We start from the raw sequence: 288358 nt of genomic DNA, 5'->3' as shown, positions 1-288358 counted from the left end.
AAAGTCAGTCCACCTTTTTTCTTCAACACAACTTGAACTCTCGTAGGCAAACTTTCTGGTCAGATGCTTTTGAGACAATATTGGTGGATCATTGTTACTTTTCTATTTCATCTCTATCAAACTGTGTTATCTTTGGAATTTGTCATCGATTTATGACAACAAGTTGTGTTTTTTTGAAACATGCTCACAGTAACAAAGTACCGAAAGGTGACATTTTAAATAGACACAACACTGGTTCATCCGTTGAGTTTCAACCCCAGGATTTTGTATGCTCTGGGGCCTGTTCTTCGTACGTCGCTTACTACATCCAAGATCAAATGACACATCCAAGACCAAACCATCGCGCTAACCGTGAGCTCGCTAATCCGGTTCCCCGAACACACCTGCTGTTGACGATTAGTACAGCTGGACGCAGGAATGTGACATTACTGGGTGTCGTAAAAGGGGCTACGCATCGATAGTAGAAACATTGATCGGCAACCCGCTGATTGGTCGGCGAAAATGTCGAAGGGGCGTGCTCGGTATTTTCCGGCAGCAGAGCAAGAACTCATGAGTGAGGGATTTCAGGAGTTTCAGAGTTTAATTAAAACGCAAGGGAACACTGCAAAGGCTGCAAAAGCAAGGAGAGAGGGCTGGCAGAAAGTTGCTGACAAATCAAACTCGTAGGTAATTTAATAATAATAATAATAATGGATTGGATTTATATAGCGCTTTCCAAGGCACCCAAAGCGCTTTACAATGCCACTATTCAGTCACTCTCACATTCACACACTGGTGGAGGCAGCTACGGTTGTAGCCAGGCTGCCATATCGCGCCATCGGCCCCTCTGGCCAACACCAGTAGGCGGTAGGGTAGATCTATCATATGACACTATATTGTCCAATATCATATGGCATTATATTATATTATAATATGTTATATTATATCCCCTTTCACATTAGAGCCACAACAGGACCCACAAGAACATGGGAACAAGTAAAAGTGGAATACAGGAGTATTCTACAGAATGGTAATATTTATCTCTTAGATTGCTTTGCGTCTCTTGGCAAGGTAATACTGGCCTGTAATACTCTGTTAGTTTGTTCATAACAGCAACCAAGAAAAGGGCAGAGGAAAAAAAGACAGGTGGTGGTCCTGCACCCCCTCGTCAACAAGTTGGTTAAGTAAATAATACCCTCACGGGAATATCGATATCTCTCTATGAGCACACTGTCGCGCTGAGCTAAAGGATCCTGTCTATCCCGCAATATACGCTAAATTCTGAGGACTCTCCTTATCAATCTTGCACCTTCCGCAATGGGTTGGTCGCGTATACGGACAGGACATGGCTGCGACAGGCTTCCCAAATCCACCTTCGCTTTTATAGCCGTGGTCTCTCATCTTGATTACACGAAGTAATTTACAATTACTACTCTGAAATATGAATTACATCTGTAATAATCACATACATGTAATAGAATGTTAATAGTTCATTTCCCTTTTTTAGGAAATGACCTGTATGTATCTGTGTGAAATCAATAAAAGGATCAAGTGCTGCATTATCTTTAGTTACATTGATGTTATTTATTTATGGTGAAACAGTGGTAAAATATCGCTGTTGCTTTCGTATAAATGAAGCGGACATACCTGCGTGGCCGCGATCTAATCCTGTTTACATAAAGTAAGCCTGCTCCCGAGCAGGTTTACGCTTACGGCTCTGTTGCTATGACAGCAAGTCCCGGATGAGCTTCGGGGAACCGAACGATCCAGGATCACGCGAAATCGTCAACAATCTAATCCAGCTAACTTACTTAGCGAGGTACGAAGAACAGGCCCCTGGTGATTCACTGATCAGTGTTACATGGCTTAACAAACAAACAAACGGTTGTGGGCAAAAGACCTGCAACTGACAAATAAAGCCTATTTCATCATCATCTCATCATCATCAAACAAAATTACTATGAAGATGGTGTGGTACAAGGAATAGACTGAAAATGAGTGAAAAAGCAGCCAATGTCCAAAGAAAAACTTGGAAAAACGTTCAAAAAGTCCAAAGAGCAATTGCTTAAGACCACTTTAAAAGTTAGAGGAAAGTCTGACTCTTTAGAAGCAAAATACAGAGATGTAAGGGTGGCACAAGACTTTTGTACAATTCTGTAGCTCACCATTTCCAAATTATGAGGCCCAATAAAAAAAATTTATAGATTTATTAGCATAAAATCTACCGATGACCATTAAAGAACACAACAAGCCATTAATACATGTGATATGCCAAAACATTTAGTTGCTGCATGCTTTCTCTTGTACAGCCTCAGAATGAATTTACTTCTGTTGGGGGCGTTGGTTATTTAATAAAAGCAGCCCTGGTGAGTGATCGTAATCCTGTTTGGGGCACGTATGCAGCAAATCTCCTACCATTACACTTGGAATTACATTTTTACAGTGTAATTTAAAGTCCACTTTGGGTGAAGCCCTTGTATTGTAAAACAAATCACTGGTTTTGATTCTTCAGACACTGTAAAGGCAGTAATGCATATGTAGTTAAAGTGATAATAGGGAGTGTGTGTGTGTTTGTGTGTGTGTGTGTCTATATGTGATGTGGCCCTTGTACCTCAGCTGGTATTGCTTAGCATGAGAGGGTGCTGCCGAACTCTGTGCCTGATCTTTCAACACCTTTACGACACACAAAGTCACAAATGAGCTCTCAGCGCCTCGGCTACAAAGCCTCAATAAGACATGTCCCTGCTAAGTGCACGGGGTCACATATATGAATGCATGAACAGGGAGTGTGTATGCATTAAAAAGATGGATTTGAAATGATACGTAGGACCAAATGAATTCATACAAAACAAAGAATGTTGTCTAAAATTTGTCAAAAACACACTGGAAAGCATTTGTCTTTGTGCTTCTGTCAAGTTCTCTGTCTCCTCCTTCAAGTGTCTGTTGTGTAAGAATATACAAAATGGAAACCATGTAATCCATTTCTGTGGGGTTGATGTGGAATTTAGCTTCACAGTAAACACGTTTGAAAGAGAGAAGCATCTCAAATTTTTATTTACGCTTGTGTGTGCCCTCAAATGCATTCCCATGACTCCCAATTCCATTTGCAACCAAAAGACCCTTTTCAATCAGTAGACTGCATTCATATTGCCCTGGCCTAAGTTTTATCATACTCTATGTTTGTACTTATTGTTTTTTGGGGGATATATTATGCTGATTTAAAGATAAATCCATCCATTTTCTCAGCTGTTTATCCAAATGGTAAGCTGTGGGAGAGCTTTAGCTTATCCTAGCTGTCATTGGGCGAGAGGCTGGGCTTACCCTGGACAGACTGCCAGTCAATCAGAGACAACAAAGACAATCACTATCACAGTCACACCTATAGCCAATTTATAATCACTGTTAAGACCCTAGTGACACGGGCCTAGAGACTGGTCAGTGACCCCTTACTTTTTTGTATGAACCCATCTGGTGCATCTTTGAATGTGTATTTGCTAACGAGTTGCCATCTGATTGCTGGAGGTTGCAACCAGTTGGTAAGTGGTTTCTGGAGGTTGCTAGATAGATAAAAATGGTGCTGCACCAAAAAACTGTTTTCGATTGCTTCGTTTGCTATCAAATTCCATTGCATGGAACATGCTGACGCATCTGAAAACACTCACCAATTACTTGTCGAGCGGTAGTTTGGCACAAAACATAAATAGAGAGCTTAACCTTAAAAACACGGTGAGTACTTGGTGTTTACATGGAATGTGCGAACTGGTCTGCAAACTACAGGTGACCAAAGCAATCACAAGAAAGTTTTTGGTGCAGCACCCTCTTTGTGACTGATCTCCACTAGCAACAGCCACCAACCACTCACAAATATTAATTTTTCCCTAACAACTAGAGGTTTCCAGCAGATTGCAGACCTGTCTCTTGGATTGTTTGACTGAGGCCTAAGTTAAATGGTAAATGGCCTGTATTTATATAGCGCTTTACTAGTCCCTAAGGACCCCAAAGCGCTTTACATATCCAGTCATCCACCCATTCACACACACATTCGCACACTGGTGATGGCAAGCTACATTGACAAGCATGTCCTTGGACTGTAGGAGCTGACTTCACACAGGAAGTCCTCAGCCATCCAGGAAGCTGAAACTAGAAACCTTCTTACTGTTATTGAAGACTCAACCACTCCACCACTAAGCTCTACTCAAGGAGTGTCATATAATTCACAATTCAGCAATCCTTATTTAATGTAAGTACATCCTTTCTGTTCATCCTCAATCTAAAACCAGTTGTTTCAGCTCATTTCCCTCTACAGGAACTTATTTTTGAACGGCTCCCCCTTCCCAAACAAGTCCGAACAATGGTCACTTTGAAGTAGTGATATATTAATTGACTCTCCTTGCACAATGTTGTGTCTGTGAAACACATGGCAACATATTAACAGAAGAGGAGGAGACTTATTTCCATAGATGTTATAGAGCGGTCTCAGTTCCCACAATTGCACACAAATGTGTAAGAAGACACACTCTACACAGGAGGTGGGGTATGTTTGTGGTTAGGGTTGTGGAACTATCAGTGGCTTATTCCATCATTTGCCGAAGCTCGGGGGGTAATAGGGAAGAACTCCACCAAAGCACCAGAAACCACAGTAAAGCATTTCTGTTGATGGAGTGAGAGAGAAAGAATGGAATGCAAAAGAGACAGAGAAGCAAAGAGAGAATGAAAATTGACAAAAGAGAACAAGCAACTATCCATCTCAAGGACAGATGGTGAGAAATAGACGATAGAATGGAAAGAGCAGTAAGAAGTGTGACTACAGTACGTCCATGGGGGTATGGCTGCCAAGTCTCAGTAAATTAGGAGTTTTTAAGAGTTCAAAAGATCAAAACAAAGATCTCAACACAACCACTTGCATCTTGGATCCAATCACAAATAATGACATTAACAAATTTAATCTGAATGGCCTTACAGCTATAATACATTTTTTATATTTTCTAGTCATGTCAATCTTCTACAAGCATAGAAACTAATATATTTGCAGTTCTGAATTCTTGGCTGGACCCACAGATGCAAGACTAGAAACAGAGAAAAACACAAAGGAGAAGATGAAAAAGGCCGAGCGTTCATTGCACTGAGACACCAAAAACACAAGTTGTAGCAAACCGCAGGCGAAAGTTCAAGGTGCTGAAAGAAATTTCTGTAAAAGTTCAATTGCTCTGACAAGGAAGGCAATTACTGCATATGCCATGCCGGTGTGTCACCGCTCTGTGGTGGATAATGAAGCAGAGAGGGCAGGGAGTTGAAAAAAATGAACAAATTACCTTTCACTCAGTCAGTTCAAACAAAGGCGCAGAAAGATGAATGACACCAGGAGAAAACAGGAGAAATTACTGAGAAAGGTGAAAAGCAAAGAAAAGAGGGGGAACGGGGACATCTATTAACATTACAGTAAAAACACAAGCTCGCACTCTAACCTTGACATTTTAAAAGCCTCTATGAGGAATTTTAACTCTGAGGTCAAAATAAAAAAATACCAGAGCACGGTGTTTTTCAGAAGTCATTGAAAGGAACCTAAACAACTCCAGGACTCTTTTTAAAGTAATTAATGGTGTCACAGAGGCTCCACCAAGTATAAGTATAGACCCCTCCCTGGAGAAATGTGAGAATTTTTTTAATCATGAATTAAATTGATAGCAATGGGACTATTATGCCTTTTCTACAATGACTAAAAAAGCTGTTCACTTCATCTCCATCTATGGAAACTCTGACTGAGATGATTAATAAAATTAAGCTCTCTTCGTGTGCCCTGGATATCCTGCCTGTGGGGAAGTTAATGAATCTATCAGTCCACACATTCTATCTCTAAAAAACCCTGGATAATTGGATCATTTTAGACCCATTTCCAAACTTCCCTTTCTCTCCAAGGTTTTAGAAAAGATTGTTGCTGAACGGTTGATTGCTGTTTTAAAACAGAAATGAACTCTTTGAACTATTCCAGCTGGGTTTTAGAGCAAACCACAGCACAGAGACAGCTCTGCTCACAGTGATCAATGATGTGCTACTTGCCGCTGATGATGGCAAATTCTCTGTTTTAGTTTTATTATATTTGAGCGCTACAGTATTTTGGGGGGTTATCTTCAGTACTGAATTGGCATTTCAGGTTCAAAGTAGGTCTTTTACTATTGTCACTGGCAAGTCACATCCACTTTCTATAAAGATGACCTGTGGTGTACTTCAGGGGTATGTTCTCCGACAGTGTTTCCATAGATACATCTGGTCCAAAATGCAGCAGTTGGCCTTACTAAAACCAAAGAAAGAGAGCACATTACTGTTACTTTAGCGTCTTTTCACTGGTCACCCCCTTTTTTAGAAGTGACTTTGATTAATTGATTAAATGCTCACTTTTAAGACTTTGAGCTTACACCAAAATATATATCTCAGACGACTCACTGACCCTGTATGCCCCTGGTCATAACCTAGGGTCCTTAGCCAAGTCTCTGCTGGCCGTCCCACAATATCAGCTGACAAAAAGGGTGATGGGGCTTTTTTCTGTCAGGGCACTCTGTCATTGGAAAAACAACATCCCTGAGGAGATCAGACCTGCAAGCTCCTTGTCATCCTTTAAATCCCTCATAAAGACATATTTTTAGAATCAAACCTTTTCTTTGCCCCTGGTTATTTTGTTGCTCTTTCTAATTGTTTTATCATCTCTTTTTAGTGATAATTTTAAATTATATTAATATTTGGAAAAATGCTTTTCATTGACCTGTTTTTTTTTATTTTTAAATGTTTATGTGAACGTTCTCATTCATCCAGGTCATCATAGTGTAAGGAGATTGAAAAGAGAAGCTTCTGGACTTCATTAGGTTTCTTAAAGATGTTTCGCCTCTTATCCAAGAAGCTTTATAAGTTCTAAGAGCAACTAGAGGAGTTCCAGATTTTAAGCACTCTGGGAGTGTCCCGAGTCATGGACCCCCTAATGATCTTCTACCTAATCACACGAGCTAAGGTGTGGAAACGGGTGTAGGTCACAATCAGCCAAGGTTTTGGGTGAACCCACTATGAAACCTAGCCCCACCCTATCATGTGATTTCCTGAGGTCAAATGGTCCAGTCTGGGGAAGGGACTGTCGTAAACCACCACCTCTGTTCGAAGATGGTCATTGACAGTAGACATAGATGGCTTCTTTCACTCCTCTTTCAAACCATTGATCTTCTCTGTTCAAAATGTGAACATTGGCATCCTCGAAAGACTGACCTTTATACTTTAGATGGAGATGAACAACTAGACGGGACAACTAGACTGTCCCGTCTAGTTGTCTCTTCTATGTTGTTTTTAAATGTTCTTTATTCCTTGCTTTTAATCTCATTGTGCTACCAGTCTCCCACTTCTGAATGTAGTTTTACCTTTATCTTTTTAAACATTTTATCACTACTTGCTTCCTGTCTTGTCATGTGGAAGTTTGTTTTGAAAGGCGCTACAGAATAAAGATCATTATTTTAATATCTGCACCTCTGATTTTTAGCTAATCCGAACAGTTTCATGTTGTGTGTTCTTCACAAACATTCTATTTCTGCAAAGAAATCCCCCAAACAAAAAGCTACATTGTGGTCATTCATCCAGCCGAATAATTCTCCTTCTGCAATTACATGAGATGGAGTGAAATGAGAGAGGGATGAGAGAAACAGGAGGATGAGTGCCAGGGATGAGTGATGCTCTGATTAAAAGGAGGAGAGTTGTGATGTTAATGACGCATCTGTCCGCTGCACCTGACCCTAATACCTGCAAATGGCCTCACTGACATCTATCGGGGGGTGCATCTGTCTTTGAATATCTGTAACAGCCGTTATTCCTCTAGGAATCTGACACGTCTTTCGGCATCTTCTTATTTAGACACCTGGGGAAGACAGTTACGGATGGACCACCTGCAGCAAGATATTTAAGGATGGACCGATGAAGGCGACCGAAATGCTGAAAGATCCACAGACAGTGAATATCTCCAAGGCCAAAAAATTGATCCTTATGTTGAGGCAACTCAGCTCAAGCTGTAGGCATTGAGAGAGGAACCACACACAGATTTGTTGTTTAGCACTGCTTACTATTCAAGATGATTTCTTATTTTGTACAATAACTTTAACATATCTAATGACTTTCACCCTGATATGAGTTATGCGTCGAGCATATCCTTTTCCCACATTTTAGACTTTATTAGTTCATGTACAAGTGCATTAGATTTTAAGCTCATATTTCAGCTCTCTACAAAACTGCAACTGCAATTGTTACACCATCCACAAGCGTAGTAATGCTTTAATTATTTTTTTTTCTTTTCTTTTTTTACTTAAATGACCTCGGACAAGAAAACCTAATTTCTGCTGTTTAATACTGAAGAAATTTAAACTTTTTAAAATTATGCAAAATTGCAGAATATTTTTAAGGTTATCTGCTATAAAAAGCCAAGCCGGGAAAATCTCCTTCATGTTTTTCTGTGTTTTATTCTCAATTACTTTGACACAAAGGCATCTGCTGTGATGCTCACACCTCTGATAAAGTCTCACAGTATCAGTACTGATAAATGATCAGAAATTTAATATTTCTGACTATGTGAGTCATAATTGAATCGAATCGGGACCTCGTGAATCGGAATCGAATGGATTATAGAAATCAGTGATGATACCCAGCCCTAGTGAGCAGCCTAGGCCCGGCAGAAGTAGATGGAGCTGTGGGTAAAAAGAAAAGATGAAAAGAACTGTTGATACATTTTTTATTAAGGCCTGATCCGTCTGAAATTCATAGCCAGTGCTCTGACATGGAGCCATCAATCTCTCAATGCTGAAAAAGCACAGTGTGTCCAGAAAACACATTATATGCTGCTATAAATGCACTGCCCAAGTGTCTCCTCTTCAGTGGCAGGCAGCAGCAAACAGGTCGTCAGAGGAGGCCTGTGTGATGATTAAGTTTAACATTGTCTACAATATTGCCAAAGAGTGCCAAAGCACTTTCAGCACAAGCACTTTTTCATTTTTTTTTTTTGAAGAAATGTGCTTCAAATAAAGAACTTTGTGTTGACAAAATTGTTAATTAATCGTTTGCAAATGAATATTGTCTGTAATAACAGCAATTTCCCCCCAAAAAAGTGCACATGTAAAACCGCAGTGTTAAAAATTTGGGTGCACCTAAATTTTTTTTCTTTTTTTTGTTTGGCGCACCAGTGCAACCGTGGCAAAAAGTTAGTCTAGAGCCCTGCCCTGTGCCTAATCGCTTTGGGGAAGAGTTCAAAAGGGCAGTTTGGGTACAGTTTCAAGGGTCATACTACAATGTGGGGTATGTGGCTGTTGAAAACAGGTTATAAAAGATGAAAAAAAATATCATTTTTGTAATCTACATTTTGATGCCAAGTTCATCTTCCTGACATGAAGCCTGTTTCAAAAATGATTTTATAATAGAGTCATATGCCACTTATATCACACTTGTGATAATAGTTTTGGCTGTAAAAAGGAGGATAAAAATTGCTGTTCATGTTCTAACATATAGTTTCGTGCCATCGTTCATTTCTTTTTATGTTGCTTGGACAATGGAAACAGAGAAAAGGAGGCAAAAATAGAGATTGTGCAGTGAGCTTGCATGTCAGTTTTTGTGACCACCTGTGTTCTTCACCACAGCCTTAACTCTCTTTGACAAGACTTGTAATTTCTTTAAGTAGTCTTCAGGAATAGTTCTTCAGGCTTCTTGAAGGACATTCAAGGCTCTTTTTTCAGTGCTGGCTAGTAGTTGTTCTATGCTTTGTAAAGACGGTCCAATGCTGCTTCAATAATGTTGAGCTCCAGGCTCTGTGGCGACCAATCAATTACTGATAGTGTTGCGTTGTGTGTTTTTTATCTAGGCACACTTTTACTGCATTGGCAGTGTGTCTGGGATCACTGACAAGCTGAAAAATGAACCTGTTGCCAGTCACTCTCCAGATGGCATTACATGGTGGATCAACATCTGATCAGTGTTCATGATTCCATCAGTGTTGACAAGATCTCCAACAAAACTGGCCGAAATGCAACGCCAAACCATGACAGAGACTCCACCATGTTTTACAGATGGCTTTAGAGACTCACTGTTGTATCTCTCTCCTGACCTCCTCCCTGCATAGTGATGATAATTTGAACCAGTAATTTCACATTTGTCCAGTTTCCGAAGAACACACAGCACAAAGTGCATATGGCACGTTTTGAGCTAATAGCTCTTAGTACTATTTTATGACTTTCAAACATAAGTTACATGTGTCTTTGCCATTTTTAGTAGATCCAACTGAGCGCTAGTAACAAAGTGCCTATCACTGTTTAGGCAGTGTTGTGCAGACATGACACTTTGAATGACTTATAGGTCAATCTTTAAAGTGGCTTAACAAACAAACAAACAAACTAACTAACAAAGAAAATCATCTAAAAAACATTAAGGTACAAGGATTGTACTAAAAGTGAGAGAAAAAGCAGCCAATTTCCAAAGAAAGCATGAAGATCAAAGGTTCAAGACCGCTTTACAATATTACAAAAAAAAGTCAGTTTCCTTCGAAACAAAATTTAAAGTAATGAGAGGTGGCTTACGGTATTTGCACAGTACTTTATAACAGTTTGGATTTATAACTTTCTTAGTTATATGTTCAATTATAATTCCAACTATTGTTTGGACATAAAATTGGTCCAATAACTTTCTTGAACAAGTTTTATTAATGTGAATTACCCTGGTAACATTACATTTTTGTGACAACCCTGATCAACACACAGAATGGTCGTCAAAGTGAGCAGTTTGGTTGGTTTAATGAAGAAAGTACTGTGTGATGAAGTCTGGTTTCACCATGCACTCATACAGGCTTTCCATTTAGTCAGCATGTTTTTTCACCTTATATTTCCATTCAGTATTATTTATATAGCACAGCAGGTGCTTTTTCCTTTCAGAACCTAAATAATCAGACAAATCCTGAAGAGCAAGCACTTGGCGACATCAGAGAGGAAGAACTCCCTTTACACATCTGACAGAACCAGTCTAAGGGAGGGGTTGCATTCTACCACAACTAGTTGAGCTTTGAGGGGAAAGTAAATGGAGAAAAGCAAAATAAAGACAGACCAAAATCAACAAAGTTAATGACCTACATTAGAAGCATGTAAATGCATGAATGAAAAGAAGGGAGAGGCAAATCTTTCATTACAAGAAGTGAGATTCAGTTATTTGTTGGACTGGCAAATAGCCCACCTTGTCATCCTGCATCAATTCAAGAATACATTTACAGAAAAAAAATACTTGTTTTCTCCCATTTCTCTCTCACCTGTGAGGTTTAATTTATGTAAAAATTCTGCAATTAAAGGATCAGAACTTCTCCACCTTCATGACGTCATTTGTCCAGCTTAGAGGACTAAACTAAAACACATAACCCACGGTGTATTTAACATTATCAATGTGTCCTGACTGGCCATGGCAATTTATTAAAAGGAAGGTCATAAATGTTGGTTGTTCCATTAATTTTTTATAAAGCCCTTATTTAAAAACATCATGATTTCCATTATTAAATATGACGCTGTCTCATCTCGTGCCCTCGGTAATGGCGGCAGAGGTAATCCTGGGTAAGTCTCCATATATCAAGCCTCCAGCATGAGTTCACTGCCAGTAATTGCACATGTGGCATCAGGTCTCATCTTTATGGTGAAACACTGAACAACAACAAGAAAATGGGAGAGATTTACTGTAATGCTGAGGTCAGTCGTTTTTTATAACTCACAGAGAAAAACACGCACACGGATCCACACAGTATCAAGCCAGACAGATATGACATCATCGTGGTCTGTGATTCAGTCGCCACTGGCGACTACCGCAACCAAAGCACATGACTGCACACTCGTATATCAAGACCCCTGTGGTGTATGAGCGTGTGTGTGTTTTCTGATGGGGGATCTTTGAGTTTGGAAAAGCTGACAGCTCTATCCATTTTTCTGTCCACATGCTCCCCTGATGAATGTCTGTCTCTCTCAGCTTTTTCAGCTTTGATTGCGACTGCCTGTCTTTAACTTTTACCCTACGAATGTTATGTGTCTCTTTTATTGTGACTTTCAAATCATCCCAAACAAATACACTTCTCGTGACCTCACAGCCATTTTGCAGCACAAAGCACCAAGAGAAATAAAGAGGAAATGTTACTGGGGCTTATTCCATGAACTGCATACAAAAGATGGACATGGCATGATGTCACTCATTGGTTTTGGACTCTGGAGCCTTAACATTAGCATTTTGGCCACTGCCACATTAGGGCTTTTCTTAGAACTAGAAGTTAAGGCCAGGAACCTGGGTTAGACCACAGTCACACACTCTAGGCCAACTGGCTAGTCAACAATCTGTCTGGTTGTAAAGAAAATAGATATTCTTTGATTGATTTTGAAATAGCTGGAGGCCGATGATATGGGAAGTTAGTTGCAAAGACTATTATAGTGCTGCCCTGAAAACCTTCTTGGGATTGCTTTGATCGCCAGCAGGTTGTTGTGGTTGTTGTTTGCATGGAAGATGCTGACTTGTCTGCAAACACTCACCAACTAGTCAGCAAGTGGTAGCGAAACTGTGAAAAGTGCCACACAAACTGGAAATGTAGTGTTCAGCTTCAAAATAAAAATTGTGTTGTGTGCAACTTTTGCTTCGAAGAAAAAAATGTTCTCATTTTCCAGTTTGCAATACACTTCTGGCAAAGCATCTACATTTCCACTCAGGTAGTAGTTAGGGAGTGCAGACCAGTTGGTGTCTTCTATGCAAACTATAAGCAAGCAAAGCAATTAGGATTTTTTTTTTAATAATACACAGGTGATTGCCAATTGGTATAAAGGCCTGTGTTAGGGTTAGGGTTAGGGTTTTATCCTTGATAAATTGCATCCATAGACTTCATAGGTGTAACATAAAGACATAACTATTTACTAACTAGTTTGCAAAAATGTTTTGCATCAACTTTTTAAAACAGTCATGCCTCTTGTGCCCTGGATAACTTGCTATGAAGTGGTAGTATAAAATAAATAAAATATAAAATATTTGAATTTTGACTGGGACATGTATTTTTCTTTCCTCTTTGATAAATCTTGAAGTTACACCCTCTTTGTTCCTATGACGTCCACTGTAAAATTTGGTATGTATTGTTCCCAGTGTTGGGTAAGTTACTTTAAAATAGTAACTTAGTTACATTACTAGTTACTTCTCTCAAAAGTAACTCAGTTACTTCAAGTTACTCGTTACTTTCAAAGTAACTAGTTACTAGGGAAAGTAACTTTGGTTTTACTCAGAGTTCTCTTGTTAATGTGTTTCTTCCATAACTTTGCCAGTCTTCTAGCTTGCTTACTTGCCACAAGTGCACTGTGCCACCTACCAATAGAAGGGAAAATATAATGTATAATGTATAATGCATATTTCCACGAGAGAAATCCCACGCCTGGACCGTCATTGACTGCTGCCATGATTCTAGCCTACATCACAGAGTCATGTGCGCCTTTTACATCCAACACAAAAACTGCAGTCGTGGTGCTTTGATTGTACTCAGAACTCTGAAATTCTGCCTTCTGAATAGGAAGATGTAGGCAACACCAGACTGCAGATGAGCTGCATACAGGGCTGGACTGGGACTGGGAAAATTGGCCCGGGCATTTTGACTAGAGACCGGCCCACCATTATAGGAAAAATCATAAAGCCTTTGAATGAAAATAAACACTGTTGTGACAGTGATGTACACTATTTTGATGGTATATATGCATCAATCTATCAATCGTTTGTTGTAAGATTCAGATAATTATTTTTTAAAAGCTAGACATTTTAAATGAGAATAAGAAAGAAAGGTATTTCTTTGTGCCCCCCTCTCCCTGTTAATGCCCTACATGCCCCCCTGGCAACACTTTGCTAGACCCGCCCCTGCACAGTTACCAGCTGTCAGCTACCTAAAAAAGGATCCTGGTGTTATTTGTCTCTCAGAAACAGTTCATAACTTCCCTTCAACTCATTCATGTCACCTAAAAGGTAAACCTGTTTCTCCATCACCTGTTCAGCTCTGATGGTTCAGTAAGGACATCTTCTGGTTTCATCTTCATGTTTCCCTCTCACCAGATAACCAAACCATATCATGACCAGCAGGTTTACAGCTGTGGCTCCAGCAAACATCAGCTGATACTAGAAAGTAATATTAAATAAATTCTAACAACAGCTGATCAAGCTTAAACGTGCTGCTGTTGTTTAGCGCGACATCCCCTGGTTTCCTCTTTCGGCGCAAAGTGAGCGATAAACAAACAAGAGAGCCGATCAGCTGATCATTGATCAGTTTTCATGATTGAAGTAGAAACGGGAGAGGGAGGGTGAGAGGATGAGAGAAGAAGAGGCAGCTGTGCAGCGCAAACACAGAATAACTCCAGCTTTGTGTCTTTTTCATTGTAGCTGAATTACGGGACAAACTGTTCCTTTTCACCTCAATAAGAAACGCGTAATATTTTCTCTGAATACCAGACGGGACGGTTGGCAACTCTAATAACTTATGAACAAAATAAAGTTCAACATCAGTAACATCATAGCACCCACCCAGCTGTATAGAAACTCCGTCATGCTAGCTAGTACGCAGTACGAAAAAGTCAGCATAACGAAAATAAACTCCACCTAAACTTGGTTTATATCTGACCCAGAGAGACTGCAGGTCATAACTTCTTACCTGAAGTTCAGTTCACACTTGGACCGGCAGCCGCCTCGGGTCTCTTTTCCTTCTGCGTCCCCTTTCCTTCATCCACCTGCTGGCCTCCACCACTTGCTAATGTTACTGAATCTGTGGAAGCTCCGCGATAGCCACCACACGAAGTAACGAGTAACGACCCTATCTAAATCCCAGTAACGAGTAACGCGTTCCTGATTTTGGCATAATAACTAGTTACCGTGCTCGTTACCACAATAATAACGTAGTTACTGTAACGCGTTACTTAATAACGCGTTAGTCCCAACACTGATTGTTCCTCACAAAAACCTATATGATCATTTAATGTGATTACAGCAGCCCTGGAAAAAACACACACCATGTGCTGAATGTTGGATTTCTTCTGAGTCATTAATTTACCTGATTTTATACTAATAATATACTTTATTGTATTGTTAATAAGGATATCAGCCAATTATTACATGAATTACATTGTACACATATTGCCTGCAGGTGTCTTTGATAGTGAACTCCGTCAGTGTTAATTGTAGCACACTGTTATTTCTGCTTTATGATGTCATCATATGCTGAGGTCCACCAGTGACCTCTGATGAGGTGTAAATTGCACCAATTAGCTTCATGGCTCCTTCTGTGTCCGTCTGCCTCCAGAACAGTGCAATCAATTGATCTCATAAGTATCAAATGCTGAATAATAAACGCAGACTCTCAGACTCTCAGACTCAAACTCTTAGACTGGATTGACCCCAGCCCTCCATTAATGCCCCGTGGTGCCCAAAGTGATCAATGCAACAATTTTCCTCATGGCGTCACCAGATATAAAGCGACAGGGCTCTTAAAACCCATTTTCTATTACCTGTTTAGGGAATACAGTTGCCAGTAATATAAGAATATTCAACTTAGTGGATTTAGCAGTATATTGACAGAAAGATAAATGTCAGTCATATTTATAGACTGAATGATGTTATGCTTTGCTCAAGACGTGAGTGGTTTCTTATGCGACTGCTGTGTTTATAATGCCCAGGGTATGCAACCACAAATAAGCAGCAGACTGAAGCATACACTTTAACCCTCTATAACTGTTTAAAAACAGATAAATTAAAAAAATAATAATCAGCAGATGCAAAAATAATGAAAGCCAAAACAGACTTACTGGCACGATGGAAGATGCAAGATGGCCTGACAGCAATGACAGAGCTCATGATTCAGTCTAAGTAAAGCCACAGTATAACAACCAATATATAACTGTAAATCTATGACTGTGTGACAGTTCAGCTATGGGAGGCGTAGAAAACACTGACCATTTCTGTGTGTCAGGAACAATTAAGAATAATTAGTATGTAATGCTGCTTATTGCAGGTTGGGCCATGTGCAAAGATGAACACTCAGAGCAAAGACATCTCCAAACAGCTGCATGCAAAATGTTCAAATCATGGTTCCTCGTTGCAAACTAGAGATGGACCGATCCGATATTACATATCGGTATCGGTCCGATACTGACCTAAATTACTGGATCGGATATCGGAGAAAAATAAAAAATGTAATCCGATCCATTAAATATCACAAAAGCACCTCACAAAACTTGCAACACGCCGTAACTCGCCTCAGAACGTTAGCACGTCGGAGCAGTATGCATCACGTGATAGAGCGGCTGGTCTGGATAGCATGTGGAGCTTCGCTAGCAACCCGGCATTTCATCTCCGACAAAGTTATCCCCGAGAGAAGTAAAGCAAGTGTGTAAGTCCATCTCTGAATGTTTGTAAAGCATTCCTGCGTTAAGCTTAACAACTGATATATGGAGCGACTGCCTCTTCTTGCTGCTACTTCAATCATGAAACTGCTTAATGATCAGCTGATCGGCTTTTCTGTCGCGAGTCCGTCTCTCTTGTTTGTTTTTGGCCCACTTTGCACCAGAAAGAGGAAACCAGCGGATAAACAACAGCAGCACATTTAAGCTTGATAAGCTGTTGTTAGAATTTATTTAATATTACTTTCTACACCAGGATCTTTTTCTACGCAGCTGACGCTGGTAACTGAGCAGGGGCGGATCTAGCAAAGTTTAGCCAGGGGGGCCGATAGGGCATTAACAGGGAAAAGGGAACAGAAAGACATACTTTTCTTTCTTATTCTCATTTAAAATGTCTAGCTTTTAATAAATAATTATCTGACACCCAAAGTTTTAATTTGATGTAAAATGAATAGAAGTCCATTACTGTATATAGTAACTATTAAGTCTAATATATATACCCTAGTAAGCTATAGTACTTTTTCCTTTGGGAAGGTACCATCTGTGCAGTCTGCAATTTTGTTGAAGAAAGATGTTGAATCTATTTAATATTTTAATATATTGAAAAATAATTGATTTCTGTGCATTTTTTTCACACTGGATCAAATTAAGGTTGATTCAGTTGTTATATCTGTAAAGCACTTTGTGATGTCTATCTAGAAATGTGCTATATAAATAAAATTTTACTTACTTTACTACGTCGATTAAGCATCATGAGGCGGAGCGTGAGGGGTGGTTCCCTATTTTTTATTTATTTATTTTTGTTGTTGCTGGGAGTTGGAACCCTATTAGTTAGGTTGCTTAATATTTACGCTAAGTACTCTTTAAAATACCAGAATAGGGCGGATGGTGTAGGTTTAAGTTTATTAGATTGATCAGTATTGCTGAACTATGAATTTTTTTTTTTTTTTGCATACAGGTATAACAGAATAGCTTTAGTGTAGTTGTTGTTTTAAACTTGAGTACGAACTTATACAAAATGCAGCAAGATATTTTAAAAAAACAGTTTTGTTGAAAAACACTATATCGGATTCATATCGGTATCAGCAGATATCCAAATTTATGATATCGGTATCGGACATAAAAAAGTGGTATCGTGCCATCTCTATTGCAAACAGGGTCAGAAAAATGTCTTAGTACAAAAGAGTTTAGCAAAACACAGTTACCAGTGTGGCTTTTTCATGGATGCTAAAAATATATGTATACACCTCCACTAATATTTGGTTAAAGATCTCTCAAGTTGCAACTCAACTAGATGCTTTTGGTATCATCAACAAACTTCTTACATTATTCTGGCTCAGGGCCGTGCAGAGAGGTTTAAAGGGGCGGGTGCTCAAAGTTAAAAAGGGGCACATTGAACCAGGCTGAATAACAACAACACACATTCATCAAGAATCTAATATGGGAAGGGCAGGGCTGTGTTGATCTGAGACTGTAGACAGTAAAAAGTCCATAGGAGAGATGGTAGCTGATTAAATGTCATGAGATAATAACAAAATGCAAAGATTGGTGACAGCGCTTGGAACCATAAGGCAACAAAAAACTGTGAGAAATAATTTAGGCTCTGCCTGTGATTCACTCTTTGCTTCTCTTCTTCCTTCCATCCCATCATTTCATATATCACTCTCCACTTGCTGTCTATGTGAGAACAAGGCACAACTTGCTATTGCAATAAACTATAATTTAATTATCCACACCTAACAACTCTTGCACTTAATCTATAATAAAATGATGACAGAAAAATGTTATAGCCCTGCCTTTAGTAGCCTCACACAGCTCCTACTGTTTCCTCCTCATGTCCTTACCAGGCATGTCTGGACAATATTATATCCTGAGTAATAATTTAAAAAAATCCATATACATAAAACACACACATGCACGCACACACAGGGACATTTTAGACCTTCTTCAGAATACTGTATATACTATGGGCATCATGGTGCTGATCCAGAATCCTTACATTATTATTTATTACTAGAGCTACAATAATAAAGCAATGAGGAGGGGGAAGTAATAAATATGAAATAATGTCATTATGATGATTCCATTTGTTTCACTATCCACTCTGTGCAGGGGCAAAGCTTATTACATTTTTAAACTGTAGAGATACAATAATTTTACTGCTGTAAAATCCAAATTTTGTCTTATTTAAAATATAAATCTAATATAATCTGCTTCTTAATGTATGTTCTTTAAAATACAGCGTGTGTTTTTTAATATATTATAATTATAATAATTATTATGTGGACATGCATATTAGATCGTTTTTTAGTGAAATATAATCCCTCCAGAAAGGCAGGAAAAGCCCGGAAACTTACTTTAAAACTAAATATGTTTCTAAATACTTTAAAACTAAATATGTTCCCTAAAACGGTGACAGAGCTACAGACCCATGACAGCCAGGTAGCCAGCAGCTATGACCAGCACTACCTGTGCAGTTAACAAAAGGACAGGTAATGTTTGTCGCGCTGTTGCACACACAGCACGCTCGTTTGTTTCAGTTCATCAGTTGCCACAAGACAACTTACCAACGTTTACGTAATAAGCTAATACTCCTGGGTGCTATACACTACAGTGTACGCTGTACACCTACTTACTGGTTTTGTCACATCAGTCTGTGTCTCTGAGTTAATTTGTGTTTCTCCTACAGCTCCGGACCGCTAAAAATGCGCGTGCTCTTTGTGAGCTCGTTCCTGGCTCGTAACCAGCGCGTTCTGCCGTCAAGGGCGATCATTGGTTAAATGTGATCATGTGACTGATACAAGCCAGATCCTTTTATTTAGCAAAACTGTGATTAATAGTTAAATATTATTGTTGAGGGGCACAGACAGGACTCCGCACGCACGCACACACACATAAAAATAAATAAAAATTTTTTTTTAAAAAGTTGCCTCAACAAAAGGGCACCTTGGGCACCCATCAGGAAAGGGGCGGGTGCTCAAGCCCCTCTAGCCCCCCCCCCCCCCCCCCCCCCCCTCTGCACGTGCCTGTTCTGGCTGGATATTTGACCACGAAACCGACCAAAACCAGAGCAAAAGTCCCACAAAAAGGGCGCAAAAAGCCCATGAAAGGCACTAAAGCTCCGGAGACAGTTCTGAAAACTTTCCGGGGGCCGACCTGGAGGGTGACAGCACAAAAGTCCACAGTTAAGTAGTTCAGGGGGCCGTCCTGGAGGTCGATAGCATAACAGTTCATAGTTCAAAGGTTCAGGGGGCCGGCCACGAGGAAGGAGGCAGTGGCGAAGCAGGTATGGCTGGCCACACTCGGGCGGCTTGGCTGGCGGCCGGCGGCGACGTGGACAAGACCCGTCGGGTGGCTTGGCTGGTGGTCGACGGTAGTGTGGATGTGGACGTGACCCCTCGGGTGGTTTGGTGGGTGTACAGGCTGTTTTGACAGGCCCCGGAAACAGCCATGCTGGACGTGGCTTGGCAGGCGAGACGAGCAGAGGTGTGGTGTCGACCTCTGGCTGGGCCGTGGCAGGACCAGGCGAGGCAGGACCAGATAATGGCGCTGCAGTCGACGGCGTGGAAGGATGCTGGACGGGCTTGGCTGAACCTCCAGCTGGCGCAACAGGACCAGGCGAGGCAGGGCCAGCAGGTGCGGAGACCTCTGGCTGAGGCGAGGCAGGGCCAGACGCAGCAGAGGCAGAGGCCGGACATGGCGAGGCTGAAGACTCTGATGAGGCCGGACATGGCGAGGCTGAAGACTCTGATGAGGCCAGACATGGCGAGGCTGAAGACTGTGATGAGGCCGGACATGGCGAGGCTGAAGACTCTGAGGCTGGACCAGGCGAGGCTGAAGCAGAACCAGGTGACAGTGAGGCAGCCGCAGGTGGTGGCTGGACGGGCTCCTCGGGCCCCCCAGCTGACGTGGCAGGAGGCTGTGTAAGTTGCAGCAACACACAGTCTATAGTGGGTGAGATGAGTTCGTATAAGTTCTCAGACTGAGGTGTAGCAGAACCAGGCGAGGTGTCGTCCTCAGGCTGAGGCGCAGAAGCAGCAGGCGGTAGCGCAGCAGGTGGTGGTCCTGCAGGTGGCGGCACTACAGCCACAGGTGGTGAAGCAGAAGGTGGCCGGACGGGCTCCTTGGGCCCGCCAGCTAACGTGGCGTGAAACTGGACGGGCTCCTCGGGCCCCCCAGCTGACGTGGCGTGAGGCCGAATGGGCTCCTCGGGCCCTCCAGCTGACGTGGCGTGAGGCCGAACGGGCTCCTCGGGCCCTCCAGCTGACGTGGCGTGAGGCCGAACGGGCTCCTCGGGCCCTCCAGCTGACGTGGCGTGAGGCTGAACGGGCTCCTCGGGCCCTCCAGCTGACGTGGCGTGAGGCTGGACGGGCTCCTCGGGCCCCCCAGCTGACGTGACTTAAGGCCGAACGGGCTCCTCGGGCCCCCCAGCTGACGTGGCGTGAGGCCGAACGGGCTCCTCGGGCCCTCCAGCTGACGTGGCGTGAGGCTGAACGGGCTCCTCGGGCCCTCCAGCTGACGTGGCGTGAGGCTGGACGGGCTCCTCGGGCCCCCCAGCTGACGTGACTTGAGGCCGGACGGGCTCCTCGGGCCCTCCAGCTGACGTGGCGTGAGGCTGAACGGGCTCCTCGGGCCCTCCAGCTGACGTGGCGTGAGGCCGAACGGGCTCCTCGGGCCCTCCAGCTGACGTGGCGTGAAACTGGACGGGCTCCTCGGGCCCCCCAGCTGACGTGGCGTGAGGCCGAACGGGCTCCTCGGGCCCTCCAGCTGACGTGGCGTGAGGCTGAACGGGCTCCTCGGGCCCTCCAGCTGACGTGGCGTGAGGCTGAACGGGCTCCTCGGGCCCTCCAGCTGACGTGGCATGAAGCTGGACGGGCTCCTCGGGCCCTCCAGCAGTGGAAGAAAACTGCTCCGCTGCTCGGGATCGCTGACGGCGTGAACGCCGTTTTCTCCGGGAAGGAGGGGGAGGAGACGTGCCAGCCCGCGAATCCTCCAGCGGACCGGGCTGAACCTCCTCTGAGTCTTCATAGTGGAGAGGCCGATCCGGGCGGATGTGTACGGTGGAAACGAGGAAGTCCTGGATGAGAGGGTTTAGCGTGCCAAATAGCCAGGGAAGTCCAGAAACCATCCTCTGCAGACGGATGGCTAACTCCTCCTGGTACTCTTCAAAGGGCAGCGCAAACCATTCCTGGCATAGAAACTCCACCGCATAGATCATGTCCTCCCGGAGCTCAGCGGAGGGATTATGAGTTGCTGGGTCCATTGTCTGGTTGCGTCCTTCTGTCACAGTTCGGCTGTGTGCAGGCAAGAGTAGGACCCAAACGCAAACTCACAGAGTCAAAAGTTAAACTCAAAAAACACAGCTTTATTGCTGGCGTGGAGTGGGACACGAAAAACAATACAAAATAAACTAAACTGGGAAAAACTAAAGCACAAGGAGCCACAGGGAAAAATCACACAGCTATGATGGAGGACGCAACACTGACAAAGAGAAACATGGGGCTTAAATACACTGAGGGATAACGAGGGGGAATGAGCCACAGGAGGAGAGCACAGCTGAGAGTGATTAAGCAGGACGAGGCAAGGGAAGCAAAACTAGAAACATTAACATAGAACAGACTGTGAAAGTAAAACAGGAAACACACTGACGGAACTCAAGACAAGTGGACTTAACAGACTGGGGGAGACAGAACATAGGGATCTGAAACATGGAACAGAAAGGCACAGTAGATCAACATGAACATAACAACGCCACAGGGGAAGAGTAAAACTGAACACGATGAACACAGACACACCAGACCGCTTCACAATAAAACAGGAAACATAATGAGATGTAGACATGACAACCCAAACTTCACAATGTAAGACACAGACATGAAACACATGAAAAGCAGGGGAGATTTACCATAGTTGGAAACACGAGAGGGAAATAATAAGAACTAGAAACACTTAAGCATGATAACAAATGAACTTAGGAACCTGAAGGGCTTACATAAACTAAAACATCAAAATGAACTAAAACTCAAAACACTGGGTCATAAGACCCAGGATCGTGACAGGTAGTCCTAATTCTTAATTATTCCATCCACTTTGCAATGTTCGAGTGCCATTGGAGCCAAAACAGTCCCAAAGCTTGATGCTACCACCACCATGCTTGACAGGTGATACAGTGTTCATAGGTTTTAAAGTGTCAGTTTTATTCTTCCAAACATACCTCTTGTCATTGTCGTCAACAGTGTTGGTCAAGTTACTTGAAAAAAGTAATCAGTAACTATTTACTGATTATTCCCCAAAAAAGTAATCCTGATTACTTATTTTCAAAAATAATCATACAAAATGTAATCAAATGGAAAAGTCTAATTTTAAAAATTGTTTTATTAGTTTTAATCTTTTAACTTTATGCATCAAGCAAAAATTTAATTATATGCAACATTCTCTGACTGGAAGAAATTTGTTTAACATTTAAACTTGTTTTCTGCACATTCCAGCACATAAAATAAAACATGTTTTTGTGTTTACACTCACTCTTTCAAATAAATGCAAGTGAAACACAGCAGAAAATAAATAAAATCAAAGACTAGCGGTCCTGTTGCTCTATTTTCACCTGTATAGCAAGTGGAGGTTTACCCTGGTGCAGGTGTGCTGCAGCGAGTTTCTCTGTGAATTTCACATTACGTGGTAGCGCACTCGGTGCTTGCTCGGAAGTTAAGGGGTTTTTTTGCTGTAAAAAGAAGTTTCCTTCCCACGCAGTGAACAGCGGTACACACAGCTGTTGTCACAAACGTCACACTCGCTTACGTCATTTTCACGAGACACTCGCAAGAAAATCACGGTTTTAGTAACGCAGTAACGCAGCGTGCTTACGGGAAAGTAACAGTAATTTAATTACTATTAAATTACTATTGTTTTCGCAATAGTAATCCCTTACTTTACTCATTATTCGAAAAAAGTAATCAGATTACAGTAATGTGTTATAAGTAACGCTTTACTGCACATCTCTGGTCGTCAATGCCTCAATCGCTGACTTGTTTGAGCATAAAACTTTTCTAAAGAAGAAATTTGGCTTGTCCATGTTCTTGTGAGGAACCTTCAAGTCCAAGGTTATGTAAAACTAGCTTCACTGTGGACAGTGATATGGTTTTCCAGCAGGTTCCAATTCATGACAGGCTTCACCCTTGGTGGGTCCTGGGTTGTTCTTGAACTTCCTAACCAATTTCCTCTGACAGTTAGGGTCTTCTTCCAGACTCTGACAAAGTGGTGACACACTCAAATAACTGAAAACTGATGATCTTGACAGTTAGTGTAAATAGGTTTTGGACTTGCCAAATTGCCACTTGTAAAAAAGGATTTAAGTGAGTGTATGTATATCTATTTCTGCCTATATATGTACTTTTGACACTGTGGATTAGACGAGATTGAAAACAAATTCAAATTTGTGCACCCAATTTTTGTTTGTTAAAGGCATTAAAGGTGTCAATGCTGTACAGTTCAAAGAAATAATGAAAAGCCCATGATGAGTGAATGTAAATATCTGACCACAACTGTATACTGTGTTGTAAAAAAAAAACACAAACTATGAGCTGTAGTTGGCTTAAAAAAAAAAAGATATGTGTGTATTTTTGTCTTTCATATGCCTTTTGATCTGCTGTTTGTGCACCAAAATGAAGAAATAGCAAGCAAGTCAGAAAGTCACTATATTCCCTCCAGCTCCAGAGGTGCTGCGCCAGCGCTTAAGTCTGAACTTTGACCTCTGCTGGATCAATAAACTATCACCTTATTATCAAAAGTTGGATGATCCCTCTGCTGGGCCAGCACTTTAGTTTCTTCCGCTTTTATCGGGTTTCACACTCCGGCAGCTGTTGAGTTTGAAAGCAGCAGGGTGTCCATCTCAGTTATGGTGTGCGCAGATGAGTGTGTGTATTTGTGTGTGTATGAACAGCATCAAAATGTGTTTTACAGCCTGGGACGGTACCGGCCTCGTGTTGTTAGTGGACTGCATTCTTCTCTCTCTTCTCTTAATCACGTACAGACCCACAGTTCAACATCAGGGCAACACAAAAACACACTGCTTTCATCACAGAAAACATCTCTCATTGATATATTTTTCTCATTAGTTCAAAATCTTTTTCCTATTAGCATCTTATACTGTTCAATAGGATATTTTGCTGGAGTATTTGTACATGATAGCAGTATAATTTTCAAAGCGTGTCATGCTTTGAAAACTATATCGTTATCTTGCGTGCCAATGTTTTCCAAAAATGATCTCGCTTCTTATTTAAAAGAGTTTCACCTTTTGCTCCTAAGATCCCTCTGAGCCATGTTTATAGATTTATTTTTCTTTCTAATCAGGATCAAAGAAGCATTTATGATAAAGCTGCAGTCATAAAATGTGGAGAACATTTTGCTGTTTTGAAAAGTTGAAAAGAAGGTTTTTTTTTCTGGGCCAAATGATGCAATTTTCAGTAAACCTTTAATTGAAATGTAAAAGAACTTATAAAACCTAAAAGAAACGCTATATTTCTAAGGCATCTCAGAGGAGAAAGCATTGACCTTCTTTTCATTGTTCTGTTCAGTTATTGTAACAGTTTTGAGGCAGGTCCTAATAAAGGACGTCAGTCCCTCATGCCATGGTCATAGAGACGGATGCTGACAATTTGTTCAAGGTTCTTTATTTGTCACATGCATAGTTATACAAGTGTAACACATAGTGAAATGTAGCATTGGAGAAACACGTACATGAGTAGTCTGTCAGAGGTCATTTTGTAGGGCTGTGCGGCAGTTCAACTCCTGTTCCTCCATGCACAAAGCAGCAGATACCCATCCTAGTACTGAGGTAATGCCTTTCAACGGTGCTATCCTGCTCTTCCCCTCAAACTGTCCTGCATACTCGTAAAACTGGAGGAAGTGAACTGCATGTGCAACTTTAATGGGCTGCAGGTACTCTCATATGAATGCAGATTTCTGAGGAATGTTTCCAGTGCCTTGAAGAATCAAGACATGGCATTAGTTTCTATGTTGAACAACAGTCATCTGTAGTCATATTCATGGCCAATCTGTCTCCTCTATATAAAAATCTGAATATTTTCATCCCACTGTTTTCTTTGAGTGCTATTTGTTAGCATTTAGTGATCAATCATTAAAAACTTCAGCATAGCATGTTTTTAACAAAATTCATTGGACCAGTGTAAGTGAAGGCAATTAATAAATTACTTACTCAGTTTCTGTGGTTTTGAAAATTACTTGCAGTCATTTTATGCGGTGGCAAATATATCAAAGGAAGCTAACATAAATAAAGCAAGCTAGCAAGCTAACATAAACGAGCAGGGCCGGAGGGGCAGCGTTAACATGCATTTTCACTCTTTGTTGCCCATAATGTGTTTAGAGCACAGTGGTCTAAATAATTATGTAATGAAAGAAGTCTGAAAACACTAAGATTCTTCCAGCTGTTGGCAGTCTGGCCAAACTCAGTATCCAAGCAAGAACTGCCACCCCCAGTGTTAACCAACAGGCTCTATGATAGAGCCCCATTAGAGTTTGTGAAAAAGGTACAGAACTAGACAAGATGAACACCAGGACAACTCAACAGCTAGCTGATATCATCTCTATGGCAAAGCACAGTGGCAGCAGCCTTGCGCTTCTCAGAGGCAGTTAGAGAGACAGTCTGTGGCAGGGAAGGACCTGTTTCTGATGAACGACCTGAAATTGGGCTGTTGGTTAAACTATCAGTACAACAGTGACTAATGTTTTCAAATTGTGATTATGATTTATGTAGTTCAGATTAACCCTCTGTACCCCCATAACAGCCACAGCCAGCTGCTCAATGGATGCACTACGATTTGTATGTAAAACATTTTCTGCACACTATGTTTTAATGTCTTTGAATAATTTAACACTTACTATAAATCAGGAATAAAAAAGTGCTGATTAAATATTTTAGTGAAATTTTACATTTTTACCCCAAGTCATCTGTAATGCTCTTGCCAGCATTCATTGGTAGCAAGCAGGCAGTAGGCAACCTTTATTGTGGCAAATGCAAGCTCCAGAGTCCAAAAAGTTAATGACAATACTTAACACTGGCTGGTGACAAGCAGGGAAGTTAGCATAATAAAAACAGCTAGACAAGACATGACACCAGACATGACAACAAAGGACAAGAGAACTGAGGTCATAAATACACAGAGGCTGATCAGCAGAAAAGGGCACAACAGGCAAATGAACCTTGCAGGAACCTCAGGATATCAACACACTTGCTTGAGTCAAAAACTGCTGGCAGAGCTTATAGCTTGTTCTTTAAGAGAAATTGGCTGCAGAATTCAGAGGAACAGTTCAAACTTCTCACCTCTCTCTCATCTCCCTCGTCTGTCATCTTCTCTAAGGCCATGAACCTGACAGGCGTTAAATTATACCTTTGTTCCTCCTTCCTTTCCACCACCTCTTTCCTCAATCATACTCTACTGACCTCTACACATGTACACATACACATGTGGCACATGGGATGTGAGTACATGTGGGACAGGAACTAGCATGCTTGAATCTAACAGATCTCTGCCATATATTATTGAAATGTTGTATCGTGTATTAAATTCAGGCAGCTGCAGTGGAAAACTGACTGACTGGGTCAGATAATATACAGCAGGAAGAAGGATAGCTCAGAGAGGCTGTTTGACAGAAAACACATTATGTTTTAGGCTTTATTTTAGCCATTTAATACAACAAGTACATGCATACCTAGATAAGAGAGGAAGCTTTCACAAAATGAAATGTTGTTTTTATGTGGTGAAAAAGGAGTGAAAATGAACAATTTAGTCATGAACTTTAGAAAGATTAATTTATCTGCACAGATTTTAAATAATTGTAACATAATTTAGTATAAAAACCTGTCACTCTACATGCAACAGTCACAACCTGACAACATTGCAATGACATCGAAACTGATCATTAATCAACGAGGTTAGTACTTTAGGGTTGATGTGAGATTGAAAATATTTGAAATAACTAAAAGACAAAAGATGGGAATTGGATCATTAAAATTGTAGGATGCAAGTGAAATAAATATATTTCTATATAGAGATATATAGAGACATTATATACAGTGGGGCAAAAAAGTATTTAGTCAGCCACCGATTGTGCAAGTTCCCCAACTTAAAATGATGACAGAGGTCAGTAATTTGCACCAGAGGTACACTTCAACTGTGAGAGACAGAATGTGAAAAAAAAATCCATGAATTCACATGGTAGGATTTGTAAAGAATTTATTCGTAAATTAGGGTGGAAAATAAGTATTTGGTCACCTCAAACAAGGAAAATCTCTGGCTCTCACAGACCTGTAACGTCTTCTGTAAGAAGCTTTTCTGTCCCCCACTCGTTACCTGTATGAATGGCACCTGTTTGAACTCATCATCTGTATAAAAGACACCTGTCCACAGCCTCAAACAGTCAGACTCCAAACTCCGCCATGGCCAAGACCAAAGAGCTCTCGAAGGACACCAGGAAAAGTATTGTAGACCTGCACCAGACAGGGAAGAGTGAATCTATAATAGGCAAGCAGCTTGGTGTGAAAAAATCAACTGTGGGAGCAATCATCAGAAAATGGAAGACATACAAGACCACTGATAATCTCCCACGATCTGGGGCTCCACGCAAGATCTCATCCCGTGGGGTCAAAATGATCATGAGAACGGTGAGCAAAGATCCCAGAACCACACGGGGGGACCTGGTGAATGACCTGCAGAGAGCTGGGACCAAAGTAACAAAGGTCACCATCAGTAACACACTACAACGGCAGGGAATCAAATCCCGCAGTGCCAGACGTGTTCCGCTGCTGAAGCCAGTGCATGTCCAGGCCCGTCTGAAGTTTGCCAGAGAGCACATGGATGATACAGCAGAGGATTGGGAGAATGTCATGTGGTCAGATGAAACCAAAGTAGAACTTTTTGGTATAAACTCAACTCGTAGTGTTTGGAGGAAGAAGAATACTGAGTTGCATCCCAAGAACACCATACCTACTGTGAAGCATGGGGGTGGAAACATCATGCTATGGGGCTGTTTTTCTGCCAAGGGGACAGGACGACTGATTTGTGTTAAGGACAGAATGAATGGGGCCATGTATCGTGAGATTTTGAGCCAAAACCTCCTTCCATCAGTGAGAACTTTGAAGATGAAACGAGGCTGGGTCTTCCAACATGACAATGATCCAAAACACACCGCCCGGGCAACAAAGGAGTGGCTCCGTAAGAAGCATTTGAAAGTCCTGGAGTGGCCTAGCCAGTCTCCAGACCTCAACCCCATAGAAAATCTGTGGCGGGAGTTGAAAGTCCGTGTTGCTCGGCGACAGCCCCAAAACATCACTGCTCTCGAGAAGATCTGCATGGAGGAATGGGCCAAAATACCAGCTACTGTGTGTGCAAACCTGGTAAAGACCTATAGTAAACGTTTGACCTCTGTTATTGCCAACAAAGGTTATGTTACAAAGTATTGAGTTGTATTTTTGTTATTGACCAAATACTTATTTTCCACCCTGATTTACGAATAAATTCTTTACAAATCCTACCATGTGGATTCATGGATTTTCTTTTCACATTCTGTCTCTCACAGTTGAAGTGTACCTCTGGTGCAAATTACTGACCTCTGTCATCATTTTAGGTGGGGGAACTTGCACAATCGGTGGCTGACTAAATACTTTTTTGCCCCACTGTATATATATATATATATATATATATATATATATATATATATATATACACACACACACACACACATATGAGACTTTGTGTTTTACACATCTTAAACCAAAGCATTTATTACCAAATGTGAAAACTTTCTGACACCATTGAACTATATACATATATAGGTGACCATCACAGTCACAATGTTTCAGTTTGATTATCTGACAGTTTTCTAGCACCTGACCACCTCTACATGTTAAAAAACACTGATTCGCTGCCTTAATATTGGCTGAATACATATTTGCATGATGAAAGCAGTTAAAAAGGTGGACTGAGCAATGTGTGGACAGTGCATGCATATTGCGAAAGACATTTGTTTTAAGAGATTGAATGTTTTTTGGAAGTAATTTCACAAGCTCTTTTATGGAGATATTTGTGAATTGTCTTCAAAGCCCTACTCACTCATGGCACTCACATGAGCGTGTAGATTTAGCTGTGATGAAGCTGAAGGTTCTACGTGAAAATAGCACCTGTCCACATTCATAAAACACAGTTGGTTCATGTTTTAGCTACGCTTTTTACAAAAGGAATTATTATTATTTTAGAGCCTTAAAGACAGAAAATGTAGTTTATTCTTTTGATTGACAACCAATAAAGTCGTCAAATGCATGAACTTAAAAGAAAAAGCAAAACAACGTTAGCGCTCATTTACAACTTCCAGTAGGTTTCAGCAAGTACCACTCAGGACTCGAGTGTGCATGCTTGCATTAGGAAATATTTACACATTCATGCGTCACTGTGCACGATCATGTGTATATGTGATCTTTGTGTGTCACTACGTGCGTCACTGAATAAAGTGGCCGTGTGTGTTCCCATTATGAGCTCCCTCTAACATAGGCAATGTTACAGTCTTACATCGGTAACTTGCGTTTCTTCCCACCCGATCATGCGTCAGCCTCCGGTTAGTAATCGCTCTAATCGATGCAGAGACAGAATTGCTCGCCCGTCTTGCCTTGCTCTTCTGAATAAATGCTGCCACAGAGTTCGACCTCCACTCTTTCCCCTCCTTTAATTCCCCACACTTTTCCGTTTCTTACAGTTTCTTCCTACTCGTGTTTCCCTTGCACTGTGTGTTTTAAGTTATTCATGGTCTAGATCCCATGTGTCGCACAGCTGCACCACAGATCTTACCAAATCCTTGACCCTAGTCTTGGATGGATAGGTGGACTGGATGAAGTGTGACTGCTGCTGCCAAGGTTCTCTCTGCACTGAAGCTTTGATCGTGTCCTCACCTCAGGTTTGTGTGATTTTGTGAAATGAAGATGTCTTAACATGCAAATCATGAGCACTTCTAACTGTAAGAAGAACAGTTATATAAAAAGAGATGTGATAGCAGAAGCTTTGGTAGAATACGTTTTGCTTTACCTTCACCAGTGCAGGTGCTAATCCCCTTTGTGTTCAGTTTTTAAGTTGAAAATATTCCCTTGAAACTCAGTGCTTTATTATAGCACTTCTGTTGTTATACTTATCATTATTCAAAACATGCTGATGATAAAGAACAAGATTTCCATACCAGATGGGTCAGGGCCCGGGTTAATAAGGACCGCCTCAGGTCTGGCCAACAGAGTGCTGGTGGAAACTGTGCCACTGTTGGCTGAAGACAAAGGCAGAAGATTGGGGGGGGGGGGGGGGGGGTGTAGAGTGAACAGTGTTGTGGAGGAGATAGTAGGGACTTTAAATGTGGAGAAGGTTCATAGATGTAGTGAATAAGGACATGGAGAGGGTTGGTGTGATAGAGGAGGATGCTAGACATAGGGTGAAGAAAAAGATTATCTAATGTGCATCCAGAAAAAGAAAGAAAATGTGTCTATTATATTATTTAGCATCTGGTTGCTTTGCAGAATGAATATCCATAGTTTTCAGACAGATTAGTGACTAGTTAAGGAAGATTTTCTTCAGGGGGAACAGGTGGAATGTAAGTGCTATGGAAAAACAAAATCTATTCATGTGCAGTTTCAAGTCTGGTGTGCAAAATTAAATAAAAGAATATAATTGCTGGCTTAGATGTTCCATTAGGAGGCTGCAGTTTGGCAAGGGCCTCACTGAGGATCAGAGTTTTCTCTTAAATGCCTGGCAGATCCCTTTGACAGAGGTCAACAATCAGAAAAATAAACTCTGGGAGGGTGTCGTGCAGTAACGAGAACAAGTAAGCATTTATAGATGAAGAAGGGGATTATTTAAGGTGTGGTCCAGCTGCTGAGAATCTGATAAACTGTCATGATCATGTTTCTTTGACCCAGGTTTTTGAGTTTGCTTAGTGCTTTGCTCATTTCTCTCAGGTTATTCAGACACTTATCCCTTTAAAACAGGTCAGAGTGGGCACGCTCCGTTTTGCGTAACTATTTTTAAATCCCTGTAGAACCGAAACCACGTAAGCTAGCGCAATAATTTTTTTTGCATATGAAACCGGAGGAGTTGAAATTACATCTTGTGCCATCAGCTTGTCCTAGGTCACGGTTTCCTTCCACATATCGCTTTGCAAAGATTGCATTAAAAGCACTTGCAGCAACAAAAGCATAATATTCCAGAAACACGCTTTGCCGATCCGATCAGCTGTTCATAACACTTCCTACATTGAAATAGACGTCAGCGCGAACTATCGCATGTCCGCCATTACCTGCCCGAAACCAGAAGTGACATGACGTCACTTCTGGTTTTGGGCAGGTAATGGCGGTAATTTCGCGGAAAATGCAGTTTTATACTTATAGGCCTTATAAGCCTATAGTGGTGTTTTTAATAGTCATGTTTGACATCAAGCTTTTCTGAATAGTTGCTGGGATGCTTAGAACTCAAACTGCACTGCTTTAAATAGTTTATTTTGATGCACCTGCTGTTTTCTTTGCAAATTTGCATAATAGGATTGTTTTTCGTTTTTCCTGCAGTATATAAAAATTGGTGTATCTCAAAAATAAAACTAGGAAGACACTCAAAATAAATTTCCTGTGGTGGGAAACTACTTTTTCAACTTTTTTGTATTTAAAGTTTTGAGGGATAAGCCTCTTAAATTTCTCTAATTAGAAATATATGTAAAAAAAACAAAAACAAAACAATTTTCAATTTTTTTGTAGTCTATTGCACTTTTTTTTGCAATTTATGTAGTTACTATGCACTTAATGCATACATATTATTTAAATTTGGGCTATAACAGTTGTATTAATGTATAGCAACTTGAAATGCTCCCAGAAATGGCACTACAGCATGTAAAAATATAAAGTAAGCTCTGGCGGACTTGGTTCTATGGTAGGTCTTAAAGGGTTAATTTGAGTTTTGGTGTCCGTGGTGTGTAGTCTATAAGGTCTGTTTATGGATGTCAAGTTTGGTGTTGCTCTCTTTTTTCTTTTGCTGTCTCTCTCCCTTTGTCTCCCTCTCACTCTCTTGTCCCTTGCTCTCTAGCTCCCTGGCTCTCTCTGTGTTTCAGCTCTGTCATGCTCGTCTACCATGTGTGCTGTTGTCTTCCCACATCAATTTGTGTGTCTTATTCTGCATCTTGGTGTGTGTTTCTTGCACATCCTGTTTTATTCTGATAGTCACTTGTCCTTTGCGCTTCATGTTCAGTTTTTCATCCTCTGTCTCATCGATTAGATTACATCCAGCCATGTTCCCCAGGTGTTTCCTCTTTGCCCTGATTCCCTTGTTTTTATTGTCTGCATTTCCTTCTGCTCCCTGTTGCGATCTCTCTCAATGCTGCATATTCTGTCCACCTAGTGTCTTTTCAGTTTTTTGTCTCTAAACCCAGCAATAAAGATGCCTTTAAGTTTAGTTCTGCCTGAGAGTCCTACAGTTTGGGTCCTACCCTGCCTGCCCCGCACCATGATAATAAATTCTCTCAAATACAGCAAAACAGTAACAATAAAGTAAGTTTTGCATTCAATAATAAAACCTCAATAAGAAAACATCCCCCCCCCCCCCCCCTCCATCTTTAGATTTTTCTGCAGTCACAGGGTGTTCCTGGTCTCTCCGTATCAACAACCAAACCAAGCAGGGCTAATCAAGCCCCAGCTTGCTGGTCAGAATAAAATAACCTTATAGTAAAAGTTGTGCAGAGTAAATTCTATCAAAATCTAATAATAGGTTTGGTTCCATTAACAGCCGCCCAAGGATAGATCAGCCCTGGCTATCTAGTGGCTTTCTTTGTGGCCCTTCTCCTCACCTGTCCTCTATTGCCCATATGCTTGAGGACTTTGGAGTAACCATCCAAACAAAACTCTACATCCTACCTCTGTGGGCTCACAGAACATTTTGTCAAGACACAAAGTAATGGGGGTGATTTGTGTTTTTGTCGTCTCATAGATGATGGTCGCATGTGGCAGCTGCTTGTCCATATCCACATGTAATTGCAGACAGAAGACCTGTCCTCATTTTTGACTGCAGTAAGACTTTCACAAACGGGATCTTGTTTTTACTCTGATATCATTTTCTTCTGTTTCATTTTTTTATTTTTATCGATCCTTCCTTTTTTAGATATCTGTCTGTTAACCTATCCCTTCTTTCTCTTAAACTTTATGTGTACAATACTCTGTCTGTGTGACCAAAATAGCAGCTCAGGTACAGTACCATGTTTTCCATATGGCTCCCATTCACTTACTGTGGAGAAAGGTTATATTGTAGCAACCTGGCCTGTAAAAACAGAGGCAAGTCTTAAAATATAATGAAAACCCCACTTCGACATTTACGTTGCCTGTAGGAGTAGTTTAGCAGTGAAGTAGTGGGTCTGTGTTTGATCCTGGAAGAAAAAGCAGAAAAAAACATTAAAAAAAAAAGTCCTAAAAGTAAGAAACTGAGCATCAACTGTACCAACCACCTGAGGTACATTTTTTTTAATCCAGAGGAAAATTTTCCAGGTGAAACATGTCTGCACGAAAATAAAAATCACTAACTGTAAAAAAAAAAAAAGTATTACTTTCATAATCATTTTACAGCAGGAAGTTACTTTTTACAGCTTTAAAACTAATTGTTTTTGGAACAAGCTATAAACAAAAAAAAAATCACAATTCCATACATATAAATACACAAAAATGCACATTATGATTTTACAATGACAAATGTTAGCAGATAATTGCCTACCGTTTCATCACCGTCCTTTGAGCTCTATATTTGGTCTTCACCACCCCAAACCAATTCAGATACGAACTTTTTTTTTTCTTTTTTTGCCTGTCCCGTTTGGCTCTTTTGCCATCAGAATTATTGTCTAAAGGCAAAGAAAGATGCCCAACGGATTTACTTTACCAAATTGACCATCCCAGCCTTGCCGTAATGGTCCATTTGATTCACCTTTTATTGTTCATTTTATTTTCACTTGCTGAATACGGGACAGACTTGACTGGGGGAAAGAAGGGGAGAAAGAAAGAGGGAAAGAGAAACAACTGAGAAGAGGGACGGTGGAGAAGGGCAAAAGACAAAAACCAACAGAATGAGCAGAAAAAAAATAAGAAAAAAAATGCATATATCAATCACCTGGATCACCTGCTGAGAAAGAAAAAAGAAAACAAGCAGAAGAGAACAAGAGTAATAGAATAAACAACATCACAATGATATATGGGAATATGACAGTAAATACTAAATATTAAACATTATTGTGCAGCACATAAGATCAACAGAACACAGTGTGCTTTGAGGTAGGAGCCAAAAAGGGTGTAGTTTGTGGGTGTGATCACCCGTGTGTACACCTGTGAGCATGGACGCGCTTGTTTTTTGTTTTTTTAAAAGGTTCCTTCATGTAATGATCTGCTAGAGGGTGTGGGGGGGCCACAGCCCCGTCCTCCAGGGCATGAAGCAGGTATGGAGAAGATCAAAACTAGAGACATCCAGAGGCCCCCAGAACACAAGAGACCAAGGAAGACCAACAGAGGGGCAGCCGCGCCACTGTCCCAGAAAGAGCTGAGGAGAGTCCCAGATGAGGGCTCACTCAGCAGCCGCGGAGCAGAAGCCAGGGGGAGTTGCAGTGACGCGCCCGTGAGCTCCGCCGGCAGCCAGCCGTGCCTGAGTGACCGAGCCCCAGGCCGAGAGGCCGGGGGCACCCCACCTCCGAAGTGGCCCGAGCGAGCCCCAGGCTCCAGGCCCCGATATGCGGCCGCCAAGGAGTCAGCCGGTGTGTACCCGGACGCCCATCCCCGGACACAAAGAACCACCAACGCACCGATGTCTGAGGGAGTCCGCCACTGGCAGGGGAAGTGGTGGTAGGGGGAGATAGGCCTCCAAACCTTGGAGGGCCTAAGATGTCCCCAGAGAGGTGGCGCCTGACACCCAACCTGACATATAGACACAGAAATACAGACACACACATATACAAACATCCATTCCCACCCTCATGCTCTCATATGCACTTACTCCACACTCAACCAACGTGGAGACAAACATAAAGAGACGCTGTACACACGATCACACTCCCCAAGCGTACTCTACAAACCGGGTCTAGGTACCCTTGCCCCTGGAGGGGGGAACTGCACCCAGACCCAGATACCAACTTTAAAACTAAGGGTTGGTATATAAAAACAATACAACTAAAAGCACTGAGTGATGATTCTTTGTGCATTCATCGTTGTGGGTAATCTCTTTCATATTTCTTTTCTATCTATTGTTTATATATTTCGGTTTAATGAACCGGCTTTAAATAATCGTGTAAACTTTTAGCAAACATGGAAACTACAGGGAAGTGAACCAGATAACATGTAGACATTAAAATAAACTTTTTTTGTTCTTCGTAAAAGATCTGTCTGTATGGTTTTCTTTCTGATTTAAGCTGGAACTGATTTAAACTGGCACTCCATTGAAGTGGACGAGTATAAATGAAGACAAAATGCCAACACCGAGTGCGACTCGGCTGTTACTCATTGTTTGAACTCAGGAAGGAACCACACAAACCGACATGGATTAATTTAAAGATATCAAACATACAGGCAGAAACAGGCATTACTAAAATAATGAACTCTACTTTTCAGGCCCATTGTATTAGTAGAAACACATGGCTGACACACACAAACACACACTCTTCTTGGCTCACAGGCATTAATATCAGGGTGATATAATGACTCCCGAGGGCTCTGACCTTTTTAAGTGGGATGGAAAACAAAGGCAATGCTTAGACAGTGGCCCACGAGCTTGTACGCACACATCCACACTCAGCCGTACCATTCCAACTTTTTGCTGTGATTTATTGTGATAAAAGGGAGGACCATGGCCTTGGCAGTCTGTGATACATTTTCTGCCGTTATTTGTGTTGGTGCTCGATCGTGTGTGTGTGTTTGTGTGTGTGTGTTTCCCTGTGTGAGGGTCTAGACTGGTGTTAGTCTGTGTAGCCTTCCCACTACAGACTTGATAACTTTCCAGCTACTGAAAACATTTATTTATTCTTTCCTCCCTTTTTATACAAATGGTCTTTAGCAGTTGCTGGGAGCATGTGTGTGCAAGTGTGTGTGTGTGTGTGTGTAGTAGGTTTATGTTTGAGTTTATTGGGTTTATTTGTCTAAGGTTTAAAATCAGTTTTGTATATTTAAGTTGTATTTTTATGGGTTTTATGTATCTCTGTGTGTAAGATTTTCTTTTTTTTCTCCTGGGTTAAGTGAAGGAGTGTCCATTTATCAAACATTAGAAGGAAGAGAACATGTACAGAGTAATACATGAAGGATATCATCATTAAATAGCCACATGAACCAGTGCAATGCTTGATTGCGTCTGAGAATAATCTGTATAACTTAGAAAAAGGTCAGACAGGGTTAATGATCAGCAGCAGGGTACAACACCGCTCTCCTGCTTTCTTTACTCAAGTGCCTTTGAACAGTGATGTGACCACTTAGCTGACGGGGGGGGGGGGGGGGGGAATGCCAAGTGTGAGTGAAATTCAACAAATCTTTAGAGGAGGTTAGATACCAGAAGGGACTACATTTGACTAATAATATACTGTATGGGCGCATTACACAGACAGAGATAATTGTTACGTATATATATATATATATATATATATATATATATATATATATATATATATATATATATATATATATATATATATATATACATGTGGATTCTGGATACTGCAATAGACCAATGATATGACTATTAGGTGAATTAGTGATTTGGAGTGTGCCCATCAATCTTGCTCTAGAATAGCTGCAGACTCAAGCTTTCTCAGGACCCTAAATTGGATAAGGGGCAGAAAACAAGTAGATGGAAATCGTTTGACAATAACTGTCTTTGCTTTACTTTTCTTTCTTTTTGTTCTACCCTGTGAGGTCTAAGTCTATGATAAAAGATATCATTTTTAAGAAACATAAGAAAAATCAGGGAGCAAAGAATGATTGCAGCTGAAACACATCAAAAGCCATTTACCCTTTTTTCTCTAAAAAAAAAGTCCTTTTGTTAGGGTTTGGGTCTCACTGATGACACTGATTTTAGAACCAAGCTGTAAAGATGTTTATTCCCACATATAAATTTATGGAATTTTAACAAGGGGATCTATGGGGATTGGCTTGCTTTTTGAGTCAGCCACAAGTGGCCATTCCAGGAACCAAAGGTTTTGGCACTAACGTATTGTCATTTTTCAAACCAAGAGGTCTCGGTCTTATCTGGGAAGGACCACTTGCTGTAGTCTGCAGTTTGGTTAGCTTGAAGCAGGATATGGGGTTTAATGTTTGGGAGACAACTTTAGATATGATGTCATCTTAAGGTGATGGAGCAGACATTTTTATATTTACATTTTATAATTGCTTATTCATACTGCTGCCAGAGGGCACTTACATTTTAAACCCAATGACAAAATGAGAGCTGTAAAAATGAGCTAATGGGTTGTTTTCTGGGAAGGATGCTCATTTTTTTCCACCTCATGCTTGCTTGATCTTTTTTTTCTGGAAAAAACGTCAAGGAACACTTAGAAAACACATCAGATATCAATAGAACAAAAAGCCATTCTGGATATATATTCTGATATGAACTGGGTAATGTGTTGGGAATTAAATTATGCACATTGTTGGAAATATGGAAATAAAAATTATCAACCTACAGAGGGCTGAATTCAAAGACAATCTGAAAACTAAAGTGAAAAAATTATGCACCAATCCGGTCCATTTTATTATAATCTCTTTACAGCAACTCAAAACGGTGCTCAATAGTTTGTATGCACCATTACATGCTTGTGTGCAATCTTGACAATGTGAAGGAATACTCCTAATGAAACTACAGATGGTGTGTTGGAGTGTCGCAGGTGTAACCTGGAGACATTGGATGGACTGAAACATAATGTCCCAGAAGTGTTCTACTGGGTTTAGGTCAGGCGAACATCGGGGGTCAGTCAGTGGTATCAACTCCTTCATCCTTTAGAAACCCCCTGCATACTTGTCATCACATGACGCTGGGCATTGTCGTACAGTGGGAACAATACAGGATTCACTGCACCAGTTTGAGATCTGACAGTGAACCCATGGAATTCAAATCAAATCACTTTTATTGTCACATCACATGTACAGGTACACTGGTACAGCACATGTGAGTGAAATTCTTGTGTGCGAGCTTCACAAGCAACAGAGGTGTGCAAAGTACAATAACATAAGAACAAGCAAAATATAACGGTGTGTTCACACCGAACGCGATGGACGCGAATAAAACGCCCCAAACGCCCCTAATTTGACGCGTGTACATTCGCGTCTCAACGCGTGTCCAAGAAAAATCCATCGCGCGTCAAAATATGATATTTTGACGCGCGTGAACCGGGAATGTGGGAGGGAGTTGTGCCAGACCTGGTTTTGCAAGATGGCAGCTATCGAGCTAGCGCTTGAAGAGAGAGTCTCCCTTCTCTATGTACTGTGGAGAGCAGAGCAGCAGCGTAAAAGACGTCCTCGCTGTACCTGGGTCCATCAGGTCCTCCAGGCGCGTGAGCAGTTTGGTGAGTTTCACCATTTGCTCCAGGAGCTGCGCCTGGATGACGGCAGATTCCAGCGATATCATCGTCTGTCACCCGGCCAGTTTGAGGACCTGCTTTCCCGTGTCGGTCCCAGAATCGCCCGCCTAGACACCAATTACAGGCGCTCAATCCCACCTGCAGAGCGCCTGTCCGTCTGCCTGAGGTTAGTAAAAGTGGTCAATACGGTAGTCCTTTATTGATACCTGTGCTAATATATGCTAAACCAGCCATTTATACACTGCTAACATGGATGTGCTATGCTAACAGTGAATGCTGTCGGTGTTTACTGATGGCATAGCACATCCATGTTAGCAGTGTATCGTGTATACACTGCTAACATGGATGTGCTATAACAGTGAATGCTGTCGGCGTGTATAAACTATCGTTTATACACTGCTAACATGGATGTGCTATGCTAACAGTGAATGCTGTCGGCGTTTACTGATGGCATAGCACATCCATGTTAGCAGTGTATCGTGTATACACTGCTAACATGGATGTGCTATAACAGTGAATGCTGTCGGCGTGTATAAACTATCGTTTATACACTGCTAACATGGATGTGCTATGCTAACAGTGAATGCTGTCGGCGTTTACTGATGGCATAGCACATCCATGTTAGCAGTGTATCGTGTATACACTGCTAACATGGATGTGCTATAACAGTGAATGCTGTCGGCGTGTATAAACTATCGTTTATACACTGCTAACATGGATGTGCTATGCTAACAGTGAATGCTGTCGGCGTTTACTGATGGCATAGCACATCCATGTTAGCAGTGTATCGTTTATACACTGCTAACATGGATGTGCTATGCTAACAGTGAATGCTCTCGGTGTTTACCGATAGCAAACTGGTACTGTTTATAATATTTCTAGTGATACTCAGATGGTCTCATCAAGTCCCGATTTAATTTAATTCAATTTATGCTGTTATCAGTGGTTGAATGATAGCATGGCTGTGGTGTCATAGGTATGGTGAGCCAGATCATCCCCCAGGTAGCGACGGCCATCTGGGACTGTCTAGTGGACGATTTCACGGCTGTGCCTTCAACTGAAGACTGGCGGTCCATCGCAGAGGGATTCCAGGAGCGCTGGAACTTCCCCCTCTGTTGTGGAGCTCTGGATGGGAAGCACGTCCAGACGAAGGCACCCCCCAACTCAGGATCCATGTTCCACAACTACAAGGGAACTTTCTCCTTTTTAAAATTTTCTTAATAAATGGATCTCTACTCCAAAATAACCTAACCTCTCTTTATTCTCTTAAGTAACTTGTCTTCACTATGTTCCTATAACCAGTGTGATGCAAAAGTTTGAGCAACCTTATTAATAGTCATTATTTTCCTGTATGAATCGGTTACAGTAAAAAATGTCAATTACATATATCATATAGGAGACACACACATTGATATACACTACATATTTATGTTATTTCTCTTTTTATGTGTTGCCAATATATGCACCTGCTTTATTTAGTGTAAAGTTATTGCACACTTTCTGTAAATCCAGTGAACTGCATTTCACTTCTCAAATATCACTGTGTGTGTCTCCTATATGATGTATTTAACTGACAATTTAAATTGTGACAAATAACGATTTGTACAGGACAATGATGGCTATTAACAAGGTTGCCCAAACTTTTGCATCCCACTGTATCAGTATATTTTGTCATTAGTATAATATGAAATAAATTCTACTTGTGTCAAGTCGGGTGCCAATATTTGCTGTGTAGTAGAACAGAGACATTTGTCATTATAAATGTTTATTTGATAAAATATATAAATTCAGTAATAAAAAGATTCAACATAAATATATAAAATTTAACTATTTACAGAGAGACAGGAATAAAAAGGACCCAGCTTGGAGTGGAAGAGCCTCAGGGGAGAAGGAGGAGAAGAATAAGAACATTGTTTCTGCCCTGGAGAGCTGCTGCCTCATCAGAAAACTACTGATCATTAGGGTCCAATGTTTCCAAATTTAGCACAGCTGTGCTGTTGTCAAAAACTAATTTATGAATTTGGAATTTCACGAATTCTCGTGTCTGAGGCGGCATGCTCTCCAGAGCAGGAACAAGGCCGAGGAGGAAATACTCTGTTGCAGACGGGCGTGGCCTCTTTAGGGACTCCAGGATAGCCAGCTCCACCGCCGATGGACCATCCTGGGACCCTTCCCTCGACCGCCTTCGAGCTCTCCTCCTCTGTGGGCCTGTAAAAAACAGAACAAAACACCACAAAGAAATGAGAAGGCTGCTACTAGATTGTCATTTTCAAAATTGAAAAAAAAACAGGATATGAACAGATTGGTTGTAGATATTTAGTAAAGGTGATCACAAGGGAATCCAAGCAAGTAAAAAGCTATCAGTGCTTGATGTTCATACCTGTGGGTGCAGCAGCAGGAGTGGAGGGACCAGGGACTGGGGAGTCAGGAGAAGCAACAGGGGAGGACTCTGCTGCATGATAACTTGACTCTATCAAGACAATATTAAATGTTAACAGGTTGAAGACAATAGTCATAGAGAATATTATATTATTATATACTTATTATTATATACAGTGGTCTCCCATTTATTGCAGCACATGAACAGTAGTCACAGTTCTCACAAGTTGATTCTCAAAGTGCAAACCTTTGTCGATTTTAAAACGTAAAAGTATTATGCCGCGCTTTTTCTCCGTCTGCGGCGCCACTTTTGTGCGCCTTTTTTGCTCCCGGTGCAGGTGTCTATTTCCGAATGAGGGTCATAGTTATGAGTGTTTTTGTGCTGTTTTTTTCTATTTGAAGTGATGGTTATCAAAACCAAACATGATAAGTTTGGCAAGCGCAGGAGACACGACACGGAGGAGATTTGTCATTTGGGCTGCAGAATGCAATGCGCATCGTTGAAAGCTGTACGGTGCAATAAAAAAAATCAGCGAAAAGGCGAAGCGGTGACGGATGAACAGCGGGACTACTTTATACTGTTTATTAATAAACAAAATATATTCCTGTATGACAACACGCATAAATTAACTGCCTACATTAATTAATTGTAAACATACCTTCTGACTGACACTCCCCTGCTGCCTCTTCGGGCTGTCCCTGGTCCTCGGGGGAGAAGTTCTCCACGGTCCGCACCATATTTCCGCTGGTCTCCCGCGGGGTGAGGAAGGGGTCCAGAAACCCCATGACCGCGAAGAACTTCCATCTCCTCCCCGATCCTGCTGCAGACCCACTCCTCTTCTCCTTCTCTGACCTCTTCTCCTTATTATATGTGTCCCTGAGGCTCTTCCACTTTCTCCTGCAGATGTCCTCTGAATAAACGCATTATCTGGTTAGCGGAAAGGTATTTGTACAACAGTGGGAAAATCGCGGGACAGTAGGCGCGCTTGCTAGCTTTTGCACGGCTTCATCGGGTCAGTCTGAAAATTAAAAAGAAGAAGGAATGAACTTACCAGGTTGCCCGATCTCCTCACTTATGTGTCTCCAAGCTAGGTCCTTTTTATTCCTGTCTCGGTAGAAATAGGAGCTGGCATCATATAGCTCGGGGTGGTTAGCCACGGCGCTGATCAGCTTTTCCTCCATACTGAATGAAGAATGAAGGGCTTTGGCTGGATCTGCCCCTTTGACCTAGGTCAGAGCCACGTCACCAGGCTCCTGATTGGTTGTCGCGGCGCGATTTGACGCTGGAGTTCAGATTTTTCCAACTCGAGCGGTAGACGCGAAACGCGCGTATGCACAAAGTGCAACACAAAAACTCACGCGCGTGGTTTTATTCGCGCGTCAAACGCGCCTGACGCGCTACACTGACGCGCGTTTCACGCGTTTTGGCGTTTTCGCGACGCAAATCTGCTTCCGAATTTTCGCGGGACCCGCAATCGCGCGTCATCGCGCCTTTCCATTGACTTTACATGTAAACCTGACGCTCTATTCGCGTCCATCGCGTTCGGTGTGAACACAGCGTTAGAATGGCTAAATCTGAGAATTATATGAATAAATATATGTACAATATAAGAGTGTATGCATATTACTGAATGTGTATACTAAATATGTATGTCCATGTGTGTGTATATATGTGTGTGTGTGTGTGTGCATATGTGTGTGTATATGTGTGTGTGTGTATGTGTGTATATGTGTGTGTGTATATGTGTGTGTATATGTGTGTGTGTGTGTGTGTGTGTGTGTGTGTGTGTGTGTGTGTGTACATATTTTAAAAATTAAATAGAGTAAACAATAAATAAAATATATAAAATATACAGAGGTTGGTAGTTGGATATTGTGCAAAACAAGTGGCATTTATATACAGTATGGAGTGCATAATGTTGAAGTTCCAGTAGTGAAGGTGAGGTGTCTATGACGTGTTCAGCAGTCTGATGGCCTGATGGAAGAAGCTGTCTCTCAGTCTGCTGGTTTGGGACCGGATGCTGCAGAACCTCCTTCCTGATGGAAGTAGTCTGAACAGTTTATGGCTGGGGTGACTGGAGTCCTTGATGATCCTTCCTGCTTTCCTCAGGCAGCGCTTCCTGTAGATGTCTTGGAGGGAGGGAAACTCACCTTCAATTATCCATTTAGAACACCGCACTACTCTCTGGAGAGCTTTGTGGTTGTAGGCGGTGCTGATGCATCCAGTGAGGATGCTCTCAATGGCACAGCGATAGAAGGTCCTGAGGATGCGGGGGCTCATGCCGAATCTTTTCAGTCTCCTGAGAAAGAAGAGGCACTGCTGCGCCTTCTTCACTGCCAATTCATCTCAACACCTAATGGTAGTCTATGGCAAATGCCAACCACTAGAGAATGATGGTCCCTCAACCCACCCTCATGAAGTCAGTTTCTAATTTTTGGGCAAAGAAATTTACACCAGTGTCCTCCTGGAGGTCATTTTGTGGCTGGCAGTGCTCACCCTAGTGGTCCTTGCGCAAAGGAGCAGATTCCCATCGTTTGATGGGTTAAGGGCCTTCTACAGCCCTGTCCAGCTCTCCTAGAGTAACTCTCTGTCTCCTGGAATATCCTTAACACTAATGAAGAATGCTAATCAGCTGAAACTGATAACCAACTGCCTCTGCTACTTATTTCACCAGATCAATATCCCAGAAGTTTAACTGACTTGATGCTATACTCTGATTAAAAAGTGTTCCTTTATTTATTTATTTTTTGAGGTGTATATAATAAATAGACATCTATTTGCAATGAACTGAAGAAAACAAAGGACAAAAATGTAGGTGGTCCTTACCAAAGAATGCTTTACAGTCTCATTTACTTTTGAAGTTGGGTCCCATCAGATCAGCCTGGAAACACTTGCAAACGTGACATACCTGGAATGTTCCTCTGACCCCTTACCACCAGGCTACTATGGAAAGCCTACTATATCCACTCCCCTTATTGGTTTCTCGCAATATGCAGAGGAAGCAGAGGAAGCATTTTAAATTCTTGACCGCCCACACACACACACACACACACACACACACACACACACACACACACACACACACACACACACACACACACACACACACACACACACACACACACACAGAGTTAAAAAGTCCTGATTAATTATTGAAGCTGCCTTGAAACAAAAAAAAACATACATTACCTTAGGGGGGGTAAAGCTAAATCAACTGGTGAGACTGTGATGAAGGTCACAAGCACAAGACACACACACACACACACACACACACAGAGAGAGAGAGAAAACTGCACCGTAATAGCCTGGGCAGTGCAACAGAGCTGTTATGCTAATGGGTTACTCTGCCGCTGAATCTGCAAAACACACACACGCAAGAATTTGTCACACATGAAAATATACATGATATACTTTAAAAACACACAGAAATACCATGTATTATGTTACAGACACACATACAAACACACACCAACAAGCCTGTAAAAGCTCCATTAAATGTTCTGTGCTCTCTACCTTCAGCTCTAATTGGCGGAGGCTTGTGATTGGCTGCTGGAAATCTGCCAGCAACCAGTGAGAGGTCTCGGTCTGCTCGATCAAAACCATGGCTCCTAAAACAGCAGGGGGCAGAAAGTGCGTGGGTGTGTGTGGTCACCTTAGTCAACATTAATAACACTCACTGGCATACATTCATGGTTGTACCGCCCCACTGGCTACATGGATTACAGTGTACATTTACCATAAAACCTTAGATTAATGAAGTATGTGAAACATCCTGTGTGTTTGTGCCACATGTGCTGGACTCATAATACTCACAGTAGGAGGTCTCAAAGCCACAATGGGCACTGTAATATAATTACCGCTGCACCACGAGTTGTCTGACACAACTTCAGACTGATACACACCACAGTGCATTGTAACAAGACCCCCAAAAGATTTGCAGGATTCAAAGAGGCATATACATTTAAAAGTCGTGCTTTTAGTATTTCAATATAAAGTATGTTGCATATTACACAAGTTTTAGTGCCAGGTTGCACTCATATTTATGTTTTCTGTTAAGTTGGGAACTATTTCTTGCACCTCTGTGTTGGCTTCATTTTCCAGCTGTTGGAAAATGAAGCCAACACAGAGGTTTGCACAAAGACATTGAAACAAAGTAAATGAACAAAAAACAAGAAAAAAAAAAAGACATGACCACAAAAAGAAACACCATCAGGCGAAACTGCCTGTCTGGCAATTCTCACCATTCACTATCAACCATGAATGAGCTATTCTGCTAGTCACTTTTGAATATTACAAGATAGTATGGTGTTTAAGCCAATGTGTAAATTCCCACGATTAACATATTAAGTACATGGAAACAACACACTCACTATATTAAAGAAAAAAATCAAAGTTATTCTGTCCAAAACAAAGAACCTATTAAATTCTAAGGAAGGGTACACACCTACACTTCTTACTAGCTGGACCTGTGGGTGTGGGCCTTAAAAACAATGATAAATCATGTATATATATTTTTAAGGAGTTTAATCTAAAAGCTCAATGTTCTTTATGATGTGTCAGATCCCGGACTCACAGAGGGCTGCTGCTCCCCTGACCCAAACCTGGATAAGCAGCAGAAAATAGACAGAATTTTCACATATATATATATATATATATATATATATATATATATATATATATATATATATATATTAGGGGTGCAACGATACACAAAGTTCACGGTTCGGTTCGATACTTTGGTGACACGATTCGATATTTTTTCGATACAAAAAAAATGTTCATGCCTTTTTTATTTGTCATTTATTAAAATGATAAATATATATTTTAATTCAAAAGTACAGTTTTTAAATTTAATGTTGCTGAAACAACAAAGTAATAAAAAAAAACTATCTGATCGAGAAATCACTCATCTTTGGAAAAGAGTATATTACAGAGAAATGGCTCTTTCCAAACTAAAAGCTATACTATACGCTTCTTCTGGGCAATATTCTCAGCAGCATATTAAACATATCAGGTCCCCATAAGGAGAATCATGTGCTAACGGCTGTCTAAATCAAGGTTATTATCGCTAACGAAAACTAACGAAATAACGAAAACTAGAAGTGAAAAAACATTTTCGTTAACGGAAATAAAAATAAAAACAAAAAAAGGAAAACTAACTAAAACTGTAATGAGTGTTCACAAAACTAACTAAAATTATGCCAGCAGGTGGCAGTACGTTAGTCGAGTCGTCTGTTCCAAAAAATAGTTCCAAACGCCAGATCTGAATGAGGGTGGGGGAGGTTCAATTTGCCATGTTGCAAGGAGAGCTTAACTTCTGTCTCGCTAGCTTGCCCTGTTTTGAGACATTAGGACAGAAGGAATAATGGGGAACGTGAATGCATGTGATGTGCAGGGAGTTAAAGGAGATGCTGCACTGCGTTTTGTTCATTTCAAGGTTCAAGGTTCAAGGTTCAGGGTTCTTTATTTGTCACATGCATAGTTATACAAGTATAACACACAGTGAAATGTAGCCTGACACGCTCCTCGACATGTGCAAAAATAGGGGGGGCTGTAGAGGAAGAACATTATATATATATATATATATATATATATATATATATATATATATATATATATATATATATATATATATATATATATATATATATATGTAGTATATACATTGGGTGAATGTGCAGTAGCCTCAAGATGGCGCCGAGTATGGCAGCCTCGTCGCGAGCTCCCCCAAGCAACGGCTTTCTTCTGTGTTTAATTTTACTTTTCCTTTATTTTTTCACGAGCAGCACTTGTCTCCTTGTGTACGACCGACAAACCTTACTGGACATAAAAGACGGTCTTTCTTATAACTTTCCGGAGTTCAAGTTTTGCAACACGGACGCTCCGTTTGCAGACCCCCCATTCATCTCACCTGAGACGCCTTTGTTCTCTGGCCCTGGAGGCCGCAAACGCCGACGCAGAGGGAGAAGATCTGGCGTTCTGGTTCGACTGAGACGGCGCACTTACAGACCACCGTTACCCAGTTTATTACTGGCTAATATGCAGTCTCTGGAGAACAAGCTGTGCGAGCTTCGGGCACGGATCTCATTCCAGCGAGAGATGCGGGACTGCTGCGTGATCTGCCTCACAGAAACCTGGCTATCGGACAAAGTACCGGACTCCGCAATACAACTGCCGGGGTTCTCTGTGCACCGCGCGGACAGGTCACAGGATCTTACTGGGAAAAGCAGAGGCGGTGGTGTGTGTTTCATGATCAACAACAGCTGGTGTGATTATGCGAACGTGCACCCGGTCAAATCCTTCTGCTCACCGGACCTGGAGTACCTGATGATTAAGTGCCGGCCATTCTGGCTACCGAGGGAATTTACAGCAGTGATTATTACGGCTGTTTACATTCCCCCACAAGCCGACACTGACCGTGCACTCAGGGAACTGTACAGTGCGATCAGCAGCGAGGAAACCACACACCCAGAGGCAGCGTTTATCACAGCCGGAGACTTTAATAAGGGAAACCTGAAGAAAGTCTCACCAAAACTCCATCAACACATCCTTTTCAACACACGTGGAAACCGGCAACTCGACCACTGTTACACCTCTTTCCGGGATGCGTACAAAGCCCTCCCCCGCGCCCCATTCGGCCAATCAGATCACTGCTCCATCCTGCTCCTGCCCGCCTACAGGCAGAAGCTGAAACAGGAAGCTCCAACCCGGAGGGCAGTGCACTGTTGGACGGACCAATCGGAGTCTGCGCTGCGGGACTGTTTTGATCACACGGACTGGGAAATGTTTCACGTGGCCGCCAGAGACATTGATGAATACACAGACTCAGTCTGTGGATTTATCAGGAAATGCGTGGAAGATGTCGTCCCATCCAGAACAGTCAAATCCTTCCCAAATCAAAAACCCTGGATTAACGGAGATGTTCGCGCGGCACTGGCGGCACGGAACACCGCCTTTGCCTCCGCGAACACGTCGGACTACAAACACGCACATTACCAACTCCGGAAGACGATCAAAGCAGCCAAACGTGAGTACAGGGACAGGGTGGAACAACAGTTTGACAACCCTCGGAGTATGTGGCAGGGACTAAACACGATCACAGACTTTAGAGGGAAAACCAGCACACCGCAGACCACGGCCTCTCTGTGTGAGGATCTAAACGTATTCTACGCTAGATTCGACACAGCGAACACCAGTGTGCGCACCGCGGATGACGTCAGTGTGCACACTGTGTCTGAGGAGGATGTGCGGAAGTGCTTCAGGAAGGTGAACGCACGCAAAGCTACTGGTCCGGACGGGATTCCCGGCTGCGTCCTCAGGTCATGCGCGGCTCAGCTGGCTGGAGTGTTCACGCACATCTTCAACCTTTCCCTCTCTCTGTCTGTAGTCCCAGCCTGCTTCAAAATGGCCACCATCGTCCCTGTACCCAAATCCTCCACCATCTCCTCATTGAACGACTGGCGACCTGTAGCCCTGACCCCCATCGTAAGCAAATGCTTCGAGAAGCTGGTCAGGGACTTCATCTGCTCTGCACTACCCGACTCACTGGACCCTCTACAGTTTGCATACCGCCACAACAGGTCCACTGATGATGCCATAGCCCTGACACTACACACTGCCCTGTCACACCTGGAGAAGAGAGACACGTATGTGAGGATGCTGTTTGATTACAGCTCAGCATTCAATACCATCGTTCCCTCGAAGCTGGACAGGAAACTGCAGGATCTAGGACTGAGCAGCTCCCTCTGCAGCTGGATCCTTAGCTTCCTGTCTGACAGACGCCAGGTGGTCAGACTGGGCAGCATCACCTCATCCCCCGTCACACTGAACACTGGTGCTCCACAGGGGTGTGTACTGAGCCCTCTCCTGTACTCACTCTACACCTACGACTGCACAGCCACTAACAGCTCCAACATCATTGTGAAGTTTGCGGACGACACTACAGTGGTGGGTCTTATCACCAACGGTGATGAGACGGCTTACAGGGAGGAGGTCAGCGCCCTGACCCACTGGTGTCAAGACAACCATCTCACCCTCAACGTCGCAAAGACAAAGGAGTTGATAGTGGACTTCCGGAGGTGCAGAGAAGTACACACCCCCATCACCATCAACGGCGCTGCTGTGGAGAGAGTGAGCAGCTTCCGGTTCCTTGGCGTACACCTGGCTGAGGATCTTATGTGGTCAGTACACACAAACAAAACAGTGAAGAAGGCGCAGCAGCGCCTCTTCTTTCTCAGGAGACTGAAATGATTCGGCATGAGCCCCCGCATCCTCAGGACCTTCTATCGCTGTGCCATTGAGAGCATCCTCACTGGATGCATCACCACCTGGTATGGCAACAGCACCGCCTACAACTGCAAAGCTCTCCAGCGAGTAGTGCGGTGCTCTGAACGGATAATTGGAGGTGAGCTTCCCTCCCTCCAAGACATCTACAGGAAGCGGTGCCTGAGGAAAGCGGGGAGGATCATCAAGGACTCCAGTCACCCCAGCCATAAACTGTTCAGACTGCTTCCATCAGGAAGGAGGTTCTGCAGCATCCGGTCCCGTACCAGCAGACTGAGAGACAGCTTCTTCCATCAGGCCATCAGACTGCTGAACACGTCATAGACACCTCAGCTTCACTACTGGAACTTCAACATTATGCACTCCACACTGTATATAAATGCCACTTGTTTTGCACATATTCAACTCTGTATATTTTATATATTTTATTATTATTATTATTATTATTATTTTATTTTATTTTTTTACTATTTAATTTGTAAAAATGTGTATACACACACACACACACACACACGTAGGAAAATATTTAGTATACACATCCAGAAATGCATACACTATTATATATTGTACATATATTTATTAGTTTCAGGTTGGCCATTCTTGTATTTTGCTCGTTTGTGTTGTTGTGTTTGCACATCTCTGTTGCTTGTGGGGCCTTTTGTTGTGGGCAGTCTGAGGTACACCTGTGCACTACTCATGATGTCAGATCAGCATCCTGATGTGGCACACCTGTGAGGTGGGATGGATTATCTCAATATAGCAGATGTGCCCACTACCACACATTTGGACTGATTTGTGACCACTGTTTGGGAGGGATGGTTATATTGTGTATCTGGAATGAATTTTAGGTCTCTACGTCCATCCCATGGGGAATGGGAGCAGTAACAAAGGTGTTGCGTTTATATTTTTGTTGAGTGTATATACATATTAGGTCATATAAAGGGTGTGACTAATATTCATATAAAGTATAGCTCATATAGTTACATAAAGATAACATTTAGCATGCTTGGAAGGCCAAATAAATAGAAATTATCTTGCTTCATGTGTTTATAAGAAAATAAGATGGATCTCCATATTTTCTGCCGTATGCAGATTTATGCAGATTACAGATGCAAGTGAGCGAGGGAATTTAGAATGAGTCTGATTCAATAATGACTCCTCTTTCTTTTTGTGCTGGGTATGATTGTTTCCAACCACATATTAATGAATGGAAGCCAATGTCATAATGTTGTTTGTCGTGTTCTCTGTAAATCACACAATTTTGAAGCATGAATTCCAAAAAGAGCAAAGTGGAGGTGGAAAAAAACACAAAAACTGAAAGCTTCATAAAGGGACTTCCAAGTACTGTCTGTGCATCTGAAGCCCCACCGTCCCAAAACTGGTAAAAGCACAATAATGACCGCACTTCAGCACTGAGCAACGTCCTCCAATCACATGCATTTATAAACAACAGAGCCAATATAATGCAGTGTAAACAATACGGATGTGCCTGAAACCTGCATTCTATCTGAATGATGATGGCGCTAACTATGGTTGCAAAAAGACTTCCAGACCTATAGAAGTCTATAAGAAAAAGACTGTCTGACATGACCTCTGTAAAAACTTTTACTGGGTGAAAAAAATTCAGTGGATTTGTAAATCAACGATTATCTGGGGTTTTAATATCTATTTTTGTGCAAACAAGATGAAGACGTCGGCTGATCAAGCCAAATATTTATCGATGCCGACATAGACACCAATGCTGGTATCGGTATCATACTAAAAGTTTAGTATATATAGCGCACAGAATTTAAAAAAAAAATTTTTTTGTACAAGGTATCAGATTGGTAACAAATTTTGCAGTATCACGCAGCACTAACATACACTACATTAGGGATATTCAAGGCAATGCAACATACCCACAAACATTTAGAGACATAATTAAGCACTGACAGCATGATGGAAAGTGCACTCTGACCCACTTGCATGTGGAAAATATCTGTTAATACACTCCTGTTACACACAATCATATAGTAGGTCAGCCGATTAGAGCAGACTAATAAGGGAAATAGTTTTATGTTAAGTGGAAACTGAGCAGAGCTGAGGAACAAAACGTATACTAATGTATAGCTCTATTGTAGCTCCGAACATGCAAACACACATATGAGCACACACCAGTGTCATTAAATGTCGGAAACACACACACACACTTGCTCACACATGCGTAAAACATTAAAAGTTTGGGTTTGTGCACATGCACACACGACAACCCTGAAACAGGCTGGGAAAACAAGCGGTAACCTCCGTTAAAATGGATTTATTTTATGAAATCTAATAATCGCAGCAATAAAAACCTATTGGAATAATGTTTGGGTCGTTTCCTCTCTGACGTCTGAAGCCCATTATTCCCGCTCCCATTCACAGAGGTGAGCGAAAGGATATGAGACTGCATGTGCGCCTTCTCGAGGATGCAAAGGGGAAGAATGAAAGGCTCCAAGTTACCCTAAAATAAAAGGATTTAGCCCAACGGGATGTTACATCATGGAGCTGGCCGGCATCCCAGCTGTCTGATTGGTCATTTTTCATCATTCTGAGTCCAAATGTTTAGTCTGCACCGCTTTAACTTTTACTATAGCGCTATAAGCCTCGGCTTTAGGAATTACACATAAATGGGCCATTTCATTTAAAGAAATACAGCAAGACGAATGGAGGCAACGGTGAAAAAGGGGGAAGAATTGGCAATAAAATTAATGAGAAGCACAGCAAGCAGACAGGAAAGTAAAAAAAAAAACAGCAGAATACAAGGAAAACATGAGTTATATTGCTTTAAAAGGAAAATAAAAGAATAATGTGAAAGATTGAAGTGAATATATATATTTTTTAAAGACCTGGGTTAAAAAAAATGACTGCAAATGGCTTTTCCAGCTTCCAGTTTCTTTACACAGTCAGTCGACATTCTTCAGCCTTCTAATGTTTCAGGATAAGGTAAGAAGATGGCACACACTCACATCCACTGGGAGAAGCTCGCAATATTATAATGGGATAAAAGTATTAAGCTGGGGATCGTCTACTCCCCGAGACTGAAACCTCTCAGAGAGTTAGAGATCCAAGAATAAATAGATAAATAGCACAGAATATACTGAGCAGGCCTGCTGGATATTCATTCTAAAACATCTGCACACGCAGGGTGAACTCGTCTCGGTGGTTCATGGTGGCTGGCATGCAGCGCTACTGAGAAATGTCGTGACACTGGAAGGTCTGGAAGGGGTTAAATATTGGGTGCCGGGTCAGTACAGGGAAGTGTGTAATGTCAGAAAGAAAGTACTCTAGTGACTGTTTGCCATTTATAACTCTTGTTGTAGATGAAGCTTTTGAACTCAATCCAGTTGACTCACTTGAGTCTAGCCTTCTGCTAATGCTTCACAGTTTCAAGTCTGAGCGTGAAGAAAATTTGCTAACTGAATATGACATACTTATTGGCTTATCTGACCTGGGGAAAACATGGAATAAAACACAAGGAGGGGAAACGAGGACTCACAGATACACAGGGGGTAAGTCACGAGGGGAAATCAAATAAGCAACATCTTAACAGAACAGCCAAGGGACCATGGAATAAAAGAACAAAATACAAAAACACAAAAACTAAGAATGTTAGTGGATCATGACACTTACAGTACATCACCTGTGATAGGTCACTTAACTACGACCAGTAAAATCCAATCAGAACCACATCTTACATAGGTCAAAAATATAAAACATCTAAACGTCGTGGATATTTTCATTGCATGAGTCAGAAAAATCTGTGCCTGGAAGAGCAAAAAGGAAAAAGAACAAGGAAATGAAAAAACGAGTAACTAACAGAAGGGAAGACGAAAAATACAATGTGTCCTATTGGTTAGATAGATGTGAAATCTACTCACCCAGTTAACTACATGTGACATACAGTATCTGTTATGCAAAAAAAGTGACTACTATGACATACAATCAAAAGAAACCCTCAATAAGGAGTTCTTACACCACCATCAGACCACTCCATCCTCAAGTGTGAGAAAACTCCTAAAGAGGCGCATGCATTGTTGTATGCAGTTATAAGCTTGTTCGCACTTTTAGAAGCCAAAGCATAAAGCTTATGAAACCAATACAGAACCTTTGCAAAGCATGCAAAAAGACTTTTTGTAGGTGGAAACATCAAACTTGTTTCACGACTTGACAAGGAAACACCATGAAGAGATGCTAGCAGATGGTGATGCGCGACCTAAATGTAAACAAATGAGTCCACTGAGCATGGCTAGTTGCGCTTTATGTGCACTCTTAGAGGCAGGTTAAAATGCTTATATAGCAAACCAGGTTTAAAAAATATATTTTTTTCATGTTACTGTGTGACAATATTGAGCAGCTCCTGAGGAGCCTCAAGGTTACATCACTTTAGCTATTGTTGAACTGAAGTGTTAAACAGTTATTTTATAGTTGTACCTGAAAGTTAGAGGTCTTCTCTTTGCTTACATTTGACTTAATTTGTTCATTTTGCTAAACAATCAAACTTACATTAAGCAAAAGAGGAGAAAAAAATCAGTTTTATGCTCAAATGATCCGTTTTTGACAAAAATATATATTGAAATGATAAACCAAATAAATGATGAAGATAGAATAGAATCGTTTTGTGTATAAAAGCAGAAGTTTCTTTTGATCTATCCACCCTTTCATTTCATCTGTATTCAAAACACGCAACATGGTAGGAGTCTTGGTTGATGGTTGGCGCCTCGAAAAAAAACTTTTTAAACTTTTTAAATTTAATAGCGAAACAAATAAAAACTGAAGTGAACGTAAACATTTTTCAGACAATAAAAAAAACTGAAACGAGCAGCTCTGCTGTGGAAACGAACTGAAAAATAAACTCAACTACAAAAAAACTATAAAATAAAATCTAATTAGAAAAAAAAATCTATAAAGCTCTGTGTTCAACCACAGTTTGCTTTGTGGGGTTCACGCTTTTGTTAAAGAGGAATGCACGGTAACATCTGAGATCAAAGCCTTTGTTCCTAATGAACACACATTGTGGCCTTTTTGAAGACATCCAAAACTATGGATCTACCAGTAGTTTATTAACAAGATTGGTTTTCAAAAAATGCTGGAAAGGGCAGAAATGTTGTTTTATTTCGTAATTTATTGTGTTGGATTTAACAACATTATTAAAATGTTGGTCTTGACCTGGACTCTCTTCTGAACTGGACCAGGAGGAGGTCCGGACTCTGGCTGCGAGCTCTTTATGACAAATCGACATTTCCTCAGAAGTGTCACCAGCATTAACTCTGCTTTGCCAAACAGCACAGCTTGGTGTGTATGTGCGTACTTTTTTAAAAACCGCAGCTGAGGGGCTAAGAGATGATGAAGATGGTGATGAAGAGCCCGGTGACCAACCAGCACGGCTCTCGCACGAGACAAAGAACAATGAGCTGCACTAAAACACACTCAGTGTGCACTTAGATTTATAGAGCAATCATCACAGTACGAAACTAACTTTACTATCTATTGTTGCTCGCAACAACACAGAGGGATATTGTGCAACTGTGACCACCAGAAACTGCTGCAAACACACACACAAACAATGGGTACACAAATATACTTCGCAATGCAAAAAAAAAGAGAAGTGTGGGCTAAAACGTAATACACCAACATGTGCAATAAGGCACATAAACGCTGACATGCATGCTTGGAAACCCACGCACACTCTTTGAAAGCATGAATGCAGAAGACAAACAGACAAACAAACAAACACGAGAGGACAACAGCCGAGGCCGGGAACGTCTATGGCAAAAGCCATTCAGGCAGTAACGCACACTTCATTTCACTTCATTGCTGTTTTTACTGTCAGCCTCTGAGCTTGTTAAGAGCAGCGCTTAACGAGCAAATAAATAAATAAATTAAATGTTTGTTTCTGTTTTAAATTCACTCTTTTTTAAAGCCTGAAATCTTATTAGTACTGATGCTAATTTGTAATCATAACATCCCGCCGCTGAGCTAAAAACTACGTTCAATAAAAGGCCACACGCTTTACAGGCACGCAACGATAGGAGGCCAAACAAAGATGGGCATTGTTGTTTGTTGGGGGGGTTCTTTGTTGTGTGTGTGTGAGACAGGACAAAGTTACAGTTCCCACAGTGGAATAAAGGTGAGGCCTGATTTTTTTTTTCATCCCCACACTAAAAAACAGGGCATTTTGGGTTTCTTTTGTCAGCTTCCTGTCCAGCACAGGAAATGGACAGGCATTCTACAGGAGCCTCTCTGCGACCGTGTGAGTGACACCCGTCAACAATGACCTTGAAGGTGCCTGAGGTCGAGTCACCTTCGTTTAACGTTCGTCATGATGTCTGTGTCGTTTCCTTAAAAAGTCCCTTCAGGATAAGTCGGGACGTCCGCCCTTTGGCTCCTCTTCCTCCTGCTCTGCTCACTCGTAACTTCAGCTCTGTGGTTTAAACGCCTCGGACGTCCCAGACGTGGAAGCAGAGGACTTGGGAATATCTTGGGAAAATTACAGGAAAACATTGTGACCCTTCCCTGAGTCTTCAGGCAGACACGTTGAGTGGATGACGCCAGTTTTCATGGGAAAAAGAACTTTTCAAAAATCACAATAGGCACTGGGGATAGCGGGCATTATATTGAGGGTCAGATCAGTAGCAGAGCCTCTTTAGGAAGCACTGGGACATACCTCTGCGGCCCATACAGTTTGTATGGGTCAATCCGTCACAAATGAGCCAATTTTTCTAACAATTTCAGCTCAACTATCTAAGTTGCAAAGACAATACTGGTCATTTCTGAATGGTTTATATTTAAATTTCACAATAATGCAAAATTAAACATGTAAAATGCTTAGAATTCACAGACAATGTAGAAAAATGATGTGCACCCTGTCACCATATTTGGAGAGAGGAGTGTGAAGTTATCAGCTCCTGCACACACATATCTGCTAATTCGCTAGCTGGGCCCACATCCACATTTTATGTTTGACAGCATTTTAGTAGATAAAGATGAAAGGCTTGGACGTGAACTGTGCTGCGGTTTGGGGAAGGCCTCGAAGGGGACTGGCGACAGCTCCCGAGCCTGGCAGATCGCCATGTACTAAAGAGAAGTGAAGAAGTTAAAGAATTGAAAAGGGCAGGGAGGGTGGGGCACGTAAATGAGAAAAAACAGCTTGTAGAACTGGGGGAACATATATAGATAAGAACCGGAAGGAGCGTGTTTGGAGGCATGGACCATGCCTCCAAACACGCTCTTAAAATGCAGATACTTTATCTCCAATTTGTGAAAGAGACTCACCAAACCTTTAAAAAAAAAAAGCTTTTGGGATGTCTGTTTTACACAGCAAGTCATAATTTAGGTAATAATCCTTTAAAAACGGTCCAGAAGGCACCAACAGTAATCACAGAGTTAAGATGTCCATCATAAGGAGGCGAGGCCTGGGAGAAATCTCTCAACTCCTCAGCTCAGTCAATGTTGGGGCACCAGTCAATCTCATCTATGCCTCAAACTGAATTTTTTTCTTATTAAGACGAGATAAAAAAAAAAAAAAAAAAAAGATTAAAGAAGATTTTAAAAAAGATTACAAAAAATCCATCCCCTAAGAGCTGACCTGAAGAGGTAAAGTACCCATACTGGCCCCAGCTACCAGGTTTTAAAGACACTTGTTGGGAACGTTGTATACTTTAACATGGAAGTCTATGGGGAATGATTGAAGTGACAGTGAAAGGAAATGTAGTTATTTGACTTAAGATAATATAAGACTCTATTGATCCCACGATGGGGAAATTGTTGTGTTACCTCAGCTCAGGTACAGATATCAGAAGGAAAAATGCAAGTACAAACAAATAAAAAATAAAATAATACACTATATACAACGGTAGTAGTATGTGATGGTGGATATGGTTGTGGAAATATGCAAGACATAAACTATACAGCTTTACATAATTATTGTACCACTACACAGCAAATTCAAAAGTGTTAAATTTTTTGGTGTTAATAGTCTCCTTGCAAAAGTAGAGTTAATTTTACTCTAAGCAGAGTCACATTCTTTTAATGTAACTCTGAGGTGTAAAATGATAGTAGTTAAAATCGAGTGTTAAAAATGAGCGTTTCTCTGTCAAATCTGGAGGTGTTAAAATGGAAACATTAACTCTTGACCTCTTAACTCTGAACTCCTAGAGGGGCTATGACACCAACAGAGTGAATTCACAGACTCCGCCCCCAGCACGGCTCCAATCGAAGCTGAAGTGAAGCCGTTTCAGAACATTTTGCTCTACATATTTGAGTTGTTTGCCATGCTTGGTAAGTCATTTTTCCAAAGATTGTTTCAATTATTGTTATTAGCTTTTACTTCTGTAGCTCTTTGGAGTTGAGACAAAGCTGTGTGAAAGGCATTAGCCATGTTGCTCGCTGATAGCATAATATTCTGTTTTAGCTAGCTGAAAGGTATTGTCTGCGGGCAAATGCCACAGCCTTGAAAAAAGCTTGCATGTGAATTTTCAGTCAAACTTTTGGTCAAATATACCTAAAACAATGTCTAGAATGTGAAATGTTGGTATAATGGTGCTACTTGAAGCCTGAAAACGATCGCCCATAAAAAAAAACAAACGAGCAAACAGCAGTAGCTGACGTCCTGACTGGATTCTACGTTAGCATAGATCCCTCCAGAGTTTTGTGCACACGGTTTAGGTAAAAATGAAAAAGGTTGAGGTTTTACATTTAGTTCAGTATTACCTGTTGCCTGTGTCCTTGTCTTTTGGGAAAATACTTTACACAAGTAATGGCTCAAAGAGGATTCCTTTTTTTTTTTTTTTTACTGTGCTGCAATTGTTTACTGGATTATTTGTGCCATTAATTAGTGTCAACTAATTTTTATTCAATCTCCGCACAGGATATGCTTGTGAAGATGGAATATGGGGGAGAGCAGAAGTGCGTTGAAGTTCCACAAAGTGATGAATGAAGGACATGCATATTGTATTGAAGAAATAAGTGTTGAGAATGCTGTTATTTGCATTTACTATGTCAGACCTTTTGATAAACAAAATTCTAATGAAAGTGAGAACATGTACACTGTTACATCTTTCAGAAAATGTTTTGAAATTGTGGTGCACAGTTCAGAATAAATGTTTTTCAAAAACCATTGCATCTTTTTAGTAAATGTTTATTTCCAAAAGAAATTTCTAGAAGTTCAGAACAGTAAAATTCCCGCTTTTAAGAATGAATTAGAAGATAACTCTTACGTAGTTAAACTAAAATACTCTTTGAGAGTTAATATATAAACTCTTAACACCAAGTGTTAAATTATCAACTCCAGACAGATTTGGTGTTTAACACTAAATCAGAGTTAACGTACCAACTCTCCAAAAAGAGTTAAATTAACACTCTCTGGTGTGGACCCATATAGACACTTTAATAGTGTTGAAATCAAATCCGACAGTGTTAATTTGGACATGCTGGATTTGCTGTGTACTATTACACACACACACACACGTATACACTAAATATAGATATGTGCGTTCCCAACTCCCGTGACATGTCCTCTTCCCACTGTTAGTGTTTGTTGTCCCCGCTTCTCCGTGTCTGAGCACCCCGTGCTCGTTGCCCTCTCGTCTCCGCACTTCTCCTGGGGTAAGAGGCAGCCGTTAGACACACCTCAATGAGGCTGACTAATCGTACTCACTGGCCGAGAGACCAACGTGAAGTCACGCAATGATGAGCATCAGAGAGAGCTCCACCACACTCTTAAGTAGCTCCTCCGACGAGGCTTGATCAGCTGTGTGATGCTCTTCAGGTGTGGCCAACCACCTGGTAGGGCCCCACCAACCAGGCCTGAAGTGCACCTGGAAACAGGTGCTCCCAGACACACCCATACACACACACACACACACACACACACACACACACATACCTGCAAGCAGGGAGGACAAGAACACCAAAAACACATATAATATAATACAAGTCCATAACTGCTCAGGGACCCTGGGTTGCTCAGATCCAGGTCCCTGACTGGCCCTTCTTATACAGGATGTCTGTATTTGTAGTCCAGTTTATTGTTGAGGTGAACACCCAGGTACTTGTAAGAGTCCACCATCTCAATGTCTTTACCTTGGATGTTGCAGGGGGTGACTTCCTCCTGAAGTCTATGATCATCTCCTTTGTCTTGCCGGCGTTGATTTGGAGTGCGTTGGTCTCACACCAGCCAGCAAAGTCACTGATGACCCCCCTGTATTCCTGATCATTCCCGTCTGATACACTTGCAGTGATGGCTGTATCATCTGAGAACTTCTGTAGACGGTAATCGTCCGAATTATAACAGAAGTCTGAAGTATAAAGGCTGAACAGGAAAGGTGAGAGAACCTTGGACACACAGTCATGGAGCCTCTCATACTGTGGTCTGTTGGTAAGGTAGTCGATTAAAATGCAGAATTACCACAAAAAATGGCAGAGGAAATTATGTGTTCCCGGTTGCTCCATAACAGTAAGAATGGTAACAAACAGGTAAAGTACCTATAATATAAATAATGCAATATACTATGAATGTGAAACACCCACATTCACCTCAAGGTTGTTCTAATCATAAGGAATTAAATATAAAACTTAAAATCCCCTTAAAAAAGTAACTCATTATTTGTTTCCTGAGGGAAATAATGGAAATGAATCAAGACTGTTTTAGTTATGAATCATCTCTGAAATGAATCCTGAACAGGTGCTTGTCACAAAAAGAATTCACAAATCCATTTAAGCAAATAAGCAGAGGATACCTGCACCTCTGGATCTGGATCTTCATCACACCGGCACAAGCAACAACTTCCTGGTTTGGAGTCACATGACTGGGATTCAGCTTCAGACATGAAAGCAGAAGGATTAACTGAGGAAAAGGATAAGCACATGCCCTTCTGAGCACTTGTTAAAATAAAGGTACCACTGCAGATGTTGCAGTGTCTTACTGAAAACATATTTGCAGTGATCTCTGAGTTAGAGCACATCCAGACTGACTTCATTTTGCAAAAGGTTAAAAGCACATGTAAAGGTTAAGAACAGTGTGTAACGCTCAGTCAAAAACTAATCACCATTACTTAGATAAACCATGTCCAAGATCTCACAGGCAAAGCATGAATGTATTAAAAATGTTCATGTGGAATAGTGAAAAATATCACTATTGACAATCAGCTGCATGTAAAAGATGTAACATGTCTGAAAGCGAAGCAAATGTTGCAAAACAAACACATTATTTATATCTATGAGAGTCTATGAGAAAATGACTCCTCGGCTTCTTGATGAGTGATCCAGTAAATGCTTACAGGATGAGTTTCACAATCTCAAGCCTCAACTTCGTGTCTTATTGCAAACGACATGACATTCATTCTGTAAATTATGGTAGTAGCCAGCGGTGTTTCTCAGTGTCAAAGTCAAGCTCACAACATCTGGTTTCGAAAGCCCACGGTGACGACATCCAAAATGCTCAGATCCTCAAAAAAGGTAATGTTTTTAAAAATGGCTTTGACCATAGAAATCAACAATAAAACAAATATAAAAGAAGTGAAAACGAAACATACCCACTGCCTCGCACCACCACCCCCAGCAGCAGCCTGAGCCGTTGATACAATGTAGGATGGAGTCATGCTTTCATGTTAGTACACAAATTCTAACACAAATTCTTCTTGTTCTTAGCTGACAGGAGTGGCACCTTGTGGGGGAGGTATGGTCCCTTGCTCAGCTGCAGGGGAGGGGTGGTGCAGTGAGCTCAAGGGAAAGTGCCAAGGAGGTTGGAGAGACAAGTGCACTGAATTAACTAATGAGGTTTCTCCCTTATATATAGTGAAGCCCAAAAGCTGAGGAACATGGTGCTGAACCTGAAGAACAGCAAACAGTTTTGCCACCAAATAAAACTGACAAATAAACAGTGTGTCGAATTGTGGTCCTTTCCACACACCTGTTGTGGTCTTCTGCTGTTGTAACCCCACTTCTTGCATATTCAGAGATGCTCTTCTGCATACCTGAGTTGTAACAAATGACACTTTGAGTTTGTGCTGCCTTTTCTATAAGAAATCTGATCACTGGATATTTTCTCTTTTTCAGACCATTCTCTGTAAACCCTATAGATGCTTATGCGGGAAAATCCCAGCAGATCAAATAGTCACACCGGCCTGTCTGGCACTAACAACCATGCTCCAATTAAAGTAATTGAATCACCCTTCTTCACCTTTGTAAAAACCAGCAGTTGAGCAGGTGTACCAAATTCAGCAACCAGTCAGTGCAGTGTCCCGATAGAAAAAAATCTGTGATTTCATTTTCCCATTTAAAAGACATTGTCTACTCTTCACATCCACCCAACTGTTAAAGCCGGAAGCCTGAGACAAACCAGAGGATGAAGTAAATAGCGAGCCCACCCTCTCCTTACCTGAGCTCCCAAAGACGTCACCGCGTGCAGCTACACGGTGACTAAACCCCGCAACAATTTGGTGATTAGCATCCTGTTAAATTATATTGCTTTTTCCACTGAGCTGTTCAACTGCATTCCTCACCAGTAGTTAACACAAGCACTAATGAGAGGAGCATTGCATGTAAAATGAGTTTACAGCCGTGCACCGCTGATACACGGACAACAGAAAACAAACAATAGGGAAGACACACTGAGACTGGCAGTCACAGCAAGGCAAGCCCAAGCACAAAGGCTGTGCACAGACATGCATGTAACATGTGGTCAGCCCAGAAATATGAGAGTTACAACAGCGGTCCCCAACCTTTTTTGCGCCACGGACCGGTTTATGCCCGACAATATTTTCACGGACTTGCCTTTAAGGTGTCGCGGATAAATACAACAAAATAAAACTAGTACCGGTATCGAAAAAAAGAAGATTTATTCATAACACACGTGAAAAGACCAAGGAAAACCGAGTTAACAATAAAAATGATAACAAAATAACGCTGAAAGCCGATAAAAACCCTGAAAACCATACATTTCACACCTGAGCCTCAACTCTCGCGGCCCGGTACCAAACGACTCACAGACTGGTACCGGTCCGAGGCACGGGGGTTGGGGGCCGCTGAGTTACAAGGTTTATTATGTCAGTCTATGGCTGCTGATGTTAAGCCATTACAGTGTTCATCCCCCTTATCTGCTGACTTCCAGAACTTTTATCTTCCACATAGTGCAGCTCGCCTTGACTACAGCATTGACTACAACATCAGCGCTCACTGACAGACAGCTTCATCGAGGCCGGGATTTGCACTCTGGATGGCCTCGGAGGTGTCAGCGCAAGCTGTTAACGCACATCTGTACACATGTGAGTGTTTGCAAGCTGATATCATATGTCTGCATGTGTGAGAGAGTTTGTAAGCTGATATCACTGCTCTGAACTTTGGCAGTGAGAAGGATAGACTCACAGGTACAGATGGAGCTACTACAGTTTTACTAGCTGCAAGTGCTTGATGTTATAGGCCTTCTTGCCCTGACGTGTGTGTGTCTGTGTGTGTGTGTGTGAGTTTTAGGTGATAATGAAACAACTGGAATTCTGTTTGCGAGCCTCCCCTCCAGTCATTTTCCATCACGTCTGGTGAACGAAGTGCACTTTGACCCCATGTTCAAAGCTGCCCTAAGAACACAGGAGATAGTCTGCGAGCGCTCCCCTGTGCCTGGCTGTAAACAGAAGATTGCTTTGGAGAAATCACGTTTATTTCCTCAGCGAGTTTAATTAACATAGTGGCGAGATGAGGCAACAGGGCGAGGAGAGAGAGCAAGTCGGGAGGTCGCAGGGAGTGTAGGATAATAAAAAGGACAAAAAAAGGAGGGGGATACTTGTGTTGGAGCAAGTGAAGATAATTCTAAACTTCTTATATTTTAATGTGTTGTAAAATAAACATGACAGTTGCCACGGTTTTTATCATGCATCTGTTTATCTTCTTACCTTTTGTTTCAGATTTTTGGGTTATTAACTGAATCGGACATAAAGCACACTTAGGCATTAGCTAATGTTCATAGTTCATTCATGGTTCATAGAGATTTCATATTTGTTTGAGAACAAAAAAAAGCATTTATTGTGAGGAAAACGTGCAAATACAAGCAGAAACATTAATATGCCAAGAAGTACCAAGAAGCTGAAGATTGTTCTTCTGTTATTTTAAGTGACTTGAGGTAAAACTGCTGTTGTGATTTGGTGCTATGTAAATAAAACTGAAAGGAACTGAATCAACTGAATTAAATTGCAAGCAACTTTACTTTTAGCTGAATTTTCATAGGTTTTAGAGCTTTTCCTGGTGAGCTTTTCCTCTCCTTATGGACATTCATACTATACCGAGACTTTTCTGAGCAGTTTCTTTTCTTGACTGCTAGGTCCATGTCTTATTTAATACAGCATGGCATTCATTTTGTGAATTATGACATTAAAATCACTAAATTTATATTTTGTGGTGGGTCTACCTTGTGACTCATAAAACACCACCCATATGAGCGTCCAGCATCTTTATTTTCACTGAAGATCATATTCTCAAAACACCAGGGTTGATAAGCCGATGGATGATGGCATGTTATTATTGCTGGCGCACACATAGCTGTTGCTATATGGTTGGTATCTTGAGTAGCAATAGAGGAAGGTTCCTCAACCAGTTTTCAACCAGTGGGAGAAGCCTACATCATTACCAACAGTGATGCTGGACATACAGTAGCTACACTATAAAAGTATAAAATATTTGGGCAAAGCTTAATTTTCAAGTTCAGTGTATAAAAGTTGTCAATGCTCTGCTGATTGAGTGACTGCAGGGCTCCAAACTTCCTCTGGTATTAACATCAGCACACAAACTACACCAGGAGCTTCACCAAATCTGAGCAGCTCCTGCAGGTGTAACATGCACGTTGCCCAGTACTTTTTGTCCAAGTAGTGCAGCAAATAGATGAGAGCAGTCGATTTTTATCAGGAACCGAGGTGGCATGTATTAGCAAGCAGTAACTTCAGGTTTTACCCCAGGTTTTTAGGGTTACAAAGTTCTTCCTGAGATACGTCATCATGCACAGCTCACCTGCTATGGAGTTGTGTATGACAGGTTATCTGGAAGATAGCATCACTGCTCTTAAAAGAGTCTACAAAAGTCTTTGTATTTGATAAGCAAAAATGGAAAATACTGATTTTTAGGGACCCTGCTGGCTATAATTATGTTTAAAGCAATTATATTGCTGTATATGACTGAAAAAAAAAAGAATATAAATGAAGGAATTAAGCTTTGCGGCTTGGGGATCGAATATTAACTTTTTGCATATTCATGCTTTACATGTTTATCAGCAGAGATGTAATCTGATTACTTTTTTCAAGTAACTAGTAAAGTAAGGGATTACTATTGCAAAAACGGTAATTAGATAACCGTTACTTTCCCGTAGGAACGCGGCGTTATTGCGTTACTAAAACCGTGATTTTTTTTGCGAGAATGTCTCACGACAGTGACGTAAGCGAGTGCGACGTTCGTGACAACAGCTGTGTGCAGATCAACAGTGGATCACATGTCGAGTGCGGGAGAGAGTATGAGCGTGCAGTGTTTAAAGCGTGGAAGTACTGACCTTACTTTGAGTTTGATTCTGTAAAAAGCGACAAAAACATTAGTGTCCGTTGTGTGTGGGAAGAAAACTTCTTTTTACAGCGAAAAACCCCCCTAAACTTCCAAGCAAGCACCGAGTAGCTACGATGTAAATTCACAGAGAAACTCACGGATTCTTCCACTGACCGCTGCGGCTCACCTGCACCAGGGTAAACCTCCGCCTGCTCCAGTCCTGCTTTACAGGTGAAAATAGAGCAACAGGACCGCTGAGTCTTTCACTTTATTTATTTTCTGCTGTGTTTTACTTGCATCTATTTGAAAGAGTGAGTGTAAACACAAAAAATATTTTATTTTATGTGCTGGAATGTGTAGAAAATAGGTTTAAATGTTAAAAACTAATTTATTCAAGTCAGAGAATGGTGCATTTTATTTTTGCTTGATGCATAATTTAAAAGATTAAAACTAATAAAACATGTTAAAAAAAAGATACTTTTCCATTTGGTTACATTTTGTATGATGGATTATGTAGAAAAAGTAGAATTGGGCTGAAAGATCTATCGCTTTATCACCTCTTCAGGTTGTAAATCGTGTTTTTAAAAGTATCTAAGTAACTAAGTAATTAATCACTTTTGAAAATAAGTAATCAGTAAAGTAACGGGATTACTTTTTTGGGGAAGTAATCAGTAATTAGTTACTGATTACTTTTTTCAAGTGACTTGAGCAACACTGTTTATCAGTGCTGAGATTGCAGCTGAGTGAATAAGGCTAAAACACACCATAAGACCAGCTTGAATCCATAATTTAACATGTTCGTTATGATAGAAGAGCAATTTTAGTGAGACCTTTTTATGTCTTAATAATGGCTCTGAATGGCCTAAAAAACACAGTTTTATCTCAAATCAATATTATTTCAGATTAGTAATCTCAAAAAAGGAAGTAAAGCAGAATAATATTAAGATGCATACTGATTTTCTTGACCCATCAAACACCAGTACATTTAGATTCTCTGTAGGTTGCACGGGTAAGAAGATATTTTTTCAGCAGACTTCACAGAAATAGTCTTTGACTGTGATTGATGGATTCTGCAACTACTTTCTTTCTTCTGTTGAGGCTTTATTTAGATTTTCAGTGCAGCTTTTCAGATTAGAAACCACCCATTCTTCGAGAGAAAGCCATCACACGTGGGACGTTTTCAGCTGCAGCGCAAACGCAGCCAAAAAACACAGAAGGACTGATGTGCACGACAGAGGAACTGATAAGGAGCAAAAACTGTGAAGGAGTTCAAATGGAAGAAGGAGGACGACGAGGGAGGTCAAGGAAGGGTAATGAGGAGGAGACGGAGGAAGATGTAAAAGTCAAAGAAAATGAAAGAGAAAGAAGAGTGAAGACAGCCCACCCACACTGCACACACACACACACGCTGCAGTCAGAGGTTCACCTGCAGTTCACGCTGACCATAACAACACCCCTGAGAAAGATCGCAAAAGCCAGAACACGAGACGGACAAGGAGAGGAAAAAAGAAAGAGGTTACGGGACGAGGAGGGATGGAGGGAGGAAACGAGGGAGAGGTGGGAAAGCAAAGTAATAATTTAGGGCTGAGGGAGCTCAGGAGAAGAATCGGTCAAAAAAAAGAAGTTCAGTTCAACTTCTGCCGACGCTGCAGGTTCAATCGGAGGTCAGCAAACTAAACCCCCTCAGCATATATGTGCATCCAATCTCCTTCTTATTACATACACAAAGATGTATCTTCAAGCGGCCCAAAACCTCTTTTTTTTTTTAACTTTTTTTGGGGGAAAAGAAAATTGTTTTCAAGAAAACTGTTAAAGTACAGTAAATCAATCTGTGGTCTCTGGTGTGCTTTTAGATCTTTAGATCTTGAAATACAATTTACTGCAATCAGAGTTACTAGTCACAGCGCCAACTCATTGATTTAATGATTCAGCCTTAAATAAATTAATTTGACTGTAAATACAATCATTTATCATTGTGTATGAGTATCATTGCCCCCGTCCCTTCAGGCTAAAACTTTTCCACACACTGGCCAGTTTTTAAAATTGTAGTGCTTTTTTTCCCATTAAAGGTCATATTTTAAAATAGTGTAAGGAAAATGTAGAAAACTGAGTGTTAGTTGTACTACACTGTTTTATATTTCCACAGGTTAGTGTTTAATGAGTAATACTCCCTTGAGAAGAAACCGTCTTCTCAATGCAAGACAGTTTCTTGTTGGTATTTGCAGCGCTGTGAAAAAGTATTCATATATTTTTCTTTTTGCATATTTGGCATGCTAACATATTTCAGATAATCAAACAAATTGCAATATTGGACTTGATTTATCTAGGGAAAAGAAGCAATCCGAACCTACATGGCATTGTGTGGAAAAATAACTGCCAGCTTGCTAAATCATGTATCAACTGTAGTTAATTTTCAATCAAGTAATTTATTTTTTTGGAAAGTTGTTTGGAAATATAAGTTCAGTGTCAGTAGCACCACCCAGATGTGATTACTGCCAGACTTGCTTTGTCAAGAAATTACTTAAATAGAACCTGAAGTAGCGTATCTTAGATCACTTTCTTTAGATCACTCCATGATCTAAAGAAACAGCTGAGACACAAAGTCATCAACATCTAGCAGCCTGGAAATTATTAAAAGCTATTTTTTAGGCTTTGGGAATCCAGTGAACCACTATGAGAGACATTATCCACAAATGGAGAGAACATGGAACAGAGGTGAAGCTTCCCAGGAGTGGGCAGCCTACCAACAACACATCGATGACTCATACAGGAGGGCACAGGAGAACCCAGGACAACATCTAAAGAGCTGCAGGCCTCACTTGTCTCAGTTAAGGTCGGAGGTCGTGATTGAACAATAAGAAAGAGACTGTGCAAAAAATGGCATCGATAGGAGAGTTTAAGGAGAGAACCACCGCTCATCAAGAAGAACACAAAGGCTCGACTACTACATAAGCCAAAAACTTAAATTGATGACTTTTGGGAAAATATTCTGAACTGACTGACTGATGAGACAAAAGCTGAACTTTTTAGAAGGTTTGAATCCCATTGCATCTGGTTTAAAACATAATTTCATAAACAGAACATCATACCAACAGTCAAACATGGTGGTGGTAGTGTGATAGTTTGAGGCTGCTTCAGGATGACTTCCTGTTAATGATGGAACCATCCTGAAGGAGATCTGCCTTAAATTCATGCTCTGAATGTCAGACACACCTAGGTTCAGCAGCAGGAAAATGTCCAAAACCGAGCAAGGCCTCCTCTGAGTTGTCCATAATTCATCCTGCCATCCAATTGAGATGGTTTCACATGATCTTACACAGGGTATTCGTGCTTGAAAACTCAACAGTGTGGCTGAATGTAAACAATTAAATGGTCTGTATTTGTATAGTGCTTTACTAGCCCCTAAGGACCCCAAAGCGCTTTACACATCCAGTCATCCACCCATTGGTGATGGCAAGCTACATTGTAGCCACAGCCACCCTGGGGCGCACTGACAGAAGCGAGGCTGCCGGACACTGGCGCCACCAGGCCCTCTGACCACCACCAGTAGGCAACGGGTGAAGTGTCTTGCCCAAGGACACAACGACCGAGACTGTCCAAGCCGGGGCTTGAACCAGCAACCTTCCGATTACAGGGCGATATCCCAACTCTTGAGCCACAATCGCCCCTATTCTCACAAATAAGAGTGGTCCAAAGTTCTTCTAACTCATTGCTAGCTGTCTAATCATGTAATTGCCCCTAAATCAACTGAATTTGCTATAGAACCAAAGAAGAGTTTCTGAGACCACTGAAGTTTGTAGAGCATAAGATTCTTTCCTCTGGTCTAAGGAGCTAGGAAAGAAAAGTGCCTGGACTTCTTTAACCTCCTAGGACCCGGCGTCCACATATGTGGATGTCACATTTTGGGTTGTCTAGACCAAAATACTAAATTTTGCTCTACAACGGCCTGATAGCCACTTACGAGGAAATTATACTGCCACTGTTCTATCAAAATTTAAAGCGAATGTCCTAATTTGTGGATCTCATTTCTGTCAGAAACAAAAATCAGGTAAAAAAAAAAAAATCATGTAATTCTTTGTTTTTACATTCATCAGGTCCCAATCAGCACAAATAGAAATTAAAGAAATTAGAGAAATTAAAAATGCATGCCATGAAAGAGTTCGGGTCTTAGGAGGTTAAGTTGCTTGAAGACATTTCACCTCTCATCCGAGAAGCTTTGTCAGTTCTAGAGTCAAATAGTGGAGCGTCCCAGACTTAAGCCTTTTAGGAGTGTCCCCCCAAGAGGGACAATGGACTCCCTAATGATCCTCTACCGAATCACACGAGCCAAGGTGTGAAAATTGGTGTAGGTCACAATCAGCCAAGGCTTTGGGTAAGCTCATTGTGAAACCTGGCCCCACATTATCATGTGATTTCCTGAGGTCAGATGGCCCAGGATGTGAGTGGGCGTTAAGGCCCAGTCTTGCCGAGTCTTGTCCTGTGGAGGTGGCTCTTCTATGTTGTGCCATGCGTTTATGAAGAGGCTGTTTGGTCTCTCCAATATAGAGGTCTGGTCATACCTCTGGGCCTCTACCATTTGACCCTAGAACTGAAGAAGCTTCTCGGATGAGAGGTGAAACGTCTTCAAACACCTTTTTTTTTTTTTGTCCCGTTTGGATCTTTAGCCATCAGAATTGTTGTCTTAAGGCCAAGAAAGACGCTAAGCGGATTTATTTTACCAAGTGGATCATCATGGCCTTGCCATATTGGTCCATTTGATTGACCTTTATTATAATTATGAATTTATTTTATTTTCAGTTGCTACAAACGGGACAGACATGACTGGGGGATAGGACAGGGAGAAAGAATGAAAGAAAGAGAGGGAGAGAAAGAAAACCAAAGGGGAGAAGAGACGGTGAGAAGGGGGAGAAGAAAGAAAGAAAAACAAACAAAAAAAACAAAACACCTGGGTCACCTGTATGGAGAAAAAAAACAGAAGAGAAAGCAAACAACAAAGAGCAACATAATAAAAAAAAAACGGCACCATCACAATAAACTAGCTAGCAGTAGATATCAGTAGATACTAAATAATAAACGATATTGTGCAGCACGCAAGATAGACAGCGCACAATGTGCTTTGAGGCAGCAGCCAAGAAAGCTGTAGTCCGCGTCTGTGAATACCCGTGTGTACACCTGTGTGCATACCTGTGTGGATCAGCATGCTTGCATTCCAAAGGTTTCTCCATGTAACGATCTGCTAGGGAGTGTGGGGAGCCACAGCCCCGTCCTCCAGGGTATGAAGCAGGTATGGAGGAGATCAAAACTCCAGACATCCAGAGGCCCCCAGAACACAAGAGACCATGGAAGACCAACAGAGGGGCAGCCGCGCCACTGTCCCAGAAAGAGCTGAGGAGAGTCCCAGATGAGGGCTCACTCAGCAGCCGCGGAGCAGAAGCCAGGGGGAGTTGCAGTGACGCGCCCGTGAGCTCCGCCGGCAGCCAGCTGTGCCTGAGTGACCGAGCCTCCGAAGTGGCCCGAGCGAGCCCCAGGCTCCAGGCCCCGATAAGCGGCCGCCAAGGAGTGAGCCGGTGTGTACCCGGACGCCCACCCCCAGACACAAAGAACCACCAACGCACCGATGTCTGAGGGAGTCCGCCACTGGCAGGGGAAGTGGTGGTGGGTGGGTCTTCAAACACCTTAAATAAGTCCAAAAGCTTTTTTTTCCTTAGACTATAATGACCTGGATGACTGAGAACCTTCACAGACATATCCTTTTCTCTGGTCTGTTAAATAATGTATTCTGCATCACTGGCTCATTATCTCTGGAAAATCCTCACAGTGTCAAATTAAATGCTGCTTTTATGAGCATTTAAAACACTGCCTTGACTGGATAAGCAGCAGAGGTGGGACCAAGTCATTGTTTTGCAAGTCTCAAGTAAGTCTCAAGTCTTTATCCTCAAGTCTCAAGTCAAGTCTCAAGTAATGTCAGGCAAGTCAGAGTCGAGTCTCAAGTCACTGGTGTAAAAGTCCGAGTCAAGTCACAAGTCTGAAACTTTGAATTTCAAGTCCTTTCGAGTCTTTAAAAAAAAACAACGAAAAAATAATGTTGCAGTTATGCTAAATGTAAATATTAGACCATGTAATTTTTTAATCTGTGTTTTTCTCAACACATGACAAAACTTAGAAAATATACACAAATTGTGAAATTGCACCTCTTTAAAATGCAGCTCAATTAAACCTAGCTCCAAGAATAATTTTCACCGACAGTTCTGAGATACGCTGCATGTTATTCTTGGATGCGGTTGTAGGACCAGCTTTAAAATCGCATGACAAAAATATCATACATATTAAAAAAAACTGAATCACCAACGTAGCCTGGAAAACATTTGCTAGTTAGATGAAGTCAGCTATCTCATCGTAGCATATTTATATGCATATTTATAATCATACGGTTCTTGGAGTGAGTGCATACACTCATGAAGTTTAGTAACTTCAGGTCACTGCAACAAGCCCAGGTACAGTTTACCGACGGATGGGTGCAGGACCTTGAAATGCACCGTGTAGAACGAAAGACCATCGTACGTATCATAAGTTTACCAGTCTCACAAATCGTCGTCATAAATACACATTCGTTAACCGTTTATTAATAGGACCTTTGAGCTCAACGGTAATTAATTAGTAGTGGAAATAATTTCTGGTAGCATCACAGAAATGTAGCAGTGACAATAATACTGTATGCTGTAATCGTACTGGGCAATTAGTGATACAAAAAACCTGTTTTATCCTGTGAATAAAAGTATATGTTTTTGTCAATGTACCATAATAACAGAAGCGAAACGCAATATTGTGTCAGGACAATTCACTATTTATGCACAATAAACAAAGGAGCATAGCGCGACAATTTCTGTTCAGCGCCAGACTTGCTTGTAACCTATATCACCAATTATGTTAACTACAACAGCAGACTGACCTTTGTGTAAATGCTTGGAGCTGACTAACCTGTGAGCTGGAGGGTTCTGGGATGTTATATTTGATCTTTGAATGGCTGCAATCCAGACCATCCGTCGCGTCTTTGTTACTTTGGAAACATGGCTCGAACAATTTCTCTTCAACGACGTAATCCGATAACAACCGATCTCTTTACCCGTCGGCTTCCCGTGGCTGTCATGCGACCGGCTATTGCAGTTAATAATACAACAGCTTCTTGACATTTTTGTGTTTCTTTTTATCGCTGTGTGACTGATTTCAATTGAAAGCCTGCATGCGCTAGTACCGCTTGCCACGAGTTCCCAGAATCCTTTGCGGTTCTACCCGTGAATGACGTCACATTTTCAATCTCTATATAATATGCATGTTAAATTTTATATTTGGGGTAAAATATCAAGTCTTTTCAAGTAAACCGGTTCAAGTCCAATTCAAGTCCCAAGCCATTGGTGTAAAAGTCCAAGTCAAGTCACAAGTCATTGGTGTAAAAGTCCAAGTCAAGTCACAAGTCTTACAACATTTTTTCAAGTCAAGTCTAAAGTCATAAAATTAATGACTCGAGTCTGACTCGAGTCCAAGTCATGTGACTCGAGTCCACACCTCTGATAAGCAGAACACTCAGCACTGATTGAGTAAATTGGCACTTTCACAGCACAAAACAGGATTAATTAATGAAATTTATTCAATCCAACATTAAAAAAAAGATAAAAAGTCAAGAAAACTACAGGAATTTTATTACAGGACACAATGCAAGACATACCCACATACAAGACTGGTGTATGTACTCTGTGTGAGCATGTACTTTAATATTTAAACCCTCATCTGTTTTTCCAGCCTAACGGGCCCCACTGTGTGTGTATATGCATTTGTGAGTGTGAGCCAGCAGGTTAATAATCCCTTAGTCGACACCAAAGCCTCTCTGATCTACTTTGTTCCACTCATTTAATTCAGGAAAATGTGAGTCTTTACCTCCACAAAGCACACTCATTTACTTTCTTCTACATGAGAGTGAACTTGTTTATTTGAACATGAGTGGATTCCAGATTTCAAAATAATGCAAAGAGTCAGAAAAAAAAGGTATATTTATCTTTTTGTTTTAATTACAGTGGAGCAGACAGGCTCTGGTATGCAATACCAGTCTGTGCACACTGGGCGGATGTTTTGTGTCCAAAAAGTTGTCAGTGGAAATCAGATGTTGCTGGAGTAAACACTGGTTTAATTTCCTTATTGCAATAATCAGATCAATATTTCTTGTCGTCCTTCGTGGATGGCACCTTTAAGAGGGTTTCCAGGCAGTGTTAATTTCATTGTCCAATGGTTTTCATCAATTTTGTTCCCCAACGAAGCACGAGAACAAAAAAATATGATAAAAAGTATTGACACTTCAGGTCAATAAAATATTGTGGAGAAATTAGATCCGATCAGAACTTTTTTGTGTGTGTAGACTGGCCAGGTGAGCTTGAATGTGATCCAGTTAGAAGTAATCTTCTTGTGTAGTAAGGTGAGACACAGAGTACAGGATCATCAATAATGTTTTTTTTGCTGTTAACATATCCAGTCACTGATTGTTTAAAATATATTATGATAGTAAGATTAATATACTATCTCTCAGGTAGGCTGTGGCATTCAAACCATGCTTGAATGCTACTAAGGGGGCCAAAGTGTGCCATGAAACTTATCCCCACACCCGCCTGCACTGATAATAAAAATGCAGGATGGATCCATGCTTCCATGTTGTTTATATCTACTTCTGACCCTACCATCTGAATATTGAAGCAGAAATCAAGAGCAGAAACATTTTTCCAATTTTCTATTGCCCAGTTTTGGTGAACCTCTGAAAATTATAGCCTCAGCTTCCAATTCACCTGGTGTGGTCTTCTGCATTTATAGCCAATCTGCTTCAGGGCTTGAGATGCTCTTCTGCATACTTTGGTTGCACTGTAATTTCTGACGACCTCTGGTGCCTTTGTCATACTCTGTTACTCGCGTTAATGTACAGACAGCTGTTTATAGAGAAGAGTACTCACTCTGGTAAGTTTTAGTATTTCTAAGCCGATGATATAACAATTATATACTCACATCTACTTACCGTGTCAGTCAAGCTGAATCTAAAAACATCTCTATTGTGTATGAGTCTTCACTTCAGGTCACGTTTTTTCATGTGACGTACACATGGCTTATGTTTCTTCTCGCTAATTAAATTCACTAGTCGAAGGGTAAGAGTGCAGTTTTATTGATAATACAGACATAATGCAGTGCACACAGTATTTCTCTCTGCAGCTATGAAGTCTAATTCATATCTTGTGTAGAAAACATTCAGTGCACATCTCCCACAAAACATTAAACAGTAACAGCAAAGGGCTTTGTCCTTTCACATGACAAAGTCCCCGCGTGTTATTTTTCAGTGCAGTTTTTTGGCAGCAGGAGTTTATCACAGCCAGCAGCAGAGCCCTGCTTGTGTCTAAAACTGAAGCACAGTGCAGTTTACAAGAAGAGTAAAACAATAGGTTCAAACAACAAGATCAACCCCTGGTTTCTGCAGATAACAGTGAAGAGATAAGCAGCATTAAACTGTCACAGAAGCATGTGATTTTGTTTTCGTTTCCTGTTGAGGAAGGTGTTAGCTAGTGTTGCTATACGACAAGGCAGCAAAGCTAAAGGCTAAAGACTTGAAGGCACGTTGCATTCACTGAGAAGAATAATGTCAGGTCAAAACAGCGCTGAGTTAATGTTCGGCTTCTCGAGACTTCAAATAACCAGTGTATATGGCACTGTAAGCAGGATTGTCTCAGTAAAATTTCACCCTTTCAAGACTTGTTAACATCAGCAGAACTTCAATATATAAAGGTATTTCAAAACTCTAAAACAAAAGTTACAAACTTAAAAAAGCTGAAGAAATATTCTGCTTTTTCTGCTTAATTGACAATAATGCCCACCTCTAAACAGAGATCTGATGCATTACGACACAAAGCACAGAACTTTTCATGTTGTTTAGCATTATGGTCTTTTTTAAACGCACAAATGTTCACCTGCAGATGACATTCATCCATCCATTATTTCTGTAGGACCTGCAGAACTACAAAAGTTTTTAAGTTTTTAATTCAAACAATTCTAAACTATACTGTTTGCATCATTTTTATTAGCTATAATAACAACAACAATAATAATAATTATCATTATTATTATTATTATAATAAACTTGTATATGAACCAAGAATATCTGCAATATAAACATCTGGAAGACCCTCAGGCCAGTGAGAAGTAACCTGAAATACTTCCCCATAACTAACTTGAAACCATCAGACACTTTAAACATCCCACAGTCAGGCAGATTTGGGGTATTTGGTGTTCCAGCTGTGTCTGCTGGAAATGTTTTAGAATAAAAATGTAAAGTGTGTGTGGGTTGTTTTTTTTTTTTTAAATAAATTTGAAGTTTATTAGTCTGATCCTTCTTTTCTCTCACAAACTAAAATTATAATAAAGTTGGTTTTTTTTAGTGCATTAAAGTTAGGAAGTCAACAGTGGAGGACTAAAACTGTCAAAATTTAAACAAATTATCATTTTAAAAAAAGACCTAATAAATAAATATGGCATTACACGCATTGCAACTAATACACTCCATGTAGGATTTTTTTTCTTTTTTTTTGGTTTCATTTAATGCTCGTTAATTACCTGTACAACCAGTCTATTTACTTTCCTATTTTTTCCATTAATTTTTTTCCCTCAAACCTTTTTATTTTACATTTCAGTTTCATGATGGAAAAAAAAAAAACAGTGTGGCCACCAAGGTGTGGCTTTTAGTATTTGTTCAATATATGCTGGGAAACTTTCTTTAAGATCATCCTTGTGGTTGATCAACACCAGGAGGCTTTGTGTCCAAGAAGTTAATTAATCATTGTGAAAATAGCACTGCCATTTAATTTATAAATAAATACATTTAAAAATGAGTAAACTGATTTAAAAAAGCAAAATAAATGGTAAATAATAAAGTGAAAGTTACACAAAAGGTGCATAAGTACATAAAAAATGTATAACAATTGAAATTATGCATTTCATCCACAAGCTTTTAAAAGAAAATAATGCTTATAATATTTATAATTTTAATTTGCTACATTTAATGCCATATTCATTCATTTTCTGATGTTAACTTTTGTCTTTCTCTGGCAGCTTTGGTCCTCCACACTTTGGCTAATTAAGACAGAAACTATGGAATTCATACTTCAAAACTTAATTCCCTACATTCAAAAAGGGAGATTAAATGCTATGCAGAAACTCAACATACTGTGAGTACTTGGAAAATAATCATAAAGCACTTGATTTCATTTCATATGTATCTGCAGCATAAATCAAATGCACTTTAGTAAGCCTTACCCTCAGAGGTTTTTGAATTTGGTTTTCGTGAGACTTTTTGCCTTTTTAGTTGAATCAAATCTCTGATTAAAAAAAAAATACAAAAAAAGAGAAAAATGCAGCATTTAAAGGTGAACATTGAAATACGCTAACGTAAAAAACAAACAAACAAACAGAATACACACAAAAAAACACCTACTCTCAGAAACAGTGATATATGCTGATGTAGTGAAGCTTGGAGGTAAATCCTCTCTGACCTGGCAGGACGACAGGTTACCAAAAGTGCTCACGTTAATGAGCTGCTTGTGAGTCGATGTGACTTTTATTTACGAGGCCTGCTCGACCTGTAACCAGCTGGTGTGAACCTAAAATGAACTAAAAGGGTCCAAGTCAACTTTTCCACTGTGGAGCAAACCAAACTAAGCCAGGATGTGGTTGCACCCAAAGAAAAGAAGATAATAAATATAAGCAAAAATGAGACTTTACATAAAATTTTTCAAATCATGACTCTGTTCTTCTTTATCGTTCACCGATGTTCGGCTTTGCTCACTAAAGCTTGAGCGGTTTAAGGATCAACAACACAATGTGTCCTTGTGTGTCCGTATCAGCCCACATCATCTATCTAAAACATGCTGTGTAATAATACGGCTCAAAAGCAAATCCCTGACTTAACCTGCTGAACCCTGAGGAGGAGAGGGATTAGGTTGGATAGAGAAGGAGGAGGGGGAAAACGGAGGAAGACGAGGGAAAAGAAGGAGAAGAACTGATAGTTAAGGAGAGGAGCTCGAAAATTTGTTTTTAACAGTATTCAGTAAGTGCTGGGAAATCCCACACAACCTGAAGGCATCGTATGTGACCTGCTGTAATAAAAATATAATCAAAGAAAAAAAAAACACCCAGCCTGGATATTATGTTTCACTTCTAACAACTTAACTCTGATCTGAACATTTTAAAAATAAAAGTCTGATTGCACTTGAAAGCAGCAGGGCAACAACATTAAAAGGTGATTCAAAGAGAATGATAGCTGAAAACTCCCGCCACGCTTTAACCTCAGATTGAATTTTTTGGAGTGATAAAGTTTGACATGAGTCGGTAAACTGACTGCCTGACCTGACTATGCCTCTCGCAGGGAAGCAGCGGGCGGTAAAAAGATCAAACACCATCAAAATCACGATCTTTAATTCTGTTTCTGCCGTTTCGGAGCGCAGCCTCACTCAGCGGCGAGCTTTTCTTCTTGTCCTCCCCTGCATGAGGGCAGCAGAGAGAGCGCGAGGCGGGAAGAGAGATGAAAGCGGTGACTGAGGGATGACGGCGATGCAGACGGCACACGCTGAGTTCTGATAGTAACTTTGGAAACGCTTTCAGCACAGAAGTACAGAAGTGAATCTAACTGTAAAGGCACAAAATGCACACATATCAAACATAAGCGCACATACAGCCACTGCTAATCAGGTGTGACTATATCAAAGGACATCTGGATCTGACAATTTGGCTGACTTCATCACTCATGACTCCAGGAAGACAACAGAAAAAGTCTCAAAAAGAAGAAGAAAGGGCTAATAAAATCCGTGCTTGTTTCACTCTCAGAACAGTGGTGTGGTTTCTCATTGTCTCCATTTGTTCACGTCTGTTTGTCTTTTCCTTCAAATGCTCCTCATCTTAAGTTGTTTCCTTGGCTGGTCCAAATGGTCCCACCATCTTCATGGCAGCATAGTTCTGTGAGAGGAAAAACACAAAATAATGCAGGAAGTTCCTTTCTTTTTGTTGCTAATGCTTTCTCTTCTTCATTTTCTCCCCCTCAACTGTCACTTAAAGAGTCAAAATTTGTTTTTTTACAATTTCTTATTTTTTACATTGATTTTGTAATTTCTTAATGTTCTTTTAGTTTTCAGCACACTTCTTTTGCCTTGTCTTTGCCTCCGTGTCTCATTTTCCCAGTGTTATTCCGTGTACGGCTTCAGTCACACAGACCTAGAGACTGGTTGGTGGCACCCCGGCAACTTCTAGTCCCTCAGGAAAAACTGTTATTTACTGACTGACTGGCAAGCGGTTGCTGGATGTTTGCATTCGGTCTGCAATCCCTTGACAACTAACCATGAAATTTAAGAAAGTGAGATACAAACCAAAATAAGTTGTGTCTTTTTGACTTCAGTGGTAAGTCACAACCTTTCCTATGAAAGCGAATTTCAATTTCACTCCTGCTCAGTAAACATTTGGCAAACAGCTTTTGGAGACAAGTCCGTGTCTTCCATGCAAACCGGGGGCCGCGGCAATCTTAGAAGTAATTGCAAGGAAGGTTATGGTGCAGCTTGTTAAGCATCTCCAGCAACCACTTGCCAACCAGTTGGGGATTATGCATTTTTCCGAAAAGGAGCGGTACCACACTGAACACCTAAAACAAGAGAGAGGCTCTGATAAAGGGCTTTGAACTTTTTACTACACCATAACATTCACATACCACCATGCCATCACAACAATTAGACACTGGTGATGAAAGAAGAGTCTCAAAAGCCATCACAATGTTCAAAATTATTATGAGTTTGATGTTAACTATGTTGCTAATCATGGCTATTTGTTTTTTGATTTGTTTGTTGCAGACCGACCCTGGAAACCAGTCTGAGCACGGAGGCCATGCCAGTCCGGCGTTGTTTGATACACCAAGTACATCACGCGTGGTCCATAGTGATTTAAGGTTGCGGGCAAGAGTGAAGCGCGAGGTCTCTGGTAAAAAGGATGAGTGTCTCAGCACATATGGTGGTTTAGAATTAGATTATGTTATTGGCTCCACAACTTCCTTTACGTTTGATCTGTGTGATGTTGTTAATTGCAGGGACGTCGGCAGTGCTTGGAGGGGATACAATGTGTGGGTCTGTTGGGATTATTCAGTGAGTACGCACTGCGAGAGGGGAAATCGTCCTTATGACAGCTGGTGCCGTAATTGGGACCAGGTGAGGGGTTACACTGGGCAAAATTGGGAACCGTTAGAATCAGGATCAGAAAACGGGCTTAAACTACAGAGGGATTTTAGCCCCTCTGGAAACGCGTTAACTTTATCATTGGGGAATTGGCATCGCAAACAATCTATGTATTTAATTTTGGGGGTGGAAATAGCGGGGGTTGATCCAAAAGGGTTAATTAAAGTTGGTAATCCGTTAGATGGCTGGCTGACCTCAGTGTTCGGACGGTGGAAGGGGGTCATCGCTTCGGTCATGTTTTCTTTGTCTATTGTGGTGGGTATTATGGTTATTTGTTGTTGTCTCATCCCTTGTGCCAGACGAATGTTCAAAAGTATGTCTGTGAGGGCAGTGGACCCTGGAGTCATTACTCCAATGTCCATGATGCCAATGATGCATGTGGAGTTGAATGTGTAGGCCAAGGAGGGACACAACTGTTTGTGACCTCTGGATTCTCCAGAGGTCAACAGAGGGAATTGTAGAATAAGGAGGGGATGTTTTTCTCATTATCATTTAATATTTTAATATGCCATTATTAGTTCATTAGAAGTATATAACCAGCTTTGCATTAAGCATAAATTGAAGTTTTTGATCTTACATTATTCTTGGCATTACAGTGATGGTGATAACTTTAATTTGATCTTTCTTACAGGTACCAGAATAATAACATGATTTTCCATTGCAGATGTAACCATGATCATTTATACACATTGCAGTTTGTTGCTCATTTTAGAGTTGTGCTCAAGGTAATTAAAGGTTAAAAGCTACAGCCAGCGCGAGTCTGGCTGATCTATGGAGGGCAAAGGCTTTGAGCTTGGAAGGCCGCACGCGCTTACACAGCACTTATAAGATGTCATTCTTGGTGATTTTGTGCTTAGTCATGTTTTAATATGTTTTAAGTAGAAGTAGCTGATCCAGCAATATTCATTTAATATTATATACTTGATTTAGAGCAATACACACTGATGGTCTTAATAAATGAAAGAGTCCTTGTAGTTGCCATGTTGTGTCTCAGCAGGGTACAGACGGTTCCAGGAGAAGGGGGGCAGTTAGCGTCTGCCCTCGGGAAGGAGACAATGTTATTCTTTGTGTTAAATAAAATTGTCAACATTGATTGTATTACACCTGTCACTACGCATGAGGGGGCGTTCTAATACCCTGATTTCATAAAACTATGGAGATGTGTTTTTTGAGATGAGATTTTGAGGCTGTCTGCATACAGTGTCCATCTCCCACGTGTGTGATCATTAAATCATCGTTTGACTCAACCCGGCCGGACCAGTGTTGTTATTGTGGTTTTTTCTCTTGTCTCCATCCCCAATATTTTTGAACCTTAACACTAGCAAGCGGTGATTACCACCATCTTCCTCGGTGGTTACCACCGCTTATCAATGACCGATCTCTAGGCCTGCATTACTGAGGTTTTAGCAATCAATTTCACTGAAACTGCCACCAGCCTCCAGCAATCACAGCAACCGGTCAGTTACTGTGATTGCTGGAGGCTGGTGCTGATTGCTTACTCGTTTTTCAATAGCATCTAGAGGTTGCCAGATGATTGGCAACCAGTTTCTAAACCTGTGTGACTGTCCTCTCTGTCTCTGCTGCAGTGAAGCTCCCTGAATCTGCTTAGTCACAGTTTCTTTCTTTCACACACACACACACACACACACACACACACACACACACACACACACACACACACACACACACACACACACACACACACACACACACACACACACACACACACACAAAAACTTGCCGGGAAGGAGTAGAGGAAGACTCCAAGGAAGAGGATAATGAAGAAGAGGAAAATGAAGAGAATGATGAACCACTTGAACCGTCTCCACAGGATGTATTTGAGGGTCTTGTAAGGGGAGGAGAACCACAGGAAGGATGTCTCTGGACGCCTGAGAGAAGAAAAGACGAGAATGAGAAACTATATTTGTGTGTGTGGTTTTTAGTGTGTGTGTGTGTAGACTCACTGAGGCTCCTCCAGGTGAGGGTTCATGTTGGGTTCATCTCTGCCGAGGCCGGCTGGTCTCTCCTCTTGCTCCTGCTCTGTCACTATCTCCAGAGACATCTCCACCTTCCCCTGAAATGGAGGCAGCAAACACACAGTTTGTCTCATCCTTTCTTCAGAGAACAAAGTAGGCACGACTGGCAGGTGGGTAAAACGGATATTGCTCAGCGGCTGAATGATGTTTACTTTACTTTGTCTTTATGGGGATTAAGGGATTTTAAACTTCATGTCAATACAAAGTAAAATACTCAGTGCCAGTGTTTGATAAATAACTGTATGGCATATGAATTACAAATATTTCAAGATTTTCTTGCATTTGGCATGGACTTGGTTTACTTTGATCTATCATTAAAATTTGTTTCATGAGCCTGAAGCGTGCTAAGTGTGACAAAAATGCAAAAAACAAAAAGGGCAGTGGACTTATATGTTTTCGCACCCTGTTGAAAATGGTTGTGTGTGTGTGTTTGTGCTCTCACAGCGATGATCTTCTCTCCATTGTTCTCGCAGGTGCAGGGCCACCAGCCTTTGACAGTCTTCTGTTCAAACAGAGACACCAGTTTGTCCGGTGGCTGGTCGAGCACCAGAAGAGTACACTTCTCTGGAGACTTTGCTGGACGCAACATGTGGTTCAGGTCCATCACCAGGTGACCTAAAGAAACAAGCACACTACAGTTAGACAGAGACTCATATACATAATAAATTAATGATGATAACAACACCTGCTGAATATACTGATGTCTGATATTTTCCTTTTTTTTCCTACATTAAAACGTCTAAACGATCCAGCCCCAGGATTATCAATTGATTTTGTAGCATTCACGTCGCATATTGATTATGTTGCGGGACGCACAGACGTGTTGCTATGACGACAGCCACACACATAATGGAAAAGGGGCTTTGTTAGAATGTGAAAAAATAAAGCCACCAAGCAGATTAAACTAAACAACAATGACACAACAGCCACCTTAGCAGGAAGAAAACTTATTACCCACAATCCACCTCACAAAGAGATGAAAAGTGTTTGATTTGTAAGTATTTCTCCTGCTCTCACACATTGCTTAATTTCATACTCTTTGAGAACGGGTCAATTCAAAAATTCACACTAGGAAACGTTTTTATGAATTAAAAGGTCACAATGGCACATATAGTTACTCAGGCCCAAAAAGGTTTACTTAGCTACTCAGTTTAAGACGATGGTGCACAGACAGTTAGCATTAGCTTTACACTTGTGAATATAAAAAATGACTTCATTGTCCCACCTTGATGGATCAGAATAATAAAAGCTGGGGAAACATGCAGTGTAAACTCTCGATAGGGCACCTTTTCGTGCAACAACATTAACCAATGATATCCTCTTGTTTCTCTTCATGTTGTTTCCCTTGCATCTCTTTCCTAATGACATTGTACTAGATATGAAAATGTCAAGCTATGATTGGCTCAAGGTTTAACATCTCATGAGACGATGTAAAGACCTAATCACACAAATAATGGAGGAAAAAAAAAAAACTTTCTGCCAGGTGAACATCCATAAATCTGCCAGGAAGTCAAACTATGTCAACCACGACAATTCCTGGGAGTTTTCTGTTAGCCGATAAACTGCACTTTTCGTGCAGTGAAATATTTTACAGCCTGAACTCTGTATTTGTTAAAGCAGGGTTGGAGGAGATGGATATTTTGGGGCAAGCAAGGCTTAGATCTCTAAAACTCAGCAGATTCAGCTGTCTGTTTAGCCAGTTTTTCTGAATGACTAATTATCGAGCGTGCGCTGAGTGAATTATTGGCGACCCTGTGGTGAAGGGTAGCTAGTAAAAGGTTTGATCTTTGTTGACATTAAGTTGTGGGCTGAAGAGAGACCAGAGATCCACTGGAAGTGTTTTTCCAGAGTTAGCTTCAGTTTGACAGTACAACCGCAGGAAAATGGCTCGTGTCTGACCCGCACACCGTGCAGGAAGATTAACAGTCGGCGGTCCGAGCCGACGAGCTGAAGACAGGCAGGCATGGAAAAAATGCTTTGAGGTGGCCACACACCCGCAGACTCTATGAGGTGAATAAAGTCGAGCGGGAGAAAACGCTGCAGCAGAGCGAGACGGTGACAGACAGGAACAGGTCAGAATCTGGATTCCTCATCTTCCTCCTTCTCTCTCACCGCAGAGGGACGCTCCGTCCACAGACTGTCATCCTCCCTTCTTTGGCAAAAATAAAGAAAAGAAGCTGAACCCATGCAGGGGGAGCGAAAGGGGAGAATCTCGGTGGTAAGTTATTTTAAGGGAATGGGCTGGGGCAGCGTTAGGGGTGAAGGAAAGGCAGAATTTGGACAGCTTGAGACTCGAGAAAAAAAAAAAAAGCAGAAAAAGCAGCCCCTCCCTTGCTGTAAAATGTGCAGACACAGTGGAAACGGGCGAGTGCTAATTCTAAAGATAAATGTTATCACAGTAGCTGTTCGTACATCGCACATATGGTTCCCTGGATATATTTACCTCTAAACCTTGAGCCAGAAATGAGGGGAAATCTGTCTAAATGTCATACACAAATGAGTTAAGTGCATTTCAACCATCCAAAGTCGAGCACATGTGTTTCTGACCTGGAGAATACGGATCCATTTACACGTTTTACAGTAAATCAACGAACAGAAGAAATGGCTTTTAGTCCGACTTTGATTTCACTGAAGTTTCGTGAAGGAAATCCAATTATGTTTTTACCACACATCATGGGTCTAAAATCTCTGGGACCAACCAGCTGTGACAGCAGGATGAGATAAATCATGATTTTTTTTAAAGACCTCGCCTCATTTTCACAGTAAACACAATGTGGCACGCCAGAAAAAACAAACACAGACAGTCAAAGTGATGGTTTTTACCTAGGTAGTCGTCAAAGGAGAACTTGTCGTTGTCCCAGATCTGAATGGTCAGTTTAGGAGCCAGTTTAGTCTCGGCTTTATCCAGACTCCAGAAATGTTCCTGCAGACAAACAGAAGGCAGAAAATGGGAAACAGCTGCAATTTCATAACACCAGGTTCCTTCTTTCAATGATAGATCCTCAAAACATGAATTCTGATTCATTTTGTTTATTCTTGTACAGAGGTACAGGGTCAACACTTGGGTTATAGAAGCCCTGAAAGAAGATCTGCCTTTTTATTTATGTCCATTAAAGACTGAAACAACCGCTTGGTGCTTGGAAAACATGCCAGCTGACAAGGCTGTCAGCGAAAGAAAGAAATGTTGAAAGAAAGAAAGGAACTCAAACAATACATGGAAAAATTACAAATAAAAATATATATTTAAAAAATTCATCTATAAATGGGTTATATGGAGATATGGAGCAAATACATTGTGATATGAAATGGAAATTATGAAAAAAATTAAGAATAAATTTGTTTACCTAAATATCATAAACCTATTTCTCCTCAGCTGTGTCCATTTCAGGCTGGGAAAAACATACATAATGCTGGAGGTACCAGCAGGTTTATCACATGGAGTTTGGAGGGTTGTCACCACTCATGGCTGCACTGACTACATCACTGGTGGGGATTTCATTAAAGTCAAAGACTCCAACCTTAAGGAACCATTTTTAACGTGAAGTGTCTGTAACAGTAACAGAGCTCCACTTTGTAATTGCTGTGTGAATCCAGTCCACTAGAGGTGAAAGGAATCAGTGAGTGTGACTGATTTTTGTGCGTGTAGGGAAGATCTAATCCAAATCTGCGCTTTTTTCACAATAGCTATCAAAAGTTTTTACCGTAGCTATCGGTGTAGCATCCACACATTTCCAGCAAGTTATGTGCAACACCATTGTTTTGTATACCTGACATTTTGTAGCTTACATAATGCAATTTTAAGATTTAGCATTGAGGGCACAATAAGAAAACCATGCACCTTTAATATAATATTTGTTTTCTAGCATGAGCTAACCGTGCAAACGCGTTGACGCCGTGTAGCCCCACGCGCGGGGTAAGCTCGTTAACGGAGATTTGCCGCGTTAATGCAGTTATGGTGTTAACGTCATTTTAACGAGAGTAACGCTGACAGCACTAAAATATCTATCTATCCCGATGAACTCTCTTTCCGTTCCTCTCACACTCAACCCTTCTTCTTCCATCGAACTTGGGGCTTGGTACTTAATCTCGGGTGGAGGTGATGATATCTCCCCTTTCACCCGTCATCCTGGCTCCCCTTGCTGTAGAATTTGTGTTTGGTATTGAAGATTTCATAGGTCCTTCATCCTATTCATGTAACCCCTTCCGCTTGCACAACCCTGGACTTTATATTTCTTCATACCATTTAGTACTTGTACAGCTGCTGTTATTGTTCTACATTTCTTCATAATTTCTTATATATATATTTCTATATTGTGTATTTGTGTATTGTGTATTTTGTTGTACAGTTATTTTATTTTTAACTTTAATTTTTATATTTTATTTTATTCCTTTTTGCTAAATTTACCCTTCATTTTAATTTTCATATTTATTTCCTATCCTATTCATAGTCTTTTTTTTTCTTTAGGTCACGAGCAGTTGTCTAAGCATTTCACTGCATATCGTACTGTGTATGACTGTGTATGTGACAAATAAAATTTGAATTTGGGGTTACAAGTGTACTAACATTCCCACAGCGAGGTGTTCTCATAACTTGCCCACTTGCGTCTTCTTGTTCCCGTAGGCCAACTCTCATCAGTGTGTCCTGGGATCCGTGTAGTCTTACCACTACCACCACTATCCAGCTACTCAGCAGCTTTATATCTATTTTAAAGGAGCGATAGAATAAATCTTTTGGTTAGTGATATTGTTTTTAATGTCGCTCTTAATGACCTGCTATTGCATATGATTCACACGTGCTCACTGGTTTGTACTGAATATTTGGGTTTCTACTTGTTATGCAATTTGTTGTTACGTTTGCTACCTATTGACCAGGTCTCTTTTGGAAATTAGATTTCATAAGGATAATAATAATAGAAGGTGATTTACCTTTAAAAGTCTGCTTCATTCTTCTCTAAATGTTCTCAAATTGTGCTGAAAGATGTTGCAGCCACTCCATCAACACAGGTCTCACTGCATCTCCACTTCCATACTGGAAGTCTGTGTGTGTGCGTGGTGTGTGTTACAGTATAGCTATTATAGCCTCTGGTAAATTCACGCCACACTGGCAGACAGAAATTGATCCCGTCTCACCTTTGTGCTAATGGGCTTCACTGTGCAGCTGCTGCACATCAAGTTCCTCTCTTTCTCTTTCCATTCGCTCAGTCGTCCTTTTTATCTGCGTGTGAGACTTTGTTATGCTGACATAAAGTACGGCTTTTCACACCTGAATTAAAATTACCCCCCTCTGTGATTTGCAGAATACGACAGCATGTTGCTGTTACTTAATATAGCAAAGAGATTTTCCACAAACAAAAAGTTGCACTTGGCAACCTTTGAATGCAAATATTAATTTTCTCCCTCTGACTCTTTCGTGTCTGTTACTGTGGAGCAATAATCCCAGGATCTGTTCATTCCTTTTCATGCTGGTGTTGCGGTGCCATCATGGTGGCATCATGGAGGCAGGGCATACCCCCACTCAGTACGATCAGGTCGAGGGGGTAGCAGGTTTTAGTCTGAGACCCTCTTTCAGGGGCTGAATATTGTTTTAAATGACCTGAAGCCATTAAATGCTGACCCACTGACTGGATAACAGAGTTGATGACATTTGTGGACTGGTAGTTCCTCATGTGGACACTAGAGGCTGGCTCCCAAAGTGAGTACATATCCAGAAACTGTTGTTTTAAAATATTGAACTAAAAGGCATTAAAAACAAAACAAAAACAAAACATATTTGCAGTGTGCTACAGAAAAAACTCAAATACATTTGGATAGTTTGCTCCTTCATGTTATGTTAGGTGAACATTTTTATAACTGAGAGCAGACATTTGAATTTAGTTTTTGTCACCCGTAGGAAAGAAGAAGAAATTACACATATGTTTTCTGTGTGCGACACTGTATACTTCCTCACCTCTTTTTGGATGTAGCTGTCGCTAGCTGGCAAATTCTCCTAGCGACAGAGAGGAAACCTCCAACAACCATTCACCAAGTGGTTGTGTGATACATACAGCGGAACCCCGACTTACTAAATGTTCCCGAGGGTCTTTCGTAAGTCGAAAATTTTCGCAAATGGTAAATGGTCTGTATTTATATAGCGCTTTACTAGTCCCAAAGGACCCCAAAGCGCTTTACATATCCAGTCATCCACACATTCACACACTGGTGATGGCAAGCTACATTGTAGCCACAGCCACCCTGGGACGCACTGACAGAGGCGAGGCTGCCGGACACTGGCGCCACCGGGCCCTCTAACCACCACCAGTAGGCAACGGGTTAAGTCTCTTGCCCAAGGACAAAACGACCAAGACTGTCCAAGTCGGGACTCGAACCAGCAACCTTCCGATTACAAGCTGAACTCCGAACTCTTGAGCCACAATCGCCCCACAAGTTGAAGCACCGATCGCGCCTTTTGAGTGAGGCGATGCTGAACGATAGGCTATAGGCTAATTGCTAACTAGAACAACAATACGTCGTTCAAGTGGAACAGCGAAGCGCAATTACGAAAGCCAAGGGGTTGTCACATGATTCGGAAGGCATTGTGGGCATTGTAGGCTTAGCCAATCAGAGCCAGCGGATTTCGTTACGCGAGCATTTTGCCGTAACACGGGCAGAAATATTGCCATTCAGTGCCTTCGTAACTTGAATTTTTCGTTAAATGGGGTATTTGTAAGTCGGGGTTCCACTGTAATTTTTCTTAGCATCTGGAGGGACAACTCGGAGGCCAGTTAGTTGAATAGAACAACAGACCTTTATTTACTGTTAGCGGAACAAGACCACAGAAGCCAGGTCTCCACAGCTCTACTCTGTCTGTACATACATGTGCCAGGGTTAGGTAGTCGCCATCCTGTTACAGTAAACACACTACACCCTCTGTGTGTGCGTGTGTCGCTCCTAAAGCTTTGTAAGCTCCTTGGCTCACTTCATCCACAAACTACATACATCCAAGTTATCACTTCACAGATGTCACAAGTCAGGGTGGGACGTCTATATGTGTGTGTGTGGGTGTGTGTGTCAAACTGCTGCAGTATCTAGCAGCAGCAATCAGCAGCCATCAGCTTGTCATTTTGTTGCCAGAGTGCTAAGTGCAGAAATTCGTTTTGTCTTCTTTCCAACTTCCTTGACTCATCGTCCTGAGTTGATGATGGAGCTGAACTACATACAGCATAAATAAATTCAGCTAGTGTGCCTTTGTTCTTTGGGCATTGTCACGTTTCAGTAACAAAACAAGTATACTTACAGTGGCAAAATTTGACAGGTGTGTAAATGTCTTAAACACTGTCAAAGAGTTTGATATGGAAAATCTGTGCAAACAAGGCACGCACGGGAAATCAATTTCAAAATCATAGTTAATTAAAGAATTTGAAACACCTGTAACAAAAGCACTGGAGCAATGTTATTGGTCAGTCGTGCTTCAAAGGGCGGTAATATTCTCAAACTGCTGGTGTGCCTACAGGGTGTAGCTCAAGAGTCTCCAGTGGAGCCAATCAAAAAGAGTCAATGTGCTTTCTCTTTCTGCTCCCTGTCAGTACTCTCACTTCAGGATTTTGGATCAGCTGATGGTTTTTCAGTATTTTAACCTGAATGAACTAGTTTTTCAGCATCACTCTGAGTCAATAAGTTTCTAATTTTAGAGATGTTGGACAAATGCACATATTTGTTGCCGACATTGAAAGACATATCCTGGTTAACAATCCCAACATCCTTCACAGCCTTACTGGAGGCCAAGGCAACGCCACTGATTGTGAAGAAAAATGGAGAATATCCCAGTTTGGATAAATTTGTTTGCTTTCACTGGCGAGCAATGCTGTCTTACTAATATACTTGATCTGCTGCTAGGAAAATATTTTAATGACCTCTGTTAGTGATGTTAATGGGCCTGCAATGCTTAATAATGCCTGTGTCTCTAGTTTCTCCAGTTGTTCATTATTTTATTAACAGATATCAACTCAGCAAAATTATATTATTGGAACATCCAAATGGATGAGTGAGGAAATGTTTCTCCTGCTGAAAGTGTGGTGTTCAGACAAACTGAATCAAATCGTTCGGATTTCTTTACCTGGATTATTGAGCATCAAGAGGCTACATTTCATCCACTGTCCTCCCATTATGCAAATGATCGGTGAGGCACCAAAGGTTTCGGCGATCCAAAGTGTTAAAATTCAGGGAAATCTCCCCAAAATGACTAATCTGTTTTTGTTTTTTTAATTAATTTGCCTAAAAATCACATTCCCAGTTACCACACAGAATTGTACATTGACAACTCCATCGCTACTTGACTTTCAGTCCTTTGGTTTATGTGCAAGTCAATCTGAGTGGGTTGGAGTTCTGGTCAGACACAAGGAGAACACTTCAGATATCACACTGCGCTGTGAGGGAACGCGAAAGGTATATTTAAACATTTTAATCATTAAACTGAATGATAGATCGACATTACAATTGAAGGCTGAATTTTAAGGCTGAAGTCAGAAAAACAGACGTCATGGTGACATGGTTGAACTAATCAAGCTGGAAAAGACAACAAGTGTGACTTTTCCTTCCACACACCCCATCCGACCATCACACAGCAAGACTGCAGAGTGTTGATAGCGCCGCTGATTTGTTCCTGTGACTCAGTGATTATATCACCAACCGCTGAGGTTTCTGGCTTCATAAACTCCGTTTCTGGCCGCAGCTCTGTTTTCGAGCTGAGGCTCTCCCCGCCCAGCGGAGTTTTTCATTTAAAACTCCCTCTCGTCTGTTCAGCCGCTAGCTGATTGAAGATGCTGCTGCAAGTGAGAGAATGCCGTCGTAAAACATGTCGGCCGCGAGCGGCTAAAGAGCCTCTGGCTCATGCCAAGAAAAGCAAATGACAGCCGGGTTGTTATTCCAGTTTTCGGGAGTGATGTTATTTTAGCTCTTCACTCAGTGTTATTGTTGAGTCTCAAAGATTCAACAACATTTTACTCACAACTCTTTCTTGTTAAATTGTCACATCATTATTTTTGTTAACTGAAGGCCACAGTAGATTCGTTAGCGGACTCTGGAGGGACGACCTCGCCTCGGAAATTCCCCCTGACCGAACTTTGTGCACTGGCTCATGTTTGGGTGTGATGGTTTTGCCACATGTCTCCAGCTCATAGAAACTAACTGGTGATAAGATTCAACTAAATTTGAGGCTGTTTTTTGGACTGAGCAAGGGGCTTGTAGCGAGGTTTTTTTTTCATTATAACTGAACAAGTTTACAGTGTGCGTCTGTTTGCAGGAACTGAATGTTATCAATACATAGGCTGGAGTATGGGGGTAAGGAGGTGGGGGTTTCTTTATCAGGATATTTTCAGGTCAGACAAATTTTCTGCATATTTGCAAACTTTTATGAATCATTTTGTAAATTTTCTGCATCACTTTATGACAAAGTAAGGTATATTACAACCAGTGTTGGTCAAGTTACTTCAAAAAAGTAATCAGTAACTAATTACTGATTACTTCACCAAAAAGTAATCCCATTACTTTACTGATTACTTATTTTCAAAAGTAATTAATTACTTAGTTACTTAGTTACTTTTTAAAAACACGATTTACAACCTGAATAGGTGATAAAGCGATAGATCTTTCAGCCCAATTCTACTTTTTCTGCATAATCCATACAAAATGTAATCAAATGGAAAAGTCTCTTTTTAAAACTTGCTTTATCAGTTTTAATCTTTTAACTTTATGCATCAAGTAAAAATTAAATTATATGCAACATTCTCTGACTGGAAGCAATTTGTTTAACATTTATTTATTTTCTGCACATTCCAGCACATACAATAAAATAAAATATGTTTTTTTGTGTTTACAATCACTCTTTCAAATAAATGCAAGTGAAACACAGCAGAAAATAAATAAAGTCAAAGACTAACGGTCCTGTTGCTCTATTTTCACCTGTAAAGCAGGAGTGGGGTAGGCGGAGGTTTGCCCTGGTGCAGGTGTGCTGCGGTCAGTGGAAGAATCTGCGAGTTTCTCTGTGAATTTCCCATTACGTCGTAGAAGTTTAGGGGTTTTTTTTCGCTGTAAAGTTTTCTTCCCACGCACAACGGACACTAATGTTTTTGTCACTTTTTATGGAATCAAACTCAAAGTAAGGTCAGTACTTCCATGCTGTTGTCACGAACGTCGCACTCGCTTACGTCATTGTCATGAGACATTCTTGCAAAAAAAAAAAAAAAAAAAAAATCACGGTTTTAGTAACGCAGTAACGCAGAGTGCTTACGGGAAAGCAACAATAATCGAATTACCTTTTTTGCAATAGTAATCCCTTAATTTACTCGTTACTTGAAAAAAGTAATCGGATTACAGTAATGCATTAATGTAACACATTACTGCCCATCTCTGATTACAATACATCTCAGGCATTCCTTCCAAATATGTGTTGTTCTATAGCAGCCACAAGCTTTTTTGTGCCACGGACCTGTTTAATGTCAGACAATATTTTCACCGACCGGCCTTTAAGGTGTCGCGGATAAATACAACAAAACAAAATGATATGACCAACACAAAAAAATGCAGCGTCCTCCTGAAATGTGCCAACAACATTGAGAGTAACATCCTCTGCCCCTTAATGCTCTCTGGTCACTATGGTAACATGTAAATAGTTCTTTCAAAATAAGACTCACAACTACAACACGGGAAAAGACCCAGGGAAACCGAGTTAACGATAAAAACCCTGAAAACCATAAATTTCAAGTCTCAAATCGTGCGGCACGGTACCAAGCGACTCATTGACCGGTACCACTCTGTGGCCGGGGGTTTAGGACCGCTGCTCTATAGAATACATTTTCTATAATAATTTGCATATTATTTCTGCATTTCTGTACATCCCACCTTAACCCTAACCCTTGATGCCTGTGAATATTTCATTATTGTAACAAACTATAAACACCTCATTATCCCTGTGTTTTTATGTTCAAAACGTCAAGTATGTCAGGAATATCTGTGCTCCAGGATGATTTTCAGGAATAGTATTAATTTCAAATGTTATTGAAGCATAGATTAGTTAGCATAGTAGCAACAACACTACTCTTAAAAATGTCATCAGATCACTCAGAACTTTCTCGGTTTTAAGTTAAAGTATCCTAGTATTCTGACTTCTCTGTGGTTTTTAATCTACTTGTGTGGTGCGCTGTGACACAGGTGATGACGTACATGTGCTTTAACTACTGAGGGGTAGCTCGTCCCTGCATTCCCTCTACTTTGGTGGTCAGATGCTAAAATCATACCCTGGCGAAGTTACAACAAGCTGGATGGATGGCATTTCCAAATGGGAATCCTCACATTTACTTGAAAGGTTAGTTCACAGAAAGTGCATTAGTTACTCACCAATTACTGAATGGGAAAATGTAGATTGGTAGCCTAATTGTATCAGTGTCCAAACACAACTTTCAAAGCCCAGTATAAGTATTCCCAGAACATCTTTCTTTCAAACTTTTCAACACTCGTCTCTTCGTTGGTTTCTAAACCGCATATGCAGCATAATAAATTATTGTCAAGTGATTGCTAAATTTAGTCTTAAAGATCATGACGATGGCATGAAATCACAGCCTCACCACAGTGGATTTTATGTCCCAGTGGGTCTAATTTATTCAAACCAAACACAGGGTCCTTCGCTGTATTTGGGCTCGTTGTTACCTTTTTGTCGACGACGCACAGTTGCTCTGCTGGTAAGTAGTTGAAGGGAAACAGGAATCTGTAGTTGAAGTTCCCCTCTCCTCCCAGAGAGCGGTAGTGGACGTCTGTCTTCTGCTTGTTGTGTTCATGTCCGTCGAGCCAGCTGAAAGACAGAATCAGTTATTGTGACCCTCACCCAGTTTATTTAGCTTTATTTTGAAGTTAAATGATTTGTTCCTCTTACCCTTTGACATAAATGTCGCTCATCTTCTCCCCGCTGATGCTGACATCATCCAGGATGACATCACTGGTGTTCCAGATGATGCAACGCAGGAAGAACCTGAAAAAAAAAGATTCAATTACCTCAGATACTGACTGACTTGTTTTGGTTATCAGAACGGGAAATGGATTTGCCTTTCTTGACATATTTGTGTGTTTGTGTTCCTACTTTTTGGCCTTTCGTGGCGTGATGTTGAACGGCGGTCCAGGTGGTCCCAGAGACTTGGGGAAGAGGTCAACCCACATCATCAGACGCCCCTGACAGAGAGCACCGACAAGCAAACAAAAGGTAAGAAAATGCTCAGGAAAAAAAAAGCGGGAAAGGATAAAACTGAGAAGAACTTAAGCACACACACAAGTGCAGTGTGTGTGTGCGTGCTACCTGCTCTATGTCAGGTTGGAGCGGGCTGTAGAGTGGTCTGCTTTCCACATGTTCGGGTACCAATCCCAGTTTCCTCAAGATGTGAAGGGACAGTCGCTCCTTAATCGGGCCAAGATGACGTTTGGACACATTTTTGTCCTCTGAAAACATGACACACACACAGAGACACACACACACACACACACATGCAGAGATTAGGGTTTAAGTACAGGGCCGGGCCACTCAAGAGTGGAGAATGGAAATCCAGAATACTGGGCAAACTGGGAAGCAAACAGGTCACTTAGGAATAATTCATTATTCATACGCACATACACACTTAGTGAGACACTAACACACTCTAAAGCATTGGTTGTTCTCTCTGCATCACAACCAAATGAGGAAAATCTTCACGGCTTCCAAGCAAAATGAAAATATCAAGCTAACGTCAAAAGTTTATGACTGTAAACTTGGAGTCACCTCGGCTGTAAGAGGAGAGGAAGGAAAGACTGAGGAGGCAGAGGAGAGGAGGGGAGATGTGAAGATGAGAGCAGAGGAAAATGAAAGAGGAGCAAAGCAGAAGGACGAGACTAGGCAAAAGCACAGAGGAGGGATGAGACGAAGTGGAAAGCCAAAAGATATATTTAATTTGACTTCTGAGACAACAAACCCACAGAAAAGAGAACAAGAGAAGCAATTCATATTAAAACTAAAAGGAAGAAAAATACAACCGAAAAAAAGAGGATGGAGAGCAAAAAGTAGAGAGGCACAAAGGATGGAAGAAGAGCAGAAACTCAAGACAGAAGAAAGAAAAAACAAACGAATGTGACGAAGAGGTGGAGAGAGTGAAGAAAAGCCAAACTCATGAGGGGAGGATGAGGATCGTGGCCTTTTGGCCAATTAGCAGCCCCGTTTGATGGACAGCAAGCTGACGCACAGTAACCGCGGCAACTGTGGAAATAAAACGCTGCAGCAGCGCTCCTCACCAACCGAGAGACGACCATGATGTTGACGTTGGCTCGTCCACACAAGAACGCACACACACACACGTACCATAAATCACCCCCCCCCCCCCCCCCAAAAAAAAAAAAAAAAAAAAAAAACGACAAGCGTGACCCCCGCACCGTAGCAGCCTGCATGGAACATATGTGTGGGTCGGCTTTGTGTGCACACAGGGATGATAATGAATCTTGAATATTTATCTCATCACTCCACTCTTCAGGTGGTCCTGCGGTTTCACTCCCCCACCTCCTTTTTCTTCTCTACACCTCCATTTCTTTAGTGGCAGAGGAGGAGGGTAAAACTGAGGCATTGGGCAGGGAAGAAGGGGGTGATGAGGGTGAGAAAGCATCAAAAGAAAGTGAGTAGAAGGAGTGAGATGTTGGAAAAATTGAACGGGGGAAGCAAAGAAGTAGAAGAGCAAGGAGAAAGTACGAAAGGATAGAAGGGGAGCAAATGAAGGGGAGGAGGATGAAAGGCAAAACCGAGAAGAAAGATGATGATATTAAATGTAAGGTGCGATTCATTTGAGAAAGTTTTTTTTTTTCCAAGAAACCAAATGTTGAGATCACATTGACTCACAGTGTTAGTTCAGGTAACTGTTAAGGTAAGTTCTTCCTTAGACACCTCAGGATGTTACTGAACACTTCCCTGTTAGCCCTGAGGGGAGACTTAATCACAGCGTGCTGTGATTGACCCTGTGGATGTCTGATAAAGCTACAAACTACTAAGGGAGACAGAGCTTTTGCCACTGTGGCCCCGAGACTGTGGAACTCTCTCCCACTGAGCTTAAGATCTGTGGACTCAGTCGTTCTTTTTTTAAAAAAACAACTAAAAACACATCTTTTTAGAATTACATTTTGTTAACTTTTGCCTGTTTTTGTTTTATACTTCGTCATCCCTGTGTGAAGCACTTTGTGATCTTTTTATCTAGAAAGGTGCTATATAAATAAAATTTTACTTTACTTACTTACAAACGTGCTCCTGGTTTCACTCCTGACCTGCTGGTGCCTGTTGGGGGTGACTGTACCTCAGGTTATCTACTAATTGGAAAGATGGTGGTTCGATTCTTGGCTGCTCCAGTTTGCATGCCTTGGGAAAGATACTGAACCCTGGGTTGTATTCATTGAAGTGTGAATGTCAGATAAAAAGCACTTACGTGCAGAAAAAAAGAGCTTGTATGGATGATTAATTTTATTTTTATAAACTGTTCTGCACATGTGGAAACATGTGCTTTCAAACTAGACTAGAATAGAGCTTGAAATCAAAAGCGAAAATGAACAATATCAACCCAAGAATAATGTAAATCCCAACAAATATGGAGAGGGGATGGTGGAAAAGAACACGTAAGAAGGAAAACATCAGAGACAGAGAAAGAAATTAAGGTGCCAGAAAGTTCGAGATAATGATGAGAGTGAGTGAAAAGAAAAGAGGAGAGGACGGTGACAAGGAGGTAAAAGGAAAGAGAAAAACAAGAAACAACAAGAGGGAAAATGAGGGTGATGTAGACGGCGTGATGGATGCTGTGAAGAGCAGAATCATGGGGTCAAACTGAAAGAAGAACAGAAAAGATGAAGAAAGAAAAGCAGAGAATAGAAAGGAGGAAGAAAAGCACAAATAAAGGAAGAAAAAGAAGAGAGTGAGGGGGATATGGGTGCAGTGGGAATACAGTGCAGACTGATTTACTTGCTGTAAATGTACTTAAGGGGCACTGAGCATACGTGAATATGTGGACGGTACAAATCTGCGGTTTGTATTTTTGGTAAGCAACTTAATCAGCTGTGTGAAAAGTGTGTTTGTGTTTGGCGGAGCGACGCTCTAATCAAAACACAAACAGCATAACAGCTGCTAAGACCGAGACATGTCCACCAAAGCTGGTAGAACGCCATTTAATATCTGATCTGTGGAGTCCTTTTACTCAATTTAAAAATGTTTTACTGTTCTCAAATCAGATTTCTTACGTTTTTCATGATGGCATCCATGATTTGTTTATTTATTTAGGCATTTAGCCATCATTTGACAGTGAAACTGAAAGTGAGACCTTCACGTCTTCTGCTCTGCCTCTGCTCCCACTCACTGCTGTAAGGTTGTAAACTACTGCTCTTCTTTGTGTTATGCAGTATTTGCCCCAGTCCTCATTGCTTAGCTTAAATACTTCATCAACCAAATTTTTATATTAGACAAAGTGAAGTCAGCTAAAAGATCTCAAAAACAACAATATGGACTATGGCAAAAAGGGGTTTGGAGGTGGTAATAGAGTCCCTGTGCAAGGTGAATATAGGATCTGCAAAAAGGCTTAAGTAGGTGTTATGTGCCAAAGCACCATCCACATGGATGGTAGGACCCAGGGTTTGCCAGCAGAACATTCCCCAGAGCATCACATTATCTCGGTGGGCTTGTGTGCATCCTGGTGCCAGGTGTTCCCCAAGTGAGCAACGCGCAAACCCGGAAAACATGATTCATCAGACTAGGCCACCATCTTCCATTGTTCTGTGGTCACTGTAGGTGCTTTCGGTGGTGGACAGTAGTCAGCATGAGCACTCTCACTGGCCTGCAGCTATGTAGCCACAAACCCAGCAAACTGTGACTCTCTCTGTATTCTGACACCTTTCTATCAGAACAAGCATCGACATTTTTAGCAGTTCGAGCTACAGCAGCTCGTCTGTTGGATCAGACCACACGGGCCGGTCTTTGCTGCCATGTGCATCAGTGAGCTTTGGCCACCATGACCCTTTTGCTGGTCCACCACCGTTCCTTCCTTGGACCACTTCTAATAGAAACCGACCACTGCAGACCGGCAACATCCCATAATAGCGGGAGGTTTGGAGATGCTCTGATTCAGTGACAGTGCTCTAAACTGTATGCCTGATCAATGTACAGCTCAAGTATTTCATATCTATATACAGTAAATGTATCAATATAACGAACGGTATAGATTTATTATTGCACGTGTTTATATACTTCAGTTGAATTGTGAGGAATGGTCACTCACCGAGGTCGGCAGCGATGTATCGTTCTCCTTTGAAGCGGACTGCTTCGTCTTCATAGACTGGCTTCCGCAGATTTCTTCTCTCACAGAATCTGTATAGCAGCTGCGTGGGTGTCAGCTGGTCTCGCCACTGGTTTACTCCAGATCTAACAGGTGAGAGACAAAAAAATAATATAAATAAAGTCTTATTTATTTTGTTATATCTGTCTATAATCCATCCATCCATCCATCCATCTTCATCCGCTTTGTCCGGGGCTGGGTCGCGGGGGCAGCAGCCTAAGCAAAGAGGCCCAGACCTCCCTCTCCCCAGCCACCTCCTCCAGCTTGTCCGGGGGAATACCAAGGCGTTCCCAGGCCAGCCGAGAGATATAATCTCTCCAGTGTGTCCTGGGTCTGCCCCGGGGCCTCCTCCCGGTGGGACATGCCTGGAACACCTCACCCAGGAGGCGCCCGGGGGGCATCCTTGTCAGATGCCCGAACCACCTCAGCTGGCTCCTTTCGATGTGGAGCAGCAGCTGCTCTACTCTGAGCCCCTCCCGGATGGCCAAACTTCTCACCCTATCTCTAAGGAAGGCCAGCCACCCTTCGGAGGAAGCTCATTTCCGCCGCTTGTATCCGCGATCTCGTCTGTCTATAATCATTGTCACAAAAAAAAGGTTTTGTTCTCACATCCATTTCTGTTGGGTGACATCTGGAACAGTTCAGGGTCTAATTTTATCAGTTTAATTGAAATTCAGTTTAAGCTTAATAAACAGAAAAAAATGTCTCCTCACACATGATATGACTGTGGCAGGCCACACATGGCTCCATATTTGGACAGGAAGCGGTTCTCCAGGTCAATCACCGTCTCGCCGATCTTCTCGTCTTTGGTGAGCATGTCGTGGTCGTACAGCATCACGCGAAGGTCCTTTTCCAGTGGGAGAGAACATGTGAGCTCAAACATCCTGTAGATAAGGAAAGCAGAAAAGGATTTTCAGCTTTGGTTCAGGCATTAGGAGCTTTCCAGTGGCCTCTCACGCGTTTGTGTGACCACATCAATGACAGGAATTGTGATCACATTTTAAATGCATGTAGAAGTGATTGAAATGCATATACAATTTTTGTGGTTTTTAAGGCCAAAATTATGTCCTAACATGCAATGTCAGATAAAACCTCCTGGAAAAGGAGCATAAATCTGCACGTCCACTTGAAGGAACTTCTTAAGTTTCACTCCTGTGATGAGTAATGTGTGCTGGTCTGCTAGGACATTTGTCAAGCCTATCCCCCTGTTGCCGTCTTCATGAGTCTATGGAAAGACATTTTAGCAGAACGCTGGTGTGCACTGACTTGTCACACTGACTGAGAGCAGTTTACAGCCAGCAGTCGGAGCTCTGATGTGCACCAAGTTTCTGCTCTACTGTGGTCTGGTGCTCTGATTGGTTTGTGTGTAGTGACCCCTACTGGCAAGAAAACACACATAAGGGCGAAGGACACAAAATAGAGTAACAAGCATACGAAAGAGTGACAGAGTGAATTCAGTATGTGTGCTTATGGAAATAATTCTGAGTCATGTATTTAGACTGGATCCTCATCATCCTCATCATCATCATGTAAGACATGAGTTTGCAGAGCTGTCCCTGTGTCTGTCTGGTTTCTCTGGGTACTCTCACAGTCCAAAGACATGCACTTAGTGGGGTTAGGTTAAATGGTTATTCTACATTTCCCATAGGTTTGAATGGTTGTGGGTCTGTGTTAGAACTGGGTCAGACTGGCGACCTGACCAGTGTGTACCCCGCCTCTCGCCCTATTGTAGGTGGGATAGGCTCCTGCCCACTGTGAAGCTGAATAAGGATAAGTGGAATAGAATAGATAGAGGATAGTTAGTTGGGTTTTTTTAATCAAGATTTTTTTGTTTTATGAACATTTTACAATGGATTGTCTTTTAATTATTTTAAGAATCCATGTTTTATTATTGTACCCTCTTTAGTTTCATTTTGTCAGCTTCTTTTAAAGTCATTATATTTTATTAGCTCTAAAAAAGATAGAGAGAAGCTTTAATAAAATTATACAAAAGTTCTCTATAACACTGCTTCATGCTAAATTTATGCAGCAATCACCAGAGCTGGATTACCAACTAAGCAAAGAGGCCACCTGCTGATGACGTCTCATACTCAGCTGGTTTTATTAGTCTCCAAAAAAGTCTATTTGCTTTATCGACCACCAATTGATTACTTTTTTTCAAATAACTTTTAATTATGCTTATGTATATGATGGTTGAAGTTGATATTAAACATGGCAAATGAGCAAAGGTTCAAATAATACATTCTGTATATGTATAAGTAATCCCTGTGAGCACAATGCTCAGGTTTCAGGCAGTTTTTGTCTGCTCTTAGGCTCTGTATGGTGTCAGAGTGGATGTAGTCATTAGAGGGAAACTGCTCTGTCTGTGAGCACAATAGCCCCACCCAAACCTTCTGTTTGTAAAGGACATCCAATCACAGGGAAGTTAGCTTAACAAGGAGGTGGCCTTAAAAGGAAGGGCAGTAAAACAGCTAGAGGTAAACAGACAGAGGAACAAGTCCTAATATAAGATTAACAAATATTTGAAGTTTGCAAAGCGACTCTAGTAGAGCTCAAGAATAAACATGAGGATGTGGAAATGAGCATAATCAGTCCCAGAGTGCTGAATATAAACAAATGCAAAATTTAAACTTCAGTTTAGTTAAAGAATAACATTTAAAAGTTAGTTTTTGTACTGCAACCTCAATTATTATTATTTTTGTCCAAACTAGGAATCAGCCGGGACATACAACCTTCATCCCTCTACACATACACAAAGATTTGTGGCACAGTTAGACACAGACTGAATCCACATCCTTTTAACTTGGGGACAGATTGGGACCTTTATACATGATACGTGACAACAGTGCAACATGTGTACACTTCATCCTACCCCTGTGTAAATTGTGTAATAAATAGTTTTTCATGGTATATTTTCCTGTTCTGTATTTTGTTTTTTAACATTTTATTGATATTAAGACATTCAATATAAAACAATTCATCAATTAACAGGAACCCATGGGTAGGTATTCAGTTCCCTGTGAACCATTGCGGTTTATGGCACTGAAAATGTCAAGTGGTATGAAATATGTGCCAGGGTGTGCTGGTTTGCATGGAATAACAGAGGATAGAGGAGTGAAGTTTAAGGAAGCCTGCCTCTAGACCAGAGACTCTGAAAGTCTGTGGATCGCCTCCGAGTCAGCAAGATCGGGGAAGTCCAGACTTTTGGTTTTAGGCACAGATAGACAGAAAGGGGGGAAAGAGGGACAGACCAAAGAGGCATTAGTGTACGTACTTTCCAAAGACTGGGTCCAGTGTACAGGGGATGTAGTTTTCATGGTCGTTGACTGACTTCTTCCCCAGCGTGATCTTCACATACGGGTCACACTGAAAACAACAAGCTTTCTGTTAACTCATGTCATCTTCTATTTACTTGGTATCACTTATACCCTCCTTGGTACAAATCTTTTCCTTGACCTTAATGAGTATCCTAACCATGAGTACCTAATTCTGGTTACATTTTCTAGCCATCCTCTTCTACATTTCTCTCCCTTTCTCCCCTTATACCTTCCCATTGGGGTCTTTGGGCTGGAGTCCATGAGCCTGGATGATGTAGACTCGGACCAAGCACTCCTCGATGCCATTGGGAGGCAGCTTTCTGAACTGCCTTGGGGGAACAGGGGCACCGGGGTCATCTGGCAGGGGGTAGATCTTAAACATGCCCTGGTTCATAAGGGAGAGGGGTGGAGGGATTGTGAATTAAAGAAGTAGATGTGAAGTGGTGTAAAGGAAGCTTTTAAATTAATAAGTACCGACAAAGATGAATGAATCGAGATAAGCTCTAGGCACAATTTAGCATGTGATATGTGATACGTAACTTCACATCAGGCTGCAACAACTTGCAATGTGGCGACTAGAAGAAAATGGCAAATAGTGAGACTCGACCGAACAACTTTTAAACTTTGCATTTACCTTGAACTCTCCCACCACTGAGGGATCTTCTCCTTCATCTTGAGTCTTTCCTCTGTACAGTTTGAATGTTTGGCAGAAATCAGAAAGTCCTTTAAAATCCTCGATCTTCTCCAGCTCCCGGTCATACACCTGAGGAGGAAGAGCAGAGCGGGATAGGAGTTTATTTAGCCCTAAAACAGGTCTATTTTAATAGCTGACTCACACATTACAAAGTAATAGATACGTTTGGGGCAAAAAAAAAAAAAAAAGAGAAAGAGGAAAAGCAGAATAAGGAGGTAGGAGAAAAAAAAGAAAAAAAAAGACATTTAAGAGAGTGTAAAAGAGGGGCAGAGATGGATGAAAGTCCACAGCGCAACAAGATGTGGAGATGACAGAATGAAAGACATATTTTAAATTACAGAAGACTCAGAAAGGAATAAAAGGAAGAGACGCTTGGGGTATGGAAGGAGGACACATCATATGCTTACTATTTAGAGTAGTGAACATGAAAACATCAGAGCCAATGAAAATTGGTGAGCAGACAAAGAGAAAGAAGAAGAGGGGCTGTGAATGTAAACGCAGAGAATGAGAAAGAAAATGCTTTTTGGATCTGTCGCAATCAACATGTTTAAAATTTCAAATAATGAATTCAGAGTATGTAAAAGTAATCCCTGTGAGCCAAAAGCTCAGCCTTCAGACTGAGGTTTTCCAAGTCTTGGATCTGCATGATGTCATAGAGAGGGGATATCCCCAAGGCCTCAATTATACTCTGTTGCAGACAAGGACACAGGCAGCTGGAGGCACCACGGCTGAGTAATCATTCCTGTTATACTTCACTGAAGTCCACTGCCTCGGATGCATGCAGATGCATGCAACGCAAAGTGTCCACAGAGGAGACCACCTGATGTTCAAGCCTTTTATGAGGGACAGCCAATCACAATAAAGTTGGTCAAAATAGGGAGAAGCCAAACATGGATGAATTGAGGTCCAGTAAAAGATACACAAGGCTTATTTTAAGCTGTGAATCATGCAAAGCTAAAGAGCTCATCAATATATAAGAATAACAGTGGTGTTTACATCTAATTCATGTTCAGTTTTTAAGACATTATCAAGTTTATCAAGTTTTTTTTCAAATTAGATACACATGTGTGAGAATTCAATGGGTCCAAAGCATGACTAGATTAATTTGTTTTCATTAGTGATGATTTTCTACTTCACTAACTCAGTCAAATTCATTGACTTTCTTCAGCTTATCAAGTTCTGGAAAGTCACAATCTAGTATGTGAAAGAGGCAGCCAACTGAAATCTCATATTTGTCACCAGCTACAGGTTGTGACACCAGTCACTTTTGTGTTTGAAATTTCGCATCTGTAACAATTATGATGAAAAAGTAGGATAGACTGAAATGAGCTCCAGTCACACAGGCACAGAGACTGATCTGTGACCATCTGGCAACCATCTGTGAGGGAAAAACACATATTCCCCAACCAGTTGCGAGTGGCTGTTGGATGTTAATGGGATTTGCTGGTGAAATGCTTGCTAAAGTCTCCACTTACGCAGTCCAACAAACCAGCCAGTGACCCTGTGATAACAACCTGTTGCTGGGGGAACATGTGCACTCCCAAATCTCATTATTGGAAGATTGTTGTTAAACAAAAGGCTGTTGTTTCTTTCTTGCAAATGTTTTTTTCAAGTTATGCAGAAACTAAGACAGTGGTCTTGCAAGCACTTTTTCAAAATGAATTGAAAGAGGGAGGAGAAAGGTTGTGAAAGCAATGAGATGCTTTCCATTTACTTTGTTATTAAACTGGGAAGGGGAGGAAAGAGGATTGTTCGGAAATGAGGAGAAACAAGGGGGTTGTGTTGGATGAAATGAAGGGTGTACGGTTAATGCTGTGAAAGGAGAGAGGTGAAAGAGTTGGAAAAGCAGGAATGGGGGCAGGAACTGTGGAAACATACCGACGACGGGGGTGATGTAAATGAATGAAAGGTCTGGAAACAGCGATTCATTTCAGTACTTCAACACCAAACCCAAAAGGGCAAGGCAGAGCATGGAGAAAAAGGCTCTGGCAAAGCATATACAGTTAATAATGTATAGGATACACACAGGTACTAAACAGATACCTTGCTGATTAAACCACGATATGATTAAATCATATCACTTATAGAAAATGTACTTAGAAATTACGTTTTTGATATAAAGTTTAGCTAAATTAACCTTACATGAAAAAAAAGACAGAAAATAGCAAACCTTTCTCGATCAAAACGTTAAAGGTCACCTTCTCAAATTCACCAGTTAACAGTTTGCATTTTATTTTTCTTTCTTTTAAAAAAGCTCAAAATAACACTTTGAACTTGTACTGACATCTACCATGAAGCAGAGACTCAAAAAAGCCATTGGTTCTGACTAAGAAATAGCTGGCTTGTTCTCAACAGAGCAAGACAAGTTTGGAAATGCACCCAATACCAATGGAGATGGAAGGCGGTGGGAAAGGAGACGCCAAGAGACAGGCGAAGTCATAACAAGGGTGGTAACAGCGGTGTCTTTGTGACAGAAGCAAAACTAACCAGTTCTGCTGTCTGTTGCAGGGCAGAAGCAAAGATGTGAAATGAGTGGTCAGAGTGTGGAAGCAGTGGAGTAAGCCCAAGGTTTGAGAGAACATCACTGTGTGGATTGAAAAGGACAGTACAAAGAAGGTAAAATGGAAAAATTAGGAGATGAGGTAAAGGCTGATGTAAGACAGCAAGAAAGTAAAAAAAAAAAAAAAAAAAAATGCAGCGCACCCACTAGAAACCACAGTGGCAATCACAGCTCTTGTTCCTGAATGTCACCAGTCAAAGCTGTTTTATGACTTGGTTTACCAAATTGTTTAAATCATGAATGTTTTTTTTTTAATTGCTATAAATCACTTTAGTGCTAGCTAACTTTTAGAGTGTTACAAGCTATGCACTAGCATTAGCATTATACTCTTTCTTCTAGCCTGTATTAACTTTAAGGTCATTGTACACAATGAGATAAACCATGTATCATGTGCCCTGCATAAAAATCAGATGTGACAAACATGAACTTAGTGAAATACCACATAAAAAACTTCAACTGACTCTTGCTCATGTATGGATGCTTGATTAGGACTTGGTGTCACATTTAAATGCAATGATAACCCTTTAGGCTACGTCCACACTAGCCTGGATAGATTTGAAAACAGCGTTTTCATCCGAAAACGCTTCGCGTCCACACTAGCGTTTTCAGTCGTTTTCACAGAGTTGTGTGTCCACATTGAAATGGACGAAAACGCTTACGTTCCAGTACTGTGCATGCTTGAAATGCAAGAAGATTCGACCTGCCTCATTTCTGTCTGCCGCTTATTTCTGTCTGCCGCTTATTTACTCTTTGAAACGTCGCGGCAAAATGTCGAGGAAAGGCACAGAGTTTTTTTAAATGGACTAACAATGATGTGGAGTTGTTGCTGCGAGTAACACAAAAGTATAAAGTAGAAAAACAAAACAACTGCTGTATAATGCCCTCCGCTATCTTAGTTTAATTGGTCACATGACTGCATCATATGACTAACATGCATCATCGTTTTACAAAGTCTGCGTTTTCACTGTCCACACTGCGACGCGAAAGCACCATTTTCAAATGTATCCGTTTTCGAGAGCGTTTTGTAAACGCTGCGTTTTCCATGAGCGAAAATGCCGTCTCAGTGTGGACGAGAGGCCAAGACGGAGAGAAAACGATGCGTTTTTAAACAAAAACGCATTAGTGTGCACGTAGCCTTAGTGTCATTTGTTTGCATGTTTCAAACCAGAGCATTAACACGGTCTTGACTGTGCCATACCTCCTGCCTTTTTAAGTTTAAGTTCAAAGATGTCTGCGTTGCTGAAACTGGAGCTAATAAATCTTACTAAACGGTAGGAAACACAAAATACATGTAACTCCACACAGATTATTACAGCCTATATGGAGAAATATTAGCTTTGATATTAGCATTGCTAGCAAAGCATAGCATTATCTTTGTGCTAATCATTGCGTGTTGACAGAGCATATTGCTATCATGTCTGTCTAACACAGCCTTTGTCTTCATCATGTTTAAACCATGTATTTAGCCCGATAATGTAAAGTAAGTTTTATGTGAACTTTTTGGTGCTTTCAAACTTATTTTATTCAAACACTGTTGCAGCTGAAGCATCATAGTGGCAAAACCCAAGGCTTTGTCTGACAGCAAACCCATGCATTTAGCTGTACTTCAAACTTATCATCAAAATGAAGCTGATTTAAATGATTTTGAATGTCACATGGTAATTGGTGACAGACAGGCTGGTCTGAGTATTTCAGAAACTGCCGATACTAGGATGACCAAATGGAGAGTGGTCAGGAAAAAGAGAAAATATGCAGTGAGCGGCACTTCTAGGGGTAAAAATGCCTCACTGATACCAGAGGTCAGAGGAGAACAGCTGGACTGCTTTGAGCTGTAACACAATAACCAGGGTGTTTTCTATTTTCCAAATGAAGATTTGCAAAATAGTATCTCTTAATTCACAAGAAGATTGGCTACAGTAGCAGAAGACCATACCGAGTGTCACTTATGTCAGCCAAGAACAGGAAACGCAAGCTACTATTCACACAAGCTTCTATTGTCAAAACTGGACACTAGAAGATTGGAAGGACATTGTCTGGTCTGAGGAGTCTCGTACAATATGATGATAAAAACATATGTTTAAAAAAAAAAAAAAAAAAGGTCTTTCTTAATTTTGACTTTTTTCTATAGTGATAGCGGGGAACTGGCCACACTGAAGTTCAATTCAATTCCGTGTTATTTATATAGTACCAAATCACAACAACAGTTGGCTCAAGACGCTTCATATTGTAAGGTAAAGACCCTACAATAATACATGCAGTGAACATTTTCATTCATTCTGATGAAGAAAATCTTTGTGGTATTTACTTATTCTCTAGTGGATTGCATTATTCTTCCAGACAATTAATTTTATTCTCCCATTTATGCCAGTTTATTTATTTTTTTAGCAAAGTCTCTATTTTCACTTGTTCTCAAATATTTAGCCCTTTTCGAATGTCATTTTCTTGTCCACCTTCATATGAGTGGCACACCAGTGTGCTAAATTGGTGATGTAACCGAAAAAGTTTTTGCAGCAGCGGGAGGAGATGGAAACAGAACCAGAAAGGTGACAAAATGAGGGGAGCACAAAGCCAAGGCTGAGAAGAAAAGTAAACAAATTTTCCTCAGGTCAGAGCAAGGGCTGGAAACTGTGTCTGCTGACAGTTGCTACCCAAAGACAGTGAAAGGTCAGAGGAAATCAGAAAAAGAGGTTGAAAAAGGTTGGAAACAGCAGCTAATTTCTCTGTGACAGTAGCAGATCTGAGTTAAGGACTTGTCAAAGACATAAAGGAAACAGAGTGGGAGAAAAGTGGAGAGGGGCGGGGGGGAGTAAATCAAAAGGAGGTGTTGGCACCGAGCTGGTCGGTGAAAGGGTGAAAGTGAGGCAACGTGACGATGGAATCAGTGGCTCACTGGTCATTTCACTAGTTTCCATCCAACTGTCAACTGAATTTTGAGCAAAGTTTTGAAATGTCGCAAAAACTCAGAGGTGACTTAGATGTGTTTCCATCGGACAGGGTGAAACCATTTAATAGGCTCCTGACTGAAAAAAATACAACCACTAGAAAAATGGAAAGAGTCTTTCAAGGGTCAATGACTATTGGGCAAGATGTAATTGTTCTCTACTGTGCCATTTAGTTTGAGCTCTACTTTAATGGTTTCATATAAAGAAAGAGGCAAAGAAATATTATTTGACATTACAGCACATATAGCATGGCTTTTATGGAAAATCTCTGGATGTTAAAACCTATTTTTGAACGTTTTTTTCATTAGATTCATGACTAACTGTGTTGCTATGTGATTTAATAATATTAATAAATACACTTAAAGCCTATCAATTACTAATATTTTACTTTTAAGCCCTTGATTTTGACTTTGTACAACATGTATGTCAGGGTACATGCAGACAACCTGTTGTTATTGCTGTGATGATGTGAAAGGGCTTTCAAGGCAGAGGTTAGAGCTCTAATTAAAGAGTAATAAAAAAGGCAACATTCTGACATGATTAGTCATTTGTTTGGGAATCAGACAAGAGACTGACGTGTGCTTTGAATCCCGGTGGAAGGAAAGGTCGCCGTTTGGGCCAAGAGAAACGGGATAAGGGTTGAACAGAGCGTGGGCGATCAAGGGTTGCTCCTGGGATGGCGGCAGACTCTTAAAGGACCAGACTATAGACAAACATTGACGACGGCTCATTTCGGAGTCGCCAACATCAGAGCACAGCCTTTTCCCTGAATCTCTCCCACTGTGGTGTTCCCAAAGCAAATTCAACATGGATGAGTCATGGATGAAGAAGTTAGGGAAACGGACAGAATGTCACGATGCCGAGACTTGTGATGATGGAGCATGAGAAGAGAGGGGGAGGAGGGGAATGACAGACTGACAGAGTGAACTGGCATTAGGGCAGATAAATGATTTAAATGGTGAGGTTTAGAGCAATGAACGGGTTTTAAGAAAAAGGAACAAAGGCTAAAGGCGTCTCCATCTTTTTCATGTTTTCTTATTACTTTCTCAGTTTTTTATTCTTTCTGCTACTGTTACCTTTACCCTATTATACTCTCAGAAATAAGGGTATGGTAAAAGTCAATTTCTGTCCATACAAGTCCAAGGTGCATGAATTACACATCAATTAATTGTTGGGACTCCAAGCATAGCTGGACTGGCCATCGGGCATACCGGGCATTTGCCCGGTGGGCCGCTGGCGATTTTTTGTTTTTATGGGCCAATGGATTTTTTATTTATTTATTTTTTTTTATTTTTTTAGGAAGGGTATATATAATGAAAGGTGTTGGATTGGCCAATTGGTCATGATCGACTCTGGGCTGGACCAATTACAGCCGAGGAGGCCGGATGCACCCTCCCCCTTGTTTAGCAATCACGTGATTTTCGCGCATTGCATGCTGGGAACTCGTGGCAAAACAATCCAAGTACCGCATCAAACGCAAGCATTTGCAGCACCGCAAAACGTTCATTCTCCGGTTCCAATACCTTCTTGTTTTTTTCTTTGCCGCACAAAAAAGGAATGTACAAAACAAAAGGAGAACCATGCCGGTCCGTACAAAGACAGACTCGACGAAAAGTCAAAGAAAAATACGAGGAAAAAATCAAAGGAGTGAAAGGGTCAGACCCTTACGAGCACACAGAGGGACAAAAGACGTTAGCGTGCTGCCCAACTTTCACCACGCTCAGATTTATAATCATACGGTTCTTGGAGTGAATGCATACACTCATGAAGTTTAGTAACTTCAGGTCACTGCAACAAGCCCAGGTACAGTTTACCGACGGATGGATACAGGACCTTGAAATGCACCGTGTAGAACGAAAGACCATCGTACGAACAAAGGTAAGTTTACCAGTCTCACAAATCGTCTTCATAAATACACATTCGTTAACCGTTTATTAATATAACCTTTGAGCTCAACGGTAATTAATTAGCAGTGGAAATAATTTCTGGTAGCATTACAGAAATGTAGCAGTGACAATAATACTGTATGCTGTAATCGTACTGGACAATTAGTGATACAAAACAACTGTTTTACCCTGTGAATAAAAGTATATGTTTTCGTCAATGTACCATGGTAATAACAGAAGCGAAACGCAATATTGTGTCAGGACAATTCACTATTTATGCACAATAAACACAATAAATAAAGGAGCATAGCGCGACAATTTCTGTTCAGCGCCAGACTTGCTTGTAACCTATATCACCAATTATGTTAAGAAAAATGACGCATTAACTACAACAGCAGACTGACCTTTGTGGGAATGCTTGGAGCAGACTAACATGTGTGCTGGAGTGTTCTGAGACATTATATTTGGTATATCCAGACCATCCGTCGGCTCTTACTTCGGAAACATGGCTTAAAAAATTTCTCTTCAACGACGTAATCTGATAAAAAAAAAAAAAAAAAAAAAACACGATCTCTTTACCCGTCGGCTTCCCGTGGCTGTCATGCGACTGGCTATTGCAGTTAATAATACAACAGCTTCTTGACATTTTTTGGGTTTCTTTTTATTGCTGTGTAACTGAGTTCAATTGAAAGCCTGCGTGCGCTAGTACCGCTTGCCACAACTTCCCAGAATCCTTTGCGGTTTTACCCCTGAATGATGTCACATTTTCAATCTTTATCCTGGTGGGCCGGTCTCTAGTCAAAATGCCCGGGCCGATTTTTTGTCCCAGTCCAGCCTTGACTCCAAGCTAACTAACTATGAGCACATTTCCGAAAGCCAGTGTCCCCAGATAGAAATGGTGTAGTCTTTCACTTTTACATCTCAAGATGCAATATTTTATTGCTGTTTATTTTGGGTAAATTAAAAGCATATACGCATACACTGAAAAAAGGACACGGGCCATCTCTTGGATTTATGTAAGCATCTTAGGTGTATTTAACGGAATTGGAATTTAACGGAATGTTTTATTGTTTCTAAAAATATCTAATAAGGCAATCTAATACATTTGTTGCTTTGTAAGATGAAAGGTCCACTTTGTACATTTACATTAAGTTTCGCAGTTTATGTCTGCAAGACACAAACTGCAAAGTAAATACCAAGGGTCTAAAGTATAATGGTGGTTCATTAAGGGGTACTTTCCCAGTCCCAAAAAAACTGTTCCCCTAGAAATAAAACAAAAGAAAAAAAGTGTCTGTTTATTTAGTGACAGTGTACATGCACATTGATGGAGATGTTAAATAAGCATTTTGGAAGATAGTGTCAGATTACCACTGAATAAAACTGTCTCCCCCCCCCCCACAATGCACGTCAGGGTTATTTTTATGACAAAAGCGTCAACAGAAGAAATACAAAACCCCAAAACAATGTACAACCCTTTTCCAATTATTATGTGACTTACAATACTAATGAAAAAGAATAAAAATACAATAAATACTATGTAAATTAAATAGGTAAACTCTTGTAATTGAACATGATCTTTATTTTTGGTTTGAAACTACACAAATCATAAAAATAATAGCTGCAAACCTTTCAGCTCAAAGCTGACAATTACCTTTTAGCGTCTATTAATCTTTTATTTATGAAGGCCAGGAAACCACACCATATACAATAAGTAAACTTTGTGGAATGTGAGTTAACATATGCCTTAACAGGGAAAAATGGGGAATGTGTGCATAAATTTCATATTATTATAGAAATACAAAGATATCACAAGAACTTACATATTTCCTCAAATAGTAATAGTATGTAGTGCAGTTTTACAAGATGCACATGTCGCATAAAATTATTTACTCATGAAAGCAGCCCCAAAGAGCGCAAAGACAATTAAACAATGAAACAATTACATTTTTTAATTTGTCATGTTCCTTGGGTTCTTTTTTCCTTTGACTGTTTTTGGCTATTTTGTATTCGACTTTTGATTATCTCCTGTTATTTACTTATTTATTGTTTTACGTTTTAACTTTGAAGGATAGTTTTCTTTGATAGTTTGCATTAAAGGCTTGCCTATTGCTTAATATTCAGTCTGCAGTGTCCTGCATTTGGATCATCTCTCTTACTGTATTCCATAGTCCTTCATAGATGATAAATGGCCTGCACTTTACATTAACCCTTTACATTAACCTACCACCTGAGCCACAGCTGCCCAAAAGCTACAGGAGTGTTGTTGCACTGATGCATTGACAAAGCAGAGGTTAGAAAAAAGTTTAAACTCTGTGACAGCAGGTGTATACAAAAATTATTCAGGTAAGTGCACTTATAATTGTACTAATTTAGCAGTATCCATAACATGATTTGCTTAGTGCTCTGGTGTGATGAGGCAAAGACACTGAACATGCTGGCACACTGAGTCATAAGTGAAACCATAACCTTATGCAAAGGTTTTATCAGATTTGGCAGAGTTCTGCTGACCAATGGCTCAACGAATTCATTTACATACATCTGCTTCAAAATAACTTCAGATATGCCTTGTAGGAATAAAGAAGACACTTCTCTCACCATCAGCCTCCCCATTTAAACTAAATTTAGTACTAAACCAATGCTATCTTACAAGCTGTTACATTATTGGTGTTGGTTCATGCTTCAGACAGCTGGAACTTTGAAGTTTTACATTTTGTCAAATGTGAGTCAGAATAATCGAATGTTATTTCAGATTTATTAACTGATTAAGCAGCCGTCCACAACTGTCCCATTTTCTCTTGGGAAAACGAATTGTCCACCCCTGGATGCTAAGAGGTTAATAAAGGGTTAGGTGGTTAATTTTCTCATGGATCAAATGGAAAAAGTAGGGCTGCTGCAAAGGGCTGGACCAGTAAAAGATGGATACAATTAATGCTTTGAATTAACTTACCACTTGAGCCACAGCTGCCTAAAGAATATAGCCAATTGCATGTTCGAATATATGAATTCCCACATCATACTAGACAAACTTAATAAGAATCTTGTATCTAGTTGTAACATATGTATTATTTGCAAGCTTCATTTGAAAGATATATACATTTAGTTAAGGAAAAAACAAAAAAACAACAACATTTGTTTCCTACAAGCACTTAACACACATCCTTACCTTGAGAGTGTCAAAGCCTTCCTCCAGATAAGTCGCACACTTGTTTTTCTCTCCAGTTGATGCGTAGAACTTACTCCACCAGTCCATAATCTCTTCTCCCTGTTGGTCACACAATCAGATGTCAGAGTTTGGAAGGTTGAATAGGAGGTGCTGAATATAAATAAGGCTGTGTTGTTTGGTAAAACCCAAATGATACTTTTGAATCATTCAGGTTTGCTCTGCATGCAGTCTTATGGCTTGCGTAATATTATTTAAAAAAATATTTGTGTTGGTTAGACTTCATGTTTGCGTTACTTTCTTGCTGCTTCATTTACCTGACGAGTCAAACTAAAAATAAATAAATAAATACTTGAAAGGTCATTTCCAATTCCACCAAATTGTCTGTGGCTACTGAAAGTGATTTTTGTGTCGTTTATGGGCTGTGTTTGTTTGATATCTGAACTTCTTCTGAAGAACCTTTGACCTTTCAAACCTGTTCAAAGTCCTGCAGTGAGTGCTATTTGACTTTGTAGAGCACTGCAGCGCTTTTCATGATTTTTCCAATGATCACATGGCAACATCGAGTTAGCCAAGTTACGTCAACACAAGTAAAAATTGTCTCTGGTGACTCCATGGCATTAAGGTCATGGTATATGGGCGTTCTGAGGCAATGGAAACGGGCAACACTGGGATGGGAACTGGCACAAGGTGGACGAAAATCAACATGGACATAAGAAGAACCGAGTTATGCCAAAAGAGTCCAAAAATGTATATTTATTCATGAAGAAATTAATTATTCTGCTACCTTGCTCCAAGCTGTTTTTCACCACGTCTCTCTATAACCTAGTAATATTCTTCAGGAACAAAAAATACTTGGTGCTTTCATTGTCTTTTTTGGGTGTTTTATGCTGATCAGACGAGGCCAGATGTAGTGAAAATGTGAAAATGTTAACTACCTTCCCGAAAACACAAACTCACTGAGGCTGGACTGAAGTTATCTACCGAGAGATTGGCTGGTGTAGTTCATGTGATTAAGGGAGTATGAAAGAGGTCAGACTAAGTGGAATCCAAGTTTGTAATTTGTGCGCAACCCTAAATTTAACATACCCCTGCTTAAATTTAATACCATTTAAAGTTCTGACAAAAAAACCCATAATCTAAAAAAGGTTTTTTAGTGTTAGAAGCAAAATGTCTCTTAATTTGTTTTCTCCAAACGCATTACTTCTCAGTCTCTGGAAAACATTGATTGCTTTGATTTTATTGTTTCCTAAGTATTTCTTTCTTTTTTGGAGCCAATCTCCACCTGAAACTGGGACTGTTGTGTAGGGCTGCACCAATAACACAGAGGTCAAATGAATATTAAGCAAAACTGAGTTCAATTTATTGGTGTGGTCCTCCACAACAGTCCTTGGCTCTTACGAGGTGAGAAACTGGGATGGTTGTGAAGAACCGCAACAGTAAGCTTATAAAGAAATAAAATTAATACGGAGTAATATTGAGCTCATCCTATTGATGCGGCCGCCACAATAGTCCCACTTTATAAAGATAGAAAGTTAATACTAAGCAGAATGGAGTTGTTGAACTAAATTAAGCTGATCTCACCTTTGCTTAATATAAATTTTTAAGCTTATTGGTGTGGCCCTCCACAACAGTCCCAGTTTCTCATGTAGCCTGCTGGGAAAATTAATTTTCCACCCTGAGTTAACAGATGGGGCAAATGCATGCAAGTGCAAAAGTTACCAGAATGAGATGCATTTACACATATTGCACTGCCAACATAATTTCACACCAGATGGGTGTCAGATACTGGAGCTCCATCATGATGCACAAGGGTTTTGGATGCAGTTGGGCATATAGTTTCCCTTTTAAAAGGTCCACATTAAATGTTTTTTAAGTGCAATAAATCACTGGTGTAATAAATCACAGTGTTGCATTTCGTGCTTTGTTTCACCTAATTTTAATTTCTGCTGTTAGTTTGGCTTACAAAAGCTACTCGGTTGGGTTTGGGAAAAGATTGTGTTTTGGTTTGACAAAATTAACCCTGCAGCTTAAAAAAAAAAAAAAAAAAAAAAAAAAAAAAAAAAAAGCCTACCAATTTAAATGTGACACCAAAGGCCCTTACAATCATCAATAACCCGTTGCATCATGGCACAGATGCCAAAAGAACAGCAGCATCTGATGCTGGGGGATTATAATGCACTGGTAGTGCATAATGTGTGAAAGATTTCAGTGGTTTTGGCAAAACCACACCATCTCACACGCTTGGAATGGCATTTTTTATAAGTCGGTGCACTCCAAAACTTACCCACTGTAACATCTAGTGTCAGCGTTAACAACAAAAGACAGGTCAGAGAGAAATTTAATTTCACCGTAGACTGCACGATCACTCAGTGCAGACGCACAAATGCTGACAGAATTGTAACCACGCATTAAAGTAGAGGGATTAAACACATTTTAAGGAGCTTTTCAACACATTTCTTAATACTTATTCTCATAGCACATTAGGGGTTTCAATCCAAAATGAAACATACACCATATAAAAAAAAAAAAAAGTAGAAGAAGAAATAAATCCCGCTATTACAAAATGACTGCTGGCATTAAATCAAAGGCTGTTAAAGCCTTACTATTACAGCTATGAGTCATCCTGCGCTCACAATGTCGTTCTGTTTTGGAGGGTAAAATATATATCTTTGTTTTTGAAATCTTGACTGATGGCCTTTTGAGGTTTGGATTCATTTTGATTTATACGATGTGATTTTTGGGGAAATATGTGACATCTCGGAAAGAAACCCTGTTTCATGTGTTTTATCAAGACTTCCATTTTCTCAAGCGTGAAGCTGCCTCATCCATCAAATTTACTAAAAGTCTGCTCACATTGGCAACGCCGACCGCAGAGCTACTTAAAAGCTCATTTTTGATTATTTTCTCACAGAAGCGAAAAGTCTGTCCATCTCACTGTGTGTGTGTGCGTGTGTGTGTGTGTGATGGCAAGCTGCTGGCTGCTCACAACAAGGAAACAGCGTCCACAAAAATTGAGAATACAGTGGGGACAGATCAACCTACAGTGTGTATCTTCACACACATACAAAAACACACATTTCATCCCCGCCCTGCAACCTTCAACCCTCTGAGGAACACTCCAGAAACACAGTTGTGACGCATGCGCCACTTTTTCCTGTGTGTGTGTGTGTGTGTGTGTGTGTGTGTGTGTGTGTGTGTGTGTAAGTAAAGGCATAAATGTTGAACAAAAGTGCTCTTATGGCACTGGGTTTGTGTGGAATCCCCTTTCTCCTACTTCCCACAAACTCTGAGACAGAAACACACACACGCACACAGGAGAAGTAGGGGGACTATGGAATTCCTAATTTTTCCAAAGTGGCAGCATGGCATGGAAAAGGTCAGCACGTGGCGTTTAACTAGGACATGACACACACACACACATGCACAGTGCCCTGTGTCTGAGGCGTGAAGTGTCTGCTGTGTGTTTATGTGCCCTCTGTGTGCTGCTGGTGCCAAGCATTGATGACCAGGGCGCCAGAAAGTGAGTGTGTGTGTGTCCACGACTCCTGATTCAGACAGATTAAGGCCGCCGGTGGAGTGTTCCAAACTCTGTACTAAGTATACACTCTGGAGATCGAACACACACACACACACACACACACACACACACAGAGCCTGTAGTGGTCTGGTCAGGGTGTCGGTGTGGTTTGCAGCCTATCATTATGCCCTGTGGGGAAAGCCAGCCTAACCAAACCAGACTGGCACTGCCAAGAACTCTATGAGCAGAGGGAGTGCATTTACATAAGAGTTCATAAGAGCACCGAGCTGCTTCATAAAAGCTTTTTTGTGGGGAAACCCCATCCACAACAGAGTCAGAGGTCACAGGTGGGGCTGGAAGAGGCTTCCTTTAAAGTTCACACACATAAAGAGCCAAATCTGACAGAGCGTTTAGGAGCTTTTTGTTGCCTTGTAATGTCAAAAACATACACATTTATCACGAGGGAGCTGCTCTCTAACAAGAAAAGAAAAGTGTTTTTAGATGAATTATAATCTGTGATAAGTTCCAGCATGCCAAAGTTCCAACAGCATGAATTGTGACCTTACATAATCGACGACATCAGGAGCCTCCCAAAAAGCTGCAATTTACCCGGTGAATCATCTGTGGAGGTTACTCTGTGGAACCGTAGACTGTGAATAAAAGATGGACTTTGCCACCATGACATCATTGCTTGGTTTGCCTAAATGTTAGCATTTTGGCCACTACCACCACCTGCTACTTTTAGAGCCAGAAGTGAGCATATTTGGACACAAGGGTGGAGGTCTAAAAGGATCTGCTAACACTAACAAGCTCGGTTGGCAAGCACGTATTACACCAAATACATGCTAATTATTCCTGAGAAACACAAAAGTAACTAAACCTTTACTTATCAAAAGTGTAATGCACATTTCCTAGACTAACTGTACAGCTAGTACATCTTTTGTCAGATAACTGCATTAAAAAAAGAAGTTTGTGCTTCAGTTTTGATCTGTAAAACATGTTGTGCGTTCCTACTTTGTAGTAATTATTTGTGTGTGGCTGTGTGCGTTTGATGAACCAGCACAGTCCATGAAAGCAGTTTGTTTGGAGTAGCTGATAACTTAGCGGTCCAGATGATGACCTGGATGACTGAGAACTTTCACACTAATTAAGCTTAGTTTTCAGCTATAGATGCTGCTTGGTTGGATATGTTGGCTCACTTTGGTGGTGTGCAGCATACCCGGGAAACCGTGCAGTGTCCTCTAATTTTATGCCAAAAACGTACTGTATGGTCCATTTCAACCAATCCGGCAACGTTGACTTCAAAGCACCCGAATCAAAAACTTTTCCTACTCAAAGATCAGTTGTCTACTGGAGAATTTTCTGAAGCAGCAAGCCATTCTGCCAAAAACTCAAATTTTCTTTGACCTCATTCCATACCTCTAAAATAAACTGGTCAGTGTGAAGAAAGTGGAAAAACTATGTTGGCTTCTTAGGCACAACTGTTTGCATGTATTTGTCATTTGCTCCACTGCGGTTTCAAGGCAGAACAGCAAACCTCAAGTAAAAATCTGTGGCATTTGCACATAAATGAATGTCTTCTTTGCTATCATTGATTGATATTACACAGGGCTGACTCAATCTACAGCATGTCCAGTTTCTGAAAGCTTTTTTCATATGCTGTTCTAAACTCATACCGCCGACTAGCCCATTTATCTGAAAAGCCAATCTGCTATGCAGAAAACAATTTGTTCTCACATTCTCCCCAATTTAAAAGAACCTCAGAAGCCTCAAAAAGCGACACAGGTTTTGAAAATAACAAACTTTCTTGCATTTGCTACTGACTGTTTGAGCAAGCTGTGGCTGCTAGTAAACAGTCCATGCTATATGTAACACCAAAGACAATTGGGAATCATATATGGAGGACTAGCAAACATTAACTGACAGAATAGGAAGTCATGGACACTGATTCAGCCCACTGGGTTGAGAAGGTAACCCATATAGGCCTGGGTTCGAATCTGCCCTGAGGCCAGTAACTGTGCGTCTTACCCCTCATCCTGGCTTTCCTGGTATCTCTCCACTGTCCTGTTAAATAAAGGTTAACAAGTATTAAAAAAAAGAACAGATAGCCTTAACCCTGATGCCCTAACTACCTAAATGTTGACTGTTGGCCTCAGATGCCAAGTCGGATAGGCTCTCTATAATGTGGGAAGCATCTGTGTCTGCATCTTTAGCTGCTAAATGGTCCGCTATGGTCACCAGTTACAGTAAACAATGTCCTTCTACTGTCAGGGAGATGTTGAGTGAATAAGGCTTTTCACAGGAGCTTTTTGAAAGTCTGTCTGATATCTGAAAGTTCAAACACTAACTTGCGACTAATGATAGACTTAAAAGTACACCAGTGCCATCTTTAAAAGCACAGACACATCTGGATGATGGTCTGGGCAACAAATATGTGCAGCGCTCAGATTCTGGAGTTGAACAGCAGCTTACATCAGCCTGTGGCTGAAATTAGCAGAACAAGAAAAACAATAATGATTTACTAAGCTATTTTGACATCTTGTTTCTGGTTACAGTGTCATTATAGGGCCATAAATGTGTGTTTCACAAACCCCCAAAAATGCCACAAAGTCGCCTGGCACAAAGCCATGTCAGTTAGTTTCTCTGGATCCAAAGCAGCCAGGAAGGATTTATGGAAGTTGAGGTAAACTGCAACATTTTCAGAGCAGGATTTTTAACCAAAACTGACTGCTTTTTGGAGAAGAAGTGGAATAATTCTAATAAGAATTAATGGCAGAGGTACAACGATAGAAAAAGCAGACACAAAAACCAGATTATAGTGACCTGACAGATTTTTGAAATCCAGTTTCCTTATGGAAATGAGAAAACACAGAGGTTGGTTTGAACCACGATATATACTGTCATCGTGCACGCATTCTGCCGATGAGACGTGACATATAATGTTCATTTTCCATCTGAGCGACGTTAGATCTCAGATATCACGAAAGGGGGGCTGGAGCCTCCGAGCTTTGAGGAGCCATGACGCTCCTGACAGCCGATCTTCTTAAACTTTTCCAACTCTGAAACTAAATCTGACTGATCTGCTTTGGAAGCGGCTCTGCTGAGCGCACACTCTGCTGCAGTAATCTGGTAATCATCAGACATACGCGCATGACCTGTTCTTTTGGTTGCGACCCAGAGATTAAGGATGCCAGGATTTACGGCACATGAGAGAGCATGCTTTCTTTCTCTGGTGCCGTGAGATATTAGCCGCCTCTTTTTGCTCCTTTAGTTGAAACATTTCTGATTCTTTTCATTCTCTCTGCTTCTCTTTTAGTCACTTTCTCCCTCTCTCATTCATCCATCCCTCCTCTGTCTTTTAGTAAGAGCTCACAGAGAGTTGTGGTATAGAGGATCTATAAGCAGCTCTGTTGACTTTGGCCATGGCCAGACAGAAAACTGAGCTTTTAATTTGACTGCTTTAAATATCTGACCCTTAATAAAACAAATATCTTTGTTTAGAGAGGAAGAAATCCCCCCCCCAAATTCGAGCAAGAAAGGAAAGAGCACTACTGGATGTGTATGTTTGTGTGCTCAGGCTGGTCCGGGTCATGCTTAGTCTTCAAACTGACCTGGCTTAGATAAATAAAATAGAAGAATGTAACAAGCAGCGGAGCCCCCCCCCCCCACCCCAAGTTCAAATGTGGGATTAGATTTCCTGTGTAACCGCACAGCTCGGTGTGTCGCTCTGTAAAATCTGGCTTTCTCAAGTAGGATGCATTTTTTTGACACAAGACCAGCAAAGCAGCAAGTCTCCCGTTTCATCCTGGCAGCAGGAAAAAAGCCCCACTTTTATCTCATTCCAGATCGGCCCTCATCTGTCTGCACTCAGTGTTATTCAACAGTGTCTTACTTTAAATAAACTTCATCGATAGATAGCAAAACTAAAACTGTGCTACTGTCTACACACTGTGACCTGGCATCACCTGAAACATTGTTTATTAGTTTTAGATTTTGACTGCCTTTTTACTAATTAATGTGTGTTTTTTGTTTTTTTTTTACTTAGAGATGGAAAAAAATTCCCACAGACTGTTTTGGACCCCATCCATTTATAGGGTCTTTTCAGCCCTGTTTTTGGGGTATAATAGGCAGGTAGGTGCTTCTAAGTAGTGCTGAAAAACAGCTGGTTGGAAGTGAGGGCTCACATTCACACCTATTGCCAGATAAGAACCACTGGGCCACAGGCATAAGGACTTGTCAGCAATCCCCTGGCAACTAGTCTCTGACTGGTTGGTGAGTGCTTGCTGGCTGTTACTGAGCCTGTGTGAGTAGGAACCTAACCTGGAGTACCCAGAGAAATATGCAGGCAATGGAGGAACATGCAAACTCCACATGAAAAGGCCTCATTATTGCAGGCACATGCTACTATAAGTTGTTGGTGCAGTAATAAGTAATGAATGTCACTGCAAAAAACAAAAAAAACCCCTCAGGTTTTGAATCCGAGGTGTCAGACATAAAGAGAAACCTTTTTCCAGACATATTTTCACTGACCTGAAAGAGCAGCATTTCACATTAGATGTTTGTTTTTTTTACCCAAATTCCAGCATTGTATTTTGAGAGCATATTAAACATCTTTTCAACAAGTTTTTGCTGAGTGGCAAAGACCTTCTTCAAGAAAAGATAAAACACTTTGCTGTTTTGCAGTGGAAAACAGCCAAATGATGATATCCATTAGAGAAACAAATGAATAAAATAGAGTTACATACAGTAACTTGAATTTAAATGTAAACTTTGGGAGTTTTTTTTTTTTGAAAGCCATTTTCATTTTATAGCAGCTTTTTCCTTGTGGACTCCTAACAACATCCACTGTATGAATTTTATCAACAGTTGCAACCTCGCTAACATCTTGAGTTGTAACAGACTTGTCTCATGGTGCATGTGATGCACAAATGAGCCAAATGATAAGAAGGGAGACCGAACATTTGGCTCAATGCTGTGTTCAATATAAGAGCGACATCAGTTTCCACTACTATCCTCTGCCTGGCGACCACTGCAAAAATTTCCTGGCTCTGGTGTAGACCTTTTTAAAAAATCTAGACAGTCAGTTGCCAATATGAGCAGATTTGCAGTAAGTATCCACTTTTCTTTAGTATGTGAAAAAAAGACAATTAAGTGGGAGGCTGGGAGGCATGATGTATGGATGGATGATGAAAAAAAACAAGTGCAATGAAAAGTAAATGCAAAGCATGACTGACATTCTTGTTCAATGAATGAAATGAATGACAAGATGAGTTTGTTACCTACATGAAGGCTGGAACTAGAGGTTGAAAGGTTAATGATAGCAGAACTGGTTCCATCCGCAAGCTACAACACATATATACACACACAGAAACACACACTTTCAGGTTAGTTTGTTAGAGTTAGCTTCAATATTTGCAACACATCTCAATGATGAATCATAAAAGACAATTTGAAAGTGTTAATCACTCAAAAAGAAGGAACATGATATTAGAAATATACATGAAAATTACAACATTAGACACTGTTAGACATTATCTACTAACATTTGAAGGGACATCAGCGACTCAAACACAGAAACATCACTGTCACCACTATGGAAGAAATGCAGATACCCAGGTCTAAGTCATCACTGTAGATGACCACAGCCCTAACCCCAACTCTAACCCAAGGCAATCAGAATATGCCTTTTTTTCTCCATGATATTGGTAAAATACAGAAGCAATAAATCTGTTTTATCTTCCACCAAAATACACATTAGAGAAGGATTGGGGTTAGGGTTAGTAACGGCCTTATACTTCAGAGAATTTACTCTGATGGACTGTGACAGAACCTAGATTAGGAGGACAAAGAGCCAGATTTACTAAACATGAGTGATTTACAACAGCTGAGCTGTTTTTATTTCATCGCACAGTTAGTTAATTTCAAAATCAAACATAAAAAACACACCTTTTTTTCTGTATTAAATATCATACCATGCTTCATATCATGCATAATTAACAGTAAATTATGTGTCGCAGATGCTAGTAAATCAGTTTGAGAGTCTTTATAAAAACAAACAGTATTTTTGCTTTTACACCACTGTATAATTGTACAGTGCTATATAAACACAACTCACATGAATTTAAAGGCCAGTTTGCATTCGCACCACTCATCAGTAAATCTGGCCTCAAGTGTTTAGACAAAGTTAGAGATCAGCTGAGAACAGAGAAGGATAGAACAAAGATAGGATGGGAAAATCTGAATGCAGTTATTGTATTTTTGTGCCGTCATCACCTTGCAGTGGTAGACTTTATATTAAAAAAATGTATGGACATAACTTGTAGATATTTGTAACAATAGAACCTTCAGAAAAAACTCCTGACTTTATGACCTCTTACATTAGTCTGAACTCTTACTATAATTTAATTTACTGTATAGTCCAATAATAGTTATAAATCAGGATGAAAGCATCGTTTATGTTAGGTTGGGCCAACCTTGTTATTTACATGTCAGTACTCAATAAGCATGCAGTGACCTTGTTTTCACAGTCAGATCCCCACGTCCTGACAGTTCCTCGACAGTCCTTGGAGCACCTCTGCCAGGTCTAAGGGGTAAATACTGATGCCTTTATAACCAAAAGCCTGAGTAGCAAAACGGGTGGAAAGTAGGTTTGTGCTCACGGAAGATGATGCAGGTAACCGACGATGGTCAGAATGACTGCCAAAAGTTAACAAATCGTGTTAAATAGTGATATTTGGCTTGTTTCCCAACTGATTATTGTAAGATTCCTATTAAAGAGAATCTATCTCACTACTCTGTGCGATCTCTTGTAAAAAGGATGCTTGTGCACGTGCAGATCCAACTTTTTGTTTAACCAGGTTTTATGTTTGTCATTTTACTGCTGAGCTTTTGACTGCGGAGTACAGGGAAGAGCAGCGTAGAGAGAGAGACTGAAAAACTTAGATGAACTATAGGCCGAAAGAGAAAAAGATTTTACTAAATATGGAAATGGAAAATGAAGACTATGTCTGTCTCTCTTTGTGTCTCCAGGATTACTGCTGCTGGTGAAACGGTATGTATTATGGAAGTGGATAGTGTCCCAGACTTTGGAGAAAATCGTCCAGCCCTAGTAATAGTAGTAAACCCTAGTGAATTTTCAAACATGTGTAATGATTTCAAATTGGAAAACAGAGTATCAGTATTTGTTTGGTTGGAGCAATCTGAACTAATAGCAATAATTCACGGGAAAAAAAAAATGCAGCTCTTAAATGCTAAACTTCTTTAAAAATCAGAACAAAGTTAAGTGGTTTTCAACCCATGTTTAACCAAGGTTACATGCAACCTGATCTCAGTGAATAATGTGAAGTGACCACAGCCTCCTCAAAATGCATTATGTGGTGATGGCACACAAGGCACCAGGAAAACAATGCCAATGGAAAGTCAATAAGGAGTTTGGTTGTGGTGGGTGGACAAATTCCCTGGCAATGATGTTGCCGCAAAAGCTGACGACTCATCCAGAGGTGGGTGTGAGTGTGATGGTAGCTTGAATTACACAAAATTCTCACATAAGGGAGTGGAGTCATTATGAATTGCTGTGGACATCACTGTCCACTAAACTGTGGACAGCGATGTCCTTGTAGTACTATAAATAAATTAGTTATCTATAGTTCCAATATTCAAGTATCCAATTGGACACTTGATTCGATTTGACTACAACTGGTTGCCACATGTCTCTGCTGACTTTGACTTTCATGAAGAAACCTCAGCGTTTAATCATTTTATTTTGCACAAGCTGTGAACTGATCACCATCCCACTTTTATTCTTTAAAAGTTTGCAATCTTCAAGTTAAGAAGAAACAGATGAAGCTCCACAAAGATTGATTATCAAAGACCAATTTAATTAAACAAGTTAGCTGTGCGCCAAGTTTGGGTTTTTTGCATTTTTTTTTTTAAAGTGCAACGAAGAATTTCAGCAGTACAAAGAATCCGCTGAAACAAAGCTGCTTGTTGCTGATCAAATGTCGCACTTTGCTCCATTAATTTACAACTTCTAACTCATCGCCCGGTCTGAATCTGCAAATTGGGTTGACAAGAGTGCAGATTTTCTTTTTTCTTTTTAAGCTGTCACTGCAAATTTATCATCCAGTTGCGTGACTGTTATTGTACCCACACAAAGCTGTTCTGATGATGAACTGCACATTTTAATTGGATAAGGGTGTTAATGTCAGGGAGTGTACACTGATTTCAACACCCGCAGACGCACTAATTAACCTCGCTTATTTAGCTCATGTTGTACATATTTTTTTGAACTCCCATGTAACTAAACATTTACCGCTGCCCTCCCCCGTCAAACACAACAAGGCAATTGAGGTTTTGCATCAGTGCAAGAGAATGGAAAAATGGTCAGTGTCGTAAGAATGAGGTAACAGCAATATATTAGAGACAGTCCCATGATGTCTCCTTATGTTAAATAGTGCACGTATTTGTGTGTATGTGTTTTCCTTATGATGTAAATGCATAAACACGTCTCCATAATGTTGATCATTCAGTTTTAACATGAAGTTTTGGTAGGTTTAGTCAAGGGTTTAATTATCATTTAGATAAATTAAAGTCAATGTAATGTTCTCTAAGTGACAGAAACACAAATGTGTGTGTGTGTGTATGTGTGTGTGTGTGTGTGTGTGTGTGTGTGTGTGTGTGTGTGTGTGTGTGTGTGTGTGTGTGTGTGTGTGCGCGCGCGCAGCTTTTGTGGCGCCTGTGGGTTAAGGGATACCAAGGAGGGCCGCACAGAGAAATTAAAAAAGGGAAAAATTCCAGCAGGCATTTCAAGATGATGAAAGGATCAGTGAGGGGATGATTGGCTGATGAACCACAACAATGAAGCGAGAGAGAGGAAACGGAGGAGGATAACATGAGGATTCCCCCTAATGAGCTGCCACATTAAAACAGCTGCCAGCTTGATCGATAGAGAAGGGAAGAAGGAATGAGAAAATGAATTAAAAGGGTAAAGAGGGGAAGGCAAAAGACGGATGAAGAGAGAGCGTGTGAGAAAAACTGGGTTGACTGGAGAGGGAAAATAAAAAACAGAGGTGAAGCAAGCTTGAAAAACAGAAAGATGGAGAACAATAAAATGGAGAGATGAAAGGATTACTGAATAGATGAAAACTGCGCAAAAGAAAGTATGGCTAAAGTGAAGATAACAAGAATGGCGATAAATAGAGATAGTAAAGTAGGAAGGAATTTAGAAGGGAAAGGGCAGAGGGATGTAAGGAATGGAAGGATACATAATGAGTGAAAATAAGGACAGAAGAAGAGATGGAGCAAAGGAGGTTTTACTGGGAAAAGGGAATAGAGTTAAGTAAATTTTATGTAACAAGGAAAAGAAGCAAGGAAGGAAGGCAGAAGAAAAACATAATTTGGTAAAAGCTAAAAAGAGCCAGGAAACTGAGCAGAAAAGAAGGAACAACAACTGATAAATAAAAGGAAGAAGTTAGTTAGACGGCAACAAAAAACAGATTTAGAGAGTGCATCTAAAACAAGGTAAAAGGCCACTGAGACATCAGCTACTACCTTGTGGGCCAATGGTCATTATGCTAAAAGGCAGCAGCAGCACAAGCGCAATTAAGTTATCAAGTTCAGTGAGTGTTATTAGTCAGCTGTGTTGGCACATCTACCAGTCAAACTGGCGGCGTTCCTAACTTTAAGCCCCAGTTTGGCACAAGTTTTATCTGTCGGACAGATGGCCCCACATTCGAGTCTAGAATACTTTGGTATATAGATAAGTTCATGGTCGACACAGTCAATACATGGTGCCCAGGTCCTGTGCCTACAAAACAAGCCACAATGCTCAGGCCTCCACTGCTGTGCCTGAAATTTAGTTTTCTTGAAATGTGGTGCCTTGGATTATGGACACCACTTTTGCCATGTCTTTACACAATGTTCCAAGAAGCAAATTGGCAAAGCAAGGCCATATGCCAATAGTTGTTTTTTGTTTGTTTGTTTTTTAGAGGGAAGAGGCTTTGTCTTGGCAACCCTTGCAAATCAACCAATTGCATTTGAGAAGCAGCATCTGTCTGTAATTTGTCCTTTTAAATCCTATGGAAGCAGTAAGGGTGTAGGTAGTACAGACTTTATGGACTTCATAGAGTCCTATAAAATCATTCTTTTTCATATGACTGGGCATTTCTCCTATTAAGTTGGTCATTTTACCCTGGGAGTCCATGAGGGGTAGTTCACTTCTCGAGGAAGTCCAAAGTGGCTACTTGAGGAACTGCAGTTTTTGGCAATTAAGCATCCATTTTACACCACTGGATATTTTGCAAAGAAGGAAAGTGGCAGGAAGTGATATAAAAGTAGTGTGGGGAAAAGCTGAATGTAAAGAATGAAAACCAAATAATCGTTTTATTGTGCAGGGGAGAGAGAAGAGGGAGAACAATAGACAGAAGCAAAGGAGGAAGACCAAGGGTCTTCAAATAAAATGACTGACAGCTGATGACAGCAGAGAGGGGAAACTGAGGAGAAGAAAAGAAGAAGTAATAGACATCAGCAAGAAGGTGCAGGGCTCCAAAACAGAAGTCTTGAATTGTTTTACTCTCACAGAGGAGGCTGACAGAAATCACGAGCTTGGAATTCTTTCCAGAAAACTCACAAGTCCTCTGCAGATTCACTGTCTTCAAAAGTTACTTCAGTATTCTCAAAGGGGCCAATCCAGTGGTTTTCCATGTTGTAGCCCATTAACTTCAAATCCTGCACACTTAAACATTACTGCAGAACATTTTCCAAGGCCTGCCACACTGTCTTTAGTGATTTCTGAACAGGCAACCATTGGTTTTGCATAATTACAGTTCAGAGCAAATACCAACCAGCAGAGACAACTCATCTATTCTTTTAGTTATGTTAAAGGAATATTTTCATATTTTGATGAGTGTTTACTTTCTTATCATGGCTGCCAGATGGGTATTTTAGCATAAAGATTGTAGACAAGGGTGCCAGTACCTTTACCATCTCCAAAGGTAAGAGCAAGACTTCTAACCTTAATGATCATGTAGGCTGTTTGTTCCTACCCTCTGACCTAACATACAATGATCATAGAGGCAGAAATATGCCATAAACTGTTAAAAGTGCTGAAAAATAGACTGGCCATTTTTGATGACACAATGCTATCGTAAAAGTATGGTTAAGTTTAAACAGAGTTAAATGTTGAGACTTTTTAGAACTCCTTTAATGCCACTAAAAGTGCCCACAAACATGCTCAACCAGTGTGGTGGTCCAAGTGACAACAACCCAGGGCTTTAAAATGAAGCCAAAACACGAGTGCCAAAAAGTGCAGTTCTTCTAATGGACACATAGGGCTGACTTCACAAGTTTGTCAGTCCCCAACAGGGTCTTATGTTAAACTGTTAAAATAAAAAACATATTTGAGAGGCAAGAAAATAGTGTTTGCTTCAATAGACTATAAAGCTATGTCTTCACAGAAACCAGTACAGTGCCATGGTGACCAGACACCGCAGAAATGACACTTGTTGACTTCAAGCTACAGGTGACACAAAGTAAGCGGGTCCTGAAATACACTTTCCTCAACTTGGAGGCAACCAACTGAAGTGATTGTCAATAAGAGTGCCAGATACCACAGATAAACCTATGACCTGGTAGTGAATACATTAGCGGATTACCTAGGAAACTGGAGTCCGAAATGTCCACTGGCGATTAGGGCTGAACGATATATCGCATTTGCGATAATATCGCGACATGATCAAGTGCAATTTTCTAACCGCAAAGGCTGCGATTATACTCTGGACATGTCCAAATTCATGGGCTGCATCCTCCTGAGGCCGCATTTGTAGACCGATTACGTCACAGCGACGCGCCGAAGGCTGTCCAAATTACTACCATATCCCAGAATTCATAGCGCGGCCCAGCCAAACTCCAGTTTCCAGCAATGGCGGCCGCTACTAAGTTTTAAAATTACTCATACTAATCTTTCTGGGTCACAAAATAAACTTTTAACATATTTTCAGGCGAGAAAGTAGTTGTGTAAACATCAAATATCTGCTCGGTTTATCAAGATATCCCATATTTGCAAAAGTGCTTCGACGTTTTCAGAGGCGTCTGCTACCCACCAGCTCGACAGCTAGCCGGGAGCTCGAGGGTTACTGATGCGGCCGAGAACGGCACAACTCCCGGCACATCATTTTCAGATCACCGCGGACTTTTGCTGCTCGGGTTAAACGTAATATATAAGTCACTTAGACAACCTAAAAATGTTATTGTTGGGCTTTTTTCAGTGTTTTGTTTGTTCGTGAGTAAATCGGTTTGGCTGAGATTAAAGTTATTAGATTAGATAAAATAAAACTTTATTAATCCCCCGGGTGGGTTCCTCCTTGGTTTTCACACAGCTGACTAAACGTCAAACAGAAAACTTATTAAACAGAAGTATGAGACAGTCGAGAATTTACACCAGTGTCTGGTTATATTTTAGATAGCAAGAAGCAGACGGCCGAGTTTATTAAACTCCACCGAGACAGCGGTGACGCTAATCAGAACTAGACCGTCCAATTTCACGCCTTTAAACTTTAAAGGCGTGTTTGTGTGTGTGTTTATACAATTGCTATTATGTTTGCACTTTATGTGTAATGTTACTGACTGCAGAGATCAGTAAGATGTGTGTATTTTTTATTTATTAGTTTTATTTATTTAATATTATTTTTTAATTGAATGACTGTCTAGTAGTTCACAGATGTCGAAAAACTGAGTGTGGTAAAGCCACTGATTTTTTTTATGTATATTTCTGCAATCTGCACATTGTACTGACTTTCATTTTAATGTTTACACCAGGGTTCCTTGTCAGCACTTTATGCTCAGATGTTTGTAAGCTAAAAATAAACTATTGTGTATGTTCAAATATACTGTTGTGATTGAAGAAGTTAAATAAAAATGTCAGTCATCAATTCATGCATCACCTCATGTCATCATAACAGAGGTCTGTCTTCCAGGAAAGAACAGTTTAAAATTAATGTAATATAGTATTGGCCATACTATATGATGTATTGCTTGTCTTTGTTTAATAATACAGAAGACAAAGACCTTAAAAAATAATCGCATATCAGAATCAGAATACTTTATTGATCCCTGGGGGAAATTATTTTTTGTTACAGTGCTCCATTTTAAACCAACATTAAGACAAGACAAGACAGACAATACGCTAACTAAGAATAGTACAATATATACATATATATACATACATACATACATAAGTCACTTATGAATAAATATTTGGAAAAGAAACATGTGTAGTTGTAGCAGTAACCAGTGTGTTAAGTGGATGCGTTGTACAGGGAGATGGCCACAGGCAGGAAAGATTTCCTGTGTCGTTCAGTGGTGCTTTTCGGTAATCTCAGTCTCTCACTGAACGAGCTCCTGTGACTGACCAACATGTCATGGAGTGGGTGGGAGGTGTTATCCAACATTGTCTTTATCTTGGACAGCATCCGCCTCTCCGACACCACCTTGAGGGAGTCCAGCTCCATCCCCACAACATTGCTGGCCTTACGGATCAGTTTATTAAATCTGTTGGCATCTGCGACCCTCAGCCTGCTCCCCCAGCATGCAACAGCATAGAGGATCGCACTGGCCACCACAGACTCATAGAAAATCCTCAGCATTTTCTGGCAGATGTTGAAGGACCTCAGTCGCCTCAAAAAATAGAGACGACTCTGGCCCTTCCTGTAAAGTGCTGTGGTGTTTTTAGCCCAGTCCAGTTTATTGTCAATGTGTACTCCAAGGTATTTATAGTCCTCCACAATGTCAACACTGACCCCCTGGATTGAAACAGGGGTCAAGTGTTTCCTGGTCTTCCTGAAGTCCACGATCAGTTCCTTGGTCTTTGCCACGTTGAGCTGCAGATGATTCTGCCCACACCACGTGACAAAGGAGTCGACCACAGCCCGGTACTCTGTCTCATCATCCCTGCTGATGCATCCAACCACCGCAGAGTCATCAGAAAACTTCTGAAGGTGGCATGTCTCTGTGCAGTGGCTGAAGTCTGTGGTGTAGAGGGTGAAGAGGAAGGGGGAGAGGACAGTCCCCTGTGGTGCCCCTGTGTTGCTAATCACCTTGTCAGACACACACTGTGGGAGACGTACATATTGTGGTCTTCCTGTCAGGTAATCAACAATCCAGGACACCAGAGAAGCATCCACCTGCATCGCTGCTAACTTATCACCCAGGAGGGTCGGCCTGATGGTGTTGAAAGCACTGGAAAAGTCAAAAAACATGACCCTCACAGTGCTCGCCGGCTGGTCCAGATGGGTGTAGACACGATTGAGCAGGTAGATGATGGCGTCCTCTGTTCCGAGACGAGGCTGATAAGCGAACTGAAGGGGATCCAGATGTGGTCTTACTATGGGTCGCAGCTGGTCCAGGATGAGCCTTTCCAGGGTCTTCATGATGTGGGAGGTCAGTGCCACGGGCCTGTAATCCTGGGGGCCACTGGGACGAGGCGTCTTTGGTACAGGGACGAGGCATGATGTCTTCCACATCACCGGGACCCTCTGCAGACTCAGACTCAGCATAAACAGTTTATGAAAGACTCCACACAGCTGGGGGGCACAGGCCTTGAGGACAAGGGGACTCACTCCGTCTGGTCCAGCAGACTTGCCTGAGTGAAGTCTCCTCATTTGCATCTCAACCTGGTATTGAGTGAAGGTGATGGGTGGGGGAGGGGTGTCAGGAATCTCACAGGAGGCAACATGTGAAGAGAGAGGCTGGCACAGTGGTGTGGCTCTGGATTCCAGGCTGACTGCAGGTGAGGTTGTGGGGGTGGGAGCAGACACTGTCGCATCGCAATCGCAATATTGGGGCAAAAAAAATCGCAATTAGATTATTTTCCATAATCGTTCAGCCCTACTGGCGATCAATGGTCAACTTCGAAGAGATACATGACAAGTGAATCGCTCCCTGTGTGAGTGACAAATGTGCCAATGCAGGCAGCTGGAGCCAATCAGTGTCTGCTAGACCTCATCCATTGCTTCAAGTCATTAAATTCAACTGAATTCATTTTTTGTTTACATGTGGGGTAGCTGTAGCTCTGGTGGTAGAGCAGGTCATCTATTAACTGGAAGGTTGGTGGTTCTGTCCCCGTCATGCCAAATAACATTGGGCAAGATACTAATACAAAGTTCCTCTCCGAGTAACTTGGGATCTGAGTAACTCCCAGGTTAGATTTTGATTTTGTCATTCAAATCAAATTGGTTCTGACTCTGAATAAAAAACCCATCACATCAGAGACCAAAACTCTACTGGTGAACCTTGAAAATGGAAAGTTTATATTGGCTGTGTGTGGTTATGCATGCTGCAAATATAAAAAACACCTTTGACAAACTACAGTTTGGTTCAGAAGCATTTCCAGACATGTTCTTGTACCATTAGTAGTTGTTGTTGTTGTTGTTGTTGTTGTTGTTGTTGTTGTTGTTATTATTATTATTATTATTATTATTATTATTATTATTATTATTATTATTAATAATAATATTAATAATAATAATAACCTTAATAATCAATAGCCCAGCAAAGCACTTATTACATGTATTTACTTATTGTTGGGCCTACTGGTAACTCTTCTCCTCCTAACACTATTTTTAGAAAATGTAACAACAACAACAACAAAAACATCTTAAACATAATAATGACTTTGCGTTTTTGCAGTTTTTGGGGGGACCACAGTTTGATGACAATGCATTCCTCCTGAAACTTTCCAGCTCCCTTCAGTCCTCAAACATGATTACACAACGATAGCTGCAGTCTGCGAGTGTGTGTTTAGCATTTATAGCGCTGCATTATTTATGTTTGCTCCCTTCAACGGAACCTCGTGCGGTCTGCCAAACCAATAAAGCCAAATTATGTCACGGTCTAATTCTATACAATCTTCTATTCACTAATACACACAATGAAACCACTTACGACTGTGGACCAGGAGGGGGGTAAGAGGGGATATTTAAAAAAAATGCTTTAAAAAGACTACATTTTGTTAGTAATTGACTTTGTGTGTTCTTCAAACTGGGATGTCAAAAATCTTTGACCAGTTATCTGGTGAAAGAAGAAAGAGAAAAAAAATGAAAGGGTAAGACAGTGGGACCTGTTGCTATGAGCCTAATAGGGCTGTGTCCTGTATATAGGTTCCCTCCTCACCACTATCCTTGGCAGTTTTAACTCAATGTGAAAAATAGCCTTTACTAAATAAACAATTTTATCTGCATTCGAGTGATATTGTTGGATAGGCTCTTTTTTTCCTTTTCTTTTGTCAAAGATTTTGGATTTCAACAGGAAGGTGAAAGTCACAGCCCAGCCAGAGAATCCTTATGTTAGTGAGAGGAAATTTAGAGATGAACAGAAAAGTGTTTTTGATGCTTTAAAGGCAGTTTTGTGGCAATTATTTAAAGTACTAATTACCAGTAATTACCTACAGAGTAATTAGCCAATAAATGTACAGTGTTGTGTACACAGAGCAGGTTTAGGCAACTAGCTGATACAAAAAGCTCTTTTACCTGGTCAGACACAAGCGGCTGCTCATCATCGATGTCAATAAAAACCTCCCCAGAAATTAAATGGGGCGTCTCACCTACACGTGCCAACACACACAGGAAAAGAAGACACTTAACATTTATCATCAGTGTTAATCATTTTTGCTCTATTTTTTTCCACTGCTGTGTGCCTTACGTCTCCATCCTTCCTCCTCTCCCTCCAACTCCACAGCTTGCTCATCTTCTTGGTTGTAGCGGTACTCCTCCAGCGAGCGGATGGTGCACTGCCCAACCACCGGCTTCCTCCCAAACTGACGATTGTCAATGACTTTGATGACAATTGGCGGCATGTAGAGCTCCTCTTGGGGAAGTCTCTGTGGTGAGATGGAGGAAGATGAAAACACAGGGACTTAAGCGTCTGGCTGCTTAACGTCTATTTCTAATTGGTTATGCCACCTGCCTGCGTGATGTTGACTGGCTGTGGCTGCTGATTGCCTAAAACTGATTGGTCACCAAAGCATGACCAATCAAGGCTTAAATGGACCTTTTCAGATGTAAAGGAAGAAATAGCTGAATCTGCAGAGGTGCAGATACCATCTTTGTGATGGAAATCAGGGTACATACAACACTTTGAGTTAAAGTGTCTTGACGCATGCTCAATCATCCAGGTAAGGAAATCCCCCAAAAGTTGATTCTGTTCATCTGGACGTAGCGTTTTCAGTTGGAGAAACATTTCGTCACTCATAATCAAGTGACTTCTTTAGTCTCAGCTGACTGCAGGTTCCCCCAAAACCTTTCAACAGTACCTTTGCACAACGCTGAAATTAGCCCACTGATTGAACAGTAGGATGGGAGGTCAGTTTCTTGATCATTGGATTAATATGCAAATTGTCATGACCACTGATCATTGACAATCTTACAATTCTGTGATTGCAGCCATTCCCCAACTCTGTGAATGGTACTGATGGCCATTGATCAGTTGTCACTGACAGTAATGAAACATTTCTCCCACTAAAAATATGACATCCAGATGAAAAGAATCAACTTTTTGGGACTTTGAGTTAACATATAAGTTGAGGATTTTAATATAAGGTTTGCAAGTAAAGTGACACAAAAAAAAAGATAAAACAAAAAAAAATAAAAAACACACACACAAGTTGTGGTAAACTCTGTCCTTTTCAGTATATGCCATTTTGTTCTGTCATGTAAGTGTCACTTCCTTGCATTATATATGGCTCCATTAATCTTAATCGCACACTAGAGATTTTCACACCAGTGTTTTGCAAAAACAGACTGTTGTGAACTTCTGGGAATGATGACCCTGAAGGTCCAAAATGAAGGCTGTTACTGCGTTGTAGGACTACAGTTTGCTCTGTAAAATAAAACAATGAAATGATATTTCATCCTAAGCCTTTCTTATTTATTATTATAATTATGTATTTATTTTAAACTAAAGGTACTCCTGTGCAAACACTTTGGGAAGCTGTGCTTTTTTTCAGACTTCCTCCTCAGTAGTGTTTCTCCTGTTATTTTACTGTTGTCGTCTTTTATGGCTGCACAGCGGTAGGAACATCACATTCCATGTGCTTTTATTTTGTTCTATGCACATATCAGCGTATGAAGCCCATTCTCTTTAAACAAACAAACAAATAACCGCAAAGAAAAAACAAAAACCAAGAATGGACCTTATTCATGTGAGTTTATGGAAAAAATCTAATCAAACCTTTCCAGAATTACTCACAGCTGACTTAACTAGAGCAGAAAGAACAACTTATATCTGCCACAGCCCAATAAAACAATTAGAAAGTTACTAAACAACCACAAATCTGATCAACACTGAGCATTTTATCTTCCTGTTTTCATACAGTCATCATGATCTTCTATTAAAGAGGATTCAATTTAGATTTAAATGACATGTAGCAACATATTTAGGGAAATCTATACAATCCTCTCTTGCGATTTCCTGTATAAGATCTGACTTTTGGTCCAGAACGTCTGCCCCCTTTAAGTTTGCAACCTTCATTGGGTTGTACGTCTGCAGGCTTTAGAAGACAAGCAGACCATCACTTGACCTGCCAGGCATGTTCTCCCGCTTGATGCTGATACTGTAGGTGCTGCAGCTGGCAGAGCTTCTGCAACAGCTATATACTTAAATAAAATTCAACTGGCTCGAGTTCCCTCAATCCTTCTTACTTTTACAGAGAGCTGCAGAAGAAGAATCTCAAAGAACCAGCTGCATAATGAAACCCTCAAAACATTTACAGCAGCTACATCTGAATACAATATGGCAACACAACCTCATTTATCCAAACTCACTCAAAGGTAAATAAACAATGGGCTGGCAACTGTAATCTGTTTGACCTCTCTGGCTTTAAGAAAAGCTTAAGTGAGGCTGATGATGCTAAACTCACACAATAAACTGAGAGAGCTAACATTAGGTGGTTAGACACTTCAAAGAGAAATATTTAAGGAAACTATGCCCATGACATTTTCTTTTGCTCCCGTGGCATAAGAAAACACTTACGCAGTCATCTTAAGGCCTTAATATTGTTAACATTAAATGCTTGGAATTGGTTCAGCGGCTAAATTTAAGGGGAAAAGAAATGTGCACATTTCCACAGTCCGATTGAGGCTGTCACACTCGTGCGGTGGTCAAAACAGGACCTTAATCTTGTTAACATTAAACTGCAGGAGTCAAAGCAAGGATCTGCATTTAAGGGGAAAAAAGTGAATATTTCCATACGCCAGTTATAGCTGTCATAATAAAACACGGAGGTGATCAACTTCAGACCTTAATATTGTTAAACTCTCTAGCCTGTTTGGAGCCGCTGTTAGGAAAATGTGTTTAATATTTCCATATTTCAGTTTAGGTTTCATAAGAAAACACTTAGGTGGAATTCAACGGCACCAATGTAAACTCAGTGGAAACATATTCTCAGAGGACAGTGTTACATTCGAAGGATAAGTAACGACTGGTACGATTCCCTGCTCTGAAGATTGCGGCTGGTCTGATTAAAATAAATGAGTGAATTAAAAAACGCTCTTTGCAGAGTGACAGCGAGGGGAGCGCAGGCGTCGACGTGCATGCAGTTGGGTTTTTTTAGCGACCATACAACCCTTTTTTTTAACCTGCTATAACTTGTGTTCTTTCATAATAGCCCACTATATTCAACTCTGCAATTCCTCTCAGCCTTACAAGGCATTTTAGCTCACTTTTGGCTCCCACTTATACATGGAAATAAATTTAGTGAAACAAGAGAGATGAAAAGATGTCAGAAGCCAATTTCATGTGAGTAGTCTTGTAGTCTTCACATTGGTAGCCTGATACAAGACCCCAAACATAACCTTCAAACTACAACAACTGCCCAAATAAAGTTTTATTTAAAAAAAAAAATGCATATAGATAGACAGCATATAGGGCAGAGGTAGAGAACTTGCCCTGCGGGTGCTCAGAAAATAACCTGATGTTGAACCTCCTTAAAACAAAATAACTCATAATGGACTTGGGAGGCACAGACAGGTCCACTCCCCTCTCATTATAAATGGAGAATGGGTGGAATCTGTCTCCACCTTCAGGTATCTGGGCACCGACATCTTCGCTGATCTCACTTGGACCCACAACACCAACGCCCTGGTAAAGAAAGAGCAGCCGCTGCTGCACTTTCTCCCTGCCGGCTTTCTACTGCTCCTCAGTGGAGAGCGTGCTGGCTGTTTGGTACACAGGGGCCAAGACTGAGAACAAGAAGGCCGTGCAGAGGCTAATTAACACCACCCAAATAACCACTAGCTAGCTAACACTTGAGATGGGATGACCCTATTAGTAAAACCTGATAACCCATAACTGAACTACATGTCAGATAATGCACTGTGTGTGAGACACCCCTGATATTACCAGTGTCAGCTGGTTAGCAATTTGTGCCCTTTTATGTACTTACTTGCAGATTCATGTGCAAATGTGACCATAACTTCATTACACAATCACAAAGTCTTAACAAATATAAAACTTCTACATATTTTATTTATTCCTAGGATCCCTGAACAAGGTGGAAATGTCTGCCTCTTCAGTGGTGGAAAATAAGATGAATTGGTTTATCCAAAGAAAACTACATCGATGTTAAAGGTATTATCCCTGATTTACTAAACATCAAACTTAGCTTACTATTGACCTTGTACTACAGTGACATCCACTTTAAGAACATCCAGTAAGCATCTGTACCCTCCACCATACCCATGGCAAACATATCCACCCTGCATTTATGGTACATTAATGCCTATGCTAATAGCCATGGAAGATAATTAACTCTTATCTGAAGAAACATTCACTTTTCTAAAAATAAATTTTTAAAAATCTGCTGCAGCACACAAGGAAACCTATAATTTTCTTGGAAAAAGAGAAGGAATTTCTCTATTCTGCCATTATTGTGGTTTCACTGATGAAGATAAATGGGTAACACAAACCACAGCAGAGCTGTCCTTAACATGGAAGCTGTGGGCACTGATTACTCTGTGTGTTTAAGTCTAGTACAGCATAGCTCACCACATCAAGGAGAAGCGTATTAATGTCAAAGTTAGGCTTCTTCTTCACACTGCGGATGACGCAGCTCTGGACCATGCTGCCTCCACACTCCACCTGCAGGCTGGGGGAGGTAACGCTGGCCAGCTGGAAGCTCTTCAGGTTCCGGACGCCCCATGCTAAAATCTGTCAGGATGACACAGAAAGAGTAGTGTTGGTGTCATTTTTAGACTTGTAATAATTAAATCTATCAAACTGCTCATAGATATTCAAAATTAAAAAAAACAAAAACAAAATGAAGATCCTTTAAGTTTCTTTGAGTTTAAATTATAAAAATATTAATACTGAAAAACAACAGAAACTCTCAGTTGAACAGATTTTTATCATATATAATGACTGAAGAGGACACCAGATCCAGACTCATAGAGAAGCATTAAATGAAACCAAGCTTTAAGGCAAACCAAAAATCCAGCAGGAAAAGCAGGAACTTGTGGGAAACACTGGGAGCTTTAAAGAAATAACTACAGTGACGCTACAAACAGGGACGGCAAGAAATAGGAAACACGATGATCCAACAAAGGACAAGACAAGACAATTTATACACATGGTAATGAGGCGAGGGGTAAACAGGTGGGAGACACAGTGGAAACAAATCATGGATAACAAGACACAGGACGACAAACCCAACACAGGACACAGAGTTCAACATGTACCAAAATAAAACAGGAAGAGAGACACAGCAGAACAGCAATATTAGATCAACGTAACACAACTAAACTAAGGACCATGACAGACAAGACCAACACAAAGACAAGCCTGAGGGAACAGCAAGGGAAGGCTAAAGGGAACTAATAAAGCTAAAGTCATCTATAATTAAGACACACATAACACAATAGAGAATCAGTACCAGGGATCAAAAGACTATGATCATTTTCACCGTTTCTCAGCACCCAGGAAGGTGGTGATAATGAAGCAGAAAAGTTAAAGCAGATAATTAGTGATACCTCGATGGCGGTTCTCTGCAGAACAGGTTTGATTCCCTGAGGAATCATGAAGACATTTGGCTCTCTCTGAGGCGGTGGGTAGGGAAGGTCTGACTCCTCCGGCTGTGAATATGGATGCAGGAAAGTAGCAGGTCATCAACAAGTGACCAATGAGAATTTGTGCAGTCATGGAGTATTGGAATCATCTGAGAAATGACTCCCCGACTAGGAAAATCCCCTTTTCTGGGTGACTTTAGTGACTTGAAATTACACAAAAATCTGGTAAAGGTTTGGTTTAAGGTAAGAAACTTTAAATCAATTGACTTATATGGCTAACGTTTAATCAAGAAGGTGATATGACATTGTCACTGTTTAAAGCAGTCCATGAGCAATAACGTAGATTAGGCAGAAAACACATTTATTAGCTGGATAACAAGTCTTTAATCTCTGTAGTGCTTTTGCTGTTTCCAAATTCAAATTTAAGAACACATCAAATTCTGAAGAGGAATTTCCCAGGTCGGGACCATCCAAGCAGCACATGAATGCACAACAACGATTTAAACAGCTTGCCGTGCTATTTACTGCCAGGTGAATTGTTCTATGGAAACAAACATGAAGAAATGTTAAATGACAATGTTTAGGATGAGTATATCAATTTTGTTTTAGAGTGTTAATACCACACAAATGTAATAACATTTAACATTAAAAAAAACACTTTAAAAAGCATAAAATAGTACTTTACAACAAGCAGCCTGTTATGTATTTTAAAGCATGCAAATTTAACATTTATTTGGATTAAATATTTTGAATACAAAAGTAATGTAGAAGACCCAACAAGCATGTTAATCCTAAAATCATATAAAACACGTTGAATGTATTTGAAACTCATTGTGTTTGTCAATTTTAAGTTTGACTGAAAAATATAAAAATATGCATCACATTAAATTTCCTACATTGTAAATTTATAAACCACATAATCCAAATATATGTAAAATTAAGATGCGATTAAAATGCATAAGAGGCAAAAATATTTTTGCACCTACAAGAATCTGTAGAAGACCAAAGACAACATCGGTAAGCATTTCTCCTTCTGAGCTTCAGTATGTTTTCCTAAAAAGGTGTAATTATAGTAACAGAAACATTATCTGATTATGATATAATGTTCTCTTTCTTTCTGTGACACAAAATTATTAACTGTACTCACTAATGATAAAATTTAATCTGGAATCTTCTGAAAGTGAAACTTTCTTAAGCTCCTATAAAAAAGGTAAAAATGATTTAAAGTCTGCATGCATGCTGTCTTTGGACTTCCATACGCATCTGCATACAACATACAACAAACCACGTGTAAAAACCACACAGTGTTAGATTACTGCTGATCAAAAATAAGTAAATAAACATTTCAAGTTTTAGAAAAAGGGGATGGCTTTTAACATGCACGTGAGATAAAATTATTAGCGTATGCAGTAAATGGACAGAGACATCAAATGGGATGACCATGGATGGATTTGACTTTGTGTTTCTATATTGTACCCATTGCTGCAGGTTTTCAGAGAGGAATCCTGGAAACATCAGCTGAAGAAGCCAGAATGAAGAAAAAAGAAAATAATTCAGCACAAAAGATAAATGAAAAGAGCTGTAACTGCACAAATATACTGCAACATGTGGGGTGTTTTTGATACGACTGGAAGACAGGCTGTATACTGCATACAAGACGCATAAAGCTGAAGTGAAGACAAATGCAGAAGTGCCATGAATCTGGCTACTGGAGGAACTGCAGAAATTAGCGTTAATTTTTATTTGCCTTTGATGTCACTTGCTTATTTTATGATCTCCAGTTTCAAGATGCTTTTGTCAATTATGGCTCCCAATTACAGTAAAATAGGTCATAAAGCACCGTATTGTTCATGGTGTAGTAACTTTGTGACCGACAAGTTACGTTTGATCCGATCCTCGATCAGGGAATTACAAAAAATGTTAAAGTTGTGGCTTCAAAATAGAACATCACTGTGTCCCCTTCTATCTTTTACATACAGTTTATGAAGAAAGCAGCAGAAAGAAAAACTGAAGAAAGGACTTCATAATAAATTATTCTGATTTAGCCAGTTTGCTTACTTTGAGACTTTTCCTAACAAAAATCAAAAATGGGGGGGGAAAAAAAGTTATTTAAATTTTTTTATGAATATTTACTCTTTGACTCTCCTAGACTGCGTGATAGTCTCATATCAGTCATGTTTACTGTCAAACATTTAAATTTAGAGAAAAACGGTACAATACTTGGTGTGGTTTTACCTCATCTAAGATGTGGGTGGAAGTCAGGAAATCTCCCTGTAGGTGATACGACATGAGTTATATTTCAAAGTTAAATGGAAAAGACAAAAATTCAAGAAGGAATGGGAAAAAATGGAGATAAACGTACCTCTTGACCTGGAATATGGTGAAGTGACGGCTGTTGGAATAACAGTGAAATCAAGACTCGTCCTCAAAGACTAAAGCATCCATATCAGAACCACATGCCTTTTTAAAAACTTTGAATATGACAAGAAGGAAAAAGACCAGTAGGTGAAAGTGTCAAGTTGACCTCTGACCTTTTCTCTGCGTATAAGCTCAAAGGCAGCCAGCAGCTCGCCAGCGTTCTTGTCCCCTCTGCGAATTGGGAACCAGGCCAGGCGTGGCGACCGAGTCAGTGAGGGCTGGCACACGCAGCGACCCATGAACTCATCAGCTCCCTGAAGAATGAAAACACCACATAGACATACATGTTACATCCATGTTTTAGCAATATAGGAAGACAAACAGATGTTCAAAGACCTCTAAATAGCTTTCATGAGATTTAAACACTCACGTATGTGTCCTGATCGTAGAGTTCCACTATAATATTGGGGGGGCTGGCCATCGTGACCTCGGAGTCGCCAAAAATCTCCACTTCATAGAAGATGAGCGTCTGGTCCCAGGTGGGATTGAGAGTGTTTCGCACCGTCACCGTCTTCTGGGATTGGTGGAGGAAGGATACGATCGCGTAGGGGTCTGGAGAGAAAAACACTGTGAGCCTTTCTTTTCGCTAGTTTAAACTTGGTGAGAGTACATATGACTCAAGGTCTGGACGTTTGGCAGAGTGAGGTCATTTATTTTTTAATGGCTCAATATTTGTTTACTCAACCTATAGGGTTTCCTTTACCTATGGAAGATATAATGTTATTGATGTATTAGACTGGATTATTAAAAGGATTTTTTGCATGACAGTTCCATCCATCCACTTATCTGGGTCCAAGAGAATACCCATTTTAGAAGGGAAGCCCATAGCGCCCTCTTCCAGCCATTTCCTCCCACTGTGGACCTTCACAGGGAGGATAAGGAGTATTATCCTCCTGGAGTTGGAACATAAGCTCAGGTCCTTTTCCTTTAAAAAGTTACCACCACCACCACTATAATCTGCTAATCCAGACAGGCCTACCCAGAACTTCACCAATGCTGCAGAGGAGTGTCAACCAGGGCAGCCCCTCAACATCCAGAGCCTTAAAGGAGTCCCAGTGAATTGTATCCAACCCACAGGCCCAGTGAAACAGAGTCATCTCCAGACCCTGCATCGTCTACAGAGGTCGTACTAGTGGGGTTTAGGAGATGGGTGAACTATTACATCTAGCTTGATGGATACTGAAGAGTTTCAAGAAGCTGGCCCTCAGTGATGCATTAATGAGAAGATTTGTCACTTGCAAATTAGAAAGAATGAAATATAATGCAACTTCTCAGAGAGACCAAACATGTATAAGCAGAAAGGGTAGTTTCTGTTTTTCACACTGGGTCTCATTTTGGTCACTCCCAAAAAAAAAAAGAAAACAAAAGGAAAATTAAATGGTTGCAACATCTTCTGGGCGAAGGTTTTGGAAGCTGCTTACGAGCTTTTGCCGCCCTAATTTGCAAAGCAGAGAGCAAGGTTATTATTGAAGATGCTGAGTGAGTTTTTAAAGACAGTCCTCGCAAGTATAGCAGTACAAACTTATGCATGATTATGTCCAAACTGTCCTGGCGTCCTGCACAGTGACATCAGCAGCTTGGGAATGCCAAGCTGGAGACAGAGGGCTGGGAACGCCGCTCTGGGAAGTTTGTTATTCCAGGTTAAAACGGCTCTCCTCCATGTTAAACACACACACACACACACACACACACACACACACACACACACACACACACACACACACACACACACACACACACACTGAATTAAACACATGTAGCCTACGTACAGTTACACAGACTGAGTAGTTTGTTGTTTCAGGCCGGGTAAAGAGTCTCTGTGGAGCCGTTAGCATTGGAGTAAACAGAAGTTAAGATGCATTTTCCCACCAGCCCTCAATTAACCCTATATCTAAGACACACACACACACTCGCACACAGTGTACAGACACACCACCCATGGTGACCCATTCAATTACCGTCCATTTCCAACATCCCATTAGCTCATAAAAACCACAATACAAACAGCCCCGGGGGGTTATGTAAGTCTGTGCTTGTGTGTTTTTAGTGAGAGTGTGTGTGTTTATGTTTGTGTAGAGGGGAAGCGGCAGTAGTCAGGACCCTGGTGGGAGCCACAGAGGGACATAAGCAAACGAAGACTGGGAAAAGAGAAAGAGGAGAGGAGGGAGGATGGAAAGAAAGAGAAAAGGAGGGAGGAGAGGACAGGAGGAAAAGAGCATTATCTCTAAATGTGGAGATTTTGATCCAAGATTAGATACAGTTTAAAGGAAGAATGATGAAAAAAATCCAAGAAGGGGAATCAGTGGAATCAAGCCACACAAGCATTCTTCATGACTTTATTTCTGATTTTTGAGGGAACATAGATCCTTACAAAAGACACTCTGTCAGAATAAAATACTAAAGAGCTTCGCGGCAGTTAAACCTGCAATGTTTAACTTTTGTCTCAATCTTCTGCGTACAGTATGCCCATGAATGACCGCAAAAAATAACAAAGTACAGCCAGCTTGATAGAAATAGTGGTGAGCACAGTGCATAGCACTTTCTATAAAGTACCTGGGTGTATTAGACGTTAGTGAGGCCTGTACAGCCTACTTGGGCTACCAAGAATCTAATCAAACAAGTTCTTAAATTCCAAAGTCATCAAATATTGTCTCTACGGGGGAAAGAGTTACGTCATTTTAACATGAGAACATGGGAATGGACTCTAGTTTGAATACAGCTTCAAGTGGTCATTTGAGGAACTGCAGTTTAAGGGATCGTCGGGGCTTTTTTTAACCTCAAGAAGTTAAACTATTAGGAGAAAATAGTCTCGCCTCTTTGTGGCTTTTGTGAGCACAAAGCTTAAATCAAAGCAGGAAGTAAACCAAACACGTAAAGAGAAGAAACACTTCATCAGCTGATTGCTCCACTAGTTGCTTCGTCAGCAAGCAGTTTCTTGCTCTGGTAAGATCATTGCTTCAGCAGGTTGAAAGAAGCAAACAAACAGAGGCAGACGGCAAAGGGCAAACGGGGAACTATAAAGAGAAGCTTAAAAAGACAGATGTGCAGGAAAAGCAGAAAGAAACACAGACAAAAGATGAAAGGCAATCAGAGAAAAAGACAACAGACAGAAGGAAAAAGAAAACAAGAAAGACCTCAGCGTCTTTAATCATGGATGCCCAGACGCCATGTTACACCAGATTAACGCACAAGTGAAGCCCATCCATCAACTCTTCTCATCCATTACATTGTGTGTGTGTGTGCGTGCTAAGGAGACCGAGTGAATGAGAGTGATAGCGATTCATCATGTCAGTCTGTGGCCAGGATGCTCTCTGAGCTTCTTTCTCTCTAACCCTGTCTTTAACCAACCTCCCATCTATCATCGCTCTCCCCCTCCATCTGTCCGTCCATCCATTCGTCTGTTCTCTGAGAGCTCTGTTTTTATATGTGAGTCTGCGGTGGGTTTCTGATTAACACAGGCTCGCAGCAGTCGCAGTTACCGTGACCTCTCTGAATGGAAGAAAAACATGTTGTTTTGCGCGTGTGCTTTGCTCTCTCATTCTGTGCGCCTGTTTTCTGCGCTGCTTCCCTCTGCAGTGCAGTAACACCAGCTGCACATACACAACTCGGTGCTTCATATCAAAGCTTCTTTTTCTTCATGTCCCGTAAGGTTCGCCTGCTGCGGTGCATTTAAAGACTTTATTTATTTATTTGAAAAGTCAAAGGATTGTTAGCAATGACAAAGCGTGAAAAGACACTTGTCAATAGTGATGTTTTAACTTATGAACATATGTTTTCGGCCACATGGGGGCAGCAGAGACATGTTAAATGCAAGTTTATTATTCTCTCTCTTAGTATGGAAGCTCGTTTCCGCCACAAAAAAAAAGAAAAAAGAAAAAAAGGATCTCGAAATTTCGACTTATTTTCTCGAAATTTCGACTTATTAACTAAAAATTTCGAGAAAATAACTCGAAATTTCGAGTTATGGATACTTGTTGTTTTGTCTTTTTTAGTGGCAGAAACAGGCTGCTACTTGATATGAAGTAGCAAGTGAGTGGAAACAATCCACCCTCCCTCAACAATGAGCCTGTCATGGCCTTGGACACAATTAAGTTTCTTTTTTTCTTTAGTTGTGCATTGTTGTAACTATCCTTGTGTTTTGATCTTTCGATCCTATTCACAGATGGAGTTTCATTGTTCCAGGTTTTGCTTCATGTTGTAGTTATATTTGCAGCTGCAGGCCATGTTCTGTCTTGTGTGTTTATGCACCCAGAGTCAGGAAAAATCTATTTCTAAGACACAGAAAGATGAAGGCATCCTACAGATAATGCAGTTTGGGATAATTTTGCACTTTGTATGTTTTTAAAAGCACCATCACTTTTACTGCCTTTAACTTTTGTCCTGTATATGTAAACATAACACTCCGATAATCACCACAACCCTAATTTCTTTCTGGAGGGACGGAAGAAAATCCATCTTATGTAATAAACACTGAATATACGGTAATTTGGCGTCTGGATTGGAATAAAGGGGGAAAACAACATTAAAGGTGTCTAACAAAATAAAATCATCAAAACTGCTGGAAAAAATGATTTGGGGTCAACTTTGGCTGCCAGATGATGCAGCAGTTCCAACATTGTCTTCAGTACCTGAGAAGCTGTCTTTGTCCATGGGCAGCAGGTCTCTGGCTTGATACAGATAGCACCGCAGATGGTATCGAGTGCCACCTGCATATATACAAATGCACACACAGACACAGATATGTACACACATCATTATACACACAAAAACAGGGACGGGAAAGAAAGGGAGGAAAAAGGAAGCTGCCTTACGCTCAAAGAAACAGGAAATGGTAGGCCTGTTGACTCCAAACGTGGTCGTAACTGACTTGTCTTCATTCTTGTCCTCTATACTGCTCTGTGGAGGAAGGGTCGGAGGAGAGGAGCAGAACAGAAACAAAACCTTTTACAAGCACTTTCTTTCTGTGTGGCCTTCAAAATAAAAGACTGTGTTACTTTTACTGCACAAATAATGACAGGTCAAATCACTTTATTTTATTTTATCTGTACCATTTTTGATGATTTTGTCCACTTAAGCCCATCTTCAAGTATGTCGCCAAATACCAGTGATAAAGCACAAAGCCAGGCCAATTAAGGGATAAATTACCCAGAATTTGGACTGGATGAATTTGATTTTGCAGCAGGAGGTGGAGCAGGTCATGTGCTAATCAGGAGACTGGAGGTTTGACCCCTGGATTTCCAGTCTTATGCGAGTATTTACCTTTTTTTTCTGTTTCTGACCCTGTTGAGTTCTCATTCTGTATTGGCTCTCCAGGTCTGGGTGATAGCCACTTTGTTTTTTCTTTCTAGCTCACTTCAGGTCTCAGCCTGCGCCTCATCAGTCTGTTTCTACTGTTCTTCATTTGGTCTGTGTGACGTTGTCTTTGTTTCTTAAAAATGGCACTATGTGGTTGACCTTAAAGAGTTTAACCAATCAAATGTTTTCAGGAGAACTTAGTCCAGACACTTCATTTTTCCTATGAGAAAAATCCTGAAAGAATTCCTACAGGTGAGACCATCCAAAAATCAGCTGATAGTTCCTGTGGTGGTAAACAACACATGCCTGCAGGCAGCCATCAAAAATTCAGGGTAGGACTTTTCAGAGGAGGATTAGCAGTTTTGAACATGTGAAATCAAAACACCTGGGTTATATATTGTTTAGGTGTCTACATAATTTGGGGCACTTCCTCACCAGAGAACACTCAAGGGCAAAGATGGCTGCCGGTCCTGTCTTCTCCAGCGGCTCCATGCGGCGCCTCCACCTGCGCCTCCTGAAGCTGTCCGTCTTCCTGGGCTTGAGGTGGAACCTCCAGCCAAAAAGCGAGGCGTACTCCCAGCCCTCCCTCTCCGCCTCGTCTGGACGCTGCTGTGAACACGAACATAAACTTAAATCAGCTTTTCCCCAAAAATAAAAACATGAGGGCAGAAGAGACGCTCAAAGCAAACTTTCCTAAATTCATTTGTGGAGCTTGGCCACCATCTAGTGGTTACTATGGGGAACTTCAGCTGTTCATGACTTAATTTTGTAATTACATTTTTATTTTAAAATTCAATTTAGGAAAAACTATTAATCCACATTTTTGACTAACATCATTTTTTCACTTGTCTTCATCAGCTCCTTTCTTTATACATCAAATCAGGCCAGCAAATCCTTACTGACATGATATTTTGGTCAAATATATCTTCTCAAACGATAAACAAAAAAAATAAAATAAAATAAAACATACAGTGTGTGGAATAAAATAAGCCATCAAACTGATGGAAACTTTAAGACTTTAATGTTCCTCTGACTATTATCATGGTTGCCTTCTTCACATCACCGGATTTCTTAGGATGGGCAGACATGATGGGGATACACGGATCCGTGACCTAAAAAGAATGGGATGTAAAGTAGGATATCTTCTGTGTTACAGAATGTATCATAATCCCAGAGTGAGAAAAGTAAAGAACATAATTTCTTCTTAATTTCTTCCTAGAAAACAAGAAAAAAAAACACTTGAGGAATTTACAATATGCAGCATGAAGAAATAGGAAATAAGAATTCCAGAGACCAATATGTATTGTTTATGGGATTATTTGACAATCATTCATGCAACACCTCAAAATTAGCTGGTAATGCTTCAGAATATGGCCCACGACTCAGAGTGAATAATAGAACATCATCATGTACATCAACATAATACAGCCCACGCTCCGATGGGCAGTTTATTTCTGATGTCAGACGGAGAAATTGTGTTGGGTTTGTTGCAAAGTTACCATAAAATTACGCTGAACTTAAAACTGCTTACAGTATATTTTGCATCTCTTTTCCTGAAAACACCCGAAGTTATGCAAATACACACATTGAAACTGTATTTATCATGCCCTTGTTATAAAGTGTCACCGCTTTGTTCATTGCAGACTCATTTGTCCTGCTTTTGGCTTTGTTGAAGCGCCGATATTTAATATGTCAGAAAAAACAGTGAATGAAGTATATTTTGTTCAAACTCATTTCCTTCTCTTCTGCTACCTTTCTCAGAGCATCCATCTTCTGCTGGTCTCGTCGCCTCATCCGTATCCATCGTCTTCGTCGGTTGGTGTGGTACATCTTCTCTGCCGGCACCCACGACTTGGGACGCCGGTCTGGGGGAATGGTGATGCCGTACTCCCAGCCTGAACACACAGAAAAGGACTTATTAGTTTTAATTTACTCTCTATTGTTGAAAGTGGTATTATTGTGTGCCTGTGTGTACCTTGATCATCCACAGCCCTGTTGAGATCCTCACTCCACTCCACCTCCTCCCATACCCAACCTGGTGGACACTCAATCTCGTCCTTTGGCACCGCCTTCTCCCCGTTCTGACAAAGACACACTTGCTTAGATTTACTGCGATGACTGAAGCCAAAATATGTTACATAAGCACTTATACATACCACATCCGTGTATCCTTCCTGCATGCCGATCCACTGGCCACCTGGTAGCCTCATCTGGTTTTCAAACACTTCCTCTGTGAAGGTCATGTGACCGGCATCCACATCAAACAGGAGTCTGAAGTATTAACAGCACAAAGCAACAGATACATACACATTCATTTACAAATGACCTTCATGTTTAAATATTTTCATTTGCCACATTTAACTCACTGCTAAACAACTACAGTTGTGGTCAGAAGCTTACATCCATCATCGGAGGCATGAATGTTGGGGTAATTTTGGACTTCTAATTTTGGATTTCTCTAATCTACACATGGTCAAAAGTATACAGATTTACCCCCCACACACTCTAATATTTAGTTAAATGTTCATTAGCACAACCAGATGTTTTTGTTAGCCGTCAACAAGCTTCTGGCACAATTCTGGTTGAATATTTGGATACTTTTCTTGGCAGTAACTGTAGAGTTCATTTAAACTGGTTGCTTTCCTGACATGGACCCAACTTTTAAGCTAACTCCAAAAATATTCAATAGGGTTGAGGTCAGGCTATGGGGACGGCAATTCCAGAAGCTTAACATGAGATTGCTTCATCCATTCCAGACGCAGCTTTGAAGCATGTTTGTGATCACTGGTTTGTTGGAACACCCAACTGTGTTCACGTTTCAACCAACAAACTGTTGATTTGAGGTGAAGTTGAAGAATTTGGAGGTAGTCCTCTCCCTTCATTATTCCACCCACTTTGTGCAATGTAGCAGTACCGCTGGAAGCAAAACAGCCACAGAGCATGATGCACCACCACCATGCTTGACAACTGATGCAATGTTCTAATCCTCCAATATCCCTCTTATCATTGTGGCCAAATAGCTCAATTTTTGTCTCGTCTCATCATAAAACCTTTCTCCTTGAGGTATTTAAGCTTGTCCATGTGGGCAGCTGCAAATTTCAGGTTGAGCTTGAAAGTGTTGATTTTAAAGTTCACTTCACTGTGGACAGAGATGCTGGTGTTTCAGAAGTTTTCAGTTCATGGCAGGCTTGAGCCTTGGTCGTTTCTGGGTTGTTCCCAAACATCCTAACAAATTTCCTTTCATCTGATTGTGACAGTTAGGGTCTTCTTCCAGACCTTAGCAAAGTCATTATACATCTGATTAACTTGTGTTGAATTGTTTGAAATGACAGTCTATTAATCTGTAGCTGTTAAGAAATGGAAACAGACCTTCCAAACTTGTGGAATCTAGAGTTCTCCTTATTTGATCCGAGTTGCTCGGACTTTATCGTTTCAAGTATCAGTCAATCCAGTAAGTGCTGTCAAACAAATCCTTTCTATGCTGACAAGAGAAACTACCAGTTGCCACTCAATCACCAACCGTGATTTAATAGACCTTGAAGTTGTCAGGTTAAGACCTTCAGCCAGAACCTTTAGCGCCACTTAATCAAAGATTTAGGCAACTGTACGTATATTTGAGTCCGTATGAACACTTTTGACCCTGCTTCGATTCAAGATAATTATATAAATTTCACAAGAGAGCCTCTGAAAATTTTGGAAAGAATCACATCAAGATATTTGCCATAGCTTTCCTTTCACACGTGTAGCATACACCAGGAAATAGTCTGGTTCAGTCCGTTTATATATTATAATGTCTAGAAAAGTTCAGGGCTGCACCTGTGAAAATAAGTAAATCCACAGACTAAATCCATAAGTGTTGTAAATATATATATTTCCTAACATGTATAAGTGTCTCCATCTTAATGTATAAAACTGACTGATGGGTTCCAGCCTGTCCATTTGTTGATATCTGGAGCAAATATGTTAATCTTAGTGGATAAATTAAACCTAAAAATGTGCCTCTAAAAAAAATCAGTTAAAGCCACAAAATTCCCATGTTCTTTCCAACAGCTTCAGCACACAACAAAGCCCAGAGTTTGAAACTGTTAATCACAGAATAATGAGAGTGTGAAAGGTTAAAGGAACAGACTCACGTCCTCTCGGGGCTGATGTACCAGTCTCCAGCCCAGGACCAGCCAGGCGAGGGTTTGAAACTCTCTTTGGGCAATTTAACTCTCCCGGTGATGTCGCTATACTTGGGGTAGGTTAAACCTGTAGTTCCCCAGCTGCCCACCAGGGCGAGCCGTGTCTGGTTCTCATACTACAGACAGAGAGAAAGAGGCAGGCTGGGATCATTGCTAATATTTAAAGACTTCTTTTTGAGACTTCATTCTAGTTCTGTCGACTTCTTACCGCCTCGGCAAAGACAGACAGTTTTCCTTCAGCATATTCATTGAAGTGTTTGACATCAGCAGCCAATCCAAACCAAACTTTAACCCTCAACTGACCGGGAAGTTTGGCTTCTCCTCCACTGCCCTGTGGACACTGCACAGCAAACACATACAAACGGTGAGTCACACTTTGTGTCAAGAAGCTGATTAACGTAAGAGGTGTAATGTCCTCTGATGTTACTCGACTGTGAGTGTGCACCTTAAGAAAGACAGTCTGCAGCTGACCGCAGTGTTTCCCACAGTGCTGCTGGGAGAAGATGACGGTGTGTGCTGGGATGCGGTGGTACGCTACCCTGCGGTCACCCTGCAACATCCATATCACGATGTCTGGAAGGCTGTTCTGGGGCTGGAAGATTGACGTAAAGGAAGAGAGAGAGAAATTAGTGGTAACGAGTTTTCTCATTAAAGGATAATTTAAATGAATAATAGTTTATGGAATGTGTCTATGCATCCATCTCTAGGCCAGATAAACTTTCAGAGAGGAAATGGTTGGTCAGCTTGTTTTTTTTCAAAGCTCATCACCTTGAATAACATTTAAAATTAATACTTGAATTCATTATAGGAAGGCCAAGAAAAGGGAAAACTTATATGACGTTTGCTTAAAAATGACTCAATTTATTTATTTTTATTTCCTGTGCTCACTTTCACCCACCAGATATCAAGAGCTTCTGACTCAAACTGTAGCAGTTTATTTAAACGCACCTCTTCAGTCATGGTCCTCAGCCTGTTGGCCCAGTCCTCAGCCTGCTCCAGCATCGTGGAGAGCTCAGTCTCCGGGCCGTGTTTGAGAGCCAGCGCCGCCGCGGCGATCTGCTGCAGGTGGAGGGTACGAACGTGCCTCAGCGAGCGATCCAGAGGCGTTGCACACTGCCACTGATCGAGTGAGGGCAGCTCATCACTGGGAAAAGAGAGCGAAAAAGACGGGAAGCAAACATGGCAGGAAATGAAGAGTTAACCAGTGAGAAGTCACGGGGCTAATGATGAGTGCAGCACGTGCTGGTTGATAAATATTTTTTTTTAAAACAAAGAACAAAGATTATTGTCACTAAAAATAATTAATGTACTTTTAATGCTCCAGAGATGATTGCTGCTTAGCTCAATATTATGTATTGAGGCTGATGCAGCTACATGAACTCACTTAAACTGAGTCAGTTCCCTGGATAGAGATCATTTTAATTACTCTATAATTTAACCAGCAAAAATCTGTCGTTAAAGGAATTTAACTATTTTTTCCAGCAAAGTCTTAATGACACATTAACAAATAAAAACTTCCCTGGATTTCCCTCCCTGCAATGAAGCACATATGAACACTTGGGAATAAGTGGACCACAATAAGTTTAAATAACACTGAGTTTACCTGCAGTCACTGATAAGCTGGTCCAACAACTCCACCACTCTGAGCTCCACCTCCTCCAGATCACCGCCAGCCTTTACTGCCAGCTGCACCCTCTGCAGGTTCGCCTCCTGGACAGACAAACCCGTTCACTCAGTTAAAGCTCAGCATACAAATTTAACAACCGACTCCAGGGAGCTTTGAGTTAAATTATTAACACTGATTTTTTTTTATGTAATTTTAGATAAAAATAACATAAAACAACTATTATTTTCATGTTTAAATATTTGCATAAAAAATAAAGTATTTAAATCTTCAACTCGATTTAGTTGTAACAAGTACAGATGAAGACACATTCGGGCACACACCAGCCTGTCTGTGATGGCCAGCAACATGTTGAGAGCCTCGATCCTTGGCTTGATGTCCTCCCACTCAGAAGAGAGAACAACCACCGGCTTAACATTTCCCCATGGGAGGTAGTAATAGTGGCAACCTGAAACATATGCACACACACACATTTACATAGGCAGCAAGAATAGAGACAGTGCTGTAAAAACAATTAAATCATAGTTTTTAAATCACAATCTGCATGAAATTTATCTGCGTTATAAAAATACACATTTTTAATCATCTGAACTGCAGATCCATCGAAATCTGATACTGATCATTGAACACCAATCATCCTCTGTAAACTATATTTGACTTTATGATTTGAGAACTAATACATACTACCTGAAACATAGTTCTTTGTTCACTACATATGCTGTATATCATTTATTTATGCGTAATTGTTATTATTATTTTCACTCATTTACTGCTCAAGTGTACCACTTTGTTACATTTGAACATTTCTCTTGCTTTTCTGCACACACATTTAGGTGTATAGCAGACATAAACTACCCAACAGCTCAAGATTTCAGTCCTCTTTAGTTCCCTGAGTGTCAAATACTCTGAGTTGTTGGTATCTCACAGATAAACATAAGGTGTGTATTGGCATCTTAATCTGTCTCATATGGAAGATTGCAAAGGCGTCATATTTATACACACGGGGTAAGTGTAATATGTTTAGCATTGATGTTTTTCATGGCTATACCTAGCCAGCAAGTGAAAACTGAGGAAAACAAAGTTTCAAATGAGAAGTTGACTACACTCGTCTGGATGGCAAAAACTTTTAACGTACGCCAACTACACTGGGGTGCCAAGTGCATCACCACAGGCTTTAGTACGCGTCTGTAGTGGCAACCATTTTTTGACACGTCGGGATCTTGAAAATGTTTAAATTTTCTTATATTAGTACATAAAGTTATATTTTGAATATTATCCTTCTGAATGTCACACCGGTTCCAGCCTGACCTTTGACCTCTGACTCACCGTCAAACACTGCCCTGCTAAACTGAGTAGTGGAGGCCAGAGGAAGGCAGGTGTAGTCGAACTTGTTGCCGTAGTTGCCGATGCTGACTTCAAACTGGATGGCGTCGTCGACGTCCTGGAGGAGCGTGGCCGAGTAAAATGCAACGAAGAGCGAGAACTTCCTCTTCCTGAGAAACTTCTGTATGATGGCGAGGGGCGGGGAAAAGAGGGATCAGTGTATCTGTCTAATTATCCATCTTTCTATCTGGAATCAGGTCCTAATCTCTCACCTCCACCACCAAAAGATCATCTGAGGGTATGTCTTCAGTTTTTTGCTCTGGCTTGTCCACCAGTTTCGTGGTAAGTTCCAGTAAAACCCGGCCTCGGTATGCCACGCCCTCCCCCTGACGGACAGAAAAAAGGGACAGACGCTGGCACTGTCACAGTTTGTCATTACAAACCCAGTCTGTGTAGATAACCATGGATAACCTTTAAACAAATACACCTCCACAGCCTGTACTGTACTGTAAAACATGTGATACCATTCCTAATGAAGCATTGAGCTGAATGTTCTGATCCAACAACATCTTGATATTTTAAAACCAAAGGACACTGTGTGCTCATCTGATACAGACTGGGCCTGCACAAAAGCAGGCTAATTCTCTGCCTAATTCTCCTTTTTGTGCTCCAAATGGGTCCATAGTTTACAAAATGAACATGATATAGAATTCAAAAGGACTTGAAACTAGCCATGGAGATCATGAACGCATTAACAAAGATAAATAGGTTACTTTTCCCAAGTTAAGAGCCTCATGGGGGTCATTGAAGGCGGTGAACTCTCTGGGGCTGCCGTATAGGTTTACAAAACATGGACCAAACGTTGGCAGGAAACCAAGACTGTCATCCACTGTGGGGACAAAAAGGACATAATGTTTTATTATGGAGGGGTTAAGATGCAGAACTATGATTAGAATCAAGCAGGTATGATTAAATACAATTGCAGTGATTAGATATTTTCTAGATTTCTCCAAAATTTAACCATGATTGAAGGAGATTTGAGTTTAGAGAAGAGAACATCACAACAGTGAAGTGAGACAGTGCAAATGACTGCCCAACTCTTGCACACAAAAGCGTTACAGTACAGAGAGGAGGGTGGACGTACTGCCAGAGTGGACGCTCCGTGGAGTCAAGTCATCTGAATGCGTAGAAAGGAAGGATGGTTCAGAATCACAGAACAAGAGGAAACAGATGTGTTTTGAACGCCACTCAAACTCAAAGCCCAAACACGACATGCAAAACACTTCAGCTTAGCTTGTTTGAAGTACATGACTTTAAACAAGGTGGGCAACCGAGTAATGGCAGAAAAAGGTACTTAATATAAAATACTTTTAGAAAAACTTTAGAAAGTCTATGAAAGATTAAATATTTTTGTCCCTGATTATTGTTATTTTTACCACATAAACAATGCTGATAAAGTTAGACCCTTGCTGCCAGAAGCAGCATCAACACTATGTGTGAGTCAGATTTGGAGGGAAATCTGGTTGATGGCCTTACAACATGAAACAGGAAATCACTCACAGTTATTGGCAACAAAAGTTAAAGAAAGGAGGAAAAGAGCTGATGAAAAACATGAAGGTGAGTGAATCACTTTTAACCATGGGTGGTTATTAAAGATGTACACAGCCACCATGGATCGTTAAGTCCTCTTTCGAAGCCTAAAGTTAAACATTTTTATTCTTGCCAACTTGTTTTGTTTTTTCAAACCAGGTGTAATGAGGGATGTAGTGGATGAAAAAGGGTCTTTTTTGCAGCACCATAGAATACAACAGAGTTTTCTTGAGTACTGCAATACTTCTGGCACAGTGACACAGCTTACTGCACTGATACAATAGAATAAAATAGAATAGAACATAATAGCCCTTTATTGTCAATGTACATGTACAATGAAATTGTGGGTGCGCCACATTAAATAATAAATATAAATGGTAGACTGCAGGAATTAATAGCAAAGATGAGAAATATATACGGGGATATACACAAGACAAGAGAAATGTATATAAAACACTTTAGAGAACATGTTGCAAAGTGCTTGGAAGTAGTGCAAAAATACTTGATCTGAGTATAAAGTCTGTATGTGAGTGGCCTGAGTGATGAAGGTTACTCAGACCATGGCTCAGAGAAGCATACAGTCCCAGCAGGACAAGTTCTCTACCTCTGTTCTGTACACTGTCTCATCTCCTTCAGAGATGAGCCCAACCAACAGTGGTGTAATCATCATACTTGACGATGACGTTTGTTGGGTGGGTTGGTGTACAGTCACATGTGTACAAGGCGTATAGTAGGGGGCTGAGAACACAGCCCTGGGGTGATCCGATGCTGAGTGACAGTGGAGGGGAGAGGTGGGAGTCGGGCTGATTGAGGCCGGTTGGTGAGGAATGTTCTATTACTTTTCTGGTGTTTCCTTATCATGGTCTGGTTAAAATGGCTCATTATTATTCACGTATTCCAGACAAAGAAGAAATTACATTTACCACAAGCAGTGACCAAAGCTCATGCACCTTCTCTTTTTTTGCAGCTGGGGGCATCAAAGACTGAAAACTCAAGCAGTGTCAGTGTTTCCCACACAAACATTACCGAGTTAGTCTTCATACATGCCACTGAAGAAACATCCATGCATTTTATGCACAAACCACAGGTTCTTTCTACGTAGCACTCATAATTCTTATTCTCATGTATATATGTTTGGCACTGATCACCACCTGCACTCATGTATATATCTTTCTACGTAGCACTCATAATTCTTATTCTCATGTATATATCTCATGTATATCTCATGCACATATCTTTCTTTCTTTCTACATAGCACTTTAATTCTTATTGTCTGCACTGAAGCACCGCAGCAATTTCCTAATGTTGTAAACCTCAACATCTGGCAATAAACCCATTCTTATTCTGATTCTGATTCATTCTGTGTTTCAAAACTTTACACTTCAAGTTTTCAAACGCTAAAACAAAGACATTAACTGAGATGTGCACATTTGGAAGTCACCACAACAGTAAAGACATGTTTATGAGATCCTGGTGAAAACTAACACACTAGCAAACCCATAAACTATAAAGTGATGCATTCAGTTAAAGTGGTGTATTTCAAAGCTGCACACACTTGAAGGCATTCCTTCAACACAGTCAAAATCTCAGTTTTAAAAGTGTCAGTAATACTGATTGTGTTGTGTGCACAACAAAGTGGGAAGGGAAATCCTATAATATGCACCACTTGTAAGGATGGTTTTGCTTATTCAAAAACAACTTATCCAGTAGAACTGCTGTCCAAGCACACAGTCAACAAGGTTAGCAAAAATTTTATCAGAGAGAGTGGAAAAGTCTGTTGTGAACACAGACAGCAGCACCTGAGACAAACAGTTATCACGTCTAATTGTTCAAGTAAACGTGTGAGCAAATGGTGTAACAACACACACACCGTGGCAGAAGTTGTTTAAAGTCTAACAGATGCATCTACTGATTCAGGCTGCAGCTCCTGAGGGTACTAAGTTAATAACTTAAGTGTTTGCAGGGAGTATCAACCACACCAATCAAACTGGGTCATTTCCTGAGCTGACGTGTTAAAAAAAATAAACCGAATAAAGCTCAGTGTTTGATCTATAGTACTGTGTTCACTTTTACCCTGTAGGGTGTAGAACTTCACTGTAGTCTGTCATACACCTGCCCAGAAACTTTACCGCAGCAACCACTGCAGGTCTGTTTGGTAATAACTAGCACAAAGATAATCCATGAAACAAAATGAAGCAGGCTGCAGGCTGTCAGTGTAGACAGTGCTGTTTCACTCATGTTTAAACCGCTCAAATTACACATATTTATATAAATAGAAGACAGAACTAAGGTTTTTATAGTTTTTTATAGTAAGTTGACGTTAAAGTTGACAAAAACCTTATTTTGACCTGTATGATCAGCTGAAACCTCGCTGAAAATATCTCTAAAACAGGTTGGGCATTTTCCCCAAGCTAATGCTAACTGCTTTCAGGCAGAGCTGAATGTGATGTTAAACGCTTCAAACAGTGTGATTATCACTGGATGTCAGTAATCAAACCAGGCAAGTTTCAACACTTTGGTGCAGTTTAAATCCAGCCTGAACCAGCCTAATCTGATCTGGTAGAGTCTAGTTCAGACTGGTTGCAACTTGTTACTCACCATCTATCTCTCCTCCGGGGGCGGAGATCTTGGACATACAGAGGTGGGTGGTGCCGATAACGTCGTTGTGACTGGCTCTATCCCTAAAATGAGAAAGCCATAGAAGGATGCAAAGCGCATAGGTCAAAATGACATAGGTCAAAATGTATCTTATACACTAGGGCGTGGTGGGATAATTAATGTTTCTATTTCTACATGAAATACTAGGACTTATAAAGAGATAAAGTTAGTACTGAGCACAACTGAGTTCAGCTTATTGGTGTGGCACTGCACAACAGTCCCAATTCCTCATGTGGGAAATTAACTGCCCACCCCTATTTTTTGGTGTGGGTCTCCACAACAGTCCCATCTTTTAAAGAGGTCAAAATAATATTGATAATGATGCAAAGTTTGATGAACAAATGTGAGAAAGGGAGATTTTAGCTGAAAATCACCAGTCCAGAATTCTGATCCTCATCTTCTCACACATGGAAGGAAACTGGGAAGAAGAAAGAAAAAAAAACATGTACTTTCTAGTGACAATGAAAATACAACTTCTTGGCACAAGAATAGTCTGTCTTTATTTCTTACTCTGACTGGCATGGCCAGGCGCTGGTTCCACTGTGGATTGGCATTCTTTTCCAAAGTCTTAGTGCAAATCTGACAACGAAAAACAAGACAATCCACATTTGTTTTTATTAACTAAAAACGTATTTGCTTTCCAGTTTTATTTTATTTGGTTGTTGACTAACAATCATTTTATCAATGTAATTAACTTCTATAGAGTCATATGCACCGTTTTGCCAGCAAAGTGAATCTCCACCAGAGGATCCACCAGATTCTTCCTGTTGCTATCAAAGCCAAGAATCTGCCTCATCCCATCCATGAAGGCATCGTCCACTTCAGACAGAGAAGCATATTAGGAATCTTTATACATTTTTTTTTTCAAGCTCTTTTTTTCTCTGTTGTTATTCTATTAACAACAGAGACTCACTCTGTGGCAGGTCTTCAGCTCTGAAGATCCTCAGGTTGAACGAGGCTCCTCTCAAAGACAGACCTGCAGGCCTCAACAGGTTTGATTCTATATCCTCTTTATCCTCCACACACTCACGTTTATCAGCCTGCAATCACATTAAAGTACAAATACTCACTTGTGATAATGAGTTGCACAGAAAAGCACAACCATGTAAAAATAGAACAACTCATGTTACTTGATTGACCTCATAGCCTTCTAGGACTATTTTGTAAAAGAGTATGAAACTCACCGGTGGCTCATCTCCAGCTGCTAAGACAAACAAGCTGACCTTCAGGTAGCCTTTGACCCCAGCAGAGAGGTCGTCAGGGTCACAAAGCAGAAGCCACTTCCTCAAGAAGCAGTGCCCTGAAAAGAGGGGAGGAAGAGAGAGGTTTAAAGCCAGAAGCTTGTAAATTCAGGATAAACAAAAGCAGCTTTGACACACGTCAGGAGAAACTTTTCACAGTTATCCTTTCTCACACAAAGCCAGACATAATGACACCAAGCTGCAACCCATGGAGCATTTAACAAAAAACCTTAGCTTTCTGATTGGCATGGACCAAAAAGTGATCTTGATTTTCTAAATATTATATACAATCATCACCCTGGATTCCTATTTAGCTGTAAGCATCATTGTTTGACAGACTTAATGGATTTTAACACATCAGTATCACTGATATGAATATATCTTCAAATATTTTAATTTTGACTGCCCTGACAGTCAATGATAATACATTCAAATATGTTTTGTTTTGCTTTTTGTTCTCTTAACACTTGTATAAATGTTTGCTGGACCCTTTAAAGTGAGATGTTACAGCTTGTGAGGTCTATGAATACAGCTGTCCATCCAAGCTTGCTAGCTTTAGCTGATAACTTCGCACTCCAACTTCTTATCCAGATATCATTATTTCTGGTCCAAAAAACAAAGTGGCAGCAGCAAAAACAATTACCACAGAGGGTTCAAAAAGTGGTTCAGAAAACCGGTGGGTGGCATCATCTAATGGTTCAGAAACATTTTCATACCTGGAAATACTAATGTGGTTTAGCTAAATGGACACAGGCAGTAGGCAGCACACAAGACTCTGACTTGCTAGTGTTGAATACACTGGACAGTTAACTGCATTTGCACCCTGACTCAATCTGACATCACAAAGTCTTTGGACCTGGCAGGTTAAAGACCATTTTAACATTTGTCAAGTTTTCATTTGCCAGGTTGCTGTGTAGAACAGCAGCAGTGCCAATGTGTGAGAACAGCTCTTCACTCATCCTTTTTCATAACCACGTATCCAAATCAGGGTCATAGGGATGCTGGAGCCTTTCCCAGCTAACACAAGGGAAAAAGTCAGGGAATAAGCCCAGGAACCCTTTTGCTGTGAGGTGAGGTGAGAATGCTAGCTGCCTGACTAAATGGCTAAAAGCTAAGTAAATGAAAAATGTCATCAGACTGATCAATCTGACATAATTTACAGTTTAGCATTTAGATCTTTGTTTAAACTTTTTCAAGCAAATACACCTAAAAATGTTTAAATCAAACAACCATATACTCACTGTGCTCATTGTAGATGGTGCCCACATCCATCTGTGGAAAACAGAACACAGAGACAGATGTTTGAGTTCTTCTAATTTCCAAAGCACACGTGCCCCCCCTCCTAATTTATCACAGTACACCGCAGTCCAATATTCATAGAAATCATAGACTCAAGTTAAAGCTCTTACCTTGAATTCACCTATCACGGCGTCAGTTCTAAGCGAACGAGAGTCACATACCTGAAAAAGAGAACGATTATAACTCTGATAAAAATAAGAAACGCTGATAGTGTTGAATTTCTCCCACACGCTGGATTTATTCAAGGTAAACAAATAAAAAAAAAAGAGAGAGAAAAACGTCACACTCACAGTGATGAAAATGGGTTCGTCAAACAAGTCTGAGGGTGTCTCGAAGAAGTTCAGGAAGAAAGTCTGTGGAGGGAAATAAATGCAAGTTGAAGTTTGAGTAAAAAGTAACATGTAAAGTTAGAATAAAAAGCAGCAAAAACATTTACTCACCTCATCAAAGACTGGGTTGTTCCCCTTTCTGATTCGGGTCCTCTTGGACTGCCCGGCAACTGCTATCTTAACAACAGGTTTAATGTTGATGCCCGGCAACTGTCGTCCCTCAATGACCCGCACACGAATCTGGAAGAGGACACGTGTGGACAGCAACATGTATGGAGTGTAAGTATTCCTTTAATGTGTCTTTTTTAAGTATCGTAACTAACCTGTAGATCCTGTGGTTTGTTGGGTAGCTGTTTGGGCTGACTGCTGGCTCCTCTCCTCCTCTTCCTCAGCCCTCCTTGGGTGTGGTAGGATGGCGGTGAACGCTTGGGCGTCTGGGCGGTGGGGGATTCCTGGCCCGGGGGCCCCTGAGGACCAATTATCACCATGGAGCGTCCATCGTCTGCTCCCTGGTCCTCTGTGGGCTCAAGCATCATCATACTCTCTGTATCCTCCTCGCCCAAAGTATCCAGAGAGATCACTGCACAGAAAGTAGTCCCAGGAAATAAATCTTGGGGTAAACTAACAAAATGGAGACACTGGGTTGGGCAAATGGAAACAGAAGAAGGGGAAAAAAACATAGAGTGGTGTGAAAAAGTGTTTGCACTCTTCCAGGGTCTTTGTATGTTTTTGTTTTACACATAAATGTGTCAGATCATCAGATAAGTTTAAATATTTGATAAAGATAATAAGTAAATACAAAATGCAGTTCAGTTTCTAAATGAAGGTGTTGAGATCGCGCAGTCTGGAAAAGGTTACAAAGCATTTCTATAGCTTTGGGACTCAAGTGAACCAAAGTGAGAGACATTACCCACAAATGGAGAAAACTTGAAACAGTGGTGACCCCCCAGGAGTGGTCAGCTGACCAAAATATATATATGTGTGTGTGTGTGTGTGTGTGTGTGTGTGTGTGTGTGTGTGTGTGTGTGTGTGTGTGTGTCATTACATCTGCTGTAAAAGTAACACAGCATCTCGAAAGGGGTAAACACTTTTTCACACCACTGCAATTATTGTTTCACTATATGACACGCTGAGGTTACTTGTGACCGTGTCCAGCTCCACACTAGGATTGTTATGAGGCTGAGGGTCCAGCTGGGGAGGAGGCTGAAACATCGGAGCCGATCCCGGAGGAGGAAGGTAGGAAACTTGCAGGGTCAGCGTGGCCTATGGGAGGCAGAAAACACAACTTGTAGAAGATCTGTCATGTTTGGCTGTGTGGCAGGCAGAATGTAGGACCCAAACGCAGGGCTTGGAGACAAAATGCTTAACTAAAGGTGGCAGCTTTATTGCTGGAGAACACAAACTAAAACTAGGTATATGAACGCTGAAAGAAAACAAAGAAAAGATAAACTAGAACTAAAAATCTTGCACTCAACATTTCATGACATGGCTAGAGAACATGGTGCTTACGCAAGAACACACAGCAAATGTGGAGGCCACAACAACAAACGGTCCTCTGTTTGTTGTTGTGGCCTGAGGACGGAGGACTTAAATACACAGGCAGGATAACGAGAGGAGGGCGAACAGGTGCACACTCAGCTGGAACTAATCATACATAAGAAGGCAAAGAGGAAGTGAATGCATAGGACACTTGTATACGTCTCTGGAGAAAGTACAGTAAAAGATGATGGAAGAGCAGGTCAGCGGATGGCACTTAATAAGTAACTTAACTGCAGTGGCCTTTATGCTACCCATGCTATTCATCTGTATCATCCGGGTTAGGCCTAGAGACAGAGTTTGCCACCCTACCTTCAGATTTACTAAAACTGATGCAAGACTGAGTTATAAAAGCATTTCCCTCTGTGTTCAGTTGTTTTGGTGGTGGAAACTATCCAACGAGGCCAAAACAGTTATTTAAACCAGGCTGTGATTAATGCTGTTAAGTTTAAGCTTTTAAGACAGGAAGTCGTGACTTCTATTTAGTGCCTCTACAGGCCTTTTGAGGAACTGCAATTATTTTTTTAGCACTTTTTAGCAGTTTTATTTGTTTTGGGGTTTTTTGTGCCCTACAAGTTGGGATAATTAAACTTAGAGAATTTCACTTCATCATACACCTCAGCACAAATTATGCATAAAATATGTGGCTCATTGGTCTAGGGCAGGGGTGTCAAACATGACTTGGCCTGGCAAAGATTCCAGTCTGGGACACTGGATCGCTTTCGGAAAATGCAAAGGAGAATATAATATTTGGACTTTTAATTGTGTAATTGTATAGTTTATTTGTATAAGCTACAACTTTTCCTACTGATGAAGACCTCCCCTGTAGCCATTTGTATTTCACCAAAGTAATTCAATTATAGATTTCTGTAGTTTAGTTTAAGCTCAAAGAGTTGTGCTGACTTTCCTTCAGTTGAAATAGTACTTCACTTTTGTATATAAGATATCTCAGGGATTAAATATGTAGTTAAACTTCTGCACACTGGCAGAAAGAACCGTTTCACTGGTCTGGTTCAAGTTTAAAGTGCAATTTGTCCCTGGTTTAAATCCTGGACGAGCCCACCATTCTTCACTTATGGTTCTCTACCCAAACTCAAAGTGGCATTTAACCTCACCACCACCACCACCACCAGAAAAGACCTGTTTCCTGCACACTGTAATCAAGATGAGTTACCCTGTGGTAGCAGGGGTGGCTTCTACTGTTTCCTTCAACAGGAAAAAGCAGCTTAAGTGATAAGCTGTTATGTTTCTGTAAACAAACTCATCAGACTCGGCGTGTCCAACTCTGGTCAGACTACAGTTTCTGTGGAGTAGATGTTAAGAATGTGAATATCTTGACATGTTTTTCTTGATTTCTTGGCTCTATCTCACTGAATCTGTGTAAGATTTTGTTTGTGGAAGCAAACAGTTGTAAGGGCAGATGCATCAAGAAATCTTTGAAGAAACAATATTAGTTTTATTTTTGTTTGTAACAGAGTTTGCTTTCTATGACTAATGAAGAAAAAACCTGATAAATCACACATTGTACATAGCATACAGTGTGGGTGTGGGTGTGCGCACATGTATGTGGCATCAATCAGGTCCAGTCTGACAGTGACAGGAAGACTTTGTTTTGGCTTCAGTAAGCAAGGATGGGGAAGAGAACAGTGTTTCATTTGCTGCTATAGGTTTGGCTGCCAAGGTGTGTGCGTGCATGTGTGTGCGTGCCCAGATCTTATACTTCTGCATCTTCAACTAAAAGACCAATTTGAGTTTGAGCTCTTTTGGAAACTAAAACTACTGAACAATTTTATTTTAGTTGGTGTTGGGTTAGACCAGTAGCTGTGATGACTGGTTTTCTAGGCTACACCTGTATTATGTCAATGTGGGTCTCCATAGAGCAGTGTTGCATAATTAGAGGAAAAAGGAAATCAAGCATTTCATCACTGAATAACCATCAGCTGCTGAAGGTTTCTCATAATTAGAAGTGGGTTTTTTTTTAATTTAAAAAAAGAAAAAGGCTCCAGTAATACTAGCCAGTAATAGATACTGTATTCTAGGTGTCTTTTTAATGACAATAAAAAAAACAAAAAAACACCTAGAATACAATATCCCAGCTGCCATAAGGACCCTCAGAGAATACATGCAGAACGGAGAGAACATGCAAGCTAGGACTTTCTTGCAGTGTGGTACCAGTGCTTACTAGAGTTAATTAAATTTGACATAACCTTGCTGATATAAGATAAATAGTAATGCTCACACACTTGGAAAAAAACGGAAAAAGATGAAAAACATAAAGAACATCTCTTGCTTCCAGCAAGACCTTTGCCTAATTTTGAGCTCATGAGTTCATATTTTCCAACAAAAAAAGTACAAGAAATATAAACGGAAAATCCATGTTGGATTTCCCCAGCAGCACGTGAACACATCAGTGCCTCATCAAGTCCAAGACCCACCCACTAACCACCTGTTGACCATTTTTCTTGACATTACAGCCCTGATCAGCCTTAGTCAGCAGATTAGCAAAGAACCCATCTAATAAAATCAATTGCAGTTATTTATAGTTCATTTTATTTGTTGTGGAGAGACATTTTTGTGTTTCTGATTCTTCTTTTTTTTTTTTTTTATTAAGGATCCCAAAGAAGGAAATAACAAATCAACTATGATTCAGAAATGTTGCTCACTTTATTTTAAGCTCAAAAGAGGAAACTTGGAGTCATTTATAATTGACTTGTGACGCAGTTAGGCTGCAGATTAATCAGTCAGTGCAGTTCCGTGTGCTCACCCCTGTGTTGTTCCTCTTGGTGTCCAGCAAGGAGACGGTGAAGGTGGCGGCGAAATTGGGAGAGTTGAGCACATCTCTAAGACCTAGCCGACACTCCCCCAGAAACCTGAAAGAGACACACACCAGAAACACAGAGATGGATCTTAAACACAACTGTGTTATTTACAGCTGGAGTTGATCCCAAGTACATTTTCCCTGGAAGTCCCAGTATGAGAATCAAAGAAATGACAACATTAATATGTCAGCCACCATTGGGCTGAAAAAAATCAAATAAACATATCAGAAAGAGAGAGAAAACTTTAGGACTGGTAAATTCTTAAAAATTAGGAATGCACTAACCAGCTCAGCAACAACCAAGAAAAGCTGATGATCCCAAAATTCATTCCTTCGTTAAAAAAACAAAACAAAAAAACCTCTTCCCAACATCTGGCCATAGCATGAACACTCTTGAGGAGGCATGCATGCCATTATCAAAGTCTCCAATAATGAGATGCATTATGCAAAGCCTCTCAAAGAAGGAAACCCAGTATTTGGTGATATCCATCTGTTATAGACTTCAAGGACTGAATTACAGCTCTTACCACATGACCCTAACGGTGTTGCACCTGTGCCTAGTCTCTGATAAACTCTTAGTTTCCCTGTTTCCCCATTCACAGTCATTTTCTGACATCTTACAACATTTATTCCCCAACCTTGGTGGTTATTTTTGTTACTGTACAACATTGTCAAGCAAAGTTGTAACGCCTAGAGAGATCAAAGGAACATGGTAAAGCAAATACACCTCAAAATGACAAATATGCACTTCACACATTAAGTCCAGGTGAACAGAAAATCACCGACAAAAAAAAAAAAAAAATGCTGTGTAAGTTCTCAGTCATCCAGGTCATGGTACTCTATCCAGCTATGAAACAAAAAGCGACTTGACTTCTTTAAGTTTCTTGAAGATGTTTCATGTCTCATCTGAGAAACTCCTTCAGTTCTAAAACCAAATGGCATTTAAACTCTAGTGGGAGTTGTCCCTCAAGAGGCTATCTATCCCCACTGTGAATGACCATCTTTGATTAGAGGAGGTGGTCTGCCACCTACAACGCGGTTTTGAGATCCCTTCCACAGGCGCCTCAACCCCCAATCCCATCTTGCTTTAGGTGATCTCATTAAGTCACATGATAGGGTGTAGCAAGGTCTCACAATGGTTTCATTGGAAAACTCATGACCCATGCCTTTTTTCACACTTTTGCTCATGTGGTGAGGCACATGATCAGTAGTGGGTAACTGAAGAAGCTTCTCAGATGACAGGTGAAACGTCTTCAGGAAACTTAAAGACGACCAATCGCTTTTCTTGAAGCTCCTTAGAAAACAAATACTTAGTCCAACGATAATGGATTTATGCTGAGAGCTGAGACACAGTCAAGTTCCACTGTAATTTGAGTGGCTGATTTATGGATCCATTCATCTTTCAGCACAACAGAGAGTGAATGGGTGGGAATTTGGCAGAATAAATACCACAATGAGGGGAAGACCTGATTCTTTGGTTCCTGCCCCTTCCCTTCTGAAAGAACTCTGACTGGTGTGACATCTTGATTGAGTGAAGTAATCCAAAAATAACCCACTGAGGGGTCCTCTGGCCACATCTCTACTGTGACAATGTGCAGCTCCATCTAGTCAAACATAGTATGACAATCCTAAATTTATTATCCCAGGGGTGATTTGTACATATCGCCTCTTTATCTGTCTGTTGGCCAGGACAAGGTTTAAAATGATTTACAAACAGCTGCCAGTGATGAGAGATTAAAAGTAAATATAGCCCGTTTGGAGTTTAAAACAGACCTTTCCCTTTTACTCTTCAGTTTCATTTATGGGTTTGATCTATTTTTCTTGTTTAAAACAATTATGCCTCTTTTTTTGGAAATCTCTAATGATAAGATCTGTCACCATCTGAGACACTTGCCTGCCTATAAAAGGAAAACTACTTAAAGAAGTTTTTTCAGGGTCATTTTGTATATTTCTTCAGTGTTTTGATGCCACATCTGAATGCATATAATTAGCATAGCACAGAGTACCTGTTTCTCCCCATTTTCTCATGATCTTTAACAACACAGTGAATCTCAGCTCCAGAGTCCAGAGGAATCCCCTTCAGATCCCACTCAAAACCCTGACGGACACAAAGGAAAGAAATGTTTAAAAAAAAAAGAGTGAAAATGGGATCATTAAGGCAGAACATTTTAATGATGATATTTTGTAATATCCTTACTGCACCTTTATTGCATTATATTTGTGAAGTACTTGCAAATTGCAAATAATTTTTTTGTCTGGTTATTTTGCTCATACAGAGATGTTGTCACAATTTCACCAGCTCGTAATGTTGCAAACTTACTAAATGCACTGAATGTGTTTTTAGGGTATGCTAGATAGGTGGTAAGCTAACCCAGGGGAAAGCCAATTCAGGGTTGATTTCAATTCCCAAAACATCATTCATACAGGCTTGTGTAAGTAAAATCAAACAGGTTTTTTTTTCTGACTAACGTTAGCTAATGTTAACTTTCACGTTAATTGCAAATTGCTGACTACATACAGCAAATTTCTATCTTAAGCAGTTATGTTAATTATTACAAATTTCCAAGTCAGATCTAACTTTCAGGTAGCAAATTATTTTACTCACTTTGAGCGGCCTGATGTTGCGACCAGATATGAATAAAGAAGCAGTCAAAACTAGCATTGTTAGGACCCAATGGTAGATTAATGTACCATAACAACAGACTTACCTAAATTGCAAGGCTGCTGCCATTCTAACAAATAAAACATTATCTTTATATCTTTACTAGATCTTTTTTTGTTTTCAACTATTTTTGTCTGTATTTTGAGTTTCTATATGAATCTATGGATGCTTCACTTTGATGAGGACTCCAGGACTGTATGCAAGAGGAGGACTCATCCTGCATTTTCCACTTTGAGTCCTTTACCAAGCAATGCCTTACTTTTAAATTAGGTTATAACTTGTTCTCACATTAATAATTAAAATATACTTAATATTTGACATTGCATTATCACACACTTAGGAACTTTAACAGATGATGGGTTGATGAATTTGTGGCTTAATGGGGGACTTACCTCATTCCACACAGGGTTAGGATTGTTTTTGATGACCTTTGTCTTCTTCTTGGACCCTGAAACAGATATAGAAAATGGAAAATGTAATGTTTGTAATTTTTCTATATGAAGATAATCCTACAATTTAGGATATTAACAACTTAAGGTCAATACAGATATTGACCTTAAGTTGTGTCAGAAATGAGAAAAATAATTTTTAACGCCATCTCGGAAAAACTGAAAGTCTCCTTTTTGCAGTAACCAACAACTTAAGTTAGAAACCTGTGTGTCAAATATATTTGCTCTGCTATTAGCTCAACTAATAGTGCAAACTTTACTTACAAAGTAAAGTTTTGACCAACATTTATGAGCATAGCCATCTAAAAAACAATTTTTATAAATCAGATTAGTGGGAAAAAAATATTTTTAACAATAGAAAAGAAAATGTGTCCTTATCTACTCCAACTTTGAATAAGTATAATAATAACTTAGTAAGGTCCTTCAGAAAAGACTCAAAGTCTATGCAGTCACCCCGATCTATCCTACACTATCCACACTGACAAACATTTTAATGAAATGTGTAGAATAAAATAGTTAAATGTTCCAGTAAGGGTGGATTGTTTATCTTTACCACTCATGTAGCTGTATAATGATAAGAAAAACTGCTCCATCACATGAAACTTTTGTTACCCTCGTTCATGGTTATGCTAATCAAAGATATGAAGTTATTCTGAATGTTAAAACACAAGAACAAAAAAAACTTTACACATTGCACCTTAAAACTTTGGAATAAATTACCCTTCTCCATAAAAAAAACTGCTAAAGTCAGAGTTTAAAGTTGAAATATATACTATTTTTGGTAAACAAAATTAAGACTATTGCAGAGATTGAACTTACTATGTAATTTTTATTATCTGTATTTTAAGTTGTTGTAAAGATTAAATAATATAAGTATATCAATTCTAGTCGTCTCATTTTGTGTGATGATTACTGACATACATTTTATTGTAATTCCTCCAAAAGGTGCACTATAGAAACAAGTTCGCACATAAACAGTGGTATAAATATTCTGCTCTAAAATAACTACTGACACACAATAGGTTTATTTGTATATGTGTGTTATCTTTCCATGGCTTCCTGTAACATGAAGTTCGGTGCTCTGATTTCCTGCCCGCCGTCGGGCAGCTTTAACCAGAAGTGAGAGGTGAGACAGGTTAATACCCTGCCAGAATAGGTACTCAAATACTGAAGGCCACTTATGAAACAATATGTGTACAAATATGTGATAATGTGAGTTATCACACAGGGGGGCAGTTATCACAGTTTCCAATTATTTTTGGTAAAACAGGAATTGATTGAGACAGAGACTAAACTGGTGCTTCCAGATAAAAGGAAACAGAGTCAATGGCCATTGTCTTCATCTTTGAAGTTACCTTTTCATTTCCATGACGTGCTAATTCCTGGTAAATGTCACCAAGGACAGCTGAAGCTGATACAAATGACGGTAGTTTTGCATGTATTGACTGCAGTTGTTTATCTGATAATCCCATTAGATTAGATTATTTTAAAAATTACTTAAGTTATTCTTGAGGAGCTTTTACAGACATGTTTTTTACATTATGATGTATTTTAAAGGCAAGTGCAAATAAAACAAGAAAGGTCAGGGGTTACAAAAGTCAAATATGAATAATTACAGATTTTTAACCATGAGTAAATAAAAAACGCTGAATGAATAACTTAAACAACTGGTGCATAAAATGTGCAAAAAAGAGAATCAGAAAAATGTAAAAAGAGGATAGGAGACACTAAAAATGAAAGTAAAAGGGTGTCCACACAGGAAGCTATTTTTTCATTGCACATCATTTTGTTGCTTAGGTTTGGTCACCAACAACATTCTAGGCTCAGCTTGCCTTGGTAACCTTCTGGATTCATCAGCCTGCCATATCATCCAACTCAAAGTTGACACAAGTTTTTCTTAGAACCACAGGGAGTATCAAACGTGGACATAACTTCCAGGTCAAAAAAATTAAGTCAATGCAGTTGTGCCTAAAAACCTGCCACACTATGGTGATAACTTTAGTTGAACAAAGACTTGTTGTCCTATAGCAGTTCATGGGAAAATAACATCACATCTTTTCCCCTCACCCCCAAATGGTTTGAGCAGATGGTGGCCCCTCCCTGAGCCAGGTTATGCCGAAATTTCTTCCTATTAAAAGGGAGTTTTTCTTTTCCACTGTCACCAAGTGCTTGCTCATAGGCGGTTTGATAGTTGGGGTTTCTCTCTAAAATTGTAGGGCCTTTGCATTGATTTTTGTTGTGATTTTGTTGTTGTGATTTTTCATGAAATAAATAATATTGAATTGAATCTCATAGACAAACTGCTGAGTTGAAGGGTTCAGTCATTTATTAGGGGTTATATTAAATAAAAAAAATGAGGTACTGTTTTATCAATCTTGGTCATACAATGTTATAAAATAGTATTATCTGTGTTATAAAACCACATGCTCACTTATGACTTGTCAATCACGAGTCATTAGCCAATGAGTGTTGGCTTTTACAGTCAGATCGACACTTCTTTGTCTCATCTTAGCTTTTCCAACATGGTTCGGGTGGAAGCAGTCATCTCGAGGCTTCAAAACAGAACTTCAGAAGCCAGTGGGTGATGTCACAGTACTTATGTCAGTCGTCTATACATACGGTCTGTATTTGGAACCTTCCCACTTCACATTGCCCTGATAGCATATTAGATTGAAGTCACTGATGTCGTTGAATTTCTCTGGTCTCTAGTCACCACGTTTCTGCGAATTTCTTTCTGCGTGGACACTTTTTTTAGCGCTCTAAACATGCAAGTCTGGTTGTCTAAAAATTTCCAGACCCTTTTGGAAACCAAAGGTCACATATCTTTGGCTTCAACTGGAGTACAATTAATATTTTTAATACATGTATTCCCAGTATGCACACACACACACACACACACACACACACACACACACACACACACACACGGACAAAAGTTGTTTGCCTTCCTGTTTTCCCTACAGCGATCACCAAGTTTGAGAACACAAACACAAACAGAGAGCAATAAAACCATTAATTCAACTATACACACCCAAGCAAGTGCACACACACACACACACACACACACACACACACACACACACACACACACACACACACACACACACACACACACACACGTTACCTACGTAAGAGTGCCTCCGTTCTTGTGGGATATAAAAAAAAAAAAAAAAAAAAAAAACATCTCCACCCTTCCACAGAAAGGTTGAGAGGTTACATTTGATTCATGAGTGAATGTGTGTGTGTTGTGCGTGTCAACTCTAGAAATCTCCCAAGTGCTGGTGCCACAGTCTGGAACCTGCAGAGAGGAAGTGGCACAGTATTAACTTCCCGGTTCAGCTTGGCACATTTCTATTATGAGCTGAGAATAGAATAGTGCAGCCCTCTGGGTTTTCAGACACGTATAGGAAACCTAGATTTAGACCTTCACTGTGTGTGTGGACATGTATTTTTAAAGTCAGCTCAAAGTTTAAGGAGTTATGGTCACATGAACAACCAATCACCCATGTAGTTTTCAGAGCCTGATATATTTGGACCAATAATATTTGGAGAGATTAGAAATAATGAAATATCTCAGTTTACGTATTTGATGTGTTTTCTAGGTTCTTATTGTGTGCGTTTGCACTCTGCTTGAGCACTTTTACAGTGTCTCTCATTCATTCCTTAGGAGTAACTCATGGTTCTGTATTTTAGCCAATGATACTTTGATGACTGATACTGACAATTTAAAGCAGTAATATGAAACTGAACAATATACAATTTATGTGTAAATGTTACTATGTTTTAATTATTTTCAAGAAGTGACTTTGGAAATAGAGACTATGTCACAGTTTGTAGACTTGAAGTGTTAAGGGTTTATTATTGTTGCCTCCTGTTTGGTTAAGGAGTGTCTGTGTGGAGTAATTGAGAACAGTACCAGCAGCTGAGTCTGACCCACATGGGGGATCCACATTATAAATAGTACAGTGCTGCCAGCTTTTATTTCTGTTTTGATTGAGAACAACACTCACTGACAATAACAACACTTTGGCCGGAAATCCTGCCTTTAGGACACAAACACCAGCACACGCTGCCAGATTTAATCACAGCACCCATAGACTCATTGCTCACAAACACAGCGTAGGAAAAAAAACAGTCATCTGTCTGTGCATTAGCACTCACCATAACCTTGTGCAGAAAGAGTTTCCATGAAAATGTCTATTGTATTGGTCACTATTATAGGCCAGAGTTGCTCTGGAAACTCTGGGATACATTTCCACAAACCGTTTTGAATACATTAAATGCAGAAAATGCATATCCCTCCCTCTGGATCCGTTGAGATTAGTCAGTTCATATAACAGTTGCTCAACTAACATCTCTGATGTCTAAAAATGGACATGGTATCTGTGTTCTTGAGGGGAGGAAATTCTCTTTCAATTTTTCTGTCATTTTTCTTTCGAACTCTAAATTCTTCAAGTTATTGGAACACAGTTTTGTGGGGGGAAAAAGCCACCAACTCGTTTATTTTCCATGCTTTTTTAAGTATATAAATGGATTATATCATTCATTTTTTATGCTTAAGGTGTCTGGCTCTGCTGGAAAAGGAAAGATGCAGAGTCACTGCACCAAATTCACTTAATTTAAGAGTGTATGAGGAGAGTGAGATATGCATGAGTAAACAAAATAGGAAAAACATCTGCTGGCACGTCGCTTATTAAACCGTGAAAGAGACTTACACTAGTCTTTGTTAAAAGTGGGCTGTTGATCTGTGCACTCAATTTAAAATTAGCAATAGATTGAGGTAAGACGACGATACAAGTATTTGTGTGATGGCACGAGAAAACTGTTAGGACAAAGGCAGGAAGTAGAAAGCAGAGCGCTCTTCATAAAGGAGTCAGATACTGAGTCATGGAAAGTAGCCCTACACGAAAATCAGATCGGAAAACAGGAATGCCGCTGAGGCAAAGTAGCTAAGAGCTCATTTATTGTCGCTGATTGTGACATCACCACAGCCCTGTCACCATGAATAATGGAGAAGAGGGCGTGTCCCACATGCTGCAGTATTCTACTGAACAATAGGTGTCGCCAACCAGAAAGAAATCTAGCGCTGGTACAAGAGTAGAAGAAGATTTATTTTGTTTGTTTTCTCCATCTTTTTAGGTGTTGCAACATCTCCCTCTCTATAAACTGGGAATCTTTGAGCTTCTGCATTTATCCAATATTGAAATCATGGCAAAAACCAACAGAATCATGACATGAAAATCCAAAACTTTGTTGGTTTACTTTGTTGGTTTACTTTGTTGCGTCCTAGGCATTTTTCTGATTTTAAGACACCAAAGTCTAGACTGGAGGCTGCAGTTCTGGCTTTAAGTCCTGAATAAATAATAAAAGGTGATTTCACGCAACTTATAGTGTCCAAAAGTGGACTCTGTTTATCTGGACGTAGCGCTTTCAGTGGGAGAAACGTTTTGTCACTCATCCAAGTGACTTCTTCAGTCTCAGCTGACTGCAGGTTTCTCCAATCTTATAAACAGTAATGCATGAAACTAGCACCACTGAATGAACAATGGGCTGGGAGGTTTCTAAATCATGATTATGCAAATTCTCATGACCATTGATCAACAACCACTGATCAAAGACAGCTGATCAATGGCCATTGATCAATGAATGGGACCTCCCAGCCCATTGTTCATTCAGTGGTGCTAGTTTCATGCATTACTGTTTATAAGATTGGGGAAACCTGCAGTCAGCTGAGATTGAAAAAGTTACTTGGATGAGTGACAAAACGTTTCTCCCACTGAAAGCGCCACGTCCAAATAAACCTAATCAACTTTTGGAGATTTACTTACCTGGATGATTAAGAATGCATCAAGACGTTACATTTGAGTGCTCAAACTGAGTAGAAAAGCACTATATAAGTACCAGTCCATTTACCATTCATAGATTTTCTGCAGTGATAGGACCACCTACATTAGTGGTGCAGTTCAATAATTTCATTCATGCAGTACTTTTTTAGATTCCAGCAATGACAGATTAATAACCATTAGTAATAGAATTAAATTTAAACACCAGTAAGTTCAGTGTTGAGTGCCACTGTTAGCCATCTGTTTAGCCACCATATTTGACTTTCGTCATCAGTATATTTGTGTTATTGCCTAATTTAAAAACAATGTCACAGTAAAAAATGTCTGAGATTATAAAATAAGCTGCAAAAGTCATATCTGGCAGGCTTTGAATGACAAAGAGACAGCTTATGCTAGCTGAACTCCTCCTTTTTTTTTTCCTTTAATTTAAGGTAAACATGTGAGTACAGTGAAAGTGCCATAATTATATAAATAACATGAACAACTTTTAGTGGGAATAATATCAGTATGCTTCAAAGCTAATTAGCCAAATAGCTAGTTAGCCTGGCTTTCTAGAATCAGTTAAGAATAAAAACCTAACTTGTTAGCACAATGGGTGATCCAAAATTTCACATGCAATAAAGACACTCAGTTAATTCAATTTAGTTATATTATGTTACCAGCAGTCTGTGTATGCATGTAAAAAAATGTAAAAGAAGAACATAAATGGCTAAGACATTTCCCATTCAAAAGCATTCACCTCAACTCCCAGCATTTGCAACCCACATTTCTTAGATATCTCTCACAGATATGTGCATAGTTATATTCTTGGATAAAAACTGTGTACAGTAGCTGCAGTGAAATGTCTAGTTCATTTATCCAGACACACAGACTCAAGAATTGTGTGTCTTTCATTTGAAACTCAACTTGGACATCAGCAATACTACAATCAACTCAATGGTCTGTTATTTCTACAGTAACATAATTTTACAAATTACGTATATTACACCTTAATTTTCAAGTCAAATGAAATTAAAAAAGCAACACACACACACACACACACACACACACACACACACACACCAGCTTGAGCTTTCAGCAGCCAAAGAAACAGATATTTCCAAAAACCAAAGAACAAGCTAAGAGAACTGAAACAGTTTTATTTTGAACATGTTACTTGATATTTTTAACAGGCAACTTTCCAAGTTGATCCTATTATTCCCTGACTTTATGCATGCCCTGAACGTCCCATAATCCTCTTACCTCTGAAAATGACACTGGCCTGAGGGTCAGAGTGTTTCAAGTTGTTGGCTCGCTGAATAATACAGCGTAACATGTTGAACGCAGCACGATCCTGAAAGCTGAAAGGCTGTAAAAACTCTCTCAGAAATGAAAAAAATCAAATCCCACTGTCACAGGGTTAATACAAGGTGGATCCAGTGCCGAATGAACCGCTGATTACATGACTACAGGGAGTTTGTAATGAAAACAACCAAAGCAGTAGCGGCGAAAAAGTTACAAGCTAAAGACCAAAAAGAAGAGATAAATCAATCAGTAACTTATTTCCTTATTTGCCAAAAACTGATGACCAAAAACATGAAAGAAAAATAGTCAGAAAGATGAATGAAAATCCAGAAAAATCAGAAAGGAAAATATCCTCAGATAGCTTCTCCACATTGCCTCACAACATCTCCCTCTTTCAGTAACTACAAAATAAAAGCTCTTCTTCTCAGTCGGAGATGTCTCTTTCTTCTCACTGTAACACTCCCGGAGGGAAAGAGGGTAGTGAGCAAATATGTCAGGAACCCAACAACCAAAGGAAATCTCAACATTTCCTGTGCTCTTTTCCTCTCGTCTTCTGGTTATTTCCTTGTCTTGCCCAAATATTTTCCTGCACACCTCTTTCACTTCAGTCTCTCTCTTAATCCCTTTATTTGCTTCCATCTCTCTCATGTTTTCAGTAAACCGGCACCTTTGCTAAAACCAACAGTTCTTATGGAATTTGGAACAATGTTCTGGATTTCCTTCAAAATCCTAGAAAATGAACTGGTATATAATTCCAGGAGTTTCAGTGGCTTTTGTTTAGTTAGATTTATCAATTCAAAATTGGCATTTTCTTGTAGAAGACACGATCTTAATTGGTTGAAATGATCAACTAGACTATGTGTGCCCTTCGCAGCGAAATCAGGTCAAAAAATCCAAAAGTTTTAGTTGCACTGAGATAAGTTGTGGAACATTTATAAAAGGTTAATTTAAACATTCTGTCAGAAAAATGTAGGCTATCTGCAGCAGAGTTGAAGAGTTGTGAGCCTTAACTCTAAGACACATAAATTCCAGTGCCAGCTAGATGCACAGGGAGATAGCACCACCTGCAGATGTAAAGTGGGGGACACACATACCCCAATTTTTTTTAAATTTGGAATAAAGTGAGTGTGGTTCAGGAAAACCTGAATCACCTTCCAATAAGTTATTCCTCATAATGTAAACATTATACTAAAATGTTTTGAAAAAAATATGAGGTGTTGAGCAAAAAAACAATAAGAAATATTGGTAATCTATGAGTCACTTGTTAATAAAAGGGTCCTACAAGCTGTCGTGCAACTAGTTCATGGGATTGTTTTTTAATGAAAGGTTTTTAACACAAGCTTTACAATAATATATTTATAATTGATTTCTAAAATGGTATTTTATGAAAAGTGGTGAGAAAATAAACTAGTCATCTGCATGAGAAGTACTAACAGAAGTAGGCTGTCAGTATGCTTCTTATTCAGTAACTGAAAGCTGAGTTTCATCTGATTTTTCAGGATACCTACAAAATTTCACCCTCTGATTAAATGTTGAAAATTGCCGGAGTGTATCCGTGCTGCTGTATCAATGTTATACTTTATGTCCAAAATGTTTTCATCTTACATCAGTTCTTCTTTATATTGTAATAGTAACAGTTGTGATTTCTTTTACTTTGGGGCATCTCTGTCTGCCTTCAGGCTCGACTCAGTGTGTCCCATGTGAAGTAAATTTCTCTTTGATCCTTTAAGATAACTTTGGATCTTTGAAGCTGATTATACGCAATCTTAAAAGTTGATAAGTTCAAGTACAAACTACTCAAGAGCAGCTAGTTACACCAGTGTGTTTATTATCTGTACTTAAGGCCTAGAGACCAGTCAGCAACCCCTTTAAGCCAATTCTTACTAGGCTAAAAAAAATATGTATGTCCTGACCAGTTGGCAAGCGTGTGCTTAAGGTTGCTATGAAACCTTTTGTTTCAGTCACATGACCCTAGAGTTCACACAATGGTCCCCTGACAACCACAGGGAAAAATGTCTATTCCCCAAATTACTGGTGATTGTTTGCTTGACACTGCTGTCTATTACAGGACAAATGTACTTTTTTTGTTTTTAAATGAAAATTATGGGTGTGAATCTGCTAACCTTTTTGCAGACATCACCACCTAGCAACTGTCAGCAACCACACACCAACCGGTCATTCAATTTGTTTGTCCCTAAGGATGTGTGGTTGATGCCAGTTGCCAACCGGTCTCTAGGCCTTTTTGTCAGAACCCTTAGGAAAGTAGAAAAATTCAATTTAAACAAACAAATAAGACTATACTTATCAGCATGCATCCAAGAAAGTGTCATGATCTGCAGCAGCAGATTGAGTGGAGCAGCGAGAGGACCCAAATGCAGATGCGTGGAGACTGGAGTTAACAGAAGGTGAGCCGTTTATTCAGGTTGACAGGCAAAACAGCATAAAAATAAGAAAATCAGATTGAATGACGAACTAATCAAGAAACACTGAACTGGGAAAACACTGGGACCCCTGGACCGCCAGGATCATAGCTGTAGATGAACAGACTCACTGACAAAAACAGAGGAAAATAGAGACAATATATACACTGATGAGTGATCAGGAAGATCAGGGAACACATTTGAACACAGCGGGAACAAATTGGTCGTAATTAGACAGAGGAAGCAAAACTGAACATAACACACAAGAGACAAAAACTCAAAATAAAACAGGAAGTAGCATGAACACCGAGACGCAGACAAGGACATGCAAACTTGACACTAAGATGAGGTTAAACAAACATGCAAACACACGACCGACTCAAGAGAAAAAGAATGAAACACCCAAGAGACGAACATGAGAACAGGTAACGAGACAGAACACAGAGACATGACTGAGACGAAGAAGAGAGAGAGCGAAAGAGAAAGAAACAGAGATGTAAATAAACATGGAGACAAGACTGACTTCCACAGGAGACACTAAGGACAGGACATGAAACTAAACAACCTAAAATCATCTGAACCACAACAGATGATAGTACAATCAGAAAACTCAAAAGCACAAGAAAACTAAACTAGTAAATGTAACCCATTCTTTGAGATCAACAACAATAACCAAAAAAGATTCATAAACACTCCGACCCAGAACCATGCCAGAAAATAAACTGCAACAACCTGCAAAGATAAAATGTTACTGAGAGTTTTGAGACCAGCACTTGAGTAAATATGAACTTTGGTACCTACAAATGTACCCAGCTGTTCAAAGAAAACAGACCCAAAACTTTTTTGTGTGTGTAACTAATTATCACCTTTAAACATCTACATTAAACAGCTTTTCAGTCATCTGAACCCATATTCTCAAAATAGTCCTCTCATAGTTCTCTATAGTAACATCAAATTCTCATACTTGGTGTCTGCTTTTTTAAATTGTATGCACTCTATCTCACTATCTAAAGTAAATTTAGTAATAGATTTAACTGTCTGAACTCTGCTTTGTTACCATTATCAAACTGTAAGGAAGCTGAACACGTAAGTATAATGTAATTGAAAACTTTCTGATCTTAAATAAAATTTAAAGGAAGTTCACATATGTAGGTAAACCATGTTGATGAACTAAGCCATGTCAGTCTGTGTCTTGTCTGTTTGTTCCTCTCTTTTCCTGCAGCATCCTCTCATCTGCCCTGTGCTCACACATCTTGTTCTTCTGAGGCAGTCAGCAGATCTAATTACACTTGATTATATGATTAACTGAAAAAAACACAGTTTCAGTTTATTTTATGCGTATATAAAATTAACCTTGTAAAATTCCAGCAAAATAGCTTCAGACCTGCCTTTTGCATCACTACTTAAAGAGAACGAAAAGGGAGATGATAACCTAGAATACAACATAATGAAGATCAAAAATACAGCCGACACCAGCAGGGAAAAAATACTAACTGAACTAACATGGGAGGAACACAGTATGACACAACAAAGGAATGCAGGCACGTTCATGCATTTCCACTATGAGACAGCTGAAACTATTCAAGATGACAAGGGGAAGTGAAACTAAAGGCACACGAGACAACAAAGAATCAAACTAAAACTGGAAGTAACTGGCTGAAAACAAAGACAAAGGACCTCATGATGGAATCAAACCCGCACTGCTGCATTAGGTTCAGAGGTTGTGGTTTCACGTTTAAGTGCTGAACTAAACCAGCTACACTATAGAGCCATTAAACTACAATGCTCTTTATCAGCCTGATGTGCGATTAGCTCTCGTACCATGTTAGCCATCCTGACTTTACAACACAGTGAATGTGGTATGCTTGTCAGTTGATTTTTGTGTTAATGTAGGATCTGATTTAGTGCAATAAAATTCCCCTTATTCATTCCCAGATGAAAGTCTCTGCATTTTTTTTTATTTCTGAGGTCCAGTCTCCTGCCTTTACACAATCCTAGACTCACTGCAGAGAAACCAGATGATGCTAGGACAGAAACGATCGAAATAATCTAATGAGCTTCCACTTTCCAAACCAGGGTATCTGTTACTATCCTTTCTTCTTCAGTAGCATTTGAGGCCTTACTGATTCAAAGAAATGATGCAGCTGTTTTTAGGAGCAGACGCAGCAGAGACAGCATTCAGCTATCAGGGGGAGCAGATGAGTTAAAGCAGGACAAGTGTCAGATACAGTGGAACCCCGACTTACGAATACCCCATTTAACGGAAAATTCAAGTTACAAAGGCACTTAACGGCAATATTTCTTCCCGTGTTACGGCAAAATGCCCACCTAACGAAAATCTGCTGGCTCTGATTGGCTGAGCCCAGAATGCCTACAATGCTCACAATGCCTTCCGAATCATGTGACAGCCCCCTTGGCTTTCATACTTGCGCTTTGCTGTTACACTTGAACGACGTATTGTTGTTGCACTTAGCAATTAGCCTATAGCCTATCGTTCACTCAAAAGACGCGATGGGTGCTTCGACTTACGAAAATTTTCAACTTACGAAAGAGCCTCGGGAATGAATTAATTTCGTAAGTCGGGGTTCCACTGTATCAGTGAGGAGGAGAAGCTCAACAACAACCTGAGTGTTCAGCTGTTCGTCAATGTTTTCACTGAGCAGCCACAGAGTTTTTGTCCTAACCCACCACAGTAATGACCACTTTTTCATTTGCATGCAGGAGACTATATCGTATTGCAAATTTTGATAATTACACAAAGTCTGATTATGTTGTTTCACCATTACTATGATTCAGGCATTTAAATCTGCCAAATGGTCACATTTTAAAGACAGTGATTTCAGTGATGCATTAAAGATTGTGCAAGAACTGCATGCTCCTAAGAGCATCACTTGTTTTTCTCCAATAAAACTATATTGCAGCTTTTATGTAAGGCAACATTTTATACAGCACAACATCAGATCCACATCTATAGAAAATATGAATTTCTGATTGACCACTTACTGCAAAATCTCTCGTCTCCAAGGGTTAACTAGACATGAATTTCACCTGCAAATGTTGCCGACCTCAAGACAGGATAAACTATCTGCATGCTGGAAAATTTAACTCTTTTTTTTGTGATCTATATTAGAATATTAGAATATTTTCATTTGTTCAAGCCAAAGACATAGAACCAAGCATTTCATCTTTTTGCTTTCAAGAAGTCATCATTCCATTTTTAAGTGTGCATAGAAGCCTGCAGTTTTGTATGATGAAACCAGTGCTCCTCCATGTTAAAAGGAGACTGTTGAGGTTCCTCATCCATCTGTTCAGGGTGATTTCCAGACATTCAGCTGGAATATCCCATTGTATATAAAGAACCCATAAGCCTAGGAATGCCTTGGGATCCTCTATGGATAACTGGAAGATGATGGATGGATGACTGGAAACTCACTGCTTCAAAAGAAAAAATAACTCACTTTAACTTAAGAGAGGCAAGTTACACTAACTTTATAGTTTTGAGTGACTATTACTTAAGGATGAAAACTTAAGTATCAAAGTGGTCTGTTACTAGCCAAACCCTAACAGAAATAATTATACCAGCACTACTATATTAAGAATTTTTGTTAAACGTTAACAGTCCCCATTAATCTTTGTGCTTCCAGTGAAAAAGTTTACTTTGCTTAGAAAAACCAAGCAGAAATCGTTAAAACAAAAGAATGCACAATAACACACTTCGAGTCTAATACACTTGTTTGTCCTGAAACAGATTGCAAAGAGGACTTGCAGAAGTTGTGTGTGTGTGTGTGTGTGTGTGTGTGTGTGTGTGTGTGTGTGTGTGTGTGTGTGTGTGTGTGTGTGTGTGTGTGTGTGTGTGTGTGTGTGTGTGGCCTATATCACACAGGGAAACATTTGTGCATAGTCATAGTGTCAAGAGTTCATGACACATTTAAGACAAAACAGTCTTTTCAAAAAACAAACCAAATGTTAAAAGCAAACAAATGATGAATAAATAAATGAATAAAATACTTCCCTCAGCTGGGATACAAGATTAGTACCAGTGTGTTTACTGTTAATTTGAACATAGACAAACGTTCCAGATACTTTAAATTTGCTCAGAGTAACAAGTTATCCAAGCTTTACATCGGCTGAGACATAAAATATTTTTGTCCATAAAAGTCCAAAAGTCTTTTTTTGCTGAACACTCGAGCAGAATGACAAAATGCTGTGGTCCTTGGTATTTCTATGTTTTATGTGTTGCAGTCCTGTTAACAGGAGTGAATACGGACTTCAGTCATTACAATCGTTTTAGTGCCTAACAGCCCTCGGTGTATAAATAGCCCTGCTGTCCCTTCAGTCTTGGGCAAAGTGTGTGTTGTGCCTTGGTTATTTCTGGATTTGAGTTTTGTGTTTGCTTTTTGGGGCTTTAAATGAATCCTTCATGAACTGGTTTTATTATTTTTAAGTGTGCCTCCAGTGTCCTGAAATTAGATCGAAACTTCTGTACTCCACACCATTTTGGCACAAAGTACAGAAATGCACTAACAGATTTGAAGTCAGGTTACATCTGAATGCTCTGCAGCTAAACATCAAGCTCTTTGAAATGACCTGTAGGCACATAGAAAAGTGAGATCCAAAAGAGATCCATGGAAAACTCTACACATCTTGAATCTACATTAATTAATTTTCAAATAATACAAATGTTTCAGAATAATAGGACAGAATAATAATTATGGTAATGGTTACCAATTCCAAACCTTAGCATGCTACTTAGCATCTGCTAATCACAACTAAACAGCGTTTACAGACGATACAGGACAAAATGTTGCTGGTATTTGGTTGTAAACCTGAGGCCTGTGGAATTAAATGCACTCTACTTTAACTTAAAATTGAAGTTTCAGATTTCTGTTCAGGTTTCAGGCTCAGGGTTCAGTTCCTCTACTTAAAGATAACAGCTAACAGTAACAACATTAGCATACAAGTCTTTAGTAGGTATAATGTTTACCAATGTTTTTAAACTTGTTAGAAGGTAAGCTAGAATTTGCTCAATAAATTAAACCAATTTATTGGACAGTTGAAATGTTGCAGTGATCTATTATAATTCATTCTAAGGGGGGAAGTGAATGAGTGGATTAAATTTCAAGACTATCAGGCCAACGGCTATCACGACAGATCACTCATAACCACAAATGGCAATTTCATGGGAGCACAAAAGAGACAGTCAGACATTTGTCATGTACAAGAATAACTTCTTTGTTTTATGTAGACCATGACTGTGTGAAATCTCAGTTCATTTAACAAGATTTCTTTTTTTTATCAGGTCACCTAAATATAAGAACCTGGATGTTACTTTAAATTGAAGTGTAAACTGAAGCTGCAATTGAAGCCGAGCGAGGAAGCGCCTCATAAGATAAACTCTGCTGAAAGACTGCAGGTATCTATAAACACAGAAGTGCTTTACTGGAAACACAGTCGGCATACTTTCTGGACTGCTTTAACTCTTCATGTTGCTCACATCCTCATCTCCTCTCTCTCCCTCTTCCTCTAGGTCTGTCTCTTTTTCCTGTAAGCTCTTCTTTCTCTGCCCCACCCCATGAAAGATAATCAGAGGTCACTTTCAAATAAATAACTTCTCAGCTGTTTTTTTTCCCTTCAGGCCCCCTGAACAAGCCGTCCATACCTTCATAGGTGACGCTGCAGTAGGCATCACTGATGTCATCGTCCGGCGTTTGCAACCGCTCTGCACACAGAATGAACACGCGTAGCATGGCTCACACACACACAGCTGTCAAATCCGAGCAAGAAGCACACTGTGATCCATATGAGGGTGACAATATAGAAAACGTATCCTTAAAATAAAAAGAGATCCATGGCAGTGAAAGAGAGAGGGCGAAATGAGAATAAGAGACACGAGTCAGAACTGAGAGAGCGAGTGGTCTATCTGCAGCTCTCAGCTGTCTCCCTCACTCCCCACAGACGCGAGACAAACGTAGCACAGACCATAGTGCACTATAGCTGACTCATACACACACACACACACACACACACACACACACACACACACACACACACACACACACAAGCCTGTTCAGCTATCTTAGTGAGGACCTTCATTGACATAATGCTTTCCCTAGCCCCTTACCCTAAACCTAACCATAACCTAATTGTAACCCTGACACTAAAATGACATTTTGAGCCTCAAAAAGGCCTTCAAACTTGTGAGGACCGGTGAGTGTGTCCTCACAAGTGACTGTTGGTTCTCACAAGTATAGTAGAATGAAGATTTCGATCTTCACAAAGATAGCTAGACAGGAACACACACACACACACACACACACACACACACACACTGTCCTTTCAATCACAGCTGGCTTAAAGGGCCAGTAAGGCACACAAACACACATACTTATGCACACACACACAAACACAATGGCCTTTAGTTTTTTTTTACCTCAACAGAATCAGCATTCAAACACTGCCAACTTAAACCAACACATGGGCGGCTAGAAAATGTGCCAGTCGATGCAGATGCAACAGAGCAAGATGTAGTACAATCAAAGATGATCTTTAAAGGTGGTGTAGAGCAACTATAGTTGCTGGGTTCACTGTCACAATCTGTGGATTTCTCATGAATTATCCCCTCCCCCCCTCCCCCCACCAATCGCTCCAGGAGTTGAAGTACACTAAAGAGACCTTCTGTGTAGTCAAGTTAATTCAGAATGAAAGTTATTGGGACACCCAACTGTCCAGCAGAAGGCAGCAATATCACAAAAAAGCCTTGAATAACAAGGACAATGCTAAATACAACTTGGCTTAACCTCTTCCAACCCCACCCCTAAAAGAAATTAATATGCACTTGTAGTTTTGAAGTAAACTGTTTCTATTTATGTCCTAAGGCCCAGGAAGTTTTTCCTTCCCACTGTCGTCAAGTGCTTATTCTTGGGGATGGTCTGATTGCTCTGGTTTTATATAAAGTGCCTTGAAGAGACTGTGTAGATTTGTCCCTATATAAATAAGGAGTTGAATTGAATAGACTTTAATAAAGGCTACTGGAAAGAGAGAACTGTCTTAAACAGAGTGCAACAAGGCTGTCATGGAACGATGGCTCCCTTTCTATATGGCAGCTGAGAAACCAAATCCCACAACTTCAGAGTCCTGGCTCACACAATACTTCTTATCCATAATGAAGTTTGAGGGTCATTAATTTGCTTTTCCCCCGGCTCCTCAAAACCTGGAATGTCCTGTGTCTGACCTTCCTCCACCTCCACCTCATCTCCTAACAGCTCTAAGCATGGCTCCACCTCCACAGTTCAGAGGAAAATCCTTTCTGTCTCACTCAACCATCCTATAACTGCGATCAAACTAGACCTTCTGTCCACTTCAAGGGACAGAAGATTAACTGCTGTTTCACTCATTTTAAGCCCATTCCTTGTTCCTGACAATTTTCAGAGAAAGTGAATGAGCCAGTGTTGAGTCAACACAAAGTGTTGCAAAATAAATTACAAAAAACTAAACAAACAAAAAATTTTGTTTCTTTAGTTGAATCTAAGGTAAATGTCAAAAATAGCACAGTTTGACAAGCATAAAACAACAGCACTGTGCCAACAAGGTGATTCCTAAAATGCAGTTAGCCAAAGATTGGCATGCCATTTTTAAGGAAGAGAGACTGAGAATAAGGCTGAGGTGTGCCAAATTACTCAATTGAACCAACTTCAAAACCAACTCGAAAAACCATCTGACCTTATTGAGTAATAAGTCCAAATTAGAACGCTTTGGTTCATATCATCAGGAATTTCAAATGTGTGTGCATATATATATATATATATATATATATATATATATATATATATATATATATATATATATATATATATATATATATATATATATAGCGAGAGAGAGAGAGAGAGAGAGAGAGAGAGAGAGAGAGAGAGAGAGAGAGAGAGAGAGAATTTTTCTGAATATTTCAGAAAATAACCATGCAAAATTATGTTTCCACTTACGTTTTAATGCAGAAATGCAATTAAGAAAAATCAGTCAATCAATTTCCTTGTTTCTGCTTGTCTGGGTCTTGGGGGTAGCAGTGTAAGAAAACATGACCAGACCTTCTTCTAAGGGGACACCAAGGTGTGTGATGAAGATATTGGGATTAGATGAATACACTTTTAAATTCCAAATAAAGTCAGACTAAGAATGAGTGTGATACTTTACACCATGCATAAATTATCATTGAGTCAAACACTAAATGTTATTCGACTCAGTGAACAGAATCACAATGCAATCTAGACATTAAGACTCTTCATGTGACTGGCTTCATTCCGGTCTCTGCCTCGCATGACTAAAGTTTTACCAACTCACAAATGAGAGAAGGCAGCAAAGGAATTTGAACTCGTGACTTTTTGGAATTTGCTTCTCTTCTACTAACTAAACCTTCAGCAGAAGCTTATATATAACGCAGTAAATAATACAACTATATGAAAAAATCCTGCTAATGTTCAGTAATGGGGTCAAGCTGCAAACAGACATGGGGGGATTTTGTTTATCTTCTATTTATAGTTTTACCCACTGCGCTGCAGTCATCTACACATTTAGGGCGAGCACGTAGAGAGCTTACGGGAAGCATGCTGACTTGAGGGAGCAGGGACAAAAATAATTTGTGTGTGTATGCGTGTGTGTACTGCTGTGAATGTTTCTAATCTGTTAACGACACTGTGTGCATCACCCAACATCTTCAATCACTTTAATTAGAAGATATTGGTCCTATAAATGCTCCTCTCTCCGGAGAGGCTGACATAATTAGAGTTTCTCCCACATTGTTATTTGTTTACATAATGAATCATGTATAACATAAAAAGATGTATTTACATTTTGATTGGAAAATGGAGCAGCTGACCCACTGTGTATGCTTGACTTTCCTTCTGTTTAAGAACGTTTCTTTAGACAGCTGAAAGTTACGGTAGGCCTTTGTGACTCTATGTCCAGGATTTGATTCTCACTTTGTAAGAATCAAATCCTGGATAAACCTGTTATGTCAGGAAGTGGCTTTGAATTAGTGGTTAGTAGTGATCTGTTAATTACTCATGGTATTCTCACAGAAAGCTAAATTAGATGATCTAAGAGTTTTACTTAGTTAATCAGATGACCTCAGAGAAAACACAACATTAGACAACGTTTGTGCCAGCTGTTAATTCCCAACCAAGCAGGACGTATCTGTGTTATCGCAAAGCTGTTTGGCTTGCTTTTAACCCCTATCTAACATTTCTAGCAAAAACTGCCGTCCCTGGGTGGGCTCGAACCACCAACCTTTCGGTTAACAGCCGAACGCGCTAACCGATTGCGCCACAGAGACCATGCTGCCAGCCCGGTACCAAATGTAACAAATCCAATAAAAGTGTCACAAATATTCCGCATGACGAACTTTGTCTGGCCTCAATATTTTTTAATTAATTAGCAGCGACATAATTTCATCTGTACCCTTGTGTGTGAACCTCACATTACCTGTTTTCCAGGAAAACGTTGGAAAACAGGAGACCTCTGTTTGCTCAGATTTTTAAAATTGTGTTTTGCACATTTCATTTATGCAAAATAAAACTGGAATTTCGCCCGCACATTTGCACCTGTACTGGGGGCACACAGACGTGCACATACGGGACATGCACATTGTGTTAAACACAACATGATAACATGACATAACTTGATAACATGCACAGACTACATGAAGAAACCCTGACGCAAGATTGCCAGGGCTCGTACGGGATTTGTACCTGAGACCCAGCCGTAGCGAGACTCATACCCCAACGCAGAGGTGTGATGCCAATGATAGCGTGAAAGGAAACATATGATGAGCTGTGGCGACCCCTACAGCGAAAGAAGATGAACAGCACTTGATCCACACAACAAATTTCTACCTTTTAAAAGTGAAGCTGAGTAGAAAACTTCACTAGTAGTGACACTATAACAAGCCAATTTGTGATACAAAGCAAAGTCCATCAGAAGAGAAACTTGTTTAAGTGTTACTTCAACTCATTTGCAGCTAATGGAGTAAAATGCAGGACTGACTGTAAACAGGGATGTTATGGTGGGCAGCTAGGTGTGAATAGGTGTGAATGAGCAAGCCTGCAGAAGAGGCTGAAGGCTGCTAGTTTGAGTCCCTGTTCTGACACATTATCACTACAATGCATCACTCTTTGTGTTTCTTTGATTTATTGTTTTATTGTTAAAAAAGGGAAAAGGCGAAAATATCCTGAATGTGATTTAATACATGTATCTAAAAATAAGTCCTCTGTGCTGCTGCATGCTGATGAGAATTAAAACCAATATTCGTACATTCACTTCAGCTTCAGGTTCCTGGAGGTCAACTTTACAGAGCATCCTAACAACCTCCATGACTGTCCGGTATGGTAGTCGCGCCAAAAGTGACAAAAAGGCCCCCCAGCGTGTTGTGGAAACAGGACAAAACATAGTCAGCTAACAGCTGGCATCTCTGGGTCATCTTTACACCACTTTTGTGAAGAGGGCTGGGCAAATCCATGAAGATGGTACACACCCAGGACACCATTTGTTCACGCTGCTTCCATTTTTAAAAACTAGCCAAACACACACAAACGGACTGAAACACAACTTGTTCCCTAGGACTGTAGCACCCCTGAACCTGACACCGCAGCACCTATGTACCACCCTCATGTGCAACAGTCTTCTGCCCAATCCCACATCCTATCCCTTGCCCACGTAACTACTACAGTTTATAATATGTAAATAAAGTTCACTTTGTACTCCTCAACTCCAAACAACTAAAAGCCTCAGGATATACATAAAATATGTATACACATGGCCTGCAAATACCTCATGTTCAGTCCATGCACATGATTTTTTTTCTTATATCTATTTCTTACTGGGTATTTGTAAATTTGTGAATGTAATGAAGCATATACACGTATTAAACATTTTACTTTCTCATACACAGTAAATTATATCTAAATATTGTGATTTATATTTATATTCATATCAGTATTTTTGTGTTAAAGTTTTTTGTACCATGTGAGGAATTATTGCCTTGATTTCGTTATTTTGTCATAATAATAACAACAACAATAATAATAATAATAATGACAGCCCAGCGGGTGTTTTCTACGTCTGTCCTCGTGCTTCTAATGTGTCTGAGCGGCCTTTATTGTGAAAATCAGAGGCGGAAGCAACCTGTTGACCGGGGTCGGCTGCTCGTTGCAGAGGGTCATTCACATCTTGGACATGGCGGGTCGGGACCGGGTCGTTCACCTGCTTAGGCAACTCGAGCGCGCGGCGTAAGTTAAATTCGAACCGGAAATAGATTCATCCAGACTGAAAAGAACTGTTAATGGTTTCCTTCGAGGGGCGGAGACAGAGTGTGCCAGAGTCCGCTCAAAGATAACAGCGTTTTTGAATTTTCCGGTTAAAGTTCAGTTTTATTGAGGGAAGAGCTCAGGAGGCCACAAGTTCTGGATCAGAGGAGAGTTCTTTAAAATCCGGCTCACCTGTGAAAAACATGTTTCACTGAAAGATTTTTTAAATTAAAACTCCTAGTTTTGCAGTCACATTTGACGTGTGGTCAAATGTGACTGCATACATTTCCGATTAAAAAAAAGTGAAATTTGAGTGATTTCTGGGAGCACATGTGACCAGGTACAGGTGTAAAGCTGCACCTGGAATATCTAATGCTTTTAGAGCCCCTTTCACATTCTCTCATGTAAATTGTCAGTGCATCCTCACATTTTGCACAGTTTGACGTCTAATGCTCGCTCTGATATCATGGTGTTGTTCCTGAATTAACAAAACTAATCTTTGTCCAGGTTCAACATTGCAAATGACCAATCACATTGTAGTGGAGTCATAGGACGTGGAAACATCGTGACACTAACATAAAAACCTAATGGTCTCCTTTTTGGATGTTTTCATGAGTGGACATTGGCAGTTTGGGTTCAAATACTGAACCCATCTTTGTCAGGTTGGAGGAAGAATGTTAGGGAAATGCTTCCTGTGTATGAGATGTTCACAAGCTACTGCAACAACTCAACTGCTGAACCTTCTCTAAATGTGCAGATTGGTGACATGACTTCTGCTCTGTGTGTCTCTGTGTGAACAGGTGCAGATGTCCTGCTCACTCCAACACCTTCCACCAGGGTAACCTGCACTCATCTACACATCATTCATGTATTTATCAGAGTCTCTGAAAAAGCAGACAAGTGCATCCTGATCAATGTGGATCCTTAACTGATGGCTTGATTTCTATCTCTGCAGGTGTCAGAGCGGCACCCTGCACCGTCCGGAAAACTGACTATGCCTTTGAGGTAACGTCACACCAGACTCTGTTTAATAAGTGTCTGATTTAAGAAGTTCAGCTTGAAGGCTGTTAGGAGATGTAAATCATTAACGTGTGTCAGCTCAGAGTTCAGCTCACATTCACACATTCAAATGAAGCTTCTTTCATTTTTTTAATCAACTGATGGATTCAACCAACCACAGAATGAGAACTTACAGTTTTGAATGTTTTCCTGGATTCATCTGCAGAAGTAGCTAAAACTGTCAGCTCTCCAAACCGAGCTCCTCCCTTTTCTAAGACCCACAAAGTAGTTCCTTTAGTCTGTGGGATTGCTCTGAAAATGCACTGAATTTCATTTGAAGCTTTGACCTGTACAAATACAGGAGAGACTAAAAATCAAAGCAGCATGAAAGCTGCAGTTCTTCTAACATCCAGCAGAGGGTCCAAGGAGTAACTTAGTCCCCATAGACTTCAATGTTGACATGTCCAACTTTCCAACTTTCCAGCAGAAATAGTCCCAACATGTTTACACAGCTTATTTTAGTACAAACTTTGCGGCTCGCATGTTACACATGGATCTGTTGATCTAGAACTAACTCCCAAACCACCGTATCTGTATTTCCTGTGGTGCATTAACAGGAACTGACACCTGTAACCTCCACCTACAGACTGTTGAGGTTGTCAAAAATTCCAAGTTTTGAGTTTGTATAAGTTCTTTGATGCTGCTCATCTCATCTTTGTTTCATGCAAAGTCTGCACAGTGGCATTTTTACTCCTTAGCCGTAAAAGGCTGATGGGGTATTATTGGCACCCTGTTGGACAGGCCATGGCATAGACCCACAAGTTTGTGAACACAGTAACTCAAGAATGAGGCGATATAGGATTTTCAGATTGATACTTAGGTGTATCTATCTTGGATAAATGCGTAAGGTCACTGGGTCATAAGGATTTCTGTGGGTGAGGTAACAATCCTCAACTTTATGTGTACCACCATCAGTCTTGACTTGCTCGTCTTTGTGTGGACAGTCTTTATCCCAATGATAAACAGACTGATAAACTACACACTTATATCCCTTTTCCATTAGCACCTACTCAGGTAGGTACTGCACTCACTCTCTTTTTATTTCCTTCAGATGGCGAGTTCCAACATCCGCTATGGAGAAGGAGTCAGCAAAGAGATCGGCATGGTAACCATCTTCATCCTCCTCATTGCTGTCATGTGATGGTCAGATAGGAATTTTTCTTTCTTCTTTTAATGTGATGCATTGAGAAGGAGTGACCAATGTGGCTCTCTGTGTTGTCCTTCCTATCATTGTGGCTGTTCGCTGTTCTCTGCGTGCAGGACCTGCAGAACCTCGGTGCAAAAAACGTCTGCGTGATGACAGACAGGAACTTGTCCCAACTTCCTCCAATGAAGGCTGTTGTGGAGTCTCTAGTGAAAAACGGAGTCAAGTACAAAGTCTATGACAATGTCCGCGTCGAGCCAACGGACTCCAGGTGCGCTCAATGAGGTCGCTGTCACAAGTGACGATCTGATTAATGATTGCCTGTCAGATGAAGAGAAAAAAACATGTCTTTATGTCCAAAATGTCTCATCAGAGAGGAGAGAAGAAAGTTCATCAGAGCCAGGCTTTTTCCTGGCTCTGAGTCGGCTCACATACCTACATAGGGGCGTTTCACAGGGTCACATGACTCTTCCTCCTCACAGAATGAACCGTGTGCACATCAGAGTGCTGAAATACTTAAGCAGTGTTAATGGCAGACAATCAGTAAGTAAATGAATAAGTTAATTTATCAGCTGAAATGACCTCAGCTCGATCTCTGCTGAATTTCAGCTTTAAAGATGCCATCTCCTTTGCTAAAAACCACGCCTTTGATGCGTTTGTGGCGGTGGGCGGTGGCTCAGTGATCGACACATGTAAAGCGGCCAATCTGTATGCGTGTCACCCCGATGCCGACTTCCTGGACTTTGTCAATGCTCCGATTGGCAAAGGGAAGCCAGTGATTGGAGCTGTGAAACCGCTGATTGCAGGTATGACGCGTCCCACTTTTTTTCCTTCTTCCTCCATCTTTGTGGCTAACTTTGGGTTTTTGTGTCCAGTTCCCACAACTGCAGGCACCGGCAGTGAGACCACAGGTGTCGCCATTTTCGACTACGAGCCCTTAAAAGCCAAAACAGGTATAAAAATAGGGATATAAAAGCATATTAGAAGTTGATTTTCCCCTTTGAGATGTTTTAGAAAGACAGTCAGTGAAGATTTAATAGAAATCATAAATCAGCCAATAGAAACCAAGCTGCGGGAGCTGTTACTCATTATCCAAGTTCTTATGATGGACCCTGAGCTGTGATTGGCTGTTTATGCTCAGGAATTGCCAGCAGAGCCATCAGACCCACACTGGGCATCGTGGACCCGACGCACACACTGAGCATGCCTGAGAGAGTCGCCGCCAACAGTGGCTTCGACGTCCTCTGGTCTGTCTGTACTTATGAAGGACATTTATTCATTTTCTGCATTTTTTGATTCATCATTATTATTTTTGTTATCATTATATTATTAGTATTAATATAATTATTATTTGCTGTGATGGTGGCGTGTTCCCTTCATGTTTTTCATAGAGGTAGAGATACTGCCAACCTGATGTGAGACACTTCCATCACACTGATTGATCTCTGCCTTTCAGTCATGCCCTGGAGTCATACACCGCCCTTCCCTACGACCAGAGGAGCCCCTGCCCTACAAACCCCATCAACCGCCCAGCCTACCAGGGCAGCAACCCCATCAGCGATGTCTGGTCCCGCCATGCTCTCCACGTGGTTGCCAAGTACATGAAACGGTACGGCCCCAACTACAGCTAAAGTATATCCATGATATGCATTTCATTCAACTGAATTCATTTGTAATTGAAATAAGTCGTGATTGATTGATTACAGAGCTGTGCGAGACCCTGAGGACCTGGAGGCTCGTTCCAGCATGCACCTGGCCAGCGTGTTTGCTGGGATTGGCTTTGGGAATGCCGGGGTTCATCTGTGGTAAGACTAAGACTGAGATTTCCTGTAATCCTGCATGCAGGCTGTTTGTGCTCATCAGCTGATCTTCTTTTGAAATCTGTTTAATTATTTAATTTGTTTCTATTAAACTGCAAACGTTTCCTTGAACTTCATCAGTGAGAAAGGAAATCAGGCTTTGAAGAGGGTTTTTAGCTCATTAGTTCATGGATCTGTTTCTGCAGTGTTGCAGTACAGACAGCTGATCGTGGTTTTAAAATGTCACCTGTGATTGTAGGTGTTCTTTAACACTTTGGTGACATCACATTGAAACTTTAGGGACAGTTTAAGGCCTTATTTACAGTGATGAGTGGATGAAATGCACTGAAAATGTAGAAACACCAGCAGATGATGCAGAAGAACAAAAAAAAAAAAAAACAGATAACAAACCAGAAGTGTTTTTGTGGAGTCAATCATGTGATGAAAGTAACAAGCTAATGGTATACAGCTAATAGCAAACATGTATCTGCAGTATTGTATGATTCATGTGATTGAGACATACAACTTTACTGCCCCCTCCTGCAATGTGTTTTGTGTGCTTTTGTAGTGTTTTTCTATTTGTAGGACTGGTCTTATGTTGCAGTTTATTTGAGCTCTCATAGCCAACGTGCATATTTTCCTATTTGAGCTAAACTGATCCAGACCTTTGCGTGAGCGTTTCAACCTGTTTGTGGTTCCCTCCTTTCAGTCACGGGATGTCCTATCCCATCGCAGGAAACGTCAAGACTCACTCAGCCAAGGGTTACAACGTGGAGCACCCCCTAGTGGTGAGTGATCATTACTGGACATCACAGCTGGCAGTGACGGTCCTAGCCTGTTTGGCGCCCTGGGCCCCAAACACACACACATAAAACATATTAAGGATTATACATTAACATAAAACTGTTGTCGGAACCATACTGAATTTCACCAGAGAAACACACACACACACACATATGAAGTTAGAGAGAGTATGCATAGTATGCAAACGGATACCAAACAGCCATCATAATTCGTCATACAATGAGAACAGGACAAATCAACAATTGACAATGACTAATTAATATTAAAATCTGTAACATAATGTATTGTTTGGAGTTGAGTCTGTTACAGTTACTATTTTTACCATTTCTTTTTGGAGCAACTGTAACCCACATTATTTCCTTAGGGATTAATAAAGTATTCTGATCCTGATTGTTTCAGGATGACCCGCCTTTATCCAATCACACATCTGCTTGCCTCTATCTTTTGCTCGTTTCTCCTCCTCTTCTTTTCTATTTTTTCTAAACTGAGCACCTGATGACTTTGAACTTTTCTTGTCCATCTTCCATTGGTTTTAATTTTGCACTTCAGTATGAACATAAGTCCCCCAACTCGATGATCACCACAACATAACCTAACAGACCTACACCTTAGTTCACAGATTTGCTTTGTCTAAGGTGTGTTTCTGCGATTTTGCACAACCCAGGATTCAAATCATGAATACATAATGGGCTTGGATTTACAACATTATGAATGAAATGTGCTCTATTTGGAAGCAGCTGGCCCCCCTCCCCTTTCGACAGGTTGTGTGTGAGACTTTAAATCATCAAACTGTAAATTATAAATTTTAAATTGTTATTGATCACTTTAACCTGAGTCCTGAAGTTATATTTATTTTCTTACTCTTCTTATATTTATTGTTTGTTTTCTTCCACTGCTGTAACTGGAGCCTCGTCGTCTTGTCTCTCTATATACTGATGACAATAAAGTTTACTTTGACTTCAGCAGCAGAGCAGGTGCACCCACCTTTCGCGTACAGAATTTCGAAAAAGCATCGGTGCAAATTACAAGTCTGTATCATAATTTCTGGTGTCTGTCCCGCTGCCCCGCCCCCTCAAGCAGCAGTCGCACCTTGCAAACGGAGGGCGCCCAAACTCTCAGCTAATGGGACCGCGGTCAAGTGAGCCGTCACTTACGAAGTCACAGTCAAGCTAGCCACAATAGAAAGCCGATCGGTGCCCATGCCATTCCCAATATGCGCTGGCTGATGTCAGGGCAGCATGAGTACGAACAATTTTTTATTTTGCCGATGCCCGTGATACCGCACCCCACCACGATGCCGCCGCGGGCAACCGCGTGTCGTATCAAAAACCGCTACTGACAGCTGGCACTGCAAACAGATGTTTTTGGCTGAGATCACTGGTGTAGTGCAGCTGGAGTGATGATTTTCATTTTCCAAGAGGGAAAACAACATTTCCACGGTTATTTATTTAGGATTTATCCAAAAGAGAGCTGCATTATTACAAACAGAACTCTGTGTGAAGCAGCTGGCCTGTACCATGAACACAATTTATCGCTCATTCTAGGCCTGAGTACATGAAGGTGCTGTTACTGTGACATGTGGACAGTTGCATGCCTTTATTTTTCTGCAGGTACTTTTTAAAGTCTAACACACATCGTTCGTAGCGATAAGGTTATGGGTTTTTTTTTTTTATAATGCAGTGCTTTAAAGTTTGATTAGATATGGTGCAGAAGCTTGATTTGGTTTACTTACAGTAAAGTCAAGACTGAAGATTAAACTGGTAAAAACGGCAATGAAAATATGCAAACATAGAAATGAAAGAGCACCAATCTCTCCAATCAAGATACAAGAAATCAGTTTTTTCCTCAGGCTCATAAAATTGTTAATGATCCATTTTTCAGAGTATGACTTATTACCCTCGGCCCCAGTAAACAGCAAGTACTTGTAAAACAAATCGCTATAAGCTCTCCTTTGTCCCAACATCTATTGTACTTTGGAGTCACATCATCATGTACTTGAATGTTTGCTGGAGCTGTATTAAGGGAAACAAATTTTTACTAATTAGATAAGTAATTTACTTCTCGAGGTTTGGAGCTGGTTTTCACATGCAAGTGCTGCTATAGTACTGTTTGGCCACGTGGGACAATAAAGTTCCTTCTTATCTTAACACAGTCACATTAACAGATGAGGTTGATACATATTTCTATCTGAAGTGTATGAGTCTAATAGAAAGAAGACACTGTAGGAGAATGGTGTTTTGAGCAAAGTCCCACAAAAATATTTAGATTATGACCCGATTTGAGAGACTTCCAACTGCCCTCCAAGGTGCTCAGGAACTTTTACTCGTGCACCATAGAGAGCATCCTGACGGGAAACATCTTAACCTGGTTCGGGAACAGCACCATGCAGGACAGACGAGCTCTACAGAGGGTTGTCCGCTCTGAGCTCCCTGACCTGCACTCGATCTACAGCAGGCGGTGCTGGACCAAGGCCAGGAAGATCGTGAAGGACCTCAGCCTCCCAACAACAGACTGTTCTCTCTGCTGAGGTCAGGAAAGCGATTCCGCTCCCTGAAGACCAACACAGAGAGACTGAGGAGGAGCTTCTTCCCGCAGGCGATACGGTCTCTCAATCACACCACCACACAGTACTGACCCACACATACAGTTCTTACACACACTGGACTTTCTGGACATTGTTTCACTTCATTACTTAAATCACGCTGCTGTTATTGTGTATATATTTATTTATATTTCTTCATACATTCTTATATAGTTCTATATTGTGTATTTTGTTGTACAGTTATTTTATTTTCAACTTTAATTTATATATTTTATCTTATTCTCCCAGTTAAATTTACCCTTCATTCTAATTTGTGTTGTACAGTTATTTCATTTTTAACCTTAATTTATATTTTATTCCTTCCTAGTTAAATTTACCCTTTTTAATTTTTCATATTTATTTCCTATCTTATTCATAGCCTTTTCCTTTTTTGTTTTCTTTAGGTCACGAGCAGTTGTACTAGCATTTCACTGCATATCGTACTGTGTATGACTGTGTACGTGACAAATAAAATTTGAATTTGAATTTGATTTCTGTGCAGAAATGAGACTAAAACCCTGAAACTTAGTTAACTTCAGTTCTGCTGGTTTCAGCAGAAGAGGGCTCAGCTATAAACACGCAGGGTCAGGAGTGAGTGAAGAGCTATGGGTTTGTTTATTTTAAAGGGACTGTTGCTTCTTGGTTTTTAACATATAGATATAAAAGTATATCATTAGTAAGTTACACTACAGGTACAAATTTCAGGTAAATCATTTATGTACAAACTCACCAACAAAAAACTTGAGGTACTCTGGCATTATTATAAAGTTTTTAGTGATATTTTATTAATTACTCACATGTTGTGATGAGAATAATGCAGAATTAAAAATTGAGCAGAAATAAGTGAAGTAGAGAGATGGCAACGTTGGAAAGACTGAGAGAAAAGACACCAGGGAGGGAGAGAGCTGTGAGCAGCATGGAAGAACTGATGAGGATGGTCAGACAGATGACTTCATATTCTTAAATTCATTCTGACATTTGATCACTTTGCTTAATTAGAGCTGAATGATGGTCAAACAAGATTAGAAACAAAGGATGACTCAAACGTGGCCAATGCTCTGGTGCTTAAACAAAACACTACACCTCTGACTGAGATGGACCCGTGCAGGTTTCCTGAGGAACTCCACACAGAACTTTACTTTGTTTCATACTCGACCTGTGTAGCTTTTAAATAAAATGTTCTGTTAAACTTTGTGTTTTCAGCCTCACGGGCTCTCCGTTGTCCTTACGTCTCCGGCCGTCTTCAACTTCACAGCCCCGATGTGTCCGGAGCGCCACCTTGAGGCCGCAGAGATCCTCGGTACCTGAACGCCTCACACTAGGCCATATTAGATTTAGTATAATAGAGACTGTGTGGAATGTCTACTTTATTTATCCAGCCAAACCAAAAGGTTTCCAGACTTCAATGAGCCAAATAAAATCACTCAGTTAGAAAAAAAGACAGAAATACACTGGAGAGGAACATCCAACAACAACAGGGCACACAAACAGTGAAACATCAAACATCCAAGACAGTCAGCGGGACCTTAAATGCCTCCATTGAGAGACTTTTCAGTTATTTAAGAATATTGAAGGTATTCAAAAATAAGGTTTTTAAGGGCTCTTTGTACCTTTTTAAAGAAGTCTAAAATAGAAAAAAAGTAATTTTCTTTCTTTATTTTTTTGCAGTAGTAGCACTTTATTTCTTCAGCTATCAATAGAAAATATCCAAATTCACCAAAACTGCCATCACTCTTTAAAAATTGTGCAGTAACAGACTTTCTCTGCGCTATGTTCAGGTGCAGATATCCGGCAGGTGAAGAGGGAGGATGCGGGTGCCGTTCTGGCCGACACGCTGCGTCAGATTCTGTTTGACCTGCACGTGGAAGATGGACTGGGAGCTGTGGGATACACCAAAGACGACATCCCGGCACTAGTGAAAGGAACTATCCCTCAGGTGGGTCAGAGTCCCCCTTCATATGTGTACTCCTGGGTTAAACTGTGAATTTCTTGAGTCATCCCATATGTTTACATTAAGACATCAACCTCTTTCTTTTGATGTCACTTCTATCCCCAGTTTGCTTCCTTGTGACGATTATTCAAGACCTTAGTGATTAGGGTGTGAGAGGTCCTGGGTTCAGATCCTGGTCGAACTCAGAGGCTACTTGCTTTGTATGCTTTTCCTCAAAAACATGTGCAATTTGTTTTCTGGTTTGAATGTTAGAAGGGTATTAAACTGTCCAGACAGAGTGGAAGGCCCCGTAGTATTGTGTTTTCTCCCCATGTAATCTTTTAATGCGACCTTGTTATTCATAGACTTCTTTGATTCTTTGAATTAGCTGATTTCATATCTGCAAATGTGATGTAATGTGAGATAGTGAAGGACACAGGGCCAGGGTGGACCAGGCCTAAACCTGGTCCACCCTGGCCCTGTGTCCTTCACAAGGAAGTGCTATTTGTAACATGGCTTTAAGGAGATATTTGTTTGGATACATGTGTTGATTTATGTTTTATTTCTTCTGGTTTGTTTCCAGGAGCGAGTGACCAAGCTGTCTCCCAGAGCGCACACGGTGGAGGATCTGAGTCGGCTCTTTGAGGCCTCCATGAAGCTCTACTAAACTCAGCTGCAGTTCCTCCCACAGCCACCAGAGGATGCAGTTCTGAGTCTAAAAAGCCCTCACAGGCTCAAAATCGTTGACGTTTGAGCTTTGATTAGAAGATTCTTAGGGATTATTATTGAGCTCATCCTTTAAATTCTTTGAAATGATCACCGATTCAAACGTATTGAGCCTCTAACTGCTCATAACCATACTGCGTTCTAGTTTTAATTTGTGAAGCTTTTAGAAAGCTGAGTGAAGTCATATTAAAGATATGGTAATTTTATGGAAATAATGAAGACAGTTTTCTCACATTATATCTGCTCAAACAGACAGATGAATTATTTGATAAAATCCTGCTTCAATATCAGAAAGTATCAGGTGTGTTGTAGATGTAACATTTTAAGGTTTCTGCTGCAGAAACTCCGATTCTGATGAGTTGCTCAGTCTGGTATAGTTCAAATAAAGAAGCTCAGCACTTTGAGCATGTTTTTCTGGTTGTTTTCTGATTTATTTCTTTTTTATTACAAGATCAAATTGTATGCATTTATTTCATATGTTTCACAATCCCGAGCTTACAATAGTACAGAGAAAACCCTAACATTTAAAGAACCTCCTGTGAGTAAGCACTTGGTGACAGTGGGAAGGAAAAACTCCATTTTAAAAGGACAAGACCTCCAGCAGAACCATGTGCAGTGAGGTGCAGTCATCTGCTGGTTGGGGATGAGGGGAGGAAGACACTCCTTCACATTTACACAAATGATACATATTTGATGTTTTAATAATTTGACAAGTTAATATTTTTTTTCACTGATGGATTGATTGTTTTGCCAACTTGCAAAATTATTTTGCTTGCTTGCCTAACTATTGACTGATGCCAGTTTGTTTAATTAATATTTTGTTCAACTGATTACTTGTGTCTATTTAAATGGTAAATGGCCTGTATTTGTATAGCGCATTACTAGTCCCTAAGGACCCCAAAGCACTTTACATATCCAGTCATCCACCCATTCACACACACATTCACACACTGGTGATGGCAAGCTACATTGTAGCCACAGCCACCCTGGGGCGCACTGACAGAGGCTGCTCTCTTTGATATTTAATCAAAGAGAGCAGCTTTAAACACAACAGGTTAAAGTCTGAATTCTCACAAAAGGTGACTGAAACGCAGTTGATTGAAGTATGAGTTTGTCAGCATGAAGCTGCTGGTGTTTGATTGGTCGCTGTCAAAGCTGCTCATTAAAAGCACAGCATTTTTCTGATTAGATTGTCTGGTTGTTTAGTCTCAAATTCTAGTTTATCATGTTTTCCTGTAAAGCTTCTTTCTTAGAAACCTTGATGTCAGCTTCTCACACTTCTCTCCAGAGGTTTGTTTTGGTTGTTTAGTCTCTTTCTCTGCCTTCAGTGAATTATAATTTTCCATAAAACCTTTCAAATATGTGTACTCCTGTGTTAATCTATGAGTTTCTTGAGTTATCCCATGTTTTTTCATTCAGACATTAACCACTTTTTTATGTCACTTCTGTCTCCAGTTTGCTTCCTTGTGATGATTATTCACGGCCTTAGTATGACTATAAACAGTGATCTACCTGCTTGGCCTTTTTCCTCAGACTCCAGTTTCAGGCATCTTTCCTTGAAAGTTTGATAGATCTGGAGCCGTTCATTAACCACGTCAATTTGATTTTGTAGGTTCTCGTCTTTTTTATGGTGCAAATCAGCTCAGTGTTTCTTCACACAGGGGCGCACTTCTTAAAATGTAAAGTGCAGCATTAAATAAAAGTGATGGAGCTGGAGGAACGTGTGTTTGGTATTGAGTCAGTTTTAAATCACATTCATAGAATTTGTTACAACATCTAGGCTGTGAGATTGAGGCTGAGTTTATGTTAGATGTGGATCAGCTGCAAGTTTCTTTAGACAGGAATAGGAAGGGGGTTTGTAGCTTGTTGATATAGGTTTAGGATTCATGCTTGGCTAGCTCAGAGGCTACTTGCTTTGTATGTTTTTCCTCAAAAGTATGTGCAATTTATTTAAGTGACATGTTCGGACAGCATTATGTGACCATGGCACTTTGATAAAATGGTTTTCTATGCTTGTTATTCGTAGACTTCTTCTTAAATTCTTTACTGTCTTTACACGGGGCAATCGTGGCTCAAGAGTTGGGAGTTCGCCTTGTAATCGGAAGGTTGCTGGTTCGATCCCCGGCTTGGACAGTCTCGGTCGTTGTGTCCTTGGGCAAGACACTTCACCCGTTGCCTACTGGTGGTGGTCAGAGGGCCCGGTGGCGCCAGTGTCCGGCAGCCTCGCCTCTATCAGTGCGCCCCAGGGTGGCTGTGGCTACAATGTAGCGTGCCATCACCAGTGTGTGAATGGGTGGATGACTGGATATGTAAAGCGCTTTGGGGTCCTTAGGGACAAGTAAAGCGCTACAAATACAGGCCATTTACCATTTACCATTATTTCTCAACTGAGAGGAGGTGACCTTCTGAAATCCCATGATTTCCTTAAACACAGTGTAACCCAGTACATATCACCTTCTCCTCTCACAGGGATGGGTGGGTGGATGACTGGATATGTAAAGCGCTTTGGGGTCCTTAGGGACTAGTAAAGCACTATATAAATACAGGCCATTTACCATTAGTCATTAGTCAGGATTTATGTGAAATTGTTTGTGTATGTCTTATATTTTATTATTTAGCTTTTTATCTTTTATCTTTGAAACAGTAACACTTTATTTTTGGTGATTTTGGCACATGAAAATGGGAAAAGTATTATGTATTTTTTAATGATTACAAAACATTGTTTTTGTCCAAGTAATGAAAGTTTTTTTTAAAAGTTAAACCGCAATCATAAACAAACATCACAAACAAACAACTGCACAATTTTCACTCTGCTAATTTTTCAAAAATTATATGCTGGTTTATAATAGCCATTTGAATAATGTTAATAGATTTTAAATTATGTTTATCATAATAATAATAACAATAACAATAATAATAATAATACAAATAACTGTCAATGATCTGCATGTTTGCCATGGTGCGAGCTTTAAAGTTGTATTGTTTCTTTGTCAGCTTGTCTTTTTGTCTGTCCACTGCAGAAAAACTGTGAATACATGAATGCAAACCTTGCATCTGTACACAGCCTCGAGGAATATGAGTTGATTCAGAAGGTGATATATGATGCAAGTGGTGAAGATGGACGAACATGGATTGGAGGCTCTGATGCCCAACAGGTAAACTTGGTTCAAGCTCTCAATTTCATTTTTATTTTTATTTATGTAGTGTCAAATCACAACAAGTAAAGTTAATTCTAAGGTAAAGACTCAACAACATCAGAGAAAACCCCAACGATCATATGACCCCCTATGAGCAACCGCTTTAGCAAACATGAGAAGAAAAACTCCTTTGTTATTATATACATATTATATATTAATATATTATATATTATATACAGTATTGTCATAAACTCTTCTATCTATCTATCTATCTATCTATCTATCTATCTATCTATCTATCTATCTATCTATCTATCTATCTATCTATCTAATCTGTGTGTATATGTGTGTGTGTGTATATGTAGATATATAGATATATCTAAATGTATGATTTGGGAGTTTAATTTGCTTTTCAGTCTATTATTGCCCTATTTTTGTTTTTTGTGTTCTAGGATGGTTATTGGTTTTGGATTGATGGAACAGGCTTCCAATATACAAACTGGTGTTCAGGACAGCCAAACAACTATAAAGGCAGCGAGGAGTGCATGGAGATGAATTTTTCAGGTAAATCAAATAAATAATGTATAAAAAGTTGGGAGAGAGCCATAAAGAGCTGGAAATGTAACCAGAAAATTACAACTAGTGTTTCTGTTCAGGAATGCAAGTAAATAGCTGTAATATGGCATTTTAATAAAAAATAAGCAAATGAGAAATTGATAACAACAAAAATTATATTTGAGACTTAAAAAAGAGTTTGCACATACTGGTAGATTAGGCCACACAGAAGCATAAAACTTTATAATATGCATCTTTATAAACATTGGAATTTACATTATTTTTCAAGTGACAGCTTTCCAACAGTTTTGGAATTTGGGATTTAATACAAATATACTCAATTTATTTACTTTTACTACACCATGTGTAGAGGTGAGCCCGACTATATCTAGCCGGTACCTCTCAACCTCATGCACTAACTCAGGCTCCTTCCCCCACGAGAGAGGTGACATTCCATGTCCCTATTGCCAGTCTTGGCAGCCGGGGATCAGTCTGCCAGGGCCTCCGCTCCTGGCCGCCACCTGGCACACAATGCACCTGACCCCTATGGCGCCTCCTGCGGGTGGTGGGCCTGCGGGAGGATGGGCCCATGTCTCCTCTTCGAGCTGTGCCCGGCCGGGCCCCATGGACTAAGGCCCGGCCACCAGACGCTCGCCCTCGGGCACCCTCCCCGGGCCTTGCTCCAGGGCGGGGCCCCGGTAACCCTATCCCGGGCAGGGTAAACTGTTCCCTCGATGTTCTCTTCATAAAGGTCTTCTGAATCGCTCTTTGTCTGGTCCCTCACCCAGGACCAATTTGCCATGGGAGACCCCCAGACAACATAGCCCCTGGGATCCCTGGGACACACAAACCCCTCCACCACGATAAGGTAGCGATTCACGGAGAAGCCACTGATGGCAATTTTCACAAATTAGAGCAGGTTCACCCTGAGCACATGCAATAGACGTGAACGTTTCTGGAGAAGCCGTAGAAAATGTTCAGTTCATCGTTCAGCATGCCTGGTTTGGTGTTGGGTCAGTGATGGTCTGAGGAAGCATATCCATGGAGGAACACAGAGACCTCTTCAGGATAGGCACCACCGGAGCCACCATCCATCGTCACATTAGGTATATGCCCCGATGTTGTCAAGCATGTGTGGGCTATACAAACTACTGAGTTCCATTTTGAGTTGCTGCAATGACATTTCTGAAAAGTGGCCTAGCCTGCCACATATTTTTTCAAATAGATTTTCAGAATGTCTTTTGTCCCGAACTCAATAAATGTGGAGCAATGAAACAAACCAACAGAGGCCCAGAAGAGTGCAATCAAACAATGAGTTTATTAAAACACACGCCAGAGAAGAAGTATGCAGCATCACATCAGCACACGTCTCCTGCTAAGAATACACTTGAAAATGCTTTTATAACATCAGGGTTAACGCCCCTTCTCACGTCGATTACAGATCAAATACATCGATTACAGTAAATGGTACATCTTAGATGGCTAAAAACAGACACAGAAGTTCCTCTTCCTATAACACCTTCCATACATGGCAATAAATTTCAAGCCTAGATGGTCCCTGGGGGCTTGTCCTTTTCTTGACTTGTCTTCAGTCATCTGTTACCAAGCAAACTAAAATGCAGTTAGAAACTAAATGAATTTCAGGCCTCTGGCCTGACAGGTTTCTGGATTACAGTGGGGCAAAAAAGTATTTAGTCAGCCACCGATTGTGCAAGTTCCCCCACTTAAAATGATGACAGAGGTCAGTAATTTGCACCAGAGGTACACTTCAACTGTGAGAGACAGAATGTGAAAAAAAAATCCATGAATCCACATGGTAGGATTTGTAAAGAATTTATTCGTAAATCAGGGTGGAAAATAAGTATTTGGTCAATAACAAAAATACAACTCAATACTTTGTAACATAACCTTTGTTGGCAATAACAGAGGTCAAACGTTTACTATAGGTCTTTACCAGGTTTGCACACACAGTAGCTGGTATTTTGGCCCATTCCTCCATGCAGATCTTCTCGAGAGCAGTGATGTTTTGGGGATGTCGCCGAGCAACACGGACTTTCAACTCCCGCCACAGATTTTCTATGGGGTTGAGGTCTGGAGACTGGCTAGGCCACTCCAGGACTTTCAAATGCTTCTTACGGAGCCCCTCCTTTGTTGCCCGGGCGGTGTGTTTTGGATCATTGTCATGTTGGAAGACCCAGCCTCGTTTCATCTTCAAAGTTCTCACTGATGGAAGGAGGTTTTGGCTCAAAATCTCACGATACATGGCCCCATTCATTCTGTCCTTAACACGGATCAGTCGTCCTGTCCCCTTCGCAGAAAAACAGCCCCATAGCATGATGTTTCCACCCCCATGCTTCACAGTAGGTATGGTGTTCTTGGGATGCAACTCAGTATTCTTCTTCCTCCAAACACGACGAGTTGAGTTTATACCAAAAAGTTCTACTTTGGTTTCATCTGACCACATGACATTCTCCCAATCCTCTGCTGTATCATCCATGTGCTCTCTGGCAAACTTCAGACGGGCCTGGACATGCACTGGCTTCAGCAGCGGAACACGTCTGGCACTGTGGGATTTGATTCCCTGCCGTTGTAGTGTGTTACTGATGGTGACCTTTGTTACTTTGGTCCCAGCTCTCTGCAGGTCATTCACCAGGTCCCCCCGTGTGGTTCTGGGATCTTTGCTCACCGTTCTCATGATCATTTTGACCCCACGGGATGAGATCTTGCGTGGAGCCCCAGATCGAGGGAGATTATCAGTGGTCTTGTATGTCTTCCATTTTCTGATGATTGCTCCCACAGTTGATTTTTTCACACCAAGCTGCTTGCCTATTGTAGATTCACTCTTCCCAGTCTGGTGCAGGTCTACAATACTTTTCCTGGTGTCCTTCGAAAGCTCTTTGGTCTTGGCCACGGCGGAGTTTGGAGTCTGACTGTTTGAGGCTGTGGACAGGTGTCTTTTATACAGATGATGAGTTCAAACAGGTGCCATTCATACAGGTAACGAGTGAGGGACAGAAAAGCTTCTTACAGAAGACGTTACAGGTCTGTGAGAGCCAGAGATTTTCCTTGTTTGAGGTGACCAAATACTTATTTTCCACCCTAATTTACGAATAAATTCTTTACAAATCCTACCATGTGAATTCATGGATTTTTCTTTCACATTCTGTCTCTCACAGTTGAAGTGTACCTCTGGTGCAAATTACTGACCTCTGTCATCATTTTAAGTGGGGGAACTTGCACAATCGGTGGCTGACTAAATACTTTTTTGCCCCACTGTATATGTGTGTTGTCGCAATCCTTCTGTGCTCCAAGTCACCTACACAATAGATTGTGAAGACATAGCACTTCACAAAGCTTAAAACCTTCTTTAATAGACTGAGCATCAACTCTGAATGAGCACAAACATGCAATGTGTATAAAATAATTATAGCTGCTCCTGTAATAAAAATGTTAACATGGTGGCAATAGCTTTAATAAACATCTTTAATGAAATATCAATACTTTAGGATATATTATTAATGCAATGTTAATAATGCAGGTTATATTGTAGCAGTAAAACAATTTCTGTATCTGCACATTCCCTCATTTGACATTTTGAAAGAAATGTCACCACACCCCTCGTGTTGTGTCACTCCTCGGCCCACTCAATCGCTTCTAGTTCCATCAATGGCATTATGGACACCGGAACTAGAAGCGATTGCACAGACCTTTACCAACAATCCTCTGGCACAAGGAATGAGACAACAACCACAGGTGACCAGTATCCCTAAAAATGTGGCAATTGAAAGCATTGCAGACATGGCCAAACCCTTCCATTGTCCAAACACGGATGCCATCCAGCTCTCCAGTGGGTTGTCAATTGCTGAGTGCTCATGCATGGTTTTAGACAAAGTTTTCAGGCCCTCCAGAGCTCGGGTTACTGAGCCATCTGGAGCAGTGTTATTTGGGATAAAGGTGCAGCACATGTCTCCAAACATTGCACACACGCCCCCTTTCTCCAACAACATGTCAAGGGCCATCCGATTTTGCCCTCCCATCAACGAGGTCGGACCCAATTGTTCTTTAGTCTTCTCAACGGTCCCGTTTTGGCAATTAGTGTCTCAGGAATGTCTTCAACATTATGCACTCCACACTGTATATAAATGCCACTTGTTTTGCACATATTCAACTCTGTATATTTTATATATTTTATTATTATTATTATTATTTTATTTTATTTTTTTACTATTTAATTTGTAAAAATGTGTACACACACACACACACACACACACACACACACACGTAGGAAAATATTTAGTATACACATCCAGAAATGCATACACTATTATATATTGTACATATATTTATTAGTTTCAGGTTGGCCATTCTTGTATTTTGCTCGTTTGTGTTGTTGTGTTTGCACATCTCTGTTGCTTGTGGGGCTCGCACACAAGAATTTCACTCGCATGTGCTGTGCCAGTGTGCCTGCACATGTGATGTGACAATAAAAAGTGATTTGATTTGATTTGAGGAAGTGCTGTGCTGGACTGGCCTCCGTGTTTGGACAACTCGACTGGGGTGCTCTGCAAAATATAGACAATAAAAAACACAGCCATGGTCAATATTATTGCATATAATAAACATGTGGTTGTAAGGAACATTTTAATAAGTTTTTTCTCATTACGTATCTCTAATTCGTGTTAGCCCTCTGTATGTTGATCATTTTCATCAGGCCAAGCCAGTGTCCTGGGTGTGACCCAAAGCCTCCTACTAGTGGGACATACCTTTATCACCTCACCCAGGAGGGGTCCTGGAGGCATCTTAGTCAGATACTTCAACCACTTCAACTCTACTTTGGGATTCATCCAATTACAAAAAATGGATATAAATCGAGGTTTTAGTAGAAAACACATCATTTTCTTCTGTTGTCATGCTTTTTCTTTTTCAACGGGAGCAAAAAACATAAAGAGAACATGTAGTCTTTAACATTTTACAGTTGTAGTTGGTTACGAGGTAAGTAATTTTCAAAACTATATATATATATATATATATATATATAATTAAACACCCAGCGCGCCCCTGCGGGCGGTTTATCCTTCAAGCTCGGGTCCTCTACCAGAGGCCTGGGAGCTTGAGGGTCCTGCGCAGTATCTTAGCTGTTCCCAGGACTGCGCTCTTCTGGACAGAGATCTCCGATGTTGTTCCCGGGATCTGCTGGAGCCACTCGCCTAGCTTGGGAGTCACCGCACCTAGTGCTCCGATTACCACGGGGACCACCGTTACCTTCACCCTCCACATCCTCTCGAGCTCTTCTCTGAGCCCTTGGTATTTCTCCAGCTTCTCGTGTTCCTTCTTCCTGATATTGCTGTCATTGGGAACCGCTACATCGATCACTACGGCCGTCTTCTTCTGTTTGTCTACCACCACTATGTCCGGTTGGTTAGCCACCACCATTTTGTCCGTCTGTATCTGGAAGTCCCACAGGATCTTAGCTCGGTCATTCTCCACCACCCTTGGGGGCATCTCCCATTTTGACCTCGGGACTTCTAGGTTATACTCGGCACAGATGTTCCTGTACACTATGCCGGCCACTTGGTTATGGCGTTCCATGTATGCCTTGCCTGCTAGCATCTTGCACCCTGCTGTTATGTGCTGGATAGTCTCTGGGGCATCTTTACACAGCCTGCACCTGGGGTCTTGCCTGGTGTGATAGACCCCAGCCTCTATGGATCTTGTACTCAGAGCTTGTTCTTGTGCTGCCATGATTAGTGCCTCTGTGCTGTCTTTCAGTCCAGCTTTGTCCAGCCACTGGTAGGATTTCTGGATATCAGCCACCTCCTCTATCTGCCGGTGGTACATACCGTGCAGGGGCCTGTCCTTCCATGATGGTTCCTCGTCTCCCTCCTCTTTCTTGGGTTTCTGCTGCCTGAGGTATTCACTGAGCACTTGGTCAGTTGGGGCCATCTTCCCAATGTATTCTTGGATGTTCCTTGTCTCATCCTGGACTGTGGTGCTGACACTCACCAGTCCCCGGCCCCCTTCCTTCCGCTTAGCGTACAGCCTCAGGGTGCTGGACTTGGGGTGAAACCCTCCATGCATGGTCAGGAGCTTTCTTGTCTTTATGTCAGTGGCTTCTATCTCCTCCTTTGGCCAGCCTATTACCCCAGCAGGGTACCTGATCACGGGCAGGGCGTACGTGTTGATGGCCCGGATCTTGTTCTTACCATTCAGCTGACTCCTCAGGACTTGCCTGACCCTCTGCAGGTACTTGGTGGTTGCAGCCTTTCTAGCGGCCTCTTCATGGTTCCCATTTGCCTGCGGGATCCCCAGGTACTTGTAACTGTCCTCTATGTCTGCAATGTTGCCTTCTGGTAGTTCAATCCCCTCAGTTCTGACTACCTTCCCTCTCTTTGTTACCATCCGACTACACTTCTCCAGTCCGAACGACATTCCAATGTCATTGCTGTATAGCCTGGTAGTGTGGATCAGTGAATCGATGTCTCGTTCACTCTTGGCATACAGCTTGATGTCATCCATGTACAGGAGGTGGCTGACAACTGCTCCGTTCCGTAGTCGGTATCCGTAGCCAGTCTTGTTAATGATCTCACTGAGGGGGTTCAGGCCTATGCAGAACAGCAGTGGGGACAGAGCATCTCCTTGGTAGATCCCGCACTTGATGGTAACTTGTGCTATGGGCTTGGAGTTGGCCTCTAGTGTTGTACGCCACATCCCCATTGAGTTCCTGATGAAGGCTCTTAGGGTCCCATTGATCTTGTACAATTCTAGGCATTCCAGTATCCAGCTGTGGGGCATTGAGTCATAGGCCTTCTTGTAATCAATCCAGGCAGTGCACAGGTTGGTCAGTCTGGTCTTGCAGTCTCGGCTGATTGTTCTGTCTACCAGTAGCTGGTGTTTTGCACCTCTGGTATTCTTGCCAATTCCTTTCTGTGTCCCGCTCATGTATTGACCCATGTGCCTGTTCATCTTAGCCGATATGATGCCTGACAGGAGCTTCCATGTAGTACTGAGGCAGGTTATTGGTCGGTAGTTGGAGGGGACCGGTCCCTTCTTGGGGTCCTTGGGGATCAGGACCGTCCGGCCTTCAGTTAGCCATTCCGGGTGTCTTTCGTTAACTAGCAGCTGGTTCATTTGTGCTGCCAGACGCTCGTGGAGTGCAGTCAGCTTCTTCAGCCAGTAGGCGTGAACCATGTCGGGCCCTGGTGCTGTCCAACTCTTCATACTGGAGACCCTTTCTTGGATATCTGCCACTGTGATGGTTACTGGACCCTGTTCAGGGAGGTCGCTGTGGTCTGCCCTCAGATCCTCTAGCCACTGAGCATTGCCGTTATGGGTTGCATCCTTCTCCCATATGCTCTTCCAGTATTGCTCCGTCTCCAGCCTTGGTGGTGCTGTTCTCTTATTGTTCCCTTGCCACTGAGAGTACACCTTTGCTGGTTCTGTGGAGAACAGCTGGTTTATTCTCCTGCCTTCTATCTCTCTGGTGTACCTCCTCAAGCGGCTGGCCAAGGCTGTGAGTCTTTGCTTGGCAGTTTCCAAGGCCTCAGGTATGGACAGCTTGCTGTATTTCTTAGGCACCTTATTCGTCGCACCTTTCTGCAACTCCGTTAGTTGGCTAACCTCTCTCCGTGCTACTTTGATCTTGCCCTCTAGCCTCCTTCTCCATGGAGGGTACTGCCCCTTGTGGCTGTTCAACTTGTAGCCAAGCATCTCACTGATCACTGCTGCCGTATTGTAGATCAGCTTGTTAGTGTCGGTAATCGTGGTTGTAGGTATTGCCCGTAGTGCTGCATTAACATCATCTAGCAGACCTTCTGAGGGTACTTCACGTAATCTTGGTAACCGGCTACGGGGGATCCAGGTTTCAAGCTTGGCCATGATCCTATTTTTCAGGTCAGTTCCTCTCGCACTCAACGATCCTTCTCCTATTACACTTGGGGCTATGTACCCAATCTCGGGTGGGGGTGATGATATCTCCCCCCTGACCTGGCGTCCTGACTCCTCCTTGCCGTAGCATTTGTGTTGTACCTCGTCAATCTCTAGCTGTGAGAGCAGTCCCTTCTTTCGAATGTTGGAACACTGAGCTACTAGTTGTTTCGCCGTCATTGTGGATGTTGGGTATCGAAGAATCCATAGGTCCCTCATCCTATTCATGTAGCCCCTTCCGCCGGGGTTACTTGCGTAGTAGCATTCCAACAACGCCCTGTTTTCGTCCCTTGCCCACCGATGCCTTCTTGTTCCAGTAGCCCACTTTTCGTCAGGGTGCCCTGGTTCCTCAACACCTGACGCGGACCTTGTTGATCCGGGCGACGTCCGAGCCGGCATGCCTTCATATTTATCTGTCTCGCTCATGTCTGCGGTAGGCTTGCTTAGCATAGGGGGTCTAGCCTTAGGACCCTTACTGGATACAGACGCCCCAGGCAGGAATCGAACTTGCGATCCTCTGTTCCAAAGGCGTGTAGTTTAACCACTACGCTATCCAGCTGCATATATATATATATATATATATATATATATATATATATATATATATATATATATATATATATATATATATATATATATATATATATATATATATATATATATATATATATATATATATATATATATATATATATATATATATATTAGGGGTGCAACGATACACAAAATTCACGGTTCGGTTCGGTACTTTGGTGTCACGGTTCGATATTTTTTCGATACAAAAAAATGTTCATGCATTTTTAATTTGTCATTTATTAAAATTATAAATATATATTTTAACTCAAAAGTACAGTTTTTAAATTTAACCCTAACCCTTGTGCGTGTTTTTTATTTTGACAGCGAATGCGCACCTGCGGACCACTTATGTGCAGCCCTGGTTATTTAGCTCATCATATTACAGCCACAGAAATTATTTTGTCCATGAAACCATAAAGCTGCACTTTCTTTTTGCCTTATACTCTGATTTGTCATAACTTCTCCGTTTTGTGGTAAGCTTTTCTTTGGCTGTCACTTCTTCACCCTGACCTGTCTTATTTGGCTCAGCAGAACTGAAATGCTTTTACACACGCACTCACATAAGCTCAGCGATTCTCTGCGCGACCAACCTCTCACATGTTTAAGCTGCGGGAGATTTCACTTGTCGTGTTTGCATAGTAAGCTAACGATTGATAAGACGATGTCAGAGGAATTGGTGCACAAATTATCATCACTCACAGATCAGTGCTGTCGCTCTCTATCTGCAGTTCGCACGATTGCAAAGTGAAAGCAAAAAAAACAAGCGCAAATTCAAACGCGATTTCAATATGTCACATATTGACAGTGGCTCACCGATGCCAATGACATAATTACCCAGCTACATTTCTGAAAGAATGCAAAAGCATTGACATATATTTTTCGTACAATAGCCCGACGGGCAGGGAAGAGATAGATTTTGGTAGCCCGACTGAAAAAATCGCTAGCTCCGGGACGTCGGGCTAGCGATATTGCAAGCCCTGTATCTGATTGAGGAATCACTCATCTTTGGAAAAGAGAGTTTATTACAGAGAAATGTCTCTTTCCAAAATAAAAGCTATACTATCCGCTTCTTCTGGGCTATATTCTCAGCAGCATAAGGAGAATCATGTGCTAACAGCTGTCTAAATGACTCGGCTAAAGTTAGTAGCATGCTTGTTGTTTTTGTCTTTGCACTAGGATGATGTCGGCGTAAATGTGCAGTCATATTCGTTGTGTTCCCACTAGTGCTTTCAGGTTAATCTCGTTGAAATGACCTTAACACCACAACATGGCAAATCTCCGTTAACGAGCTACCGCGGATCGCCTCGTGCATGGGGCTGGACGGCATCAACACGTTAATGAGCTAACTGCGCTAACACACTAGTTCCCACCCATGTAATTGAGCATTGCATGGCACATCCAACATACTGTTTTACTTTAGTCCATGACTCGCTTACCTTCAGGGTCATACGTCACATGAAAACCAAAATAATTCCAAACGCCAGATCTGAATGAGATTCAATTTGCTTGTTGCAAGCAGAGCTTAACTTCTGCCTCGCTAGCTAGCCCTGCGCTCTTCCTTCTGACTATGCTGTCTGTGTTGAGCGCTCAGTGGATCTGCGCTGGACAGTGCAGCCTAGGCGGAGTAGTCGAACACAGATTCACTGAGCGCTCAACACAGACAGCATCGTCAGAAGGAAAATTGATAAAATAAATTACAAATGTTGTATTGTTCGATACATATGCGTACCGAACCGAAAGCACTGTATCGAACGGTTCAATATCGATACGAATATCGTTGCACCCCTACTATATATATATATATATATATATATATATATATATATATAGTTGTTTTTTTACTAAACTAAATAATTATGCCAACTTCATATGGTCTAGTATAAAGACAATGTTAGTGTAGGAAATGGAGCTCACCGAGATAGTGAGCCACTACAACACATCTTTGTGTTCCCTCACTTGCCAAATCTCACTGTAACCCCTGACTTTGTCCCAGTCCTGCCCTGAGCGTGTGAAATGTAAATAGAATTGGTCCGAGCACAGAGCCCTGTGGAACTCCATAATTAACCTTAGTGACTGAAGAGGACTCTCCATTTATATGAACAAATTGGAGTCTATTAGATAGATATGATTCAAATCACTGCAGTGCTTTATCTTTAATACCTACAGTTATTAAAGCGGTTTCTGTATGGAGGATCTCAAGTGACAAAATATGAATTCATTTATTTCCAATTTAAATTAATTACATATTTAATTAATTATTGTTTTTTTTTTCCTATTTTAAATCATTACTGACACTGTTGGAGAAATTGATTGCCATTAATGAGAACGATTTATGTGCAAAGAATAAAAATTAAAAGCAAGTGTCTATAAACTGTTAACACATGACCTATTGAACCTGCCAGATTGTTTCATATTGTAACTTTTTAAACTCACAGAGTCCTGCAAGATAGAGGAACTGAAACTGACCCTGCTTCGCGAGTTTTTGCTGGGCGCGGAGTACGGATCCAGTTTACTCCGCCTCCATTACAGACAATTAGACGTGGAAGTAGTGATGTTTTAGTTTTGTGAAAATGTGAAAATGAGTGTTGTCACATTACCATTCAGTTTGAGTGTTACACAGAAAATTATATATTTATTGTTCTCACGTGGTATCGGACAGAATTATTTTAACAAACGAAGGACATTTTGCCAGACAATTATTTTTATTCTGCTGTAACTTTAATGTATAAAAGATGATGAAGAAGATATACTTCATCATATTTTCTAGTCTTTGGCTTGGAAGGAAGTTGGTTTGGAAGCATATTTGGCGATGCTTCAACCTCTGCTTTCTGTTTGTGTAAGAGCCCCATCAAAAACCTGTACATTATGCCAGCAGTGTCCAAGCACTCTTCCCCCCCCCCCTGCAATGGCTCTGCACTTTGGGAGCTACTAGTGTGACACTGCATGAAATGAACTGCTATTATAAATTGTGTCTTTCTGTAGTTGAGGTGTGGAGATCGATAGCAGCTGGTTCACTAAAACGTGCCCTGCAGTGAAAATGTTTAACCAAGAGCTGGTTCCTCTGAGGGGACAGAGCCTGCATGCAAGACTGTGAAAGCAACAGATACATCAATATTAAAAACAAAGTTTGTGACTATCTGTCAGTGCTCAGAGCTCCACACTTACACAGTTTGAACACCCAGATTAGAGATGAGCTCTCCTCTTTTTTCTTTAAATACTCCCAAAACAAAACATGCACAAAGTATGAACTCATCTCTCATACAAAAGTAACTCAATTTGAATGACATGTAACCATCAACTAACTGTTTCTGTTTCCTTCTGACCTTTTTGCCCCACCTCTCAGATATGTTTCCACACATTCAAACACTGCAAAGTGATAAACAAGAAACTGCTGAGCAGCAGAACATTAGCAGACACAGAAAATCACCCATTACCTGCCCGTAAAAGACAACATGGCCAGCAAATACGCTCGCCTTGGTGAGTATATTTAAAAAGACTAATCTATAACATGAATTTCATATAAAAGGGTAATAAAACTCAACATTCTCTGATTCTAGTCGTTATTAGAGTTTATCTTCTTGTTTGATCTCTTCCTCTAACAATTTCTGTTCATCTTTGGCATCTTTGATGGTTCTCTAAACACTTTGTAAGATAACTCTTTATTGCACAGTCATACCCAGTACAATAGTACAACAAAAATGGAAACTGTCCCACGTTGGACAACTAAACACAACACAGTAACTTAAAGTGGATTTTTTTTAAGTGCAAGAAAGGTATGAGCAAAGGAATGACTTAATAAATAAGAGAATGAGTGTATGTTTATTGCATATTGCTCTTATTATTATTAATGTTATTGTTATTATTGCCCCCCCCCTTTTTTTTTTTTTTGGAAAAGAATTGCTTTTTAAGTAATATAGTCAACAGTTTCTTGATGACACAAGAAGAAGTAAAATAAGATTTGAACACATTTACATTAAACCTGCTGAGAGGAATGAAGTGATGAAGGTGTTTTCTTGTTCGTCTCACTCAACATTTGTTCTCTTCACTGATAAACATTCAGCACTCTGAAACAGGAAGCATAGGGCAGCAAACTCCTGTGAAACAGTTTTGAGGTTTCATACGTATCTATTTCAACACCTCCCCTTGTGGTTTGGGCAGCTTGCACTAATCTAGCATCTCTAATCAACAGCACATTAATGCTGCACCCACCAAATCTACAACTCCAGTTCCAGTGCAATAGTTAGCAAATCTCACACACCCAGAATTATTTACAATAGAACATAGAAAACATACCACGTTTAAAATGAGAAACTTTACAATATCTGTGTGCATTTTTTAATAGGACAATGGCGACAAAAATCAAATGGGGGACCTTGACACTGTCTTAGTTCCCAGCACATTTGTCCATATTCCTACAGAGTCAGGCGCCTACTGGTTAGGAGTCCTCAAACACTGAAATAGTTAAATGTAAAGGAGAAGGAAGACATACAGATATTGGAGACAGCAGCTGGACACAGAGGCAAAATCTACAATAGCTGACACAGCAAGAAGGTTACTGGTTCAAAACTTGGCAGTGATCTTTTTTTCTGGCTTTTGCATGATCTCCTTGTACCTGAATGGGTTTTCCCCAGTTACTCCAGCTTCCTTCTACCATCCAGAGACATGGTTACTAGGTTAATTGTGTGACAAATAACATTTGAATTAGAGTTGGTGATTTCATATATTCTGTGGATGTGAGGTCGATGAAATGCCTGAAGAAAGATGACAAAGTGCTCTATGAGTGTATGATTAATGTGTGAATTGTTAAAAGCACTTTAAGTGGTCTTCGAGTAAGACAAGAAAATACCTACATGAATGCCAGAAAGTTCTATTCATTTTCACTTACAGTAGAATTTATTTTGATCATTATTACTCTTATGTTTTCCCCTTTTGGATGAAGCAGAGTATAATATTCCATAAAAAAAGATTTTTTTTCACCAAAAACAAATCTAAAATCCATCTTACCTGCTATGTGAGACATTAATTAAAGATTCATCATCCAGTTGTTCATGTCAGATAGGCTACTTATCCATTCTAAATAGACTTCCAGTTCAAAGTTTGGTACAAATGCTTATATATAAAGAGTAGCTAACAGCAATCTTTAAACATCTGGGAACAAAGGAGAACAGTTCTGAACATTTTGGAGAGAAATGTTGTCCCAATCTTTTGTGATATAAGATTCTTGTTGTGCAACAGTTCTGGATCTTCTTGACTGTATTTTAATTTTATGATGCTCAAAATGTTTAAAGTTGGTCTGGACTGCAGGCAGGCTGGTTCAGCACATGGACTCTTCTAGTTGTGCTGTTGTAATAGATGCAGTATGCAGTTTAACATTGTCTTGCATTAATATTCAAAGTGGTCTCTGAAAAATATGTTGTCTGGATGTAGCTCTAAAACTTGTATATACTTTTCAGCATTGACGGGGTCTTTCCAGATGTGCAAGCTGTTAGTTTTATAGGTACTAATGTACCACCTGTCTGGGTATATTTTGGCAGACTGTGTGGAGAGAGAAAGAGGACCCAAATGCAGACACTTGAGGCGTGAGTGAGGTGGAACAGAAGGCAAGCTGTTTATTGCAGGTTGATAACCGACATACAAAACAAAAGGCAGGAAGGGAACTCACTAAGACTAAACTGGGAAAACTAAACTAAACACACAAGCCCTGGAAAAAATGAACATGGAAACATGAAGACCTGGAAATATGGAGCCTTGAAAACATGGCGTGAAGACACAGACGACGTGACAAAGAATGAATGGCAGCCTAACACGTAAATAGTAGGGGTGCAACGATACACAAAATTCACAGTTCGGTTCGATACTTTGATGTCACGGTTCGATATTTTTTCGATACAAAAAAATGTTCATGCATTTTTAATTTGTCATTTATTAAAATTACAAATATATATTTTAACTCAAAAGTACAGTTTTTAAATTTAATGTTGCTGAAACAACAAAGTAATAAAAAAAAAATCTATCTGATTGAGGAATCACTCATCTTTGGAAAAGATGAGTTTATTACAGAGAAATGGCTCTTTCCAAAACAAAAGCTATACTATACGCTTCTTCTGGGCTATATTCTCAGCAGCATATTAACCATATCAGGTCCCCATAAGGAGAATCATGTGCTAACGGCTGTCTAAATGACTCGGGTAAAGTTTGTAGCATGCGTGCTTGTTGTTTTTGTCTGCTTCCACTTGTCTTTGCACTAGGATGATGTCGGAGTAAATGTGCAGTCATATTCGTTGTGTGCTGTCAGTGTTAATCTGAAATGACGTTAACGCCACAACACGGCAAATCTCCATTAACGAGCTACCACGGATTGCCCCGTGCGTGGGGCTGGACAGCGTCAACACGTTAACGAGCAAACTGCGCTAACGCAGTAGTTCCCACCCATGTAATTGAGCATTGCGTGGCACATCCGACATACTGTTTTACTTTTGTCCGTGACACACTTACCTTCAGCGTCATACTTCACATGAAGACCAAAATAGTTCCAAAGGCCAGATCTGAATGAGGGTGGGGGAGGTTCAATTTGCCATGTTGCAACGAGCTTAGCTTCTGTCTTGCTAGCTTGTGCTGCGCTCAGTGGATCTGCGCTCGACAGTGCAGCCTAGGCGGAGTAGTGGAACGCAGATCCACTGAGCGCTCAACACAGACAGCATCGTCAGAAGAAAAGTTGATAAAAGAAATAAAAAAATTTGTATTGTTCAATACATATGCGTACTGAACCAAAAGCACTGTATCAAACGGTTCAATATCGATACAAGTATCGTTGCACCCCTAATAAATAGACATGAGGTTCATGAAGAAAAAAGAAACCCATGGGGAGCACAGGTGGGATGAATGAACATAATGACAAGACAGGGGGAAGCAAACTGTACGCAATGAACATGGGACGCAAAACTGTCAAAATAAAACAGGAAGCACAGAGACATAGACCTAAGACGTAACAGCAGGGAAATAGAAACGGGAGATGGGACATAGACATAATTAAAAAGCAAACACATAGGGCCAGGGAGAACCCACATGACGGATTGGGGGACATGGAATGAGATGCAAGAGGAAACATGTAAACAAGGGGAGGAGAGGAGAGAGAGGGAGACAAAGACATCACTGAGACACACAAAGGGCGAGGGAGACTTAAACACCGAGGACATGACAGACTCACACACTGAAGACATTGGAGGAACCTAAACAGAGAAGAACTAAATAGGGAAACATAGAGAACTCAAACAGAACTAACTAACTAATAGGTTAAACTCTATACCATAGAAACTAGAACATAATACAAAAGGGCACAAAACTCAAAATGCTGGATCAAAAGACCCACGAAATGACACCTCTGGACCACTAGAGTAACTTTGCCTCTCTAAGATGCTTTTTGTATGTCCAATAAAACAATTTGTGTTGCCAGTTAATCTAACTAGTTGCAAAATGTTCCTCAAGCTGTTTCTTTTTCAGTACCACTTACTTTTCCAGCCTTTCGTTTCCCCTGTCTCAACTTTTTTGAGACATGTTGCTGACATCAAATTAAAAATGAGTCAGTATTTTTGTGAAATAGTAAAATATCACAATTTAAATATTTGATATGTTGAATAAAATATAAATATGGGTTTATAAAATTACTACTGTCACAACCTTTTAAGTTCCAAAACAGAAAAATAGTCCATGAAAAGGCCATGGGTGGCAACGGGTGGTTTATTTCAGAACACACTTCCAACTTGATTCTTTGAAAATATATGGTGTTTATTTCGTGGTAAAATGTTACGTTCTGTGAGGCTGTGGGAGTGTGTGGGTGGGGTGTTTGCCCACTCTCCCCGCCTCCACCCCTCTTGCCACTCCTACCCCTCTCTGTCTCTCTCACTCTCCTCTCTCCCCAGGACACAGCTGCTGCTGATTAGCCTCGTTTGCCACCTGACTCCAGTCAGCAATCATCCTCTGAGGCTATTTAAACTGGGGATGAGCTGTGAGCAGGGTGGCTTTTTTCCTCGGTGGCTCTACGCGTTTTGGTGCTAGATGTTGGACAGACAGCCTCTTTCTGACCAGTGAGCAGACGGGCTTGTGGGCCCTGAGAGTGTCTCCCCGTGGTGGGGAGTAGGGTAGGAAGTGTGGGAAGTGCCTCCTTTTTTATTGTGTTTGTTTGGTAGTCCTCCTGCCTTTCGTGGCTGCGAGCGTTTTCTTTGTTTCTTTGGCGTTGTTGGTAAGACGGCGTTGCCGGCCCTTTAAGTTAATGTTAATGTCGTTTGTAATCCACCTGTACCATTTCGTAATAAAGTTCTATTAATACAGAACAACTCTGTCTGTTTTCCTTTTCATTCTGATTCCGGACTCATTTGTTACTGGTCCCCTCACTCATATGCCTAGACCCCTTCGGGGGGAACGTAACATAAAATATAAACAAAAAATCAACCCAATAATTCCTTACAATTTAAACATAAACGAAAGTTAACTTAATCTGATTCCACAAGTTCAAAAAGTGGCCAAAAATCATTTTAAACCTACCCGTTGTCCCACCTGACATTTGGCAAACAAAACACAAAACATTTCCACCACACCCCCACAGTGTGCTCTTAATACCTTATTTAATGGCAGGGTCTGAAAGTTACCAAACTAATCATTTTTCCAAAACTTTTAAAAAAGTAAAATTAATTGCAAATTTAGATAGCAAAACTGGGTAAATATATTCTTACTGTTTTAAAGAAAAAACAAAAATGAATACAAATTATATTTCATACAAATTTAACAAAATTGCCGCAACAACTGCATCCTGTTATTATTTAATTTGACACACCCTCGCCACTTCTTTTTATTGGTGTTGTACTTCTCTGACAAGGATACATGTGCAAATGCAGTCCTGTTATTTCTATACAGCTCTTTAACTTCAGGTTTGTTTTTAGGGGTTTTTTTTGGTGCAGAAATAATTTCCTGGAAAATTAGTTAGTGCCCACCTGACCCCCTCAGAATAAGCTTTCTTGTTTCCCTTTTCTTTTTCTTTTTTCAGTACAAAATATTTAGTAGATTTAAGGGAAAATAATAATAATAATGGATACTTTATTGATCCCCATGGGGAAATTACTTGTTTTTCTCTGCATTTGACCCATTCACTCTGTGAAGCAGTGGGCAGCCCACTAAGCAGGCGCCCGGGGAGCAGTGTGTAGGGACGGTACCTTGCTCAGGGGTACCTCAGGGTAGCCGTTAAGTGGATTCGAACCGCCGACCTTCCGATCATGGGGCGACCACTTTACCTACTGAGCTATCCCTGCCCCTGTTAAATTTTACATTCAGTCTACAAACAACACAAGTCTTCCTTATACTGAACCTGCCTTTACCTTTTCACCAGAGCAAGAAGAACCAAAGGAACCAGAGAAGCCAGAATTAAGGATTTTGCTTCTTGGGAAAACTGGAGTTGGAAAGAGTGCTTCAGGAAACACCATCTTAGGAAAAGGGAATGCTTTTGGATTGACATCATCAGAGTGTCAGAAGGAAACAGGAGAGTTTGATGGTCAAAAGCTGGCTGTAATTGATACTCCAGGTCTGTGTAACTCCAGTAAAACTGAAGAGGAGTTAACAGCAGAGATGGAGAGAGCCATCTGCTTTGCTGCTCCTGGTCCTAATGTGTTCCTGGTTGTGATTCAGGCCAACAAATACACAGAAGAAGATCAAGAAACAGTGAAAATGGTTCAGAAGATGTTTGGAAAAAGGTCAGTATGTTCCACATTAGTCTTGTTCACCCATGGAGATGACCTGAAGTCAGATGGAGACACCATAGAAGAATTAATCAGTAAAAATCCAGCTCTCAGTGACTTCATCAGTCAGTGTGGTGGAGGATATCATGTTTTTAACAACACAGACAAGGATCCCTGTCAGGTCAGAGAACTGCTGGAGAAGATTAACACAATGGTTCAGAGAAATGGAGGAAGATACTTCACCATTGAAATGTTCAGAGAGGCTGATCTAAGGATTGTTCTTATTGGGAAAACTGGAGGTGGGAAGAGTGCATCGGGAAACACCATCTTAGGAGAAAAAGCTTTTAAATCCTCATCATCTTTTTCCACAGTAACATCAGAGTGTCAGAAGAAAACAGGTCTGTTTGATGGTCAAAAACTGGCTGTAATTGATACTCCAGGTTTATTTGACACCAGAAAAACTGAAGAGGAGGTGAAGGAAGAGATCAGTAGCTGCATCTTCCTTGCTGCTCCTGGTCCTCATGTGTTCCTGGTTGTGATTCAGGCCAACAGATTCACAGAAGAAGAACAAGAAACTGTCAAAATCATCAAGAACATGTTTGGAGAACAGTCAGCATGTTACACTATGGCCTTGTTCACCTACGGAGACAATCTGGAGAGGGATGAAGTCACCATGGAAAACATGATCATGATAATCCAGCTCTCAGTGGCTTCATCAGTCAGTGCGGTGGAGGATATCATGTCTTTAACAACATCAGAGTGTCAGAGGAAACATGTCAGTTTGAAGGTCAAACATTGGCTGTAATTGATACTCCAGGTCTGTATGAAACTAAACTAACTAAAGAGGAGGTGAAGAGAGAGATTGTTAGATGCATGTCCTTTGCTGCTCCTGGTCCTCATGTGTTCCTGGTTGTGATCCAACCAAACAGATTCACCAAAGAAGAACAAAAAACTGTGAAAATCATTCAGAAGATATTTGATGAAAAAGCAGCTGATTACATGATGGCCTTGGTAATCCATGAAGATGATGTGAATAAAGACACCATAGAAGAAGCAATCAAACATCCAGATCTCAATGACATTATCAGTCAGTGCCGTGGAGGATATCATGTTTTTAACAACAGAAACAAGGATCCCTCTGAGGTCAGAGAGCTGCTGAAGAAAAGCAACACAATGACTGAGAGAAATGGAGGATGCTGCTACACCACCAGAAAGTTTGAAGAGGCAGAGAAAGCCATAAAAACAGAGATGGAACAACTTCAGAAAGAAAATCCAAAGATGACGGCCAAAGAAACAAGATACAAAGCAGAAAGAAGGAACGCGTTTACTCTGGGAAATTGGGATGACATTATTGTTGGAGCTGCTGCTGGAATTGGCATTGAAGTTGCTCTTGGAGCTGGTTTTGGAGGTATAGGGGCTCCAGTGGGGGCTGCAGTAGGTGCTGCAGTTGGAGCTGCTGTGGGATTTAGAGCAGTAAAAGTCTCGGTCGTTGTGTCCTTGGGCAAGACACTTCACCCATTGCCTGCTGGTGGTGGTCAGAGGGCCCGGTGGCGCCAGTGTCCGGCAGCCTCGCCTCGGTCAGTGCGCCCCAGGGTGGCTGTGGCTACAATGTAGCTTGCCATCACCAGTGTGTGAATGTGTGTGTGAATGGGTGGATGACTGGATATGTAAAGCACTTTGGGGTCCTTAGGGACTAGTAAAGCGCTATATAAATACAGGCCATTTAAAAGCAGTAAAAGCTGCAACTTTGAAAATGAAACTGAATGATTGTGTTACACAGTAATCAATGTTTATCAACAGCTGAATGAAAGTCAATTAACAAGACACTAGATAAAAATAATAACAGTAGCATTCACCTATTTATTTGAGTATGTGTTAGAAAGAGAATAAAAAGTCACCCAAAGAAGAAAGACAAAATATGTTAACGATAAGTATCTTTGGCACAACTGAGTTATTATTGCTCCAAAGAAGTTGGTATTGGAATTGGAGTGCATCTTACTCCTGGTGCTAAAGTAAAAAAAAAAAGGCAGCATTTAGATTACGTAAAATGAGTTTTGAAGCTGCGGTCTCACATTTAGTTTGATCTCTTGCATGATGTAATATGAATGAAACAGATTAAATTTACTAATCAAGATTGTTTTCTGTTCTAACAAAGAAACCTGAATGAACCAGTTCACCTTGATGAACTGAGATGTTTGAGCTGATCAAACTGTGACGTTAAAGAACAGCAAGCATTTATTTAATTTTTTCTTCACTGTGATTGTGACCTACACCCATTTTTACACCTTGGCTCGTGTAATTAGCTAAAGGATCAATAGTCAATGTCTCTCTTGGAGGACATTCCCACGGGGCTTAAATCTGTGGCTTTCACCATTTGAACTTAGAACTGAAGAAGCTTCTTGGAGGAGAGGTGAAATGCTTTCAAGCAACTTAAAGAAGTCCAGATGCTTCGAAAAAAAATGTATTCAGTGATTTGATGGAACAAAGCAAAACAAAGTTAACAGTTAAGTGAAAATAATTGCACACAGAGGAATAGTAAAACTGCATCGGCCATCATGATGAATCAGTTTGTTTGGTTTCATGCAGCAGCACCACCTGCTGGACAAACTCTGACCTGCAGTCAAACTTCAAACAAAGTAGAAATATTTCATTCATCTCTGAACTTCAAGTGTGTGATCATCTCTGCAGTGGCATGTCTAGAAAATTTTTGTTGGGGGGGCCAGGTAGGGGCACAGATTTGGAGAAGGGTGGCAGATGTAATTGGCAGATAATGTTTAAAAAAAAAATTCTACCAACCGTTAACCATAATTCAATAACCCTGTAAACCTAATAACCGAATGCGCTTTTAACTCTTATTAGAATGAGATTTTAACCACTACGGTGCAAAGTTTTTAGATACTGCATTGATAAAGTACAAGAGATACAATCAGTCAGTGTTTATTCAGCATTCAAGGACAGCAATATTTGCATAGTATTTTTACTGACATATAGTGCACATATGTTTTGGGCAAAAACATTTTTGAATATTAAAATATGAACATTTGTAACAAACAATTGACAAATTAGCCAATGCCAATGTAAAACTTTATCTGCCTGTTAAAAAAAGAAGATAATCTTCTCACAAACTGGTGTTTGATTTTGAAACAGGAAAAAAGTGGGGAAACAACTGAAAAGACTAACATTTGAATAAAACCTGAAAGCAAGTAAATACTTTCTATGCTGCCTTATGGTAAACTTTGGTAATATTGATAAAGAACAACACTGGCTGATGATGAAATACAGTCAGCTGGCATGGTGACAATGCCAGTATTAACCTGCAGGGCTGGACTGGGACAGAAAATCGGGCATTTTGACTAGAGACCGGCCCACCAGGTATTAAAGCCATAAAGACTTTGAATGAAAACAAATGCTGTTGTGACAGTGCCCATATGGAAAAGAAATAGTAAAAACTTATATGACTTAACTTATGAAAGTAGCCACTTTCTCATTACTTTCATATATTGTTTTAGTAAGTATCCAAAACATACAAGTTTCATTATATAATTTTTCAAGGGATCTTATCTGTTTTTACTCTTGTATGCTTTTCATACAAGTTTCACACAAGACAGATACAAACTTTATAAGATTTATATATATCTTTTCCATATGTACACTGTCTTGTTGGTATATGTATGATTTCTATACATTTTACGTCAGATAAAAACTTTGGTTGTAAGATTTAGATAATTATTTAATAAAAGCTAGATATTTTAAATGAGAATAAGAAAGAAAAGTATTTCTTTGTGCCCCCCTTTCCCTGTTAATGCCCTACCTGGCCCCCTGGCAAAACTTTGCTAGACCCGCCCCTGCACAGTTACCAGCTGTCAGCTACTTAGAAAAGGATCCTGGTGTTATTTGTCTCTCAGAAACAGTTCATAACTTCCCTTCAACTCATTCATGTCACCTAAAAGGTAAACCTGTTTCTCCATCACTGTTCAGCTCTGATGATCCAGTAAGGACATCTCCTGGTTTCATCTTCATGTTTCCCTCTCACCACATATCCAAACCGACATCATGACCAGCAGCTTTACAGCTGTGGCTCCAGCAAACATCAGCTGATACTAGAAATTCCATCCATCCATCCATCTTCATCCGCTTTGTCCGGGGCCGGGTCGCGGGGGCAGCAGCCTAAGCAAAGAGGCCCAGACCTCCCTCTCCCCAGCCACCTCCTCCAGCTTGTCCGGGGGAATACCAAGGCGTTCCCAGGCCAGCCGAGAGATATAATCTCTCCAGCGTGTCCTGGGTCTGCCCCGGGGCCTCCTCCCGGTGGGACATGCCTGGAACACCCCACCCAGGAGGCGCCCAGGGGGCATCCTTGTCAGATGCCCGAACCACCTCAGCTGGCTCCTTTCGATGTGGAGCAGCAGCTGCTCTACTCTGAGCCCCTCCCAGATGGCTGAACTTCTCACCCTATCTCTAAGGGAGAGGCCAGCCACCCTTCGGAGGAAGCTCATTTCTGCCGCTTGTATCCGCGATCTCGTTCTTTCGGTCACTACCCACAGCTCGTGGCCATAGGTGAGGGTAGGGACGTAGATCGACCGGTAAATTGAGAGCTTCGCTTTTACACTCAGCTCCCTCTTCACCACGACGGACCGGTGCAGCGTCCGCATTACTGCAGCTGCAGCCCCAATCCGTCTGTCGATCTCCGGCTCCCTTCTCCCATCACTCGCGAACAAGACCCCGAGATACTTGAACTCCTCCACTTGGGGCAGGAACTCATCCCCGACCCGGAGTGGGCACTCCACCCTTTTCCGGCTGAGAACCATGGCCTCAGATTTGGAGGTGCTGATCCTCATTCCCGCTGCTTCACACTCGGCTGCGAACCGTTCCAGTGCGAGCTGGAGGCCTTCACCCGATGAAGCCAACAGAACCACATCATCTGCAAAAATCAGAGATGAGATTCTGAGGCCACCAAAGCGAAAGCCCTCCGCCACTTGGCTGCGCCTAGAAATCCTGTCCATAAAAATTATGAACAGAACCGGAGACAAAGGGCAGCCCTGGCGAAGCTCATCACCCACCAGGAACGAGTCCGACTTATTGCCGGCAATGCAAACCAAGCTCTTGCAACGGTTGTATAGGGATCGAATGGCCCGTAGCAATGGGCCAGACACCCCATATTCCCGCAACACCTCCCACAGGACACCCCGAGGGACACGGTCGAATGCCTTCTCCAAGTCCACAAAACACATGTAGACTGGTTGGGCAAACTCCCATGCACCCTCAAGTATCCTGGAGAGGATAAAGAGCTGGTCCAGTGTTCCGCGACCAGGACGAAAACCGCATTGTTCCTCCTGTATCCGAGGTTCGACTAACGGACGAACTCTCCTTTCCAGCACCCTGGCATAGACTTTCCCAGGGAGGCTGAGCAGTGTGATCCCCCTGTAGTTGGAACACACCCTCCGGTCCCCTTTCTTAAAGATGGGGACCACCACCCCGGTCTGCCAGTCCACAGGTACTGCCCCTGATCTCCACGCAACATTGCAGAGGTGTGTCAACCAAGACAGCCCTACAACGTCCAGAGCCTTCAGGAACTCGGGGCAGACCTCATCAACACCAGGGGCTCTGCCACCAAGGAGTTGTTTAACTGCCTCAGTGACCTCGCCCCCGGAAATTGGCGGGTCACTCCCCTCATCCCCAGACTCTGCTTCCTCCTCGGAAGACGTCTCAGTGGGATTAAGGAGGTCCTCGAAGTATTCCTTCCACCGTCTGACAATTTTCTCAGTCGACGTCAGCAGCGCTCCGCCAGCACTATACACAGTGCAGGTAGAGCACCGCTTTCCCCTCCTGAGACGTCTGACGGTTTGCCAGAATCTCTTCGAGGCAGTCCGAAAGTCTTTTTCCATGGCCTCTCCGAACTCCTCACACACCCGAGTTTTTGCTTCAGCCACTGCCCGAGCCGCATTCCGCTTGGCCTGTCGATACCTGTCGGCTGCCTCCGGAGTCCCACAGGCTAACCAAGCCCGATAGGACTCCTTCTTCAGCCTGGTGGCTCCCTTCACCTCTGGTGTCCACCATTTGGTTCGGGGATTACCACCACGGCAGGCACCCACCACCTTGCGGCCGCAGCTCAATGCAGCAGCTTCGGCAATGGAGACTCTGAACATGGTCCATTCGGATTCAATGTCCCCAGTCTCCCTCGGAATGCTGTCGAAGCTCTGCCGGAGGTGTGCGTTGAAGATCCCGCGGACTGGGGCCTCTGCTAGACGTTCCCAGCACACCCTCACTACGCGTTTAGGTGCACCAGGTCTGTCCAGCGTCCTCCCCCGCCACCTGATCCAACTCACCACCAGGTGGTGATCAGTTGACAGCTCAGCCCCTCTCTTTACCCGAGTGTCCAGAACATATGGTCGCAGGTCTGCTGATACGATTACAAAATCGATCATCGACCTACGGCCTAGAGCGTCCTGGTGCCACGTGCACTTATGGACACTCTTATGTTCGAACAGGGTGTTCGTTATGGCCAAACTGTGGTTAGCACAGAAGTCCAATAACAGAGCACCGCTCGGGTTCAGATCAGGGAGGCCGTTCCTCCCAATCACGCCCCTCCAGGTCTCGCTGTCGTTACCCACGTGAGCATTGAAGTCTCCCAGCAGGACAACAGAGTCTCCAGGTGGAGCACCCTCCAGCACACCCCCCCCAGGGACTCTAAGAAGGCTGGGTACTCTGAACTGCCACTCGGCGCATAAGCGCAGATGACAGTCAGGACCCGTTCCCCGACCCTAAGGCGCAGGGAACAAACCCTCTCGTCCACCGGGAAAAACCCCAACGTACCGGCAGCAAGCCGAGGGGATATTAGGATACCCACCCCAGCCCGCCGCCTCTCACCAGGGGCAACTCCAGACTGAGACAGAGTCCAGCCCCCTCTCCAGGAGACTGGTTTCAGAGCCCAAGCCATGTGTAGAGGTGAGCCCGACTATATCTAGCCGGTACCTCTCAACCTAGAGGTACTAGAAATTAATATTAAATAAATTCTAACAACAGCTGATCAAGCTTAAAAGTGCTGCTGTTGTTTAGCGCGACATCCGCTGGTTTCTTGTTTCTGGCGCAAAGTGGGCGATAAATAAACAAGAGAGAAAAGTCGATCAGCTGATCATTGATCAGTTTCATGATTGAAGTAGCAACAGGAGAGGGAGGGTGAGAGGATGAGAGAAGAAGAGGCAGCTGTGCAGCGTAAACACAGAATAACTCCAGCTTTGTGTCTTTTTTTCATTATAGCGAAAGTCCGGGACGAACTGCGTCTCTTCTCAGCTCAATACGAAACGTGTAATATTTTCTCTGAATGAGGGACCATTCCATTTTTTAAGGAGCCGTTGGCAACTCTACTAACTAACCTTATGAATAAAATAAAGTTCACTATTAGTAACATCATAGCACCCACCCAGCTGTACTGTATAAAAACTCCGTCAAGCTGGCTAGAACGCAGTACGAGTTATTGCAACTGACGGTAAAAAGTCAGCACAACAAAAATAAACTCCACCTAAACTTGGTTTATATCTGACCCAGATAGACTGCAGGTCATAACTTCTTACCTGAAGTTCAGTTCACCTGACACTCGGACTGGTGGCTGCCTCGGGGCTCTCCTCCTGCCTCCTCTTCCCTCATCCACCTGCTGGCCTCTGTGGAAGCCCCGCCATAGCCACCACCAAACAACTGAGTTATTTTTACACATCGACCTGCATCTGGCCAATCCACCACCTCTCACTGTTCATGCCATTACAAAAAAAAAAAAAGTCACCGGGCATATGCCCGGTATGCCCGATGGCCAGTCCAGCTATGTTAACCTGCAACCAAATCTGCAGCTCCATACAGCAATGTTACGACTTAGATTACATCTTATAACTCATAACTCTTATGTTAGCTCCCCTCAGTAGCATACTGTCTGAAATATTCGACGGCTGCAATAATTCTTTAAGTGTTATTTTTTCTTTGGTATTCTAATTTCACCGAAGTTTACTAAACTCAACAAACTTAATATTACTTACCGGGACATTTATTCTGTCCTCATTTTCTTTCGAAAAATTGTTTCCTGCAGTACCGTCTTTCGTGCTTGGCTCTCCTACCTTTGCTAACGTGATGCACATAGTGCAGAAGCCGATGCTGCATTCACTTACACTCGAATATCTCGGACGTAATTTACGACATAACGACATAACGGTATCTCACTGGCGTCACTGTCGCCAGTGAGATACCGTAAAAAGGGCTACGGTGCGTTACCATAATTTGTCCAAGAGTATTATACCACACCAGCAAAAAACGGTATCATCCTGCAGAACGGTAAGCTACCGTAACACGGCGTCACAGTATGACGCTGGCAACAGTGACGCCAGTATGTTACCGTAAAGTGGCGATGAAAAGTCTAACAGTGTAGTTCTGATTCTGGTTCTGTCTTGGTTAAATACCAAGTAGTCCTGATTTTGAACTGTTGTAGTCCTGTTTTAATTCCGGATCAATTCTGGGTCGGGTTGAATTTGTATTTAGTATTTAGTATTTATTTATTTATTGTCATTGTCAAGAACAATGAAATTGCGTTTGGGGCTTCCATACAACCCAAAAAAAAGAAGAAAATAATAAATACCCCTTAAAACCCAAGTGTACATATTTAACCCAGTGTGACTCCAATGCAATAAGACAATCCTTAGCAATAATGTTCGTAGAAATTCAGACAAAGACCTGAGAAACATGACAAAATACAACAATGCAACCCATTCAATTGGGGTTTAGTCCGCGTGTCTTGATACAGCCCCGACTTTGTTCTGCCTTGCTGCTTAATTAAAAAACTAGTTTAAGGTGTCCTGCACATGTGATATATATTTTTCCCTATATGAAGTCATTCTTTTTTGAACGAAACTCAAAACAGAGCCTATTAATCTTTCAGTCATTTCAACCCCCCCCCCCCAAAAAAAAAAAAATCCCACATGCATACTACCCTTTTGGGCTAAGCCCCGGGTGTTTCAAATGTCTGGCTCCGCCTCTGTTGACGACAAGAGATTGCCGTGGAAGAGCCTGTTGTCCGTATATTTATATATTTCCGAAATCACATTGTAGTGACGTATACAGAACACAATAAATTATATAATGTAAACAACTACCTCAAAAACAGGTAGAACGATACTTTTGTATCGTTTATTGTAAATGGCCTGCATTTGTATAGCGCTTTTCTAGTCCATAGGACCCCAAAGCGCTTTACACTACATTCAGTCATTCACCCATTCACACACACTGGCGATGGTAAGCTACATTGTAGCCACAGCCGCCCTGGGGCGCACTGACAGAGGCGAGGCTGCCGGACAAAGGCGCCACCGGGCCCTCTGACCAACACCAGTAGGCAAACATGGGGTTAGTATCTTGCCCAAGGATATTTGACATGCAGCCAGGAGGCAGCCTGGGATCGAACCACCGACCTTCTGATTAGTGGCTGACCTGCTCTGCCACCTGAGCTACAGCCACAGTAGTATTTATTTATTGTATTTACGGAGGGAGTGATGTATGCTGGGTAATGGCACAGCTAGCTACTGGGTGACTTTATTCACCCGCTTCGGCTGTTATCAGTCCATACATTGGGCGTTATTAGCACAAATCAGTCCCATAGATATGGGCCATCTCCTGCTAGATTGTTCAGAAGGTTGTTATCATCCATCCAGATGGAGGATCACTAACAGGAGCGTGGAAGACTCCAGAATCCACTCTGGCTGGAATCCGGTGGATACAGCAGTGTGTACAGGTAAGACCATTTAAACCCTCCTGCCTTCTTGGGACCTTTTTGTGCCACTGCTATGTGTTAAATGGCTGCCATTTCCACTGTGTTCAGTGGAATATAACCAAACTTGCCACAGGATAGTTTTTACCTGTCAATGTTAATATTCCAGTGTGAATTCCTTAAATCAGCCTAAAATGGCTGAGCAGCAGAAATCCCCACACCCATCACCCTGGGGACCATTTTCTGCCCATTGACTTCCATTATAAACGCTATTTTTCAACCCCAAATTATCATCATATGATTTTATTTTTTCTTCTTTTCTTGGATGTCAATGAAGACTCAGGGCCTTGAAGTTTTAATTTTTAAATTGCAAAAAAAATGCAAAAAAAATAATGGCAGGTCAAAATGTATGTTGGTGCCAATCTTTGGTCCATCTAAAGGCCTACTTATAATGACAATCACATATTACTTCAACTGGTTTTTTGTGGAAATATTTAGTTTCGTTTTTTGGTTTTTGGGGCTTATAACACAGGGCGCTCATGTAATAACACTGGGATTTGAAGGGTTAAAACAACGAAAATATAATTAAAACTTTACATGAATATTTCAGGGAGAAGTAGTTTTACAAGGTTGGCTAATTTAAAGTGGAATAAAATATGGATATATGGTCTTTTTATGGCGTGGCTGAGAATGGTCCCTAGGGTGATGGGTGTGAGTTTTTTAAAGGATGGCAGGAGGGTTAAACGGACAGCATTTATAGAATGACTATTAAAAGTCAGCGAGTGTCAATAATGTTGATGAGGTTATGTTAGTAATACACAGAGTGCTAATATAACAGCTTTAAGATGCATTTGTAGATATTATTACATGTTTTACCGTCTTTATGGTGCTAGCTTAAAGTTACGGTGTAAACGTTAGCTTATATTGGAGTAAAGCTGTTACTGTTTAAACGATGTTAGCACAGAAATATTAGCTTCTGTCATGACTAGTAGTAGTAGTATTTATTTATTGTCATTGTCAAGAACAATGAAATTGCGTTTGGGGCTTCCATACAACCCAAAAAAAGAAGAAAATAATAAATACCCCTTAAAACCCAAGTGTACATATTTAACCCAGTGTGACTCCAATGCAATAAGACAATCCTTAGCAATAATGTTCGTAGAAATTCAGACAAAGACCTGAGAAACATGACAAAATACAACAATGCAACCCATTCAATATTATTGTACTGTGAGATATGATATCAGATATGATGAAGTTACTAGTTAATAAAGTTTTCAGTAAAGTGATTAATCGCAGCCACAGATTGACAGTAAATATCTCGATTAGCTTCAGTGCATCTATAATAAATATGTGCAAGTTTCAGTGCTTCGTTTAAACTGTATGATACTTATACTGACCCAGGGTCAGTGTAAAATACAATCCTAGCTGTGTGAACAAAGCCTGGCTCCTTTAATCCTGCATGACAAACCTCAGGATGCAGGTTATTATTACTCTTTCCTGCTGGCACACCTGTCACACCTGAGAGTCAGCTAGAAACGTACAGTGACGTAGACATCATGCAAAGACTGCCGGACTCTGTAATACTGCAAATGATCAGTGACTCAGGTTAACACTAAACTTTAAACGGCACCTCTGTGTCTCTGTGTGCTGAACATTTAGGATTGAGTCAGGCTGCATCAGCTGAAGCTGTTATTTGTATATATCAGTATTTTTTTAATTCAGGTGTGGGGAAAATACGTAAGACTGCAGTGAAGTGATGCACCAGTACTTAAATCTGTACTTAAATCAGACTACTGATCCAGCCACATCAGCCTTTTGTGAGGTCTGTTTAAAGTAGACTAAAAATGAACTGCAGGTTCCTGAGAGGTGGACTGTGAGCACAGAAACACATGTTCATACATACAGCTGCAGCAAACTTACATTAATTTTAAATAGATTTGTTACTCTGATGTCTGTCTCTGTGTTTGTCCTCTGACAGACTGGTGACCTGTCCAGGTGTGCTCTACCTGTGACTACTGGGACAGGCTCTAGCCTCTGTAATAGAAATGTTCTGTTATTCTCATTTAAAGTATTTAAGTGCTTATGCATATGCTTAGTTGTGACACTGTGGTCACAGTTTTTAAAAAAAGCAGTGCACCAACGATCACAGCTACACCTACCAGGACTTTGACAGATTTTTTGGTTGTGTATTTGGTCAAAAGTCTGTAGACTCTGTGGAGAGAGGCTGATAATGATGATGGTTTAGTGCGCTCTTCTTGTTGTCTCTGCCAGTCTTTCAGCATCTCAGTGGTGTAGCCGCCTCCTTCATTTTCCATCAGCATGTTCTCTATTGTGTTGACCAGCTGTGTCACCTGGAACTGGTTGTTCCTGTACTTGTCCTGCTGGTTTTTCCAGTACTTATTATCTACAACGTGGCACCGACCACCACACTTGTCTACCAAATCTTTCAGAGGTTTGTTATTTGTGACAAACTCCTCGGTGCTCATCCTGTCAGGTAACTGGTCACCATCCGTGAAGACAACTGTAGAATATTTAAATACCTCTGCTAAAAACACTCCTGCAGTTTCCTGATGACAGTCGTCTCCTGCTCTGTGAATTTCTCCACTCTGAGCACAATAATGAAAGCGTGAGGACCAGGAGGACACTTTGTGACACACCTTTGTATCTCATGCTTCGGCTCCTGCTCTGAACGTCCTGGACTAAAAAACCAGGAGTGTCAATCAAAGTGTGGTTTCTTCCAATGACAGATCCAGACTTTGCTTCACAAACATTTGTTTGTGAGTCAGAAAAATGTAGGACTTTAAACTCATTCCTTCCTAATGTAGTTTTAGAAAGGCTGCTCTTCCCAGCTCCAGTTTCCCCCAGCAGGATGATCCTTGTTGTGTTTGGCACAAGAAGAAAAAGTGGTGAGTTTCAGTTTTGGTTATTTAGTTTTCTTTTTTCTTTCTACTGTGTTCTGTTTTGATATGTTTTCATTTGACACCACCTTTCAAAAATTCTCTCTTAAATAATCTACTAGCCTTACTATCCCAGTGTGTTTTACCACCTACAAAAGTTTTTTCCACGCAAATATTAGTCAGAGATGTGTTAATCTGACAGCGTAAAACATAACTGAATCAAAACCAGCTGTACCGAACAAAATGTTTCTGCAGGGTATAAAACATCTTACTGAATGCAAGGCTACTCAGAAAGGACAATTGTAGCACTCTACCAAAGGCTTGATGATGGGATGTATTGTATAAAACAATTTGGTGTGAATTGAGTATTCAATTATGTGATATTTTGAATTATTTTAATTTTAGAGACAGATTTGCTGGAGTAATGACTGTTTACATTAAGTTTTAATGTAAATAATAATTGCTTTTATTATTATATGTAAAGATTGCTATTTGGACTAAAAACACATAAAGTTGGATAAGAAAAAAAAGTGATATTCCACAATAACAAAGGTTAATCAGAAAGAGGAAGCATTATTATCCCACATTATAGCACATTTCATGGAGCTGATCACATTACATAAAAACAAAAATCCTTAGGCTCATCAGGTCCTGATATTAAAAAACTACATTTCCGCAAAATGACGTCACTTCCAGTTTCAGGCAGGACATGGCGGACATGCATAGTTCGCGCTGATGGACGTAGGAAGTGTTACAAACAGCTGATCGGATCGGCAAAGGGTGTTTCTGAAATATTATGTTTTTGTTGCTGCAAGTGCTTTTTATGCAGTTTTTGCAAAGCTATATGTGGAAGGAGACCGTGACTTAGGACAAGCTGATGGTATAAGATGTAAGATCAAGTCCTCCGGTTTCATATGCAAAAGAAATTATTGCGCTAGCTTATGTGGTTGCAGTGCTACAGGTGTTCTGGGAATTTCTCCTACCCCGTAAACCGTCCTACCCGTTGTTCCTGAGCATGTGTGCGCATACAACACAAAAAGGGAAGCTAAGCGCATCTGGCTGTGATTTCACGCTATCCGTTGTCATATATGCAGGAAAATAGGTAAGTAGTAAGTATTAGTACTTTTTATTGATGTTGATACTTGATTTTTTAAGCCTTGATTGTTTGTCAATATTAAAGTGAAGTCGCTATCTGCTTTCTGCACCAAACTGTCGAATTTGCAGCTTCGGTGAAGTCTGCTGTCAAGTTACTGGACACGTAGTATTTGCACAACACTTTTGAGTCCGCAGCTTCTGTGTTTTAGGCTGTTTCGGTAATGTCGTTATTTAATAAGTTTCATTATTTGCATTGTTAACTGCACATATTGAAGCTCATAAGAAAATGTTTACTTACATTGGAGAAGAAGTGGGAAGAGATTTACGCGTTCATTTCTGCAGGCTCCTACCCTTCAGGATATGACAAGGCTCAGAGGCAAAACCTCAGAAGATATGCCTCAAAATTCAAATAAAAGGGTCAGTAATTTATTGTTAATACTAACAACTCATATATGTGGTTAAATTAATTTCTAAATATATATTGTTTTACTGCAGATGGAGAACTCTTTGTTGGAACCAGAAGAGTAGTAAAAACCATGGATGATGCCAGGAAGACATTTCATGAGTTTCATTCATCTCCAATTGGAGGACACACTGACACACACAAAACGCTAAATGCAGTGTGTTCCAGATTTTACTGATTTGGTATGACAGTTGACATTAAAACATGGGTATGTATTAACTGTTTGTACTGTTGTTAAATAGTGTTTAAAATAAGCAATTTTTTTGATATCAGTTAAAAGAGAAACTGTACACTTGCAAAATATAAATAAATATGGTTAATTAGTGATATTACAGTAATAACCTGTAGGCCTGGCAGAGATTTGAAGACGCGCACAAAGTATTGTTGCTAAATTGATTGTTCGTTAGAGAATATGTCATTAGGTGATTTTTTACTTTTTTGTATAAATAAGAATGTTGAACATTTACGTGAACTCCATAAATATTTTTACCTTAAAGATTCTGGAATGTGACCAGTGTCAAAAAGTTGGGAAACCACTGACTGCTGTGCTACCGTTGAAGTGTATTCAGCGCTTGTGGTCCATTATATATAGACATGGCTGCCCCAAAATGATTTTTTCAGAACAAGGCAGAGAGTTTGTGAATGAAGTAAGTGTTACATAATTTTCAGTTACATTTTTTAACTTTACTTCACTGGGGTCAAAGATTTTTTCTTGTGTGCTTGTATAAGAAGTATAAGAACCTTGTCCTCATCTGTTGAAGCTCAACTCTGATTTTTGCAAGTTATTGCAAATTGAAAAAAGTGTCACAGCAGCATACCATCCACAGACCAATGGTCTAGATGAAAAGACCAATGACAACATAAAAAGGTATGCCTAATTTTTATCTATCAGTTTTTAATAACATTACTTATGTTATTCAAACTTAATTGTTACGTAATAATTTATTAATTTCTTTACTTCTAATTAAACTTTCATTACTGTCTTTACATATTTCTATGCCTGCATTTAGAGCCCTCCGAAAACTGGTGAATGACCAGCAGAATAACTGGGATCTGTATCTAGAGCCCACCCTGTTTTCACTTCGGTCAAAAGTACACACCACAACAAAATACACACCTTTTTTTCTGATGTATGGAACAGAGGCAGTATTTCCATCAGAAGTGCCTGCTCGGCCCCCTTGAACTTTTCCACATTTTGTCACATTACAGCCACAAACACAAATCAATTTTAATTGGAATTCCACGTGAAAGACCAACACAAAGTGGTGTACACGTGAGAAGTGGAACAACAATCATACATGATTCCAAACAATTTTTACAAATGAATAACTGAAAAGTGGGGTGTGCGTAATTATTCAGCCCCCTGAGTCAATACTTTGTAGAACCACCTTTATCTGCAATTACAGCTGCCAGTCTTTTAGGGTATGTCTCTACCAGCTAGAGACTGGTAGAGACATTCATGTTTGTGAATGCAATCTGACAAAATGTGGAAAAGCTCACGGGGGGCGAATACTTTTGCAAGCCACTGTAGTAATTATTTTCTCATAAAATTCGTAATGTTGGTTAACACACTTACACCCCCCCCCCCCCCCCCCCCTTCTCCCTCTTCAGGTGCAGTGCGAGTTTTGTTCCAGATGGGCACATTTTGGATGTGCTCAATATGAGAGCAGCCTGGTCAAGTACCTGTGCGACAAATGTGCATAATTTGTACACTGTTTCTTTTTCAGTTCTTTCTCCCTGTGTTCTGTTGGATCTATAAATGTCAAATATATGTATCTGTAAATATATTCAGTAAATATATACTGTAACTATAATGGAGTGAGTTCATTGTCAAAGTTTATATAGTCAGGTGTTCCAATCACTTCAATGGTGACAGCTGTATAACTTAAGCACCTTGGCATGCAGACTGCTTCTACAAACAAGTGCCAAACCATGCTACTGTTGTTATTATAAACTAGAAGCATACTCTGACAGGAAGAATTACGTGCCAAACCATGCTACCTTTGTGAATGTGACCTACAAGCACACTTTAATACTGGCTTTATGAATATCAGCTACAAACATACTCTGATGGGCAAAGTTAAGTGGCAAACCGTCATACCTACTTAAATTTGTGCTGGAATTATTGTTTGGCAGCAGAAATGTGCATAAATTACGTACAGTAGGACATTTTGCCAAAGTAGGGCAGTTTGTCATATGGTAGCGTAAAATTATCCTACTGGTAGGACGGTTTGCCAAAGTAGGATGGTTTGTCAGAACACCGGGATTTAAAAATAGTTACGCAAAACAGAGCGTGCCTGCTCCGACCGGCTTTAAAGGGTTAATGCATTTGCAACCCTTTTAAGGAAAATTTCTCTCATAATTAAAATTTAAATTAAAAGAGGGGGAGAAAGGGAGCCTCTTAAACTGTTCACAATTGTTAAGCTGTGTCGAGATTTATTATCTGTAAAGTTGGTTGAGACTGTTCAGTCTCAATGTGAAACAGAAAAGCAGAAATTTGAGATTTTTCTCCCTTTATTTAATTTTTCTGAAGTTAAACACTTCATTTGAGCATTTATAATTTTCAAGTTTCGGTGGTGAGAATTTTTAGCAGTCATATACATATATGTCACATGTGTTTAGTTCTATGTTGCATGACCAAAAATAGTTTTTGAATTATTTGTTAAATTACTTCTCCAAAGTTTTTATACATATCTCATACTAAATAATTAGACATTATGATCAACATTTGGCCTGTGGGGTTTATATCATTTCATATCATGTTGATTCTTTTACATCTTTTTTTTTAGCTTTGAGCTGTGCCATTTGATTAAACATTTATTCCATTTATTAAACATATAGTTTCAATCATGTTATTGCACACATTGCATTTGTGCTCATGATAGAGTTGAGCATATAGTCTAATGAAGGTTAAAAGCATCGTTCAGCGCTATGTCTGAACTGATATATTGATGAAATGACTTGTATGCTGTGAATGAAGGCCTAACATGCTTACAGATGTCACGGGGTGGAAAGGGACAAGTCATCTAAGTTTTTCTACTATGCATGTTTTGCTGCGTTTTACCTTTTTAATATTTTAATATTGTACACTGGTTTATTTTTATGAGTTTTACTGCATGTTTTAATGGTATTTATTTGGTGACTTGTCCTGGAAAGACTCCGCCCCTACCTGATAATAAACTGATCACACCTGCGAGAGATCCCAGAGAGGCCAATAAGAGGGCCTGACAGACCACAGCAAGGAGTTCGACCGAGAGGCTTGAGAGACGGCCAGGCGTAAGTGGTGCCAGGCGGCGGCGGCGGCGGCGGCGCCTGCAAGCCGAAGGGGCTGGTGGAGCTGGTGGAGCTGGGCGTTAGGAGGTGACCAGCGACTGGGGACGCGCCACCACCAGCGACTAGGGACGTGGAGTGAACAGGCGGACGGCAGTAGCAACGAGAGCCCAGCTTGTGCACTGCGGGAGAGCAGAGGCGGCGAGACAGCTGGTGCCGATTTGCAGTTTTAAAGAAGCGGCGGGCGGAGTTGAGAGCTCTGCCCACCCGGGGTAAGTCTTCGACTTATCCCCTTTTATTGAATGAAAACTGCCGAAAAGAATAGTGACTGCCGCTCCCTCCCTTTCTTTAGCGTACCAGGACGCGGAATGCGGGGAGGAAGGCGAGGATTCCGCTGGGTTCCCCTTTTACATCACTTCGCTGGACTTTTTTAGTTCTTTGACTTTTATATCGTGGCGGATCCCACTGGACTTTTAATGTTGTTTTATTGATTTTTATTGTGTTATCCCTTGGCCAAGGTTGTTTTAATTCATTTTACATTTTTAACTATTTAAATATAATAAATTATATTTTTAATCTTACAGTTTAAATTGTGTGCTTTCCCTTGGCGGCTCCACTGCTCTGCCCGTTTTGAGGAAGGTTTCCTTCCTTCGCACAAAACCACTGTGGAAGTAAAATCAGCCTTTCCGCTCCGTTACACATACACACAGACAATAAGTATAATTTCTAGGGTAAAGGTGAAAGACATCTTGCTTTGTCTCTGCTTAGCAACTAGTGATCCGGGGTCCACAGGAAGCATCTGGAGGGGCCAGACAGCCATATAGGGAAAAATGCTGTTGAACACGGAAACTTGTTGAACTGTCATTAATTATAACCTATACATGTGATGTTTTGTCTAATGATGTTTGTTTGTCTGATGTTTTGTTTAACGCGAGAAGGGGCATTAACCCTGACATAATAAAACCATGTTGAAAGTATGTTTTGACGGAAGATCGGTGTTGGCAATATAGAGCTGTGTATCTTTCCACACATGTGTTTAATAAAATCATTGTTTTGACGCACTTGGACCAGCAGTCGTTTGTCTCACACCTCAATCACGAATCGGGACAGGCCATTTCAAAAACTGCCTCCAGCAGTCATTCCTCTGGCAGCAACTGGCAGCAGCAAACCTGTCCTTGCCCTCCAAACCCTTTAGTGTTTAACCCTGTGAGTGTCTTCTGAGAATTACTAGCTTTGGTATATAGTATTGTAGATAGTTGTGTCCATTTGTAAATAGTACTGAAGCGGAAGGAGCGAACTACCTTTTTTTTTTTTTTTTTTTTTTTTTTTAAATGACATGATTTTTTATGTATAATATTTTATAAAAAATACCAGTATTTCAAGGCAGACCTATTCATTTAACTTTGGTAAATTTTACCATTTGGAGGTCAGGGACAAGCAAGCAGCTTGCTGATTGCTGACTTTTTACAAACCTTTCCTTCTAGGTGGGTGTGGAGGAATGAAGTCACAGTTCAGAGGTTTTTGAAGGTATCCAACCCCCCCTCCAAGGCCACTGTTTTCTCCTTTATATGAATTGTAACACCACAACCTCTAAACAGTCATTTACAGTTATCCTGATAAATTGTTAACCGAGGGACTAAAGTTTTGTTGTGTTGCTGTTTCATCTAGTAAATAATTAAAATGCTTGTGCTCTTATACTGAGGGAAAATTCCTCATATTTCCTTGTTTAGCATGACCTATTTGTGAACTAGACAAGGCCAAATAAGGACACGAACCTCCTTACTTCCACTGATAGTGTTGTTTGTAACAGTATGTTGCATAACTAACATTGTAATATCTTTTTTTTCTTATAGCGGCACATAGACTGTATTGAACAGTATTTATCAAGAGTTTATATATAAAATAAAGAAATAACACCTTTGCAAGTATCTTTATGATTCTGCATCTTTTATGATGCCAGATATAAAGGATTTATAAAGTCACTTTGCCAAAAACTGATTGCAGCCTCTACATTGTGACAGGAAAAGTATTTGTGGCTCAAAATTGCTTCATATCATTCATGAGAGATGTGTTTGGCATATGTTTCACAGATCATAGTCCAACAAGCCACAACAGTTCTAATACCGGAAATCAATTTTTGGCACAACACTTGTTGTCCCTGTGCATCGGCCCTACAAGCAGTGACGCTGGCACTGGCCTTTCTTGGTGTCTGTCAAAATATGCATAGACTGCATTCTATCAACTTTATATTGACCATGTGTCATTTTTATAGTTAGAAAAAGTACTTTCTAGAATATTATCTTTATTGTTTTAATTATCCAGTCCTTAGTAGGCAAGAAACCAGTGTGACAGCTACACCCTGGAAAAACCAGTTCTACCAGCAGGCGGGTCCATGCAGTCACCATGGGTGGAGTATGTTTTAAGGCATTTAAAGTCTAAGACGATGTAAAAGAGGTGTAGTCGGCAATGGCTCTCCAACAGCTTGTGTGCAGGTTCAATTTGATGATCCTACTCTTTTGCAAAGGTGAGAAACAAAGATTGATTTTTCTTCAATTGTTTCTTTTTTTTCCTCATTAACTAGTTTAATTAAGAGTAATTACAGGTATAAATGTAAACTAATCTAAAAAAAATTCTCTCAATACTATGATAAATATCTAATATTATACCTCCTTAATTTTTTAAAATCTGAAATCATACGCAAATGTTCACACTGTAAAGACGTCTGGGAATATTAATATTTAACTCTGTTTAGACAGTCTGTTTCTTTCCTTAACCTTTTTTTTACTTAGTATTATAGAGGCCGCCTGGACTTATTTGGTAATTTCAGCTATAAAGGGGCCAGAAATCATACTATAAGTGAATCCTTTTTGCCCCTTTTTTCAGAAAAACCTCATCTTTCAATATCTGGCAGTCATTTTACACAATTGTATTATTATGACAATGGAACAACAGTTTAAAGTGGGAAATAAATTGACTTTGTTTTTTCAGCTTTAAAGTTAAGTGGATATTCAGCATGAACAAAATGTAACACAACATCAACTTTAAAAATGAACAATGCTAAATATGTACAAAACTGTTTTTGAGCCTAGCTCACTCCGTTTATATATTGCCCCTTTTATATTACAAATCTACAGGCGTTTTTGGGGCTTTGTCACTTCTCCACACCTGCCTCTCTCTGCTCATCATGTGTCATCAATTCTTACCTGTGACTGGAACGCCGTTGCTCCTTCTAATGATTCACCTTCATGAGTCAGTGATTCAAAGTTTCGTAAAGTTCATCTTCTCACCTTTCAGTAACCGTTTGAAATTTCTCTCTAGCCAAACTGGTCGAGGAGTTACGGTAAAATCTAGGCGGAGTTGACTTTTCTGTGTTCAGACAGCAGCAGCTTGTGAAGGTTTTGTGCAACAAATATCCCCGTAAAGCTCAGCTTCTCATCTTTCAGTAACCATTCGAAGCTTCACTCTAGCTCAAATGGTCGATGTCTCACGATACTGAGAAGCACACATGGTAAAATCTAGGCTGTGTTTAGACATTTTCTCTCTAGCACTTGTTGTAACTCCGAAATGACAACACAGGCACGACTTCTTCAAGACGGGCGCTTCGCTGCATTTATTGAACGTCGTGAAAACTACAAACATAAAACACAAAGGCTTTAAGTGCTTCAGTCTATCAAAAGTAACACTTGTGCTTTAACAACAAAAATTACCTCGTGGCCGCCTGCCACTTCGGAGGTCCTAGAAGAATACCTTTACAGTCTTGTTCATTCTAAATTAAAACATAAAATAATTAGAACACCATACATTACAAATCTTCACAATATTACAATACAGTTATGGCAAATGACAAATACCTTGTACAGCTGGTAGACTAACCAGGCCTTTGCAGATAGCTCGCTGAACTCCTTAGCGTGATTATTAAACGTGGGCTCACAGCCTATACTATCACGCCCAAACCTCGTGATAATAGCGGTGTAACAAAACTTGTTCTTTGTGACAAGATAAACACACCCTTACAATATTGACCACAGAAACGTACAAGCAAGAACATTTTAACTGCTGGAACCATCTATTAAACTTCTTTATACATAAGCCATTTCTGTGACACTTACACTTGTGGCGCTTATAAAATGGGCCCAAATAAAGGGTTAAAGAAGGTTGTATTTGTGGAGTATAGAAATTTCAGGCTAGAATAGTTTGTTAGCTGTGTAGGTTATTTTTTGCCGTGTTCGTACTGACAAGTAATGACTAGCAGTGCTGAATTCAGTATTAATGTATAATAGACAGATTTAATAAATAGTTAATTGGTAGTTAATTAAAGTTAGGAAGTATGTATTTTATTTTATTATTCTGTTTACAATTTGTTGATTAACACTATTAGCATTAACTGGTGTGTTATTTTACAGTTGAAAATGGTTAATTTAATATGGTTAATGATGATATGCATCTCTATATTTTTTAATAGCTACTGTAATGATGAAACTGAAGTCTATAATACTGTTAATAACACAAATGATTTGCTGGCCTATATGATACAACAGTGAACCTGGAGGTGGTACAAATTAGAGATGGCACGATACCACTTTTTTATGTCCGATACCGATATCATAAATTTGGATATCTGCCGATACCGATATGAATCCGATATAGTGTTTTTTAATCAACAAAACTGTTTTTTTTAATATCTTGCTGCTTTTTGTATAAGTTCATACTCAAGTTAAAAAAAACAAAACACTAAAGCTATTCTGTTATACCTGTATGCAAAAAATGCACTGGACCCAAAATATTTCATAGTTCAGCAATACTGATCAATCTAATAAACTTAAACCTGCACTATCCTCCCTATTCTGGTATTTTAGAGAGTACTTAGCAGAAATATTAAGCAACCTAACTAATAGGGTTTTAAAACTCCCAGAAAAAAAAAATAGGGAACCACCCACCCTCCACCTCATGATGCTTAATTGACGTAATCAACTATAATTTGATGCAGTGTGAAAAAAAATGCACAGAAATCAGTTAATTTTCAAGAAGAATTAAATAGATTCAACATCTTTCTTCAACAGAATTGCAGATTGAACAAATGGTATCTTCCCAAAGGAAAAAGTACTATAGTTTACTAGGGTATATTGGACTTAATAGTTACTATATACAGTAATAGACTTCTATACATTTTACATCAGATTAAAACTTTGGGTGTAAGATTCGGATAATTATTTATTAAAAGCTCGACATTTTAAATGAGAATAAGAAAGAAAAGTATGTCTTTGTGTCCCCTTTTTCCCTGTTAATGCCCTATCGCCCCCCCTGGCTAAACTTTGCTAGATCCGCCCCTGCACAGTCAGCTACGTAGAAAAGGATTCTGGTCTAGATAGTAATAATAAATAGATTCTTTTTTTTTTTTTTTTTTTTTTTTTTTTTTGGCCTGTCCCGTTTGGCTCTTTTGCCATCAGAATTGTTGTCTAAAGGCAAAGAAAGATGCCCAACGGATTTACTTTACCAAACTGACCATCCCAGCCTTGCCGTAATGGTCCATTTGATTCACCTTTTATTGTTTATTTTATTTTCACTTACTGAATACGGGACAGACTTGACTGGGGGAAAGAAGGGGAGAAAGAAAGAGGGAAAGAGAAACAGCTGAGAAGAGGGACGGGGGAGAAGGGCAAAAGACAAAAACCAACAGAACGGGCAGAGAAAAAAAAATGCATATATCAATCACCTGGATCACCTGCTGAGAAAGAAAAAAGAAAGCAAGCAGAAGAGAACAAGAGTAATAGAATAAACAACATCACAATGATATATGGGAATATGACAGTAAATACTAAATGTTAAACATTATTGTGCAGCACATAAGATCAACAGAACACAGTGTGCTTTGAGGTAGGAGCCAAAAAGGGTGTAGTTTGTGGGTGTGATCACCCGTGTGTACACCTGTGAGCATGGACGCGCTTGTTTTTTGTTTTTTAAAAGGTTCCTTCATGTAATAATCTGCTAGAGGGTGTGGGGGGGCCACAGCCCCGTCCTCCAGGGCGTGAAGCAGGTGTGGAGGAGATCAAAACTCCAGACATCCAGAGGCCCCCAGAACACAAGAGACCAAGGAAGACCAACAGAGGGGCAGCTGCGCCACTGTCCCGGAAAGAGCTGAGGAGAGTCCCAGATGAGGGCTCACTCAGCAGCCGCGGAGCAGAAGCCAGGGGGAGTTGCAGTGACGCGCCCGTGAGCTCCGCCGGCAGCCAGCTGTGCCTGAGTGACCGAGCCCCAGGCCGAGAGGCCGGGGGCACCCCACCTCCGAAGTGGCCCGAGCGAGCCCCAGGCTCCAGGCCCCGATAAGCGGCCGCCAAGGAGTGAGCCGGTGTGTACCTGGACGCCCATCCCCGGACACAAAGAACCACCAACGCACCGATGTCTGAGGGGGTCCGCCACCGGCAGGGGAAGTGGTGGTAGGGGGAGATAGGCCTCCAAACCTTGGAGGGCCTGAGATGTCCCCAGAGAGGTGGCGCCTGACACCCAACCTGACATATAGACACAGACATACAGGCACACACAGATACAAACATCCATTCCCACCCTCATGCTCTCATATGCACTTACTCCACACTCAACCAACGTGGAGACAGACATAAAGAGACGTTGTACACATGATCACACTCCCCAAGCGTACTCTACAAACCGGGTCTAGGTGCCCCCGCCCCTGGAGGGGGGAACTGCACCCAGACCTAGGTGGTGTTTCCCTTTTCCCTGCGGTGGGGAGAGGCAGACCGCCCCGACTCCGCAGCAGCAGGAAGGCTCCACACTCCAGACCGCAGTCGGACGGCCAACTTCTCCTCCTAGTCCTAGCCCCCCTGCTCCAGCAGGTCGCAGAGAATGGGGGTGAGAGAAGACTCCAAACCTCCCTCCACCCGCTCATTGTAATGTTGATGCATGTGTGTTCTAAGGTGCATTTAAAACCCAGGAGGGCTTGGAGATTCTAACAACAGCTTATCAAGCTAAAACGTGCTGCTGTTGTTCAGCCGCTGGTTTCCTCTTTCTGGCGTGAAGTGAGCAATAAACAAACAAGAAAAGCCGATCAGCTGATCATTGATCAGTTTCGATTGAAGTAGCAGCAGGAGAGGGAGAGAAGAGGCAGTCACTCCATATATCGGTTGTTAAGCTTAACGCTGGAATGCTTTACAAACAGACTGACCCAAAACAACCATAAATTATTACTTAAGTGATAATTATTATGGGGTGGTTATAAACGTTTTGTTTAAAATGTTTTTTTTTTGTTACAACTTTATTATTTATTAAATATTTTATTGTTAAGTGGATTTTTTGTGAGTGGGTGGTAAGAAAAACTATGAGTGCTGAATTCATATCAGATATACCAGGGTAGTGGTTGGAAGTTTAATGGAGTTTGTTGAGGTGAAGGTGCAGAGGTGCATTTTTTAAAAATCTAGAAATTCAATAAAAAGATGAACAACTCAGATGATGGTTAAGAGTTTAAACTTTTTGATTTAAGTAATCACTTTTAAGTTTCACATATTTGCTTTCTCACAAGAGCAAGACATCATTTGCACTGAATGGATTTAGTCTTTTTTGACTTTTCAGGTGGTTAATCAAAGGTGAGTGGTGAGAAGATAAAATAATTTTTTACAAGTTACAAAATCATCAAGTTCCATGTTTCTTTGTTTATATACATGTTTGGATACAAGACAAAGACACAAGTACCACCGTCAGTTACATTTTATAATACAGCCCATGACTTAGTGTGCAATATCCTAAATATACTATGCATTTTTCAATTATATTTTGGTGCTAATTTAAATTTCCTGAAGATACTTACCAACCAACTTGTTTTTAAAAGTAGGAAGAAACAAAGCATGCAAAGTATTTTTCAGCACTAAATAACTTCAGAAGGTTTTGCAAAAATGAAGGCACTAGATACAACCTACTGTATTTAATATTTAGTGTGTAATTATTAGGGTTTTTATGGTTTGATTATTTCAGGTACACTCACAATCAGATTAACTGGATCTGGATCGACTCGATGTTCTGGCAGAGTTGAAGTTTATCACAGTAACAGCTGGGGAACAGTCTGTCTTGATGGCTGGGGCTTAAATGATGCTCAGGTGGTTTGCAGACAGTTAAACTGTGGGTCGGCACTAGAGGTTCCTCGATCAGCTCACTTTGGTGCAGGAACTGGACAGATTTGGCTTGATCATGTGACCTGTTCAGGAAGTGAAAGTTCTCTAACTGAGTGTCAACACAGTGGATTTGGATCAAACACATGTGAACATGGTCAGGATGCTGCTGTCATCTGTTCAGGTGAGAGAGACATTGGATCATCTAATGAATGTGTAACTTGGTAATTGTAGTTTCCTGTTTTACAGCTTTGTCATCCACTCATTGGTTTGTTCTTTACTGAAATTCAATGTGAGCAGTCAAACTGAGATTTGCAGTAACCACACTGTGGAGTATTTCAGAGTGAAATGTTGCATTTTTCTTTGTAAATGCAGCTCTGATCCACAGAGAAATACAGTTCTTTAAAAAAAAAACATACAAGTTCACAGATATCCTTTTAATAGCCTTGAAGGAAAAGTGTAATACTCTAAAATGCATGTTTATGAGAGGGACATGGCAGATATCTTCATAGAGGGGGGAGTCAGCCACACATCTGTATGTGTGTGTTTTAGGGAGACCGTGTTCTTGAAATGTTGTATAAAGTCTGCAAGTTGAAGTTTTGTTAGTTATTTTCTAGTCTTGTAATTCGAGCACAGTCTTGTGCTTCAACTGTCCTATTGTGGATGTTCTGCAGTCCTCACCAACTCTATCATGTTTCGTATTTAAGAGTTGGATTTCTTTCCTGGTTTGGAGAAAATCCTTTGGCCTTCTTATTGAGTGTTATTCCTCCTCCCCCTTTGTGAGTGTGGACGCTTCATCTCTTTGCTCTTAAATGCTTTGCTTCTTTTATTGATTTTTACCAATTTTTATGCTGATTTTTTCCCTTTTTTCCGTATGAGCTTACCTGCGATAGCTTCTGGACACTTATAGATCATTAGGACTAAAGTGTTCTTAACAGAAACAGCAACATTTTTATAGTTACCTTATCCTCAGCGCTCCGTGTGTCTGTGGCCTAGACACAGCTGAAGCCTGATTACAGCGTCTGGGCACCGAGCAGCCTCAATAGCCTAGAAAGGTGCTAACCGCTAGGCTAACTAGCAACAAGATGCCTTCCCTCTCCACAGATGACTACCACAGCCTCCTGCAGAAGATTGCAGCACTGGAGACAAAAATTCATCGCTTAGAAGTAAACGTGGAGGTAAATGGAATGTGTGGAAATGAAACAACCTTGCCTTTGACTCAAAACAATGGCGATGAGCAAGCTAGCACACAGCTAAGGAGCACAGATAACATGACCAAGAAAGTAGACTTTGTGCACTATTATAAATCCTCAAGCGATAATCCCCCCTTGGACTGTCTTGGTGCAAAACCAAGACATAAATCATGTCTCCTGGAAGGGGGAGGACGTATCACAGGCAGGGCACAGCGAGCTGAAATCTCTGAAACTGACTGGCCTTCACTTCCTACGAGACAGAGAAGCTCTTCTACCCCTGTATACGAGAGGAAACAGGACTGGACAACCGTGAATAGGAAGGTTAACAACAAACCTTCAAAACAACTGAATGTGAAACTGCAGAACAGATTTGCTCCACTATCAAAGGACCCTGGATCTATATCGGACAACCATCCATCTAAAAGCAGTGAAGTAAGGTCTGAAAATCTGTTGAAAAGTGAAAGGCCACAGGGAAAACTAAAGGCTAGGCCTGAAACGCTGATTGTGGGTGACTCTGCCGTAAAGGATGTACAAAGCATGTGCGGTAAGAACACTAAAGTCCTCTGTTTTCCTAACGATATGGTCAACAACCTGAAGGAGAGAATTCTTCAAATTGCAGATGAATATCCAACTGTGACAAACATTGTTCTGCATACAGGGTCAAACGATGTGTCCAAACAACAATCGGAGGTTCTGAAACGGGACTTTACTGGATTATTAAATACTGTAAACTCTCTGAATGCAGCTGTATTCATCAGTGGACCTGTACCGCCGGTCAGAGGAGGAGACGAGAGATTCAGCAGGTTGTTTACACTGAATAAATGGCTTATATCAGCATGTGCTGACCACTCAGTGCATTTTATCAACAACTTTAATATTTTTTGGGAACGCAGGCATCTGTTTAAAGCAAATGGATTTAATTTTAACAAGTCAGGGGTGAAACTGTTCACCTCCAACTTGTTTTATTCCATACGTCATCCATCTGTGCCTGGTGCCAAGGCTGAGATAAACGAGGAGTTATCTCATAAAAAGGAACAAACAGTACTCCAAGTACAGACAAAGCCCAGCAGAAACCTTGAGGAGGAGCTCCATTTGCCCCCACCCGGGAAGAGCCTCAGAAAGGAGAGACATCTGAGGCAAGAAGAGGCAAGAAGAGGGGTCCCTATTTGCCTCCAACTCTCTCAACAACACCAACGACCAGGACCAGGATCTTCCCCAGTCCCCCAAACCCCTGACAGGCCATCACCCCCATCACCCTCCTCCCCCTCCCTTTCTCCCTCCTCCCCACACCTGAAATTCACTGAAGAGATGATGGCGCGGGTCAATGCTGGGCTCAGATCTACCCCCCGGCCCAATCCCTCCTTGTCCCCCATAAACCCCCCACCAAAGCAGCCAAAGGTTCGCCACCGAGCCCCACCCTCAACAGAGCAATCGAAGTCACATTGCCCAGCCTCGCCCCCCTTAGTTCCTCCTTACCACCTTCATGCTTTGTCTCCGCAGTCTGATGTGTGATGTGTGGAGGGTCCGAGCTGCGAGGATTATGGCAGTGGTGACTTTTCCCAGGAGAAGCTGGGACCCTGTTTACTAGAAGGTTTTAAAATCTCTGTACTTTTAGGTGACAGGAGACATGTGGCCTGGTCAAAACACAGAGAGCTGCACTCTAAAAGATCTTTAAATATAGTAAACATTCCTTGTGTGCCACAGACTGCTCCCAAACACGAGGGGACAAGTAATACCTCTAAAACACTTAAGTTGGCTTTATTAAACGTTAGATCCTTAGCTGGGAAAACATTTTTAATTAATGATTTAATCACTGAGCACAGCCTTGATTTTATGTTTTTAACTGAAACTTGGTTGGACCAAAGTAACAGTGGAGCTGTTCTCATCGAGACGACCCCTCCTAACTACAGTTTTATCAGTGAGGCCAGGGTGAGCAGGAGAGGAGGAGGGGTTGCTGTCTTATTTAATGAATCATTTCAATGTAAGCAGCTATCTCCTGGAAGTTTTCAGTCTTTTGAATATGTGGCTTTACAGCTGAAGGCCCGATCCAAAGTTGTGTTTCTTAATGTTTACAGGCCTCCCAAATACTGCACAGACTTTTTTAATGACCTCAGTGAACTGCTGTCTGTGATCTGTGTTGATTTCGACTGTGTAATTATTGTTGGGGATTTTAACATCCATGTGGACAACCCTCAGGACAAAGGGACTAAAGACCTGAGTAACACTCTGGGCAACTTTGGGCTGACTCAGCATGTAACAGAGGCCACACATAATAGAGGACACACTCTTGACCTACTGATCTCCAAGAGCCTGAGCATTTCAAACATTACTGTGTCTGATGTGGGCTTATCTGATCATTACTGTGTTTTCTTTGAAAGTAAAATCTCAGCCCACACAAATATATCAACAGCAGTGATCACAAAACGGTGTATAACTGAACACAGTAGTGCAATTTTTAACCAGGTCTTCCCATTAACACCTGACCTGTCCAGAGGGTCAGTCAATGAGCTCGTCAATAGCTTCAATGCTAACATGTTAAATGTAATGGATACTATTGCCCCCATTAAGGTGAAGGTTATCTCTAGAAGGAAAAAGTCTCCATGGAGAAACTCCACACTAGTGAAAAATGAAAAAAGAGAGTGTAGGAAAGCTGAACGCAGATGGAGAAAAACAAACCTCCAGGTTCTCTATGACATCTATAAAGAGAAACTTCACAATTATAATTTACAACTGAGGAGTGCAAGAAGGTCCTACTTCTCTGACATCATCACTAAAAACAGCCATAATGCTCGGGTCTTTTTTTCTACAGTTGACAGGCTAACAAACCCTCCTGTGCCAGTAGCAGCTGAACTTCATTCAACCATGGCCTGCAATGACTTTGCCAAATTCTTCACAGACAAAATCCAAAAGATTAGACAAGCAGTTGGTACATCAACAGCAGATCCAGGATATGTACTGTGTCCACCGAAAAACTGTTTAAACATCATCAAACAGTTTCACCCTTTTAACAGCAAAGACCTGGAGGACATCTTAGGTCAACTGAACTCCTCCTCTTGCTGTTTAGATGTCCTGCCAACAAGTTTTTTCAAAAAGGTCTCAAAGACTTTAGAGTCAGACCTGTTACAGATCATCAACTTTTCCTTAATGTCAGGTGTGTTTCCAGAACCACTAAAAACTGCTGTAATCAAACCTATACTGAAAAAGGACAATCTTGACAAGACACAAATGAACAACTACAGGCCGATCTCAAATCTCCCATTTTTAAGTAAGATCATTGAAAAAGCAGTTTCTCAACAGCTCAATTACTTCTTAAAACAGAATAATTGCTACGATGCCTTCCAGTCAGGTTTTAGACAGAACCACAGCACTGAAACCGCTCTGACCAAAGTGTTTAATGACATATGTCTGAACACAGACAGTGGAAAAATGTCAGTCTTAGTTTTACTGGATCTCAGTGCAGCATTTGATACAGTTGACCACAACATATTACTCAAACGACTGGAGAACTGGGCAGGTCTTTCAGGAATTGTACTAAACTGGTTCAAAACATACTTAGAAAACAGGAAATACTTTGTATCAATAGGTAACTTCACATCTGAGCAGACTAGTATCACATGTGGAGTTCCCCAAGGTTCCATCTTGGGACCCCCTCTGTTTAACATTTACATGCTCCCACTGGTACAGATTATAAAGAACAACAAAATAAACTACCACAGCTATGCAGATGACACACAAATATATATCACAATGTCACCAGGAGACCGAGGCCCTGTACAGGCTCTTGGTAAATGCATTGAGGAAATTAATGACTGGTTGTGCCACAATTTTCTCCAACTAAACAAAAACAAAACTGAAGTAATAGTCTTTGGCGCCAAAGAAAAACGATTACAGGTCACCAGAGAACTTCAATCTATACATCTAAAAACCACAAACCAGGCGAGAAATTTGGGTGTAGTGATGGATGCAGACCTAAACTTAGAGAAACACATTAAGACAATAACAAAATCAGCTTACTATCACCTCAAAAATATTTCTAGGATAAAAGATCTGATGTCTCAACAGGACCTGGAAAAACTAGTCCATGCATTCATCTTTAGTAGGCTTGATTACTGTAACAGCATCTTTACAGGTCTACCTAAAAAATCAGTCAGACAACTACAGCTCATTCAGAACTCTGCTGCTCGAGTCCTCACTAAGACCAAAAAAGTGGACCACATCAGTCGAGCTCTGAGGTCTTTACACTGGCTGCCTGTCCGTCAGAGGATAGACTTTAAAGTTCTGATGCTGGTCTATAAAGCTCTGAATGGTTTAGGACCAAAATACATCAGTGACCTCCTGACCCAGTATGAACCTTCCAGATCCCTCAGGTCATCTGGATCCGGTCTTTTATCAGTTCCTAGAGTCAGAACCAGACACGGAGAAGCTGCATTCAGCTTTTATGCTCCTTATATCTGGAACAAACTCCCAGAAAGCCTCAGATCAGCTGAAACACTCAGTTTATTTAAATCCAGGTTGAAGACTCACCTATTCTCAGCTGCATTTGAATAAAGCACCAAATCCACACTTTTAAGCTTAAATTTCAAAACTTACATTAACTACTGATTTTATCTACTGTTCTGATTTTATCTGTTTTGATTTTACATACTGTTTTGTTTGTTTGTTTGTTTGTTAAGTGGGTTAGAGCTCTGGGTAGCTCCCCAACTGGGTCTAGACTGGGTCTAGAGAGTATTTTAAATTCAGGGAATTTAAAATAGAAAGTAGCTCGTCCACAGAAGGACTGGTAGCTCCACTTACGATAAGGGTTCAGATCGCGCGAACAGGTGTGAAATGTGTGTGTTTAGTTAGTTTGTTTGTTTGCTTGTTTTAATCAATTTTAAATCATGCTTTTTATTTGTTTTTGTTTCTAATGTCTCTGTAAAGCACTTTGAATCACCTTGTTGTTGAATTGTGCTATACAAATAAATTTGCCTTGCCTTGCCTTGCCTTATTTTGTAGGGTGAAGCTGTTTTGACTGTCACTATTACGTGTCTCAGTTTACAATTCTTCTAAACCTGGGTATCTATGGCTTCACACTAATAAATATTGTATGTTCCGTCCCCTTCATGTCTTCTCTGTGTTCTGTTTTCAGCTGTGCCCGTCATTTTAACTGGATCTGGATCGACTCGATGTTCTGGCAGAGTTGAAGTTTATCACAATAACAGCTGGGGAACAGTCTGTGATGATGGCTGGGGCTTAAATGATGCTCAGGTGGTTTGCAGACAGTTAAACTGTGGGTCGGCACTAGAGGTTCCTCGATCAGCTCACTTTGGTGCAGGAACTGGACAGATTTGGCTTGATCATGTGACCTGTTCAGGAAGTGAAAGCTCTCTAACTGAGTGTCAACACAGTGGATTTGGTTCAAACACATGTGAACATGGTCAGGATGCTGCTGTCATCTGTTCAGGTGAGAAAACTGTTAGATAGAGATCATATTGCAAATTAGTCTATTGTTCTGTGTCCTGCATGAAACTTAAAATAACAAAAAAAAGTATCTGTTAAAGTAATTTTCATATATTTTGCCTGGTAGATCTGATCAGATTGGCTGGGTCTGGATCAACTCGATGTTCTGGAAGAGTTGAAATCTTTCACAATAACATCTGGGGAACAGTCTCTGATTACAACTGGAACTTAAATGATGCTGAGGTGGTTTGCAGACAGTTAAACTGTGGGTCGGCACTAGAGAATCCCCAATTTGGTCACTTTGGTGCAGGAACTGGACAGATTTGGCTCAGTGCTGTGACGTGTTCAGGAAATGAAAGTTCTCTAACTGAATGTCAACACTCAGGATGGGGAAACAACTACAATGGACATTATTATGATGCTGGTGTCATCTGTTCAGGTGACAAACTGTAGATATGGAGCAAAGTGAATGTCAATGTGATTTCTGTGTCATTGCTCCTTTACTTTCTTTAACGGATATATAATAAAATATATTTTGTCTTATGTCTTTTGCCTAAAGGTATGATCAGATTAGCTGGATCGACTCGATGTTCTGGCAGAGTTGAAGTTTATCACAGTAACAGCTGGGGAACAGTCTGTCTTGATGGCTGGGACTTAAATGATGCTCAGGTGGTTTGCAGAGAGTTAAACTGTGGGTCGGCACTGAAAGTTCCTGAATCAGCTCACTTTGGTGCAGGAACTGGACAGATTTGGCTTGATCATGTGACCTGTTCAGGAAGTGAAAGTTCTCTAACTGAGTGTCAACACAGTGGATTTGGATCAAACACATGTGAACATGGTCAGGATGCTGCTGTCATCTGTTCAGGTGAGAGAGACGTTGGATCATCTAATGAATGTGTAACTTGGTAATTGTAGTTTCCTGTTTTACAGCTTTGTCATCCACTCATTGGTTTGTTTTTTTACTGAAATTCAATGTGAGCAGTCAAACTGAGATTTGCAGTAACCACACTGTGGAGTATTTCAGAGTGAAATGTTGCATTTTTCTTTGTAAATGCAGCTCTGATCCACAGAGAAATACAGTTCTTTAAAAAAAACATACAAGTTCACAGATATCCTTTTAATAGCCTTGAAGGAAAAGTGTAATACTCTAAAATGCATGTTTATGAGAGGGACATGGCAGATATCTTCATAGAGGGGGGAGTCAGCCACACATCTGTATGTGTGTGTTTTAGGGAGACCGTGTTCTTGAAATGTTGTATAAAGTCTGCAAGTTGAAGTTTTGTTAGTTATTTTCTAGTCTTGTAATTCGAGCACAGTCTTGTGCTTCAACTGTCCTATTGTGGATGTTCTGCAGTCCTCACCAACTCTATCATGTTTCGTATTTAAGAGTTGGATTTCTTTCCTGGTTTGGAGAAAATCCTTTGGCCTTCTTATTGAGTGTTATTTTGTAGGGTGAAGCTGTTTTGACTGTCACTATTACGTGTCTCAGTTTACAATTCTTCTAAACCTGGGTATCTATGGCTTCACACTAAAAAAATATTGTATGTTCCGTCCCCTTCATGTCTTCTCTGTGTTCTGTTTTCAGCTGTGCCCGTCATTTTAACTGGATCTGGATCGACTCGATGTTCTGGCAGAGTTGAAGTTTATCACAATAACAGCTGGGGAACAGTCTGTGATGATGGCTGGGGCTTAAATGATGCTCAGGTGGTTTGCAGACAGTTAAACTGTGGGTCGGCACTAGAGGTTCCTCGATCAGCTCACTTTGGTGCAGGAACTGGACAGATTTGGCTTGATCATGTGACCTGTTCAGGAAGTGAAAGCTCTCTAACTGAGTGTCAACACAGTGGATTTGGTTCAAACACATGTGAACATGGTCAGGATGCTGCTGTCATCTGTTCAGGTGAGAAAACTGTTAGATAGAGATCATATTGCAAATTAGTCTATTGTTCTGTGTCCTGCATGAAACTTAAAATAACAAAAACAAGTATCTGTTAAAGTAATTTTCATATATTTTGCCTGGTAGATCTGATCAGATTGGCTGGGTCTGGATCAACTCGATGTTCTGGAAGAGTTGAAATCTTTCACAATAACATCTGGGGAACAGTCTCTGATTACAACTGGAACTTAAATGATGCTGAGGTGGTTTGCAGACAGTTAAACTGTGGGTCGGCACTAGAGAATCCCCAATTTGGTCACTTTGGTGCAGGAACTGGACAGATTTGGCTCAGTGCTGTGACGTGTTCAGGAAATGAAAGTTCTCTGACTGAATGTCAACACTCAGGATGGGGAAACAACTACAATGGACATTATTATGATGCTGGTGTCATCTGTTCAGGTGACAAACTGTAGATATGGAGCAAAGTGAATGTCAATGTGATTTCTGTGTCATTGCTCCTTTACTTTCTTTAACGGATATATAATAAAATATATTTTGTCTTATGTCTTTTGCCTAAAGGTATGATCAGATTAGCTGGATCGACTCGATGTTCTGGCAGAGTTGAAGTTTATCACAGTAACAGCTGGGGAACAGTCTGTCTTGATGGCTGGGACTTAAATGATGCTCAGGTGGTTTGCAGAGAGTTAAACTGTGGGTCGGCACTGAAAGTTCCTGAATCAGCTCACTTTGGTGGAGGAACTGGACAGATTTGGCTTGATCATGTGACCTGTTCAGGAAATGAAAGTTCTCTAACTGAGTGTCAACACAGTGGATTTGGATCAAACACATGTGAACATGGTCAGGATGCTGCTGTCATCTGTTCAGGTGAGAGAGACATTGGATCATCTAATGAATGTGTAACTTGGTAATTGTAGTTTCCTGTTTTACAGCTTTGTCATCCACTCATTGGTTTGTTCTTTACTGAAATTCAATGTGAGCAGTCAAACTGAGATGTGCAGTAACCACACTGTGGAGTATTTCAGAGTGAAATGTTGCATTTTTCTTTGTAAATGCAGCTCTGATCCACAGAGAAATACAGTTCTTTAAAAAAAACATACAAGTTCACAGATATCCTTTTAATAGCCTTGAAGGAAAAGTGTAATACTCTAAAATGCATGTTTATGAGAGGGACATGGCAGATATCTTCATAGAGGGGGGAGTCAGCCACACATCTGTATGTGTGTGTTTTAGGGAGACCGTGTTCTTGAAATGTTGTATAAAGTCTGCAAGTTGAAGTTTTGTTAGTTATTTTCTAGTCTTGTAATTCGAGCACAGTCTTGTGCTTCAACTGTCCTATTGTGGATGTTCTGCAGTCCTCACCAACTCTATCATGTTTCGTATTTAAGAGTTGGATTTCTTTCCTGGTTTGGAGAAAATCCTTTGGCCTTCTTATTGAGTGTTATTTTGTAGGGTGAAGCTGTTTTGACTGTCACTATTACGTGTCTCAGTTTACAATTCTTCTAAACCTGGGTATCTATGGCTTCACACTAAAAAAATATTGTATGTTCCGTCCCCTTCATGTCTTCTCTGTGTTCTGTTTTCAGCTGTGCCCGTCATTTTAACTGGATCTGGATCGACTCGATGTTCTGGCAGAGTTGACGTTTATCACAATAACAGCTGGGGAACAGTCTGTGATGATGGCTGGGGCTTAAATGATGCTCAGGTGGTTTGCAGACAGTTAAACTGTGGGTCGGCACTAGAGGTTCCTCGATCAGCTCACTTTGGTGCAGGAACTGGACAGATTTGGCTTGATCATGTGACCTGTTCAGGAAGTGAAAGCTCTCTAACTGAGTGTCAACACAGTGGATTTGGTTCAAACACATGTGAACATGGTCAGGATGCTGCTGTCATCTGTTCAGGTGAGAAAACTGTTAGATAGAGATCATATTGCAAATTAGTCTATTGTTCTGTGTCCTGCATGAAACTTAAAATAACAAAAACAAGTATCTGTTAAAGTAATTTTCATATATTTTGCCTGGTAGATCTGATCAGATTGGCTGGGTCTGGATCAACTCGATGTTCTGGAAGAGTTGAAATCTTTCACAATAACATCTGGGGAACAGTCTCTGATTACAACTGGAACTTAAATGATGCTGAGGTGGTTTGCAGACAGTTAAACTGTGGGTCAGCACTAGAGAATCCCCAATTTGGTCACTTTGGTGCAGGAACTGGACAGATTTGGCTCAGTGCTGTGACGTGTTCAGGAAATGAAAGTTCTCTAACTGAATGTCAACACTCAGGATGGGGAAACAACTACAATGGACATTATTATGATGCTGGTGTCATCTGTTCAGGTGACAAACTGTAGATATGGAGCAAAGTGAATGTCAATGTGATTTCTGTGTCATTGCTCCTTTACTTTCTTTAACGGATATATAATAAAATATATTTTGTCTTATGTCTTTTGCCTAAAGGTATGATCAGATTAGCTGGATCGACTCGATGTTCTGGCAGAGTTGAAGTTTATCACAGTAACAGCTGGGGAACAGTCTGTCTTGATGGCTGGGACTTAAATGATGCTCAGGTGGTTTGCAGAGAGTTAAACTGTGGGTCGGCACTGAAAGTTCCTGAATCAACTCACTTTGGTGGAGGAACTGGACAGATTTGGCTTGATCATGTGACCTGTTCAGGAAATGAAAGTTCTCTAACTGAGTGTCAACACAGTGGATTTGGATCAAACACATGTGAACATGGTCAGGATGCTGCTGTCATCTGTTCAGGTGAGAGAGACATTGGATCATCTAATGAATGTGTAACTTGGTAATTGTAGTTTCCTGTTTTACAGCTTTGTCATCCACTCATTGGTTTGTTCTTTACTGAAATTCAATGTGAGCAGTCAAACTGAGATTTGCAGTAACCACACTGTGGAGTATTTCAGAGTGAAATGTTGCATTTTTCTTTGTAAATGCAGCTCTGATCCACAGAGAAATACAGTTCTTTAAAAAAAACATACAAGTTCACAGATATCCTTTTAATAGCCTTGAAGGAAAAGTGTAATACTCTAAAATGCATGTTTATGAGAGGGACATGGCAGATATCTTCATAGAGGGGGGAGTCAGCCACACATCTGTATGTGTGTGTTTTAGGGAGACCGTGTTCTTGAAATGTTGTATAAAGTCTGCAAGTTGAAGTTTTGTTAGTTATTTTCTAGTCTTGTAATTCGAGCACAGTCTTGTGCTTCAACTGTCCTATTGTGGATGTTCTGCAGTCCTCACCAACTCTATCATGTTTCGTATTTAAGAGTTGGATTTCTTTCCTGGTTTGGAGAAAATCCTTTGGCCTTCTTATTGAGTGTTATTTTGTAGGGTGAAGCTGTTTTGACTGTCACTATTACGTGTCTCAGTTTACAATTCTTCTAAACCTGGGTATCTATGGCTTCACACTAAAAAAATATTGTATGTTCCGTCCCCTTCATGTCTTCTCTGTGTTCTGTTTTCAGCTGTGCCCGTCATTTTAACTGGATCTGGATCGACTCGATGTTCTGGCAGAGTTGACGTTTATCACAATAACAGCTGGGGAACAGTCTGTGATGATGGCTGGGGCTTAAATGATGCTCAGGTGGTTTGCAGACAGTTAAACTGTGGGTCGGCACTAGAGGTTCCTCGATCAGCTCACTTTGGTGCAGGAACTGGACAGATTTGGCTTGATCATGTGACCTGTTCAGGAAGTGAAAGCTCTCTAACTGAGTGTCAACACAGTGGATTTGGTTCAAACACATGTGAACATGGTCAGGATGCTGCTGTCATCTGTTCAGGTGAGAAAACTGTTAGATAGAGATCATATTGCAAATTAGTCTATTGTTCTGTGTCCTGCATGAAACTTAAAATAACAAAAACAAGTATCTGTTAAAGTAATTTTCATATATTTTGCCTGGTAGATCTGATCAGATTGGCTGGGTCTGGATCAACTCGATGTTCTGGAAGAGTTGAAATCTTTCACAATAACATCTGGGGAACAGTCTCTGATTACAACTGGAACTTAAATGATGCTCAGGTGGTTTGCAGACAGTTAAACTGTGGGTCAGCACTAGAGAATCCCCAATTTGGTCACTTTGGTGCAGGAACTGGACAGATTTGGCTCAGTGCTGTGACGTGTTCAGGAAATGAAAGTTCTCTAACTGAATGTCAACACTCAGGATGGGGAAACAACTACAATGGACATTATTATGATGCTGGTGTCATCTGTTCAGGTGACAAACTGTAGATATGGAGCAAAGTGAATGTCAATGTGATTTCTGTGTCATTGCTCCTTTACTTTCTTTAACGGATATATAATAAAATATATTTTGTCTTATGTCTTTTGCCTAAAGGTATGATCAGATTAGCTGGATCGACTCGATGTTCTGGCAGAGTTGAAGTTTATCACAGTAACAGCTGGGGAACAGTCTGTCTTGATGGCTGGGACTTAAATGATGCTCAGGTGGTTTGCAGAGAGTTAAACTGTGGGTCGGCACTGAAAGTTCCTGAATCAGCTCACTTTGGTGGAGGAACTGGACAGATTTGGCTTGATCATGTGACCTGTTCAGGAAATGAAAGTTCTCTAACTGAGTGTCAACACAGTGGATTTGGATCAAACACATGTGAACATGGTCAGGATGCTGCTGTCATCTGTTCAGGTGAGAGAGACATTGGATCATCTAATGAATGTGTAACTTGGTAATTGTAGTTTCCTGTTTTACAGCTTTGTCATCCACTCATTGGTTTGTTCTTTACTGAAATTCAATGTGAGCAGTCAAACTGAGATTTGCAGTAACCACACTGTGGAGTATTTCAGAGTGAAATGTTGCATTTGTCTTTGTAAATGCAGCTCTGATCCACAGAGAAATACAGTTCTTTAAAAAAAACATACAAGTTCACAGATATCCTTTTAATAGCCTTGAAGGAAAAGTGTAATACTCTAAAATGCATGTTTATGAGAGGGACATGGCAGATATCTTCATAGAGGGGGGAGTCAGCCACACATCTGTATGTGTGTGTTTTAGGGAGACCGTGTTCTTGAAATGTTGTATAAAGTCTGCAAGTTGAAGTTTTGTTAGTTATTTTCTAGTCTTGTAATTCGAGCACAGTCTTGTGCTTCAACTGTCCTATTGTGGATGTTCTGCAGTCCTCACCAACTCTATCATGTTTCGTATTTAAGAGTTGGATTTCTTTCCTGGTTTGGAGAAAATCCTTTGGCCTTCTTATTGAGTGTTATTTTGTAGGGTGAAGCTGTTTTGACTGTCACTATTACGTGTCTCAGTTTACAATTCTTCTAAACCTGGGTATCTATGGCTTCACACTAAAAAAATATTGTATGTTCCGTCCCCTTCATGTCTTCTCTGTGTTCTGTTTTCAGCTGTGCCCGTCATTTTAACTGGATCTGGATCGACTCGATGTTCTGGCAGAGTTGACGTTTATCACAATAACAGCTGGGGAACAGTCTGTGATGATGGCTGGGGCTTAAATGATGCTCAGGTGGTTTGCAGACAGTTAAACTGTGGGTCGGCACTAGAGGTTCCTCGATCAGCTCACTTTGGTGCAGGAACTGGACAGATTTGGCTTGATCATGTGACCTGTTCAGGAAGTGAAAGCTCTCTAACTGAGTGTCAACACAGTGGATTTGGTTCAAACACATGTGAACATGGTCAGGATGCTGCTGTCATCTGTTCAGGTGAGAAAACTGTTAGATAGAGATCATATTGCAAATTAGTCTATTGTTCTGTGTCCTGCATGAAACTTAAAATAACAAAAACAAGTATCTGTTAAAGTAATTTTCATATATTTTGCCTGGTAGATCTGATCAGATTGGCTGGGTCTGGATCAACTCGATGTTCTGGAAGAGTTGAAATCTTTCACAATAACATCTGGGGAACAGTCTCTGATTACAACTGGAACTTAAATGATGCTGAGGTGGTTTGCAGACAGTTAAACTGTGGGTCAGCACTAGAGAATCCCCAATTTGGTCACTTTGGTGCAGGAACTGGACAGATTTGGCTCAGTGCTGTGACGTGTTCAGGAAATGAAAGTTCTCTAACTGAATGTCAACACTCAGGATGGGGAAACAACTACAATGGACATTATTATGATGCTGGTGTCATCTGTTCAGGTGACAAACTGTAGATATGGAGCAAAGTGAATGTCAATGTGATTTCTGTGTCATTGCTCCTTTACTTTCTTTAACGGATATATAATAAAATATATTTTGTCTTATGTCTTTTGCCTAAAGGTATGATCAGATTAGCTGGATCGACTCGATGTTCTGGCAGAGTTGAAGTTTATCACAGTAACAGCTGGGGAACAGTCTGTCTTGATGGCTGGGACTTAAATGATGCTCAGGTGGTTTGCAGAGAGTTAAACTGTGGGTCGGCACTGAAAGTTCCTGAATCAACTCACTTTGGTGGAGGAACTGGACAGATTTGGCTTGATCATGTGACCTGTTCAGGAAATGAAAGTTCTCTAACTGAGTGTCAACACAGTGGATTTGGATCAAACACATGTGAACATGGTCAGGATGCTGCTGTCATCTGTTCAGGTGAGAGAGACATTGGATCATCTAATGAATGTGTAACTTGGTAATTGTAGTTTCCTGTTTTACAGCTTTGTCATCCACTCATTGGTTTGTTCTTTACTGAAATTCAATGTGAGCAGTCAAACTGAGATTTGCAGTAACCACACTGTGGAGTATTTCAGAGTGAAATGTTGCATTTTTCTTTGTAAATGCAGCTCTGATCCACAGAGAAATACAGTTCTTTAAAAAAAACATACAAGTTCACAGATATCCTTTTAATAGCCTTGAAGGAAAAGTGTAATACTCTAAAATGCATGTTTATGAGAGGGACATGGCAGATATCTTCATAGAGGGGGGAGTCAGCCACACATCTGTATGTGTGTGTTTTAGGGAGACCGTGTTCTTGAAATGTTGTATAAAGTCTGCAAGTTGAAGTTTTGTTAGTTATTTTCTAGTCTTGTAATTCGAGCACAGTCTTGTGCTTCAACTGTCCTATTGTGGATGTTCTGCAGTCCTCACCAACTCTATCATGTTTCGTATTTAAGAGTTGGATTTCTTTCCTGGTTTGGAGAAAATCCTTTGGCCTTCTTATTGAGTGTTATTTTGTAGGGTGAAGCTGTTTTGACTGTCACTATTACGTGTCTCAGTTTACAATTCTTCTAAACCTGGGTATCTATGGCTTCACACTAAAAAAATATTGTATGTTCCGTCCCCTTCATGTCTTCTCTGTGTTCTGTTTTCAGCTGTGCCCGTCATTTTAACTGGATCTGGATCGACTCGATGTTCTGGCAGAGTTGACGTTTATCACAATAACAGCTGGGGAACAGTCTGTGATGATGGCTGGGGCTTAAATGATGCTCAGGTGGTTTGCAGACAGTTAAACTGTGGGTCGGCACTAGAGGTTCCTCGATCAGCTCACTTTGGTGCAGGAACTGGACAGATTTGGCTTGATCATGTGACCTGTTCAGGAAGTGAAAGCTCTCTAACTGAGTGTCAACACAGTGGATTTGGTTCAAACACATGTGAACATGGTCAGGATGCTGCTGTCATCTGTTCAGGTGAGAAAACTGTTAGATAGAGATCATATTGCAAATTAGTCTATTGTTCTGTGTCCTGCATGAAACTTAAAATAACAAAAACAAGTATCTGTTAAAGTAATTTTCATATATTTTGCCTGGTAGATCTGATCAGATTGGCTGGGTCTGGATCAACTCGATGTTCTGGAAGAGTTGAAATCTTTCACAATAACATCTGGGGAACAGTCTCTGATTACAACTGGAACTTAAATGATGCTGAGGTGGTTTGCAGACAGTTAAACTGTGGGTCGGCACTAGAGAATCCCCAATTTGGTCACTTTGGTGCAGGAACTGGACAGATTTGGCTCAGTGCTGTGACGTGTTCAGGAAATGAAAGTTCTCTGACTGAATGTCAACACTCAGGATGGGGAAACAACTACTATGGGCATCATTATGATGCTGGTGTCATCTGTTCAGGTGACAAACTGTAGATATGGAGCAAAGTGAATGTCAATGTGATTTCTGTGTCATTGCTCCTTTACTTTCTTTAACGGATATATAATAAAATATATTTTGTCTTATGTCTTTTGCCTAAAAGGTATGATCAGATTAGCTGGATCGACTCGATGTTCTGGCAGAGTTGAAGTTTATCACAGTAACAGCTGGGGAACAGTCTGTCTTGATGGCTGGGACTTAAATGATGCTCAGGTGGTTTGCAGAGAGTTAAACTGTGGGTCGGCACTGAAAGTTCCTGAATCAGCTCACTTTGGTGCAGGAACTGGACAGATTTGGCTTGATCATGTGACCTGTTCAGGAAATGAAAGTTCTCTAACTGAGTGTCAACACAGTGGATTTGGATCAAACACATGTGAACATGGTCAGGATGCTGCTGTCATCTGTTCAGGTGAGAGAGACATTGGATCATCTAATGAATGTGTAACTTGGTAATTGTAGTTTCCTGTTTTACAGCTTTGTCATCCACTCATTGGTTTGTTCTTTACTGAAATTCAATGTGAGCAGTCAAACTGAGATTTGCAGTAACCACACTGTGGAGTATTTCAGAGTGAAATGTTGCATTTGTCTTTGTAAATGCAGCTCTGATCCACAGAGAAATACAGTTCTTTAAAAAAAACATACAAGTTCACAGATATCCTTTTAATAGCCTTGAAGGAAAAGTGTAATACTCTAAAATGCATGTTTATGAGAGGGACATGGCAGATATCTTCATAGAGGGGGGAGTCAGCCACACATCTGTATGTGTGTGTTTTAGGGAGACCGTGTTCTTGAAATGTTGTATAAAGTCTGCAAGTTGAAGTTTTGTTAGTTATTTTCTAGTCTTGTAATTCGAGCACAGTCTTGTGCTTCAACTGTCCTATTGTGGATGTTCTGCAGTCCTCACCAACTCTATCATGTTTCGTATTTAAGAGTTGGATTTCTTTCCTGGTTTGGAGAAAATCCTTTGGCCTTCTTATTGAGTGTTATTTTGTAGGGTGAAGCTGTTTTGACTGTCACTATTACGTGTCTCAGTTTACAATTCTTCTAAACCTGGGTATCTATGGCTTCACACTAAAAAAATATTGTATGTTCCGTCCCCTTCATGTCTTCTCTGTGTTCTGTTTTCAGCTGTGCCCGTCATTTTAACTGGATCTGGATCGACTCGATGTTCTGGCAGAGTTGAAGTTTATCACAATAACAGCTGGGGAACAGTCTGTGATGATGGCTGGGGCTTAAATGATGCTCAGGTGGTTTGCAGACAGTTAAACTGTGGGTCGGCACTAGAGGTTCCTCGATCAGCTCACTTTGGTGCAGGAACTGGACAGATTTGGCTTGATCATGTGACCTGTTCAGGAAGTGAAAGCTCTCTAACTGAGTGTCAACACAGTGGATTTGGTTCAAACACATGTGAACATGGTCAGGATGCTGCTGTCATCTGTTCAGGTGAGAAAACTGTTAGATAGAGATCATATTGCAAATTAGTCTATTGTTCTGTGTCCTGCATGAAACTTAAAATAACAAAAACAAGTATCTGTTAAAGTAATTTTCATATATTTTGCCTGGTAGATCTGATCAGATTGGCTGGGTCTGGATCAACTCGATGTTCTGGAAGAGTTGAAATCTTTCACAATAACATCTGGGGAACAGTCTCTGATTACAACTGGAACTTAAATGATGCTGAGGTGGTTTGCAGACAGTTAAACTGTGGGTCGGCACTAGAGAATCCCCAATTTGGTCACTTTGGTGCAGGAACTGGACAGATTTGGCTCAGTGCTGTGACGTGTTCAGGAAATGAAAGTTCTCTAACTGAATGTCAACACTCAGGATGGGGAAACAACTACAATGGACATTATTATGATGCTGGTGTCATCTGTTCAGGTGACAAACTGTAGATATGGAGCAAAGTGAATGTCAATGTGATTTCTGTGTCATTGCTCCTTTACTTTCTTTAACGGATCTATAATAAAATATATTTTGTCTTATGTCTTTTGCCTAAAGGTATGATCAGATTAGCTGGATCGACTCGATGTTCTGGCAGAGTTGAAGTTTATCACAGTAACAGCTGGGGAACAGTCTGTCTTGATGGCTGGGACTTAAATGATGCTCAGGTGGTTTGCAGAGAGTTAAACTGTGGGTCGGCACTGAAAGTTCCTGAATCAACTCACTTTGGTGGAGGAACTGGACAGATTTGGCTTGATCATGTGACCTGTTCAGGAAGTGAAAGTTCTCTAACTGAGTGTCAACACAGTGGATTTGGATCAAACACATGTGAACATGGTCAGGATGCTGCTGTCATCTGTTCAGGTGAGAGAGACATTGGATCATCTAATGAATGTGTAACTTGGTAATTGTAGTTTCCTGTTTTACAGCTTTGTCATCCACTCATTGGTTTGTTCTTTACTGAAATTCAATGTGAGCAGTCAAACTGAGATTTGCAGTAACCACACTGTGGAGTATTTCAGAGTGAAATGTTGCATTTTTCTTTGTAAATGCAGCTCTGATCCACAGAGAAATACAGTTCTTTTAAAAAAACATACAAGTTCACAGATATCCTTTTAATAGCCTTGAAGGAAAAGTGTAATACTCTAAAATACATGTTTATGAGAGGGACATGGCAGATATCTTCATAGAGGGGGGAGTCAGCCACACATCTGTATGTGTGTGTTTTAGGGAGACCGTGTTCTTGAAATGTTGTATAAAGTCTGCAAGTTGAAGTTTTGTTAGTTATTTTCTAGTCTTGTAATTCGAGCACAGTCTTGTGCTTCAACTGTCCTATTGTGGATGTTCTGCAGTCCTCACCAACTCTATCATGTTTCGTATTTAAGAGTTGGATTTCTTTCCTGGTTTGGAGAAAATCCTTTGGCCTTCTTATTGAGTGTTATTTTGTAGGGTGAAGCTGTTTTGACTGTCACTATTACGTGTCTCAGTTTACAATTCTTCTAAACCTGGGTATCTATGGCTTCACACTAAAAAAAATATTGTATGTTCCGTCCCCTTCATGTCTTCTCTGTGTTCTGTTTTCAGCTGTGCCCGTCATTTTAACTGGATCTGGATCGACTCGATGTTCTGGCAGAGTTGAAGTTTATCACAATAACAGCTGGGGAACAGTCTGTGATGATGGCTGGGGCTTAAATGATGCTCAGGTGGTTTGCAGACAGTTAAACTGTGGGTCGGCACTAGAGGTTCCTCGATCAGCTCACTTTGGTGCAGGAACTGGACAGATTTGGCTTGATCATGTGACCTGTTCAGGAAGTGAAAGCTCTCTAACTGAGTGTCAACACAGTGGATTTGGTTCAAACACATGTGAACATGGTCAGGATGCTGCTGTCATCTGTTCAGGTGAGAAAACTGTTAGATAGAGATCATATTGCAAATTAGTCTATTGTTCTGTGTCCTGCATGAAACTTAAAATAACAAAAACAAGTATCTGTTAAAGTAATTTTCATATATTTTGCCTGGTAGATCTGATCAGATTGGCTGGGTCTGGATCAACTCGATGTTCTGGAAGAGTTGAAATCTTTCACAATAACATCTGGGGAACAGTCTCTGATTACAACTGGAACTTAAATGATGCTGAGGTGGTTTGCAGACAGTTAAACTGTGGGTCAGCACTAGAGAATCCCCAATTTGGTCACTTTGGTGCAGGAACTGGACAGATTTGGCTCAGTGCTGTGACGTGTTCAGGAAATGAAAGTTCTCTGACTGAATGTCAACACTCAGGATGGGGAAACAACTACTATGGACATTATTATGATGCTGGTGTCATCTGTTCAGGTGACAAACTGTAGATATGGAGCAAAGTGAATGTCAATGTGATTTCTGTGTCATTGCTCCTTTACTTTCTTTAACGGATATATAATAAAATATATTTTGTCTTATGTCTTTTGCCTAAAGGTATGATCAGATTAGCTGGATCGACTCGATGTTCTGGCAGAGTTGAAGTTTATCACAGTAACAGCTGGGGAACAGTCTGTCTTGATGGCTGGGACTTAAATGATGCTCAGGTGGTTTGCAGAGAGTTAAACTGTGGGTCGGCACTGAAAGTTCCTGAATCAACTCACTTTGGTGGAGGAACTGGACAGATTTGGCTTGATCATGTGACCTGTTCAGGAAATGAAAGTTCTCTAACTGAGTGTCAACACAGTGGATTTGGATCAAACACATGTGAACATGGTCAGGATGCTGCTGTCATCTGTTCAGGTGAGAGAGACATTGGATCATCTAATGAATGTGTAACTTGGTAATTGTAGTTTCCTGTTTTACAGCTTTGTCATCCACTCATTGGTTTGTTCTTTACTGAAATTCAATGTGAGCAGTCAAACTGAGATTTGCAGTAACCACACTGTGGAGTATTTCAGAGTGAAATGTTACATTTTTCTTTGTAAATGCAGCTCTGATCCACAGAGAAATACAGTTCTTTAAAAAAAAAACATACAAGTTCACAGATATCCTTTTAATAGCCTTGAAGGAAAAGTGTAATACTCTAAAATGCATGTTTATGAGAGGGACATGGCAGATATCTTCATAGAGGGGGGAGTCAGCCACACATCTGTATGTGTGTGTTTTAGGGAGACCGTGTTCTTGAAATGTTGTATAAAGTCTGCAAGTTGAAGTTTTGTTAGTTATTTTCTAGTCTTGTAATTCGAGCACAGTCTTGTGCTTCAACTGTCCTATTGTGGATGTTCTGCAGTCCTCACCAACTCTATCATGTTTCGTATTTAAGAGTTGGATTTCTTTCCTGGTTTGGAGAAAATCCTTTGGCCTTCTTATTGAGTGTTATTACTCCTCCCCCTTTGTGAGTGTGGACGCTTCATCTCTTTGCTCTTAAATGCTTTGCTTCTTTTATTGATTTTTACCAATTTTTATGCTGATTTTTTCCCTTTTTTCCGTATGAGCTTACCTGCGATAGCTTCTGGACACTTATAGATCATTAGGACTAAAGTGTTCTTAACAGAAACAGCAACATTTTTATAGTTACCTTATCCTCAGCGCTCCGTGTGTCTGTGGCCTAGACACAGCTGAAGCCTGATTACAGCGTCTGGGCACCGAGCAGCCTCAATAGCCTAGAAAGGTGCTAACCGCTAGGCTAACTAGCAACAAGATGCCTTCCCTCTCCACAGATGACTACCACAGCCTCCTGCAGAAGATTGCAGCACTGGAGACAAAAATTCATCGCTTAGAAGTAAACGTGGAGGTAAATGGAATGTGTGGAAATGAAACAACCTTGCCTTTGACTCAAAACAATGGCGATGAGCAAGCTAGCACACAGCTAAGGAGCACAGATAACATGACCAAGAAAGTAGACTTTGTGCACTATTATAAATCCTCAAGCGATAATCCCCCCTTGGACTGTCTTGGTGCAAAACCAAGACATAAATCATGTCTCCTGGAAGGGGGAGGACGTATCACAGGCAGGGCACAGCGAGCTGAAATCTCTGAAACTGACTGGCCTTCACTTCCTACGAGACAGAGAAGCTCTTCTACCCCTGTATACGAGAGGAAACAGGACTGGACAACCGTGAATAGGAAGGTTAACAACAAACCTTCAAAACAACTGAATGTGAAACTGCAGAACAGATTTGCTCCACTATCAAAGGACCCTGGATCTATATCGGACAACCATCCATCTAAAAGCAGTGAAGTAAGGTCTGAAAATCTGTTGAAAAGTGAAAGGCCACAGGGAAAACTAAAGGCTAGGCCTGAAACGCTGATTGTGGGTGACTCTGCCGTAAAGGATGTACAAAGCATGTGCGGTAAGAACACTAAAGTCCTCTGTTTTCCTAACGATATGGTCAACAACCTGAAGGAGAGAATTCTTCAAATTGCAGATGAATATCCAACTGTGACAAACATTGTTCTGCATACAGGGTCAAACGATGTGTCCAAACAACAATCGGAGGTTCTGAAACGGGACTTTACTGGATTATTAAATACTGTAAACTCTCTGAATGCAGCTGTATTCATCAGTGGACCTGTACCACCGGTCAGAGGAGGAGACGAGAGATTCAGCAGGTTGTTTACACTGAATAAATGGCTTATATCAGCATGTGCTGACCACTCAGTGCATTTTATCAACAACTTTAATATTTTTTGGGAACGCAGGCATCTGTTTAAAGCAAATGGATTTAATTTTAACAAGTCAGGGGTGAAACTGTTCACCTCCAACTTGTTTTATTCCATACGTCATCCATCTGTGCCTGGTGCCAAGGCTGAGATAAACGAGGAGTTATCTCATAAAAAGGAACAAACAGTACTCCAAGTACAGACAAAGCCCAGCAGAAACCTTGAGGAGGAGCTCCATTTGCCCCCACCCGGGAAGAGCCTCAGAAAGGAGAGACATCTGAGGCAAGAAGAGGCAAGAAGAGGGGTCCCTATTTGCCTCCAACTCTCTCAACAACACCAACGACCAGGACCAGGATCTTCCCCAGTCCCCCAAACCCCTGACAGGCCATCACCCCCATCACCCTCCTCCCCCTCCCTTTCTCCCTCCTCCCCACACCTGAAATTCACTGAAGAGATGATGGCGCGGGTCAATGCTGGGCTCAGATCTACCCCCCGGCCCAATCCCTCCTTGTCCCCCATAAACCCCCCACCAAAGCAGCCAAAGGTTCGCCACCGAGCCCCACCCTCAACAGAGCAATCGAAGTCACATTGCCCAGCCTCGCCCCCCTTAGTTCCTCCTTACCACCTTCATGCTTTGTCTCCGCAGTCTGATGTGTGATGTGTGGAGGGTCCGAGCTGCGAGGATTATGGCAGTGGTGACTTTTCCCAGGAGAAGCTGGGACCCTGTTTACTAGAAGGTTTTAAAATCTCTGTACTTTTAGGTGACAGGAGACATGTGGCCTGGTCAAAACACAGAGAGCTGCACTCTAAAAGATCTTTAAATATAGTAAACATTCCTTGTGTGCCACAGACTGCTCCCAAACACGAGGGGACAAGTAATACCTCTAAAACACTTAAGTTGGCTTTATTAAACGTTAGATCCTTAGCTGGGAAAACATTTTTAATTAATGATTTAATCACTGAGCACAGCCTTGATTTTATGTTTTTAACTGAAACTTGGTTGGACCAAAGTAACAGTGGAGCTGTTCTCATCGAGACGACCCCTCCTAACTACAGTTTTATCAGTGAGGCCAGGGTGAGCAGGAGAGGAGGAGGGGTTGCTGTCTTATTTAATGAATCATTTCAATGTAAGCAGCTATCTCCTGGAAGTTTTCAGTCTTTTGAATATGTGGCTTTACAGCTGAAGGCCCGATCCAAAGTTGTGTTTCTTAATGTTTACAGGCCTCCCAAATACTGCACAGACTTTTTTAATGACCTCAGTGAACTGCTGTCTGTGATCTGTGTTGATTTCGACTGTGTAATTATTGTTGGGGATTTTAACATCCATGTGGACAACCCTCAGGACAAAGGGACTAAAGACCTGAGTAACACTCTGGGTAACTTTGGGCTGACTCAGCATGTAACAGAGGCCACACATAATAGAGGACACACTCTTGACCTACTGATCTCCAAGAGCCTGAGCATTTCAAAGGTTACTGTGTCTGATGTGGGCTTATCTGATCATTACTGTGTTTTCTTTGAAAGTAAAATCTCAGCCCACACAAATATATCAACAACAGTGATCACAAAACGGTGTATAACTGAACACAGTAGTGAGATCTTTAACCAGGTCTTCCCATTAACACCTGACCTGTCCAAAGGTTCAGTCAATGAGCTCGTCAATAGCTTTAATGCAAAACTGTTAAATGTAATGGATACTATTGCCCCCATTAAGGTGAAGGTTATCTCTAGAAGGAAAAAGTCTCCATGGAGAAACTCCACACTAGTGAAAAATGAAAAAAGAGAGTGTAGGAAAGCTGAACGCAGATGGAGAAAAACAAACCTCCAGGTTCTCTATGACATCTATAAAGAGAAACTTCACAATTATAATTTACAACTGAGGAGTGCAAGAAGGTCCTACTTCTCTGACATCATCACTAAAAACAGCCATAATGCTCGGGTCTTTTTTTCTACAGTTGACAGGCTAACAAACCCTCCTGTGCCAGTAGCAGCTGAACTTCATTCAACCATGGCCTGCAATGACTTTGCCAAATTCTTCACAGACAAAATCCAAAAGATTAGACAAGCAGTTGGTACATCAACAGCAGATCCAGGATATGTACTGTGTCCACCGAAAAACTGTTTAAACATCATCAAACAGTTTCACCCTTTTAACAGCAAAGACCTGGAGGACATCTTAGGTCAACTGAACTCCTCCTCTTGCTGTTTAGATGTCCTGCCAACAAGTTTTTTCAAAAAGGTCTCAAAGACTTTAGAGTCAGACCTGTTACAGATCATCAACTTTTCCTTAATGTCAGGTGTGTTTCCAGAACCACTAAAAACTGCTGTAATCAAACCTATACTGAAAAAGGACAATCTTGACAAGACACAAATGAACAACTACAGGCCGATCTCAAATCTCCCATTTTTAAGTAAGATCATTGAAAAAGCAGTTTCTCAACAGCTCAATTACTTCTTAAAACAGAATAATTGCTACGATGCCTTCCAGTCAGGTTTTAGACAGAACCACAGCACTGAAACCGCTCTGACCAAAGTGTTTAATGACATATGTCTGAACACAGACAGTGGAAAAATGTCAGTCTTAGTTTTACTGGATCTCAGTGCAGCATTTGATACAGTTGACCACAACATATTACTCAAACGACTGGAGAATTGGGCAGGTCTTTCAGGAATTGTACTAAACTGGTTCAAAACATACTTAGAAAACAGGAAATACTTTGTATCAATAGGTAACTTCACATCTGAGCAGACTAGTATCACATGTGGAGTTCCCCAAGGTTCCATCTTGGGACCCCCTCTGTTTAACATTTACATGCTCCCACTGGTACAGATTATAAAGAACAACAAAATAAACTACCACAGCTATGCAGATGACACACAAATATATATCACAATGTCACCAGGAGACCGAGGCCCTGTACAGGCTCTTGGTAAATGCATTGAGGAAATTAATGACTGGTTGTGCCACAATTTTCTCCAACTAAACAAAAACAAAACTGAAGTAATAGTCTTTGGCGCCAAAGAAAAACGATTACAGGTCACCAGAGAACTTCAATCTATACATCTAAAAACCACAAACCAGGCGAGAAATTTGGGTGTAGTGATGGATGCAGACCTAAACTTAGAGAAACACATTAAGACAATAACAAAATCAGCTTACTATCACCTCAAAAATATTTCTAGGATAAAAGATCTGATGTCTCAACAGGACCTGGAAAAACTAGTCCATGCATTCATCTTTAGTAGGCTTGATTACTGTAACAGCATCTTTACAGGTCTACCTAAAAAATCAGTCAGACAACTACAGCTCATTCAGAACTCTGCTGCTCGAGTCCTCACTAAGACCAAAAAAGTGGACCACATCAGTCGAGCTCTGAGGTCTTTACACTGGCTGCCTGTCCGTCAGAGGATAGACTTTAAAGTTCTGATGCTGGTCTATAAAGCTCTGAATGGTTTAGGACCAAAATACATCAGTGACCTCCTGACCCAGTATGAACCTTCCAGATCCCTCAGGTCATCTGGATCCGGTCTTTTATCAGTTCCTAGAGTCAGAACCAGACACGGAGAAGCTGCATTCAGCTTTTATGCTCCTTATATCTGGAACAAACTCCCAGAAAGCCTCAGATCAGCTGAAACACTCAGTTTATTTAAATCCAGGTTGAAGACTCACCTATTCTCAGCTGCATTTGAATAAAGCACCAAATCCACACTTTTAAGCTTAAATTTCAAAACTTACATTAACTACTGATCTTATCTATTTCTGATTTTATCTGTTTTGATTTTATATACTGTTTTGTTTGTTTGTTAATTAGTTAAGCTTAAATTTCAAAACTTACATTAACTACTGATTTTATCTACTGTTCTGATTTTATCTGTTTTGATTTTACATACTGTTTTGTTTGTTTGTTTGTTTGTTTGTTAAGTGGGTTAGAGCTCTGGGTAGCTCCCCAGCTGGGTCTAGACTGGGTCTAGAGAGTATTTTAAATTCAGGGAATTTAAAATAGAAAGTAGCTCGTCCACAGAAGGACTGGTAGCTCCCCTTACGATAAGGGTTCAGATCGCGCGAACAGGTGTGAAATGTGTGTGTTTAGTTAGTTTGTTTGTTTGCTTGTTTTAATCAATTTAAATCATGCTTTTTATTTGTTTTTGTTTCTAATGTCTCTGTAAAGCACTTTGAATCACCTTGTTGTTGAATTGTGCTATACAAATAAATTTGCCTTGCCTTGCCTTGCCTTATTTTGTAGGGTGAAGCTGTTTTGACTGTCACTATTACGTGTCTCAGTTTACAATTCTTCTAAACCTGGGTATCTATGGCTTCACACTAAAAAAATATTGTATGTTCCGTCCCCTTCATGTCTTCTCTGTGTTCTGTTTTCAGCTGTGCCCGTCATTTTAACTGGATCTGGATCGACTCGATGTTCTGGCAGAGTTGACGTTTATCACAATAACAGCTGGGGAACAGTCTGTGATGATGGCTGGGGCTTAAATGATGCTCAGGTGGTTTGCAGACAGTTAAACTGTGGGTCGGCACTAGAGGTTCCTCGATCAGCTCACTTTGGTGCAGGAACTGGACAGATTTGGCTTGATCGTGTGACCTGTTCAGGAAGTGAAAGCTCTCTAACTGAGTGTCAACACAGTGGATTTGGTTCAAACACATGTGAACATGGTCAGGATGCTGCTGTCATCTGTTCAGGTGAGAAAACTGTTAGATAGAGATCATATTGCAAATTAGTCTATTGTTCTGTGTCCTGCATGAAACTTAAAATAACAAAAACAAGTATCTGTTAAAGTAATTTTCATATATTTTGCCTGGTAGATCTGATCAGATTGGCTGGGTCTGGATCAACTCGATGTTCTGGAAGAGTTGAAATCTTTCACAATAACATCTGGGGAACAGTCTCTGATTACAACTGGAACTTAAATGATGCTGAGGTGGTTTGCAGACAGTTAAACTGTGGGTCGGCACTAGAGAATCCCCAATTTGGTCACTTTGGTGCAGGAACTGGACAGATTTGGCTCAGTGCTGTGACGTGTTCAGGAAATGAAAGTTCTCTGACTGAATGTCAACACTCAGAATGGGGAAACAACTACTATGGGCATCATTATTATGATGCTGGTGTCATCTGTTCAGGTGACAAACTGTAGATATGGAGCAAAGTGAATGTCAATGTGATTTCTGTGTCATTGCTCCTTTACTTTCTTTAACGGATATATAATAAAATATATTTTGTCTTATGTCTTTTGCCTAAAGGTATGATCAGATTAGCTGGATCAACTCGATGTTCTGGCAGAGTTGAAGTTTATCACAGTAACAGCTGGGGAACAGTCTGTCTTGATGGCTGGGACTTAAATGATGCTCAGGTGGTTTGCAGAGAGTTAAACTGTGGGTCGGCACTGAAAGTTCCTGAATCAGCTCACTTTGGTGCAGGAACTGGACAGATTTGGCTTGATCATGTGACCTGTTCAGGAAATGAAAGTTCTCTAACTGAGTGTCAACACAGTGGATTTGGATCAAACACATGTGAACATGGTCAGGATGCTGCTGTCATCTGTTCAGGTGAGAGAGACGTTGGATCATCTAATGAATGTGTAACTTGGTAATTGTAGTTTCCTGTTTTACAGCTTTGTCATCCACTCATTGGTTTGTTTTTTTACTGAAATTCAATGTGAGCAGTCAAACTGAGATTTGCAGTAACCACACTGTGGAGTATTTCAGAGTGAAATGTTGCATTTGTCTTTGTAAATGCAGCTCTGATCCACAGAGAAATACAGTTCTTTAAAAAAAACATACAAGTTCACAGATATCCTTTTAATAGCCTTGAAGGAAAAGTGTAATACTCTAAAATGCATGTTTATGAGAGGGACATGGCAGATATCTTCATAGAGGGGGGAGTCAGCCACACATCTGTATGTGTGTGTTTTAGGGAGACCGTGTTCTTGAAATGTTGTATAAAGTCTGCAAGTTGAAGTTTTGTTAGTTATTTTCTAGTCTTGTAATTCGAGCACAGTCTTGTGCTTCAACTGTCCTATTGTGGATGTTCTGCAGTCCTCACCAACTCTATCATGTTTCGTATTTAAGAGTTGGATTTCTTTCCTGGTTTGGAGAAAATCCTTTGGCCTTCTTATTGAGTGTTATTTTGTAGGGTGAAGCTGTTTTGACTGTCACTATTACGTGTCTCAGTTTACAATTCTTCTAAACCTGGGTATCTATGGCTTCACACTAAAAAAATATTGTATGTTCCGTCCCCTTCATGTCTTCTCTGTGTTCTGTTTTCAGCTGTGCCCGTCATTTTAACTGGATCTGGATCGACTCGATGTTCTGGCAGAGTTGACGTTTATCACAATAACAGCTGGGGAACAGTCTGTGATGATGGCTGGGGCTTAAATGATGCTCAGGTGGTTTGCAGACAGTTAAACTGTGGGTCGGCACTAGAGGTTCCTCGATCAGCTCACTTTGGTGCAGGAACTGGACAGATTTGGCTTGATCATGTGACCTGTTCAGGAAGTGAAAGCTCTCTAACTGAGTGTCAACACAGTGGATTTGGTTCAAACACATGTGAACATGGTCAGGATGCTGCTGTCATCTGTTCAGGTGAGAAAACTGTTAGATAGAGATCATATTGCAAATTAGTCTATTGTTCTGTGTCCTGCATGAAACTTAAAATAACAAAAACAAGTATCTGTTAAAGTAATTTTCATATATTTTGCCTGGTAGATCTGATCAGATTGGCTGGGTCTGGATCAACTCGATGTTCTGGAAGAGTTGAAATCTTTCACAATAACATCTGGGGAACAGTCTCTGATTACAACTGGAACTTAAATGATGCTGAGGTGGTTTGCAGACAGTTAAACTGTGGGTCGGCACTAGAGAATCCCCAATTTGGTCACTTTGGTGCAGGAACTGGACAGATTTGGCTCAGTGCTGTGACGTGTTCAGGAAATGAAAGTTCTCTGACTGAATGTCAACACTCAGGATGGGGAAACAACTACAATGGGCATCATTATTATGATGCTGGTGTCATCTGTTCAGGTGACAAACTGTAGATATGGAGCAAAGTGAATGTCAATGTGATTTCTGTGTCATTGCTCCTTTACTTTCTTTAACGGATCTATAATAAAATATATTTTGTCTTATGTCTTTTGCCTAAAGGTATGATCAGATTAGCTGGATCGACTCAATGTTCTGGCAGAGTTGAAGTTTATCACAGTAACAGCTGGGGAACAGTCTGTCTTGATGGCTGGGACTTAAATGATGCTCAGGTGGTTTGCAGAGAGTTAAACTGTGGGTCGGCACTGAAAGTTCCTGAATCAACTCACTTTGGTGCAGGAACTGGACAGATTTGGCTTGATCATGTGACCTGTTCAGGAAATGAAAGTTCTCTAACTGAGTGTCAACACAGTGGATTTGGATCAAACACATGTGAACATGGTCAGGATGCTGCTGTCATCTGTTCAGGTGAGAGAGACGTTGGATCATCTAATGAATGTGTAACTTGGTAATTGTAGTTTCCTGTTTTACAGCTTTGTCATCCACTCATTGGTTTGTTTTTTTACTGAAATTCAATGTGAGCAGTCAAACTGAGATGTGCAGTAACCACACTGTGGAGTATTTCAGAGTGAAATGTTGCATTTTTCTTTGTAAATGCAGCTCTGATCCACAGAGAAATACAGTTCTTTAAAAAAAAACATACAAGTTCACAGATATCCTTTTAATAGCCTTGAAGGAAAAGTGTAATACTCTAAAATGCATGTTTATGAGAGGGACATGGCAGATATCTTCATAGAGGGGGGAGTCAGCCACACATCTGTACGTGTGTGTTTTAGGGAGACCGTGTTCTTGAAATGTTGTATAAAGTCTGCAAGTTGAGGTTTTGTTAGTTATTTTCTAGTCTTGTAATTCGAACACAGTCTTGTGCTTCAACTGTCCTATTGTGGATGTTCTGCAGTCCTCACCAACTCTATCATGTTTCGTATTTAAGAGTTGGATTTCTTTCCTGGTTTGGAGAAAATCCTTTGGCCTTCTTATTGAGTGTTATTTTGTAGGGTGAAGCTGTTTTGACTGTCACTATTACGTGTCTCAGTTTACAATTCTTCTAAACCTGGGTATCTATGGCTTCACACTAAAAAAATATTGTATGTTCCCTCCCCTTCATGTCTTCTCTGTGTTCTGTTTTCAGCTGTGCCCGTCATTTTAACTGGATCTGGATCGACTCGATGTTCTGGCAGAGTTGAAGTTTATCACAATAACAGCTGGGGAACAGTCTGTGATGATGGCTGGGGCTTAAATGATGCTCAGGTGGTTTGCAGACAGTTAAACTGTGGGTCGGCACTAGAGGTTCCTCGATCAGCTCACTTTGGTGCAGGAACTGGACAGATTTGGCTTGATCATGTGACCTGTTCAGGAAGTGAAAGCTCTCTAAATGAGTGTCAACACAGTGGATTTGGTTCAAACACATGTGAACATGGTCAGGATGCTGCTGTCATCTGTTCAGGTGAGAAAACTGTTAGATAGAGATCATATTGCAAATTAGTTGTGGTATGCATACAATAAAAAAAAGAATCTGTTAAAGTAATTTTCATATATTTTGCCTGGTAGATCTGATCAGATTGGCTGGATCTGGATCAACTCGATGTTCTGGAAGAGTTGAAATCTTTCACAATAACATCTGGGGAACAGTCTCTGATTACAACTGGAACTTAAATGATGCTGAGGTGGTTTGCAGACAGTTAAACTGTGGGTCGGCACTAGAGAATCCCCAATTCGGTCACTTTGGTGCAGGAACTGGACAGATTTGGCTCAGTGCTGTGACGTGTTCAGGAAATGAAGGTTCCCTAACTGAATGTCAACACTCAGGATGGGGAAACAACTACTATGGGCATCATTATTATGATGCTGGTGTCATCTGTTCAGGTGACAAACTGTAGATATGGAGCAATGTGAATGTTAATGTGTTTTTTTGTGTGTCACCCGTCTTTTATTTAACTTAACGGATATACAGTGGTCCCACGTTTTAAATTGGTTCACCTTTTGCAGCCTCGCTATTTCGCAGATTCTTTTGTTGTGCGCAATTTTACATGCTTTTTTGTTTTTTTATAGCACATTGTGTTCTGCGTCCTTATAGGCTGTAAACCATTTTCAATCATTCTCCTCTGTTCCGTATCTCCTGTACTGTACAAAATGCTTTCATCTTGTCAAATGTACATAAATCTTCGATCGCTAGCAGTGTAACTCTGAAGTGCTTCAGATAGAGTTTCGATTAGATAAAACTTTATTAATCCCTCGTGTGGGTGCCTCTGGGAAATTCAGCTTTCAGTAACACAGCACCGACAGAAGCTGCACTGTACTGTATGTTTCTAAGTATTTTCCCCAACAAACACAAACTATTGATTCATTAATGTTGAATTCTCTTGCAGCTGCTCTATTCACATGTTCTACTGCGTCACTGATAGAGTTTGAAATCCACTTCGTATGTTTCTTAAAAGGTGCCATTTTGGGGTCCTTATACAAATACAATACGGTAATATTATGTCGAAGCACGGTATGTATTACTCCATGAGGCTCCTGACTATGGTAGCCGTAATGCAGTTTGTCAAACAATCCATCAAGCGTTGCGTAGCTTACCAAAGTCGTAGTAAAACATTTTGACAGATTTCTGAGCACCATGTACCACATAAAGTCAGTTTGAGGTCAGTAAGCACAACCAGAATACATACTTAAGGTGCACTGGATTACAAGGCGCACTGTCGATTTTTGATCTTTGGTTTAATTCTATAATTTTTATTTATTTATTTATTATTTACTTATTTTTCTATGAAGGTTTGAACTTTGAGAGTGTTTAAACAAGAGAGAAAAATGTTAAAATGTTCATGCCTGTCTTAGAAAAGTGTGTAGTGAGGGGTTTTACTGCCTTAAAACATGTATAATAATTGAAAAAAAATGAAGCTGACTATTTCACAGATTTCACCTATCGACCACCTATTTAGAACGTAACTCCCGCGATAAACCAGGGACCACTGTATATTAAAATATATTTAGTGTCATGTCTTTTACCTAAAAGGTATGATCAGATTAGCTGGATCAACTGAGTGCTCTAGTAGAGTTGATGTTTATCACAATAACATCTGGGGAACAATGTGTGATGATGGCTGGGACTATCCCGGGACACACTATGTGCTGTACAGGCCACTACCATTATTTTTTTTTAACGGGTGGACGTAGTTTGTCTGAAATTATTTTTAGGTGGAACAGATATCTTAAATTAACATCCACAAAATTACCAGAATTGAAGCTCTCCCAACAGAACATAATATTATATTTCAAAAACATGACCAGTGCAGGGAGTACAAAGGGACTATTACAGTTAGCTGTGTTTTATCCCCTTTGGGTTTGCATCAGCAAGGTCATTCAGCACAAACCTATGCCAAGCCAAACATGCTCAGCTACCCACTTTGGCATTTGTAATATTGACAGTTGACAGTGTTTGTTTGTTTTTTTCAGCGTGCGGCAGGGCTGTGGAAAACTCAGGAAGTGGGCCCTGGCAGGTCAGTATAAACCACAATGGACAGTTTTGGTGTGGAGGGTCCCTAATTACCAACCAGTGGGTGCTAACAGCTGCTTCCTGCATATCACAGTGAGTCGATGTTGCCATTTTACAGTTTTGGTGATGATGATCTTATACATGACTTTTACTCCTCTGTTTACATTTACTTTAAGATTTTTGCCACAACAGGTTATGGTTTTGCTTATTCCCTGAGAGCAGGAGGTTTTTAAGGTCGTACAAAATTTAACTTACAAAATCAGATTTCCAGAATTATTTTTAGGGCAACAAAAAGCTCTGGGCCCTCACTGTAAGTGGCACATTATGTTTTCTCTACTGTGATGGATTGAAGCTCAGGTGTAACTGCTGTCCAAATGCTTAGGGTTAGTTAGGGTTATTAATAAATCCCGACACACACACAAACACGCACCACAAACACACACAGAAAAATGCCTTAAAAATAATTAAAGTACTTAAACAAAATTATTTAATTATGAACTGTCCATTATCAAGATCACATGAATGTTTATGAGTATCTCGTTTGAACTGTGATATTCACCAATAATTTTTTATTAAATTAAATTTAGTAACCTGACAGAGGTACATCTAAGCTGCCACACCCAGTCAGATTTAACCTCCGGCGAAGTGTCTCTGACAGTGGAAGATATCATCTGTCATCCTGCATTCAACAACAGCACGTATGAGAACAACATTTGTCTTCTGAAGCTGTTGGCTCCTGTGACTTTCACAGACTACATTCAGCCAATCTGCTTAGCCTCACAAAACAGCACTTTCTACAATGGGACCAGCAGCTGGGTCACTGATTTTAGTAAAACTGGTAAGTTACTTAACATTAATTTTACATAATAGGAATGTACAGGATTTTTTTTAACTTTTCTATTTTACTTTTTACAATTAGGTAACAGTTCCTTCCCAAACATCCTGCAGGAAGTAAATGCACCAGTGGTGGGAAACAATGAGTGCCAGTGCTACTATAAAGGTGACAAAGCAATCACAGAGAACATGATCTGTGCTGTGCTTCAAGCAAGGAAAGATTCATGTCAGGTGACCCCTACTATTTATTTGTACTGTCATGCCTTGTTAAGTGCTATAAGAATTATGTATCACTTTCACACCGGATTATTATTTTTCTTGTTATTGTATCAAATTCACTGATATTATAGACTGTTGGCTTTCTTGACTCAACCAAGATGACTTATTACTCATTCATTTGAGTTTCAGCAAGGCTGGATACATCTGTAGCATAGAAAATACCTTCCAAAAACTACTGGGAAAATTTCTATGAGTGACATAATGTTAGTAAAAGAACTTCAGTTCAGCTTAGTTCAATGTGTCAACCAGATAAAGAGGCTTTAAAAGTACGTCTCAATTGAGACTGTTCAGTGTCTGCTTAGTTTTTCAGCACTGGAAGCAGCCTCTTGGTCAAAAGTAACCAAATCTTCAATATATTTTTGATTAGCATGCTAGCCATTAAGGTACAGCATACAGAACCGGTTCATACTTAAAGACTGATGTACTGATGTAGGCTGACCGTTTCATCTTGTTTACTGTCTTTGTGACAGTCAAACCCAATTACAGACCCATTGACAGAACAATAGTTCAGGAGTCAGATGAAGTGAATTTTTTTTATTTTTTTTCATAATTCTCAGTGCGGTAAGCAAATGACATATTAGTTTGATGTTTACATGCTTCGGCAGGATCAACACAGAGATATATACATTATATATCTACAAGATATCACTGTGTCTTAACAACTTTAAATAAATAAATAAATATATATATTTTTTTTTTCACAGGGAAACCCAGGAGGACCTTTAATGACAAAGACAGGATTTGCATGGGTCCAGAGTGGAGTTGTGAGTACTGATAATGGCTGCGCCCAACCTGTGAGACCTGCAGTCTTCACTCGTGTGTCGGAGTACCAGAACTGGATCAATGACACAGTCACTGGAATGAAACCAAACTTTGTTACCTTCACCTCCCTGGGCACTGACACTGACTTATACTTCACCTGTCCAACACTGTCACCTCCCACTGTCCCCACCACTTCCTCCACAGATGACAGTGTGTTTGACAGTGGTGAAAACCTGACCCACTTCACTCACTTTGCCTCACTCTGTCTTTTTGCTGTCTTGCTCCATGTAGTTGTTACAAGTAGTGGAATGTAAGTCAACATATTTGCCTAAGTCTTGTACTTGAATACACACTTTAAATACTCTAAACACTTTGAATTTACTTTGCTTTCATGGGATTTTATGAATTTGAGGTGAATCGAGTTATATTCATAGAACAATCATTAAATATTTTGACCTCTTTTTTTTTTTTTCATTTGAAGATGCTAAATATGTTGTTGTTCCAGTTTCTCAAATATGGTGATTTAGTGGACTTCCTTACTTAGTTACTTTAAACTTTTGATTATATCAATACTTTTTAATCATTTTTTTCAAGTTTTGACTAATGGACAAATTGAGAATGTGAAGGTGTTATTGACTTTTGTGATTGTTTTTAACAAATCAGACCATGTTTTTAGTAATTATGGGAAGTGAAAGTATAGAATATTGTTATCACACATGGGGCTATTTCTGTGTTTTGGGCAAAGTCTCATGTAAGTTGATGGAAATCTTAAATCTTGTTTTATGAGGACATTTTTTGGTATAACAATATCTTTATTGATTAAAACATGCATAAGAAGATTTGATGTTCATATATTCTTTAATTCTGTTTATAACATTTGTATACAGCAGAATAGTCTGCAACACTTACAGACTGTCATCTTGACTGCTGCTCAACTGGTAGAACCACAACACAAAAAAAAATGTACATCTGAGCATTATTTTTACATCAGTTTTGGTTGTAGGTTGGTGTAGACAGAGCTGTGCCAACCTACCCCTGGCCATACAGTGCTTGTTCCGGCCTTCCTTTGCTGTGACCACACCGCTGGACAAAAGATGACGGTGACAAAAAACGCATTTAACAATGCGACCATGTGGCTATTTTTGAACTGTGAATGAGGTGAAAGAAGAAAATGCTCAGCGATCGTCACCTTGCTGGTATTGCTGGTGTTTGGTCTAGTGTAAAATTTCATTTAACCCTACAATTGTGTTTATCCCCCACCCCTTACTTTAATGTTCCCAGTCAAAATTAGAATAAAAATAAAATAAAAATAAGTTGTAAATCAGACAGATTTGCTCTGAACGCGACTGGAAGGTTAATTTTAATTAGTGTTTAAGTAATTTGAATTAGTGTGTAACATCAGGTATTTTACAGTAATACGTGATTAGTGATTATGGGAACATGTATAATTTAAAAAAAAATGTTATTAAAACGTATTACTTTTAAGTAAATCATTAAATGTATTAATTTTATTTTATTTTTTTTTAAATTTCACCCTCTGCACTGTAAATGGACTGTACTTTTAAGGGTCTGGCTGCATTATTTAGGCCTTTTTATTTTTTTTATTATGCATTGTATTCATTGCAGCATTATCTTCCACTACTTAATTGTCCGCTTATATTAGATATAAAAATGCGATGAGGGGCATTCTCACTTTCTTACATAGAATGAAAAGTAAACACCAGCATACACTGCAGGTGACCATATAACTATGTGACACCAATTTATTTTATTTTTTTTATTATTGTAGATGATTTTCCAATTAGAGTTACGCTGGCCCTGATAGTTCAAACACAGTGTCATTTTTTTAAAAAAAATCACAAGTAAATAGAAAAACATACACACACACAAAAGACAGCCAAATTTGAATAAAACACAACGGAAATGGAAAAGTATTCCTGAAGCAGTAGATAAGCAGTATCTCCAGCCCTGCCTGATGCCTCTCATAAAAGGGAACACCTTTGTGGTACTTTTAATTTTATGATATTCCAAATGTTTTCATTTGCTGGTCTGGTCTGGCCTGACTGCAAGCAGGCCATTTCAAAACCCAGACTCTTCTACTGTAAAGCAAGCTGTCATAATAGATGTCATAATTTAGCATTGTCTTGCTGAAATATGTAAGGCCTTCTCTCAAAAAGATATAATCTTGGAGGGATCATGTTTTAAAATCTAATACCCAAGCTTGTGTTGTAAACACACAAAACAAAACCCACAAACCTGAGGGTGGAAGGGCAGCATTTGTAAGTTAGTCAGCCTTGAGACCATGGTTCACTTATTGTTTTTTACTTGTTACACTACTTTGTTTAGTTTTTAAATGGTAAATGGCCTATATTTGTATAGTGCTTTACTTAGTCCCTAAGGAGCCCAAAGCACTTTACACTACATTCAATCATCCACCCATTCACACACACATTCACACACTGGTGATGGCAAGCTACATTGTAGCCACAGCTGCCCTGGGGCGCACTGACAGAGGTGCTCCAGGGCAGCTGTGTTGCATCGTGCCTTCAGTTTTAATTCAGTTAGGTTTAGACATAAACTACTTTGACCTGTCCGGGGTGTACCCCACCTCTCGTCCTATGACAGCTGGGATAGGCTCCAGCGCCCCCCGCGACCCTGAAAAGGATAAGCGGAAGCGAATGGATGGATGGATGGATGGATAAACGACTTTGTTTACATTAAACAAACACTGCCCTACCTTCCTGCATCGTATATATACACTCAATAAAAATCTAAACACAACACTTTTGTTTTTGCTCCCATTTTTCATGAGCTGAACTAAAACATCTGAAAAATTTTCTACATACAAACAACCCGTGACTCTCAAAAATTGTTCTCAAATCTGTCTTAATCTGTGTTAGTGAGCACTTCTCCTTTGCTCTCTTGTTTGCAGATGTAGCAGAATACATTTATTGCAATGTATGAGCTACACACACACACACACACACACACACACACACACACACACACACACACACACACACACACACACACACACACACACACACACACACACACACACACACACACAAAACAAAGCTGATTGGACATGCATTTAAAAAAAGCTCCTGCCTTGACCTTCCGCGAGCATGCACGCACTCACACACACACGGATGGAGAGAGAGAGATCATTAATACACAGGATTGCAGCAGCTTTTGGATTTTCACTCTTTGCTGGCTTTAATATGAGCAGCCACATAAAATTAATTCAATTTTTTTGCCTTTGCTTCAATTTTGAATTTTGCTATATAAATATACTCAAGAGTCTATCATTTGTTTGACATCCAGCTAAAAATTTGAAAATATATATTTTTAAATCAATAACTTTGCAAATTTAGAGGAAATGTTTTTTGGACAAAAAATGAGTCACGTTTTAAAAACAGTTTGAATAATCTGCGCTGACAGACAGACATTTATGAAGCGCCAGCTATAACACACATGCTTACCGTGTGAAAGGACCGCGGATGTCTTAGAGCAGAGATTGTATCATTTAATTGTATTGTATTGTTGCTTTTCTCTTATGCATAAGCAACACCAGCCTGTCAGAAACGCTGTGTGTGGGTAGAAAATGGTCTGCACCGGCGCTGGTCCTGACGCGAAATGGCGAGGGTGTCACGCTCTGAGGAACGCTTCATATAGGACCGGGTGCTTCCAAAAACAATAGATGGGGGGCCGATAAGTCTGGGGTCGATATACCTGCAGGGCATCACCTTGCTGTGCAAGTTTAAAACAATGAGATTGGGGCATGCAGTTACTGAGCTCCGGTGTAACTAGCCAAGATAAACCTAAGGGTCCGCTGTTGCTGGCTACTTCAGAAAATAGGCGAGACCCTGCTCGACTGGTACATCTGCGGGGCTTTTACCTTCTCGAAGAATTACAAAAAGAGCCGATACCACCAACTTTAAACAATAGGTTGGGTCCCCGCTCGACTGGTACACCTGTCGGCTTTTACCTTTTCCTAAGGAATCACAACAATTAAATGATACGCGTGGCGGGCTTTTGCGTTCCTGAAAAATTTCAAACAATTAACCGGCTGTTGAAAAGATGGAGCGGGTCTGTGAGACAGGATTTAGAAGTATCACTGCAGCATTTATTTCTAAAGAACGTGAATGTTATTTGTGACCACCAATTGCATTGAAACTAGTAGACGAAGAAAGAAGAAATTCCCGTTTGAACCATTTTTAAATAAATAAAATGCTTGCATTGCTGCCAGTAGTGGTTTTTGATACGATACACATGCAGTTGCCCGGGGCGGCATCGTGGTGGGGGGGCGGCATTACGGGCATCGGCTATAAAAAAGAAAAAAAGAAAAAAAAAAAAATTGCTCGTACTCATGCTGCCCCGACATCATGCCAGCGCATTTTGGGAATGTCGTAGGCACCGATTGGTTTTCTATCGCCCATTTGTTGGGAGTAAGGACGCCCTCCGTTTGCGAGGTGCGCCTGCTGCATGCGGCACAGGGAGGAGAGGGCGGGGCGGCGAGGGATTCTCTGGCTGGCTGGAGCAGCATCTAATAACCAACTCGCAAAATAATAAAAATTAAAAACAAACCAACAAACATGAAGACACCAGACATCATGATACAGACGTATAATTTGCGTCGATGTTTTTTCGAAATTCTATACACGAAAAATGAGCGCGAGAGCCCTCAGTGCTCCTGCTTGCTGCTGAAGTCAAAGTAAACTTTATTGTATAAATTTGTTTAACATTTAAACCTATTTTCTGCACATTCCAGCACATAAAATAAAAACATTTTTGTGTTTACACTCAGTCTTTCTTTTTTTTTTTTTTTTTTTTTTACTTTACCAAATTGACCATCCCAGCCTTGCCATAATGGTCCATTTGATTCACCTTTTATTGTTTATTTTATTTTTCACTTGCTGAATACGGGACAGACTTGACTGGAGGAAAGAGGGGGAGAAAGAAAGAGGGAAAGAGAAACAGCTGAGAAGAGGGACGGGGGAGAAGAGCAAAAAACAACAGAATGGGCAGGAAAAAAAAAAAAAAAAGAAGAAAAAAAAATGCATATATCAATCACCTGGATCACCTGTTGAGAAAGAAAAAAGAAAACAAGCAGAAGAGAACAAGAGTAATAGAATAAACAACATCACAATGATATATGGGAATATGACAATACTAAATGTTAAACATTATTGTGCAGCACATAAGATCAACAGAACACAGTGTGCTTTGAGGTAGGAGCCAAAAAGGGTGTAGTTTGTGGGTGTGATCACCCGTGTGTACACCTGTGAGCATGAGCGTGGTTGTTTTTTAAAGGTTCCTTCATGTAATGATCTGCTAGAGGGTGTGGGGGGGCCACAGCCCCGTCCTCCAGGGCATGAAGCAGGTATGGAGGAGATCAAAACTCCAGACATCTAGAGGCCCCCAGAACACAAGAGACCAAGGAAGACCAACAGAGGGGCAGCCGCGCCACTGTCCCGGAAAGAGCTGAGGAGAGTCCCAGATGAGGGTTCACTCAGCAGCCGCGGAGCAGAAGCCAGGGGGAGTTGCAGTGACGTGCCCGTGAGCTCCGCCGGCAGCCAGCTGTGCCTGAGTGACCGAGCCCCAGGCCGAGAGGCCGGGGGCACCCCACCTCCGAAGTGGCCCGAGCGAGCCCCAGGCTCCAGGCCCCGATAAGCGGCCGCCAAGGAGTGAGCCGGTGTGTACCTGGACACCCATCCCCAGACACAAAGAACCACCAACGCACCGATATCTGAGGGAGTCCGCCACTGGCAGGGGAAGTGGTGGTGGGGGGAGATAGACCTCCAAACCTTGGAGGGCCTGAGATGTCCCCAGAGAGGTGGCGTCTGATACCCAACCTGACATATAGACACAGACATACAGGCACACAGATACAAACATCCATTCCCACCCTCATGCTCTCATATGCACTTACTCCACACTCAACCAACGTGGAGACAGACATGAAGAGACGCTGTACACACGATCACACTCCCCAAGCGTACTCTACGAACCGGGTCTAGGTATCCTTGCCCCTGGAGGGGGGAACTGCACCCAGACCCAGGTGGTGTTACCCTTTTCCCTGCGGTGGGGAGAGGCAGACCGCCCCGACTCCGCAGCAGCAGGGAGGCCCCACACTCCAGACCGCAGTCGGACGGCCAACTCCTCCTCCTAGCCCCCCCGCTCCAGCAGGTCGCAGAGAATGGGGGTGAGAGAAGACTCCAAACCTCCCTCCGCCCGCTCATTGTAGTGTTGATGCATGTGTGTTCTAAGGTGCATTTAAAACCCAGGAGGGCATGGAGCTACCTGCCAGAGAGCAGCAGGTAAGCGCATAGCCCCTCCTGCTAGCCCTCAATGTCTACGTGTATTTAAAATTGAGGGGTGGGCAACGACGCCAGGGGTGAGGTGTACACCCTGATGGTCTTTTGGAGTCCGTGTAGCGTGCCCACCCCCAAGATCCTATATGTATGTGTAATGAGAGTGTGAGTAATGTGAATGTCTAAGTTGTGGGATAAAATTGAGGCAGAGGCAGCCAGAAGGGGACAGAGAGGGGGGGTGGCCTCCTCTGCACCCTGGTGACATACCCCTACTCCAAGGCCCTGCATGTGTGGGTGGTTGTGGTGGAGCAGGAAGAGGGAGGCAGCTGGAGATGGGGAGGGAAGGAAGGGAGGGGCAAGTGACCCCTCCCTGGGGCCAGCTCCTGCGCTGACCCCAGTAGGCACCCCCATACTCCGCGACCCGCCAGGGAAAGGGGGCCCAGGCCCATCCAGACCGGGGCCCAGTGCAGCAGCGCCTCCCAGCCCCACAGAGCCCGGGACAGTCCACCAAACCCCACCACAGAGAAAACTGCACCCACCCCACCATCCACTCATCTTCCAGACTACATAAGACAATAGACGCCCAGGCTGAGATCTTCCTCCACCTCTCCTGTATCTCCCCTTCCTGCAGAGAGAGCTCCTGAGGAGAGGAAAGCTCCTGCAAGATGTGACAATCTCCCCCACCAGTTGAAGAGCCCCCCAGGTGGCTCGACGCACCGGCGGCACCCTGCGCCAGGGCTGGGCCCCCATGCACCCACCCGCTCACAACCCCGGCAACACACCAACCAGGACCCAAGCCCCGGAGGCCCGGCCAGGGCCCCAGCCCAGAGACGGAGCACCCCCAGAACCTCACGCCCATCCCGGACCCACCCAGGGGCAGCCAGGCTACCAGGTCAGTAACCCACGTCCGTCAGCACAGACCCTCCCCTAGCCCCGCTGCACGCAGCCACGAGGAAACAGTCACCTGAGAGCCAACAGAGCCCCTAACCGGACATGACCGCTACCCCGGGTTGAGCCCCCCAAGGAAGATGCCTCCGGGGAACCCCCCGACACCCTAAGCCTGTCCCTACCCCCATACCAATCACAACAGTGAAGGCGGGACCAAACTAAGATCCCCCCACCCCCACTAGGTGATGGAGCTGATCAAAGGAGCCCAGAGCAATTGATCTGATGTG

The 288358-nt window shown here is 40.8% G+C and overlaps 8 protein-coding genes, 4 long non-coding RNA genes, 1 other non-coding gene and 2 pseudogenes across 22 annotated transcripts; 11 read left to right on the top strand and 4 right to left on the bottom strand.

The window, feature by feature from the left end:
* Positions 1 to 38692: 38692 nt before the first annotated feature.
* LOC113036209 (uncharacterized) lies at positions 38693 to 40272 on the top strand. Its single transcript, XR_013903019.1, has 2 exons — positions 38693 to 39192; positions 40003 to 40272. It is a non-coding gene; the product is annotated as an uncharacterized LOC113036209 (long non-coding RNA).
* Positions 40273 to 40774: 502 nt separating this feature from the next.
* Positions 40775 to 42976, bottom strand: LOC113025779 (uncharacterized). The gene is made up of 4 exons (XM_026173938.2): positions 42458 to 42976; positions 42065 to 42316; positions 41407 to 41496; positions 40775 to 41234 (listed from the first exon to the last, which is right to left on the bottom strand). Exons 1-4 carry the CDS (start codon positions 42585 to 42587, stop codon positions 40975 to 40977), a joined length of 732 nt encoding a protein of 243 aa, XP_026029723.1. The 5' UTR covers positions 42588 to 42976; the 3' UTR covers positions 40775 to 40974.
* A 14886-nt stretch (positions 42977 to 57862) lies between these two features.
* Positions 57863 to 58825, top strand: LOC145421659 (uncharacterized). Its single transcript, XR_013903017.1, has 2 exons — positions 57863 to 57987; positions 58577 to 58825. It is a non-coding gene; the product is annotated as an uncharacterized LOC145421659 (long non-coding RNA).
* A 15578-nt stretch (positions 58826 to 74403) lies between these two features.
* On the bottom strand, positions 74404 to 182954 carry dysf (dysferlin, limb girdle muscular dystrophy 2B (autosomal recessive)). Of its 10 annotated transcripts, none has more exons than XM_026162776.2 (57): positions 182651 to 182954; positions 167388 to 167443; positions 166340 to 166431; positions 164280 to 164385; positions 161119 to 161242; positions 160303 to 160559; positions 160091 to 160219; positions 159941 to 160003; positions 159761 to 159811; positions 159593 to 159623; positions 158295 to 158410; positions 158024 to 158150; positions 157826 to 157929; positions 157621 to 157689; positions 157485 to 157528; positions 157051 to 157133; positions 154007 to 154039; positions 153636 to 153751; positions 153135 to 153248; positions 152866 to 153043; positions 151863 to 151987; positions 151519 to 151625; positions 150864 to 151059; positions 150361 to 150507; positions 150124 to 150255; positions 149865 to 150031; positions 147888 to 148002; positions 147707 to 147812; positions 147484 to 147626; positions 146167 to 146340; positions 145248 to 145332; positions 145065 to 145142; positions 140807 to 140988; positions 140550 to 140690; positions 140381 to 140410; positions 140254 to 140289; positions 139495 to 139536; positions 137983 to 138084; positions 137003 to 137164; positions 132662 to 132839; positions 132490 to 132563; positions 121253 to 121312; positions 112453 to 112551; positions 101842 to 101970; positions 101437 to 101592; positions 101165 to 101256; positions 98604 to 98774; positions 97834 to 97976; positions 93867 to 94006; positions 93654 to 93742; positions 93450 to 93545; positions 93227 to 93368; positions 84371 to 84470; positions 81990 to 82162; positions 81476 to 81585; positions 81253 to 81400; positions 74404 to 78252 (listed from the first exon to the last, which is right to left on the bottom strand). In XM_026162776.2, exons 1-57 carry the CDS (start codon positions 182736 to 182738, stop codon positions 78196 to 78198), a joined length of 6408 nt encoding a protein of 2135 aa, XP_026018561.2. In that variant the 5' UTR covers positions 182739 to 182954; the 3' UTR covers positions 74404 to 78195. The 10 variants fall into 10 exon arrangements, with proteins under 10 accessions (XP_026018561.2, XP_080154669.1, XP_080154673.1 ...); XM_080298543.1 differs by lacking the exon at positions 182651 to 182954 and adding an exon at positions 174530 to 175444; XM_080298547.1 differs by lacking the exon at positions 121253 to 121312.
* Positions 182955 to 186245: 3291 nt separating this feature from the next.
* On the bottom strand, positions 186246 to 186319 carry trnan-guu (transfer RNA asparagine (anticodon GUU)). The gene has a single exon. It is a non-coding gene; the product is annotated as a tRNA-Asn (tRNA).
* Positions 186320 to 188144: 1825 nt separating this feature from the next.
* On the top strand, positions 188145 to 198735 carry adhfe1 (alcohol dehydrogenase iron containing 1). The gene is made up of 14 exons (XM_026162779.2): positions 188145 to 188270; positions 189089 to 189126; positions 189244 to 189293; positions 190399 to 190452; positions 190608 to 190762; positions 191101 to 191297; positions 191367 to 191444; positions 191633 to 191738; positions 191948 to 192100; positions 192198 to 192296; positions 193000 to 193078; positions 196879 to 196975; positions 197454 to 197611; positions 198189 to 198735. The coding sequence occupies exons 1-14, from the start codon at positions 188218 to 188220 to the stop codon at positions 198270 to 198272; spliced, it is 1401 nt and encodes a 466-aa protein (XP_026018564.2). The 5' UTR covers positions 188145 to 188217; the 3' UTR covers positions 198273 to 198735.
* Positions 198736 to 213974: 15239 nt separating this feature from the next.
* Positions 213975 to 232017, top strand: LOC113014250 (GTPase IMAP family member 8-like; annotated as a pseudogene).
* A 26-nt stretch (positions 232018 to 232043) lies between these two features.
* LOC113014243 (GTPase IMAP family member 9-like) lies at positions 232044 to 232881 on the bottom strand (annotated as a pseudogene).
* Positions 232882 to 234943: 2062 nt separating this feature from the next.
* LOC145425485 (uncharacterized) lies at positions 234944 to 238772 on the top strand. Its single transcript, XR_013906185.1, has 3 exons — positions 234944 to 235088; positions 235203 to 235309; positions 235452 to 238772. It is a non-coding gene; the product is annotated as an uncharacterized LOC145425485 (long non-coding RNA).
* A 13337-nt stretch (positions 238773 to 252109) lies between these two features.
* Positions 252110 to 253843, top strand: LOC145423366 (scavenger receptor cysteine-rich domain-containing protein DMBT1-like; the record flags this gene model as incomplete). Its single annotated transcript, XM_080295723.1, has 4 exons — positions 252110 to 252461; positions 252585 to 252896; positions 253017 to 253322; positions 253812 to 253843. Coding segments are annotated over 4 exons (1002 nt in total), but the record flags the coding sequence as incomplete, so codon positions are not given.
* Positions 253563 to 263468, top strand: LOC145425471 (scavenger receptor cysteine-rich domain-containing protein DMBT1-like). The gene is made up of 15 exons (XM_080298524.1): positions 253563 to 254357; positions 254481 to 254792; positions 254913 to 255218; positions 255938 to 256252; positions 256376 to 256687; positions 256808 to 257113; positions 257833 to 258147; positions 258271 to 258582; positions 258703 to 259008; positions 259728 to 260042; positions 260166 to 260477; positions 260598 to 260903; positions 261623 to 261937; positions 262061 to 262372; positions 262494 to 263468. The coding sequence occupies exons 3-15, from the start codon at positions 254915 to 254917 to the stop codon at positions 262841 to 262843; spliced, it is 4080 nt and encodes a 1359-aa protein (XP_080154650.1). The 5' UTR covers positions 253563 to 254357; positions 254481 to 254792; positions 254913 to 254914; the 3' UTR covers positions 262844 to 263468.
* Positions 263401 to 264738, top strand: LOC145423365 (scavenger receptor cysteine-rich domain-containing protein DMBT1-like; the record flags this gene model as incomplete). Its single annotated transcript, XM_080295720.1, has 3 exons — positions 263401 to 263833; positions 263957 to 264268; positions 264389 to 264738. Coding segments are annotated over 3 exons (1095 nt in total), but the record flags the coding sequence as incomplete, so codon positions are not given.
* Positions 264739 to 265001: 263 nt separating this feature from the next.
* Positions 265002 to 267073, top strand: LOC145423362 (scavenger receptor cysteine-rich domain-containing protein DMBT1-like). Its single transcript, XM_080295711.1, has 4 exons — positions 265002 to 265043; positions 265318 to 265729; positions 265853 to 266164; positions 266285 to 267073. Exons 1-4 carry the CDS (start codon positions 265002 to 265004, stop codon positions 266632 to 266634), a joined length of 1116 nt encoding a protein of 371 aa, XP_080151837.1. The 3' UTR covers positions 266635 to 267073.
* A 5741-nt stretch (positions 267074 to 272814) lies between these two features.
* Positions 272815 to 274007, top strand: LOC145425481 (uncharacterized). The gene is made up of 3 exons (XR_013906181.1): positions 272815 to 273146; positions 273270 to 273584; positions 273705 to 274007. It is a non-coding gene; the product is annotated as an uncharacterized LOC145425481 (long non-coding RNA).
* A 605-nt stretch (positions 274008 to 274612) lies between these two features.
* On the top strand, positions 274613 to 281705 carry LOC113019224 (scavenger receptor cysteine-rich domain-containing protein DMBT1-like; the record flags this gene model as incomplete). The annotated part of the gene is made up of 9 exons (XM_080295709.1): positions 274613 to 275045; positions 275169 to 275483; positions 275604 to 275909; positions 276535 to 276945; positions 277050 to 277364; positions 278952 to 279084; positions 279579 to 279829; positions 279911 to 280056; positions 280809 to 281705. Coding segments are annotated over 9 exons (2682 nt in total), but the record flags the coding sequence as incomplete, so codon positions are not given.
* Positions 281706 to 288358: the final 6653 nt, after the last annotated feature.

This window comes from Astatotilapia calliptera, chromosome 3 (assembly GCF_964374335.1).
Source record: "Astatotilapia calliptera chromosome 3, fAstCal68.1, whole genome shotgun sequence".
In the NCBI taxonomy this organism is placed as follows: domain Eukaryota; kingdom Metazoa; phylum Chordata; class Actinopteri; order Cichliformes; family Cichlidae; genus Astatotilapia; species Astatotilapia calliptera.
The sequence above is the reverse complement of the archived record's forward strand: the minus strand, read 5'-3'. Positions and strand labels throughout refer to the sequence as shown.

What these genes read in the sequence shown, in the direction of transcription:
- LOC113025779 (XM_026173938.2), bottom strand. Translation starts at nt 42,587, where the DNA reads ATGGAGGAAAAGCTGATCAGCGCCGTGGCTAACCACCCCGAGCTATAT. An exon ending in TGAGGAGATCGGGCAACCTG is followed by an intron (nt 42,317 to 42,457) that starts GTAAGTTCATTC and finishes GCGTTTATTCAG; the next exon opens with AGGACATCTGCAGGAGAAAG. An exon ending in AGGGGAGTGTCAGTCAGAAG is followed by an intron (nt 41,497 to 42,064) that starts GTATGTTTACAA and finishes TTGTCTTGATAG; the next exon opens with AGTCAAGTTATCATGCAGCA.
- dysf (XM_080298541.1), bottom strand. Translation starts at nt 174,602, where the DNA reads ATGTTACGCTGTATTATTCAGCGAGCCAACAACTTGAAACACTCTGAC. An exon ending in CAGCTGGAGATGAGCCACCG is followed by an intron (nt 158,151 to 158,294) that starts GTGAGTTTCATA and finishes ATGTGATTGCAG; the next exon opens with GCTGATAAACGTGAGTGTGT. An exon ending in AAGGCTTTGACACTCTCAAG is followed by an intron (nt 101,971 to 112,452) that starts GTAAGGATGTGT and finishes CTTCCTCCTCAG; the next exon opens with GTGTATGACCGGGAGCTGGA.
- adhfe1 (XM_026162779.2), top strand. Translation starts at nt 188,218, where the DNA reads ATGGCGGGTCGGGACCGGGTCGTTCACCTGCTTAGGCAACTCGAGCGC. An exon ending in AGGCAACTCGAGCGCGCGGC is followed by an intron (nt 188,271 to 189,088) that starts GTAAGTTAAATT and finishes CTGTGTGAACAG; the next exon opens with GTGCAGATGTCCTGCTCACT. An exon ending in AATGCCGGGGTTCATCTGTG is followed by an intron (nt 192,297 to 192,999) that starts GTAAGACTAAGA and finishes CCCTCCTTTCAG; the next exon opens with TCACGGGATGTCCTATCCCA.
- LOC145425471 (XM_080298524.1), top strand. Translation starts at nt 254,915, where the DNA reads ATGATCAGATTAGCTGGATCGACTCGATGTTCTGGCAGAGTTGAAGTT. An exon ending in TGCTGCTGTCATCTGTTCAG is followed by an intron (nt 255,219 to 255,937) that starts GTGAGAGAGACA and finishes TTCTGTTTTCAG; the next exon opens with CTGTGCCCGTCATTTTAACT. An exon ending in TGCTGCTGTCATCTGTTCAG is followed by an intron (nt 258,148 to 258,270) that starts GTGAGAAAACTG and finishes TTTGCCTGGTAG; the next exon opens with ATCTGATCAGATTGGCTGGG.
- LOC145423362 (XM_080295711.1), top strand. Translation starts at nt 265,002, where the DNA reads ATGGCAGATATCTTCATAGAGGGGGGAGTCAGCCACACATCT. An exon ending in TGCTGCTGTCATCTGTTCAG is followed by an intron (nt 265,730 to 265,852) that starts GTGAGAAAACTG and finishes TTTGCCTGGTAG; the next exon opens with ATCTGATCAGATTGGCTGGG. An exon ending in TGCTGGTGTCATCTGTTCAG is followed by an intron (nt 266,165 to 266,284) that starts GTGACAAACTGT and finishes TTTTGCCTAAAG; the next exon opens with GTATGATCAGATTAGCTGGA.